Source organism: Ruditapes philippinarum, unplaced genomic scaffold, assembly GCF_026571515.1.
Source record: "Ruditapes philippinarum isolate M1 unplaced genomic scaffold, ASM2657151v2 ctg40_1_1_1_1, whole genome shotgun sequence".
NCBI lineage: Eukaryota > Metazoa > Mollusca > Bivalvia > Venerida > Veneridae > Ruditapes > Ruditapes philippinarum.
Genome location: NW_026863541.1, coordinates 2,793 through 291,150, shown reverse-complemented (window position 1 = coordinate 291,150; position 288,358 = coordinate 2,793). Strand labels below are relative to the sequence as shown.

Below are 288,358 nucleotides of genomic sequence, written 5' to 3'. Positions count from 1 at the left end.
TGGTTTCACACTACATTTTGTTTTTCGTTTGTTTAAATTATATTGTAAATACTGTCGTACTTTTCTCTATACGCTATTTAAAAAAAGTATTTCCATTGAATGATTGAAAGATAACTAGCAAATGCAATGCAATGTTTACCAAATTTGCTACGAAGTATCAAAACCGCTACTTCACGGTATTTTCGCCTGTTCTTCGACCCGTCCTTTAATATTCCATCTTAAAGGTTCATTCTTTTTTATCATAATCAACTAAATATCATTCATTTTCTGTAAGAATTATATGAACTACGTCTTAGTATTCGGTCATTTGCATCTTATAAGATTATTGCGTAGCATATTAAAAGTGAGATGTAGAAATATATATCAAATAATGTAATATTATAAGGGTCATATCTTTTTACATATTCATTTTCCAATCATATCGAATATTGTTGATGTTGCAGCAAATCAAAATGTGTTTCCTTTGAATTCATTTTCAAGTAAAAAGATATTAACAGATTCAGAGATTTTGGCTGTATGGATCGCAAATTAGATACAAATGTACCAATGCTAAATTATTATTTAGATGAATTTTCTAATTTTATTTCATCAGATGATGTATGTAAATATACGTAACAATATGAGGGTAAACGGTAATATGAGTTTGACAGCTGAAATTTGTATACTTAGATGACACTGAAATGAAGAAATAACATTACAAGCTATTTTATTTTAACCAAGGAGTACACGGAGTAACAGTAAGTAAAATATTTTCACCCATTATTTTTCTGCCATTTTTACTTTCCAAAAATGAAAACAAATGTTATATCTTATCTTCAAAGTATCATAGATATTTTTAATATTGCATATATGCTTCTATTTAGAACTTTGATTTTTTATTCGGACAAAATTTGCGGTTTATATCTGTCACAATGGCTAGGAAGGAAGTGTCAATTGGCGTCTTGGATTCATAAGTATAAACAATATACGACAACCTATGCCATGAACCATGTAGTGATAGTTTTCTTCCTGTGAACTTCAATTGAAATTAAAATTATTCTAAAACTCTATTGCAATAAACAGTGACTTTAGTCATCTCCTCAGTTTGAACAGAAACAAATTTGACATTTATTGTTTCTGGTGATAAAAACTACTAGTTTTCATTTCAATATGACTTAATTTATATGTAGCCACTTTGTGAAATTGAAAGATCTAAATTACACCGAAAAACATCTAATGTAAGTGTGATATGAAATGAAAATGAATATTTTCTTTTTATATTATATCATTTTATTTGATATTAAGATGGTTCACAAACTGGAAAAAATACAGGTACCATGGAATATTAATTCATCAAAAAACGAGGTAAGGTGATATTCTTGAAATATACACTTAAAGGAGAACTTAATCTACCTTCACATTGTTTTATTTGTTTTTGTTTTTTGATTTTGTTTTCCCATTGTTATTGATGATGATACAAACGTAATGTGGATAGACACCATTTTCTGGGAAGTATAAGTTTGTATTAGAATAACTGAAATAGTTGTCACGCGAAAATTTAAGGAGAGGAAATTATGGTTGATATAGCTTATATACTGTTTATATACATGCAAATACATAAATATTATTATAAAAGACATTTAGAATAAGCAATAACAACACTTTGATGCACATCTACAAACAATAATCCAAAGCCAAGCTTTATCCTAAAGTCTGTAAGCTTGTAAAAGTAACGTAGATATACTCGTTCGCTATTTTACATCAAGAGACAATTAATTTTCACTTTGGTTACTATTTATTGTTGACTAATTTCAATATAATTTCATATATTTATATACAAAAATGTAACTATAAGCTATTATCCTTAAACATAGCTGGTTGATTTTTATGATATTGATATTATCTTTCTGATAACAAACTTGCGCTTTCTTTTACATTTGCTTTATGTACATGTTACAATATCTCTTTAAAGTGCAATCATTTCTGATAAATGAAACATATATCTAATTTTTCTTTGGGGACGGTTGATCGCTAATGTTGAAAGAACTTGGGCCCAACCCTTTTGTTATTCATTATTTTCAATACCTTTTGTTTTTGTTTAATATAACATGTATAAAAGAGCAATAAAATATGATTAAATTAATAGCTTTGTCAGTTGTGTATTACACATGTACATATTTTTTGAAAAATAAAGCTTCTTCTTCTACTTCTTTTTCTTCTTCTTCTTATTCTTCCTTTTCTTCTAAACTTTACCTACAAAAGTATGTATTTATTAGTGCTTGTTCCATTTTGATTGTGTATAATATACAATATATACGAAATAGAGGAATATATAATTGATAATAAGGGTAATAATCATTTTTGTAACATATCTCAATTATTATCAATAAAAAATACATGCACGATTATGATGTGTATGATCTAAGCACAAGTATTTTCACATCCTTTTTTATAAATCAAATAAAGATAAATGATAAAGTTTTACTGAAACAATTGTATGAATCCCTTATTTATTCATTTAGCGAAATCAAAGGACGCCTTTAAATGAAAACAATGGGCACATTTTCCATAAGTATTTAAAATACTTATAAAAATAATAGAAATGTATCACTTCAGGGTTTCTTATAAAATGCTGATTGAAAAAGATGTTGATACAGTTCTAAATTATTTTAGAATGACCATTTATCTAATGAATCATAATATTTTAATCTAAAAATACTTATTATTATTTGTAATATAAATATATATGTAATATCGGATCATATTTCTCACACTTGCAAGCATCTTCCTCGTGGTTTGTTGTTATGCCTTATACTAAATACTAACACAGACCAATTCACATTAAATTACTATGCAAAGGTAGTGACATAATAATGCGCATATTTACTTATAATCATTTTATATTCGAGTGAATCAGTTGTGAAATTCACAGCAAAGTGGAAATGTGAGTTTGGCTAAAAGTTATTAAAATTTGTTGCTAACAAGTAATGGTTTAAAAATGAAAAAAATAATATCGTGTACCGTCTGTTCTTCATAACAAAAATGTACAACCTTGAATTTATTTGTAATATTAAAAATATATCAAAACTTTACTGGAAAACATATAGATCATTACAATTTTTATTATAATATAAAAAAAAAATGAAATACACAGCTATTTCTATGAAATTCAGTGCTGTTTTTTACATCATTGACAATATAAATTGAGAGGAACGAGAATTTATTTTCATGATTATATAAATAAATAAAAAAAACCAGGATTATTCTCATGACAATATCATTTGAAACATTTGTTTATTTCAATTTAGTTTATCATGATATCATAAATTGAAACGCAAGTTTGTTTTTATTGGCAATATTAAGCGAGGTTCATATTAAAAGCATGTTTATGAAATTTTCATCAATACCAAACATTGAATTTTTTAAAATCTTTTTCTGACATTCAAATATGGCCTTTTTGAAAAAAGTAGGTTGGTATTCAGAATAGTAAAAAAGAAAGCATCCTTTAATAATAAACATGCACAGTGGGACACCGTCTGAACAAACGAGACTATTACACTTAACGGACAAGTAAGCAGTGGGGGCACCGATTAAACTTCATGCAATAAAAAACAATGAATGTGATGAAAATATCGCAAAATGAAATATAACATGTACAGCAAACGTCACCTACCCCTAACCCCAAATAAAAAAAGATGAAAAACAAACCGATGTAACAGGACAAGGAATATGAATATTGTCACTACCTTTTACTTGCACGAAATGAAATAAACTGATACTTTTCATTCACATATATTCACGTGTGTCAAATAGTCATTACTTCTGTATATTTTTTCTATTGCTTCAAATACATGTTAAATTAATATACAAATAATAAGTATGTAAATGTATAGGGCAACACGTCATTCCAACATACCAGAAATGAATTATTATACATGAAAAAATGGATGAAATTTTTATGCATTAAATTGCGAAGTATTCTTTTTATTTTGGTTTATTTGAAACATTTATTAAATGCTTTAATACGTGTATTAAATATAAATATTTAAATAATTTAATTTCATGTTAGAATGACTTTTATTATATCTTAACAATTTCTCCATATTTTACAAATATAACCTAAGATTATAAAACGATACGTATTACCTATTATGTTAGTTTTTGAAATGATTGTTTGTTTAAAGAAATAGTATATTTTAAAGCACCTTTCCAGAAAACAATTTTAATATTTGAAATAAACTACATACTTTAATCAGGATTACAAATGAGTAAAACAAAGGTATTTTATATGTTGTATCTAATACTTTGTGGCAACATTATAACATATTTGTTTCGCGCATACCAATCTAAACACCATGTTTGCAGCTGTAACAAAATTCAAAGTTGTCCTCATTTTTATTTAGATATGAAATAAGGTTAAAATTCTTCTTTATAATATATGTACTTTTCTGAATTTTTTAGAAAAACTTTTCATTATCTTTTTGGTATTAACAAATGTGTTTTTGTTGCCAACGTATGTTATATATGTATATTTCTTATCAATCGCCTGAATAATTAAAAAAAATCTTTATCTAATTTTTGAATTTTGATTCATGTATAAAAACATTTAATTTTACAAATAAAACAAATTGTTTTGATAAATACATCAAAATAAAGATAAAATAAATAACTCAGACATGTTTTATATACGTTTGTTTTTCGCAAATAAAGTTACAAAAATGTTTCGTGGGTTTAGCCGGTGCTAGGGGGCGTGAGGGATGTTGCACTTATTCATTATCCCTTATGTACAGACTCAATCAAACCGAGTCTGCAATTTTCATGTAATTTTGTTGCGATTAATGCTTCCGAGGGATCACTTTGTTTCAAAAATTTTAATTTTAATCCTTCCTTTATAATTTACGACTTTGACAGAGTTCTACCAAAATATGCCAATGTTCTTAAATGTTTTAATTACATAATCTTAAACATGTTAGGTTTAAACAATATTTATTTATTTTGCACATTTATTTACACACTTATATTGTAACCATCATGGTAAGTTGTTATTGAAACACATTTTCAAAAGATGAATTCCCTGATATAAAAGAATAAATACAAATAAATTTACCAATGTATAATTAAAAACAATATCAACAATGTTTTTGTCTTTGTGTGACAATAGTCCCTTTTGTATACAGACAGTTACATAATCTTTAAGACTGAAAGACAAATTCCAATTTCATTTATACGTTAATTAGTTATTTTGAACATATGTCATTTCTAAGAATATATATACATGTTTCACATGTTTCAATTTACAATATGCACTTAAAATTCAATAATATCAAATCCCGATCAAAGTTCCGAAAAAAAGTGTTAAAAAACATACCGGTATATCACTATATTTCCTTTAAATTATTTTCTTTACAATGTCATACTCGCAAATTGACTTTGTCATAGCAGCATTTTGTATATTTTTTTGACACAGTAGCAATATTAAGTAATGAATTTTACGTCTTTAATATTACACAAAAAAACAACAAACATGTACAATATGAATAAAAATATTCTTTTCGTATATAAAAGTATCATATGATTAGAAATATAATTATGTGGCATTTAAATCATGAGTGAATCTTTCATCGTACGACAGATTTATTATGGGTTTCAATAATTTAATTTCAGGTTAGAATAACTTTCATAAAATATTAGCAATTTATTATTCAAATATAACTTTAAATTATAAAACGATGCGTATTATTTAATTTGCTTGTTTGTTAAACGATTGAGTATTTATAGAAATAATACATTTTGAAGCACCATTCCCAAAAACTATTATAGCTGAATTAAAACAAAACAGCTTTTTTGTGAATATAAAATATACAATGTATTTTGTTTTATCTTATTTGTCAGGTTGCATATTCGCCCGTTTCATCATTTTCATCATTTTATTTTAGAAATAATTCAAACAATGTTTGTCTAATGACTATGATTTCGTGAAAATAATACATAAGAGCAATATATTTCGCATATTATTAGTTAACTTACGTCTTTAATGTAATTCACAACCAATAAAATAAACATGACTCAATGTCTTTATTTGCTTTCGAATTGATATATGTATATGCATTTAATCTCATAAACAATTAAATTATGTCTAAAAATAATAGTCAAAACCAAACTGTTGATAATGATATATTTCAATATCAAATTGTTAATATAAAAAAATCATGAAATATATTAAAATCTGGAAAAAGGGAAAAACCATCGAGAGCTTTAAAAACAATAGTAAAATGATGATAATTGCACGCTCGATTTGACTGAGTATGTTCATGAGAGATAATTAAAGGTGTAACATTTATGACGCCCTATAACACCGGCATAAGTGGTATTCAATATACAACACTTAAACCTTTTTAATTCAATGATCCTAAAAACAAAAAGTTAATCAAACATGTAAAAAATTTCAATTTGGATTTCTCTGATCACATAAAGTTAAAATAAATGTCAAAAAGGTTACAAAAAATTGAACAATGTTATGCTGGTTTGTATCATAGATTATTATAAACATAAATTTTATGCACTCAAAAACTGGCACGTTTCCCAGTTAATATTAATTTAGCTGCAAGTTATTCCAGTTAAGTATTTCTAATCATGAACGATATCTTGTGTTGTAGGCAAATCATTCTTAAAAGAACAAAAATAAAACAAGTTTTATGATACAGGTATTTTTTTAAATTTAAATATTGCCTACCAAACCCTGACCCTGCTTAGTCTTAAATAGACTTGTCCAGTATATATTTTTGGAACTATTCAGAATCCATTTTGATGATATCAGTAATCATAATAAAATTACAGGTGAGGAATTATAGATGAGGAAAAATAAATATGTGCAATATCCCTCACGCCCCCTAGCACCGGTGTAAATCAGCCTACAAAAAAGAGCCTGATAAAAAATACACGCAAGCTGACCTGGCTCTGTCCACATGACAAAGACTAAACACTTACAATTCTAACAGGATAATGAAGAAGCATACAAATTAGTTTTGTGGAAGAGTAATTGCTCTTAAAATAACAAACGAAAATATTAGCATTACATCTTCTTCATCATTCATTTTAGCAGAGCATAAAAACCTCAATTGCAAACCATTTATTTCGGTAATAAAGGTTTTCCAACACAAGCAAAAATGAAAATGTTGCTGACTTTATTAAAGTAATCCTCATGGACTAATATGCTTGCTACCGGTCACACACACCAGCACCGGCGTTAGAAAACGTAACATTTGGATCATTTGATATGTTCGCAGATATCTTTATATGTGAAAAGGCATAATAATATTAGTTATATATTTTTTTATATTATATGAATTATAATTTCATGATCTCTATAGATAGAAAACAGAATTTTTTAGAGTTTTAAATATTAAAAGAATGTTATAAAATATCTACCCAAAGGATGAATAAAACAACATAAAATTATATTTAATGGACCAAAGAATAAATAAATGGATAACTGTATGAAACGGTTTGGAAGAAATTGGCTTGAATGGACAATGGATTGGATGGAAATGCCCTCCAAATGTGACTGAAACTAACGAGTTATGATAATTATAAAACTGCTTAAAAAACAAAATATTACTTAGTACAATTTTGTCAAAAAATAAAATACGGTATTTCAAACTTGACAGCACTACGACCGTTAAATGCATTTTAAAACTACAGACATACATTTAATCGTGTAATCTTACAAATTCAAATATGTTTTTGACATTCTTCGTAATATAACTGCATCTTGTGAGTATTTAAATATTTTAACTGTTTTCAAAGATTTACTGATAACTAATATCGTTTAGAGAACTGTGAACGTCACATAAAGTGTCACTTTTTTCAGTTCTTTCTGAAAGCATTTCTTATTTACATACACTTTTAAACAAATATTTTCAATGCGATCATATGCATATTTAATTATTGCAGGTGGCGCTGCTAATATCCTTGTCCTAGAAATCCATGTTGTGGCGTCTTATTTTTCATTTTTTGTTAACCCTTTAAAAAAGCAAAATGTGTTGGAAAAGCAAAGTATCAGAAATTGAAGGGGGTATCTTGTATATGTATTACTTTAATATCGCCTTATCTCCTTAAAACTAAATGCCTCCGGGAGAGTGATCAAATTATCGAAAATCAAAACCAAACTTTAGAACATGATATAAAAAACAAACAGATATATAAATACCCGCATCATAAAGAACACTGCGTGAATTTGTTTGTTTGTTTCATTTTACGCCTTTTCCCAACAGTATTTCAGGCATATAGGCGGGTAGTTTCCTAACCATCGTTCCCGGAGAGTTACACCAGTACTAGACTACCTTCCTCCGTGCTAAACTACCAAAGCATCTCCCGGGGATCGAACCCACGCCAGAGAATTGTGTTTAGTATGAGAGTGGATACTATTTGTTACTATGGATATTGAAAAGTATATTTTTGCACAGTTTGACATGTTATAGGGACATTATATAGTTAGTAAGTGCCCTTTACATTGTTAATAAATAACAAAAGAAAAGTAATTCTAGAATGTTAATAAAAATAGAATGATTTTGGACCATTGGTATTGTCATTCCTTTTCTATTTATTACCTTTTTTTCTTAAATTGATATTTACAACCGTACACATTGTTTCACTTAATCAACATTCGGATTAGAAGCATCATAAAAAGATAAATGAGCATATAGGAATATCTATATCAATACGGACCTTTGTTGTTTTAATAAGTGACAATAATACACAAAAACAGCATTTAGAAGATTTTTCCACATAAGCACGAATATCTAAACGGACCTTTGTTGTTTTAAAAAGTGACAATAATACTTAGAAGTATTTTCCACATAAACACGAATATTTAAACGGGCCTTTGTTGTTTTAATAAGTGACAATAATACACTAAAAGGGCATTCAGAAGTTGTTGTTTTTTATTTCGCAAAACACTTATATGCAAGGAAAAGCCTTCAACGTATGCTACTTAACTTATTCAGAAATCATATTCAAATGTAGTAAGTGCACTGTACATTGTTATTAAATAATATTTCTATTTTACTCAGTAATCATATTTAAATGAAATCATAAGAAGTAGCTTTTCCGCTGAGTCTCCTGTAGTTATGTCTCGCATAGCGTAACATCGCCTTCTTTCATTTTAACAATATGATAAGATGTACATTTAGTTTAGTTGCTTATGTTCATTTGATTGATATTTTATAAATACAATTGATTTACCTGTAACAATGTATTAAAAAATCATTTGACGTTGCATTTTTACGCAAAAAAATGGGTTTGTATAAAATGACACTCTAATTATATGTTTGTAGACTATTTTTTTCTTTTATTTACAATTTTCAAATTGATTTTATACTTGTATACTTTGAAAAATATCTAATCTTTTCAAGATAATAGTATATAAATGACATAATTATGATGTTTGTTTTTATCCGGATTTTCTTAAAGTTTTCTGTACTTTGATAATTAAGAACTGTTTTAACTAAATTTATATTGTTCAATATTGCAGGTTTCATTGATGGCATTTTGGCTGTTATTGCAACCACCTCGATGCTGAGTCTCTCCGAGGCCAAATTTTATCATCATCATCAAACTCATATGGTTCGTTGAACCTATTCAATGATACAAATATACATGTAAACTGATATTCCTTTCATTAGAGATCATCGTTATTGGTTTGTAGTATTTTAGGTCAAGATCATAGGTCTTCTTTACAGTAAAAAGTTATATTGTGCTTGTATTACTTTAGCAATATCCCGGGCTTAGTTGTGGAATAATTAATTAAGAAATGAAAATATAATATAATATTGTTTAGAAGACTAGAACCAAGTAAATCCATATAGATGAAATTGCATGTCTCTTTACCCTAAAGTCAACTGAAACTGGTTTACTTAGGGGGCAATGCCTCACAACTGCTAATACATTATTGAATATTTATAGGTATTTTCATACAAAGATAGCGTTCAATCATCTTTGAAGTTGTACTCCTGATGAGGGTGGTGTTATTAAGAGCTTTTATTAATATGTAAGAAAACGTCTTCGATATTAAGGTTATTACACAGTCTATCATCACATTAAATTACTTTCCTAGGCAGCACATCGTTTTTATCTGTCTTAATTAATTTGAATCACTTGCGTATTCAAATGCGTTTAAACTTGGAGGTCTCTCGTCAGTTTATCCCATTTTGTTTTTCCAGCGTTCCCATAATGACATCCGTAAAGCTTGCCTGTCACCCCCCAACCAAATCTTGGGTTACTTTCTATCCCCGGGGGACACTGGAGATACCTATTAATTAATCCTTTTCAAAAAACATAACCAAAATGAATTTCAACAAGAAACGAGAATAAAAGACGAATAAAATGAGTTTTATAGGAGCATTGTAAAAATGCTACAATACAACACACTGGAGCTCATCTCCTATTTCACTCGCATAAACCACAACAAAACTCGACACTCTCTTTAGCACATGGTGTGTCATCCCTCAAAGAGTGTCAAAAAGAGGCAATTATTTCAAATTGTCAATCCTTTCACATAGTGTATATATTTATTAATTTCTTAAGCTGTATTCTTAAAAGGTATTAAATTGTATTAAATTCCACACATACTTTTAAGAAAGAGCGGCGAAAAAACGAATTGTGCAGTTAATTGTTTGCCTTTGTGCCAAAGACATTGTATGTAAATTGATGCGTACCCGATAGTAAATTGACCCTAGATTATACATTAGTGGCTTTTGTACATACTTAATAGTCATTTTGCTCATTTGGAGGGCGTTAGCCCGATGTTGTTTTTTTTTATAAAATAATAATGAATAGGAGGGATACATTTGAGGTTAAATCATTTTTTATTGTTCAATTAAATTTACGTGTAAATAATGCAAACGTTATTACATACATTTGAATATTTGATTTTGCTTCGTAAGTATTCGCCTGTTATATAGAGGCTATTTGTTTGTTTTGCATGTAAGATTAAAATATAATTTCACTGAGTGAACATCAGATGCAATATTTTCACGAGTGGCGTAGCCACGAGTGAAATTAGAATGGTGTAGAATGGTGTTCACGAACGAAATGTATTTCAATATAATATGTAAAAAAATAAATTTTCTTTTTATTTCATGTTTAATTTAAGTGATTTTAAGTATTGTTTTACTGATTTTACCGCGTAACGTCGCGCATTACCCTCCATGACATCATCTTATCATGATGTCACATCATCAATTTTGAAATATAGTTCTTTTAAATTTCTCAAATTTTATTACATTTCTAACATGATGTACAATGGTATCGACTTTCTTTTCCTAAAAAGCAAAAAAGCAAAATTTACGTATGATGGCATTTATTTCTGCCTGTTATAGACAGGACTGATTTTGAGGATTTGGCTCCCTATAAGATGCTAGAGGCATTTTGTAGTACAAGTGGTATCTTGGTGTATTTTACCTATTTAAGGTATGCTGAATCCGATAAAGGTGGATACCAAATTGAAAAACTTGATCTTGACAATTGAAATGGGCATTTAAAATGACCACTAAAATGGCCGCCAAATTTCTTTATTATAAATGGATGATATATCAAAGAAAGGAAAAGCCTGAAATTTGTCACAAAGCATGTTTAGGTAAAAACAAATTAGACACCAAAGCAGAATTAAAAGCACAAAACAATCCAAAATGGCGGAAAAATCCAAGATGGCAGACATTTTTCTATAGGCTAATATAATAGTAATATAGAAGTCATATTAAAGATAGTACTGAAAATTTTAAGGCATTTAAACATATTTAGGGTTTACGCAGCGAACACTACACTCTTTCCTGCCCTATATGCTAGATTTTATCTGGCACTCTATGCAAGCATATAAAGTGGCTACTCGGATGCTTTCAGCGTTAAGATGTTTGAGGGGGTTAAAACGTGTGCATGAAAAATATACAATAATTAAAGGCATTTTTCTCTGAGTACCCTTGGGTTTTGGTGTTCGTTTTTCTGTTATCGGTCGTCGTTTTCGTTCTTCTGTTATCGGTTGTCGTCGCATTTCTCTTCTGTCAGATATTCTGTTATTGGTTGTGACTTTCGTTCTTCGCATTTCTCTTCTGTCAGATATTCTGTTATTGGTTGTGACTTTCGTTCTTCGCATTTCTCTTCTGTCAGATATTCTGTTATTGGTTGTGACTTTCGTTCTTCGCATTTCTCTTCTGTCAGATATTCTGTTATTGGTTGTGACTTTCGTTCTTCGCATTTCTCTTCTGTCAGATATTCTGTTATTGGTCGTGACTTTCGTTCTTCTGTTATTGGTCCCGGTCGCAGTTCTCTTGTTGTCAGTTCTTCTGTTATTGGTCGTGATCTTCGTTCTTCGGTCCTGGTCTAAGTTTTTTTGTTGTTAGATGATCTGTTATCGGTTCTCGTCTCTGTCTTTCTGCTATTGGGTGCGTTTTCGTTCTTCTGTTTTCAGTTCTCGTCTTCGTTTTTCTTCGTTCTTATGTTATCCGTTCTTGTCTCTATTCTTCTGTAAGAAGTCCTGGTCTCCGTTTTCTTGTTGTCAGTTCTTCAGTCTTCAGTCCTTGTCTATGGTATTCTGTTATCGGTCCTAGTCTCTATTTTTCTGTTATCAATCCTCGTCTCCGTTGTCTCGTTGTCAGTTCTTCTTTTATCGGTCCCTGTCCTGTTCTGTTATCGGTTCTCGTCTTCGTTCTTTTGTCATCGGTTCTTGTCTCTATTCTTCTGTAATCAGTCCGGGTTTCCGTTTTCTTGTTCTCTATTCTTTTGTCATCAGTCCTCGTCTATGTTATTTTGTTATCAGCCCTCGTCTCTGATTGCTTGTTGTCAGTTCTTCTGTTATCGGTGGTCCCCGTCCTGTTCTTCTGTTAGCGGTCCTCGTCGCTATTCGCTTGTTGTCAGTTCTTCTGTTATCGGTCCCTGTTTCTGTTCGCTTGTTGCCAGTTCTTCTGTTATCAGTGGACGTCTATGTTCGCTTGTTGCCAGTTCTTCTGTTATCGGTCCCTGTCTCTGTTCTTATGTTATCGGTCCTCGTCTTTGTTCGCTTGTTGTCAGTTCTTGTCTCCGTTTTTCCTTCTGTTATCGGTCGTCGTCTTCGGTCTTGTACTTTCGGTACTTGTTTCCTGTTCCGTTAAGGTCTTCTCTTGTTTCTATCGTTGCCGTCATTCTGTGTCTATGTCCTGGTTATGTCAATCTCGTAGTCATTTATTCGTTCAGTGGAGTAGCGGGGGATCGAACTCACGACCCCTTGATTTGTAGGCAGACAGTGTTACCACTGCACCATAGCGCCCGCTCTGAATAATAACCATTTTTGAAAATCCTTTATACATTAAATACTATTTCAATGGCTAACAAAGGGTGTATTACAATTATAGTTTAACACCTCTACTATATAGCCTACCCACGTGACTTTTATATGGTCAAAGAAAATATTACTCGATTTACAACAAATAATATTTTTATAGATATCTTTGCTGTTACTTTAAGATATCCTATGCTTTTTTATTATTATTATTTTTTTTTATTTTTTTTTTTTTGGGGGGGGGGGTAGGAGGGGGTGCCGTATATATTTTAAAACACTTTTTGTCTCGGTTTGTGTTGTGTTTATGGCATTGAAATGACATTTTTTGACATTTCAAAATAATTTTTAAATATTCATTTTAAAACATAAATACCACAATAAGTGCAAAATATATGAAAACACAATGAACAACTTAAAAAATATCATAGCTACAAATAATGTTGAAAATTACGGAACACCTGAAGTGATATTTTCCACACTTTCTCCCGGAATTGAATTCGTTTTTACGAGATAATAATTCCCAATTAGAAATATTATTTCGTTTTAACGAAATATAAAATCTTAATTATGAAATATTGATTCGTTATTACGAAATATTATTTCGTAAATTCGAAATATTAATTCGTTATTACGAAATATTATTTCGTAATTATGGAATATTAATTTGTTATTACGAATTATTCATTCTTTGGTAATATTTATAAACTAAGCTTATTGTTAAATATAAGTCAAGTAAAAAAACATAAAAAGTGATTTTTTCAATCTTATTATTAAACCTTAACGCGCTAGTAAAACAGTACTGTATATACTGTTAATTGAGCCATTAGGCTTATAATCGCTATATTTGGTGGCCAATCTCATTAAAATCTGATCATATTAAATAATCATTTGATTTTGACAAGAATAATTAATTGTATCATATTGTATCATTGTTTTAATGACCTATTTTAGTATTTTTAAGCGGCCATTTTGAATTGACCTTTTGAAGGACGAGGTCAATTTTATTTTCTTGGTATCCACCCTCATCGTCTTTAGCATACCCATATTAGGTTAAAACACTCAAGATATAACTTGTACTATAAAATGCCTCTAGCATTCATATTTTCTTAAAATCAGTCCTGTCTATTATTCCATTTAGTTATGATTTTCTTTTCATCCGCATTCAGATATAGTCCGGCTACAGTTAAAAATTATATTTTATAAATTTCACTAGTGGTTTATCAGAATATAATCATCTGATATATTACAATAAAACACTGGAAAGCATGAAATAAATAGAGGCTATTTGTTTGTTTTGCATGTAAGATTGAAATATAATTTCACTGAGTGAACATCAGATGCAATATTTTCACGAGTGGCGTAGCCACGAGTGAAAATATAATAGCTGGTGTTCACGAATGAAATATATTTCAATCTTATATGTAAAACAAATAAATTTTCTTTTTATTTCATGCTTTTTAAGTGATTTTAAGTATTGTTTACTGATTTTGCCGCGTATCGTCGCGCATTCTCCTTTGTGACGTCATCACATCATGACGTCACATCATCAATTTTGAAATATAGTTCTGTTAAATTTCTCTAATTTTGTTACATTTTTAACATGATGTATGGTGACATCGACTTTCTTTTCCTAAAGAAGCAAAATTTACGTATGATGGCATTTATTTCTGCCTGTTATTCCATATAGTTATGATTTTCTTTTCATCCGCATTCAGATATAGTCCGGCTATGTACAGTGAAAATTATATTTTATAAATTTCACTAGTGGTTTATCAGAATATAATCATCTGATATACTACAATAAAACACTGGAAAGCATGAAATAAACACAAATAAATGTAAAATAATATATCACATCTGACCGATCAACTAGCGTAAAGCACAGTGGAATATGGCAGTGGCTTCAGTTATAAGAGGTCGCTGGTTTGAGTTAAAATTGAATTCCAGGTATTTCTTCGTTCTCTCTTATTTAAGTTTAAAGACTTGGGTAACCTCTAAAGCTGGAAAATCCCCATATGTCCTATACTGTGTTGGTGCAACGTAACGCCACCCTCATCCACAACCTTCGAAAAAAATGTCGGCGACTGGTTGATTGTCGGCATGTACCTTAGTCAACATGCACTAAAATTCCATGTATATTTACTTACTGATACCATTATATATAAGCACACTCATTTGATACTTATCCGTACATCTTACAGACATAAAACGAAATCAAGTAAATATTGTGTTGCACTAGTCATAACATTCAGTGAGCGATACAAGAGATCCGCGGAGCCGAGACAATAGACGCCCGACTGATGGCAAATCCTAAAGAAATTATCACAGAAAAATAAATAGCAAATTCATTGTTTTAAATGGCACAAATAATTTTTTGATTTCGTTCAATGTCAAAGGAAAAATATATACATGTTAGCAATACAAGAAAATTGAATTTACTTGATTTCATTTTGACTTTAACTCAAAATTAAAAATAATTGTTAGAAATTATTTCAAAATTACCTTTGAAATTTAGATTTGCCTTATAACAATATAACACAAAGTAAAATTGAAATACTTATAATCGCGTGAACTATACTCATTTTTGTACTAATGTATTATCTTCTAAAGGCACAAACCCAACAATTTTTTCACAGTTCCAAAAGAGAAAAAATAATTTCATTGAAAAATTTGCATATAAATAAGCATAACTCTATCAATAATATATTGAATGATAGCAAAGAAAATCAAACTTGATTTGTGTTTTATTAGACCATATACTTAAACTCAAATTATTAACACAATCATTTTTTCTTTAAAATTGACATAACTTTATCAATATTAAGTTGATTTCGGCGAAAATCGAACATTACCTGTGTTTTGATCCAACATACATGTATGCCAAATATAAATACAATCATTGTTATCATTCAAAAGTTTCCCTGCGGAAACCAATTGTTGACGGACAGACGGACGGACAACTCCATACCTTATTATGTTCCAAAGAACTTTAGGCGTATTAAAATCGGACAATACTCATTAACGATGCCATGAAAAGAGCAATAGATAACTTTCTTGTTACATTGTATCTATGTGACATAAAAAAAGAAACAAAGAAGTTCATTTTAAAACTTTCACCATTCTTGACCTCCAGCTGATCACCGCCCATAAATGGCTCACATACATAACAAAAATAAATCGTTTGACGTTAGTAACAGGTAAATGGCGTCGACTGTAAGCGGATATGTTTTGTTAAGTCTATCAAACCTTCTCTTGCACAAGATGATGTTACAAACAACTGTATCAAATAACCAATTGAATTTCATACGACTTAGTGAGAAGACGTAATGAAAGAATTCGAGACGCTGTCTCCAATTTTAATTAAAGAACGAGGAATTACGTGGAGCAGCGGTCTTTTCCGTGATTTTTTATTAAGCTTATCCGTGTGATCTTAGATCAATAAGGGGGAAAAAAGCATGTCTGAACATTTAGAATTAAGCATTGCTTTTACGCATATTTATAATGACTCGCGATAAGTCTAAACAATTAAAAATATCAAGCAAAAGGCTTTGTAAAAGATCAATTGTTTTAGTTTTTGCCCTGTAATAAGCGCTATATCACGCATATTGTAATGGAAATGGAGCATTTTCAATCAATAAAATTTACAAAGGAAAACGTAAAATTTTAGTTTTTGTAAAATTGACATAACATAGACCTCTCTTAACCAATTGATTATATTTGCAAAACTTCAAACGGAATAAAATTGTAGTACTTTATCTTTCATCTTTATATGACTAGCAATTATTAATTTATTAAATAACAGAGCCGCACGAGTTGTTATAATTATGTACTCAGTATTATTGGAGCAAAACTCGCTGTACCTTTTTGAGGCTTAGTGAAAATGCTTTACTTGTATATAGAACATATTTGATCTGCTACCACAAGCAAAGCTTTAGAAACCGTTGGTACTCTTTTGCTTTCAGTGCAGATGATTTGAAACAACTAATATTGAATTATTTCCATCAAACAAAATAAAAGAACATTGAATTCAGAAAGGAAAACACATTATTTTAAGAAATGTGATAAAAAGCAGACTTCTCTAGTTTGTATTTTAAAAACAAAAAAATATAAAGCTCTAAAATACTAGTATAAGCCAATGCAAGTCAAATAAAAAAAAATCATCCACACGTTATCTTTTTCCTCTTAGATCTAGTGTAAGCATAATAATGTAATGTCTAAGACATCATAATAGAGCCAAAGTTCCACAAAATCCATGTTGTCTGATTGGGTTCTACACTTTTGGTAGTTTAATATCATTGTTTTTTGATATAATGAAATTCATCCAATTCAAGCTTCTTGTTGCTGAGGGGTTGCCTTTAAGGATTGAGTCGTCATAATTGCAGCCACCGTTTATCCCTGCATGATTGTAAGAGGTGACTTAACAGGTTTGAATTACGGGAGTATATGCATCTCGAGCAGGTGAAGTGGTTTTGACCCCTTGTGATGCTTTTAAGTTTAATAGACACGTGGTATGCCAAATCATTTCTCCTGTTTCGGTGTCATTTGAGTTTAACTGTATTGGTGGGTCTAAACCCGTGTTGGTGCGCCGTAAAATCGGACTAACAAACTATCTAATTAAAACCAGATTTTTAAAGCAGGAGAAGCCTATAACAGAAATTCAAGGAGATAAGGGACAACATATAAGAATTAAAGCTACAATGGCCTCAGTTTATGAGGGGATTATGAGGGGATAAGTGCAACATCTCTCACGCCCTCTAGCACCGCCCTAAACAGTATTGAATTTTCAACACAGTATAGTATTGTAATGTTTAAATTTCACCAGTATAAAATAGGATGTACTCAAATTAAACACAAATTAGAGTGGAAGTCAACAATTTACGTGACGGACTAGTGTCTATCGGGTGATGGAAGTATAACGTATTTCACAATCTAAATTCTCAAATTCACAACAATGATGCATGAACCTACAGAATTTAACTTAAAGGCACAGTAAGCCTCAGAAACGAATATTTTTTGGAAAGGGCAAACATGAGTTTCATAACGTTTAAATAATGGTTTCAGAGCATGTTAGATGTTTATCATCGAAAGAAAGAATGGATGAAATGGTTTATCATAAATGTAAAAAAAATGTAAAGAAAGTACATGTAGTATTTTACTTCCATACAAAATACTAAATCACTATAATACTACGAAGTACCAAAAATCAACAGAATAAAATAAAAAAGACGATTATGGTCAATGGTCAATGAGTATATCTTTAAACAGTAAACCAAAAATAAAAAAAGCTTTTTAAGAAATAAAAGTATAGCCATTTCTGGGGGCATGATGGGCATTTAAATTACCGACAATTTAACCTCACCTGTCGAAAAGTCTTCACATTTCATACAAATATGAAATATGGTGTCATCATATAAAATTATGTATCCAAATAATGCAACTCATCCTCTACATAATACATTATATTTATAATTAAGTACATTTAAATAGTTTCAATGGGAGAGAAAGGGCCCTTAAATATGGCAGAATATATTTATATGACATCTCTAATTAATATTCAGAAATAAGACTTTCCTAACAATCGTGCCATCAGAAGTTAACATTTATCAAAATACAGGATTAACAAATGTTAATCTTTATGACGATAATCTGACTAATTTTTCATTTGAAATCTTGATTTATATGATACCTCCGCTGAAAAGAAACCCGATACCTAAATGCCTGCCAATCAGAATTCGGTATTTTATTGCGGCGAGACTCTCTTCGGGACGATAAGAAAGTATATTCACACAAATCTTCAGGTTGATCTGCTTTTTTACCCTGTTGTATGAGCTCTAGTTCGACATTTTATGAATAATGATAATAAAAAAAACAAGTAATCTGCAAAGAAATTATTTAATATTCTGTTTCAAAAATTAACCAATGTAAGAACATGTACGTATTTGAATTCAGTATAAATGCATTGGAAATCACAAGGAGTAAGCAGATTTCCTAAAAGTTTGGATGGAAAATGAGTTGAGAAATGGTTATATTTTTCAGTGATTACTCAAGATCTAAATTGCAAAATCTGAAAAGACAATTGATATACGTCAACGATTAAGTAAACCGTTTCAACGGTTTATTGTCATCTGTTGAAAATTATATGTTTAGATTACTTCACTGAGGTCCAAAAGCCTGAGAAAAAAAATCAAAATATTATTATTTCCTAAATATATTAAATTGGACACTTAAGAAACAAAGATATGAAAAAGATGATTAAGAAATATATTCAATCGTATTTTCGTGTTATTCTTAACCCGATTTGAGTGAAATGCGTTGCAACGCTTATCAATTTTGGTAATTTGTCACAATAAGAAAAATATTCTGGAAAAAGGGAATGAGCGAATTATCTGAAATTTTACATAAAAGTTATTGGTGTGTTGACCTATATCAAATGGAACATTAATCTTAAAAAAATCTTTCATCGTAAATTTTGTAGGAAGCTTAGTGTTGCAACACTGACAAACGGTACAAGCCCTACTGCTGATGGTGATAAACAACTAGACAGAATTGGATGGCTGGCTACGCATCAAGTTGTATTGGTATATTGGATGCATTAAGCAACGCAAATTATTTGTATTATTTAATCAGAATAAATTTATATTTTGTACCAAATTACTACACTGTAATGTCGCGCGAAATCAGATTTTAGTTCTATAACCGATTTCACTGCAACCATGACACGTTTTTATTGTACTTTGTAAATACTAACGTGTAAAATATAGTGAATAAATAAAGTTTAAAGTTACAAAGGAAATAAATGTTTCAATATGATATAATGGATTGTATTATTCAATAAGTGGTATGTTTCTATACCAATGTATTGCTGTATTTAGTGTATTTGGCTCAAAACTATATCAACTGTTTCTTACTTAATTAACGCTAAAACTGATCAATTTGTCTAATAGATTTTCCCAGGTTTGGAACGATCCATTAAAAGTTGAAAGGGTTTATATATCAAAATACCAAAACTTAGCAGCCAACAGTATAGAGCCTGGCTGAAGTGTATTTACATACGCCAGCCTGGTTCTATACTAATCACAACGTACAGCTGTACCAGGAAGTTTTTATGACTTAAAAATAAAAATGTCGCATCTCATCGGATAGCTAGGTTATTTCAGTCAAAATTCACGCGAAGTAAAGCTTGCACAGGGCCAGAAATTTGTTAGTATGCTCCTTTGGATGTTGACATTGATTTACTCGATCACAGTTGGGATATGTTAAAAATAGATGAATACTTACCGTCCGTCAATTGTGTTTCGTGCGCCGACGTGTATATACTGGTACAGCTGTCGACGTTTGAACTGCTGTCTGCCCAATTGATTGTACGGTGTACTAATGGCAAAGGCTAATCAGTTACGCTTCCAGCAGGTTAGACACTAAGATAACAGAGGGATAGGAAGCTCTGGAAATTGACAATTTTCCAGTCAAGACCCACAATTGCGAGAGATTCATTGGCACTTGAAGTTGATCATGATCAACTTCCGCCATTTTGGTTTACGCAACCGAATGCGTTTACATTTTCATCCATTAGCGAGAATAATTTACATCTTCTTCCTCTCTATCTAAATATAGGTCTTTGAAAAAGTTAAGAGTTAAAGTAAACATGGATCCAACAACAAGATTTATACTTCACATTATCGGCATAATGAAGAAACATGGTTATGACTCCAGTAGGGTACATACCTATGACTCCTGGACTTTGAGGAAGATACTTAAATAACTAGGCCACATTTATGATAATTTTTTTTCTTCATTTCATAAAACAAACATGCCCATTTTTGTTTTATAACAATTTACCTGCAAATCTGAACAATATCATTATAAATACAAAATATATTCTGTTAAAGGAACTCCACTGAGATTTGTTGACATGACGGAATGGAAATATTTTTTCCGAGACATGTGTACCATTTCATGTAGGTCAGAACCAATAAGTTGTGATCCTTCTCTTTCCCCATTTTTCAAAAATAATTATCCTAATTATGCAAAATGGCACCTAAATGAAAACCGTTGCAACGTTTTTCGCTCAGATCATGCTTAAATGGCACAAAAAAATCGAATTTCAAATTAATTCTTAATTATTTTTTGCAGAATTTTCCTTTTATGTGCTTCACTCGATTTACGTAAAAAAATTCAATTGTATGCTTTTAAGGCTTTTTTTTTTACCTCAATGGAGCTCCTTTGGCAAAAGTTAGTTAAATGTTCATGCATTATTCATATGTCTTTTAGGGTCACAAATGGAACTTTTATAAGCACAATCGGAACAAAACTTAGAACTTCTTACATTGTAAATCAAATATTGTTAATAACTTGTAATACTTACAAAATGCAAAAGATTATTAATATCAGATAATCACAAATGGACTGAAATGGCTTTTGGTATTAACAACAACAACAACAAAAATTGATGACAATTTTGTATAAATATGCCTTGCAAAATATTTCAAATTACAATTTAAACAGCAGATTCTTGAAAAGAACAGGTACTAATATGGCCAAAACGTGTCCCAATAAAGACACTTTACAGTCTTAAGGAAGAATGAAAACTGTTTACAATGTATTTAAATTTTACATAATTACATTATCATAGAAAATGATATATTGTTGAGTTATCCCCCTTGAATTTGACCTTTTTTCAAGCATATTTTTTTCCTAAACCTATGCCGATTCAATCAATCCTTCTAAGTACTAGCAAAAGTAAGTGTTTTATGGATATACTTGAAATTTTTGTGAACTGACCGAAAATAAACCAAAATTTAAAACAAGATTTTTAAGACTTATGTAGTCTGAAACAGTTACCTTTCCCTAGCAAACGCCCTTAATTTAATTATTTAACTTAATTACCTACTGCGTATTTTTTTCAAAGTAGCTCGATGGAGTGATGAATTTGAAGACACAGATGATGTGGGATCGGTGGCGATCAAGTTTTCAAAGTAAACATAGCGTTATTTACGTTAAAACTATCATGTAGCACGTCTATAATTTCAATGTAAGAGAAAAGTTAAATGAACAAATATGAACATCTGAACATATATAATAATATCTTACTGAATATTATATTTCCTGTAACGTGTATCTTACTTTGACATATAGGTATAAATGAATTATAGTTGCATGTGTTAATTGTATCATAGTTTGGGGACCTTTCTGTTGACAATGTGTCAGAGTTAAATCGTATACATGCATGCACTAAGCGTTAACTGGAGTGCAGGTTTTAGTAACCCGCACTCCAGAGCATGCCCATTGATTGGTTAATTTTTGCTAGGGTTTACTTATTGTGACGGCAGAGAATGGGAAAGCGATAGAAATATCATATACTGATGCTCGTTCATTGGTAACTTTTTCCTGGGGTTTCATATTTTGACAAAAGGGAACGTGTTTTTATGTTTGACTATGATACAATGTTTGACTATGATACAAATAGAAAGAACATCAAAATACTAGGCAGTCTGATTTATACGGGGGGGGGGGGGCTACGCACCCTCCTAGAAATCAGATAGCCTCGTGTTTCGCTGCTCTTTCAATTACATAATATACCTTCTTCACAGAAGTAACACAACTGAACACTTTTGTTTGACAAGAAGTAAGTAAACAAACCTTTGAATGAAAAGTAAATGAGAAGGGACACATGTTCATTAACCTTACAGTGTTGTATTTACAGTTTTGCAAATTTCTAAAATCTTGACTGCTGAGCATTTTTATATTGAAATCCATTATATTTTAATCTTGACATAACTATACATCATTTTTAAGGAAAAAATATTAATATAATTATACTGACTGAATAGTTAACAGTGCAGAACATAATCAGACGACAAGGAAATCAACACTGATTTTTATGGTGGCCGATCTGTGCCAGCCATGGAGAAGACTTCCTTGACGTATTTTCGCTCCCATGGGCGCAAGGTGAAAACGAGGTAATACGACAGTCATCCATTTGTCGGCGGAACATGGCATAAAACGGCCACCATAGATCTTAGTCTGCGCTCTTAATACATGTTGAACCTACTGTCGCTAGTAGACTTGGGTCAAACACCGCAAGAGTCAAAGTACTTTAAGGCAAATTTCTTGAAGGAGACCATCTATTGTATTGTAAATATATCTTTAAAATATGCTGTAAGATTGTTGCTTGCAAAACTATGATACTACAACATAAAAGGAATGTTTTTTTTCTCAAATAAATCTTTATTAAGTTGATAAAAAATAAATTTGTTTTTACAAAACAACTTCAAAAGTTTATTACTTCCCATTATCAAAGTATATCATATGTAAAACATATGAATAATCAATAAATGTATATAATTATGATTGTTATTTATTTACATATTTCGAAAAAAAAAATCTTCAAGAACACATGGCAGAAATATGCAGCGTTCTTAGCTTAGAAGTCAAGGCAGTGTTAACATGGTGTTTATCTGAAACCAACTTAACCTCAAGTCTGGAGAATAAACACACCTGATGTTCGGACAAGACAACATTTGGCCAACCTAAAGACAACATAGTGATTGACAAATGTTGATATTTTAAAGCAGCATGCCTCCAGATTCATGCTAATTTTTATGAAAATTTTGAACATGTATTTAAAAGTAAAATATTGTGAAGTGAACAAAAAGAGTAATTTACACATTGCAAACGGCACTTACAATCCACGTAAATTACCAAACCTATCAAAATATACATAAATACCTCTTACTGCGTTAGTAACACAGTAGAATTATAGTGATTGATGATGCAAAATCAGTCATTAATCGCACATGTAAGCAATTATTAAATATTGAATATTTTTACTTTTCTTAAGATCTTCATAAATTTTTCTACTGATTGAATTTCTTGAAATATTTTGGCTCATCTGGAGGCGTGCAGCTATAATCTTACGACTGAACAAAAACGAATTTATAAGTAGTGCTAAAATAATGTCGTCCGTAGACCTTGTTTTTTATGATGGTTTTACAGCACTAAGATTATGTGAATCTTAAATTGTCAATAAACTCTACAACTGATTCTAAGAGATCTAAAATATTCAGCAACAGGAGTTTTTAAACAAACCTCGATAAATGTTTGCATCTGTGTCCCATGCAAAAAAAGATTTATTCTTTGGTTTCTCCCAGTTCAAAGATGTTTTATAAGTTTGTTTTTATGGCATAAATGTGGTTTTTATAATACGATGACTTTTAGTTTCACAAAATAAGGTTTATGATTTCGAGACATTCAAAATATCATGTAAAAAAATCTTATCAAAAATGTATACGATATAGGAAGAATAGCCATGTTTATAGAAAAGTGAAAAATATAAAATATAAATTTCTTCACATTATTTTGCACTTGCTATCATTAAGAAGAAAGGGAGATAATCATATCAAGTTAAATTGCTATGGCAACGATATACCATTCACAACGCCTATAACTTATTTGACTGATCCTCACATATAAACGATGTTAAATATACTTATATACAATATTGAAATCACATTTGAACTTCTTATTAATAGAACCGATAATTGTCAAATGCTATTGTTTCTTTGATTGTTTATTTTCATAAAACCACATTAATGCAAACATAACTGCCACATGTTTTGTTTTTGACTCGTCCATCATAAAAGTCCTACTTTCTGACAGTGGTATTTCAACTATTTCTATTAGTTCCCCCTCATGTTGGTTACCTCCCCCTGCCGACACTTTCATGTCGTCTGTTACTTCAACATAAAACATGTCTTGATATGCTGCCGATGTTCCAACACCATTCCTTTAAATAAATAAATAAATAAATAAATAAATAAATAAATGATTTGTTATTTCTTTGCCAATGGTTGATATGATATTTCTTTGCCAATGGTTGCCAATGGTTGATATGATATTTCTTTGCCAATGGTTGATATGCAGTAATTTTTTTGTTTTGTGTACGCATATACATGCATACAACAAATGTATTGTAATATTATGTAGTTCTGTCATTCACTAAACTAAATAAATAAGAACATTCATGGAATAATACTAATAAACAAAGGTCAAGGTAGAATATATCAGGTTAAACTGATATTAAACTGATATTAGATCTATTACATATGCCATTTTTGACAGGAATGGTTGATGTGTCATTTCTTCGTTTATTGTTTGGTAAAGGAATGTGACTCTTGTGAAAACATTTCGCGAGTTTCTCATGGTATATAATTTAGAACAGCACAGTGTGCTTTGTCTTCCTTATAACAACTACTACATACTAGACAATCTTGAGCGTAAATGCGTGCCAGACAAACGAGTGGGTGTTACGATAAATGCAGACATAATGATCGTATTCATAATATTTTAGGAAAGAACACAATATTACATTATCTTAAATTTACTTGTCTTTTTTTAGTCAATCTGGACAAATTTATTCATAATTTATACAGAAAATTTTCAAAGTATATATAGACTGAATAGCAAACAGTGCAGACCGTGATCTGTCGGCACGGATGTCCCGGCTGACGTTAATTTTAAATAGTTGCATGGACAGAATCAGTTGGACAGAATCAGTCGCCGCTAACAGACTAACGGTTAATTTGAAAAAAAAAAATTAAGAATAGTTTCTGCTCCAAGTATTATTTTTTTTGTCTTAAATATAAATAATTTATAAAAAACCTTGTGTTCATATAATGACACCAGAAAATAATGACAAAGAATACAAAAGTCAATCAATACAAGACAAGTATAATTATTGTTCAATATTTTTGATAATATTTTTCAGCTTTACTGGTGGAGGAAGGCCTCAGGTGCCCTTCCGTGCATTATTTCATGCACAATAAGGTCTCAACCCGGTACGAATTAGACCCAACCCGTTGTAGTCTAGAAAGTAGTTCTTTAAAATTTTGAAGTGGCCCAATTTAAGTCATCTCTATTTAGACTGGTCATAATTAAAGTGTATTTATTGCATGTGTGTAGTTATTGTATGTTATATGATGACTTTAAAAGTTGTTTTTTGTGTATTCTCCAGGAACTCATTTGTTGGCGGAAGGATTGAAGTTTTTAAAGTGGTGAATGTAAACAGTGTTACAACAGAATGAAGATTTCTGAAAAAAAGTAGATGGCTAACCTATTATATTTCGGGCCTCATTGGACTGAGATAGTGTTAATGTTTAAAGTTGAAGACAGTATATAATACATCAAGAACAGTGGTGGAATCCATAATTAAGCCTCAAATGTGACTTATTTACTATAGAACAACGAATACGAAAATTCACCGGGCCGAGTCCATAGGAGCCTGAGTTGGGAAGTAAAATAGTAAAAAATATAATGATAGGAAGATATGATAGGGAGATATGTTTGTATAAATATCTGCTATCCATCTGGACATACAGGAGGAGTCATCGATCGATAAAACAATATAATTTTCTAGCTAGGTTCTTGTTTAACTAAAGAATAACATATATAACACATATCAACCCATCTTTATTCTGAACACACTATATAAATAAAGCACAGGTTTGTGGAAATCACAAAAATATATTTTAAATAACCCTTAAACCAATTCATAGATATAAATTTCTACAAATAACAAGAGATGAACACAATACAAGTATAGGTCTTACAGTAAAAGTTTATAAATAAAATAACCTGTATCCCGTGATCCTCTGCAGATTTTCTGTTTGTACTTTGTAACCACATTCCTCAAAAACCTCTTCTTGTGCAATCTCGGCCACTGTCTTCTTCTTGTCCACTATACCAGCACATAACTCATACGTTAAGCCCAGTGAGCCTGGATATTTCGTGTGATCTATGGTCAGATTGCCGTCTTCATCCTGTACGGACTGTGCGGCATTTATGTAAACAGCTACAAAAAATTATAAAGTTATATTGTAATTATATGTAAAAGGGTGAGAAAAATGTTCATCAAAACTTGGATTTGAACCTCGGGCCCGTGGCATACCATTTTGCGGCTTTACAGGCTGATCTATCTTAAATAAAATAAAAATGGACAGCTGGACTTTTTTTGGTATCAAATAAATTTTTGTTTGAGAAAAGTGGCTTAAATAGAACAAGTGAATCGATGAAATATTGAATATCGTTTATGATGATTAAACACCCCTTTTAAAATAGTACATGTATTAAATTTTTTTGTGAGGAAAACTTTTATTATAATATCCATGTGTGCAAAATAACTAGAATTATCTTCGTAAATTTTCCTCTAAAAGAAACAAAAATAAGGATATCAAAAGAGAGTGCAGGTTTTGAAACGCCACATATAGACTATTATTAGTATTATTCGCCAGTAATAGCTTTTGGGTTTTAATGCATACATGGCTATATTTGCTGATATCTTAATTCTTCAAAACATTAATTCAAAACAATCACTTAATTAAAACATTCATGTGCGACTTTCAATTTCTTTTTCATAAAAAAGAAGAGCGGGTCAATTTACATATTAATGTATTAAGTGAAGGGAGATAAAACTGTAATACTTGATATATAATTATGATTATAGAGAAGTAAATAAAAAGAAGTGTAATGGTATTTGTATGATACAGAAATATATTTGGATGAATATCTGGTACCCTATGGTGGCTGATTTCTGCCATTTCGTGTCTTCGCCCCTCAAAACACGAAGACACGTTTGTGTCGCCGGGTCTTCGCCCCGGAAGTCGAGCACTGTTTTGTGACGTCAAGAAATTAAAAGACAAATATATTCAATATTTCAAAAATAACACTTACCTGGTCTAAACTGTCTAACCATGACAAACACATTCCTGCTAGAGTTGAAGATCAGTATTGTTACACTGAAGAGAAAGATACAATCAATAAAATGTTAATCAACACTAGTCCATCTTTCAATCTGGACGAGACCATTCATTATTTTTAGGGGAAAATTAAAAATATATATGCACTAAGCAAAAAGCTGGCCATGGTCAGACGACACGGTCGTGCGGCTATTGTTTGTCTGTACTGGTCGCTCGGGACGATTCTTTAGCCGCCAATAGTCTTAGGTTTAAACAACGACATACACAAAATATGTGCTCAAACAATTTCAATCTTCAATGAATCGAGATCTTTACCAAGTACTTGGTATTGTAACTTTGTGGGAAAAAAAGAGAAAACTATATTCCAGAAAAAACTAACAGACAACTATATTCAAACATATGCTATAACCGTAGAAGATCCCATATTTTACGCAATGACTTGGGTTTTATTTGTTTACCATCCATACGCAAATATCAACAATGCAAATAATTTCGCTTGCACAAACATAACTATTTGAGCATCGGCAGTGACATCATATATAAAATTTCTAAGCTAAGGCAAATTCATAGAAGCGTTTTTAATTACATTTTAATGATATCATAAACGAGTATATAGCTCTTGAAAATGATATTTGATATTTGCTCAGTACAGTATAAACAGTTACGTAAACAGTTCTAACGAAATGTACAAATTGTCTAGCAAGATGAAAATATACTGACGCTTACCTATCATGAACTTTCATAGCATCCCACGCCTTCTTCTTTCCATTCTAAAAAGGAAAGAGGGTAGATCTACTTCATGTTTACATGGAAATTAACAAAATCGCTAGTAACTTGTTGAAGTATTCAAATGCTGAAGAACCATACGAAGCAAGAGCAAAAAAAAAATAATGATAAAAATAAAAAAAAAAATGTTTACCAGAATACTCTAAAATTTTTTTAGAAAAAAATGTTTACCAGAATAATCTCATTTTTGTTCCGTTGCAATGCTTTCACTCCAAAAAAATTCAATTTAATTCTGAGTATATTTCTTTATTTTCCCTTGCAGATTATTCCATTAAAGTGCTTCAAGAATTCCAAATTTTATGTTTCTAGGCTTTTGACCTGAACGCTGTAGCTCAGAAAATAAACTTCTATTGTAAAGTTCTAGAAGGAACTGGTCTGTGTAAAGTTTTAGAAGGACAAAAATTAAAAAGTTTATCAAACAATTAATAAATGTAAAACCTTTAAAACGAATATAATTACCTGTGTATATAGCACACGAATTGGTTTAATGTACATAGATTTGTCACAATCAACCAGTTGAACATCTTTTATATCATCCATTCTAGAAATAAAAACATGCATTCCTGCTTTTAGTAAGATTGTCCGTTACAAGATTTTAATCTGAAACTGAGTAAAGTACTTTGGTTGCGCGTATTAATTGAAAATAGTTGTTGTTCTTTCTTCTTTTCTTTTTTTCATTCATGCTAACCAAAATTTCTGGAGTACCTACCCATAGCTCTTTTAGTCGCGTCATATAACTGCAACCAGCATACGGACTATACGCACACGTGTGGATGGTGAAAGCCGGAATCTCAGATATATCAAACATTAAATTTTAATCTTCTTGTTTCGCTTTGGTATGAAAAATATGTAAGTAGTGTTTGTGATTTTAATTATATTGGTTCGGATAAGGACATCTTTTGTACGTAAGTAATTCGTGGAGTAAGTCAAAAAATGAACACATGCGATTTTATAAATTCGAATTTTCACCATTTTTCATGTTTTAATGTTGAATTCTTCTTAAGCCGGCGCAAGGGGGGGGGGGGGGGTTAACAGTTACTTTCACTTTCCAGTAACGTATATAAACTGACTCAACAAACTGGGTATCAAATGGTCAGCACTGATTTGTTAAAACAATCTAAGCAAAGCCAGCCAGTCAAACGAATGAGATGATATTTTGTTTTGATTAAATTACTTAGTTTGTGTGACGAAATGTACAAAAATCAACGAAATGTTACCTTTCAAACAAGCAATTGTATCAAAAAAGGATGGTGACAGTGGCAATCTTAATATTTCAAAAGCTCAAATTTTAGATTTGGTTAAAAGTCACTTAGATAATGATATGAACATAAAAAGGGCGACTGTCCAGCTTTACTGATGGAAGGCTTCCTCACATTTGATATAATTTATATCATATTTATATTATGCTACATGTATGTGAAGATGTACGTTTGTTTGATTGGGTTTTATGTCACACCGACACAGTATAGGTCATACGGCGACGTTCCAGCTTTACTGGTGGAGGAAGACCTCCGGTGCCCTTCCGTGAATTATTCAGGCACGAACGGGTACCTGAGCTGAACCACCGACGTTCCGTAAGCTAGCTGGATAGCTTCCTCACATGAAAGAATCCAAAGTCCCTGTCGGGATTTGAAGATATATGTGTATATATATTGGTTATATGGTGAAGAAAAGTAATCAGTTATTTGATAAGCCAATATTTCATTGTTCACGTGAACAGACACATGGGTATTTTGAAAATTATTGCGCGCATTCAAGTACGGTTTATTCGTGCAACAAGCAATGAAAAGACTTGTTCTGATCTTGGACTCTGTAACACGTTTGATAGTCTGCACAATGGGATTAACTCATAGTGTGATATTTTGAAGAACATTGATTAAATCATCAAATTAACAATATATAAGAATACAATGACTTGGACCGGAAAATCACGACATTTTAAAGCAGCATGCCTCCAGATTCATGCAAATTGTCAAATGTATTTGTAGGAATATATCGTGAAAAGAACAAAGAAAGTACTTAGTATTACTGTCCGCGTAATTTCACCCCCCCCCCCCCCCCCCCAAAAAAAAATCTTTATTTCATTAGTCACTGCATTAGAAATATTGTGATAAAAACTGCAAAGACAATCCTTAATCGAACATGTAAATCATAACTTGAATCATTTTACTTTTCTTAAAACCTAGGTACATTTTTTGCTCAAGTTGGATTTTGGCTCATCCGGAGGCATGCAGCTTTGAAGCTGTTATAAAACCTAAAGTAATTCAAACACTATAAAGGCACTATAAATGTATTTATTATGTCATACAATTAATTCGAAACATAAATGACTTGATAAAAAGTATATTCAAAATGATTTTTAAGTTAACAGTTTTTTTCTAGTTCATGATAGCATAATTGTCACAAGGTGAGAAAAATGTGCAGCCTGAACGGTACTTGAACCTGGGACCCTTAGGATACCGTTCCGCGGCTCTACCGACTTAGCTATTTGGCCGCTTACATACTTTCCCCCTAAATAGTGAACACTTTCAAGTGAATGAAGATAAGCCTTTTTTTCCTCTTATGATACAATAAACTAAGAACATTTTAACGTTACAAATTTATTTCAAGTCAAAAGCTTTGATCATGTTTTTATACTTCATAGCCACAACTAGTCTGTTATTGATCCGGTCAAACACTATCGCCTGTGGATTTCTGATACCATCAGATGGTCCCACAACTTCACCAAGCTTCTGTAAATCATGATTGTATTGTACTATACGATGTGAATCTAACATTGATATCAATATCTGACCATTTGTATCCACTGCTAATGATTTGTTCTGACCCAAATCCTGAATTTGAACCTCTGCACACAGCTGGTAATTTTTGTTCAAAACGCCTAGTTTGTCTTGACCAAATGTGAAAACAATTTTCTCGAAATCATGGGTCAAACAAAAGCTTTGAACAACATCACCTGCAATAAATTCTTGTAAAAGTTCGCCAGATAATGTAAATTTGGAAATTTTGTCACCTGTAGACACATGCACGGCATCTTGTGAGCATGACAGGCCTTGACAATGACCTGAAACAGTAAAGGAATCTCCAAGAGGAAGACTTTCCTTTATTTGTATGAACTGAATCAACGTGTCAACCCCATACTTAGAGGCTACGAGAGCGAAATTTTCATTTACACAAGCGACTGTATCCGGGTCATCAGGTAGGTCACGTGAGTCTACGATCTGGTATAAAACATCTAGCTGCTTCAATCGGCGGTTAGATTTATCCACTGCAAGAATAGTCCCGTCTTTAAGTTGACACATGTCAACAACACAACAAACCTGCTTGTCCCCTTTCACCCGGATATCAAACTGATTATGTTGCTTAATTTCATACAAATGTGGAAAAGACAAAGGCTGTTCAAATGAGAGGTATGTCCTGTCTTTTCCAAACCATGACAAGTTCCTTGCAAAATTCTCTACCTTTGGATCCACGGTAAATTTTACAATTTCTCTGTGTTTGTGATTTTTCATCGAATCAGAAAGATGCAGTGCTTGTTCCATCATTTGTTTACCCTTTTTCATATTTACAAACTGATCAACAGTTGAATGGTCTTTGGTAGACTTATAGTGACGTTTTGTTTTCTCCAAAAATGTCAACATCTCTTCGCATTGTGCTATTTCTTCAGTTATTACTTTGTTTAGCTCCTTGTATCTTTTTTCAATATACTCTTTGCCCTTCCGTTCCATTCTATCTAGAACCCAGTCAATCAACTTCCGAAACTCTTGGACCTCCTTTACAGCAACTTCCGTTTCCTCTTGTAGTTTTTTCTTATCTTCAAGTTTCTTACTCTTCAAGTTGGACAATAACCGTTTCATTTCTGATACATCCTTTCCAAAGTGTTTAAAATCCTTCTTTTTCATACCATTAATCGATTCCTTAGTAAGAGGTTCGAGCCGAACACACGTTCTGCAAAAGAAATAATCGTGTTATAATCAGCAGACTGGTATAAGACTATTTAAATATTAATTGAATATCAAAGTTGATATGCAACACTTTTAAAAAGAGAGCAAAATATAAATCAAGGCAAGAAGTACATTCTTGGAGTTATAGACCAGACCGTCATTGATATAAAGAAATATGGCGACTTCCGGGCTCAATGGTAAGGGAGGGCAACACATGCCCATTCCACACATTACATTGTATTTCATCCGCAAAGAGATACTGGGTAGAATTTACGATCTGTCCGAAACCTATCCGGTTAACTTTCGATTAACATTCTGGTGCCTTTACTTTTTACGGAGCACCAACACAATTTAGGTTTTAAGGCGCCTAAACAGGTAAGATAATTTTGGCTAACGTCGGGTGTTACAAACTTAAAGCAACACCAGGAGTCAAAACCACCTCACCTGATGGAGCTAAGAGATACATAGACTCCAGTAATTCGAACCAATTTCATCACCTCTTACGATCACGCAAGGATAAACGGTGGCCTCAATTCTTATAGGCACCCCATCAGCCACAATGTGGGAAAGTTAAGTAATAACCGGAAGAGATAAACATTAAAGGAATTTATGCATTCATTATAAGTAATACCAGTTCTCTATACGTCAATATTTTTCTTTAAACCTAAAATTAAAATAAACCAGTTTACAATATAGAATCTTTACACGAAAATAGCATTAAATTAGTAGTATATGTAGTACATTCAACATTACTTACATGTGCTTTTCAGAAGCGCAGATTGAACAAATCACAAGGTCATGGTCACGGCATAAAATATCCACAGTCTTCGATGAATGCTTATCACAAAACATATTTAAATCACAAAAGTTACCGTCAAAACTTCCAATTCCTGAAGCCATGTTTTATTCACGAAAGTGTTTAAAATTAAATCTGCTTGAAAGTTTAACTTGCTTTTAAACTAATGTTTGTTATACCGGCTTATTGATCGGTTAAGTATATCTTTCAATATACAGCTATTGTTATTTAGTACTTTATTCAATAATATGTAATTGATTTTTTACATGAATTGCGCGTTCTGTTTAGTGTTTACCATAGCGTCGGGTATCGATCAGGGCTATAAATAGCACTGTAAGCTTATAGCATCATGTATGTTTAATATCTCAACAAGATTAGACAAGACATTGTTTAAATACATAAATTAGTTGTGCTGTTATTTATTATTAAGCTTTATGTGTATTTACATATTGTTTACTCAGATTTATTGTTGCATTAACATTATGCTGTTATGTAAATATTCATATGTGTAAACACATGTGGTGCGAAAGAAATCTGGGTATCTTTTGACGCAAAAATAACCAGCTGATGGTGGTCAGAGAAGCTCATTTTTAAAACACAGGAGTGTCCGTGCATCTTAAAAAAGTGTGTTATATCGTAAGCACGAGGACTGTCCTGAAGTTCGCGAAATTGTGCAAAAGCTATTTTATAAAAAAAATACACAAACAATATTTTAATCATAGAAAAATAGGATAGACCTTTTAACAGCAAAATACGCACGCGCAAATACTACTTCCGTTTCTATGGAAATATCGTAAGTCTAAAGATCTAGAAATGTATAAAGCTATATCAAATGAAATATATAACGGTAAATTTGTGCTGTCTCTATAATCTTGTGGTCGATTCTGGAAAGAGTTGTGACGTAGAATGTCTCTATTATATAACATGCATAAATATTGTAAGTAAACATAACAAAAAAAGGATTTTATGCTGCTATATCAATAGGGTTTTATCTGTTATAATTAAAATGCTTTCGTTCTGCCGAAGGTCCCTCTTAAGGGATTATAAAAACATATACCGTTCATAGGAGTTTTTTTTTTCTAACAGAAATTTCTGAACTAAATGATATATTTAGACTTATACACTTTAATATGTAACTTTAATATGTAGAGATACATGTATGTACAAAGACAATAATTTCACAAACATTATATTCTTTTTATTGCAGATTCAAATCCATAACATGTGCATTCTAAAACCTTTTTTTGCGAGGGTACGTATTTTATTTCAAATTCTGTCATTATTTGAAAAAAAGAGGAAAAAGACTGAATTGCTGCTGCATAATTATATCACCAATCTGGGACAAAAAAAATATATTATAATATCATAGTTATGTATATTTTAGGTCCCAGCACCAATAAAGAGCCACGTACATTTATTTTCATTGCTAAGTCCCTAAAAATGATAAATGGGTTTGTACATATTGAAAGATGGATATCAGGGAAGGGCCCACGATAATGTTGTTAGAACTTTTGGCATAACCCTTTTATATGTACACTTGATCATGTCTATAAAATTACATCAAACGGTACATTTATCTGGAAAAAAATATTTTTAGTCCCCATCATGTCAAAAAACCACAGTGGAGTCCCTTTAAACTTACTGAAAAATAGTGGTCTAGATCCTACATAAAATGTTAAAATCATGTACGTGTCATTCTGACAAATAAACGGTGAAAAAATTGGGTAAGTCTGAAGTAATTTTCAAACAAGTTTAATCAAGTTTGCATGCAAATGTGGAGAAAGATATTGAAGATTCTCTTATAAAATTGAAAAATATATAAAATTTCGTGTAAATTCATTGTAAATATCAAGCTGACAATGATGTTAACTTACTTTTCTTGTCCTTAGTTTCTGTTTACATTTAGACTTAGCATTGTCGTAAGAATAATGAATCATGAAAAATGAAATATGCTGGTATTACGTACCTAAAAGAGACATTGCTTAGTTAAGACGGAAGTTTTTTTTATATGAAAGGTATCACTGGCATAAAGCTTTATTTCCTGGCCAACAAAAGTGTTGAATACAGTAAGATGACCCTTTTACATAACCAAAGCCAAAATTTATATCCAGCATCTGTTTCTACTAAAGAATGTAACTTTGTATTGCTTATACTAGTCCAACTAATTAGACTTGTCAAAGAGACACCGAGGTAATTTTGGACGGCGCTGTCTTTTTCCAAAGCAGTTTGACAGTAAGAAAAAAAAGTCTGTAAAATGGGCTATGCTTATACCAAATATTTTCGATGAATCTGGAGATTTACAGACAGGCTGACTGTCAGACACTGTAAATATCTGGCACTGTCAGCTTTTTTGTTAATGCCTCATAATAGAGGCATGTAGTAGTTGATCTGTCTGTCTTGGTGTCTATATTGCAAGTTGGATTAATCTACATTGTATCTAAAAATACTTCTTTACATTGTAAAGTACAATAATGACTCTACTCAAGTCTGTAACCAGCAAGATCCTTCTACTTGCACCATTAACTTCACACTATAAACACTTTCCAAAATTCTCCATTTTACATTAATAATAAAAATAATGCATTGTGCATTTTGCCCTAGTATTCCTTAAGCAAATAAGTACACTTTAAAATAGGCTATTTTATGATGGCAGACCCAGAGAGTGGTGAGGGTGTGTTGAGTTTCTTTGTCACAGATAAGAAATAGTGGAAAGCATCATACATGTAGGTCCAGTACATAAATAATTGTGTGAAGATTCAGATGTGTGCTTTCAAAAGTAAAGAAATCACAAAACCTTAGTTTTTTTCTCTGTTTTTTTTTGTATGAGAAGGACTGGTGCACTCTTATTAGTGACAATCCGCCCCTAAAAAAAGGAGGTGATATTTATAGGGTTGATTTCATTGGGTTATGAAGTGCAAATCAAGTTGAAAAAAAAATTGTGTGACTCAAAAAATATTTTCAGTTGTCAATTCTATCTTGTGATGCTCAGTGTGATAACTGAGGGTTTGAAAACTCATTTTGCCTCATAATTTATCTTACAGCAAGTTAAGTGCCACCTATGACATGTTATTCATATAAATACATTGTAAATTAATGGAAATGATTAGATACATGTAAATTACTGTGAACATTATCCATGTATTACAGTTCAGATAATGGAGGGTAGAGAAGGTGTTCGAAGGAGGAAGCCGCCTCAAGTAGAAGAAAAAGAAGAGGTGGAAACAAAAAAAGTGCATAGATCTGTAGGGTATGAATATGATGCTATATTTTGACAGCCTTTTTATTTGTTGTAGGAAGTCGAAGGGGCCCTTCCCTTCCGTTTGGGTGTTTGGAAAAAATCACACATTATTTTTGCAAAAGGGGGAGAAAATACTTGATACAAATGAAATTTTAGGGGTAAACTGCAAGATTAAAAAAATATTATGAGGGGAAGACACATGTCATCAGTCCCTTGCTATAGAAGGGGTAAAAGACTGTCCATCACTTGAATTATAAGCATGCCATTTGCAATTTGTAGATAACTGTCTTATTACTGTCTTTGTTCACTTGATAATTTAATACTTTTTTTAAAATTTCATGAAAATTAGCATTTACATGTATATTTAGAGGGATGCAGCTTTAAGCAAACATGAATTTGTAATAAGTAACTTTTTTACCTGAGATTTTGAATTAAGGTGCTAAAATGTTATGAATAAACAGATTCAACATAAATGATTAAAACTATTACAATTTTTTATGAATCTCGGTAAAATTTACCTTCATGCTAAACTAACAGTTTATTTGCTTATGATTTATTTTGTTGCAGATGGTTTAAAGCAGCTATGACCAGTACATTTCTCACATTTTGTGTAATACCACTTCTTTTGATGCTCATTCCTACACCAATCAAGCCAGAATACTACAGGTATGTCGTTAAACTTTCTTTTAGTGACCTTGACCCAATAACCACCCATTGTGTGTTATAGTTAAAGGGACATCAAGTTTTTTAAATTTTAATTTCTGCCACATTCAGTTTTTAATAGTACTTTATGAAATTAGAATTACAAACTATTCTTTTTAAAACTGCCATAGTTGTGTAGTAAACACTGTGGGTCCTCTATATTAGATATATTGTAATTGAATAATTGCCTTTTATATAAAAATGACTTTTTTGTAATAAAAAATATACAAAGGAAATACACATTTTTTGGCCAGATTCTTAACTTAAAATACCTAGTGATTCCTAAGAATTTTCCTAAAGAGAAGCAGATGTAAAACTATTAAACAGACGCATGCTATAAAAGAAAAAATAACACTTGCAATATATTGTTCTAAGCCTTTGAATGCTTGTGGTGATGACGCCTTGTCTTTAAGACCAGTGCATAACTAGGCCATCCTGTACATTTATAATCTGGGCAAACTTGTTGATACTATAAATGAGCTGCGTCACGACAAATACAACATAATGGGTTTGCGACCAGCATGGATCCAGACCAGCCTGCGCATCTGCGCAGTCTGATCAGGATCCATGCTGTTCGCTATCAGTTTCTCTACTTGTTATAGGGTTTGTAAGCGAACAGCATGGATCTTGATCAGACTGCGCGGATGTGCAGGCTGGTCCGGATCCATGCTGGTCGCAAACCCATTATGTAAGTTTTGTCGTGACGCGGCTCAAATTTATTTACAGGTTACCACACAGACCCGACTGGACAGATGCATTGAGACCTAATAAACATTTGCAGAAAGCCAAGAAGTTGTTCAACAATAAGATAAAAGGGCCTGAATCTATAGTTGCAGATGGTGGTAATATATTAATAGTTATTATCCCCCATTGATCAAAAGATTGGAGATGCATATTGTTAATGGGGCATTTGTTTATTTATCTGTTACTCTCAAAACTTTTACCTTGACAGTAATTGACAACAAATCTCTTGAAAACTGTTATACTGTAACTCATTATTATTCGTGGGACACAAATTTTGTTGGTTTTCGTGGGTAGGTCAATCTGCGAATTTAAGATCTAACGAATTTTATCCCAACAAATACTTTTCACCATGTCTCTATGCTATATACATTTTATTACAAACATGTATCGGCGCTTTTCCGCCGATTTTTATGTAATGAATGCCCAGAGGCAAGGATTGAATTTATTGACAAGCGCTGTGTGATACGTAAAGATATGTACATGTGGTAAGTAAAATGCGCGGCGATTAAGTGTAAGATTACTTTGGCGTTTGCTTTAGGTTATTTATTTTATTTTTTTACAAGAAATTGAAAATCCACGAATTTAAGAATCCACGAAAATGCCCGTTTTGATAAAACCACGAATTTCATGCACACGAATATAAGTGAATTCCCAGTATTTCAAATTTCTGAGAATTTTTTCACTATTTACAGAGTATTTATATACTGGGACAGCTGATGGAAAAATTATGGAGATCTATAGAGGTGAATTACGAGTACTAACACAGCTTGGACAAGAACCTTGTGGTAAGTTTGTTAATCTACGCGATTCAGGGTTTTCATTTTTTATCCGAGGCAACAGATGCCCAAAAAGAAACAACCAATTTGGCCAAGGCTCATGGATGATATTTTAATATACAGGCTGAAAATGCAATTGATTTTAACAGCATTTCAACAGGTGACCTGTATTGCCAATCTGTTGAAATGCTGTAAAACCTTGGAGATTATATCATTTTGAACTTATATGGTATTAACGGAATTTACTCATGTTAATATCTGAATGAAATTATTGGAATGAGTTAGATTGTAAACAGTATAACATAGAAGGGGCATCTGTTGCCAAGTGGTTAAAGTGATTATCTTTAAACCACTTGCCCCTTTCCCTGTGGGTTCGAATCCTGACAGGGACTTTGGATTCTTCTTCTGAAGAAGCTATCCAACTAGCTTATGGAACATTGGTAGTTCTACTCAGGTGCATGTTTGTACCTGAAATAATGCAGAAAGGGCACCTGAGGTGTTCCTCTAGTCTAGTTTGAAAGTCACCATATGATCTATATTTTGTTGGTGTGACATAAAACCCAATCAAAAAGAAAGGGAACTACAAACATATATTTAAAACAGACTGTAATAAGTGTTATGATAATTCATTGAATTATGAGTTGTGTTTTATATACTGCATATGTAAGCATTGTCAATGCACTAAAGTAAAAGGAATTAAAAATTCTGTAGAACAAATAAAATTTAATGTAGATGTTGATTTTGTCAGGTAGATTTGAAGATGAACCTACATGTGGACGTCCACTGGGTATGAGGAAAGACAAAGATGGCTATCTTATAGTAGCTGATGCTTATCTTGGACTTTTTAAGGTCAATGTGGCAACAGGTAATCATTTTAAAGCTGCATGCCTCCTGATGAGCCAGAATATTTCAAGAAAATCAAACTTGAGCCTTGATAAAAATGTACTAAGATTTTAAGAAAAGTAAAAAGATTCAAGTAATAATGTACATGTAATGTGCAATTAATGATTGATTTTGCAGTATATATAACTACATTTCTAGAGCGTGACTAAAGCAGTAAGGGCTTTCTTTGCATACTTTGACCTCTTTTTGGTAATTTATAAGTTCTGTTTACAATCTGTAAATTACCTTCTTTGTTCATTTCACAATATTTTACTTTTGAATACATTTTCAAAAACTTCAAGAAAATTACCATGAATCTAGATCTGGAGGCATGCTACTTTAAAGGGGCAACATTCGCTGCCGCGGCAGCGAGTATTTGTGGGTGTGACTAATCAGTGATGTAAAACTGTCTGTTATAAACCCTGAACTATAAATAGCATGCAGTGTTAACCTGCAGAGAGAATGTAAACAAAAACAGCTGATTTTACATAGGAGAGGTTTTATGGGATGTTTTATATAACTCAAGATTAATTAAAGACTTATCAAGTCATCTTGTCCAGATATTATTTTTTGAAGTCAGTTGTTTTTCTTTTTTCACTGGAATGCTGTATGTTTCCTTCATCAAGTCAGACAATTATATCAAAATCCAAAAGATGTGCCTTACATGGGGCATTTTTTTTAGGAACAACCTGCTAAAATGTTCTTGACAGGAATTTAAAATATTTTTTAAAACTGTTTAATGTATACAATTTTTATGCATATCCAACATTTAGTTTGATTAACATTTGTGAAATGTAATGTTTTGACTACAAAATTATAGTGTAAATGAAATATTTTTTTTACTGTTTTCATGAAGTTAAACCATTCAAATACAAGTGAAATAAGTACTTTGAAATTTAAAAAAATCATTAGATTAAAAAGGGATTATTGTAAATTTGTTGGATTTGATAAAGCAAGTCAGTAAAAGTTATGTGGGTTTTATTCAGCATTCCAATGTGTTGTCTGCTGAAAATCACCCTCCCTGAAATATACATCGTCTGTCTGCCACGTGCTTCTGTTTACTACTGAAGGTTCATGACCTGTAATGATCACATGGCTCCTCCCAGGGAAATTCAAATTTCAAATTTGACAGCCAGTATTTTTTTCCAGAAATACACTCAACAAAGTTATATTTTGAATAATTTTGGTCAATCTTTATCAAAAATATCTTTGCCTACAAACATGCCAAGTGTTGTTTTAATGCATTTGGTAATTAATCTTAAATCTTTGAAAAAGGGTCCCTGAAGTTAAGTATGCATAAAATTAATAAGAAACCTGCCCTAGCGCCATCTGCTGGCTTTTATAGTCCAGTTGGGCCTTTAAGTCATAAATTAACTTACATGTTTTTATGGGAGAAAATGAGACTGCAATGTTCATACTAGTCTAAGGATAAGTATCGAAGTTCCAAAATAGAATGTTTAAAAATATTATCCAGAAAAAGAGCTCGCGTACAGTCTTATCACTTGAAATGATTTACTTCAGACAATTGTTTTGAAACATATGCTGTGTCTAATCTAAGAAGTGCAGTGGGGTCCTTCAGTATTTTGGGCTCCAGGACCACCTGAATCAGGACATTTAGATACAAAAAATTTGAAGGAAAAATCATGAGTGGCAAAAAATATTCATTTTTGTGATTGGGAACCGATTTATTTACATTATCTGTCTACAAATTGGGGAAAAAAACCCACATAAGTACTCAAGTATGGCCATTGTTAGAATAGAATTCTGTGTAATCAGAATGACAAAATGATATGAAATATTTTATATGTATAATATTTGTATAATAAAGAACATTGAATTATTTATTTAAACTTTATCAGCTATCCATCTTTTACTGAGGTGATGTGTTTGTCAGACAGGCTGTCTGATTACAGTTACTGCCATCAAATCACAAGCCACTCACTACTGACAGTTCAGGTCCGGCAAGGGATTTTGGATTTTGTCATGTGAGGAAGCTATCCGGTTCTACTCAGATGCTTGTGTGTGCTCGATATGATGAATGGAGAAGCACAAAAGGGCACCTCAAAAAGTTCAGGTTGAAAGTTGTTATATGACCTACTAAAGTATATGACTAAATAAGAACATACATGCCATATACATAACCAGCACACAAAATTCCCCTATTTTCAGCCAAGGGATCGAATTCCACCAATTTTCAAAAAGCCAAAAATTTTAATGGAATACATGTATGAATGTAATCAAAATGTGTTTTACAATGTTTTGTTATAAAATTTTCAGGAGACAAAACGGTGCTATGGCCTTCTTCTGAACCAATCAATGGCAGGCTGCCAAAGTTTATGAATGACCTTGACATTGGTCCAGATGGAACAATTTATGTATCGGATTCTAGTACGATATGGGATCGTAGACACAATAGATATTGTATTTTGGAAGGTGAATCTACAGGAAGGTTCGTTTACTTCTGGGTTATTCATATTTGTATTCATATTAATTAAAGGAGCTCACTGATTATCAAAAATCTAAAAACATAAAATTTGAATTTCGCTCTAGATCGACTGGGGGAACTTAAAACAAAAAGATATGCAAGGCCATCCTTAAAAAATGTTTGTTTGCAGTAACGCGACCGACTCACAAAATTTGCCCCTACTCAAATTTTTTTTTCATGGTTTGGATAAAAAAATTATTTTTTTTTAATCAGAAAATTATGCCTTGTGCTTTGTTTTCGTTCTTTTAAAGGTTAATAGAAGAAATGAAATGTAGTTCTTATTAAATTAGAATCCAGTTATCAATTTATTAATTGTTACCAGGTTATCAAAGCATATTTTGCCCGGCATTTTGAAATTCCATGTTTATTTGAGATTACAGTTCAAAAAAAAAAAAATCGACCTACCTACCCATCTTGAAAATTCTGGGTCTGGTTACTGCAAACATTTTTTTAAGGATGGCCCAAAAGATGATTTAGAAATATACTCAAAAATGCTATTCTTCACTCAGTTAGAGATTTTTTAGGTATGATTTATTTTACATGCTGTTTGTGGCTTCTACATGAATTTTCTGTTGAAAGTTGTTTCCGTATGGAGTTGTATTATTCAATCTTAGAAAACTTCTTACCATATGATGGATTTTAGGTTCTATGAAACCAAAAACCTTGTCATTTGTTCATCAAAATTTGTTACATTAATAGCAAAATCTGTTTCTAAAAATAGAAATATATATTACCTGCATATAGTTTGTAATTTAATCTTTCATATTTGCAGATTGTTTCTCTACAATGCAACTGCCAACACAACAAAGTTTAATGTTTTGATATTTTCAGATTGTTTTCCTATTACCAAACTTACAACACAACAAAGTTTGATCTTATAATATTTGCAGATTGTTTCTCTACAATCCAACTGACAACACAACAAAGTTTGATCTTTTAATATTTGCAGATTGTTTCTCTACAGTCCAACTGACAACACAACAAAGTTTGATATTTTAATATTTGTAGATTGTTTATCTACAATCCAACTGACAACACAATAAAGTTTGATCTTTTAATATTTGCTGATTGTTTCTCTACAGTCCAACTGACAACACCACAAAGTATGATCTTTTGATATTTGCAGATTGTTTCTCTACAATCCAACTGACAACACAACAAAGTTTGATTATTTTAATATTTGTAGATTGTTTATCTACAATCCAAACTGACAAACACAACATAGTTTGATCTTTTAATATTTTGCAGATTGTTTCTCTACAGTCCAACTGACAACACAACAAAGTTTGATATTTTAATATTTGTAGATTGTTTATCTACAATCCAAACTGACAACACAATAAAGTTTGATCTTTTTAATATTTGCAGATTGTTTCTCTACAGTCAACTGACAACACAACAAAGTTTGATATTTTAATATTTGTAGATTGTTTATCTACAATCCAACTGACAACACAATAAAGTTTGATCTTTTAATATTTGCAGATTGTTTCTCTACAGTCCAACTGACAACACAACAAAGTTTGATATTTTAATATTTGTAGATTGTTTATCTACAATCCAACTGACAACACAATAAAGTTTGATCTTTTAATATTTGCAGATTGTTTCTCTACAGTCCAACTGACAACACAACAAAGTTTGATATTTTAATATTTGTAGATTGTTTATCTAAAATCCAACTGACAACACAATAAAGTTTGATCTTTTAATATTTGCAGATTACTTCTCTACAATCCATCTGACAACACAACATAGTTTGATATTTTTAGCTCGACTATTCGATAAGAATAAGTAGAGCTATTGCAGTCACCCGAGCGTCGGCGTCGGCGTCAGCGTAACCACTTATGTTAAAGTTTTTGTAATAGTTCAAATATTTTCAAAGTCCATAGACATATGGCTTTGAAACTTTGCACACTTGTTCACCATCATGACCCCAACCTGTAGACAGGAGGAGGTAACTCTATCAAGCATTTTGACAGAATTATGCCCCTTTTTCGACTTAGAATTTACGTTAAAGTTTTTGTAATAGTTCAATTATTTTCAAAGTCCATTGACATATGGCTTTGAAACTTTGCACACTTGTTCACCATCATGACCCCAACCTGTAGACAAGAGGAGGTAACTCTATCAAGCATTTTGACAGAATTATGCCCCTTTTTCGACTTAGAATTTACGTTAAAGTTTTTGTAATAGTTCAAATATTTTCAAAGTCCATTGACATATGGCTTTGAAACTTTGCACACTTGTTCACCATCATGACCCCAACCTGTAGACAAGAGGAGGTAACTCTATCAAGCATTTTGACAGAATTATGCCCCTTTTCGACTTAGAATTTACGTTAAAGTTTTTGTAATAGTTTAAATATTTTCAAAGTCCAACGACATATGGCTTTGAAACTTTGCACACTTGTTCACCATTATGACCCCAACCTGTAGACAGGAGGAGGTCACTCTATCAAGCATTTTGACAGAATTATGCCCCTTTTTCGACTTAAAATTTACGTTAAAGTTTTTGTAATAGTTCAAATATTTTCAAAGTCCATTGACATATGGCTTTGAAACTTTGCACACTTGTTCAACATCATGACCCCAACCTGTAAACAGGAGGAGGTAACTCTATCAAGCATTTTGACAGAATTATGCCCCTTTTTCGACTTAGAATTTACGTTAAAGTTTTTGTAATAGTCCAAATATTTTCAAAGTCCATTGACATATGGCTTTGAAACTTTGCACACTTGTTCACCATCATGACCCCAACCTGTAAATAGGAGGAGGTAACTGTATCAAGCATTTTTTTTACTATCAAGCACTAAGAATAGTCGAGCGTTGCTGTCCTACCGACAGCTCTTGTTATATTTGTAGACCGTTTTCCTACAAATCAACTGACAAACCAATTGTGTAATATTTTGATATTTTCAGATTATTTTCCTACAACCCAACTACCAACACAACAAAGGAACTAGTGTCTGGTATACCATTTGCTAATGGTGTCACATTAACGAGGGATAAATCTGCTATTCTGCTCGCATCTACAACAAAAGCTGCCATCTACAAGTAAATTCTTTACTTATTTATATTTTCTTGGGTTGAGAAAATTTATTTGAATAATATAGAAAGGTTTATAGAGATGCTTTTGGTTTATAAGTTTATCATTTTCATTTAGCACAGAAATTATGCAAGAAAGATAAAAAACAAAACAAATTCATTGACATTTTTGAATGCTCATTTAGTCAAGGATCTCTATGATTTTTAAAATAGTTTACAAAAGTTTGCAAGAAGTCAGCAGTTGCATTTGTAAGTGATTTTAAACCATTTCCATTTTTTTGTATCATGGTTTGGCAGAAGTAACGAAAGTATAAGTCGGTGATTTTGACAACCATTGTGGCTTAGAGAGAGCATGTATTAAACCTTTGTTATTTTGAGGAAATCTGTTTTAAGATGTAAAATAAAAGTTTGAGATGAGTCAGTATTATTTCAATGCATATTTGAATTTGTTACTCTGATAGATGTTTATGCCTAAGTTTAAATTCTATCAAATGATTTCTTTTTCAAAACAGATTTCGATGTCAATTTGCCTGTTTTAATCATAAAAATGTAGCATTGAATATTATATGTTTGTTTAGGTACTATTTGGAAGGGCCACGGAAAGGGGTATTAGAAGATTTCAACAATAATTTACCTGGCTTACCAGATAACATTCGTAGAAGTGCTACAGGAGGCTACTGGGTGTCGGTCTGGCAAGTGTCCGTAAACCAGGGTTTCTCTTGATAGACATAGGTGCTACTAATCCATGGATAAGAGGATTGATAACAAAGTATTTGATCACATTCTCGTACCACTTTTGTGTCTTTGAAAAGATGGTATTGCACAGCCGTGCATATATTTAACATGACATCATTTATGTTAGTCAAACATACAGCACAGTTAAAGACGCGCTAAATGTGGGCGTTAAACTATAGGCACATCAATGAAAAAGTGGTTCATTTTTACTGTAAACAATTCTTATTTTGTATTATATATTATGATAAATAGAATATTATATTTGTGTACCTCCAGTACTGAATTTTTTTTAACTTTTTGATTAAATAATACATTGCTATGTTGAATTCACCTTTGCTCTTTCTGAAGAAGTCACATTTTATTGGTTTTTGAGGTGTAATGTGCCTTTAAATCAAATTTTGCAACAGTCTCTTATCTGATAAATATAAACACATCTTTCAATCATATGGTGTTGCTGATCAAAATAACAAAAACGACATTTTCACAGTGTTTATCCTCAGCTGAAGTTTTTATTCATATGAGATTTCACATTGTAAACAGGCATGATCAGTACTTATGTTTCACTCATTTCAATTTCACCTTCTACTTTCAGATATTTTCTCAGGAAGTTATTATGAAGATGGTACCCAGTTACGGTCTTGTTGTTGAACTGAATGACCTCGGTCACATAACGCGTTCACTCCACGATTCCACCGGGAAGGTGATACCTGCTGTCAGCGAGATAGAAGATACTGGGACAGTGTTATATCTTGGCTCATACAGTCTCCAATTCCTTAGTAAACTTTATGCCAGTGATATTTTAGATGTTGCATAAGAAAAACACACAACTATGCAATTTTGATGACGACTGGCGGTCAATTCATGTTATTGTAACCGAAAAAAACATTTTCGACCACTTATTTTGATGCATATTCAATACCTATCATTTGAAGATAAATTGTGTAACTATAATATTACTTGATAAACTCTTTTAATTCCCAAATGGCATTTTCTTTCCTGATATCTAGAAAATGCAACAATAAATATGCAAAAGGTAAAAATCTATATTTATGATAATGAATTGGGTTACAGTATTTTAAACCTTTGATTTATTAGAAAGGGAGCTTTTTCAGCATTAGTAGAGTTCTCTTTTATAGACTGGACATTATTTAGCTTACTCCACATAAGAACGGAGAACATTTGTCTATTCTTTCTCTTAAGGGAAAAAAAATAAATCTCAAATGAACAACTAACTTGAACAACATATGTTCGACAGTCATTTCAGTGCGGTGTAGTGCCCAAAGATGAATTTTATTACTTATTTCGTTCTTTTTGTCTTAAATGTTATGTTCAATTATTACTTATAATCTATTGGTGAATATATTTTCAGAGATATAAGTCTTTGATATTTTAACAGTATATTTGTCAACAGTATTTATTTATTTTTTTTTTTGCCAAATTTACCAGTGGTTTCTTATTTGTGTATCTGTACCAATATTTTTAGCTGAAAATGTTTTTGTTACATTGTACATGTATACGATATTGAATTCATTTTTGTATAAAAATGTGTTGTTTTTTTTTTTTCATTTGTACATGACTGTATTCATTTAAGATATATTGATTACATGTAAATTGGGTGAAATAGTTACTATCACAAAATAAATTATTACACAGATACTAATAGACTTTGAAATGATAGTTTTAACGAACTACAAAGGCAAAACAGATGTTAAAATTTTATTTTTTTCAGTAATTTGTTTTGTTTTTGTTTGTTTGTTGTTTTAGTTTTTCCCAGAAAATCCAACATTTTATTGGCGAGGCCATACTATTGTTAAGTTTTTAACTGTGAGGATTTTATGTTCTTTGTTTACAAACAATTTGTGTTCACCATGCTTTGGTGCTTTATTGTTTTGTTTACTGTGAATAACCAAATTTCGTGGACATGAAATTCCGTGGTAATATTACAAAAAACATTTTCATGTGTTCTTAAATTCATGGATTGTCTAATTGTGTACAAGGGTAAACTGCAAATAATGCAATGCAAATGAATCTTATAGGAGACAAAGTTTGTTGGCTCTTAAATTCGTGGATTGACCTGTCAACAAATACCTGAAAATTATAGCCCCACGAAAAATGATGATTTCATAGTTATTTGCATTACATGATAGGCATTATGATTTACGTTACCGTTTTAATAACAAGAAACTATTTTGGTGCCATTAAGTCTGCATTAGCCTTTAGGCCAATTCTGTTGACCAAAACAAAAAGGTTAGATGGGCTGATACATACCACTGTATTGTTTAACATCGGTTTTAACAGAATTTTAACAGAATAAAAAAAAATGATTATCAAATGTCTTAAAGCAATTGTGAACAAACAGAACAATCCAGATTTTTGTATTCTTGATGTCTGGTTTGGAGAAGCAAAAACAATCAGGTCACAGCTTATATTCAATATATAGTAGAGATTGATAATTACAAGCATTTGTCTAAAAATCTAAATAAGTATATTTGTTAAGTCTTGTTGTTTTTATATTTTAAGTTTGTCAATTAAAGATAGCAAGCATTGCTGCTTTCAGTAAATAAAAAAAAGAATTTGAACATCTCCTCCTGCACAGGAAGATTCAAAGTGCTCAGAGGTAAACTTTCCTGATGGCAGTGTGTATGTTATTGGTCGTCTCTTGTTATCCACAATTTATTTATACATCATGCCAAGGGGGACAGAATTGTTTTTTATAGGCTTGTATAGGAAAAAGTCTTTTTTATGCCACCGCAGCATCTGCCGCAGCATCTGCGATGGGGTGGCATAAAGCGATTCACCTGTGTGTGTGTGTGTGTGTGTGTGCGTGTGCGTGTGCGTGTGCGAGTGCGTGTTATATAGTGAAAATATAAAATCTTCTTGTGAAAAACCACTAGTCCAATTTCAACCAAACTTGGCAGGATTGTTCCTTGGGTGAAGGGCTTCCAAAGTTGTTCAAGGAATGTCATTCGATGCAGAAATCTGGTTGCCATATTATAAGAATAAATTTAAAAAATCTTCTTGTAAAGACCCAAAAGGCCTAGAGCTTAGATATTTTGCATAAGGCATTGTCTGGTAGACCTCTAACAAGATTGTTCAAATTATAGCCCTGGGGTCAAAATTGGCCCGGCCCCGGGGATCATTGCTTTTCACTATGTACATATAGTAAAAACTTAAAATACCTTCTTGTAAAAACCCAAAAGGCCTAGAGCTTAGATATTTTGCATAAGGCATCATCTGGTAGACCTTTACCAAGATTGTTCAAATTATAGCCCTTGGGTCAAAATCGGGCCCGCCCCGGAGTCATTGATTTTCGCTATATGTACATATAGTAAAAACTTGAAACACCTTCTTGTAAAGACCCAAAAGGCCTACAGCTTAGATATTTTGCATAAGGCATTGTCTGGTAGACCTCTACCCAGATTGTTCAAATTATAGCCCTGGGGTCAAAATCGGCTTCGCCCCAGGGGTCATATGTATATAGTAAAAACTTAAAAAAAATTCTTCTAGCTATTGACAAATGCTAGAAGTTAGATATTTTGCATGAAACATTGTGTTGTAAACCTCTAGCAAGATTGTTCAAATTATAGCCCTGGGGTCAAAATTGCCCCCACCCTGGGGGTCATTGATTTCAATATATACATATAGTAAAAAATCAAAAAAATCTTATTGTCTGAAGGTACAAGGCTTAGAGCTTTAATATTTGTTAAATAATATCATCTAAAGGTACTCTACCAAAGTTGTTCAAATTTTGCCTCTTGTGTCAAAATTAGCCCCGCCCTTGGGAGCCATAGGTTTATCTTATATGTATATAGTTAAAACTTAAAAAATCATCTTCTCTAAATTTACAAAGGATAGAGTTAAGATATTTTGCATGAAACATTGTGTAGTGAACCTCTAGCAAGATTGTTCAAATTATTGCCCAGGGGTCAAAATTGGTTCCGCCCCGGGGGTCATTGATTTTCATTATGAACATGTAGTGAAAAAAAATATTTTTGTCTGAAGGTTCAAGGCATAGAGCTTTGATTATTGATATATAATATCATCTATAGGTCCTCTACCAAAGTTGTTCAAATGTCAAAAATTGGCCCTGCCCGGGGGCAGTGATTCTCATTATGTACACATAGTAAAAACAGAAAATAAAACAGATGTTTTCTGAATGGGAGAAAGCTATAGCTTAGATATTTGACTTGAAATGTTGTTTGGTGGACCTGTATCAAGATTGTTATTAAACCCTTAGGTCAAAATTATGCCTTGTCCAAGGGGACAGTGACCTACTTTCTTGTCCTTTGATGTACAGCAATGACAGGCATCTACAATTACAATTAATCTTAAAAGTTAGGCAGCTAGCGTAAAAAAGACAAACAAGTAGACAAACCCATTACCGGTACTGGCTTTATTTAACGTTGAAAATTTAAAATTTTGACCTTTTTAGCAATGAATCTCCGGTGAGTGATCCAGAGCGATCATGGCCCTCTTGTTTAAGATTATTTCATATTTTGCCATTTAAAATATTGTGTAAATAAAGATATTATAAATCCGACAGTGAAACATTCTATCACATGTAAATATCTTATTTGATTTATGTTGCCTAGAAAATTACAGTTCTGTTGACTTTTTACCAAGGCATGAATGTGTGTTAATTTTGACCGTTAATGTTGTTTAATATACCAGTTGAAAGATTTTGTTAAATGAAAATGTGTTTATGTCTGAAAATTTCCATTTTAAAATGAAATAGAAGTGAACTTGTTTGTTTTTATATAATACCAAAATTTTTCACAAAAACAATTTCGTCATTACTTAGACGTTTTTTTTCCTATTTCCATCTTTCAAATTTATAATCAATATCAAAATGTATAATATTCTCACCCAAGTTAGCATTATGACTATGTCAGTTGTTTAAACAAGTAAGTTTTTTTTATTTTTTGTGTTTTCCACAATTTTAAGATTATCTATGTCTGAAAAACATTCTTATATACCTTTAAGTTTTCTAATGAAAATATACTAAACTACCCTTGTAACTATATTCAGGGTACCACAAAAATTATATTGTTATATACAAGAGGCAACCAATTTGAAAACATGAATCAGGATTAGGGCAACATCATTTTAAGTGGCATATCCTCTAAGTCTTATTATTATTAGTGATCTCTTTTAAAGAGGAGTTTACTGTACAATTAGGCCTATTTATCTCTGTGAGCATGATAGTCTTTAATAAATTTGTTGACTTAATAATTTCTTTATTGGTTTTTATAAACGTGCAGATATTAACTTAATGATTTCTTTATTGGTAAAATAGATAAAACTAATTTCACGTATTTTTCTTTTAAAAGGGGAAATAATCAAATAAAATTTTACAACAGGAAGAGGAATTGAGTTATTTCCCCTTCATATTTTCATTTCAAAACCAAAAGAGGAAGTAAAAATAGTAAAATTTCCAACTTCTTATCTTGTCAAACTGATATGAATTTCAATACAATTTCTTGATTATTTTCTTTAAATCCAACCTTCAAAGTAAGTTTAAAATTTATATTTAAACACATAATTTCACATTAAAATAAATTATTATATAAAAATATATATCTATTTTCATTTATTTTTCTTTTAAAAGGGGAAATAATCAAATAAAAATTTACAACAGGAAGAGGAAGTGAGTTATTTTCCCTTCATATTTTCATTTTAAAACCAAAAGAGGAAGTAAAAATATTAAAATTTCCAACAGTTTTTACTTATAATCTTGTCAAACAGAAAGTCAATACAATTTCTTGATTATTTTCACTAGAAAGTATCTAACCCAATTTTCAAAGTAAGTTTAAAAATTATATTTAAACATAATTTCATATTAAAATAAATTATTACACATGAATATATATTTATTTATATTAGGCCCCAAGTCTTATAGTTTCATTTATTTTTCTTTTGACGAGAAATAATCAAATTGTTTGTAAAGGTTGGTAGATATAGGAAAATACAAAGATCTAAGTCTTTTTTGTAAAACTAAATGCCAAGAGCTTAGGTATTTGTCATTAAGCAATTGGAAGCAGACGTCCACAAATATCTTATTAAAATTAAGGTGATTCCGCTTTGTCAGCCATGTTTGTTTTCAAAAAGTCTGTCCAAAGTGAAAGTAGGCCAAATTCATATAACAACAAAGCTCACATTGTTATATGATGAGCCATTTGCAAGAACACTTCCAGATCTATATTTTAAAGACTATTTTAAACAAAAATAAAAATGATAAAAATAAGAATATTTACCTTGAATGGGCTAAATTTCTGAAGACCAAAAACATTCTCCTGCAAAATTTTATGCACATTTCATGAATGGCAAAATCCTTTTTAAGGTCTGTTTTAGTGCCTACAAAAGCTATTTTTTGCAGAAAATACACAAAACTTAAAAAAACATAAATCTTAGGAAAGTAGTTTATCTGACCTTGAAAAAACATATGGCCACCATGACATGTGTAATAAAGTAGTATATACTTAACATGAAAAAAAACACCATTTACCTAATTCTTGTGTACATGACAAACAGACACACTTCACTGTTACAAATCAAAAAGGTTATATTTTAAAGTTTGATTGTGTTTTCATTTTAATTGTAATTCATAAGTCTATACTGTAAATGATTATTGTTTCCTTGCACTACTTTTTTTACAAAAAATAATGGAGGCCATGTGCTTAGGACATGAGATACAGATTTATTTGGAGTTAAGTTTTGAAATATTTTTGTATTTGCTGCAAACAATAGCTTTTGTAAGGCACTTAAACAGACTTTAAAAAGGATTTTGCCATTCATGAAATGTGCATAAAACTTTGCAACAAAATGTTTTTGGTCTTAAGAAATGTAGCACATTCAAGGTAAATATTCTTATTGTTATCATTTTTATTTTTAGCTCACCTGTCACAAAGTGACAGGGTGAGCTTTTGTGATCGCTTTTCGTCCGGCGTCCGTCCGTCCGTCCGTCGTCCGTCCGTCGTCCGTCCGTCCGTAAACTTTTGCTTTAAATGACATCTCCTCATAAACCACTGAGCCAATTTCATCCAAACTTCACAGGAATGTTCCTTTGGTGGTCACCTTTAAAAATTGTTCAAAGAATTTAATTCCATGCAGAACTCTGGTTGCCATGGCAAACCAAAGAAAAAAAACTTTAAATATCTTCTTTTAAAAAACCATAAGAGCTAGAGCTTAGATATTTGGCATGAAACATCTTCTAGTGAGTGGTCTACCAAGTTTGTTCAAATAAAAAACCCCTGGGGTCAAAAATTGGCCCGCCCCTGGGGGTCATTGATTTTTTCCCTATATGCATAAAGTAAAAACTTAAAAAAATCTTTCTTTTAAAGAACCAAAGAGCAGAGCTTAGATATTTGGCATGAAACATCTTCTAGTGAATGTCTACCAAGTTTGTTTCAAATAAAAGCCCTGGGGTCAAAATTGGCCCCGACCTAGGGGGTCATTGATTTTCCCTTTATGCTTATAGTAAAAAACTTAAAAAATCTTCTTTTAAAGAACCCAAAGAGCTAGAGCTAAGATATTAAGCATGAAACATCTTTTCTAGTGAGTGTCTACCAAGTTTGTTCAAATTAAAGCCCTGGGGTTCAAAATTGGCCCCGCCCAGGGGTCATTGATTTTCCCTATATGCATATAGTTAAAAACTTTAAAAATCTTCTTTTAAAGAACCATAAGAGCTAGAGCTTAGATATTTGGCATGAAACATCTTTCTAGTGAATGTCTACCAAGTTTTGTTCAAATAAAAGCCCTGGGGTCAAAATTGACCCCGCCCCAGGGGGTCATTAGATTTTCCCTATATGCATATAGTAAAAAACTTAAAAAAAATTCTTTTAAAGAACCCAAAGAGCTAGAGCTGAGATATTAAGCATGAAACATCTTCTAGTGAGTGTCTACCAAGTTTGTTCAAATTAAAGCCCTGGGGTCAAAATTGGCCCCGCCCCGGGGGTCATTGATTTTCCCTATATGCATATGGTAAAAACTTAAAAAATCTTCTTTTAAAGAACCATAAGAGCTAGAGCTTAGATATTTGGCATGAAACATCTTCTAGTGAATGTCTACCAAGTTTGTTCAAATAAAAGCCCTGGGGTCAAAATTGACCCTGCCCCAGGGGGTCATAGATTTTCCCTATATGCATAGAGTAAAAACTTAAAAAATTCTCTTTTAAAGAACTCAAAGAGCTAGAGCTAAGATATTTAGCATGAAACATCTTCTAATGAGTGTCTACCAAGTTTGTTCAAATAAAAGCTCTGGGGTCAAAATTGGCCCGCCCCAGGGGGTCATTGATTTTCCCTATATGCATATAGTAAAAACTTAAAAAATCTTCTTTTAAAGAACTCAAAGAGCTAGAGCTTAGATATTTGGCATGAAACATCTTCTAGTGAATGTCTACCAAGTTTGTTCAAATAAAAGCCCTGGGGTCAAAATTGGCCCCGACCTAGGGGGTCATTGATTTTCCCTTTATGCTTATAGTAAAAACTTAAAAAATCTTCTTTTAAAGAACCCAAAGAGCTAGAGCTAAGATATTAAGCATGAAACATCTTCTAAGTGAGTGTCTACCAAGTTTGTTCAAATTAAAAGCCCTGGGGGTCAAGATTGGCCCCGCCCCAGGGGTCATTGATTTTCCCTATATGCATATAGTAAAAACTTTTAAAAATCTTCTTTTAAAGAACCATAAGAGCTAGAGCTTAGATATTTGGCATGAAACATCTTCTAGTGAATGTCTACCAAGTTTGTTCAAATAAAAGCCCTGGGGTCAAAAAATTGACCCCGCCCCAGGGGGTCATAGATTTTCCCTATATGGCATATAGTAAAAACTTAAAAAAATTTCTTTTAAAGAACCCAAAGAGCTAGAGCTGAGATATTAAGCATGAAACATCTTCTAGTGAGTGTCTACCAAGTTTGTTCAAAATTAAAGCCCTGGGGTCAAAATTGGCCCGCCCCGGGGGTCATTGATTTTCCCTATATGCATATGGTAAAAACTTAAAAAATCTTCTTTTAAAGAACCATAAGAGCTAGAGCTTAGATATTTGGCATGAAACATCTTCTAGTGAATGTCTACCAAGTTTGTTCAAATAAAGCCCTGGGGTCAAAATTGACCCTTGCCCCAGGGGGTCATAGATTTTCCCTATATGCATAGAGTAAAAACTTAAAAAATTCTCTTTTAAAGAACTCAAAGAGCTAGAGCTAAGATATTTAGCATGAAACATCTTCTAATGAGTGTCTTACCAAGTTTGTTCAAATAAAAGCTCTGGGGTCAAAATTGGCCCGCCCCAGGGGGTCATTGATTTTCCCTATATGCATATAGTAAAAACTTAAAAAATCTTCTTTTAAAGAACTCAAAGAGCTAGAGCTAAGATATTTAGCAGGAAACATGTTCTAATGGGTGTCTACCAAGTATGTTCAAATAAAAGCCCTGGGGTCAAAACTGGCCCCGCCCGGGTTGGGGGGGGGGTCATTGATTTTCCTTATATGGACACGGCCTACTGAATTTTCGACCCATATATCCTATAGTAAATCCATCACATTTAAGGCTAAATTCTGGACAAAACAAATCCGGTACCGAAACTTCATGACCATTTCTTTAAACACCAATGCAGTCCAAGTAAATTTAGCACAAAAAAATAATACATTAGCCCTTGGAGTTTTTCTGCAGCTTTTAATTTCTGTAATCACTATAGAATATTCCAAATAGTAACTGGCGTGTGTATTCTTGTGCATTAGTGCCTCATGAAACCTTCCACCCAGAAATGAAATCCTGCAAAAATACATCAAAAACAACCTTTAAAGTACTCAGAAATGAAACTTCATGTACATAATTACTATAGATATACTTAAAATATAACCAGTATCAATTAAGATGATATGAAATAGGCCATTTCAAAATTTAAAAGAACTACTTTCTAGACTACAACGGGCTGGGTCTAATTCCGTACCGGGGTGACACCATATGTGTATAGCAAAAACTTAAAAATCTTCTTTGGAAAAACCCAAATAGCTAGAGTTTAGATATTAAGCATGAAACATCTTTAAGTAAATATCTACAAAGTTTGTTAAAATAAACGCCCGGGGGTCAAAACTGGCCCTGCCCCAGGGGTGACATTGTTTTTAACTATATGTGTATAGTAAAAACTTTAAAAATCTTCTTTTAAAAATGCCAATGAGCTAGAACTTAGATGTTTAGCATGAAACATCTTCTTATGGGTGTCTACCAAGTCTGTTCAAATAAACAAATAAAAGCCCTTGGGTAAAAATTGGCCCGGGGGTGGGGGGCCTATATACAGGTGAGCGACCTCAGGGCCATCATGGCCCTCTTGTTGTTTATTATTGTCCTTAAAATATAAACCTGGAAGTGTACTTTCAAATGGTTCATCATTTTACAATAAGAGCTTTGTTGTTATATTAATTTTGGCCTAACTTTCACTTTAGACAGACTTAAGTGAAAACAAACATGGCTGACAAAGCGGAATCACCTTAAACAACTCAAGTAAAAATGACAAACCAAATGATACCTCATTACTGACTTGAACATGTATACCGACTTTAAGAATATAAATCGTCACCTTTTCTAGCAATTGGTTTAAGATTTTTTATATTTTGCCATTTAAAAAATTGTGTTAATAAAAATATTATAAATCAGTGAAACATTCTATCAGATGTAAATATGTTATTTGATTTATGTTGCCTAGAAAATTACAGTTCTGTTGACTTTTTATCAGGGGATGAATGTGTGTTAATTTTGACAGTTAAATGAGTTAATGTTGTTTAATATACCTGTTGAAAGATCTTGTTAAATGAAAATGTGTTTATGTCTGAAAATTTCCATTTAAAAATGAAATAGAAGTGAACCTGTTTGTTTTTATATTTACAACCATATACAACTACATTTGTATAAATTTTCTCATTAAAATACCAAAATTTTTCACAAAATACTGAGGCGTTTTTTTTTCTAGTTTCCATCTTTCAAATTTATAATCAATATACAATATCTGAAAAACATTTTTATATACCTATAAGTTTGCTAATGAAAATCATACTTAACGCCCCTTGTAACAATATTCAGGGTACCATAGAATTTATATTGTTATATCCAAGAGGCAACCAATTTGAAAACAATAATCAGGATTGGGGCAACATCATTTGATGTGGCACATCCTTTTATTAGTGATCTCTTTTTAAGAGAAGTTTACTATACAGTTATGTATCTCTGTGAGCATGATTATACATACGAAAGACTTTGGTTAATTTAAAATCATATGTTGACTTAATAATTTCTTTATTGGTTAAACAGGTAGAACTTTATATACATGTAGATATTGACTTAAAGATTTCTTTATTTGGTTAAATAGTTAGAACCTTATATTTTTATTTATATATATTGAGTCTTATAATTTCATGTATTATTCTTTTAAAATAGGAAATAATCAAATAAAATTTTACAACAGGAAGAGGAAGTGAGTTATTTCCCCTTCATATTTTTATTTTCAAACCAAAAGAGAAAGTAAAAATATTAAAAATTTCCAACTTATAATCTTGTCAAACAGAAAGTCAATACAATTTCTTGATTATTTTTGCTAAATAGTATCCAATCTAACTTTCAAAGTAAGTTTTAAATTTATGTTTAAACATATACTTTATATTAAAATAAATTATTATATAAGAATATATATCTATTCATATTAAGTCTTATAGTTTCATTTGTTTTTCTTTTAACAGGGTAAATAATAAAAGTGTTTGTGAAGGCTTGTATAGGAAAATACATTTGTCTTTTTTTGAATCTAAAATGACAAGAGCTTAGGTATTTGTCATCAAGCATTTTGTAGTATACATCTTCAAATATCTTTAAAAGTACACAGCTCAAGTAAAAAAAAATGACAAACCATATGATACTTCATTACGGACTTTAACATCAAAAAATAAAAATCGTCACCTTTTCTAGCAATAGATATCAGGTGAGCGATCCAGAGTCATCATGGTCTTCTTGTTTAAGATTCATGTGTAAATAAAGATATTATAAATCCTATGACATGTAAATATCTTATTTGATTCATGTTGCCTAGAACATTAAAGTTCTGTTGATTTTTTACCAGGGGATGAATGTGCGTTAATTTGACAGTTAATGTTGTTTCATATGCCTGTTGAAAGATCTTGTTAAATGAAAATGTGTTTATGTCTGAAAATTTCCATTTAAAAATGAAGTAGAAGCGAACTTGTTTGTTTCTATATTTACAACCATATACAACTCCATTTGTATAAATTTTCTCATTAATATACCAAAATTTTTCACAAAAACAATGCATCATTATACTGAGGCGTTTTTTTCTAGTTTCCATCTTTCAAATTTATAATCAATATTCATATTATGAAAACTATGTCAGTTGTTTAAACAATAATTATTTTTTCTTTGTTTATTGTGTTTTCCACAATTTTAGGATTGTCTTTGTCTGGAAAACATTTTTATATACCTATAAGTTTGCTTATGAAAATATACTTAACTCCCCTTGTAACAATATTCATGGTACCATAGAAGTTATATTGTTATGTCCAAGAGGCAACCAATTTGAAAACAAGAGTCAGGATTGGGGCAACATGATTTTAAGTGGCATATCCTCTTATTAGTGATCTCTTTTTAAAGAGGAATTTACAGTTATTTATCTCTATGAGCATGAGTGTACATGCAATAGTCTTTAATTAATTTCAAATCATATGTTGACTTTATAATTTCTTTATTGGTTAAACAGAATTAACAGATAGAACTTTATATAGACATTGATATTGGCTTAATGATTTCTTTATTGGTTAAATAGATAGAACCTTATATTTTGAGTCCTATAATCTTATGTATTTTTCTTTTAAAAGGGGAAATAATCAAATAAAATTTTACAACAGGAAGGGGAAGTGAGTTATTTCCCCTTCATATTTTCATTTTAAAACCAAATGAGGAAGTAAACATAGTACATTTCCAATTTATAATCTTGTCAAACAGAAAGTCAATACATTTCTTGATTATTTCACTAAAAATAGTATCTGATCCATTATTTCAAAGTAAGTTTAAAATTTCTATTGAAACACATTATTTCACATTATTATATAAAATATATATCTTTTAAGTCTTTATAATTTCATTTATTTTTCTTTAAAAAGGTGTAATAATGAAATAAAATTTTACAACAGAAAGAGGAAGTGAGTTATTTCCCCTTCATATTTTCATTTTAAAACCAAAAGAGGAAGTAAAAGTTTCCAACTTTTTATCTTGTCAAACTTATATTCAATACAATTTCTTGATTATTTTCACTCTAAATGGTATCGAATACGACCTTCAAAGTAAGTTACATAATTTCACATAATAAAATAAATACATTCATATATAAGAAAGTATTGGATTGAATATTATCAGTTTATCTAATTAGTGAGTGTTTAATTGCAGAAGTACCTTCAAAGTAAAGAAAATCCGTCATATTAGATTTTTAGCTCGATTATTCTGCGCGCAGTCACCCATTTGTCGGCGTCCCTGTGGTTAAGTTTGTGCGTGAAAGCTGGTATCTCCATAACTACTGAAGGGAATGGATTGAAACTTCACACACTTGTTCCCTATGATTATCAAACATAATTAGCACACGTCCCATAACTCTGATTGCTTGTTTGCATAATTATGCCCCATATCCGACTTACAAATTCTTGGTTAAGTTTTTGCGTGCAATCTGGTATCTCCTTAACTACTGAAGGGAATGTATTGAAAACTTCACACACTTGTTTTCTGTGATTATTTAACATGATTGACACAAGTCACATTATTCTGATTTTTCTTTTCATAATTATGCACCTTTTTCGGCTTAGAAATTCTTGGTAAAGTTTTTGCTTGTAAGCTGGTATCACCATAACTACTGAAGGGTTTGTGCTTTTTTGGAGCAATTCTATGCATTCATAATAATAAAGCAGTGATTCACTCGATAAACATCTTAATTACAATCCTTAGTACTTTTTGGGACAGTTTTATGCATTCATATAGGTAAGCATTATTTTACTCAATGAAACACAATTGTGACATCTTTTCGAATAGTCGAGCGTAACTGTCCAGTGCGACAGTTCTTGTTTTAGTAACAATTTGTCACAATTAAATTTAAACAATAAATATTGAGTCTAGAAAACAAAATCTGATAACAAAACCTGATTTATTTATACACTTACATCAATATTTTCACATAATAAAATAGGAAAATATCAAAACAAATACACGTAGATAAAAGAAACAAACTGAGAGACAGACATAATTTATCCTTATAATCTATTAATTTATATGTACCTTAAACTTTTATAATATCAAAACTGGCTATTCTGTTCTGTTCTAGGACTTCAAGGAAGAAGAAGTATGTGACAAAATAAACTTTGCTGACTGAAACAAAATTTCCTTAATTTACTTATATATTACAGAATGTTTCAAGAGCCAGACTACAGAGAAAATCTATCATTGATGTTATCAGAAGTTTTACATGACATTGGTGTCAATGAAAGAATGGTGATCAGACGCAGAAGACAAAACATGCTGAGAGAGGCTATAAGTTATATCAAAAACAGGTTAATTGATTACAATGTAACTGAATATTATCTAGGGAGTCAGAGTGAAGGTACAACTACTACAGGACTAAATTCAGACAAGGATATACTAGTATGTGTGTGTGATGTCAATATAATACAAGACTGGTCAGAGTGGGAACATGGCAAGACAAACTACTTCATGATACATGATGAGAACACTACCCCTGGTTATTGTCTCTTACAACTGCTCCGACATGATGAACCTCTTCCTGTCACTTTAATTCCTGATGAACACCATATATCTGATAGAAGTGGAAGAATTTTGTTAAAAAACACAAAATTTAATGGTGTCATTTCGGATGCTGTAGATCATGGTCCATCTAACGCTTTACAAGGACAACCTGGATTATGTGATACAGACTATGTGCCAGCTTTTCATTGTAAATCATGGCCTCAATCAGCATCAGGTTGGTTTGAGAGACAAGGTATTGACAGATGGCCAACACAAGACATGAAAAGATATGCAGCCAGTACTGGATGTTTTGTTGTTCCAACTGGAAGTAAGGTCAGTGAATATCCTGAACTGGAATGGAGAATATCTACATCCCTGGAAGAAAGATGTCTTATGTTCAACCTAAATATAACACAAATAAGGTGCTATGTATTGTTGAAAATGATTCTTAAATACTTCCTAAATCCTCAAGGGGAAATTAATATATCAAGTTTTATGTGTAAAACAGTTCTTCTACATTGTATAGAAAAAACAGAGTCAAGTATATGGAAAGAAAAAAATTTATTTACATGTTTAACATACTGCTTATTAGAATTACACAGCTGTGTACATAATGACAGTTGTTCACATTTCATAATCCAAGAAAACAATTTGATGGCAGGGCAATTTACAGCTGGAAAAAAACATGAACTTTCCAAATATATAACTGAATTTATACAGAATGATGGACATGGGTTACTTAGAATTGATATTGATGATCTAGGTCAAAGACTGCAAGTTAAACTGAACATGGTACCACATGGAGCATACAATTTTCAGTCTTCTCATGAAATATATGAAATGCATTTGGCCTCATTATATGTAAACATTGCAATACAGACAAGTAGATGTAATATGCTTCTTTTACAGAATCAAAACATGAGCACAATGAAGCAAACTGTTTGTAAACTAATGACCTTCAATGATAATAGATTACAACATGTTGCATTCAAGTTTCTAGCACCTTTATTTTTTACCGCATATGGATCTGTCATGACATCATCGAGTATTGGTGAAAAAAATCAAGTGTCACCTGAAGCATTGGTTTGGCTATCAGCTGGTTTAAACTCGGATATCTCATCTAGCAGACTTAAATTGGCTTCAGTCTTCTACAGTACAGGAGATATGGAGAAAGCTGAACTAATTTTGAGGCACACTGAACAACAATATTACTCTTATCCTGTTTTACCTATCTGTTGCAGCTGCTGGAAAAGGCCTCAACCACCAGTAACATCAGAATTCGTGCGGGCATGTTGTGAGCAAAGTGAGGACAGTATCAAACATATTACACCATTTTGTGTCATATTTATACAGGAAGAGATCAACTGTGTCCCTCGTGAACTACAATATGAAATGTTCAGATCTACACAAGATGACATGATACACAGAGATGAAGGTAAAGACTTTTGGATGGACTGGGCTGAAGTTGATTCTCTTCCTTTCCTGTACTTCCTACAATATAAAGTCTATCGCCATCTACAAAAACATCAATACCAACAACAAGCACTTAGTAAACTTATAAGAACCATAGAAACAGATGAAAATCTTGGACATAGAGAAACAGCTTTCAACATTTTAGGGCAATGTATGGAACAAGAAAACAGACCTCAAGAAGCATTAAAATGCTACCTGCTTTCTCTTCAACAAAGGGCAAGAAACAATGTAGCAAACTTCCATATATGTAAGCTCCTTTCTAGGGTATTGACTGGCCGATAAAACATGTGGTCAAAAACAGACAGTATTAAGACTTAATTTCTATTGATCAAAATCATAAATCTTGTGTGTAATAACAAATCTTTTTTTTCTTTTATTATCTTTTATATGTTTGTCAAGTCACACTTGTTGCTTAAATGTTCATTTTCATTAATAAATGACAAAAATAGTAGCAAAGTTCAATCATCTGACCTAGACAGTTGTAGTCATATCTAAATCATTTATCATGTCCGTTGGTTACACATGTCCGTTGATCACAAGTGTTGTTTGTCCACGTACAAATCAAATCCATACATAAAAAATGACAACTGAACCAAATTCAATAGTTTAACCTTCAAGGTCAAACTCATACATGAGGCAATGTCAATTTGAATTTGCTACACCTAAAAGATGCTTTATTTAAATATGTAGATAAATCCATTCATAAATAAAAAAGTATTAGCCAGTAACAGGTAAAACAAGAATGGGTTTGTTCAACAGAAATGCCTCCAACTCAGATTCTTGTCAGAAATAATTTTTCAGTTATCGACAGAACAATTGCTGAAAAACTTTATAACTATACACATATAACTTGACAGAGTCATGATGTTTTGTAATTGTGAAAAATAAAAGTTGGCAAGTCATTGCTTTGACTTGTGATGAAGTTAAAAAATATTCAACTTTATCAAATATGTATAAATGCACTTCACCTTGAACCCAGTGACCCCAAACTCCAACCACCTTAGTAGCACAAATGACACTGACCTTGTGACTCCCAGCACTGGATCATCCAAAGTATGTGCATCTAAATATGAAAAAATCAGTTTTTAAAATAAAGGCTAAAAAAACCAAATTTTCAAAAATCTTTTTTTTGGCACCCGGGCCCCACTGCCCCCTATACCCCCAATCCAAAATGAAAGCCCATGCAAGATATTTTCCTCCCAAATATAAAAAACCCCTTGACCATGCCCAAACTGCCCATAACTAAATCAAAAGGGGGAAAAAATTTAAAACATTTTAATTTTTATTTTCCCTATAAAATAAAAAAAGACATCTCCCCATAAAAAAAAGGGTAATATTTGAAAAGTTTTAAAAAATCTTTTTTAAAAGCCTGGTGCCCTTGACCCCCAAATTTTCCAAACCCAAATTTAAAAAAGGAGGATATTCCTGACTGCTCATTACAACCTGTTCAGTACCTGAATCCTGAGGATAAATTGTATATATAACTATAACATTACTTTATAATTTCTTCACAACTCCCATGATTTACAAATGGCATTTTCACTTCCTGATACATTGGACAGTAAGTATAATGGTCATTTGTCTCTTGCCAATGATTCAGAAATTATGTTGGAATAGTTTTTGTTCCTTTCGGTTGATATTGGTAATAACCGTAAAGTTATCTAGCAAAGCACGTTAAGTGGACCAAACCCCGAAATATGACCAAACATGTGTTAGAAAAAAATTAAATTTGGTGTAAGAACATTTAAGTACCTAGATCTGTTCGTTTAAACATATTTATTTAAGCTTCATTAAGAAACAAGTTCTTGCAACTTATGTTAATCACTTTCAAGTCCGCTTCCTGGAACAAACCAGTCCTGGTGTCATACGAAGAAACATGGTTGAGACCCAATTAGGGGCCAAACCTATGGTCCCTGGGTTGAGAGGCAGACACCTTAACCACTAGGCCAACGCTCCCCCCTGTTGATATCTTAACACTAGCTGTTCCTATGAAGAAACACAAAACGCCATTTTTCTATTTAAAAATTTATTTACATTTTTTGGCGTTTTATGAAAAACCTGGGGCCCTAATTACATACAAACTTTAAACATATTTTTTTTTTTTTTTTTAAAAATTACTAAAATCCACAAAAATTTCTTTAGAAATTTTTTCGAAAAAAAGCAAAAAATCCTGAAAGCCCCGGGAAAATTTAAAAAAATCCATGTATTTTTTTTAAAAGACTTTAACCCTGCTTCGCTAAAGTGTTTTAAACCTTTGCCGCCAGTTCAGACCCAAAGGCCACCCTACATGTCCATGCAGTCTGCCCAGGCTCGGGTTAAGTTGTTAGCTCAGGATTTTATTTGGGTTTATGAAATACCTGAAACTTCAAGGGACTTTTCCCAAGTGCAAAGCGGGAAACAAATCCATTACACAAAACCCGGGCAGGTTAAGAGAAAATTTTTTTTGATTAAAATTTTCACAAATTTTAAAAACCTCCCTTTAAGGGCTATTTTCCCCGGTTTTTTCTGTCACAGCTCGGGGGAAATTCATCTAAATTTTCTTTTTGGGTAACGGATTTTTTATTACTTTTAATTTTTTTTAGGAATTAAAGGGGAAATAAAAAAAACTATTTTTTTGTAAAAAAAATTTTAAATTTTACTGAAATAAATAATTAAATTTACAAAATAAAGAAAATAAAATAATTTTTTTTCTGCAGAAAAAAATTTTCAAAATCTATTAGGGGCCAGTTTGCAACAAGACTTTTTTAAATTTTCCCTATTTTTTCTATAAATAAATTTTTTTGGGGAAAAATTTGGGTGCTAGATAGTACAGGAATATAAAAAAAATTTTTAAAACCCCAAAAAAAACCCTTTCCCCACCAAACGGTAAAATAAATGTTTTAGAAAAAAAGGGAAAATTTTCTCAAAATAATTTTATTTTACTTCTTGGAGCTGATCCTTTACGGGTACTGGAAAAGGGCTTTAAAACCCTAGGTTTTCGAAAAGGTCATATAAGCCCAAATTTTTGATTTAATTTTAATGGGGACGGGTCCAATTTTAAAACCATTATCGGAAAGGGTTTTTGTTACAGGTTTTTTTGCATTAATCCCTTTTTAAAAATGGAGAATTTTTAAATTTAAAATTTTAAAATTTGAATCCGAAAAATTCCATTTTTTCTTTGTAAATAGCAAAAAACCAAATATCTATGCAAACGGTTTTTATAAGGGTTAGTTAAATCTTTCATTTTCCCAAGATGATAAATTTAAATCTTTCAATTTTTTTTGGCTTTTGAAAATCTAGAACATTTTTTTTGACCTAATAGAAAAAAATTGATATAGAATTCTAAAGGGATTAAAACTGAAGACTAGAAAATTAATGTAAGCAAGATATTAGTATGCTTAAATTAAAACAAAGAATTTACAATGGCAAACAAATAAGTTAGTACTAAATCTTTTTTCTTTTTCATGCCATTATCAGAAGTATAAAGTACAAGTCCAGCCGTAACAAAGTCAGTACTATTATATCCATTTTTCTTTCCCTTCCATGTATGGGTCAGGTAAACAAATCTGTAAATTCCTTTTTATTTTTTCTCAGAAAAGGAGTCAAAATAATCACAGCTGTATACAAAACTTTTTTCCCCCCCCCCCCCAAAACTTAATCATTTACTTCTTCCAAAATTTTTCACATCCAAGCTGTTTAGACAATCTGTTCTCAGAAAAATAAGAAAAAACACAAAAAACACCAGTAAAATTATGAAAAAACAAAAAAACAACATTCCTAAAAAAACAAATTAAAAGTTTTTTAAAAAGGTTTCAACCATAAAAAAACCTAACTCATCTTTTATCCCCCAAAAATTTCCCCCTATATTATTTCTATAAAATTAGGGGCATTTGAACTTTTAAACTATTACAACACTACTGCCCGGACGCCCACCCCATTTTTTGGGTCATTTGCACTGATGATTTGATTTACATGTTTTTTTTTTTTTTAAATCTTTTTTAAATGATTATTACAAAAAAATTTTTTTTTTAAATAAAAAGTCCCATTTTACACTTTTTTTGATACTGAATATTAAAAAATGAAAAATTTTTTTGAAAAGTCTTTCCTTTTTTGAAAATTTTGATACTAAGAGAAAAAATTTTTTTGGTTTTTAATTAATAACCATTTTCTATCTTATAATACTGAATATCTAACATAAAGTAAACAAAACACATTACCATTTTCTATATTTTTGATCCTCAATATTTCTATGATCACAATTCTTCCAATTCAAATTAAACCATTAAATCCTAAACTCTCAGCCACATAAAAAAAGCTGCCATTAATTTAAATACAGACACTTAACCCTATGAGTTATAAAAAAATGTGGAGATGGACTTTTTCATAAATAATAATCACAAAAATCAAAACACTAAAATTTAAGTCATTCCAATCAATCCTTCCATCTCTCAAAGTTATCCAGTGGATAATGCTCGGCATAGTTGGTCACATGTTGTTTCATAGCTTTCTGTTGTTTTTCTATATGCCATTCCATGTTCTTATATACGTCTGTGAAAAGTAGCTCAGGGTTTGGCTTCTTCCGTGCTTCTGCTCTCGCAAATGTTTCCATTACCTACAAGATTGATTAAATTAATTGGCTGCTCTCAATTTAAGCAAATTTCCAAATTCATTAACAAAAAAAAACAAATTTTTTTTATTAAAAAAAACGCCACAATCGCCTTTATACCCTTTGAGTAAAAAGGTTAATTTCAAATCTCTTTTGGGGAAAAAAAAACCCCCTTTTTCACTTTTTTAAAAATGACTAATTAAAATGGGACCCAAATCTTTCTTTATGAACAAAGTATTTTTTAAACAATAAAACCCTTTTTTTTAAACCTTTAAAAAAATGACAAAGCCTTGAAACTTCAGATCTGGTTTTTATGTTATGCATTTTGATGTTTTAAATATCCACCCTTTTTCAAAAAAATTTTTGTGATTGCAAAATAACGGGGGTATTTTAAATATATGGGAAATGTTATATTTCACATGCAAAAAATTTAATTTTTAACATGTATTAATAAAAGAAACAAAAATTTTAAAAATTTTTGTTAATTTTTTAAAAAAGCTTAATAATTTCACTGTTTTCCTAATAAATCATAAAAAACCCTTTAAAACTTAGATAAAACTATTTGCTAAAATTACAGTTTAAATACTTCTATATCAATGTAATTATAAACCAAAAAGGTAAATATTTTTTATAAATTATTTGATAATCTTTACCATTTGTTTAGATTCTGTTTTCCATTCCTTTTCTTTGTTATCATCCCACCAGCCTTTACTTATCATAAAGTATCGTAATCTTGCTATGGGCGTGTCCTGTTTGTCCCAGTACGCTGCCTCGTCAACTGACCGATATGCTGAACTGTCGTCTGATGTACTGTGATGACCTAACCTGATACGGATATCAAAATATGCTTTATCATAACAAATATGATTTATTAAGAAAACTTAGTGTAAATATACATCCAAATCTAAGGGACTGGAGGTCCACTAAGACAGGAATATTTCTGCTGCCTAAACAACAAATTTGACTATGGACATATGCTATTGACAAATACAATATTGCTGATGACTTATTCAAATACATAAAAAGAGATGTAATTTCAACTGAACAATCCCCTCTGAAACCCTTGTGTGCTGGTGGCAACTGTTTCTTCCAATGCGACCACTGTAGAACAAGATCAGCATGCACATCCATGCCGTCAGATCATGGTCTGCACTGTTCATTATTCAGTCAATAATTATTTTGAAATTTTCTCTAAAAACAAGAATTGTGTCCAAAGGACACGGATGCCCCCACTGTGCAGATGTGCTCGTAAACAAGAGCATGCATATCTGTATGTAAGATTTTTAGGTGGAACTTTTTATTAAAATCTGCCATCCGGTTTGTGTTCACAAAATTCCTATATGGTATATAGTTAAAAAATCAAAAAAGGGCCATAATTCTGGTAAATTTGGTCGCAGCAAAAATTCCTTCCTTTACTACCATCTACACATTAAGGCTGTTCATCCCTGAAGGTTTAAGCAAAAAATAGACAACCAGTTTAAGAGGAGTTGCGTTCACAAAATTTTTATATGGTATATAGCGAAAAAATTATCAAAGGGCCATAATTTTGTTAAATTTGGTTGCAGCAAAAATTCCATCCTTTACTACATCTACACATTAAGGTTGTTCATCCCTGGAAATTTAAGCAAAATCTGCCATCCGGTTTAAGAGGAGTTGCGTTCACAAAATTTCTACATAGTATATAGTGAAAAAATCAACAAAGGGCCATAATTCCGTTAAATTTAGTCGCAGCAAAAATTCCTTCCTTTACTACCATCTACACATTAAGGCTGTTCATCCCTGAAAGTTTAAGCAAAATCTGCCATCCGGTTTAAGAGGAGGTGCGTTCACAAAATTTCTACATAGTATATATTGAAAAAATCAACAAAGGGCCATAATTCTGTTAAATTTGGTGGCAGCAAAAATTCCTTCCTTTACTACCATCTACACATAAAGGTTGTTCATCCCTGAAAGTTTAAGCAAAATCTGCCATCCAGTTTAAGAGGAGATGCGTTTACAAGATTTCGGGACGGACGGATATTCTTACCAGAGCTACATTATGGGGTTTTCTTTTGTTATTTCTTTTGTTCTTTTTAACCCCACAATGCACAAAATAACCCCACAAGTGAAACGGAATGAATGACATCAAAGACATCTTTTGTTATGAGAACAATAGACCAAACCCCATAATGTAGCTCTGGTTTGTACGGACTGACTGACGGACGGACGGACAAGTGCAACGCTATATGCTCCCACTTTGTGGGGGCATAATGATGAATAGTTTTGTTTGCCTGTGTATGAGAAATTTTTGTAAAGCAAAGTATGCACACATAATTTTGTTGGATATAATTTTTACATTTTCAAAAGAATTTTTAATCCAAATTCCTATGAGAAAACAAATCTTCATCCATGTTCTTAAGATTTCTTCTTTAATGCCATCAGATCAGTTATATTATAAGAAAAAAATGTTTCCACAATTCATCCTTAACCAAGAATGAAGGAAGTATTCAGGAGAAAATTTCTTGTTGTTCTCATACCTGTAGGTCATTGCCTCTATAAGGACTGGCCTGCATTCCTTCACACACATATCTCGTGCAGCCTTTGTAGCGTTATACGTGGCAAACACGTCATTCCCGTCAACTCGTATAGTCGCCATACCATACCCCGCACCACGAGATGCTAAAATATCATAATTTACTTATTAATCTGATAAGGACATTCAGTCATCAAAAACTTAATGAATTAATTCAATACAGTGCAAGTATAATCTTTATTTGCAGCACAGCAGAACCAAATACAATTACAGAATAACTTCTATGTGCCAAACTTTGATAAGTTGATTTTCTCGATGTGTCAAAGTGAAATGAAAGTCCTGTTTATTTCTCCTTTATATTATTTTTCTCAGACCTAAATGTATGTTAATCATGAGTCAAAGTTTTATGTGTCAATATTTTCGAAGTGTCAATGTTTTTATGTGGTCTGAAAAGGATAATTTGAGAATTTTTTTTACTATAAATAAGTCAAATTTTATCGATCAATTTGACGTTATTTTTCACACCTCTTCTAGCCATGATGATGTTATTGAAAGTAGATGAGTGGCTAAAAACATGTTACGAGGGATTTTACTCGTATACATTGTTAAAATGAAAATCTGCGTAACTCACAAACACAGTGGAATGATCACACTTCTCAAACAAAAAAAATATCTTCTTGTTCCGCAATTTGTCTTAGCAGTCAAATGGAAAGCAGCGTAACAGATAACCCAATGTTTAAATATTCATTAACAGCAAATTCTAAATATTCATTAACGGTAAATTCTAAATATTCATTAACGGTAAATTCTAAATATTCATTAACGGTAAATTCTAAATATTCATTAACGGTAAATTCTAACATAATTTGTTTACCTATACCATCTCCTCTATATTGATCCTTCGTTGGTGTTGAAATAGCATAACCATTGTTACGACTGAAAAAAAAATTGAGGTACTTTTATAACTTTTTTATTACCATACCAAAATTGACATTGAAGAAACATGGTTATGACACAAGCAGGGCTCAAACCCATGTCCCCGATGATGCCTCTTCAAGTCAAGAAAATAAATTTTAAAAGTTACAATGCTCTCCAGTTTGTTAATTATCTATAGGATTTTCATTGACAAAAATGTACATGTACTTCATGTACAAAAACATACTTAGTTTTATAAACATTGAAAGATAATGAGTGTTCCTTGCTAAGTTTCTAATATTTTCAGCACAGGTTTTCACGTAAACTGAACAAATGAAATCCACAATTGTAAATATAAAATATGATCATAATACATCTTTCAAACTGTACAAAGTACATGAAGAAAATTGTCCATATTTAATTTTCTCAAATCTATGCAGTCAAGTATGAAATAACTTACCAGAAGAAGATAATGGGACATTCTAATGTAGCAGCAAAGTTGAATGCTGCATGAGCATCACCCTCCGAGGCAGCCCCTTCTCCAAAGTAACATATCACACACAGATCCTTGCCCTTCCTCTTCAATGCATAAGCTGCCCCAGATGCTGGACAATAAGTAAAAAAGATAATAAGTTCAATGTCAGTCAATAACATTAAGATAAAGAGATCTTATCTTCTTCCTGCCATTAAAATTATTATTATGATTGTCACCCTAGTGCAATTACTGGTTAACTCCAATTGCATTTAGAAGATGTTAACCCATCACTGCACAAAGGTGACAATAGTGTTTTTTTTTGGTTGGGTTTTATGTTGCATCAACGCAGTGCAGGTCATATGGCGACTTTCCAGCAATACTGGTGGACAAAGACCTCAGGTGCCCTTCTGTGCATTCTGTGAGTAGAACCACAGACTTCTGTGAGCTAGCTGGATAGCTTCCTTACATTAAAGAATCCAAAGTCCCTGTCAGGATTAGAACCTTTTGCGTTGAGGGGCAAGTAGTTTGAGCAAAAAAATTAAACAAATTATGTGAAACTATAAACAAAATATACTTATGTGGCTTAATGAAGGTAACTAATGTGGGACAACATAATTAAAAGTTTGTTTTTTTCCTTTTTTCATTGCTTAATATTTCTATATCTTATTTTTCAAGCTATTACCTTGAGGCATCTGGGTGGCAAGTGTGGAAGATATGGTAACAAAGTTGAGCTCCTTTGAGCCATAGTGTACGGGCATCTGTTTCCCCTCACCGTGATCGTTACAGTTACCATAACACTGATCCATGAACTGGTCGAGTGTAAATCCTCTCCACATTAATACACCTGTATAAATAACAATACAAACTTGTGATTAGATACATGCAACAAGACCTGTCTACTGAAAGCGCCCTCCCACTTTTTCAGTGCTGGCTTGTTAAATGAAAGCAATGTAGAAAAGTTGGCATAAATTTGCAAAAAAGATTTTTTAAATTATCTGCTTTTCTGAAATAGCATCCTTTTATGACAATAAATATGTATAGAAGTTTGAAGTCAATAGCTTTCAGTGTATCTAAGAATATAGACCTTAACGAAAAAGTAAATGCCAATGCCAATACAAGGGTCATGCCAATAGCTTCCCCCTTACTCTTCGTAAAGTGGAACTCAAAACAGTTCCTCATCCTTGACAATTAAAACTTCCATACATAACTTGTTAGTCTTAACTACTTCAATACAGTTGACAATTTAAAACCTGACATGGTATTTGGATCAGACAATACAGTACAACCTCGACAGAGCATTGCTCTAGAGAAGTTAAATTCATGTTAAATCTCAGTTCAGGAAGAATTGATACTGTTGTTGTACAGAGGAAACTGGTCTACAGAAGGCTACCCTACAGAGGTTACACCGTACAGTGTTTTCTCGCACTGTCTTCCTTTTGACTTTATTGTTAAGATCTCTCACACAGGGTTTAATGGTGGCTCCAATTCTGATGCCTCAGCACGTAAAGACAAACCCTCAGTCACAGGGAAGTCTGACCTGGCTCTATAATTTTAGATGCTCTTTTTTAAACTTATAAGAAAATGCAGATATTGAAATCCCTTTAACTTTAAATGGACTGTTCAAATTTCAAAGTGAGGTAAATCTATTACAAAATTCAGCAGGTTCAAACCTTAACTTAAAAGTCAAAGGGTTACAAACCTGCCTCTCTGTACTGCCCAAACACCATATCTTTAAGACTAAGTGCTGCAGCCGAACCGATGTGGGTACCCTCTTCTCCAAAGTTCGTCATATAGAATGAGATTCTACCTTGTCTCTGAGATTCGTACAAGATTTTATCCATTGTGTTGAGTAACGTCATATCACGGTACATTTTTATCACAGTATCTTTGTCCAGCTGTAAAAACAACGAGTGAGACTTAAAAAAGTGTTGGAGAACCATATTAAATTCCTAATTCCGGTATGTAGCAGACAAAGAGTTTGAATTACTAGATGCTTAACTCTCGCCTTATCATTCCCTGAAATGTATTTTAAGATGTCAAATGAATGTCTTCACACCGATTAATATACGAAAATGAATGAAAAATGTAATAATCAGCCAACAATGCAATATTTTGTACTTTGTGATCATGATTTCTTTAAGTCTAGAGGTACTGCTCCAATACTGTAGTGAGTTCAATCCGAAAGCAAATATAATGGATAAAATTATGTTCAATTATAAATATCAACTTAGTGATTTTCGTTTGATTATGCATTCTTGTAACTATTTTATTATCTCCGTAAAAAATCTTACAGGGTCACTGGTAAAACCATGACTTTCTTGTACTGTGACCTAGACTCGAAACATCTCACTATTAAAGTTTAATGGCACTTGGGTACTAGCTAGAACCAAAAATTCATAATCTAACACGAAAGATTTCTCGCATGTCAAAATTTAACTTTCCTAGCTGATTTTCTACAGAATGATGAAAGAAATCTGTTACCACACATTAGTCACATGTAACTCTGGCCCTAAATCAACTATCAATTTGGGTGACAGCAGGGAAAATGAGGTGAATTTTACACTCTTCAGGTAACAATTAACTGACGCATAAAAAATGGCAATCAAAAGTCTGCATTTTAAAAAATTATGATTAAATCAGTCTTACATGAGGATCTTCACTCTCTTCTATGATTTCACCTTTCCGGTTCATTACCCGGTACACTGGAATCCCTTCAATATCATCCGGTTGAATAAAGCTCAATTTATGGATGAACTTTGACCTGGAACCTGGAAATTCTGGTTTCTCTTCAAATCTACTTGGTGACTGATTTGACCACAAAGCCTGAAATTATTAAATAAAAATAATAAAATAAGTACAATTTTTTAACTTTTTTTAATATGGGTTTTCGTCCCACCAGCACAGTATACAATGTAGGTCATATCTTTTTGATTTATTCAGGGAATATACATATAAACACATACAATATTGTCACAAATATATGGAGACATGCCAGCTTTACTGGTGGAGGAAGACCTCTGGTGCCCTTCTGTACAGTATTTCAGACACAAGCAGGCACCTGAATAGAACCACCAACATTCTTTAGCTATGTGAAGTTTGAAGTAGGTACGGAAATTGAACTTGGAAGAAGAATTTATTACAATTCACATTTTTTTACATCTGTTTTTCAGTCAAAAGCCATGATTGGAAAATTGGTTTTGACAGTTAGCAGACTACAATAATGTTATAATTCCAAAATTAATACACTTATCAAGTTGCAACTTGCAAGTGAATACTGCTGTTGAAGTAGTTTCCGTAAAAAATGAAGTTTAATAATATTTAAAAAATCTCAAATAGGATATTTTTGATTAAAATGAAAATGCATTAAACAAAAATTTGAGGTCAGTCTGTGCTTTTGTTAATAAAAATCAGATCTTAAAGTTGGCATGCATATCAGGAACAAGGCTTCAAAAGGGACTTAAATTTGCAGAAATAAAATCACAAAAAATAGTATTTTTATCACATTTTAATGAGCAGTTAAATATCAAATTAGCAATAAATCAGAGATGATATCTACCCCTACACCTACCTTAATTCTACTCTACCCAATCTGAATGTGTACCTTCAACCTTTAAGTGTGACCTTGACCTTTTAGGTAGGTGGGCCTTAAGACATTTGTGTCAAGTTATTTTGAAATCCTTTAATGCATGACAAAATTACAGTCCAGAGTCACAGAAATGTGTACCTTCAAACTGTTCTTCTGACAAGTAGTACCTTCAAAACTTTAAGTGTGACCTTGACCTTAGAGGTAGGAACATGGATCCTGAATGTGACATGTCGGCTTGATGTTGTAGACATATATGCTAAGTTATTTAAAAATCCTTCCATGGATGACAAAGTTACAGACCGGACACCAATGTGTGTACCTTTAAAATCTAAAAGTGAGAATGTGAACCTTTAAACTGTAACTGTGACTTTTGAGGTAGGAACATGGACCTTAGACCCAACACATCATGATGTGGTAGACATTTTTGACAAGTTATTTTAAAATTCTTCAATGCATAACAGACAATGACATCATGTAAGTTGGGATGCACAGGCGGACGGTGCTATTTTAGTATGACACACTTCGGAGGCATAAAAAAGATACCTTTTGGCTTTGAGATGGAAATAAGCCCCAAAACTGCAAGAGGAAAATCACAGGATCCACGTGGGATTTTTTTTTTTTTTCAAACTGGAAAAAATAGGACATTTTCAATTGGGAATGGGGCCTTATTTTTTTATCCTGGTTATTGGGTGAAAACGCCCTGAATGTCAACATACAATGTAAGCATGAGCACCAATTATGTACATTAAATGTCAATCTAAAGACAAACTTTTTAAGGTAAATGTTTGCAGTTAATCATATTTCTCACACATAATTATAGACTTTTTTTTGTCTGTAGAGTTTATGATATTTATCGTCATATATCCTCAAGGTACTTTAACTTTGTACCGGGAATGTCCAGATATTACAAAAAATACTTACATAAAGAATTTCTTTTGTATGCAATTGTTTTTCACATTAATTTCATACAAACTATAGCATTTTTTGAAGAAAATTCAAAGTTTTAATAACCCTATTCACGTAAATGTGTTTTACGTATAAAAACTAGTAATATTGCTAACGATTTGGACCAAACATGATATTTTGAATGTGTATGCCAATGCTTTACTAATTGTTACCCTTTTACTGTGTGATAACTGATAAATATTGAATAGAACTTTAGTATCATTAACAGTAATGGACCATTTACATATGTTTTTAACTTTTTATTGATTGCTTAAAAGTCATTCCTGGTATTAAGTACTTAAAAACAAAGATGGATACCACTCATATGAGGTTATTAACAGAACTATCTTTTTGATGTATAGTTAAAATTTCTTTTGGATGATTGTTATTTTCACCTCCTATAGAAAATAACTATTGTATCCTAGATTTTTTCAGTATTATATGATGGTGGGCCTAATAAGGCTTACACTCCCGATAGATAGTACAACCAGGATACTAAGGTTTAATATATAAATGTGCATCTTTTTATGACAAATTTTAAATCTTACCGATAACTGAATTATTTTATCAATTGTTTATATGAATATCTGAATCTAAAAATTGACTCAAAAAACCTTATTATGATTCGAATCTTTACATATCCGGATTCTGGATGACATCACTAATAAGTAGACTTGTATACTTTAAGCTAGTTTAGATCTATTTTAATTAGTATGGAACAGAATTAAAGCATTTATTCTATTTTGCTTGATGACATTTGAACTTGCATTATGCTTGATTCCATCTTGCTTTATGATATCTTAACTTTGCATGAAGCTGCATTCTATTTTTCATTATTTCATTCAAACTTCCGTAGTGATTAATTCTATCATTGAGTGATAACTATTAAACTTGCACAAGCCATTCATCGTACTGTTTTGGAATATTAAAATGTTAACGTCATATACCTTTATGTATAAGCTACCTTTCTTCATACTCTTTACAAACTTTATACGGTTTAGTTCTTTTTTGTATTACTTTTATGTAGAAGTGGTTTAAAATCGACCTATTCTTCTTCCCTACTTCCTTTTGTACACCTTAAATTACACGATGGATTTTGTTAAATGATTTTATGATTATGTTATATGATTTATCACTGGCATGGTGTGTTTACTGTTAGCTTTCGCTTATTTCCATTATTCAGTGTTTATGCTAAAATAGTTCGGTGTCTGATGCTTTGTGGATTATGTTTGATCATCTTACAATATATATAAGCAATTTAAACAATGTCTAACGAGTGTGAACTGTTAAAGGGCGAGAACTCTGCTATCGAGATCAACGGAATTTTTCCACATTTCGCCTATCATCGGTATTTTCCCTACACAAACTGCGATGACTATTTTGCGTAAAACTGCGTACCAAGCACTAAATATATAAATTGCCCAGGAAAGAAAATAAATATAATTAGAACAAGAGCCATGTCAACATGGCCATCCCCCGCCGAATGTGTTTGCTCATTGGAATAATGTATATGTAGTAGAGCAGAATAATTCCATTTTAAGAGGTCTTTTGGTAATGAAAACTGATGGCTATAGTGATTAAAGATTTGAAACCTATGTGAATACTGATGGCTGAAAATAACAAAGGGCAATAACTGAAAAATAATGCAGGGTAGGTTATCATTCTTGTGTGCTGCATCCCTCCTCAGTAAAATCTATCCACCTATGAAGTTTCAAGCTGATACCTCAAATACTTTTTGAGAAAAAAATTGAATTAAAAAATTAAGTATGAAAAATAACAAAGGGCAATAACTCAAAAATTATAAAAGGTAGAGTTATCATTCTTGTGCACTGCACACCTCCTGAGTTAGATCTATGCACCTATGAAGTTTCATAATGATATCTCAAAGGCCTTTTGAGTTATGCTCTGGACAAAAATTAATTTTGAAAAATAAAAAAAGGGCAATAACTAAACAATTATGCAGGGTAGAGTTATCGTTCTTGTGCACTGCACTCTTCCTCAATGAGATCCATCCACCTATGAAGTTTCAAGTTGATACCTCAAATACTTTTTGAGATAAGCTCCGGACAAAATAGTATGAAAAAGAACAAAGGGCAATAACTCAAAAATTGTACAGGGAAGAGTTATCATTCTTTTGCACAGCATTCCTCCTCAATAAAATCTATCCACCTATAACATTTCATGATGACATCTCAAACACTTTTGAGTTATGCTCCACTTGGGTGAAAAATTATGTATGAAAAATAACAAAGGGCAATAACTCAAAAAATTATAAAAGGTAGAGTTATCATTCTTGTGCAGTGCACACCTCCTAAGTGAGATCTATGCACCTACATTTGTATGAAGTTTCATTTTGATATCTCAAAGGCTTTTTGAGTTATGCTCTGCCGTCTGGACAAAAATTAATTTTGAAAAATAACTAAGGGCAATAACTCAAAAATAATGCAGGGTAGAGTTATCATTCTTAAGCAATGCTCTCCTCCTCAATGAGATCCATCCACCTTTGAAGTTTCAAGTTGATACCTCAAATACTTTTTGAGATAAGCTCTGGACAAAATAGCATGAAAAAGAACAAAGGGCAATAACTCAAAAATTGTATAGGGAAGAGTTATCATTCTTGTGCACAACATTCCTCCTCAATAAGATCTATCCACCTATGACATTTCATGTTGATATCTCAAACACTTTTTGAGTTATGCTCCACTCAGGTGAAAAATTAAGTATGAAAAATAACAAAGGGCAATAACTCAAAAATTATGAAAGGTAGAGTTATCATTCTAGTGCACTGCACACCTCCTGAGTGAGATCTATACACCTATGAAGTTTCATGTTGATATCTCATAGGCTTTTGGAGTTATGCTCTGGACAAAAATCAATTTTGAAAAATAACAAAGGGCAATAACTCAAAAATCATACAAGGTAGAGTTATCATTCTTGTGCATTGCACTCCTCCTTAATGAGGTCTATCCACCTATGAAGTTTCAAGTTGATAACTCAAATACTTTTAGAGATATGCTCCGGACAAAAATGTCGGACGGAAAGACGGACGGAAGGACGGAAGGTCGGAGACTATTTCTATATCCCCCGCCGCCTTTTCGGCGGGGGATAAAAAGGTTATGCAATATAACTTTATATATGTATGCAGTCTGATAGAAAAATATATTCGTGAACAGTTATTTAATGGGGCAGTTATACAGTGGCTGATTCAGGCCCTGGCTTAAGGGCTGCATCCAGCCCCCAGCTCAGCCAAAAGATACGTTCATGAGCTGGGTTATGGAATATATACGTGTCAGTTTCATGCAAAATTGGTCATAGTGTACTCCCTTATCAAAACATAAAATGCTGTCATCCAGTTATTACGCACCTGCCTAGGTCTTAATCTAATGACTTGAACATTAAAAAGGCAATTTTTATTGGCCTATTAACTTTCCAAATGTCTCAGAGTCACTAATAGTGGCGAATAGGTGTGTTAGGCAGTACAATATTTAATAAGGAAAGAAGGAAGTTGTTAATTGTGGTATGTACATAGCCAATAAAATATTTTTATTAATAATGAGCATATATGTGTATGATTATAGTACACGGCCAAATGGGCCTATAAGTCACCAATTTACTATGTCACAGACACCCCTCACACACCACCACATTCATATCCATTTGTGCTTAAAGATATACTATGCACATCTTTCACTAATATATTTTCATCACAGAAATTTATTGAAATATATAAGATTCTTACTGAGTATGTCTTATTTAAATAAAAACACATACACACAGTGTATGGAAATCTGCATTCCTTATTACGGGTCAAGAAAAGTTGTGCATTTCTTAAAAAAAAACTGTCATATTATTTTAATAACACTATATTCATAGTGCCCAATTATAGTGTATATAGGATTTAAAGCAAAATATTTGTGTGAAGCCAAATAATATTTATTTTATGTTACAAACAGACTGTGAAGCAACAATCAAAAATTTTCAAATATCAACTTTGAAGCAATCTTTAAACTCAATTTCACTATTGTACATACGACCTCGGCACACACTCAAAAAGGTGTATAAACAATGTATAAGAGGTGTTTTGCCACTTGTAGGATGAGTTATAAGAAACATCTACTACATGCTGAATCTTCAAAAACACGCACTTTTCCCCTGTCACATCGTTTTCTATTGTTTTTCTCAAAATCTTCCACTTACATGTCAGCCCCCAACTAACACTGTACGGTATACGCCCCTATATAAGGGGACGTAACTTTGTTTAACTCCACGTGGAAAAAGCGACACCTGCTGTCATAATATGAAAACAAATATTGCAACTCGCATTATGCTTACTGTCAACTGCTTAGTGCGTACTGTAACATGCGACTATAATATCGCTATCGTTGTCATCTTCGTTGTCGATGCGCAGCGTACATGTATTGCATTATATTTGTGATCAGTGAATACATTGAAACATATGAATGCTAAGACACATCGAATTCGAGTATTGATCAAAATCAATTATTAATTGTGAAATAGTGTCGACAATGTAAGTGGCAGATTTATTACAAATTAAAGGTACCGACAGGAACTTGCCATTTTACATCTACTTATATCAAGAACAAGCAAAGAATGTTCTTTTAAGAATTACAGTCAACCCGGCCCCAAGTTAACCCGGCCCCAAGTCAACCCGGCCTCAAAATTGGTCAACCCGGCCCCAAAATTGGTCAATCCGGCCCCACAGTATTTTTATTTGGTCAATGCGGCCCCAAAATTGGTCAATGCGGCCCAAAATCGGTCATTCCGGCCGCCAAAATATATATTTTCAAAGAAAATTATTTAAAGTCATCTTGTTGTATGATGGAATAAAAATGAATTTATTATTAATTGTACCAAATTAACGATTATTTGCATGTTATTTCACTGTAATCCAGACAAAAAACCCCACTTACTTTATAAAATATAAGTCATATAATGATATTTGATATCTTCGTTTCTTCACAGATATGATTTTATATATATATATAAAAAAAAAACAAATATAACTTATAACTTTTTTATTTAAGCCTGATGAAGAGTATTGTATTACTCGAAACTAGTAGCCAATAAAAACTTTTAAAACTTGACCTGGTGTTGTACGTGTGTTTCCTCACCTACATTACTTATTTTTTTATTTATAAACCAAATTTAACGATATATTGCATGTAAAATCATTTTATTATTAATCAAGAAAAGTTAATAAAAAAATAATCAATTTATAAAATATAAGTCATATTCGGTATCTTCTGTTCGCTACGGATATGACTTTTATAGAACGTAATTCGAATATAACTTATAACTTTTTTATTTATGGACAAGTGTTTATATTTTAAAGCAAAATAAATAATAAAAAAATGGGGCCGGGTTGACCAGAAATAACATTGGTTTGGGGCCGGGTTGACCAATTTGGGGACGGGCTGACTTGGGGCCGGGTTGACTTGGGGCCGGGTTGACTTGTACCGTCTTTTAAACAGTGAACACAATACGTTGTCCTTGATCAAAGATGAAAATAAACACATAGCATATTAAAATAAGTGAGTTTGATGGTTCAGAAAGGAACACATGAAGTTGCAACTACAGGATAGAGCATAAAGTAATCATAATGCAAGATTGTATTCAGCAAAACGTAGGTTCCCATTGTCATAAAGTAGTATGGAAGCAAGCATAATGTAAGTCCCAATATCATCAAGCAAGATGGAATAAATGCACTAATTCTGTTCCATAAATTAGTGACCTTCATTCAACAGTCATGTCACATAACATTAGGCCTACTCAAATATAAATTTAAGAGATGTCATCTTAAATTCATACAATATATGTTTTATTTACATAACTCACCGCCGAAATATGCAGCTTTCTGAGTTCACAAGCATTTTTATTACAAGGTTTTCGCAAATATTTGGAAAGTCGGTAAAAGTTTCTTGTAAACATTTCGATTAAATAGGTCTGTTTGATTTTATACGTCCATTCCAAGAATAATGTTCGTAATATTGAACCAGTGAATGAAATAAATCCGTTTATTTTTCTAACCTTTTTTTCCTTTTCTTTTTTTATTGCAAATTGTGTGATCAATGTTACAAACATGAGTATTCGATTTTTGTGGAAATATAACATAATTATGGGGTACGTTACGATACCGAAATCAACTTGATTTCAGTAAAGTTACCGAAATCAACATTTCATTACCGAAATCAACTCGTAAAAACTAGCCTAGTTAAAATATTGCAATAATTTCTTCATTATTTGTTGAAAATTATTAAAATTTTCTTTCAGTTAAAAAATCTAGTGAAAATATTTTATTTTAATGATGTTATTAACAAAAATGTAATAATTGAGTTACTTCCCTTGTTCTATACAGACCATTATGTGTTTAGCATTACCGAAATCAGCTGTGAAGTTTAAATAATGTACATTGTATATAATTAATACATATACAGTGCTTATTTAAGATAATTTATGTTTTCAAAATTAAAGAAAACCCGACATTATTGGATTATAAAAGAACAATGACGCACGTAGAACTGACTTGAATCACGGATTTATATTATTTGTCAAAATGTCTACCAAATCATGATGTGTTACGCCTATTGTCAATTAAAGTCCGTGCTTGAATGAATGAATGAATGAATGAATGAATGAATGAATGAATGAATGAATGAATGAATGAATGAATGAATGAATGAATGAATGAATGAATGAATGAATGAATGAATGAATGAATGAATGCTAAACATACGCTGTCTCTGATGCTTATACACGTGTTAGAATTTCAATGTACGGACAGTTAAAGTTGACATTTGATATGTGTAAGCAGATTTATAGATGTTTTGAATCAGGTTGATCTACATGTATGTTTTCATATTTCATCTTTTTAAATGAGTGTTGATGGTATTGTATTTATATTTACTATCACACTGACTACAGTTTTTGAAATAAAATGTCAATAAATAAAATTTCACCACAGACTCGTGCATTTGTATGATGAAAGTATTTGATAAATTTATCCGAAGAAAAAAAACAAAAGCAAGTGTTCCCAAGTTTATGATTTTGTGGTTTTAAACCACTATAACCTTTTATTTTGTAAAGAATATAATAAATAGAAAAAAACACCCTGCATTTTGTGTAATTACAATATATAGTTTTGCTAAATTACGCTCACTGTATTAGTTTACCAGCACCTGTCGATATCTTATACGGAACAGAACAGAACATATCTTTTATAGACTATGGAACATAAAAAAGATGTATATTCATTTAACAAGGTACAATATTAATGAACAAAGACACCTTAAGAAGTCAGAGATTTTTTTTTCTAACCTATGAAACGAACTACCGAACTGGGGATTATTTACATTAAGTCAATGTTATGCAAAAATATATTGTAGGTTAAGAGATATTTGATACGCAAATTATGTATGTACAGCACGACATTTATTATTATACAATAATTGACTAGTGAGCCATTGAATATGATGTGATATTCTATTAATATGACTGTCTGCCGGTGAATATCACATCATATTCAATGGCTCACTGGTCAATAATTGTTTTATTATATATGAATAGACTAAGATATAAAAAAAAACTCACAAAAAGTACAACCTTTATATACATGTTCAAATTTTGCCTCGTTGAAGCGCGGGAAATAGACGCACGTGTTAGGTGTGCAACCACTACGCGAACACTCGGCATACAAAAATAATTCAAGTTTCAAATTACTCATCATTGCGGTTTGTGGTTCAATTTGAATTATTATGTATTTATTAATTCAAAAAAAATAAATTTAAATGTTTAATTTAACTTTTACAAGCCGATTTCGGTATGGTAACATATATTTAAGTTCGACAAATAAGGGAAGTAATGTTGATATTTAGATATTTGTTTCTAATGTCATAATTACAAATTATTTCGAACTGATTTTTTGCATGAAAGCTGACTTCGGTATCGTTACGTACCGCATAATTATGCGTCTAACATAAATCAAATACATCTATTAGAACACAAAATGAATGACGTCATTCACACTTCCGGTTTGCCAAGCCCTAGAAAAAAATATCAAAACAATATATTAGAACGATTTTCGATCTATTTACGTGAAATATGGATCTCATGATTAACAGGGTAATTGATGTAATAGCTAGTTTTATTATGGAGTCATGTTTGACAATTTTTTTCTTGCTTTTTACTTCAGAAACCGAAATTATTTTTAGAAAATGGGAATTACGAGGATGACTCATGTTGATCTGTTAATTAATAGGTTCTCTTCAAATGAAAAACATTTAATAAAATAACACAAAAATGTGTATAAATATATATTGGACATAGATAAGTGCAGTAGGAGTTAGTAGAATAAAAGTTTCTTTGTTCTAGGGTTGCTTGTCTAATCGTAGCTTAAGGTCTTCAGCGTACCTGTTTATATACTATGACATGAGCGCTGAAGACAGACCTGTAGGGAAAGCCCACCAATTATCATGCCAGGAATCTGACACTCGTATTCATTCATCAAACATGCCATGAAGTAAAGTAAAGCATATCTTTATGTCCTTGATAAAACTATATATAAGCCAATGATTGACATATAAAATTAAAAATCTTATTAGGAACATGAATAACCTAATAGTTTCCAACAGGTAAAAAATTCAGCACTTCAGCCGCCATATTGCCAAAATGTTTGACCACGTGATTACTAGATCTAAATTGGCCTTTACAAACCCATGTGCTTCCAACTTTTTTATAAATTACTTTGTTAAAGATAACGAAAAAAGGTGATTTACTGACTTTGTATTGGCAAAATCATATTTAAGTACTAAAAGATTAAAGAAAATAAATAAAAAAATTATCTTGAAATATAAAAATTGAAATCATGTCAATAAAGATGTTCACAATATAGTAGTTAGTACATGACTCTACTCTAATCGGTTTCTGCGAATGACGTCATACGAGGTCTCACGTAGTTCCTAAATGTCATGGCTGACTGTAGTCTTGGTAATTGATGTTTTACAGTTAAATAAGCACTTTTGATGACAGTATTAATATTTTGGTACTTTAAATGGTATAGAACGATATAAAAATAATTGTTTTATCGCAAAATGCACAACAATTGATTGGGACAAGGGTATTTGCACATGAAAAATAAGGTTAAATCAACTTCTGTTATTCTGGTTAGGTTCCCTAACGGGTCTTATCCAAAACTTTAAAGCCACATCAGATGAAAAACAAAAATATTAAAAAGCGGCTTATAAAGTTTTGGAAGCCAGAACTACACCAGTAACAGAGACTATAATTTCTACTCCTACAATTCATCGTGATTGTATTCGCATTTTCATTTTTTAACAGTTTAACATTTGACGAAATATGGCAGATTTGACCAACGCAAAAATAAGCTTCAAATTCTTATTGGATGGATCTATTATATAATAGCATGTACATACTGTGATTTTTTTCACTGTATTTTACAGCCGAATAAAGGCTGTTTCCCCTAGCCCAAAATAGATATTTTCCCCTAAAAATTCTAATATTTTCCCCTAAAATGCCTCGTGCTTTTACTTACCAGAACCATTACTTAACAGCATCTGACTTATAACAGCTAGAAGACAGAAATATGTCCTTATAGATAGCCTCTGCTATGTACCATGCATGTTAAATTAATTTTTTTCATAAAATATGTGGGTAAATTCCATTTTCAGTTGTTTGAATTTGATTTCAGGTTTACCCCTTTTCTAATTTATCGGTTATCCCAATATATTTTCCCCTTCAGAAAGCCACAGGTTGTTTTGAATATTGGAGAAAAAATCACTGACATAGTTTTAGTTTCATCTAATTATGCTACATGTGTATATGAAGAGTGAGGCGATTACTAAAGATGATGATCATGATGATAAGTCTAAATATTTTGGGCAATTTCCTTGATTAGACCCTTATGTTAGTTTCAATATTTTGACTGCAAGACGGAACGATGTTACAATCTGATATTATATACATGTAGATGTCTTCCTACATGAGTACTAGTTTTCAGGCATTTGCCTGAACTTCAGGTTTTTTCCACTCCTGAAAGCTCTCTTTTCCTATGTAAAAACAATTAAGATTATACTAAATTCAGGGTTTTCAGATATTTTCAACTTGCACCCATGGTCCTAGGGCGATCATTGTCTATATTATAAAAAGCCCTAAAGCGCACATTTTGTTGGGCTACCCCTTATGTATATAATTTACAAGTAAAACATTTATATAAATGTAATAGAATATAGAAAATGGAATGGAACCTTACATGTTCTCCTGCTGTAAACCCTGTGGTGTATTCCAGGATATAGTCATATTTTGGACTTGTGGGATCCAATCAGGTTCTTAAACTTATTGGGCCTTACATCATCTCAGAGACAGAAATGTACAAACTTGAAACAAATTAACTCAGCCCATATTTAAATTACTGTTCAGTGTGCATTGTCTTTCATTGACTAATCATCCGGTTAGCTCATTAGGAAGACCATGGATTGTGAATTGGGTAACCTGGGTTTGATTCCCAGGGGGTACAGGTCATTTTCGCTGTGATTGATCATGAAATCCTTTTTATGGACTTTTGTAGCTCACCTGTCACAAAGTGACAGGGTGAGCTTTTGTGATCACTTTTCGTCCAGCGTCCGTCCGTCCGGCGTCCGTAAACTTTTACTTTAAATGACATCTCCTCATAAACCACTAAGCCAATTTCATCCAAACTTCACAGGAATGTTCCTTTGGTGGTGACCTTTGAAAATTGTTCAAAGAATTTAATTCCATGCAGAACTCTGGTTGCCATGGCAACCAAAAGAAAAAACTTTAAATATCTTCTTCTAAAAAACCCAAAGAGCTAGAGCTTAGATATTTGGCATGAAACATCTTCTAGTGGGTGTCTACCAAGTTTGTCCAAATAAAAGCCCTGGGGTCAAAATTGGCCCCGTCCCAGGGGGTCATTGATTTTCCCTATATGCATATAGTAAAAACTTAAAAAATCTTCTTTTAAAGAACCCAAAGAGCTAGAGCTAAGATATTTAGCATGAAACATGTTCTAATGGATGTCTACCAAGTTTGTTCAAATAAGAGCCCTGGGGTCAAAATTGGCCCTGCCCCAGGGGTCATTGATTTTCCTTATATGTGTATAGCAAAAACTTAAAAAATCTTCTTTGAAAAAAACCAAATAGCTAGAGTTTAGATACTAAGCATGAAACATCTTCTAGTGAGTGTCTACCAAGTTTGTTCAAATAAAAGCCCTGGGGTCAAAATTGGCCCTGCCCCGGGGGTCATTGATTTTCCTTATATGTGTATAGCAAAAACTTAAAAAATCTTCTTTGAAAAAAAACCAAATAGCTAGAGTTTAGATACTAAGCATGAAACATCTTCTAGTGAGTGTCTACCAAGTTTGTTCAAATAAAAGCCCTGGGGTCAAAATTGGCCCCGCCCCGGGGGTCATTCCTTTTCCTTATATGTGTATAACAAAAACTTAAAAAAATCTTCTTTGAAAAAACTCAAATAGCTAGAGTTTAGATATTAAGCACAAAGCATCTTCTAGTGAGTGTCTACAAAGTTTGTTCAAATAAAAGCCCTGGGGTCAAAATTGGCCCCGCCCTGGGGGACATTGATTTTCCTTACATGTATATGTGTATAGCAAAAACTTAAAAATCTTCTTTGAAAAAACCTGAATAGCTAGAGTTTAGATATTAAGCATGAAACATTTTCTAGTAAGTGTCTACAAAGATTGTTCAAATAAAAGCCCTTGGGTCAAAACTGGCCTTGCCCCAGGTGTGTCATTGTTTTTAACTATGTGTAAAGAAAAAAACTTGACCAGCTAGACCTTAGATGTTAAGCATGAAATATCTTCTAATGGGTGTCTACCAAGTTTGTTCAAATAAAAGCCCTGGGGTCAAAATTGGCCCTGGAGTTTAAACTGGCCCCGCTCCGGGGGCCTATATACAGGTGAGCGACCTCAGGGCCATCATGGCCCTCTTGTTTTCTGTACCTCTGCTCTGGCATAGACAGAAGTTATCAGTTCCTTCAGGGCTTGCAAAAGTGAAGGCAACTAGTAATTTATGGTAGAGTGCTTGATGACCTACCAAGGATCATTGCGGTGGCTGTGCTCTGGTAAATTCAGTGTGGCTTACTGCTGTCATCCTGAGGGTAAACTACCAACAACACAACCATATTATACATAGTCATCGAAATAAACACCTAGAATACTGACTAGCATCATGGGCCAATTAGAAGTTATCAATTCCCTGAAAATTAATTTCATCCTGAAAAGAACTTTAAGAATACATCAGTTTATCTCTTTTTTATATGCCCGAAAAAATTTCGGGCATTTTATGTTATACCCCTGGTGTCCGTCCTTCTGTCCGTCCGTTAGCAATTTGGTTTCCGGAGCATAACTTAAGTTCCGTATAGCCCACAATATTCAAACTTCATATGATGATTGTCCATATTGGGTAGAAGACCCCTATTGATTTTGGGGTCACAAGGTCAAAGCACTCAAAGGTCAAGGTCACTATCACCTTAAAACTGAAAACAGTTTCCGGAGTATAACTAAAGTTCCATTTGGCCCACAGTGTTCAAACTTCATAGGATGATTGTCCATATTGGGTAGAAGACCCCCATTGATTTTGGTGTCACAAGGTCAAAGGTCAAGGTCACTATTACCTTAAAACAGTTTCCAAAACAGAACTCAAGGTCCATTTGGCCCACAATATTCAAACTTCATAGGATGATTGACCATATTGGGACATTTATAAGAAATATGTCACAGAATTAACTGCTATATACAGTTACTGTAAACGAAAATCATTGTATTTTGTAATGTTTGTACCTGAAATGCACTAATTAATAATTTTCTCTTTCAGATATGATGAGATTTACTGTAAGCACATAGAATTTTCTCAGACATTGTTAGTGCCTAGGAGTGATAAAAATTCTTGTTTTAGAGATGGCGCGAGAACCAGTGGTTGTCAACATTTATGACATGGTAGGTTCCAAATTTAGATTCATATCTAAGCTGACACTCTTTTCATTTTTTGAATCATTCATGTTATTCTTGAAATACTGATGCAATCTGGACTTAGTGTCTGTCAAGAAATTTAGAATCAAAATTGAATTTGTGTTAATTTGGACTAGTGAATATTACTTATTATCAACCAGGCACTTTTCATGATTCATTGCTATTTAAGCTTGATTGTGAACTTTTAGAACTTAAGTCAAATATAGATAATTGCGCAAGTGATTTTATTAAAATCTTAAAAATGAAATTATTATTTTTTTATTGACATACATGTACGACAATTTGCACAGGATATTCATTTAATTTTGATTTTTAACCAGACATAATTTATGAAAGCAGTGTGAAAGATTAATCTTATATATATATATTTCTTCTTTCACTCCTGTGAAGATATTATGTATGTTAATGCCATATATATATACTTAATATTTTCAGTATTGGATTAATGAATATACCTCACATATTGGAGTTGGTGTTTATCATTCAGGTGTTAGTGTGTATGGTACTGGTAAGTAGACATTTTTATGTGTTTTATTGGGTTTTCCAAAAGGAGAACAAAAAGTAATCAAATTTGATATCTGAGTCTGTAATATACATGTAAGTCTGTGACTATAAGTAACTGAATATGTGATTATAAGTATCCAAATCTATCGTGATGCATATTTAGTATCCAAGTCTGCAAGGATAAGTATCCAAGTCTGTGATGATATGTATCCAAGTCTGTGATGATAAGTATTCAAGTCTATGAAAATAAGTATTTAAATTTGTGATGATAAGTATTTAAGTCTGATGACAGATCTTCAAATCTAGTTTTCAAGTCTGTGATTACAAGGTATCCAAGTCTGTGATGAAAAGCATTCACACTGTGATGGTACATGTAAGTATCCAAGTCTGTGATTATAAAATCCAAGTAAAGCTGTTGATAATAATTATCCTAGTTTGTGATGATAAGTTTCCAAGTCTATGATGATAAATAAAACTTGTGTTTTTTACTACTACAAAGAGTTTTCTATAAATTAAAGCATGTTTTATACACAATATCTCCAATTATTCAGAGTATGCTTATGGCGGGCATCCATTTCCAATGTCTGGTGTGTTTGAGATTATACCAAAAGATGCCGAGGATCTGGGTGAACAGTTCAAGTTTAAGTAAGAAATTTTTTCTTTTAAATCTGTATTGAGCATTAATTTTATGAAAATAAAGAGCCTTGTTTGAGAAGTCAGCTTGATTGAGTCAAAGCAAAAAGCATTGGCTTTAATTAGGTATATAAGAGCAAATTTAATGATGACTTTTGTTTTTCTTTTGTTAGCATTAAATGTGTTGTCCCGATATTTTTTGTACAGCGGTAGAGTTTCAGTTTTCTTTGTCAGGGCCAAATGGAAATCACTTGTTAGAAATGTGTTAATCTGTTGCTGTGACAAAAACAAACAAAAAAACACGTATAAGGAGATTTCATGGGGTACCTAACGTGAAATCATGAATAATAATATTTCCAAGGATTATATAGTGGTTTAAATTCCTGGTAAAAATCATAGCATGGACATAAATTACAATTTTTGCTATTTATAATATCACCGACATAGAATTATAGTCATCTCTTTCTTACTGAAATCACACAATAGTGTGGCAATAATTTAAAGCGGCCTTCAGCTTTTATTTTTTGTCGGAAAAACAATTTTGTGTTGTTTCAAACTAAGTATTTCAGTAATTTTATCTTGGAAAAATGCATCATTTCACTGTTAAGCCTTCTTCAAAACAGCATCCCGAGACCTATTTATATATAGTGCACCAGTGACGTTCATTTCTAAAAATAATTCTGGAAAGGAATCGTCTTCTTTAGTAATGTACATATAGAGAGCAGACAAGTAGATTAGCTGTATCTAGGGGTTTCCTAATTGTTAATGTATTTTATAGACTTTCCACCTGAATTCTTTTGATTTGACAATTATATGAAACGATTGATCCAAAAATAACATTTAACCTTTTGGAAAGCTGATGGCCACTTTAACAATTTCAAATTCCATACTTATATGATTTATACAGAGAGTCTATAGTGCTGGGATCAACAGACTTTACTATGGATGAAGTTACCAAGATTGTTGAAGAGTTGGGAAAACAATTCAAGGGAGATCAGTACCATCTTCTGAACAAAAATTGCAACCATTTTACGGCAGCATTAACCAAGGTTTGTTCTTAAATGTTGAAGTCATAAAAAATTACATGCACATCAATGAAAAAAAAGACTTAGGGACAATTTGTGCTTATTGCTTGTAAAATTACATTGTATTTGTATGGAAGAAATAAAAGCGAGAAAGAAGATTTTAATCATGTATTTGTATGGAAGAAATAAAAGCGAGAAAGAAGATTTTAATCATGTATTTGTATGGAAGAAATAAAAGGGAGAAAGATTTTAATTATGTATTTGTATGGAAGAATAAAAGGGAGAAAGAAGATTTTAATCATGTATTTGTATGGAAGAAATAAAAGGGAGAAAGATTATAACCATGTATTTGTATGGAAGAAATAAAAGGGAGAAAGATTTTAATCATGTATTTGTATGGAAGAAATAAAAGCGAGAAAGAAGATTTTAATCATGTATTTGTATGGAAGAAATAAAAGGGAGAAAGTTTTAATCATGTATTTGTATGGAAGAAATAAAAGGGAGAAAGATAATTTTAATCATGTATTTGTATGGAAGAAATAAAAGGGAGAAAGATTTTAATCATGTATTTGTATGGAAGAAATAATAAAAGGGAAAAAGATTATAATCATGTATTTGTATGGAAGAAATAAAAGCGAGAAAGAAGATTTTAATCATGTATTTGTATGGAAGAAATAAAAGCGAGAAAGATTTTAATCATGTATTTGTATGGAAGAAATAAAAGGGAGAAAGAAGATTTTAATCAGTGACAAGTGACATTTTATACCTGCATGTATTTTTAGTCTATACATGATTAAAGTTGCAGTATTTCGTAAGTAGTATTTCATGTGTTATAAAGTTAAGGGAGGACTCAATGTTCACCTGGTTCTGATTGTTGACATTGAATCACCAAGCTATTTTAAATGTTGGTTTGAATCCCAAAACATGACATTTTGCAGAAATGGGTTCATGTCAGGTATCCTTCTGTGAAATATTTTAGGTACAAGCAGACTCTTTGAGTTAAAAATGCTTGTAGGCCACTGTACACTGTTAATGGTTTTCATTAGGGAAAAAAAAACGCAAGTCAGTTGGTTTCATATAAAAAATATATTGATGTCTGGTTAAAAACTTATATTGACCAAAGTCTTATGTGTGGGTTTTTTAAGTTTAAAATCAAACAAAAAATTGGGGATGGTTTTTACTTACTAAAAAAAAACCCAAACATAGAATGACTCTTATTTTTTTAAAAAAATTTGCAAAAATGTAAGGGTTGCTTTAAAATATAATGATTTTCAATGTAAACATCCTTTAAAAATTTAAAACCTGTTTTTCTTTACGATATTATTTTGGAAAGGGGCCTCCGAGCTATATAAATAGATTTTGGGCCTACTGAGTTCCTGAAATTCCTTTCCCTGGAGCGAGTTTTAACCTAAGGGAAAATGGTTTTACGCCATTTGTTTTTACCAAATGTGATAGACCCCCGCGTGGGAAAACTTTCTAATTTCCCGGAGGGAAGCTATATCCACCTTGTGCCAAACTCTCAGCGGACTAATATGGCACCTACTTACTCACCGCGGCTCTTCCGTGACTCTAGTCCATATAGCCCCACTGAACCAAACTCATACAGCAGGGAACCAAACTGTCCTGACAGAAGACATTGATCTTTATATATACAGATTTTTTTCTAAGATATAAATATTTTTTACTGTTGTGTTTTTTCAAATGATATGAGATTGTGAATCAAATTCCATTATTATGTCTAAAGTTATATTATTAAACAGACATTCATGACTTGTTTTAAGAATGCAGTAATTTCATTGTTCATTTTCAATTTGAAATTGATATAAATCAGTCAGATTTTTTAAAGATTTTTCTACACTGGTTTTTTGGGTTTTTTTTCAATTTGAAATTTAAAATGACATTATGTTCATCCAAGGGTATAAATGAGTGAACAGGTAAAAGTCAAAATAAATTTTTATTTTGCCATAATTCCTTTTAATATAAAAAATTATTTCAAATTAACAATAAAGAACGCATGGATCCAAATGATTTTTCCGTAAATATCCAATTAGAATTTACCTGTAACGTTTAGGTCATAGAGTGGGGCAGTCTTTTTATATTTTAGGCAGATTTAAATTTTATCTTAAACATTTTCCAATATGAAGTGTTGGTCAATTATCATTTTAACAGTCAATATTTTGAAATATATAGTCACTTCAGCTCAACTTGCCTATGAAAATATGAGCATAATGTCACTTTTAGTGAACCAGTCAGATTTTTTTCTTGACTGGTTTTTTTATTTTTCAATTAAATTTGAAATAAACCAGTCAGATTTTTGGAGATTTATATAGACTGGTATACCATTGAGGTTTATAGCTTGTCTTAGAATTCTGGTTGGTTGGTTTTTACTTCATATTACATTGGTTTTTTAGCCAACTTGCCTACCCATTCTGGACAGTAAGTTTTTCTCCAGAATGTTCAAGAAAAAATTTCAATGAAAATATTCTTACATCAAAAGTAATGCTCTGTTTTTTTTTAGAAATTCAACTCATTACATTAGTTGGAAATCGCTGGTGTATTGCTGAGTTTTTTTCAAGCAGGTCATTAAAAATAATTGTGATGTTCCATTTACATGAATAGGGTACCTTTCAAACACTAAGCCAGTACTGCCTTCTTTGTTATGTGTCTGAATAACAAAACATAGCTGTAAAAAAATGATAAGTATCAGCATTGGACAAACCTGCTTTCACAGTGCATCCATATTTTATGTACATGAAATCTGTTACAAAAGCTACATTTTATTTACCATCGTATTTGATATTTATATTTTTAAATTTCATTTTGATTTTAATTTATAACAACATAACTTGTCATTTTCATACAATACAATTTTGAGCAACTTTGAATATATTTTTATGAATTTGGCAAATTTTATTAAGGTTTTTGTTTTTGTTTTCAAGCAAAATAAGATCTGGCACAATAACTGTTTTCATACTAGGAACTTCTATGAGCTATGTTAAAGGAACTCCACTGAGGTCCAAAGGCCTAAATTCATAAAATTTGAAAATCTAAAAAATTTCAAGTGAAGCACTTAAAATTGAAAACTTTGCAAATGATAACAAAGAAATATGCTTAAAATTAAATTGAAAATTATTTTTTTGTGTTATTGGTCCAGACCTGCATTAATTTTTCAAATCTCTGGAAAAATATTGTCAGTCCCGATACATTAAAAAAACCTCAGTGAAGTCCCTTTAACCACAGCTTCCTCATTCAGATCAATGATTTAAGTTTTTGTGCAGCCTAATATCTTTCACTATGTTTTCGTTTTTCTTGATACTGATAAGGCAATACATTACATGAATTACTTCTCTTAGTATCCCCTTTCTTTATTATGAAGAATTACATAAGGGCGTGTATTTTGTCTTATCAGGAAGCTATTGTTTCTTTTATATATCATTAAAATTTAAAAAAATGTTTTAATTTTCATGCTCATAGAAAGTTTTAACTAGGTTTTCAAACGAAATTCTCGATAATAAAATAAACTAGTGAATGGTGACTGAAAGGAAAGTGCCTGGGCCAAAAGAATTCCATCTGAACACAACTCTACCTTCATTTCTCATGTCATTTCAACTAAACATGAATACGATTTAGGTATTTTTGCCAGAATTATGGCCCCTTTTATGTATTTAATATCACTTATGTAATATTAGTGAAAAACCCAGGTTTTGTGACAATTATCTGTTAATTTTGGTCTCCCATTCATACGGCATGTGGTGCTGTTGTTTTGATGTGAGATTTTTTTGATTTTATGTATTTTCTATTACTTTTATTTAATCCTCCACACTTTTGTTTTTAAGACTGGGGTTTCCATTTGTAGCTTTTTAAAACGATACTAACTGTATAATTGAAAATAACTTAGAAACAAAATTGTAACATCTTATTTTTAATCCATCTCTTTTAAATTATAGAAACACATTAATTGTAAATAACAGCACTTAGGAATATATTTTCAATATCTTTTTTTTTCTTTCTTGAATTTAAGTTTTAGTTGTTTGAGGGAGCATTTCATCACTAACCATTACCCTGCTGGAACCAATAGTGACCAGTCTTTACCGTACCTACAGTACAGAGTTAGGCATTTTACCTACAGTACAGAGTTAGGCATTATACCTACAGTACAGAGTTAGGCATTTTACCTACAGTACAGAGTTAGGCATTATACCTACAGTACAGAGTTAGGCATTTTACCTACAGTACAGAGTTAGGCATTATACCTACAGTACAGAGTTAGGTATTTTACCTTCGGTACAGAGTTAGGCATTTTACCTACAGTACAGAGTTAGGCATACCTACTGTCTGGCCATGCTGTGCATTAATAACTGACCAGCTTGAAACTTGATATCCCCATATTTGATAATTGACTGTTCCAAAAATGGAAGTCAGACAAGTCCGTTTTACGAAAAGCCAGCAGGTTCAGGGTTTATTTTGAAATAAAGTTATAGATAAAGAAAATATTTTTACTCTCTGTTTTGAAAAATACTATAAGACTTTAACTCCCCTTGTATTTTGTTGTACGTGCAATAAGAGATCTCTGGTCATTGTTAACTTATTTATCTTTAAAAGGTAAATACGGTATTTCTTATTTATCATAAAAAGTTAAATACGGTATGTTGGTTATCAACGGTTTTTAGAATTGATAATTTTCTTGCTAATAGAGAGAAGACTCTCATGCTTATAGGCTGCTATATTTTGCCCCCCAATGTACTTAAAGTACAACATCTTGACAAACAGACACCCCCCCCCCCCCCTTCAATAAAAAAAATTAAATTAACTTACGTTTTATTCCAAATTTGCCAAAAATGTTTTAACTTATAACTTTTGTTAAATTATAAATCTTTCATGAGCTTGTGTTTGTAGCAAATAATCATGTAGAACTTTTGAAAAATACTAGTACTCAATGCAATTGGTGTTTTTCCTCTTTTATGTTCACATTTTATATAAGAAAAAGTTGCATATTTAAAGAATTGCATATTTATACAGTAAATTAGGGTTCACTGTTGATATACATGTATGGAAAAATATCATAAGAGTGACTTTTGGTGTAATTTTGGCATAAAGGAGTTTTAGCTAAGGGTGAGCTTTTATAATCATTAAATTTCCATTGTCAGTTATCTGTCATCCATCCACATTTATTTCGTTAACACTCTAGTGGTCACCTTTTTGCCTCGTCACCAAACTTGATCAGGATGTTTGTCAGAGTTCGAAAATGTGTCATCTCGGAAGAAAAACTAGGACACGGGAGCCAAACATAGAAAAGATATTATTTTAATATTATGACATTTTATCTGCTTTTCATTCATTGAAAACAATATGAATTATAAGACTAAATAATCAGGTGAGGGATATTTGGCAATTATGGCCCTCTTGATATTGTCTTAAATCTCAGCTGAGGAAATTTTTTTTTTTTGTCAAAGAATTTGTGTATGTGTCCCCTTCAAAAACATTTATTATTACTTGACTATAAGGTTATGTGATAAAGATGAAGCAATATAAAGGGGTGTCTATATTTATATGATTATTAGATTATTTCATATACACATAGATTTTTATTTTTAAAGTGTGTTTGTTTTATGATACTTTTGTGTGATATGTGTGTGCAATTTTAGAACATAGTTTAAGTGACCTAACATTAGTGTGTAAGCATGAAAATTGAAAATATACATGTATATTGAAAAGGGAAAATAGTGTAATGTCATTTAACTTATTCTTTGTTCTTTTTTTCATTTATTTATATATTAATAAATATCTGTGCAATGACTACTTAAAGAAAGTCATCATATAAAAATGACTGTGTTCATACTTTCATTACATCATCGTCTCTTTCTTTTTTTTATGAGATATTTCAGAAAATCCTTGTATCAAACAATAGACAAGTTGACTGATGACATCACAAGCACCTGCTACCAAAATTTAGCAGATTTACTGATCGGCAAAAAGAGCCAATATTTGTATACATTATATAGCAGCAGATTTTTAAAATTCTAATAACTTTTTTTTTTGTTATTTGTGAATTGATTTTTTAGATTCTTATATGATTTGAAAGTTATTCGAATTCATAGTTTTGTAATTATTGATATGAAATTACTATGTTTTGCATTTTATCCGCCACCATATTTTTACCAATCATTTACAAGTTACCTGTATGTCTTATCAACAATTTGTTACTATTAATAGATTTTATTAACAATAACATGCAACTGATGGGAGATACTTCTGATAAAAAATACTGGTTTATTTTCTCCTTTTATTTGATACTTTGAAAATGCTGTAAACGCATAAAAGACCATATTTTTCCATGTTCATTCTTGTAATTGTTGAATATTGTTCCAAGGTGGAAGTTAAATGGTAGTATTTTGACAATCTTTATTTTCAAATGATATTAGATATAAATGTACATTTATATGCATACAGACTTTATCTGAAAATTTATTTTGGAAGTGTTTTTTTAACATTTAACCATTCTATGAAATTGCAAAGCAAGTTGTTTATGAATTAAATATGTGAGTAAAATTGGCAACTTTAATGTCTATACACTCAGTCATCTGTATTTTTAGATGCATTCCATTTATAGTAACCGACATATAAGAGATAAAAATACACGTTATTCCAAAAGTTATGTGAGTTTTAGTGACAAACTTTGAAAGAGGGAAAACTAAATTTTGTTAGCAAATTTTAAATTGTTTAAAATTTTATTGGGGGAAATTAAAAATGGGGTTTTTGGGTTTTAAAAATTTCATAAATTTCCCCAAAAAGGGTTTCGGTAAAATGAAAACATTCTAGGGGTTTTTTGCAAGGTAAAATCAAGAAAATTTACAACATTTACCAAAATATAATTGAGCCGCACCATGACAAAACCAACATAGTGTGTTTGCCACCAGCATGGATCCAGACCAGCCTGCGCATCCGCACAGTCTGATCAGGATCCATGCTGTTCGTTTACCAACCCTACTACAAGTAGAGAAACTAATAGCAAAACAGCATGGATCCTGATCAGACTGCACGGATGCTCAGGCTGGTCTGGATCCATGCTGGTAGCAAACGCACTATGTTGGTTTTGTCATGACGCGGCTCAATTATATTTTTCTCCTGATGTCATTAAACACTGGCTTGATTCATGTATTCCTGTTCATGTTTGTTAAACTCATTAACCAAAGTATTAGAGAGATTATATTTTTGAGGAGTTTTTTTATTGTTAGAACATACTGCTGTTGATATAGCCTAACATTGATACATGTTCTTGATGTCAACATAACCCTTCCTTGCTGTCAACATAACCCCTATTTCCTGTCAACATAGTCCCTATTTCCTGTCTACATGACTCCTACTTGTTGTCAATGTTACTCCCTCCTTGCTGTCAACATTACCTCCTCCTTGCTGTCAACATAATCCCTACTTCCTGTCAACATTACCCCTATTTGTTGTCAACATTACTTGTCCTTGCTGTCAACATTAGCCCTACTTGCTGTCAACATTATCCTTACCTATTGTCAACATTACCCCTCCTTACTGTCAACATTACTTTTTTTCTGTCAGCATTGCCCCTACTTGTTGTCAACATAATCCTTGCCATCAACATAACCCTTACTTGCTGTCAACATAACCCCTACTTGCTGTCAGCATAACTCTTTTTTGCTGTCAACATAGCCTCCTAAGTGGGGTAGCAATCTATAGGCCATGGAAGATACTTTCTGGGGAGGGTTTTATTAAAAAGGGGTTTTTAAATTAAAAATTTTTTGTCTTTCCTTTCAATTCTTTAAATTTTCCTTTTAAAAAACATTTTTTATACTAGGTATACACCAAATTAAAATCTCTTGACAATCCATGGGAAAAAAATTTTTGGGGGGTGCATGCCTTCCCTAAACCAAAAAAAAAAATAAATGAAATCCCTTCCTTTGCTGTCGATATTTCCCCCCCCCCAACTCCTCCTCCCCCAAAATTTCCAAAAATAAATCCCCCAAGCTTTTTCTACTTGACCCCCTTGGGGTTTTAAAAAAATTTCCCCCCCCGTTGGGTTTTGTTTTAGTTTTGGGTCTGTATATGGTTGAAAAAGCTGTAAATAAAACAAAAAATATGCATGCACACTGTTAATTTCCTTTCCCTGCTGTCAATTTTGCTTTCAGTTAGATCTTATATTGTTTAAAAAGCTGTAAATATAACAAAAAATATGCATGCACACTGTCGATTTCCTTTATCTGCTGTCAATTTTGCTTTCAGTTAATTGTTGATGATGGTAGTCAAAACTTGCACACTAGAATGCTGAAAATTGTTCTTGCTGTCGATTCAATTCATTATTTTTCTCTGCAATTGTTAGATATTATTGTAAATGATGTGTAAATATATATATATGTATAATTATGTACATGTAACTGTCAATTTAATAATCTTATTGTCAATTAATAATGCAGGCACTGATTTTGAAAGCAAAAATGCTGTCAAAATTGCTGTTGTTTTTAAAATCTCTTGTTATGAAGATTGTCTTGTTTTTAATAAAAATCTACATTTCTACTTTAAGTCTCATTTTTTTCTTTTCGCTCTTATTGATTTGGCTAAGACTTCTTTATCTGTTGATTAAAGGGACTCCACTGAGGTTTTTTTGACATGGCAGGACTGACAATTTTTCAAAATTAATGTTTCATTTGAAGACCAGTAATATGTGAGCCAAATTTCAGATCATTACCTCGCTCTGTTTTCTTTCAGAATAATAATAATTTTATGAAAAATTACCCAAAATTAAAAAAATGTTATGTTTTTCATTGAATTCATGCTAAAAATAGCATAATCATGATTTTCAATTTATTTCTGAGTACCGGTAGATTTCTTATTTCTATCATGGAAATCTATTTGTTTTAAGTGCTCCAGCTTATCTACGTAAGAAATTCAAATTTATGTTTTTAGGCTTTTGGACCTCAGTGGAGTTCCTTTAATAATTAACCCCTAAATGTTAGTACAGTACAATATCTGTAGAGCAAAACCCTTTGCGACAAATTTTAGTTGCTGCAGAGAGGTGTTGCAGGCTGTCCAGCGTCCCTAAAATTCCTAAAAAATCCTAATTTTTTTTAGTTTGGCTAAAATTCCTAAAAAAATGAAAAATTCAAAGGGAATTCCTAAAAAAGCCCTATTTTTTCACTTAAATTCCTATTTTTTATCTTTTGTGATAAACATATCGCGAAATAACCATGTTTCGATCACAAGTTAAATTTTAAATGGAACAATGAAAATTGTCGAACTTTGACTATATCAAAATAGTCACCTGTTTAAAATTGTAATAAAAAAATTTCCAAGGAAGTTACATTTTTATTGGCTATAGAGTTTTACCATTTACACTGCACCTCAGTCTTAGGTTTATTTAAAGCAACTATTTACATGATGAACCACAAATTTCATCAAACTTTATGTAGGGGTCCTTATTGATAAAGTCTTAATTTGTTATCAAGTTATTTTTCAAGTGATGACTGTAGAACAGATCTTTTGTAAGTGATACCAGCTGCAGATCTAGACAAGTTCCTTTGCTAATTATAAAGTGGGTAACGTAAACTGGCAGTAATTATTGGATGCTTTAACCATTTTGCTACCCAATTAGGGTACTAAGAAGAGACACCTTGGTATACATTAACATGTACTGAACAGGTGTTATAACATATAGTGTAAGTTTTTTTTTTAATATGGAAAAAAACTGTTGAAAATCATTGAAAGAACTGACACTGTTGTGAAATTTCTACAATTTTTAGTAGCCTGATTTATCTTGAACAAATTCTTCATAGGTGTTTACCCTGCTGTTTGAATTTAAGTTTTAATATTCCTGGGAATGATTTGAGTGGGTCATAATGTTTTTATTATTTTTTAAGAAAGATCAAGACTTGTTGAAAATGTACCAACCTTAAAACGATAAATGTTGATAATAAATGCATTAAATTATAGCTAAAATAAATTTAAAGCATAATTTCCCCTTCCATTTATTATTGGCTAATCATAGCTTAACTAATTGAATATTGGTTGTTCAGGGATACTTATAACTTTGAAAATGTTTTCATTCTAGTTATGTTTTAATGTAGTTTTTCAGCTCTTTTTAAAGGCAGTTGACCAGTGAATCCATTTCTTCACTGGTGACTATGGAACACTGGTAACACTTTTGCTATAACCGAACTAGAGCATTATTAGTGAGTTACTTTTGTGTCAAATATGCAAAGTTGAGCCTATATCATGGTCTTTTGAGGTCATAATTTAGTTATAAATTCCAAATTTTAGCCCTAAAATTTCTTTTATTTACCCTAAAATTCCTAATTTTAGCCCTAAATTTTTTTGAAAATTGCCCTAAATTTTGCCCTTAATTTTTGTCAGAAGGTGCTGGACAGCCTGGTGTTGCTAATAAAACTTATGATGAAGTCTTTCTTTTGGTAAAAATAAAACTATTGCTTTAAAGAGATGGTCACTATAAACAGGCTGTTCTTCAAGAGATTGTACTGTATTCTATGTTGTAAAGCTGTGAAACAAATAAGTAAACGGTATCATTACATGATTTTCCATTGGGGGTAAAGGTCCAAGTCCTGTCTCAAAGTCAATTCAGATCTTGAAAAATTTTCCTTGAATTAGTTTACCTGGGGTGCTTTTCACTAACATACTTACGTTATCGTGACTCGAGTTTGCGTAAGCAGAACTTACTTTCACTAAACTTTCTAAGCTACACATTTGCGTAGGTTTAAACGTAAAGTTACGCTCACTTATTGCTGGTGGAAGTTGCACGTCCTTTTATTGAAATGCAACTTACGTAAATTTAGGTTTTGCGTGAGTCTAAATTTACGTAAAAAGATATGCTAAATGTACGGAATATTAGTGAAAAGCTCGCCAGATTTATTAATAATTAGAACTTTTATATATATATTAAAAAAAAAACGAAGAAAATGTTCCAGTTGTAAAAATGTAGAAATGTGTACAAAAAAGTGAATAAACTTTGCCTAAAGCATGCATTAACATTTCTATCCACTGTAAATAGTTAACTAAATACCTGTACCCAGCCTCGGTAACCAAGGTTTATTTACCATATACCAGTATTAAATGTAGTATATACAGAATGTGTAGTTGGTTCCGATGATGGTAATAGGGTACTAGGGTGATATTACATTGGTAATATGGTAGTTATAATTATGTAGATAGAAATAGTAAAGTTATCGTATTTTGAAAACAAACTTAAAGGGACTCCATTGAAGTTTTTTGATATGATGGGACTGAAAATATTTTTCCTGATAAATGTACCATTTGATGTAGGTTTAGACCACTAATCTTTGTACAAAATTTCAGATCATTCGTGACTTCACTTCGTTTTTTCAGAATAATTATTCAAATTGTAAAAAATGACCCAAAATGAAAATCGTATAAACACTTTTCACTCAAATCAGGCTAGGAAAAGCATAAAAATTATGATTTTCAATTCATTTCAAAGTATATTTCTTAAGTTTCTTTGCATACATTTCTATTTAAAGTGCCCCAGCTCATTTATGTAAGAAATTCAAATGTTATATTTTTAGGCTTTTGAACCTCAGTGGAGTCCCTTTAATGCCATTCGTCACATCAATGGTGAATTTGTGTTGATAAAAATGCATGCAAGTTGTTAACTCATCTAAAGGCATGCAGTTTCTAAGAATAGCCAGTTCGAGCATGATGGTTCTTCAGAAATTCAGCAGGTTAAGTTTATATTTGTTGTAATTATAAAATTGTGTATCGAGTATCCAAATAAAGTGAATTGAATTTGAGGCATGTAACTTTCACTTTAGTATCCTTAAAGATGGTTAGGTATTTATTACTTTGCATATTAAGGATGACAATGTTTACAAATCAAAACCTGATAACGCTTTATAAAGGGTCTTCATTTGAAATGATGTAAACATGTTTGTGATGTCACACTTGATGTGGAAAATAAACATTATGAAATAAAACATCATCAATTATTTATAAAATAGTTTTATGTATATAGATTTTATTTAATTTTAATGTACTTTTAATTGAAATTCGAAACTATATCTTAACTTGTATGACTGGGGTAGATGTGGTTCTTAACTTGTCTTTTATAATTTTTATTGTGTTTTGGAAAACAAATCTAATGAAGAATTAAGCATGTTATGTATATATTAAGTTTTGTATAGAGATTTTATTCTGACATTTTGTAATCGTTGTTCAACATTATACCTCATTCCATTAAAATTTTGTAAGCTTACATTCTTATGAGCTCATAGTTGAGCTTTTATGAGGTCATAGGTAAGCTTTCTAGCTATTTCATCATCTTTTTGAGTTTTCAAGCTTTAAATCAAAATGTGTCCATCTTAACATTTAAATGCTTCTGTTAGTATATACATTTTTTAACAATTATTTGCTTGACATTCATTACTATCATATTTTCCCTCTGATGTGTTGATTATTTTCCTCTGATGTGTTTATTACTTAAGAAATAAGAAAAAGTAGAGAGTGGTCCCCTCTAGGCAGTGGCTCTTGTTATATGAAGGGATTTTGATATCAATTTATAACATTTAGAAGACAGCTGTATAGGCAGGAAGGAGTGTAGTGTCTGGTTAAGCTGTTCAGAAGTATATGTTGGCTTGGTTCTATACTGGTGGCATAGACAAGTCATTATCAGTGATAGCTTTTGAATAGCTTTTCCCTGTATAGTCAATTTGATAGGAAAATATTGTTTTATATATCTCGTCATTTGTGTATACAGTTTGGCAGTAATTCGTGAGCCTAATACTTATATATTCATTTTCCTTAGCTCTGCATTATCATTGAAAAAAAAATCATTTCAAAGCATTTTTTATACCTTAATGTGAAATATCTAAAGAAAGATATACATGTACATAATTTGAATGTTTTATCAATGAGATAAACTCTATATAACTCACTGTAAATTATTCATTAAAAAACTGAATAGCTTAAAAAAAATGTATACTAAATTTGGTGAATATGGAACAAGCTTCATTTTAAAGAGAGAAAAAATCAATATTTTCTCTGTTTTGTTTGTATTTAATTTTGTTTATCATTTGATGTGAAATATATTTCATATTTTCAGAAAATGCATCAGTATCCTCTAGAGTTTATATAGCATGCAAGCCTGTTTTGCAAGTTTAAGTTTAGACAATCACATGTATAACTGTGTAACTGAATTATTTAACATGTTGCTTCATTCATTCATTTGCCAAGTTGTTGGATATAGTATAAGCCATTTTGAAAATAAAAGATCTGTCATTATGTTTTGATATTTGTTATATGGTAAAGGTCTTGTTTATTATAGTGTCACCCATACTGAAGGGCCAGCCATTTCTGACTTTTGAGACACTTTTTGCTTGCATACCATGTACCTCCCAACTCCTACCACTATGCCAGGCGCCAGGCGGATAGAAATCGGTAACCATTTATTTTAACTACCTCCTGGCTCACAAAGCCGCCATTTCGGATCAGGTCCCACGAGAAACATTCATCCTTCAATTAACGCTCCCCGTAAGGGCTGGAACCTTCAACCTCCTGAAACCAAGGCGGATGCCTCAACCACTAGGCCAGCAGTATGGGTTCTTTGGCTTTTATAAATTTATTACAAAGAAAATGTGTAATATTTTCACATTATTTTATTCAATCAATTATAACAATCATTAAATAACAATATTGTTTACATATACTGTACAAAAAGTGTATTAGCACATATCCCTTTCAAACAAATGGAAGCAATTGTAACTAAACGTAACTAAACGAACGACATTTGGTTTCCTTCTGCTGATTATTCAATTACACACCTTTCAACATTCAAAACACCTCTCCAATTACCTATAATTGTCATAATCCTTTGTCTAAATATAACCAAAAGAGCTTTAGAAAATGTGACTGATTTTCAATTGTTTAATAAAATGTAACAAAGTATGAAGACTTAAAATCAGTTATAAAAACATAATGGCAATAGTTAGAAGTACAAAAAAAATACAATTCTGTGATATTTAATAAAAATAAATCATTTTTGAGGCAAGACTTGTATTGTTCAATCTACTGATAATGAACTGTTTTAGATTTGCACAACAAAATTATATGTGAATTTTGAAAATGAGGTAAATCACTCAAATTTAGAATACAATGCACATGAGCCAATTACATGATGCAGCTACCATATAGCAGGAGACACAAAAATCACTAACAGGTCAAAATGCTTTTTTTATTTAAGGGCCATAACTCAGAACCAAAACTCATTCAAGCAGAAAACCTGTGTGAAAAGCCAACGAGAGTAGTGATCCCTATAAATTGTTGCTACTGTAGCAGGCGACACAAAAATCTGGAAAAAAGGTTGATCATTATGCCTCGGAAGAATTAATAACAACAAAATTACATGAAAAGTCCAGACTCACTGAGTCTGTACATGAAAGATAATGGAAAAGTGAAACATCTCTCACTCACTCACTTGAGCAGTACTCAATTTTCAACACTTAATGTGCTTAAATCAATGTTCCTTAAGGACCAGAAAAATTAAACAACATTGTAATGGAGTTCAGGGCAACTTTTCACAGCTGCCATATGACACCTGACACATGCTGTTGTGAGGTACAAAAAAAAATTGCTGTTTTAAGTTAAAGATCACAACTGACCTCTTGGCTCTTGTGAAAGTTTATTGCCAGAATGTGTGGGTGCAAGTTCAAAATGTCAGAAAACCTGAAAGCCCTGAACTTAGCAATATTTCAATTTTACGCAGTTTATGTATCGCTGACAAAAAATGTGTATTTCTAACACCATGAAAGGATGTGACTGCTTTAAAACATTAAGGCATGCTGTGAGATACAAATACATTACAAAGATGAAATATTTTTGCAAACTATGAATTGTCAAGCACCAGAAAAAAACATAAGCTGAGTGTTTATCAAAACATATTATTGTAAATTCTTACACGACCTGCATTTTTTCCCTATTGAACTTAAAGGAACCGAAAGAGTGTGTTATTATGCAATAAAATCATTGTTTGAGGTTCTATATTTAGACATGTGACATAATCATAATACATGTGACGTAACCACTAAAAATGTGACGCCCTGAAAATAAGTACGGAAACAAATAAGACGCAATTTAGCTTAATATCAGGTACAGCAGCGTTTTCTTCTTGATTTCGTGTTCGAATTGAAATAATATATCCAAATCAGTGATTTTATCGCTTGACAAAATCACTGTTTGTCATTTGGATGCGCATCATTACATCACTTAGGATACACCCTCGTGATATAATTCCTTGCATCTGAACTCCAAACAGTGATTTTATTGAGCGATAAAATCACTGTTTGGGATATATTATTTCTTAAATATACAATGTATAACAAAGTAATACATGTATTCACGAAGACACATTACCTTTTTCTGTCACATTATATAACAATAATCAACTTTAAAAAGCCACTATCCACATTAAAAATGGCAAGTACAACCTTTTATCTGTCATCACAAATAAAAAAAAAAAAATATATTACATATTATATAACAGAACAGTGGTCCCTTAATAACAGGAGAATGAGCTACAAATTGTGTATCATAAAAACAAGATAAGACTTGTAAATATAGAACTACATGTATATGACTCCTAATAAGCTACCAGAATAAAACATATCTCTCAGTTTTATAATTTTATGAATATATTCCTATTAAGAAATTATCAAAATATGCATAATGTTTGAGTTATCAAATAAATTCACACTGATTTATTTTCATCCAAATGCATCATCCAACCTTTAAATAGCTCATAAAAAATATGATGTTTATCATTTTGATTTGAACATGGAATATATCCCTTTATCTACTCCATAAATATATTTTTTTTTGACAATGATAAGTTCCTTTACAACAATACTTGATTAGATTTAATAACAGAATACATGTACCTGTATGTGTTGTAGACTAAATATCTTTGTAATAACATAAGAGTGAGACTAAAAAAAAGGATTGGAGCACCACACTTAATACCGTATTCCGGTACATACCGGACAAGACTCTTGAATGTTTAATGCTAAAATCACGCCTTTTACCTTACGAAATGAACTTTAAAAGGTCTAATTCATCTTTTTACACTGCTTTATGTATGATAGTGAATGAAAAATGTAATAATCGGCGAAAAAAAAACGATATTTGTCTATTTTGTGATCATGATTTCTGCAAGCATCTAGAGATACTGCTCTAATTCTGTATTGAGTCAAATCCACAACTTAATTGAATGAAAGATAAATAATTATGCTTTGGAGTTACATACAAATCATGTTAAAAATGCTAGGGGAGGGAATGTTACTCCCACTAAGATGTCTTTGTACATCATTTTCGTGATTAAAAAGTCTGGGTTCTAGATATCCAGGGGTTCTAGATATCCAGAAATTCTAAATATTCAGGGATTTAATATATGCAGGAATTCCAGATATCCAGGGGTTCTAGATATCCAGGGATTCTAGATATCTAGCCCTTCTCAGTCAGAAAAGGGCTTAGTTTATTTTTTCTTATCATGCAAGTACTTGTAAGTTCTAGGAGGGTTTCAATAAGCCACAATCAAGTTGACATAAATAATGCTCCCTGATTGACCTTATATTTACATGTAATATACTGATAAAATTCCCTTTCTACCAACCTCATTACTTACTTGTGTAGCATTTACTGCTGCATTTCAATTAACTTTCATCCCCCTTCATTTGTATAATGGACTAGTCCAGTAGTAAATTTGAAGCTGTCTATAGTATGATTAAAGGATTTCAATGTGAACATGCTGATATTCAGCAGGCAAAAGAATACTGCAGTCAGACCTTATTAAATGTTGATGGCACATGTTGTATACTGGTAAAACATGTACGTCATTATCCATGTTGCCATTAACTAAGATATTTCATCATCAAAATCATAGCATCATTGTTACTACTCTAAAATCTACAAAAAGAAATTGGCATTTGAAATTATTTACGTATATCTTATTTAATATTCAACGAAAGATATTAAAAAATATTCGGCTGTTTTCAGAGAATTACATGCAGTATCAAATTCACTACTAATTTAATGCTGTACAAAGCTGTTGTGGTTTTGAACCATTTTCACACACTGTCACAAGGTTTGTGAAGACTAGGTGATACCAGTAATTTACAATTTAACTTCCAAGATATACTTGGACATTATTTAATTACAGTTAAACTTCTAAGACGTTCTCAGAATTAAAGCCATTTTTCATCATCATTTTTTCTTCATTTTTCAACGACGGCTTTTCTGTTCTTGTATGCCAAACAAGCACCTATAAAATAATAACACTTTTAAGATTATCCCAATTCTTTCTTTTAAACAACAAACTAATGTAATACATGAAATATATGTTAATTAATACAATTGTTTTTTTTTCTACAAAATAAAACTTCTTGCAAATGTTTGAACGTAAGCTTTAGGCATGTTTATCATAAATTTTCTAGGACAATAAATAAACTGATGACCAGCAATCGACAAAAAAAAAGGGTGATTACCATTTTCGTACCATTAAAGTGTCAAGTATTACAAACATGACTGTTATCTGAAGCATTTAGGTATACTTTTCCCTATTTATGAACTATATTTACCAAAGGAGTCCCTCTAAGCCTACACAATAAACTGAAATATTTAACCTCTAGATATTCATCACTGTGTGTTCAATTCGATTCTTTCATATGTGGAAGCTATCCAGCTAGCTTACGAAAACGTAAATTATTTTATACTAAGATTTCCCCCTTTAAGCCTGGAATAATTTATGGAAGGGCACCCCGAGACCTTTCTTCGGTACTTATGCAGGAAAGTCATCAAATGACTATTACAGTGTTAGAGTGACATAAAGTCCAACCCTCAAAAAGAAATGGTACTGTGCATTCACATAATTTCATGGGAATGAAATTTCATGGTTTTGTCACAAAATTTTTTTTTTCTTGGGTTCTTGAATTTGTGGACTGTTTATTTTTCCAAAAGGTTAAATGTAAATAATGTGATGCAAAATAACCTTACAGCACACAAAATGAAAATTTGTTGGATCTTCAATTTGTGGTTTTACCTTTCAAGGAAACTACAAAAATTAGTGCCCTACGAATATAATAATTTTGCAGCAATCATCTTTACATTTATACATTTATCCAGGCTTTAGCTTAACAAAACTTTTGCTGTAAGAAAATATCCGATTTTACAATGTCGCTGTATTAAGTAGATTTTCCTAAAGAGCAAAATACTTAAATAAGAACATATTTTAATCATTATCTATCATACCTTAGTACATTTTTCTGCCTTGGGCTCGAGATCTGTCAGCTGGACATTTAACTGTGTGAGTAGGTCCGACTCTAGGTTACCTCTACCAGCACTATCATGGAACTTTGCTGTTGGGTAGTCTTTGAATAATCTCAGGTTAACTGCAAAGCCAGCCATGTCCATAGCAAAATGCCTCTCTGGTTTCCAGAATGTATACCAACCTATAACCTTTATAAACCAGTTTTTTTCTTAATTAAAGAATTATTCTAACATGCTTCACACTATTCCCTTAAGAAACAGATAGGGCAGTCAAGTGCATTATTTACACTTTATAATTATGTACAGCATAAAAAGGAATGCTTACATGTCATATGACATCAGATATGACGTCAATAAAGCAAATGACGACAGAAAAATTACTTCTATGCTCAATATAATTCAACATATTTTTTATCCATTCTCTTTTATATTAGCATGTTAGAATGGAAATGGACATTGATTTTTTGCATTATAGTAAAATAATGCACAGCATTATAGTATACTAATGAACAGCTTATCATTCAAAAGCTTTCAGCCATCGTGATTATATTCCTACGCATCTCAACTCTGACCGTGGACTATTCTAGAACAATGCACTCAAAATTAATATCTATTTCCTAAGAATATCAACCTCTAATCTCCTGAATTTTTTTATAATTGCCCTACTTTCAATTTGGAATAGTCCAATAGAAAGTGAAGGGATTACAATATTGAAAAACAAAAAAAATGAGCTACATTTGTACTAACAGTTTAAAACTTAGTCAGGCTGCACAAATAGCTGTATACTAGTGGCAAGGGCTTATCACTTTCAGTTCCAGCACGTTATAAATAATGAACTATTCAATTTTCTATTTGTTAAAGAAACAATATACTTATCAACAAACCTTTCTTTAAAGAAAAAAAAGAAAAGAAAAACACTTTTAAAATTATTTATAAACTTAAGTTTAACTTACAGCCTATCTTATTCATTTTCTATTCAATTTCTTTGGCTATATGTACGTACATGTAATTATGAAAGTAAAAATTATACAACAAGCGAAATATACAATATTGTATCAAAAGCAGTTTAAAAGCATACCTTTCCCTGTTTAACAACTGGTGATTCATACCACAGGTATCCTACCAGACCCACAGGCCAAACTGAAACCTTTTCTGTGAATCTCATCTACAAATAAAACAAACCATTGAGAAATTTTGCCAGTTAAACTGCTTACAGTCTATGTTAACTGAATAAAATTATGATCATCAAATATTATTGAATTCACAGATTTAAATTGAATGTTAAAAGTATACCATTTTATCAGGAAGTGTTTATTTACACATTTATTAGACAAGAAGTATAGACCAATGAAAATCTATTTATAATCACCTTGAAATTTGATAAATTATATTATAAACTGAAATCAAAATCAAGTACAGTCTAACTTGAGCTAACCAAGTCACTTCCGAGTAGCCTTAACTTGCCATTTGTACTTTATTCAGTTTCTTATAGTTGCCTTATAATGGCAAGCAATTAATTATAAATCAACCATTTCAGATCTGCTACTTTCATATATAACTAATTGAAATATCATATTTGTTGAATATTAGTTAGTCTATCTTGACTGTCAAGAAAGCTTATTCAAACAACTCCAATGCCCGGTTCCTGGATCTAATACTGGAATCTTATGTGAAAACGTGGCACAGTTGGGTTTGAGCATTCAATCCCTCAAATGAGAGGTAGATACAGGGACCATGAGAACACTGCTCACCCAGTTTGATATTTAGGTTAAAGTAAGATAACAGTATTACAAGATCATACATGTGAACTTTAATTCATGATCAAGTGGGAGATTTATCTTCAAAAAGAGGGAGATTTTAGAATTTGCAATAAACAAAGAACGAAGTTCTGACATCAAAAATAGGAAGATTTATTTAATTTGTGAAAAAAAAATCCTAATTTTAAGAAAAATCTTTGCAAATATGGCTGCAGAAAGTGGTAGTCTTCAACTAAAAGTGGGAGAGTTCACAATAGTATGCAAGATTTGTTAATTAACATTGTATGAACTTAAAGGGACTGGACACTGAAGTTTTTAGTCTTGGCAAGACAGGAAATAGTTTCCGAGATTTGTGTACCATTTGATGTAGGTCTGGGCCATTAACCAGTGTGCAAATTTTAAGATCATTCCCTCACCCTGTTTATCCAGAATACTCACTTTTATTGTGCAAAATGACCCAAAAATGGAAAGCGTTGCAAAGCTTTACACTCAAATCAGACTAAAAACATTAAAACAGAATGATATGCGAACCTCTTCAAATAACTGTATATCATAAGTATTATCATCATCAGCAAAGTACACAACACCCGAGGTGAATGGCTGTTTCCTGATCCAGTCCAGCCCTGCATTCCTTTGGTGTACCCCTCGAGGTTTCAACCAGTTTGGATCACTTTCCTAAAACAGTTTCGGAAAGTCATTGAAATGGATGTATAGGTAAAGAAATTAAACTTTCTGATCTTAAAACACATAATGAAGTTAAATGTTATCTGACAAAAAGAAGGAGTTGATTAAGAGAATATTTAAGTCCTCCTTTTCATTCCCCAGAATAATTTACAAAATGAATATTTAAAACATTAATCAGACATGCGTCATTAAATGCATGTTACTTTATAAAGCATACATAGTACATCCAAAAGAAGATACATGGTACATTGTATACTTTCAAATGAAATGTATTAATTTCATCAGTGTACAATCATCTTTTGGGAAAATAACATTTTCAGAGCGCAAATGTATGTCTAAATCCTAAGGCTTCTGAGTCTGGGCTTTGAGTACTCTTATAGTACTAATGTACAGAAGTACTGAATTCTGATACTTTAACAGATGTTAATGCATGGAAAACAAAAGCCTAGTATTATATAAACCACATTAATTTTTATCTCTAAAATGTTTTGGATGTTTTCAATTTCATCTTTGATGACAAATCAGTTTGACAAAATCAGTTTTAGATAAAACTTTAAATTCTTTATCCCTAAAAATCTTACCTTTAATTTTAACTTTCCTGGGGTGGCTATATTCAAATGTGTGTAAGGAACTTTACAATTGGTCAAAAATTTGCTCACAAGTACAGTCTTGGCTGCAGCATCTTCAATAACTATCCAATGCACATTTGGCACAAGTCGCAGAGTGTATGACAGCCTCGTAAGCTCTGCCTTTTGCTGCGGCCGCATATGAGTAGGAGTAATGAGGAAAATTTTTGGAAGACCTGAATTTTCATTTTTTAAATGAGACAGTCTTATCTCAGCTTTCCTGAGTTCTGATTTATATTCATCAACTCGTCGTTTCAGCACTTCAATTTCACTTTTCTGTGATTCATGTTTCTGCTGTAAGATTTGCACCTTCTTTTTTTCCAACTCAAAGTCATCGCCACTTTCTTGACATCCACTACCTGTAGACCAATTAACAAAGAGTCAATACAGAGAATATTCCAATAAAATAATCTACAGATTCTTTTTAATGAACATAATATTATCAAATTATTCAATAAAGTATCATTATCAAAGGGCTGACCTTATTCAGTAAAGTATCATAAATGCAACATTCTTGTGAAAAATACAATATCATATATATGTAATGGTATGCTTACCAAAATTATAATATATCCATCCTATAGCAAACACTACACCAACAAAGTACACATAGATCAGCTTCCTGGGTAGCATCCTTCATTTTTTGCACATAGGGATATCAACTCCTCACTCTGATTTGATGAATTTATGCAGTTTCCATCACTTTAAATAAAATGATTTATATAAAAAAATTGCAAAGCTTTTTATCATTTCAAACAGGGGCAATTTACAGGCATCTTATCCATTAAAGAATGTTTCAAATTATGCATTTTTTTTCCTAAAAAAAATTTGCATCAAGTATGTGTATTCTTCCCATTTTGTAAAATTACAGTGTTATTTCCAAAACATTAAAGAGAAGAGCCCATTCCCTACCTGTGAGAAAGTTGCAACATTATACATGTACATTATAAAGGGAGTCATGGATACAGAAAATATTACATTTATAAATCATTTATTTAGTAGATAAATAGATAATGAATTTTATTATTATGATAATCATATAAACATGAAAAATGGAAAGTACATGTAAGCTACATTATATATTAAGAAAGGACATATTTAAGACCAAATACTGATTTCATGACTAAAGAAACGGAAAAGAGTCAACTCGGCCCTATACCAACTCGGCACGGGTCAACTCGGCACGGGTCAACTCGGCCCACTTTAAAAAAACATATTTAACGTAGTATACTGTGCTCCTCTTAGTTCACGGTACTTAACACTTTAAAACAGTAAAGAACACAAACAATAAATTTACACTACAAAAACTGTCATAAACTGTATCATTTAGTCATTTTTCTGCTATATGGCACAAGGAAACAACAATATATTCAATCAAAATTAGTTTTAATTTGTCAGATGTAAACCGTGTGTCAGCCATTTTGAAAACAGTATGTCATCATTTACCTCACGGTAATGGTGTTTTATTTTAGTTTTTTCATGTTACAGTTAAAATTTCTTTAAGTTATTTTGCATAATTATAAAAATTTAAAGTATTTTTACATTGTAACTCAAAATTTATTTTTTCAACAAACAGGAACATTAAGAAAATGATGATTGTTTCAGACGTATGCACAAATTTAATGGACTTTTGTTGTTTTTTGCAGAAGTTTGTAAAATGTTGTTCAGTTTTATGTAAAAATCTATAGATTTAAATTACTTTGCACAAAAGCTTTGTTGTTAAGTTGTTTGAATAAAATATGTAAATTCTGACCAATTATAACAATGGTCACATGAAAATATGCCATTACCGTGAGATAAATGATGACGCGGAATTACTGATGTTGAGTATAATATTAAAAAAATATGAAACAAAAACATGTTTACTTAATATCATAATTAAGCTTCTAATTAATTGCAGGTGGTCACTAATCAATTTTAAATGAATGCGTCAATCATAATTATCACCTAATTAATCGGTATCCTTACGAACACACTGATTGATAATAATAGCCTGTGACAATAAGAGTCCCTTTAATGTCTTTAACCAATTTCATTTAATTTGTTTGTAATTGTCAAAAGCTGAAAATTAAGTCCGTGTATTATACATAATTACAAATATTACAAAAAATAGTGATTACACAAACCTAAATATAAATAATTGAAAAGTGGGCCGAGTTGACCCGTGCCGAGTTGGTATAGGGCCGACCTGACTCGGGGGCCGAGTACGTTTTAGGGCCGAGCTGACCCGGAATCAAAGAAACTATTGACAGCAGTAAAAAAAAAAATGATTAATATGTGTAATGTCAAGATAAATTTTTTATGTTCCATCCAGAAACTGGTACACTTCAGCAACTCTTCATTTTATGCTACAGAACAGCATTTATTTCACTATTTATTTTCTCAGTTTATATAGACAGAATTTAAATTTAATGAATTGTGTATCAGGAACAAAATAAACCGTTTTTATCTCAATAAATCATTAACAAACCGGTATTTGTTGCAAATCGCAAATTTGTTGTTGTTGTTTTTTAAGCCACATCAGCAGACGCACTATTTCCTGATCCTTGTTATCGGACGCTGCAGTGAGTCATTCATCCACGGTGGTGGATAGTAAAATTTAGTAATGTGTCTGGTTGGCGCCAGGGGGAAATAAGTCTGAACATTTTTAATGTTCGGGATAATCAGGTCTTTCAAACTCGATAGACCCTGGGACAATACACCATAAGTTTTGTTTTACTGAAAAAAAATACAAGTGTTTCTGAGTCTTCTTTAAACACCAAAGATGTCTCTGTAAACACGTTTGTTCCAATGAAACATATGTTTAACTGATATTAAGTGCATCACTTAGAAGTTCCTAATTTTTCTTTAGTTATCACTGTGCTAATGTTTTGTCAGGGTTAACAGTTAGTCGGTTAGTGAACGGATGGTGCACACACAAAAATACTGGTGGATGACATAATTTCTAATTGCAGGGTCTGTGCAGTTCTAAGCAATGTATATTGTTAAATATTATTTCTGATAATTATATACAATGTATTGTGTCATTTTCAATAGGAAGAGTTTTTTTAATGAGGTATTTGGAACCATAAAGTATAATTATAACAATTAACTATAAAAAGCACAAGTCTCAAGTATTCAACTCCTTTCAGCTTTTCATTAATTTTAAGAAATTCTGTCCTATTTATTAATGCATGATCTAGAATAATTTAAAAAAATTAATAAATGACTGTTTCAAACAAGGAAAAACGGACGTCTTAAACTTTACTGAACCTGGGTTTTAAAATATTGTAAGTCCCAGACAAGGACACAGTTTTAGAAAAAAAAATAGTTAACGAAATGTTCTATTTGAAAGAGTCTGAACAAGACAATTCACCACGGGTCACACCACCCCTCAAGACAATCTCAGATGCTGTCATGTGATTTCCCGCATTATGCCGAATCTTGCATGCACATGAACACGTTACACACAGTGAAACCTTTCATAAAGCGGAAGTCGTATAGTACATCCGGGGAACTTCGCGTGAGCATGCCCAAATGAACGCTAAAATATTGACCTTCATTCGCATTTTTCTAGACCTAAAATACACTTATTTACATTAACTAAGGGTTATAAAATGTTCTAAACAATACACATGCCATTGCTGTAATATTGTATTTACAAATATCTCGTGCTATATCATCGCCATGGCCATGTTTTGACGGTAAACACATGGGCCTGACAAGTGGTTGGGAAGGAAAGTAAACAGACTACAGCTATTTTTGATTGAACTGTAATAGAAAGAATAGGATTGGTATGTATGTGTCATCGGATTTTCTTGTCAAAGTCAAAATATTTAAGTAGGGTAGACTTGTTCAATCGGTCCTACTAAACACTGCTAAGGACTGCTAAGGACCGCTAAGGACTGCTAAGGAGCCACAAAGGACTACTAAAGATGCACAAAGGACCTTAAAATACCTCCTAGGCCATTCTTATATTACATGGTATTATTTTTAGTGAAAAAAAAATTATAATTTTAAGAAAAAATATGATTTTGGTGAAAATTTTATGAGTTGTCGGACCGCTAAGGACTGCTCAGATACACAAAAGACTGCTAGGGAGGCACAGAGGACCTTAAAATACCTCCTAGGGCATTCTTATAATACAAGGTAGTATGTTTAGTGACAAAAAATATATTATTTTAAGAAAAAAATATCATTTTAGTGATAAAATTTATGTTTTTGAAGAGTTGTCGGACCGCTAAGGACTGCTCAGGTGCACTAACAACTGCTAGGGAGGCACAAAGGACCTTCAAATCCCTCCTAGAACATTCTTATAATATATGGTAGTAAGTTAATAGACAAAAATGTATTATTGTAAGAAAAAAAATATGATTTTGGTGATAGAATTTATGCTTTCGATGAGTTGCAGGACCGCTAAGGACTGCTCAGGTGCGAAAAGGACTGCTAGGCAGGCATAAAGACCTATAAATATTTCCTAGGGAGGCACAAAGGACCTTAAAATAACTGTTGGGGCATTCTTATAATTCATGGTAGTATGTTTAGTGACAAAAAATGTATAATTTTAAGAAAAAATTTCATTTTAGTGATAAAATTCATGTTTTTGAAGAGTTGTCGGACCGCTAAGGACTGCTCAGGTGCACTCACAACTGCTAGGGAGGCACAAAGGACCTTCAAATCCCTCCTAGAACATTCTTATAATATATGGTAGTAAGTTAATAGACAAAAATGTATTATTGTAAGAAAAAAATATAATTTTGGTGATAGAATTTATGCTTTCGATGAGTTGCTGGACCGCTAAGGACTGCTCAGGTGCGAAAAGGACTGCTAGGGACCTTAAAATATTTCCTAAGGAGGCACAAAGGACCTTAAAATACCTGTAAGGGCATTCTTATAATACATGGTAGTATGTTTAGTGATAAAAAATGTATAATTTTAAGGAAAAATATCATTATAGGGATAAAATTCATGTTTTTGAAGAGTTGTCGGACCGCTAAGGACTGCTCAGGTGCACTAACAACTGCTAGGGAGGCACAAAGGACATTCAAATACCTCCTAGAACATTCTTATAATATATGGTAGTAAGTTAATAGACAAAAATGTATTATTGTAAGAAAAAAATATAATTTTGGTGATAGAATTTATGCTTTCGATGAGTTGCAGGACCGCTAAGGACTGATTAGGTGCGAAAAGGACTGCTAGGCAGGCACAAAGACCTATAAATATTTCCTAGGGAGGCACAAAGGACCTTAAAATAACTGTTGGGGCATTCTTATAATTCATGGTAGTATGTTTAGTGACAAAAAATGTATAATTTTAAGAAAAATATCATTTTAGTGATAAAATTCATGATTTTGAAGAGTTGTCGGACCGCTAAGGACTCAGCTCAGGTGCACTAACAACTGCTAGGGAGGCACAAAGGACCTTCAAATCCCTCCTAGAACATTCTTATAATATATGGTAGTAAGTTAATAGACAAATATGTATTATTGTAAGAAAAAAATATAATTTTGGTGATAGAATTTATGCTTTCGATGAGTTGCCGGACCGCTAAGGACTGCTCAGGTGCGAAAAGGACTGCTAGGGACCTTAAAATATTTTCTAGGGAGGCACAAAGGACCTTAAAATACCTGTAAGGGCATTCTTATAATACATGGTAGTATGTTTAGTGATAAAAAATGTATAATTTTAAGGAAAAATATCATTATAGTGATAAAATTCATGTTTTTGAAGAGTTGTCGGACCGCTAAGGACTGCTCAGGTGCACTAACAACTGCTAGGGAGGCACAAAGGACATTCAAATCCCTCCTAGAACATTCTTATAATATATGGTAGTAAGTTAATAGACAAAAATGTATTATTGTAAGAAAAAAATATAATTTTGGTGATAGAATTTATGCTTTCGATGAGTTGCAGGACCGCTAAGGACTGCTCAGGTGCGAAAAGGACTGCTAGGCAGGCACAAAGACCTATAAATATTTCCTAGGGAGGCACAAAGGACCTTAAAATAACTGTTGGGGCATTCTTATAATTCATGGTAGTATGTTTAGTGACAAAAAATGTATAATTTTAAGAAAAAATATCATTTTAGTGATAAAATTCATGTTTTTGAAGAGTTGTCGGACCGCTAAGGACTGACTGTGCTCAGGTGCACTAACAACTGCTAGGGAGGCACAAAGGACCTTCAAATCCCTCCTAGAACATTCTTATAATATATAGTAGTAAGTTAATAGACAAAAATGTATTATTGTAAGAAAAAAATATAATTTTGGTGATAGAATTTATGCTTTCGATGAGTTGCCGGACCGCTAAGGACTGCTCAGGTGCGAAAAGGACTGCTAGGGACCTTAAAATATTTCCTAAGGAGGCACAAAGGACCTTAAAATACCTGTAAGGGCATTCTTATAATACATCTATATACAAACATATACCATGACAAAATTAATGAAAGCTAATATATTGATGAATACACACAAATCAAATAATATTGCAAGTCTTAAAGACATATCAAAACATCTGTATTGATATACAGACACATATCATGACAGAATAAAAGAAAAAAAGTTTTTATACGAATGTACAAGCACATATCAAATAGTGGATATAAAAAAAATCATATCATGGTGAATCACATACCATCTTTCTTATATGCCTAAATCATTGATCTAGGCTTAGCATGCATATCTGTGCAGTCTGACAGATCAAATCTTTCAAAAGCTACAATTATTCATTGTTATACAAGCACATTTCATTGTATCAAATTTTAAACACATAGCAAAACATCTATATATAAACATATATTATTACAAAATAAATGCAAGTACACATATTTATGTTTAAGCAGTGGTCATATCAATTATGAAGCCGGTCTCTAACACACATCATAACATCTATATACAAAGACATACTCTGACAAAAATGCAAGTACACATTTATGTTAAAGCACATATCAATTATGAAGTCGGTCTTAAACACACATCATAACATCTTTATACAAAACAATTACCCTGACAAAACAAATGCAAGTATATATACTTATGTTTAAGCACATATCAATTATCAAGCTGGTCTTAAACACACATCATAACATCTATATACAAAGACATACCCTGACAAAAATGCAAGTACACATTTATGTTTAAGCACATATCAATTATCAAGCCGGTCTCTAACACACATCATAACATCTATATACAAAGACATACCCTGACAAAAAAGCAAGTACACATATTTATGTTTAAGCATATATCACATATGAAGCCGGTCTTAAACACACATCATAACATCTATATACAAAGACATACCCTGACAAAAAAGCAAGTATACATATTAATGTTTAAGCATATATCACATATGAAGCCGGTCTTAAACACACATCATAACATCTATATACAAAGACATACCCTGACAAAAAAGCAAGTATACATATTAATGTTTAAGCACATATCAATTATCAAGCCGGTCTCTAACACACATCATAACATCTATATACAAAGACATACCCTGACAAAAAAGCAAGTACACATATTTATGTTTAAGCATATATCACATATGAAGCCGGTCTTAAACACACATCATAACATCTATATACAAAGACATACTCTGACAAAAATGCAAGTATACATATTAATGTTTAAGCATATATCACATATGAAGCCGGTCTTAAACACACATCATAACTACTATATACAAAGACATACCCTGACAAAAAAGCAAGTGCACATATTTATGTTTAAGCATATATCAATTATCAAGCCGGTCTCTAACACACATCATAACTACTATATACAAAGACATACCCTGACAAAAAAGCAAGTATACATATTAATGTTTAAGCATATATCACATATGAAGCCGGTCTTAAACACACATCATAACTACTATATACAAAGACATACCCTGACAAAAAAGCAAGTGCACATATTTATGTTTAAGCACATATCAATTATCAAGCCGGTCTCTAACACACATCATAACTACTATATACAAAGACATACCCTGACAAAAAAGCAAGTATACATATTTATGTTTAAGCACATATCAATTATCAAGCCGGTCTTAAACACACATCATAACTACTATATACAAAGACATACCCTGACAAAAATGCAAGTATACATATTTATATACAAGCACATATCAATTATCAAGCCAGTCTTAAACACATATCAAAACATCTACCGGTATATACATGAACACAGATCCTGACTTTACATATAAATGTACAAGCACATATAAGAAGAATATATATACAAACACATATCATTATGAATCGATCGCATTTTTTCATATACATGTATGTTGAAAATGTGTATATTGGCTGAACAAATTGTCCCTTCTGCACAGTAAATGGACTATCTATGTCAAATAATAAAGTTATTAAAATATCACAGAAAGGATAACTATTTGGATGAATATTCTGCAAATTGTCAATCTTAAAACAAGATACAAACACCAAATCATTCTTAAATCAAATATGCAAACACATTTCCTAAATAAAACATCAAAAATTCTATGACTTTCTAATCATTTTTTGTTAGAAAACCCAGAAATTACACGCCGCAGGGAGGCGTTTGTTACATTTTTGGGGGAAATGTTACACTAGATGTTCAAATCTCATATACCGGTAGTCCCTGGGATTTTGGTTTTAATATAATGATAATAGCTTTATTTGCTTTAAATAGTACATAATGTTCAATTAATGTAAACAAATAGAACAAATTTCAGCAAAAATACATAGAATCAAGCTCCTTGATCAAGGAGTTCCTTTCTTTTTGTATTTCAAAATGAAAAGTTGCATAGACATTTGAATGAACTGTTCTGAATTAAATAAGAACATTGATAATGAAAGGATGATTCTTTATTTCCAGCTAATGTATTACCATTGTGTTAAAGAAAATTATCATACAGACAGTAACTTTCTATATATATTTACAAAACAATATATAGTGATATAATCAGATTTATGTTTTTAATAGATATTATACAGGCTGAAGTAAATTATAAGTTGTCATAAGCTTGAATTTCTATTTACTAAAATAGTAAATACCAACAAATAAAAATTTTCATTAAAAAATTTACAGATCTGCTTTTAAATTGTTGTAATTTATTACTACCAATTGATGAAATTTTATTTTTATTTATGTGAAATGTCAGTAACATTATTATATGAAGATGTTATTATGAATTGATTCAGTGTTATAAGTTCATTATTTCCCAGTACTGATAGTTCTCTATGTTAATGTTTCAGTATAAATGGACAGCTGATCATTCATTAAAATTTATAGAGTCAAAATATTTGTTTAGGACTTTGTTTAAATACAAATTTTAATTATTATCACTTTTTCATTACTGGGGTCATAACCATATATTAAAATCCTTTTTCTTATGATCTTCTTCCATTTCTTATAATAATTATATTGGTCAAGTGATATGACAATGTGCTGGAATATGGAGACAAATACTTTATTCAGGGTGGTGAAATATATTTGTTTTTTTGGGTTGTTTTTTTTTTCATGGACTATATATTTGGCCAATAAAAAAAATGATGTTCAATAGATCCTTAGACTTAATTGATCTACAGCCTACTTAATAGGCATTCTCTAACAGAAAGTCCCTCCCACTGTTTTGAAGTATATCACCCTATATTGGCACCCCCACTGGTTTGTAATATATCACACATCCCAATATACAATACACAGCTCCCAATATACAGCTTGTTAACTTCCAATAATGTGCCAGCCCCATCTGTATGTATATAGTTAGGATCCTTATCCCACTGTTTTATGAGGGGCTGGGATAGATGATTTGTTTTTTATTGAAGTAAAAAGAATGATCTTAAAGAATCTATGTTTTAACCATTGATTAATTTTAACCACAATGTCACTTCCCAGTTCAACATTCTATATATCCTACTTTAATAGTTTTCTGTGAATATATAGCCTGATTAGATTATTCTGTAATGATTATTCTATTTAATTTTAGTGTGAAATATTTCTATGTACAGTTGCAAAGCTAACTACTTCCATATCATACAACATAAGAACAAGATAAGTTTAGTGTTATTGTAAAAAGAATCATTTGCTCATTTCTGTTACATCTGTCCACTTCAGTTCCTTAAAAAAAATATTTATATATATATATATTTTTATCACAATTAAACCGCGGCGCAGGAGTGTAATAAAGCCATTTAATAAAAACGATATTACACTAGTGTAATAACACTTTGACATGACGTCATTTGTGCTATATATAAACATAGCGTTACACTATGGCCGCGTCATTGTAGAATTTAACAGTTCACTGTTCTTATTTTGTATATGTGATAAATAACCTGAAAGTGAATCCAACAATAAGATTTAACAATAACCAGCACTATGATCAATTTATAACAATAGAACTAGATTGAATGACTGCATAATTATCTATTTTTTTATTTATAGATTTTGAAAATTAAGTGTTTATTTACAAAAGCAATTAAAATTCACATTAAATTTAGTAATTATTATTGATTGGCCACTTTAAAGGAAATGGGAGTTTATGCAAATAAACAGATTATCACTGATTGGCTGCAGTCTTTATGGGTGTGTATTTTGTAAATTAATTAGAGGACATGACTATCTTGATTGGCTGCTTGTTTAAGTTGTCACAATAATTTATTAATCCACAGTAATTAGTATGCAAATTTTTACTGCCCCACCTTTATGATAGTGGAGCTGTCACCTGTGATGATAGTTTGAAGGTGTTGATATGTAAAAGGTGTTGACAATAAACAACTGATTTCTTTAATTTGGAATTGACCCCTATATACATTACTGATAATCCATTTATTGACAATTCATATGTCACTGTCTTGAAAATGGTAAAATAAATCCAGATTCTTTTAAATTGAAAAAAAAGACTTCAAATCAATCCAAATCAAAGTTTATGAAATTATCACCATAATAAAACAACAAATATAAATCATTGAAGTTTAAATGGGAGACGCTCAAAATCCCCTTGATCATAATCCCCTTGGTTGATAAACGACATAGTGATCGAAATCCCCTCAACAGAAATGACAGGGTTATCATAATCCCCTTGGCAAAAATAAAGGGGTGGTCATAATCCCCTCAGTGGGTAGTCAAAATCCCCTCAAATAATTTCTTTTCTTATTTTTCTTTTTAGTTCAATGAATTTAAGAACCAACTGCTTCAAGAATTGCTGAAAAAAAAGAGAAAAGCATACAAACAATTAAAAGGTGTATGTTTGTCACAGCCAGTTAATAATGACACCCTTTATTGATGTTATTATTGCTGAGAAAATTGTGAAATATTATGTCTGGTTTTATATTTTATATTAACATGAAAATGACAACATTGGAGTATTTAAAAATAACCTGTATTATATTGCTAAAGTATACTCCATACTCTTTCCTCTACTCAATGTAACTGCTGTTTGCAACATTTCTTTATGTAACACAATAGTTTAGCTGGAGTGACAAAAGATCAAAGGAAAAAGAATATTGAGTAAAGGGGGTTGTTTTTCACAAGTTGAGGGGATTTTGACCACCCCATCATTTTTGCCAAGGGGATTTTGACTATCCATCAAGGGGATTATGAACACCCGGTCATTTCTGTTGAGGGGATTTCGATCACTATGTCATTTTTCAACCAAGGGGATTATGATCAAGGGGATTTTGATATACACTCAGTTTAAATACAGAAGTTTACATAGTATTACATAGTTCAAGATTATGCCTTGACATAACATGCAATACAGGTTTATCAAATAATGACAGTGTTTGTTTTCATTGTAATATAATTAGTGCATAGATTCTTTCAATTCAACAAGTGAATATTCTGTTATATGTGAAAACAATTTTCAATGTATGTCTATATCAAGTTTCCCTATCCTTAATATTCAAATGTGAGGAAGAAAGCAAATGAGTTCTGAGTAGACAGAAAATTAATTTTTTTTGTTTATTTGATCATTTATTACATCATTCTGATTTCCTTTGAACTTAAAATTGTTCTTCTTCAATTCTTCATAATATAATTTCGTTCACTACAGTGATTTTCTTTATACATTTGATTACCACTTAACATAAGAGCATTTACTTAAAGACCTAGTCAATTTTCACATCCTATGCAGTCCTGTTACTCATCCAAAACATAATAATCAACACCAAAATACATAAAAATAGAAAGATCACTAAACAAAATTAAATAGAATTACTATACTCTAATAATTATTAATTTAAGGTCTTTTGTGCCTCCCTAGCAGTCCTTTGTGCCCCTTAGCGGTCCTCCAATTCATCGAAAACATAACTTCTATCACCAAAATTATTTTTTTTCTTAAAATATTACATTTTTTATCTATAAACCTACTACAATATATTATAATAATGCCCTAGGAAGTAACTTAAGGTCCTTTGTGCCTCCCTAGCAGTCCTTTTCGCACCTGAGCAGTCCTTAGCGGTCTGGCAACTCATCGAAAACATAAATTCTATCACGAAAATTATATTTTTTCTTAAAATTATACATTTTTTCTCACTAAATATACTACCATATATTATAAGAATGCCCTAGGAAGTAATTTAAGGTCCTTTGTGCCTCCCTAGCAGTTCTTTGCGCACCTGAGCTCTCCTTAGCGGTCCAGCAACTCATCGAAAACATAAATTCTATCACCACAATTATATTTTTTCTTAAAATTATACATTTTTTCTCACTAAATATACTACCATATATTATAAGAATGCCCTAGGAAGTAATTTAAGGTCCTTTGTGCCTCCCTAGCAGTTCTTTGCGCACATGAGCAGTCCTTAGCGGTCTGGCAACTCATCGAAAACATAAAATCTATCACCAAAATTATATTTTTTCTTAAAATTATACATTTTTTCTCACTAAACATACTACCATATATTATAAGAATGCCCTAGGAAGTAATTTAAGGTCCTTTGTGCCTCCCTAGCAGTTCTTTGCGCACATGAGCAGTCCTTAGCGGTCTGGCAACTCATCGAAAACATAAAATCTATCACCAAAATTATATTTTTTCTTAAAATTATACATTTTTTCTCACTAAACATACTACCATATATTATAAGAATGCCCTAGGAAGTAATTTAAGGTCCTTTGTGCCTCCCTAGCAGTTCTTTGCGCACCTGAGCTCTCCTTAGCGGTCCAGCAACTCATCGAAAACATAAATTCTATCACCAAAATTATATTTTTTCTTAAAATAATACATTTTTTATCTATTAACTTACTACAATATAATATAAAAATGCCCTAGGAAGTAATTTAAGGTCCTTTGTGCCTCCCTAGCAGTTGTTAGTGCACCTGAGCAGTCCTTAGCGGTCCGGCAACTCATTGAAAGCATAAATTCTATCACCAAAATTATATTTTTTTCTTACAATAATACATTTTTATCTATTAACTTACTACCATATATTATAAGAATGTTCTAGGAGGGATTTGAAGGTCCTTTGTGCCTCCCTAGCAGTTGTTAGTGCACCTGAGCAGTCCTTAGCGGTCCGACAACTCTTCAAAAACATGAATTTTATCACTATAATGATATTTTTCCTTAAAATTATACAATTTTTATCACTAAACATACTACCATGTATTATAAGAATGCCCTTACAGGTATTTTAAGGTCCTTTGTGCCTCCTTAGGAAATATTTTAAGGTCCCTAGCAGTCCTTTTCGCACCTGAGCAGTCCTTAGCGGTCCGGCAACTCATCGAAAGCATAAATTCTATCACCAAAATTATATTTTTTTCTTACAATAATACATTTTTGTCTATTAACTTACTACTATATATTATAAGAATGTTCTAGGAGGGATTTGAAGGTCCTTTGTGCCTCCCTAGCAGTTGTTAGTGCACCTGAGCAGTCCTTAGCGGTCCGACAACTCTTCAAAAACATGAATTTTATCACTAAAATGATATTTTTTCTTAAAATTATACATTTTTTGTCACTAAACATACTACCATGAATTATAAGAATGCCCTTACAGGTATTTTAAGGTCCTTTGTGCCTCCTTAGGAAATATTTTAAGGTCCCTAGCAGTCCTTTTCGCACCTGAGCAGTCCTTAGCGGTCCGGCAACTCATCGAAAGCATAAATTCTATCACCAAAATTATATTTTTTTCTTACAATAATACATTTTTGTCTATTAACTTACTACTATATATTATAAGAATGTTCTAGGAGGGATTTGAAGGTCCTTTGTGCCTCCCTAGCAGTTGTTAGTGCACCTGAGCAGTCCTTAGCGGTCCGACAACTCTTCAAAAACATGAATTTTATCACTAAAATGATATTTTTTCTTAAAATTATACATTTTTTGTCACTAAACATACTACCATGAATTATAAGAATGCCCTTACAGGTATTTTAAGGTCCTTTGTGCCTCCTTAGGAAATATTTTAAGGTCCCTAGCAGTCCTTTTCGCACCTGAGCAGTCCTTAGCGGTCCTGCAACTCAGCGCAGGTAGGTAATAGAAACTATGTTGTGTTATTGTTTGCATGCGTTTATTTGTACCTACCCCTTTTAAAATTGATATTTTACCCGTGGAATTTTGTGTTGCGACATCTCGTACGACTAAGCAATTTTGTGACAGAAGTGAACGGTTTTGAATAAATTTCTTTAAATTGGCTAAGGGAATCAGAAAAGAGTTAGTGTTTATCAATTGTGGATTATATAAGCTATGCAACGCAGTATAGTTTTTGGATTTTTTTTATTTAATTAGTGGAAAATCTCGCATGAATTTGAGGGTGATCGAAAATTCTCTATTTAGCGAGTAATGCCCCTTGTCTATATTTATATACATATTATAAGGTTATGACTAAAATCTCATTTTAAGGTCACTATCAAGCAGTATATACCATCCAAACACTGTGTGGACCCCCTGTGATATCAGAAATTTCATTTCTTGTTTTTTTTTGTAATGCATTAAAACCACAATTTTAGACCAAAATATATAATTTTGTTTTAACATTTTGCCATGTCATATATGAGTATGAAATTACTAAATTTTATGTCACTTAGCTTCAGAAAATCAATGCCATTGACAAAAAAATAAAAGAGTGCCAAATTTTCCACTTTTGTTTTCAATCCAATAGATTTTGTCTACTTTTTTGTTATTATATACAGTAATTGTATTATCGGCGCAACTCTATAACTGACGTACTCTCAGTATTTGTGTCATGTGCGGTCATATATACGGTGAAGTTAAAAATATTAGACCTCATTCAATGAAACATGTACGATACAGGGGTTTTTTTTGGCCGATTTTATAGCCGTTATTCGGTCATATTCCCAATTGAAAATAGTATGTTTTTTTCCCAATTTTGATACAAAAATTCCCAATCGGAAACTTAAATTTTTTTTTTAAAAATCGATCTTTGGGGAATGTAAAATTGTGCGAATAGCCGGCGTCTAAACAACCCATGTGTTAAGTAGATGCTTGATTTCTCAGTAGATCTATAAGTTTATCGAGAGTCTAACTATATCGACGACCTTCGAAAGTGAAAGTAGATCAAAATGTCTCACATTTCAAAATATTACGTTAAAATTTTTTAAAAAAAGCACTGATAAAGACAGAAAAATTGATTTAATGTTTAAGCAAGCGACTCTCATATGAAAAGAGTTGTAATTCGGAAACGGTAACGGCCAATGAAACTGCAAGTACTAGTGAGAAATTGCCTTCAACGGTGGCAACATTATCATCATTACCACAATGATGTTCCTTCTCGGGGTTTTAAAAGTTCTAGCGACGAGTCTAAGTCAGATACATTTGTCCCTGTCACTGATCAAAGGTTATGTAGTTCCAACAAATATGAGTTGAAGTATGAATTGTTGTATTATAGTGGTGCAAAAGTTGGGTATTGTTGCAAATTGTGCAAGCTTTTTTCAGCTACAGATGAAAACATCTTCATAAATGGTACAGGTGATACAATAACACAGTTTAAAAATAAGAAAACCAGAGACCTAATTTTGTGAAGACAAGGAATATGATATTATTGCCTCAGGAAACTTGAAAATGTTTTTGTTTTTTTTCTCAATTTTGGGCAAAATGCCGCTAAAATTCCCAATCTCAAGGGTATGGGTCATGTTCCCAAAATACTGGAAAAAAAACCTGGATAAATCGATAATGATTAGTTGAATTTTTTCTGCTTTCCACAAAATATTCGTTATTAAAAATAAAAATTCAATTCCGTACAGACATACAGAAAATGTTAAGTACGCCGATAATAGGGAGTCCCATGCTAATATGATCATGACATGAGTAATGTATATCGAAATCACCAATTTCAGCACTTATACTCTAAAAAAGTGAAGTGATATTTTGGAATTGTGATTGATTTTTATACTATTGCAAATTTTAGTGGGAGTTCTGAAGCTATCATGATCTTGATGGATTTCAGGGCAAAATGCTCAAACCTAACTGTTAAATGACAAACCATTCCGGGAAAATTATACGAAAGCAGATTTTCCAAAATTATTATTGATATGTTGTGGACAAAAATGTGGTGATGCATTGGTAAAATCACCCTTTAAACTACAAATCATGATTGTCCTGCTACATGAAAGTTGTAAAATGTTTTTTGTCATTATTTGACTGATTTTAAAGGAATAATTAATATCTTATTCTACTGTAATTTTTTTTTTTTTGTTATCTATTAAAAATTTCTGACTTTAATTTAATGTCAAATTCCTAGAGGGGTCATAGACATGACACTAGCCTTCAGAGACAGCTATGAGATGCAAGGAATCCGGGAACCAGTCCCTAGCTCTTATTCAATAAAAAATTTCCGATCGAGAAATTCATTTTAGTGGTGTTCAACTGCGCACTTTTTGCCACGTCACTACTGATTCTTGGCTTACTTCTGTTAGCTATGTAAAGCGAACCAACTTCGTTTATGTTCCGTTTTCAATTGTCAAGTATCGTATCGTAGTAACCGTGGAAAATGATTTTCATGTACAGCAGGGAAAAACAATAAAATAAATTATGACACAATACTTGTATTGGAAGCATTAAAGATAAGAAAAAAACATCAAAATTTGAAAAATTTATTCGAGCTTATAAAGTTGGTTTTGGGCGAGTAACTTCTCAAATGTAACTGGCCCGAATGGCCAGTAACTTCAAAATGTTAATTTTGAAGACTGTAGGTAGGTTGGCAACACTGAAAGTGTCTCTGAAAATCCCAAGGGTGTTACCCAGGAATGAACCCGGGACTTCAGGAGTGATGGTCAGTGGTCTAACCAACTAAGCTATCGCGCCACTGGAGGTCAATTTTAGGGAGAAGTGACTTCTTTGCAAACCGTAACATGTAACAGTACATGTATGCAATGTTACACAATGCATGTACGATTTTAAAGTTGTCCAACAGAAGTCTACGTGTCAATAAAGCTGATGATCTAAGCAACAAACTGTGGTCTACTCTAGTCAGAAAAAGCCAAATTGGCATTGCTGCAGCAACAAAATGTAACTGAATCATTAGCTCAACAATTGCAGTTTCTTAGTCTGTTTAATATTATTTCAATAGAAATAGATATGTACCAATAAAAGTTTCTTATCAACTGTAGGAAAAATCATCAGTGTTATTAATTGTGTTAACAGAATGTCACTAATATAAAATGGTAAGATGTACAGCCATAGATGTTGGATTCAATGCCCACATAGGGTTGTATATCTTTTCCCTAATATTCACGAAAAAAGTTACTTCTCCCTAAAATTTCCCTCCAAGATGAACCCTGGTGTAAACATTACATAGATGACACCTCACCTGTCACTTTTAATCAGCAAGTTAACAGGGTTGCATCATGCTAACCTTATTTGGCAGTTGCTACGTCACAGTCATGCATATCTGTGTGTATCATGTGTATATTGTTTGTGCATCAATTTGTGCATTAATCTGGCTGTATACTAGACCTGTGGATGTCCCCTAGTAACTCTGATTTGTTGTTGTTTTTTTTATGATTTGAAAATTCCTAGTTAGACAGACATGGGCCTTTTTGTTTATTCTTATATATGGAATTATCTTATTCCCGACATGGTATTGACTTTTTTTTGTAAAAATAAGTAAAAAAGTTATTCAGATTTATGTAAAACGTTGATGCATGATACATTGCAGTGATCCAGAGAAAGCAGAAAGATGGGAGCATTTTTAGACAAGCCAAAGACGGATAAGCATAATGAGGGTGGTGTAGGAAATGGATTGAAATATGGTCTAGCCAGTATGCAAGGCTGGAGAGTTGAGATGGAAGATGCTCATACAGCAGTAATTGGACTACCAAGTCTGAAGGACTGGTCATTTTTTGCCGTCTTTGATGGTCATGCTGGTGCAAAGGCTTCGGCCATGTGCTCCGATCATCTGATGGATCATATCATATCAAATGGTGACTTTCAGAAAATGGATTTAAAATCTGGCACTGAAACGCAGCCCTCGTTAGAGGCTATAAAATCTGGTATTAAAACAGGCTTCCTAAGTATGGACGAGAAGTTAAGAAATACGCCAGAAGTGCTTAGTGGTCAGGATAAGAGTGGTTCTACTGCAGTTGGTGTGATAATTTCTCCTACTCACATTTTCTTTGCTAATTGTGGAGATTCTAGAGCAGTTCTATCAACATCAGGCAAGTGTGCATTTTCTACAACAGATCACAAGCCCATCAACCCAATAGAAAAAGAAAGAATACAAAAAGCCGGTGGCAGCGTGATGATACAGCGAGTTAATGGATCTCTGGCTGTGTCACGAGCCCTAGGGGATTTTGAATACAAAAATGTGGAGGGAATGGGCCCATGTGAGCAGCTAGTTTCACCCGAGCCAGAAATCTTTGTTCAGGAGAGAAACCCAGGTGACGAATTTCTTGTTTTGGCTTGCGATGGCATCTGGGATGTTATGACCAACGAGGAACTTTGTGACTTTGTACGCAATCGACTTCAAATATCAAACAGTATGGAAAATATTTGTAACCAAGTCATAGATACTTGTTTATATAAGGTGAGCTTCATACCTTTATTTCTAGGAAACATGTCCCAAAGAATGCAATTAATTGTTGTTTTTTATGTGGATCTGGAGATCAATATTATGATTAAATTTTCAATAAGTCTGTGTAAGCTTATTTTCATAATAACTTACTGGAAATTCACTGTGGAACTATTAAACATGAAATTTATTTTATAGTGATACAGCAATGATTACATTTCTAAATCATTTGGCGGATGAAAAAGTTCATTTTTTACGTAGCCATTTGAAATAAGGTTAGTATAATTCACAAAAAGCTAAGCATATGGTCAAACTTATTTGAAAATGTTTTCAGGGTAGTAGAGATAACATGAGTATTGTTGTAGTTACTTTCCAAGGAGCTCCGAAAGTTTCAGAAGAAGCCATCAAAAAAGAAGAAGAGTTAGATGCAAAAATTGAAGCTAAAATAAAAGGTAACTTTGAAACAGATTTAAAACAGATATATATGAGTATGTTTCTAGATTATGTACGAATGAGAGCTGAGGGAATGATGCTTATCTTGTACAAAATCTTGCCTTTTACATAGAAACCTTATAAAATCATGCTATATATAAAGTTTATGTAAACATGTATGTTCATTCCTAGTCAAATCTTCAATGAGGACAGCAAACAATAATACTGAAAACTAGTGATACAACTATTTTGAAGACCAGCCTGCTTTACAGTATAAAAATGATCTTTTAAAAAAAAAAGTATTTTAGCTTAACATGCAATGAAAAACGTTTGAAGTGTGTTCAAAAGCTGCTATCAGATAAAAATTGAAATTCTCAAAATTAATTATGATACAGTTTCAATGGGTTATCAAAGATGCAATACTTTAATGGTTACACTTAAGATAATATATATAGGTCATGAATATACATTGTAAATGATATGTATAGTCAGTCTCACAATTTAGACTTGAAAGGTCAGTTTAACTTTGACATTTGATAAGAAAAGAACTATGATCGGTATGATCTCAAATTGCAAAGTAATTGTAACAGCGGAGCAACGTTTCCTTAAATTCCATACTGAAAAATATGATGCTTCTTTTAAATTCCTATAATATAGTTTTTAGCAAATAAAGCTTTGTCCATAGGAAAGCATGGGATTACCATTTGCTAAAAGATTTTATCATTTCCATAAAGCTGTAAAAGTTTATTCACAAGGTCTCCAGTACAAAGTTGAGTCATAGGAAAATGGGCTTGTCAGTGTAACATAACATACATAGAAATAATGAACTGTCAGCATATTAATTCCAGGCAGAATCTGGGGATTCTACAATTGTTTATCATGTCCGTATGATTTTGTAAGAGTTGACAATCACAGTTACTTGAATTCTTGTTGAGAAAATAAGCTCCAGATGATACTTATTTGATGGGAAGATTCTATAAAATGTAGCTTTTTCTGTGAACCAAAATTATATTGCTTTTTATGATTTTGACTTATGATTTGAGATATTGCTTGATTTTCTATAACTGTATAACTGAGCAAACCTTCTGGTTAGCTCAATAGGTAGAGCGTTTGGACTGTGAATCGGTGCAGGTCATTTTCATTGTGATTGATCATGAAATCCTTTCTACAGTCATTCATATTGTAACTCAGGGCCTCTGCTCTGGCATATACAACAGTTAACATGTATTAATCAGAGCAACAGATAAGGTGCGTATTTGCGTATTTACGCAATTAATTTTATAAAATACGCAATTGATTTTTTAAGAATGCGTATCAAAACCCCCCAAAAAAAAAAAAAATACGCAATTGTCTTAAAAACCCGTGCGTATTGTCATTTTCATCACCGCAAAATTAATCTGTCATATGCCAAATTATATCGATATGCATGCTATCCGAATATTCCCGAATTAATGCTAACTAATCAACGGTCTCCGGTCTTCGACGGTCACCGATTAAGCCATATCAATAAAGCATGAGACCGTCGATTTGTCTATTCAGGACGACGGTCTTTACAGACCGGCAGAGACCGTTGATTTTGCGGAGACCGTCAATAAGTAGGTCCCAGCTGTATCAATAGACGCTTTGAAAGCATTATGGCGTCGTACAAAAGGGAAAATGATTTGAAACAAAACAGTGGTAAATAATCAAAAATCAGTCAGAAAACGAACTTGTTAAAAATATTATGAAATATAACATGAGCATTTTATATAAAAAATAAAACAATTGTGAAAAGTTCTAGTAAATTGTTAATCCTATTTTCTTTTTAAAACAGTTTAAATTTTATTGATATTGAAACCATAAAATTCATATCTTCATAATTGAATACCCAATTGATCTTGAAATCATAGGGTATTGAGTTTTAGAATACCCAATTAAATGGAGCCAATACCCAATTCCAAAGGAAATGATGGAATAATACCCAATTCACTTTAAAAGCTTATCTGTTGCTCTGATTAATTATTCTTTATTAACAAACAAGTTTGTCACTTATTTTTCAGAATCATTATCAGCTGAGGGTAATGATGAATCAGGGGAGGCAGATCTTCCCTACATAATGCATGTCCTAGGAGATATAGAAGGTTTACCACCTGGAGGAGGACTCAGTTCAAAGTAAGTGCACTCCCAAATAATGCTTTCTTTTATAAATCCTGAACACTCTTACTTTATATAATGGATTTGACCGACCTCTGAATTTGGAAATGTCCATTTGTTTTTAAGGAAGTTCTATATATACATGGTTTCATGATTAATTATATAGTCTTGAAAGTCAGAAGTGTTCTGGTAGTCAGAGATAATACAGAGACAAAGAATGAAATATTAAGAATAAGATTTTGTTTGCAAGAGTGTAATATCATAAATATGCTATTTGCTAAAACATTTTAACCCTTTCCCCTATAAATCTTAAATGGACTTGTCCATCTTTTCAATCTTGAGAAAACGGATCTTTTTAGGGGAAATTTCAAAATGTGTACTGACTGAAGAGTGAGCTTACTCATAAATATGCAGTCTTGGTCATCAGTACTAGCATGAATATATCATTTGGCACAAGCAAACTTAAGGTTAATGAATATTGTATTTTTGTGTGAATTCTTGCACTTGTATATATTTTCTGTAATTTCAGGCGTGCAACTGTAGAAGCAATTTTGAATAAATTACGACCTCCAAAGTCAGATGCTGCTGTAAGTGTAACTTTTCCCTCTAAACTAGGTGGTTTACCACGATGTTGAGAAATGAACTGTTAGACTCAATTCTTTTTTCATTGGCTTAACAGGCATCTGTCTATCAAGTTTATTGTATTCAATGGTGACTTTTAAGTGAACTCTTAAAAATAAATGTTTACAGATTACTCAACTTGCACAAGTTTCTGAAAGTTATGTATTACGTCATTTTGCAGTGATTTGAAAACATGTGTAAAAGTTTTTTTATAAAAGAGGTGTCCGATGTAATGCTGATATATTGAGCATTGAAAGTTGGATAAGTTGTAACATTATAAATGAGGTACTTTATCCTTGTTTTACTGTTTCTTTAGTAGTGGGGAGCCTACAATGATTGGGCAGTATTTACGCCCTGTTATCCTTGACTGATCTATAGCTTGTAGAGGTATATGAGCCTTGGATTATGTGAGTTGTTGGGGATAATCAATAACTCCAGTTTCCTTAAACAGGGGTTTTATGAAAGTGATCTGTTATACTATTATCATAATTAGCATATAACTTATTAAAGTGACACTATGCCAATTTATACTGTTAAATTAAAAATGACTTTACATTTTGCCATAGATGTTTTTCAATGTTACATTTTGCTTCATAAATTTATGCTAAAAAACGCAATATTATAGTAACATTCAATTTTACAAAAAGATTGGGGCAGTCTTTTTGTATGTAAGGCAGTTTTTCTATTTTATCCATATCATTTTTCTTACCAGATCAGTGGTCAATTACCATTAAAAAGGGCAATCTTTTGAAATATATAGTTACATGTACTTCAGCTCAATTTGACGATGAAAAAATGAGCATAATGTCATTTTAATATAACTTTTTAATCTTTCTAAAATATTAAGTGTGCTATGTAATATGCCACTAAGACAGGCAGATACAGTGGGGTTATTAGTGTTGTATGAACCTATTTATAGTTTCTTAATAATCTAAATGAGACAAGTTAGAAATTGCATTTCATTTTCAGGAAAAGTTGCCCTATAATAGAAGCAAAAGTAGCAAATAACAGTAGGTCATAAGACTAAATCAAAATTGTCACAGTTTCAAGAAGGCCAGAGTTCAAAGTGAATTGATATCATATGTTTTACTTTATAAAAGAATAAATTCTACTGTTAGCCGTATTCCAAACAATTGCGTATATAGTAAATCAAATCGAACTATCTCAAATTTACCAACTTAGAACCTGGCATTTTTGTTGCATGTTTGTGGTTTGAAACAATTTTTTGTGTATATATCACTTTTCTTTGACAAATATATACTGGAAATAACTAAATAGGTTTTAATTTGATTTAAAAAAAAATTGATATTGAATCATATTTGAAATCAATTATTACACGATTATATAGAAATTTTTGTTCTGTTCGAATTTGTGATGTATTTTCTTTTTATTCTTTTTTTAGCAAATTGAGCTCTAGGAGAAAAGTAATAACTGTTAAAATGGAAGTAAACATAATGAACTTTTTTGATAACATTATTACTATAATGTAACCCTTAATTTGCTGAACTAGTATAGTGAATTTGCCTTGCTCTTAATAGGAAACAATCCTTTCAAAGTTTCATGAGATTTCAGGATCAAAATACAGAAATTGAAACTGCCAGCAATTTAGAGCCTGGCAAGAAAGCCCAGATATACAGGCTTTCAGTTGCAGCAAGTTGAGGGTTATTATCCCCCGCCGATGGAATCGGGAGGGGGATATAGTTTTGGCGTTGTCCGTCCGTCCTTCCGTCCTTCCGTCCGTCCGTCCGTCCGTCCGTCCATCCGTCCGTCCGAATTTCGTTTCCGGAGTAGTTCTCTGCAACTAATGGCTGGAATTCAACGAAACTTTATGGGAATGTTGATCAGCATGTGAAGTTGTGCACCTGGGTATTTTCGTCTGGATATTTTTAGTATTTTTAGAGTTATTGCCCTTGACTTAGTAAAACGTCCGAATTTCGTTTCCGGAGTAGTTCTCTGCAACTAATGGCTGGAATTCAACGAAACTTTATGGGAATGTTCATCAGCATGTGAAGTTGTGCACCTGGGTATTTTCTTCTGGATATTTTTAGTATTTTTAGAGTTATTGCCCTTGACTTAGTAAAATTTGTAATTTTCAACTTGTGTCGCATGTAACTCAAAAAGTATTTGACCTAGAGTCATGAAACTTTACAGGAATGTTGATCAGTATGTGTAGTTGTGTACCTGGGTATTTTCATCTGGATATTTTTGACATTTTTAGAGTTATTGCCCTTGACTTAGTAAAATTTTGTAATTTTCAACTTGTGTCGCATGTAACTCAAAAAGTGTTTGACCTAGAGTCATGAAACTTTACAGGAATGTTGATCAGTATGTGTAGTTGTGCACCTGGGTATTTTCGTCCGGATATTTTTACTAGTTTTAGAGTTATTGCCCTTGACTTAGTAAAATTTTGCAATTTTCAACTTGTGTCACATGTAACTCAAAAAGTATTTGACCTAAAGTCATGATACTTTACAGGAATGTTGATCAGCATGTGCAGTTGTGCACCTGGGTATTTTCGTCTGGATTTATTTAGTATTTTTAGAGTTATTGCCCTTGACTTAGACTTAGTTTTGGCGTTGTCCGTCCGTCCTTCCGTCCGTCCGTCCGAATTTCGTTTCCGGAGTAGTTCTCTGCAACTAATGGCTGGAATTCAACGAAACTTTATGGGAATGTTGATCAGCATGTGCAGTTGTGCACCTGGGTATTTTCGTCTGGATTTATTTAGTATTTTTAGAGTTATTGCCCTTGAAACGTCCGAATTTCGTTTCCGGAGTAGTTCTCTGCAACTAATGGCTGGAATTCAACGAAACTTTATGGGAATGTTCATCAGCATGTGAAGTTGTGCACCTGGGTATTTTCTTCTGGATATTTTTAGTATTTTTAGAGTTATTGCCCTTGACTTAGTAAAATTTGTAATTTTCAACTTGTGTCGCATGTAACTCAAAAAGTATTTGACCTAGAGTCATGAAACTTTACAGGAATGTTGATCAGTATGTGTAGTTGTGTACCTGGGTATTTTCATCTGGATATTTTTGACATTTTTAGAGTTATTGCCCTTGACTTAGTAAAATTTTGTAATTTTCAACTTGTGTCGCATGTAACTCAAAAAGTGTTTGACCTAGAGTCATGAAACTTTACAGGAATGTTGATCAGTATGTGTAGTTGTGCACCTGGGTATTTTCGTCCGGATGTTTTTACTATTTTTAGAGTTATTGCCCTTGACTTAGTAAAATTTTGCAATTTTCAACTTGTGTCACATGTAACTCAAAAAGGATTTGACATAGAGTCATTTAACCTTATTGGAAAGTTGCTCAGCATATTTAGTTTGTTCCTGGGGTTTCGCTTGTGGATTTATCCAGTATTTGTAGAGTTATTTCCCTTGACTTAGTAAAAACTGTTTCATTATGTTGTTATTTGATCCTTGAGTGCTTGAGTTAGAATCAACCAACTTTACAGGAATAATGATCAACATCACTAAATTACGAATAATGAAGTCTGGAGATTAAGATGTTTTTACATCTAGGTGAGCTATTGTGATCCCCCACCGTCCGTCGTCATGCGTTGTCAGCAATTTCTTTAAACAACATCTCCTCAGAAACAAATGACTGCACAGCAACCAAACTTTACAGGAATGATCCTAGGGTGGTCCCCTGCCAAAGTTGATCAAATGGTTCTGGTCTGTTGCATAGCCTTATGTCTTCAGTTGTTGTGTTAATAATAACCAGTACTCGGCGGGGGATATAAATTCAACGAATTTGCTTGTTTAGTTTTATAAGTCCCTCTGTCATGTATGATATATTTCCACTAAGGTAGACAACTTAGTAGGAACTATCAAGGACAGAGGTAAGTTAGATATTGTGAGTCACTTCTCTCAACAGATAGAGTTCCCTGAAAGATTTGAGTAAAAAAAATGTTTTGTCGAGTACTGCACATATAGTGAGATAATGGCTTACCTGTACTTAAATAAACTAGTTCTAACCAGTTTGTTTCGATGAATGAGTTTGTGAGGAAGACTACTTAAAATGACAAAAGTTATCTAGTTAAGCTCACAATGTTACATGGCTTAGTTGTTAATTAGTGTTTGTCAACATGGCTAGTTCGTATAATATGGCAATTTCCCTGTGTGGCAGTTACATGTAATTTGAGCACGGTAAAAGTCACAATTTAAAATCTCAAAAATATCAAAACAAAACAAAAAACTAAAAGATGAGTATTATTAGTAACATTATTTGTATACAGGACCCATAGTTATATAAAATTAGCAATTAAAGAAAATTTACTTATAAGGGGAGTGGAAGCCTAGTGTTCAAAGTTTTGGGGATTGATTGTTCATTCTTACTGAAGTCACAGTCATGTTGGATTGTGAAAAAAATAAGGAATCTTTGAAAATTCTGAATCAGTATATATTTATACCCCCAAAAACGAAGTTTGGGGGGGGGTATATAGGAGTCACCCGGTGGTCGGTCGGTCGGTTGGTAAGTCGGTCGGTCCAGACATCCGTTGCATTTTCCTTGTCCGGAGCATAACTTGAAGACTAATGGTTGGAATTCAATATAACTACATACAATGGTCAAGTACATTGAGAGGAAGTGCAGTGCACAAGAACCATAACTTTATCTTGACTAATTACAGAGTTATTGCCCTTTGTTACTTTTCCTTGTCCGGGGCATAACTTGAAAACTGCTGGTTGGAATTCAAAACAACTTCATACAATTTTCAAACACAATAAGGGGAAGTGCAGTGCACAAGAACCATAACTCTATCTAAAGTAATTACAGAGTTATTGCCCTTTGTTGCTTTTCCATTGCTTTTTTTTTGTCCGGACCATAACTTGAAGACTAATAGTTTGAATTCAATATAACTACATACAATGGCCAAGCACATTGAGAGGAAGTGCATTGCACAAGAACCATAACTCTATCTTGACTAATTGCAGAGTTATTGCCCTTTGTTACTTTTCCTTGTCTGGGGCATAACTTGAAAACTACTGGTTGGAATTCAAAACAACTTCATACAATTGTCAAACACAATAAGGGGAAGTGCAGTGCACAAGAACCATAACTCTATCTAAATTAATTACAGAGTTATTGCCCTTTGTTACTTTTCCATTGCTTTTTTTTTTGTCCGGACCATAACTTGAAGACTAATAGTTTGAATTCAATATAACTACATACAATGGTCAAGCACATTGAGAGGAAGTGCAGTGCACAAGAACCATAACTCTATCTTGACTAATTACAGAGTTATTGCCCTTTGTTACTTTTCCTTGTCCGGGGCATAATTTGAAAACAACTGGTTGGAATTCAAAATAACTTCATACAATTGTCAAACACAATAAGGGGAAGTGCAGTGCACAAGAACCATAACTCTATCTAAAGTAATTACAGAGTTATTGCCCTTTGTTACTTTTCCATTGATTTTTTTGTCCTGACCATAACTTGAAGACTAATGGTTGGAATTCAATATAACTACATACAATGGTCAAGCACATTGAGAGGAAGTGCAGTGCATAATAACCATAACTCTATCTTGACTAATTACCGAGTTATTGCCCTTTGTTACTTTTCCTTGTCCCGGACATAACTTGAAAACTACTGGTTGGAATTCAAAACAACTTCATACAATTGTCAAACACAATAAGAGGAAGTGCAGTGCACAAGAACCATAACTCTATCTAAAGTAATTACAGAGTTACTTTTCCATTGCCTGTTTTGTCCGGACCATAACTTGAAGAATAATGGTTTGAATTCAATATAACTTCATACAATGGTCAAGCACATTGAGAGAAAGTGCAGTGCACAAGAACCATAACTCCATCTTGACTAATTACCGAGTTATTGCCCTTTGTTACTTTTCCTTGTCCAGAGCATAACTTGAAAACTACTGTTTGGAATTCAATTCAACTTCATACAGTTGTCAAGAACATTAAAAGGAAGTGCAGTGCACAAGAGCCATAACTCCATTTTGACAAATTACAGAGTTACTGTCCTTTGATACTTTTCATTGTCAGGAGCATAACTTAAAACGTACTGGTTGGAATTCAAAACAACTTCATACAATGGTCAAACCAAATAAGAGGAAGTGCAGTGCACAATAACTATAACTCTATCTTCAGTATTGCCCTTTGTTCCTTTTCTTTGTCTTTCTGGACTTATTACAGAGTAATTCAATTAAACTTCATCAATGGCCAACCACATTGAAAGGAAATGCAACATATAAGAACCACAACTATCTTTAATTGCCCACAACCATAACTCTATATTTCAATTCTTTTACAAGGTATTCTGTTACTAGTAACATCCTTATATTTCAATTCTTTTACAAGGTATTCTGTTACTAGTAACATCCTCATTTCCGAAGCAGTCTTGTGGGGGTATCACATTTAGTGATAGTTCTAGTAATATATGTTGCTCTTTTAGAATTTTTTCTTTGCAAATACAGTGTATGCAAAGATAAGATCACTTAAATTCTGAAAATAAGAAACTATTCTGTATGAAATGAAAATATAATAAACAAAATAATTAGAAAGTAGATTGCCATCTTTGTGACAACAAATTAAATGTCAGTGAGTGTTTGGTACTTATGTTCTGTATAATTAATTTCGGCACTTAAATATTTGTCAGATATGCGTATGTCTTAAAGTGGAGAGTGTTTTATTATGTTGATGGTAGTGCATGCACACATTTTCATTATGTCTTTATAATGTGTACAGGCAATCTTCTATATATAGGTATAGATATGTAAGTTTTTATGCTTATTGTTTTTTTAGCTCACCTTAGCTTGCTCAGGGTGAGCTATAAGGATCGGTGAATGTCCGTCGTACGTCCACAATTGCTTGTGAACACACTAGTGGACACACTTATGACTCAATCATCATCAAACTTTGTCAGGATGCTTGTTTAGTCAAACTCGGATGAGTTCGAAACTGGGTCATTTCGGATGGAAAACTAGGTCAAAGGAGCTAAAAATAGAAAAACCTTGCGAACACTCTAGTGGTCACATTTTTGACCCAATCATCATCAACCTTTGTCAGAATGCTTGTTTAGATTATTGCTTGGATGAGTTCGAACATTGGTCATCTCTGATGAAAATCCAGGTCACAGGAGCTATAAATAGAAAAAACCTTGTGAACACTCTAGTGGTCACATTTTTGAACCAATCATCATCAAACTTGGTCAGAATGCTTGTCTAGTCAATTGCTTGGATGAGTTTGAACATGGGTCATCTCTGATGAAAAACTAGGTCACAGGAGCTAAAAATAGAAAAACCTTGTGAACACTCTAGTGGTCACATTTTTGACCCAATCATCATCAAACTTTGTCAGGATGCTTGTTTAGATAATTGCGCAGATGAGTTCGAATATGGGTCATCTCTGATGAAAAACTAGGCCACAGGAGCTATAAATAGAAAAACCTTGTGAACACTCTAGTGGTCTCATTTTTTACCCAATCATCATCAAACTTAGTGTGGATGCTTGTCTAGTCAATTGCTTAGATGAGTTTGAATATGGGTCATCTCTGATGAAAAACTAGGTCACAGGAGCTAAAAATAGAAAAACCTTTTGAACACTCTAGTGGTCACATTTTTTACCTAATCATGATCAAACTTTGTAAGGATGCTTGTTTAGATAATTGCTTTGATGAGTTTGCACATGGTTTATCTCCGATGAAAAACTAGGTCACAGGAGCTATAAATAGAAAAGCCTTGTGAACACTCTAGTGGTCACATTTTTGACCCAATTATTAAGAAACCTTGTCAGGATGCTTGTTTAGTCAATTGTTTGGATGAGTTCGAACATGGGTCATCTCGGGTGAAAAACTAGGTCACAGGAGCTAAAAATAGAAAAACCTTGCGAACAGTCTAGTGGTCACATTTTTGACCCAATCATCATCAAACTTTGTCAGAATGCTTGGGTAGTCGATGCTTGGATAAGTTTGAACATGATTTATCTCGGATGGAAAACTAGGTCACAGGAGCTAAAAATAGAAAAACCTTGTGAACACTCTAGTGTCACATTTTTGACTCAATTATCATCAAACTTGGTCAGGATGCTTGTCTAGGTAATTGCTCGAATGTCAAGCTCGAATATGGGTCACCTGGGGTCAAAAACTAGGTCACACTGCTCAAATATGGATAATCCTTGTTAACACTAGTGGTCACATTTTTGACACACCTGTCTTGAAACTTGGTCAGAACGCTTGTCTAGGTAATTGTTCGGATGAGTTTGACGGGTCAGGTGAGCGATCTAGGGCCATCTTGGCCCTCTTGTTTACAGTTTTTGTAGCTTTTTGATCAGTTGCTTAAGCCATCATTTTCATTGATATGTTCACTTATTGAAAGAAAACTTTTTCATTTCTCTTTTACAGTTGAAATGTAAGCTTTAATTTCTTAGCTATCTTTGAATAGTTTTTTCATAGTTTTTATTTTAATGTTTTTAAAAAAGCATGTTATTATTTAGACACCCAAGAAGAAAAAAGACATGTGATAATTACTTTGTCACTTAAAGTTTTTATTTCTGGGATGTTTATAAGGATGTTTCAAGGTTTAAACAGATCTGCTGGTAATTAATCAGTATCTGGTATAGAAGCTACATTTCTGGATGGAATGTATCAATTCGGAGACTGACCGTCTTTGAGTAAGTTTTGAATAGAATAATTTAGATCTTATTATACCCCCACCACAAAATGTGGGGGGGGGGGGCTATAATGGATTCGCTTTGTCGCGTCGGTCGGTCGGTCCGTCCGTCCGTCTCCATTTTCGTGTCCGCTCTATAACTCCTATACCACTTGAAGGATTTTCTTCAAACTTGGCTCAAATGTTCACCTCAGCAAGGGGATGTGCAGAACCCATGTTGCCCATGTGTCAGCTCAAGGTCAAGGTCACAATTGAAGGTCAAATATCAAACACAATCATATATTAGACAGTATGTCGTGTCCGCTCTGTAAGTCCTACAATAATTGAAAGATTTTCTTCAAACTTGGTTCAAATGTTCACCTCAACAAGGGGATGTGCAGAACTTATGTTGCCCATGTGTCATCTTAAGGTCAAGGTCACAATTGAAGGTCAAATCAAACCATCAAATATTACACAATATGTCGTGTCCGCTCTGTAAGTCCTACACTTATTGAAAGATTTTCTTCAAACTTGGTTCAAATGTTCACTTCATCAAGGGGATGTGCAGAACCCATGTTGCCCATGTGTCATCTTGAGGTCAAGGTCACAATTGAAGGTCAAATATCAAACAATCAAATATTACGCAGTATGTCGTGTCCGCTCTGTAAGTCCTACACTTATTGAGAGATTTTCTTCAAACTTGGTTCAAATGTTCACCTCAACAAGGGGATGTGCAGAACCCATGTCACCCTTTTGCCGGCTTAAGGTCAAGGTCACAATTGAAGGTCAAATATCAAACAATCAAATATTAGGCAGTATGTCGCGTCCGCTCTGTAAGTCCTACACTAATTGAGAGATTTTCTTCAAACTTGGCTCAAATGTTCACCTCAACAAGGGGATGTGCAGAACCCATGTCACCCTTTTGCTGGCTTAAGGTCAAGGTCACACTTGAAGGTCAAAATTTGACTTAGAAAATGTTCTTAAATTTTAACATATGTGTGAATATTTCTGAATCTAGGAAAGGTATTTGGTTGAAACTTAAAATATATATGAAATGTCACAATTAAGATATGCTGGTCAAGTTTCATAACTCTGTATTGCATTTAAACAAAGTTATGCCCCTTTTTAATCTTCAAATTTACATACAATCACATATTAGACAATATGTCGTGTTCGCTCTATAAATCCTATACTAATGGAAGAATTTTATTCAAACTGTACTCAAATGTTCACCTAAACAAGGTTATGTGCAGAATCCATGTCACCTTTGTGCAGTCTAAAGGTCAAGGTCCAAAATTGACTTAGAAAGTGTTCTTAGATTTTAACATGTTCTTGAATATTTCTGAAACTAGCACAGGTATTTGCTTGAAACTTAAAAGATATATGAGGTGTCACAATTACGATATGCAGGTCAAGTTTCATAACTCAGTATTGCATTTTGACAAAGTTATGCCCCTTTTTAAGTCTTTAAATTTACATACAATCAATACTAGAATATATGTTGTGTCCGCTCTATAAATTCTATACTAATGGAAGGATTTTCTTAAAACTTTACTCAAATGTACACCCCAATTGGGCGATGTGCAGAACCCATCTTACCCTTGTGCCAGCTTAAGGTCAAGGCCACACTTGAAGGTCAAAAATTGACTTACAAAAAGTTTAGTATATTGGGAAAATGAAAGGTTATTTGTAACTGTTTCGAACATGATTTGATAATAGATATTTATACTATTACCTGTACAATAAGTCTTTTTTTCAACAGAGATAATTTCTTTTTATGTATTGTGCGACTTAAGTTATTTCCTTAACCACCTTTCCAAGTCGTCTTCTGTCAAGGACATTGGTGGGGGTATGAATCGCATTCAGCGATAGTTCTAGTTTAATATTGTTTGTATCGTCTAGAGAGCAAGAGTCCCAAGTGTTGATAGGACATATCACAGGGTTGTTTCTCCGTCCGTTCCTGGTAGTTTGTTTGTTGGAAATTTTAGCAGCATTTTGCTAAGAAAATAAAATAGGAATATATTTTAAAAGTGGGGTGGTTGTCTAGTTCATAGTTTCAAGTTTGCCAACACCATACCTGTCAAAATGTTCACAAAACATACTCACCTTTGGCACATTCAAGTTGGATTTGTGTGCAAGAGATGCTGTTTCCATTTTGAAAATATGGTCTAAAAGCCCTATAGACAGTCCATGCAAGTTACAGATCTATGCATTATGTAGATTTAAGATTTTTATTAGTAATTGCAAAAAGTGTTATTTTGAAGTCTATGTGATGATTTATATTGATTATAAATTGTTGACAAAGGAATTATCCTAGATATTTTCCTTGAATCTGAATGTTTTATTTGAATAGTGCATGAAATAAAATAAAATAGATTTTTTCTGTATGTTTCACTTGTTAAAAAAAGGTGTGATATTAAAGGAAGCTATGTATTTTAAGAAAATCAAGAAACCTTTTAAACTTGTGGAAACAGATACAGTAATATATTTTCATGTCTTTAATTTTATGTCATTTTGTTTACTTGCTGAATACAATGTATGTATGAGTAAAACAAAATGTACATTGATTTGTTCTTTGAGAAATGTACAGTGATTTTATCTTTATAATTTGTTGAGAAAGTGTTTGAATATTTTTATCTTCTTGCATGTAGAATGCACAAGTCAATTTTCAGCTTGCATCAAAATACTGACATGATTTTTGCTAACAATTAAAGAATAAGTAAAGTTATAAATAAATATCCATATATTTTATTAGTCTCTTTATAAAAGAAAAAAGTATTTAATTGTGAAGATATACACCTATTTTGAAATACCAGTAATTTTTCTCGAGACTTTAGATAAACAACTTAATGTACACTTACATGCAAAAGAAAGCATGCGGTTAACAAAATTTGTATTTTGTATAAGAATTTCATTGTTTTGATAAAGGTCTTGAATTCCATTATTTACCTTGTCCTTAAAAATTGTTGTCCTTTTTTGATTCATCAAAAAAAAAACCCAACAAATATCCCCATTTCAAAATTCCTGTCTTCTCATAGAACTGACAGTGCTACTTCTTGCTCGTGTCATATTCTGTCACTCTTCATCTAAGGCCACAAGCATGTCCTGCAGGTTTCCTGGCAGTGATACTTGCTTGCAGGCATAATTCATCAGATTGATTTACAAAGTGCATCATTTCTTTTGCTTGTGTAAGTGAACAAATTATAGATTGGATGCAATGCTATCATAAACAAGAATTTCTGAAAATTTCACGAGTGGGAAAGCAGAGCTGCTAGCACCTGGCTACTTTTGGGTTTGAATCTAGCTAGCTTATTGAAGGTTCTACCTATGTGCCAGATCTTGCATAAATGTAGCCATATGAATGCTTTAACAGTTTTGATATGACTTGAAGTTGGACTTGCCCAATAAATACAAGGCAATGTATGAAAGAAATGTGATTCATGGGAAAAACATTGTAGTTATAAACTGGTAAAGCTAGCAACATGATGAGTTACAAGTATAAATGTGATTTGTTGTTGCTTTGTGAAGAAATATCATTCTGTTGTGTATATATATAATTATATTATTGTATATATTTCAGGACGAGAACGATGCCACAGCCATTGATTGATACCCATCTATCATATTATCATTGAGTATATTGTCCAGCGTGTATGTCAGACGAAAGAGAAAAATCACCAGCGAATAACACGTTCCTCAGCTGCACTATAAAATGATTGAATTACGTCACACGTTTCCTTTTTCCTTTCTTTCGAGAAATGACAACAAATAACAAAACACTTGAATCATTTTGTTCATTAATTCAAACCAAACACCACCATGATTTTAAAGTTTTATACGTGCAAGAGAAATGATATATACACCTTTCATTTGATATTTTTTTCCCCCATTGAATAATAGTGAAATCCAGATGACGTGTAAAAGGGAGATGCATGTTTTTTTTTTATATAAGTGTGATAATATATATTTTTAGATATCTACAAGTTAAATTAAAACAGTATAGTACTTAGAGAAAAATGACGGAACAAATGAAAAAATGCATCACTGGCTGGATTAATACCCAATACATTGAGATGTTGTTTAATCGAAAATTTACTTAACCCCTAACCTGCTGACTTTGTGTAATTGATTACGCCAGCTTTGATTTTGGAACAGTCCATTCATATTCTAATGGATCAAAATACAAAACATTGAGCTACCAACAGTATAGGGCCTGGTCAGACTATATGGATGTACAGGCTGACCTGGCTCTATACTTGTTGCCGAGGCTAATCGCTATTGGTTACAGCAGGTTATGGGTTAAAACTTCAATAATTTTTTTTTTGTACTTTATTTAACATTTTATTTGCTGTTGGCTCAAATTGTTGCTATTGATATAGAGTTTTATATCAGTTACAAAAGATGGGTTTTTTAATTATGAGAGAATACTGTCAGTGCATCACATCAGAGGGACTACTTTTTTACCAGGTTGGCCTCAAGACAGATAAAACAGTGCATCATCATGGGGACTACTTTTTTCCCAGTATTGGCTGTACACAAAGTAAATACACACTTAACAGTGCCTTCATGTTTAATTTCTTGAAATATTAACTATTTGAACTTGGAAAGATATATAAAGAGGTCAAATTTAAAAATGTTTTAGTTCAGGAATAGTACCTATTTAGTAATATATTATTTTTTTAACAGACGCCATCTGTGATCAAATATGTTTAACTTGCAAAAATTTACACTTGTTCTGTTATAGTATATTTGAAGATATGGATTTTCCATTCACCAGCCTAGCTGGTGTGCATAATGATAATTAAATGATATGGGTTCTGAAACAATATAAACAGAAAGCTTCTGTTATAGATCTACAAAAAAGTCAGTCATTTTAGATGCTTATTGTGATGTAACACTTGTTCATTTTGAGGAAATTATACATATTAATAAGAACGTATAGATTAAAATGTAGGGGAAGTTAACACTTGATGATCTTTTACTTTTTGGCATTGAAATGAGGACAATTTGTAGAGATTTGAATGAATGGCTGGCTATGTATTAAACCTCTGTTGTGCTGCTCTGAACGTGTGAATCAATCTGTATTAATTAGTTAATTGCTATATGTATACTTGTTTAACTTTTTCTGTAAACTTACTTATTGTTTTAGAGTTTATTAGACTCCAGTTAAATGTATGTAAGTGTCTCACTACATGTATAAATGGCAAATAATAACGGGGACGGACGGGGGAGTGGGCGGGGGGAGAATTAGAGGTGATCAAGTTTTGCAATAGCATTACTCGTCATCTACATATTATACTTAGTTTGTAAATGCCAGCCACTACTAGTAAGGTGCTTCATCTGTGACGAAACAATATATAGATGTACATAAGTTGAAAGCTATTTACTTGATAATAATTGTGATCACTATAAAAGTGTGTCTATGATAAAAGTCTATAGTGGTATGTTTCAAGTAGTATGGATAATTTGGATGGGAGAAAATACAATATATTTCTTTTACTAATAGGCAGTACATACCTTATTAAAACTTTGTAATCTAACTATGTAGTAAAATATAACTAGGTAAAATGTAGATAAATACATTTTCTCCGAAATTAAAGTTCTACTATTTTTACCCACTATTCCATATTTGGGTATGATTTGATAGTGTTATTACAAAAAATATTGTCACATACAGAAGTAAAAACCTTGAAAATAATCTTTAAGACAAAATTTTCCTTATGTTAATTATGGCTCAGTTTAAATTGTGCTAACAATGGTTATGTCGCAACATTGATGAGAGTTTTCAATTTTTGTACTTTGATTATGGGGATTGACTTTATTAGGAAGTAGTGACGATTCCATACAACGTTTGTTTTGAGGCACTGATTTGTTCCTGCTTGTCAACCACAAAGTGGTCATTTCTTTTTCATTCTTTTCACAACATTTCTTATATTTTATGTTGTTTTATGTTTGATTATATATATCATTGGTTGAATATTAAGGCATCTATAGTTTTTTCTGGGGTAACTTTAATATAAGGTTCTTTAGTTGTGTCCTTTACTTTGATTTAGACACGCAACAGTCTGGTTAAAAGAATTGCACTTTAGGCTACTTCTGTAGACGGTACAAAAAGATGGGAAGTAGAACTTTATTAGTTTTGTGTTTTGTTTATATTTCTGATAAGCTTACTGCAACATTGTTAAAACTTGAATAATGGAATGTTCTTGCTTCATTTTCTCAAACTGTCTAATTTTAAGATATTTTTTATTATATCAAAATGCTTTCCTTCAGCAGCTATTAAAGCAGATACTTTTGCTAGGCTAAAATTTGGTGAAATCAACATTGAAGACTAATTAACCAGGTTAGATATTGGTAAATTTCCATTTTCTGTTCTGTTAAATTTTTGTGATACTAAGAACGTTAGTTTTTAGCATTAAAAAAATGAGTGAAATTTAATCCCTTGCAAAAATTTGTGATTTTATGATATTACTTGGTAAAGCTTGTATGGATATATATTGGCAGCATTGGCAGTTTTTTATGGCTTCTATATTGAGGGGCGTCTTTAGCCAAGTGGTTAAAATTGTTGACTTCAAACCACCTGTTGATGTGGATCCCTGCCTTGGTCTTTGGATTTGTTCATTTAAGGACGCAGCTAGTTAGCTTATGAAACATAGGTGGTTCTGCTCAGAAGCCCGTATGTGCCTGAAATAATACACCGGCAGGTTTTTCTTGACTAGATAAGCTGGAAAGTCGCCATATGACCTCTACTGTGTTGGTGCGACATCAAACACAACTAAAAAAATTATTATATCGTATTAATCAGATTTATATTATTTTCCCTCCTCAATTATCGTCCTCTGATGTAATTATTGTTGTATTGATGCTTAGTTACAGATGTAATGTCCATGGAAGTTTTTAATATGTTGACTGGCAATAATTAGATTATCTAAATCAAGAGTGTCCCAGAAATATTAAGAAATAACATAACTATTAGTACAGTAATGTTAATTATTTATTGGGTGTTTATGATGTGTTTCAAGTCATATTTACATTAATAGGAACTTAAATTTAAGTTGTCATCTTGGTGGAAAACTAACAAATATTTTGTAATACATGTTGACATGAACTCACTTGAAGTACTGAACTAGTACATACTTAGGCAAGTAAATATTATATAATTATCATTGTAATTGTAACATTTTCAAATGAAAAAAGAAGAAGGGAATAATATAGTACTACTAATTCAATGATATTTTTAATCTTGTGAAAAGATGATCTATAGAAGTATGTAAAAGTATGTTTATGCCACAAACATGAAACTGTTGTTTTCTACTGTCTGCTTGTGTAAATGTTTGTTTAAAAGCGAGTGCCACAGATATAAGCCTTCTTGTCTTCAGGAAAACAACAATTCTCACTGTGATAGAAAGTTAATATCAATTTTTCATACCCTACCACCTCTGCTTGTTTATCGGATTTGTCCGGCTTTTAAATTTGGAACTTTCCATTTTGAATGTAACAGTAAGGGTTTTGTTGTTTTTTTTAAAAAGGGTAAACTGCTAAGAAAAATAGGCTGCCAGGATTAAAGTGTGCAAATGCACGTGCAAGCTGGCCAGGTTCTCGGATGCATCAGCCAAGTCTTGTAGCAGACAATATGTTTTAACTTTTTTTCTCCTTTGTTAGAGCAAATTTTATGTTTCATGTTAATCCTGCTTTTATTAACTAAGTAAGAAAAGTCGCAAAAGTAATAAATTGTTTTTTTTTCCTCAGCAAGTTATTAGATAAATAAGAGATTTCTTTTCATTTTAGAGGGAAAATGTTAAAAATTGCACAAGAAGAGAGTATGCAATGAAATGTTGATATAGAGTATGTTAAGTTAGTATTACCAAATTACCTTCATTGAAAAGACTACTTTTATGTGAGAAAAGCTTACGGAACATCAATTGTTGCATGTTTGTGCCTGAAATAATGTACAGAGGGGCACCTAAGGTCTTCCTCCACCACTCAAGTTGGAAAGTCGCCACATGACCTATACTGTGTTGGTGCGACATTAAACTTGATTTAAAAAGAAAAGAAAGAAAGACTACTTAAAGTAAGCATTGAAAAGCAGCCCACCTTAACTAACATATACTCCAGACAGTATGTCATCAATTTTTCTCAGCTGTATGAGGAATTGTATAAAAAATTATAGAATTTTATAGGAGACTTTGTACTTGTACTATGAGAACTGACTGTTCTAATTCCATTATAGAAACATAGAAATATATCATTTAATTTATTTTATATAAGTTCCCTAAAGAAAAATAATTCTAAATCATTCGGACAAAATGTCATTCTGTATTTACATATTTGTCTATTTTTTGTTATTTTTTATTATTTGCTATTCTTGATATTTTTTATACTTTGTTAAAGAATTTCCAATGTTTTAGTGCTATAAGAAAACATACAAAACATATATGTGCTTGTGAATACATTTGTAATCAAATTATTTTATTCATGATATTACTAAGATATAATTGTTGTCTTTTTGCAGGATTTCTCGTAATTGACGCAGGTTTTTTAAAATGTCACAGAGCTAAATTACATCATATATATATAAATATAGCTTTCTCTGATATGATTTAAATTATATTTGAATTATTTAAATTGACAATGCAGTTTGTATTATGCATAATTAACTCTTTATTTTTGAAATTGGATATTTTTTTTGTTTTCCATGAATATGTTGGTGCAAAGCTGAGAGAGATGTAAAAGCCATCGGCTTAAAAAATTTCCAGGTTGGTAGACCGACTGTTCAGAATCAGGACGTAATTTCTTTTTCTCATGTTTTAAGTTATCAATTTCAGTATATATTTTTTTATATAAACATTACTCATGCTTTTTTTGTCATTTATTATAACATATTTGAAGGATGAATGTGCAAACCTTGTATCAAAGGGGATAAAAGCTTAGCCAACAGTGAGACTATAATTGAGCCGCGTCACGACAAAACCAACATAATGGGTTTGCGACCAGCATGGATCCAGACCAGTCTGCGCATCCGCGCAGTCTGATCAGGATCCATGCTGTTCGCTATCAGTTTCTCTACTTGTTATAGAATTTGTAAGCGAACAGCATGGATCTTGATCAGACTGCGCGGATGCCCAGGCTGGTCTGGATCCATGCTGGTCGCAAACCCATTATGTTGGTTTTGTCATGACGCTGCTCATATAATAATTGATCATTTTCACAAATTATTTATATGATGTATGATTTTCTTTTTTGCAAGACCTTTCATTTATATATATAATTATCCTGTTTAAAAAGCTTATAAACTGTAGATGTAATTAAGTTCTTGATTTGATAGTATGTACACAGAATGATTGTACTCCCCCCAGAGACGGTGAAGTGCAAGTTATAAAACGTATGAACGAGAGACCTATATGTAAATTCATCACAGGCGTCAACAGTGTACCAGTGTAAGCACAGACAGTTCTATTTCCTGGTTGATTTCAAAAAGTGTATAAAGCTAAATATAACATTCGAGTTTTAAAAAAAAAGGAATATGCTTCTAAAATGCTTGTATGAAATAAATAGGGTAGTAAATTGCCTTAAAAAAGAAACATAGCATGCACAGAATCATTGCTAAATGGATAATACCCTACTTAAAATAGCAGAATGATGTTTTGTTCCGAAACATTTTATTCTGTTTACGTACAATATTCACACAAGTGTTAAATAACAAAGAATTGACCGTAAGATTATGGTTAAAATGAAATGATTAAGATATGATAAATATAAACATAAAGTTTAATATTTTAAGTTACCCTCCACCATAAGTTATACCAGAAGGTTAAGAACGTTAATGCCTTAAATCCTCAGTGAACCGGAATACTCGTTAACCCAGAAAGTCTGGTCCGGACCGTGTCTGATTTAGTGAACTTTTACTGTAATAAAACAGAACTGTTTGTGTAATGCTGGTATATATTTGTTGCCTTGTGTTATTGGAGGATGGACTTACAATTTTCTATGAAATGTGTTCTCACATAGGTTCCTGTTCATGTTTTATTTTGTGTATACCATGTAACATGTTATTATGGACGTTTGTTATTTTGATCAGGTTTCAAGCATTTTTGTACAAATTCATTGTATACCTAATCATTTATGAATTTGTATGTTATAAAATTATTGTGAGAATGTTACACCAGTGTTCTTTGTTTTTTAGCTCACCTAAGTGCAAAGTATTCACGATAGTTGTTTTGCCTTTCGTAGACTTAAAAAAACATGAAAGGTTTGAAATGATTTATTACTAATTCACCGTTACTTCAGTATGCTTGCTGCAAAGCTTCCTCATATCGTATTGATATATTTGCATCATATATGAAATTAGAAGTTTATAACCGGATTGTAATGTTTAATTGTATCTTTATACCCCCATACGAAGTTTGTTGGGTGGTTATATAGGAGTCACTCGGTGGTCGGTCGATCCAACGGTCCGTTGCATTTTCCTTGTCGGGAGCATAACTTGAAGACTAATGGTTGGAATTCAATATAACTTCATACAATGGTCAAGCACATTGAGAAGAAGTGCAGTGCACAAGAACCATAACTATCTTGTCTAATTACAGAGTTATTGCCCTTTGTTATTTTTCCTTGTCTAGAGCATAACTTGAAAACTACTGGTTGGAATTCAAAACAACTTCATACAATTGTCAAGCACAATAAAGGGGAAGTGCAGTGCACAAGAACCATAACTCTATCTAAAGTAATAACAGAGTTATTGCCCTTTGTTACTTTTCCATTGCTTTCTTTTGTCTGGACCATAACTTGAAAACTAATGGTTGGAATTCAATATAACTTCATACAATGGTCAAGCACATTGAGAGGAAGTGCAGTGCACAAGAACCATAACTCAATTTTGACCAATAACAGAGTTACTGCCCTTTGATACTTTTCCTTGTCTGGAGCGTAACTTAAAATGTACTGGTTGGAATTCAAAACAACTTCATACAATGATCAAGCACAATAAGAGGAAGTGCAGTGCACAAGAACTATAACTCTGTCCAGAGTAATTATAGAGTTGTTGCCCTTTGCTACTTTTCCATTCCTTTTTTCTTGTCCAGAGCATAACTTGAAAACTGCTAGTTGGAATTAATACTATTTCATACAATGGTCAAGTATATTGAGAGGAAGTGCAGTGTACAGAAATCATAACTCTTTCTTGGCTCATTTAAAAGTTTTTGCCCTTTGTTACTTTTTATTGTCCAGTGCATAACTTGAAAATTAATGGTTGGAATTTAATGCAAATTTATACAATGGTCAAGGGCAGTGAGATAAAGTGCAGTGCACAAGAACCATAACTCTATTTGGGACTAATTACAGTTATTGCCCTTTGTTACTGTTTTTGTCCTGTGCATAACTTGAAAACTTGTAGTTGGAATTCAATACAACTTCATACAATAGTCAAGTGCAATGAGAGGTAGTGCAGTATACAATAACCATAACTTCATCTTCAGTATTTATAGAGTTATTGCCCTTTGTTCCTTTTCCTTGTCTTTCTGGACCTATTGCAGAGTAATTCAATAAAACTTCATCAATGGCCAACCACATTGAAAGGAAATGCAACATACAAGAACCACAACTACAATGTATCTTTAATTGCCCACAACCATAACTCTATTTCAATTCTTTTGCAAGGTATACTGTTACTAGTAACATCCTCATTTCGAAAGCAGTCTTGCGGGGGTATTAATCACATTAAGTGATAGTTCTGGTTTAATTTGGTTTGTTAAATTACATAATCAGTACACAACTTAAGGCTTAGGGCTTGCCTTTACAGGTTGAGGCATCAGAATTGCAGCCAGCGTTTAACCCGGCGTGATCGTAAGCGGCGCCTAAAATAGGTTCGAAATATTGGAGTCTGTGCATCTCTTAGCTCTGGCAGGTGAAATGGTTTTGACCCTGGTGTTGCTTTTTAAATGATTGTAACACCTAAGGTTAGCCAAAATAATCTTTTCTGTTTTGGCGCCATATGACATAAACTGTGTTGGTGCGCCGTAAAACCAAACAAACATAAATCAGTACTTTTTGTCAACTTGTTGATGTTGTGTTGAGGAATATATCCATGAACATCTAGCGTGATTCTTCTACTTAATTAAAAGTCATATAAATAAGTAAAATACCTATCAGAAATGCCAGCATTTGAATCTGCCCGACGTTTTACGATGCACAATCTATAAAGCTTTTGCTTATTTTCTAACATGAAGTCGTAAACTGCTTAATACGCTTGCGTGAGTCGTATATGGTTTAAATGACACAATCCTATTAAAGCAAGGAACTAAGGATGTAACAGAAGAGAATAACATCTTTACATCACGGAAGACCCTCCACCAACCATCACCAAACTTCACAATATGTATCCACCAAACTTATCTAAATTAGCAAAACGTTAACAGAGATCCTAAATCATTATAACACACAAGTAGCAAAAATAGTTCATATACACGTGTATATAACCAATGAGAACAATTTCGTAAAGTGGGCCCCTGTTATTATGCGATCTGGGTTCACTAAAAATTGCATTAAAAATATAATCATGCATGCATGTATTCTTACATTGCATTCATTAAGTGTGCCAAAAAAGCCAATATACTTGTTTAAGTTTTTAATAATTTGTTTTCTATTTACCAACAAAAACGTGCTGCTTAAAAAGAATAGAGGCGCTTGTGGAAATCCACATGATTTCCAGGGGAAACAATTATTGTTGTATTATTATTTCCCAAAATGGGAGTTACCTCTCTCGACGTTCTAATAAGGTGTACATTGTAATAGCTCGCATAATTACCGCATATTTAAGTTCGAAGAAATAAATGTATTATTCTTTAAAAGGTTTTGCCAATATTGGCTATAGAATTCTTCAGGTATATTGTCGAAGATTACTGTTACAAAATAAGAGAAATATTTTAGTGGCGAGTATAAAATGGCTTTCAGCCAGTGTTTGCCATTACATGCATACGTATTTTTCGTAGCTTACTCTCTAGGTATATTCCACTTTATTTTACGAAAAGGGAAAAAAATCCACTATGATGTTCTCGTGGGACCGATTGTTTTGGTGAATCACTCGCAACTAATTCTATAGCCGGTATATATAGAGGAACCTTTTTAAGACTAATATTTCTGTTAAGATTTCTAGTGATTGCTTTACAAAGACAATCTGTCATTTAATTTAGTAGTTAGTAGGTCATGGTCAGATTTGGAAGAACTAATATTATCCTAGCGTAAAGCTCAGGTTTTAGGCAGTTCGAGTAAAGCCATCCTCAGTGAACTGGTGGGAAACATTTATCGATCCAAAATCCTAAAAATGCTTCAGAGAAAAAATATTTATTAAGCCTTCATGACTACTTACCAGGAAAATGGGCTCATCGAGTAAGTTACTTTCTCACTTCCTATAATGATGATGATGATGATAATGATAATAATAAATCTGTCTGTATTTACTTAAATTATTTGTATAACGTATTGAATCAGCCCCGCTATTTTACCTATGGTAAAACAAATTAACATTATGACAACGAAGTGTGTAAAACAGTATAGGTCTATAGATCGTTCAGTTGAAATATGAAATAATTTAAAACTGGTAACAGAATATGGTCTGACGATTTGCTTGACTGAGTTATATGGTCTGATGTCTATTTATAATTTTCAACAGGTTTTATCTATTACAACAAATACGTTGCAAAATGTTTGATTTGTATAACGCAATAAATGTATGCATATTCTTAAAAACTACGAGTGTGTGGGTTGAGCGGTGATTAAAAATAACAAAAACAATCTTAACTAATGACAGAGTGGTTTAAATGACTAAAAAAATATCCTCAAAGTTATGAAGAGAGGACAAATTTCACTCCATGCTCCACATTCAAAGAAAGTTTTTAAAACCGCTATTACATCGACATAAAATAGACACTATTATGGCATTGTCTACGCTTTTTTGGATGCAAAATAAAGAGAAAGGGCTTTAAAACTTGGCAATAGTTGTGGGTAATTTGATAAATGTATGATACCATACTCGAGGGTTTTACATTTTTTTACCAGAAAATGAATCGATTTGTGTTCTAGTAAACATTGGCATATCAAAATTGCGCAATGCTTTGTACATGACTATTAAACACATATTTGATGTTGGTCACGCCACTTGGAAATATGTTTTAATGTACGATATATATAATGCTCGTGTATACATGTACAAAATTTAATATGTTTGCAAACTTGAAATATATTTGTATAGTCGTAAAAACACGCAACATTTCTTTGCTGTCATCATACTATACCATCTTTTAAGTTAAAGGGTGTTTGTTCAGAAATATAGGCCATAAATCTCAAGGACTATAGGTCAAGCAACAAACAAACACATTTGATAGATCTGTATAATAAAAACACCGCCGTGAAAGAATCGATGAAAGTTAAGATCGGTGTTATTGTCGGCATAAAAAGATAGTAAAAATGTTGTAAAGGTAGAATAATTTGAAACCGGGTATTCTGTTATTTTATGACCATTAAAATGATAATTTGTAATATGTAAAGGTAACAGTTGACTGACACTTTAATAAAACCTTTGCTGTATCAGTGCCATGCATGCTTTTTACGACATTACTTACATCAAAAATAACGGAAGACCCGGCCGTTGCTAATGTTGGGAGAGCTTGTTGGTCAACCCTTTTGCCAAATATGTGTTATACCATTGTATTGTTCCTGTCTTTACATGTATGTATATGTTTCTTTTATTTTTTGGCAATAAAATATGTTAAAATCAAATCCAAAATTATACTCAGAACCCCATAATCCGAGGTTTGACGGAAAGAGCCGAATAGTTGCGATTGCAAAAATAATGATGCCGCTGACATTTCCGAACTTTAGAACTCTACCGTGTTGACATTGATGTTCGTTTAACTTTGAGAATCGTTAAGTTCTAAGTTTTGTGTGTTGGTATATAAGATGGGTTCCGTGAATATCAACTGGATTTATCAGTGTTTTAAGGAAGTTGCCTAGATTTTACGATTCTATAATGTAAAACTTCCGAACATTTATCATGAAAATAATTGAATTATTTTATGTCATACTAAAATTGTCCTCATTTTGTCCTTCATGCTCGAAAGCTTGATTCATTGAAACTCCGACAAAATTTTGCTATTAAAGCTATACTATATTACAAATCTCGGAAAAATAAAATGACATTATGTAAAAACATGTATGTAGATGATGGTTAATGATTAAATATTTAAAAGAATAACAACCATGGATGCATACATTTAAGTATCACAATTCACCACGTTTGGAACGAACTTCACGTTTGAATTATTATTATTAGATTGGGTCCGTAAATTTTGAATACTTGGTGTTTCTTGAGACAATATCATTTTCAAATGCCATGTAAAAAATAGAACCGATAAAACCACTTCGTATTTGTCTCTAAATTTTGTAAAATGCCCATGTCAAGAAGAAGAACAACAACAACATGTTCTTAAAACATTCTCATCTGTGCTGCATTTATGTTTAAATACATAAATGCCAGTACATTATACAAATTAAATGGTGTAGGTGGCGTAACCCCCCTCCCCCTTTTTTTAAATTAATGCTTTGAGCAGACCGCTTTAATAGTATCATTTTTTTAAATCGGTGGTATTTATTTAGCTACCTTTTCAAGGTCACAGCATAACATACCTTGACATAGATTTTCACATACTGTCACAATGATCATAGAGCTTTTATCTTTTAAAGCTACAATCTCATAGATATTGTTGTACAAATCTGGTCAATTTCTGAGAAAGTATCTGTTAACAATACTGTTACCTACAAGATACTGGCACAAGAGAGATGCAAGATTACCGCCCCTTCCTCCCCTACCCACACCCACAATACTTTAACCTGTGTCACGCTTAATATTTTTAAATGACTTGTCCCTGCCTTATTCTAGACAAAACCATTCATCATTTTAGGGACAATTTCAAAATATGTTCTGCCGATAAGCCAACAAAGCAGACCATAGTCGTCTGCTTTGGTCACATGGGTAGAATAGCAGGCTAAATTCGGTAAAAGAAACGTATCGTAATGGTTTATGATTAGAACTCAGCTTTAGTTTATTGTTGATGTGTTTGCGCTTTTTGAAGAAAAAAAATATGTTGAAACTACCAAATTGACGGAAATAACAAATTATCACATATTATCGATCGCTTTAGTTTTGAGACATAATATATATGAATATATGCCTATATAAGGAAGTGATAATTATTGACTGAGTGAAATAACAACATGCAAAAGTCTCGCTTTCCAGTTCAATTTTACAATAATCAATGATTATTTATAAGTTTCCAATGGACTCGCAAGAAAACTATCATTTGTAAAAGATCAATTTCTGAACGTGCAGACTGACTGCTTATTAGTGGATATTGTTGTAAACAGTTTGTGTATATATACCAGGCAGTGAAATACACGAGAAAATATGAGAATAAAGGATCGGCAAGTGAAAATTAATATTTTAAGTTTTAAGGGATGAAAACATATTTAATACACGTAAATGAATACGGCATGGGAAATACGGTCTATTACTTTTATAGTAGGCTAGGGGAAACTAAGGCAAATGACAACATAGTTCGTGCAATCATGGCAATGCCAGTTAATGTTTAATATTATTTCGACCTGTCTTTAGCTACATTCCGCAATATAAGCCAAATATCTGACCTTTAGGTAATATGCCCATTTATGGAGCAATTGAAGGACAGGTCACCCTATTAACACAATACATGTATAGGGAGCGGGCGCGTTACAATTTGGTTAATAACATCCTTTTCTCTCAGAAGGTTCAGGTAAGAAAATATTTTGCATAAAAATTGCAGATTTATATTGGTAACCTTTCGTCCGTATATGACATGTACGTTTTAAATCAGAAGCCGAATAAAAAGTCAACAAACACTTAAAACCACTTTATTTGTTTATAAAAATATGTGCAGAAGATAAAAAATAAACTTAAACGCGAAATTTTTATAACGTGTTTAAGTTATGAAACGGCACCTATTTTGTAACATGTCTTAATTTTATTGTATAACTAATTTGAAGACAATAGTTTAAATAGTTTGGACTTTGAATGGGATATAGTGCACCGGTATCAGATAACCCCCGAAATGTATTAAACTGTTCGTACGACCCAGACCTGGCAGCCGATAACATTAAGTCATGTTTTCAACTCATGGCTACATGTGAAATTGATTATTGCTAAAATAATGCCAAATGGAATATAAGTTACTAACCTATCCAGTACTATTTGTGTAACTGAACGCGTACCGATCTCATTTTGTTGTTTATTGTGTCATTCGGATAAGAGTTAACAGGCTTTTTCCATTGAAGCTGAAAATATAGCTAATGTATTGGAGTAATTAGATAATTAGAAAAATCTGAATAATGAGCAAAAATAACCGACGTTATTTTAATTTTTTGTCGTCTGCTATTTACGTTTGCTCTATTTCCTCTTGATTGGAGCCATTCGCGTATTTGAATACATGGATATAATGGTATTTCTTGGTGTCGTTTGGTTTACTATTTAAACAAATCGGCTTCATTTCAATTTAATCTCTTATGAAATTATTTCAATTTCGATTGTTATTCCCTCTAGAATGTCGATAATTTTTTTTCAAATCTTGAAAAAGTGTACATATAAAGTGTAAATAAATGACAAGTTTAATAGCTAAGCTTAGGAAATATCAGGTGCTTTAACCGTGTGCTGTCAGCACATATCAGGTGATCATTGGGAAAAATACAGGTGTATTTAAAACATATAACAAGACAGAACTTTATTGGTTTTGACCGTCAGTAAAAGATTGACCGGATTTGTATGTACTGAAGCGTTTATGGGCCATCTTAAGTCAACAGTGTCGTGATTGTAAATTAAAATTCAACATAGTATGTCTGCCTTTGAAACTGTCATATCATATATTGAAATCTGAAAATCGAGTGTATATTTCAACGGGTAACTGTGCAGTGTTGTGTGAAAAAGTTATTAGTGGATCTTAAGGAAGGTTAAATAAGGGAAGGTAAAAAAATAGTGTGATGATGCAGGGGCGGTTTCGTTTGAAGTTGAAGAAATTCTTAAATGTTGTGAATTGTTCCACAAAAATATCAGTTGGATATGGCCAGAAACATGTGAGTATTTTGTTTATTTTACAAATGTTATTACAGTAGATGTAAAATGATATTTTTATAAACAGTTTATGTGCAGTTTGAAATGAACAATGCAGATGCTAAATAGGTAATGCGGTACTTTTTTCTTTCTGTCTTTCTTTTAGTTGTGAGCGTTTCGTGTGACTCCCGCAATAAGTGTTGGACATGCACTCGTACAAAATAAATGCTTTCCGAGTGACGCGTGCCTATGCATATCTACAGCTATAACAAAACATGTATAGTATGCTAATAATAATAACTGTTATACATGCATGTAGTAAATATGTATGTATGTTCAATCTATGTTACCATCCCTGTTTATATTATAAATGAAACTCCGGTTCATTTTCTGGCACACGCATTTTAATCTATATAGTCAACGAGACAGCGAGATAATTTTGGACGGGCGATGTCCTTTCCCAGCGGTTTGACAGTAGGGAAAAAACCTGTAAAATAGGTCGAATTAATTTAAGCTATTTACTCTACAGTTAAACCTTGAAACGATAACCTCTTGCGACAAGTACATACATGCATAAACTATTATATGAATTGTTATATCGGTCAATGACTAACTAAAACTGATATAAACCCCTCCAAATAGCAAACGTTAGTATATAATTTATTATAAGTATTGTTTGTACTGCAAGTTTATACACATTGAACATGTATATACATATTATATTGTGAAGTATATTTGTTATTGTTCGTTCTAGTATACGGTTCACATGACAAAAATCTTGGTCATTCAATTGTTACACTTCATCAGTCGGAGAGCACTAAGTTCGGAAAATTTACTTAAGACAATTTGTGTACATACTTTATTTGTTTAAACGTTTTAAGTGCTTGACATTCAATGTATCGTATCAAAACTCGTTAAAATATTTACAACACGCAAGTATATCATGAAGAAGATAAATTTCAAAGTCACCTCAAATTTCAAATATATAATTCATGAACTTTAAAGCCTTCGCATAGCCTTGACGCTGTACTAATATTAATCACTATTAAATATTACAATATAAGTGACTATTTTTATGTTTGAGAAATGAAATATACCCTAGATCTAATTTTCTAATCATTTAAATGTATTTTTTCGTTATTTTGCCAATGATTTTCCGAAAATGAAAGCAAAAAGGTCGAACTACTTAACATGAAGATGCGATCCGTAAAAACGTGGCGTTTGTGCGTTTTAATGTTTGTATTAAGGAAAAAATTATCAGTTGTAGAATATTGCTCGGTTCGAGTTCAAATACGTAGGAGTACACCCACGAAGGCCGTTAGGCCTGAGTGATTAACTACATAGCATTTGAACGATAAACCGTGCATTATTAAACTAAAAAATGCACGAAAAATTAATATCTATTTCCATTCTAACAAGCAGAGACATAGATAACATGTCTCTGTAACAAGCTAGCAAATATAAAAGAGCATTGGTATATACTTAAGTGTGATGCCACAATAACGTTGTGGTTGACGTATCCGCAGCTCCAACCACAGTTCGTGGCGTGGGTTGCAGCCTTGCAAGGGTCACAACCATGGCATTTTCCTCATAAGAAACCACAACGACTACTGGTTTTTAAAAGCGGATTGTAGTCATAATTTAAATTATCCTATCCATCGCAACTCATCGGCCTTTTCCGACAAACTCCGAATAATTGTACATGTATGTCAGAATTATGTAATATCGGCATGGGTGTTCCGAATGTAATGCTGTTAGTTTTATTCATATATGATTTGTATGGTTTTGGAATAAAATGGACGGACATTCGAGTTTCTTTATTAATGGTGTATACTGTTTAGAATGCGTACAGGTCTTGCCAGAACAGTTATCTTGCTATGTTTATATTGGCATTTCTTTCTTAAAATACACCACCTAACACATAACAAATATACGTTTTATGTCATGATTAAGGCAATATCTCCACGAGAAAGCCAAGAATAGTGATAACAAACTGTCATTTCTCGTGCAGTTTCCATTTTCTTTTTCAAGATAAAATAATTAAAGGCCCATTATGCCACAGACATTCTTTTATTTTTATGTCTCAAATTATTTTTTTTTACTTTTAGTGTCCTTTTATAGTTTCCAAAAGTATACCAAATGGACAAAATTTATTCCTGAATCATATTTTCCTTCAGTTACTTTCTTTAAATTACATTTGTAAAGTTAAGTTATAGTGATTCAGTATTTTGTTTGGAAGTCAAACTACTACTTTGTCTACATTTTGCTACTGTTTTGACAAATAATTCTAAGCTCAGCGCATCATTCTTCATGTTTGGATCTAACATGCCGTAAAACCACCTTTAAACATTATGAAACTCATGTTTGCCCTTTCTAAAGAGGTAACAGTTATTCGTTTCTGAGACACATATTGTGCCTTTAATGAAAATATTCAGATGCTGAGAAATGAACCGGAAATATAAATGAGGTACAAGGCGGCTCTTTTACATGTGAACTTCTCTTGCGCAAGGTTGATATTTAATCATTGTGGGAAAGGGGTAAATGATCGATAACTTTGATTAATTTAGTACCTGCACTTTCCTTCTGGGGTCAAAATTATATAAATGTTCTAATTGTTGCTTATGTATTATGCTATAATATCACCTTTAAAGCCGGGCGTCGTGTTGGGACAAGGTGGTAATCCGACATTAACAAGACTTTTGTAGCTTCAGTGAGGTCCGAAAGACTAAGGACATACAATTTGAAATAACCTAAACTTGGGCACGTACAAGTAAAATATGCAAAAGTTGGTAATGAAATATACTTAGAAATAGTTTTTTAGCGATTCTTAGCCCGATTTGAACTAAAATTCCACCTCAAATGTTGCTATCCTACCGGCGAGGTGAGAGTATATGTTAAATTATAATTATATATTATTTAAAGTAAAAACATATGTTGACATAAGTTTCTATTTACTTTAACATACGTAAGCGTCTGTGTTTCGTGTGTCACGGAAGATTGGTTATCTGATATATAACTTGACTATCTAATCTAATCACCACTTTATTGTTCAGTTTCATTAACCTTAACCTCGCCGAATTTTCATAATGGACCTGACGTGTTTTAAACTTGGAAGCGCCCATTAGAAGTTAAAGGGATTTCAGCATATATACAGTATGAGCAAGCAGGCTGACCTAACTTTTAAACTGGTGACCTAAACAAGTCATTTTAATTGTCTGAAACCCTTTAAGCGTTTTAAAACTAGTTCTAAATGACCTAATTATCTACAAATTACTACCTTTGTATAAAGACTTATGTAGATGATACCCCGGGTCATATTTCAGAAGATACAATCTATATTTTGATAGTAAAATTATGTAATTGATCAAATTGATAGCGATTAAATGAATCAAACTTGATACAGAAGGAAGGAAGTTTGACTGAACTGAGCTGTACGTGGAGAATCTAATCCGAGAATAACATTATTTCCACAAGTAATAAAGGATTTATATCCAACATTGTTCATGATGTAGAATATTATTTCCTCAAATAATAGATGTATTATGTTATATCCAACATTGTTCTTGGTGTACCGATGTACCGGTGTCGTTTGAGAAAATATGGTTGAGAAGAGCTCGGAACTATGACCCCTGTGTTAAAAGCAAACGACTTAACCAGCCAAAGGCCACCACTCCTCTGGTTGCATTACTTAATGTTACGATACGTTACATTACGACTCGTGTGCTCTCCGATGATTTAAAACGTAAAAATGTGAAATCAAATTTTACTGTAACAACGTAAATTATAGTATACCTTAAAATGCTTTTAATTAATTTTTGGATGGGTTTGTAATGCGACTTTTCACCTTTATTGGTGGACAGAAGGAAGACCTCTGTGCGTAATTTCAGGCACGAACAGGCACCTGAACAGAACCACCGGCGTTCCGAAAACTTGCTCATAAAAGAATCTAAAGTCCCATGTCAGGATTCGAACCCACAGCGATGAGGGGCAAGTTGTTTGAAATCGACGACCTTAACACTCGATAATGGACGCCCTATAAAACACTTTTAACCAAACAAGGTAAAGTTTCAAAACTCCACAATAAAATAAAAAAAAATACCCTAAAATTGCTTTGAATAGAGATGAATTTCCATCTGATTCGATCATTTGAGGTGAAAGGTTTGCAAATCATAAATACAGGTTACACAGACGTTGAGTTGAGCATGACTTTTATTTCGTGTTTTCTAATGGTAATACTCTATATAGCAGTTCTTTAGTATTACTCATCATGCAACTTATATGCCTTTCAGCACGTTATTTCCATGCGTTATGACTAAGTCCCCGTGCATTTGAAAGAATAATAAAATTCGAATTTTCTTCTTAGAAATAATGGTTTTCAGCAAAATTAATATACATAGTGCAGCATCTAGTTTTTGTTTTGTTTGTTGTTTTTTTTTTAAACTGATAAATAAATTTGTTAACCATTACATATCGTAACCGTATACTTCGGGTTTGCTCGTATGTCATGGGTAACTGAATGTTGTCAAGTTCTCAATATCATTGTTTTTCTTCCCCTGTATAAAAGAAACATATGAGCCGCGTCATGACAAAACCAACATAGTGGGTTTGAGGCCAGCATGGAATCAGACCAGCCTGCGCATCCGCGCAGTCTGATCAGGATCCATGCTGTTCGCTATCAGTTTCTCTACTTGTTAAAGGGTTTGTTAGCGAACAGCATGGATCCTGATCAGACTGCGCGGATGCGCAGGCTGGTCTGGATCCATGCTGGTCGCAAACCCATTATGTTGGTGTTGTCGTAGCCTGGGATTCAGGCGTTGATATTTTTTTTATTTATTCATAACTTACGCGCTATTTCATACTCGATCGTCATAGATAACACAACATCTCTGGTTTTGATAGTATCAACTTGTCGATTTGCCGAACAGAAGCACATAAAAAATCGACAGACTGGAACCCAGGCTAGTGTTGTCGTGACTCGGCTCATATCTCTTTCACTTTTGCTACAAAGATGGCACACAGAGGCCTCCATTTTACCTTGTGACTGACAGTAGTTCCAATACGGTTCCAATATGTCGCCTAATTATAAGAGATCAGATTGAAACTTTGTGTTATCTTATAATGGTAACTTAAGCTTTATATTACCCTAGCATACGCCTTTTGAGTCTCAGACAAAAATGTCTATACAATTTTAAATAAGTGTGTTAAGGGGTCAAGAACGTGTTAAGATTCTTATCACTTGAGGAACGTAGAGCTGAATATGAAATAATTTGCCTTATGGTTCAGAGATATGACTTATGAGTACCATTTTAAAACTGTAATATTGCAATAAAATAAAAAGCTTTCGGGGAATTTTAAAAATAAATTGTATGTGTGGCTTAATGGACCTTTAAAGCTTTCAGGCAGTATTATAGTCATTAGTGCTGTTAAAGATGAGTACCTCTTAGACTGTCTGTTTTATATTCAACACTTACAGATGCCGTGTATTTGAGTAATATAACTAAATTATTTAAAATATTTTGCAGCCGCCGGCGAGTGACTGGAGAAAGACATGGTGGGAATCTTTTGAGGAGACGCCATTGTATGCGGCTATCTGGACGTACCTCGGATATGGGATGCTGGTCATAGTCGGCTACATACGAGACTTTCTCCGGAACGTAGGGATAGAAAAACAAAAGTCATGTACGGAGCCAAGATTACCGGTAAGATTAATGTATAGTTCATGTTAGGTAGTGGAAAATCCAAATTTTCGATTTTTTGTTCTTACAATTCTTCAATCACTTCAAACTGTTTGAAACATGAGTGATGTAATTTTCTCTACTATCATTCAAAGGCGTGCGCATGCATTTAACAAATAAAAAGGGTAATATTTGATATACGAAAGTTAGGAGTCAATCCGACATATATGTGTGTGCTATTTTTCTCTAATCATATTCATATAGAGACATTATCTTACACATTATTTAGTAGCAGCAACAAGTAAGTTTTACATTATGTATAATCTTGAAACTACTGCGATAGTTGATGGTTCGTGCCACATGGCTTTACTATATACATGAAATATTGTTTATCTTTTGTCTTAACTTGATAATAAAACAAGGAAACTATTACTTAATAAGTATTGAAAACATTAGCTAATTTTGTGTGGTTAATATTTTAACTACCTTATTTTCACCATATCTATATGATCGTATCTATATGATTGTTATTGCATGAAAAATACCTTAAATTGGCCCGTGAATTGAAAAGGCATGACAGAGGGTTTAATTTAATGAATGCACATTATACTTGCTTAGCAATCGTAATCACTCTAATAATATTATTATAACATCCATTCACTGAATGACAAAAAATCCATTTCAAGCAGGCCGTCCCTGGAGGTCAAAAAATAAGAACAGTTCCATATAACAACAGTGCAGGTCGCTTAGCAATGCAGCGAAAACAAATCTGAAAACAGATAAATATCAGGATCAAATATGTGGAAATTGTGTACTTAAAAGTTGTGTGATCGATTTAAAGCGAAAATGATTGGAAGTTTACGTAAAGGTGATTTAGAGAAGTAGGTCAATATAAAACAGAACACAATTCTTTCATTTTTCAGTACGAAATATTTTAATCAAATTGAAGAAACTAAGACTTGGTCCGCTTGTGTGTGTGATTTTTTTTTTCTTACTTTGGTTTGTTGTTTTGTGATTTTTCCCCGCAGGAAATATTATATTACATGTACATAAATATTCCGATTCCCAAGTCAACATTTTCTGCACACAATAAAAATTGTTATATGACAGTTTATTAGCAGAAATTGTTGCCGTGATAAGTTAATTAGCAACTATGATTTTGCATATTTGTTGCAAATAGGTATCATATTGTTCTGTAAACAGGATTTGCGCTTGAAGCAAATGACAGGAAATCAAAGCTCATTTACAATAAACATGTCTTATAATTGCGTTATATTGACTTCATATTTGTTAGGCAACTGCATGCGCTATAACTGAAAGGCATATATCGATAAGTAAACAAATGTGTATGTATGTATATAACTATGAAGGGGGTAGGGTAGGGTAGGGTAGGGTAGGGTAGGGTATGTATGTATAATCAGAGATAATATGAAAAGGAAGCAGCCTTGAAAAATATTGTTGGTGCTAAGCAAAGGGTCTGCTTTATAAGCCGTCATTCTCTGTGCTAGGGGCTCTAGCACACTTTCCTGTCCTGTCTACTTTGTAGGGCCACTCCTCTCGGCTTTAGTAAGGACACCGGCAGCTGGTCCACAGATACAAGTTCTGGTCTTTGATGTTTAAGTTCGTCAAGTCTTCTGTCGATACCGATGACTTGTGCATAATACATACGATTACAATATACGTCGAAAATAAACATCCCCGTTGATAAATAAAACAGTAAATTGTTAGGTACGGGTGCTGAAAATGGCAGAAATCAATTCTGATAAGATTTTAATGCAGTAAAAATGTAGACTCTGATTGCCAAGCATATCAGTCAATCAGAATAGCTAATTCGATTAAAGCAGCATAATACCACAACTAAACAATTTATAACAAGAAAGAAATCGATTACATCCTGATTGTTTACAGAAACAATAACCTGATTGATTGAAATATAGTTGCAGACAGGAAGAATATTGTTTAAACACCACGACAGACATTGATCGGTACTCATTGCATACTTTCAGAGAGACTAGTGACCATTATTTCATACCTGGTTTATTTCCAGTGCTGCTATTCAGCTTGTTTGTTTGTTTTCTATTCCTGATTTTACGCCCAATTCAACACACTAAAGGCAATATGCTTCGATTACAAGCTTTCCTGGATAACTAACCAGTACTTACCAATTTTTCCGTAAGTTCACCGACTGCTAATCCCCCATATTTTTTTATTTTAATTGGCGATGAGAAACAAATGAACATTAGAATGTATGTCCCAGGTCAAGTCTTGGTCGAGGATCAAACCAAAGACCCCTGTTCTCCATACTGAGCTAAGCGGGTTTTGTTTATGAATAACAGTGGCTGTTTGCATCCAAGAAACCTGCAAGTATTCAAATGAATATTGCAGCAGTGGGTTTGCCTTACTGAAACATTATCAGTTATCAGGATCACTTGATTAACATATCGATCTTAATTACAATATCGTGTGGAATTATGTTCATGCATTACTTAACTTACATGTCAAGTTTGCTTAGATCTATTATCAATATTTTAAGTATGAACTGTTTTTCCCCTTTTTATCTTTTTTGTTATTTATTTATATTTTTATTATTTTTTTTTTTTTGAACAAAAGTTTTTCAAAATTGTGGACCCTCATTGATCAAATAGACCACATGCGGGAAACTTGAGTATTCCCTTTCAAAGTTAAAATACATTAATTTTGTTAAGTACATTAGTACAAGCCTCCCCCCCACTCCCCCTGTTTTCACTATTTTGACTATTTCTTTAAGGGGGTCCTATTTCGGGTTAAAGGTAAATAATGATGTTAACAATGGCATTGCTTTTGAAAATAGTCCCCGGTGTCGGTGACTAATAATGAACTTTTGACCTTTGGTTGTCAACTTACTGACCACAAAGAAATTTAATGATACTTTTGTAATTAAACTGGAAATTAATTTTAACTTTTGAAATGTTGTCCTTTTTCATCGTATGTATACGTACACAACTATTAACTTTGCAAATTTCTTCACATATTCAATAAGGATTTAGGATTTTGATCGTAAATGAAAGCAAATAAATATAAATATATATAATCTTAATTCAAAACTTTTCTTTTTTCTTTAATACTTTTCATTACCGATCAAAGGGTTTCGGGATGCATTGCCGTGTGAAGTGATATTTGAATTTATGGGGAACAATAATTTTGATTCATAGGTAATACATATTAAAAAAAATAACGCGATTTATTGCACACTTCACATTTAATTTAAATGAATTAAAGAATTCAAGTTTAGGGCTTGTGATCGGCCATGTCCGATAATTTACATGGTCATCACCGCCAGGTATATATCTCGGATGTTAGTAGCCATTAATAAGTACAGTACGGACGTTGAACGATTTTGTTTAGAATACAATTTTTCATGAAATAAAGACTCATGAATATGGTATGCTATTAGTGGAAATGTGTGACGCTTTTCTATTTATCAAGCAGAATGTCACAAAAAGCATTAGTCACGATAAAGGTTAAGGTATAAATAGATTGGATTCTTGTACACACACACATATTGCACTCCACCCAATTACAATACTCATTGTAAAGTGATAAAGTATTTAAAGTTTTGCTCTCATTTAATCTTAACGTGTCACCTTAATAAAAGCCTATTGATATATGTTTTACTTATATCAAACACCATTTTGACCGGGGCAATTAATTCTTATTGAGTCGTTAGAAGCATACCTGTTCTTCTTCAACTATAACTAAGTATGAATGATCGCAAATGGCCGCTATCTGGAGTAAAAGTTATGCATTTAAGAACTGATACCCGCCAGGGCTGGTCATCATCACGTCAAATGTTAATGATGTCAAATTGCCAATGACGTTACTTCGTTGGAATACGGCTTTAATGGTAGTAAAGTTGGTTATATCCATAGATGTTGAGATTTGCAACACCGGTGATTTCAAAATGGACCTGGAGAATTATTTTATTGTATGCCAAGATTACTTTTAAAGCAAAAAAATATGAAACAGTGTTGACATTTTTATTATTTTATTATCACTATTATTACTTTGCTTACAGGGGTTTGTACCTCTTTATCAAAGTTGGGAGAACTTTTACACCCGGAATTTATACCGTCGTGTTCGAGACTGTTGGAACCGTCCGATATGTAGCGTGGCTGGAGAGTACATGGACGTCATGGACCGGACTTCGCCGGATTCAGGATGGAACTTTGAGTGAGTAAATATAACGTCAATTTTGATGGTCCAAATTGACGCCCGATTATTCAACCTTAATGATCATATTGTTTAGCAAACATCGTAAATGTATATAGTAAATGAATAACATGCTGAATGGCATTATCAAATTATATAAAACCGTTAATCGGAATAACTCGGATTTGTTTATAATTGTACATAAATGGGCATTTTTTTTAAATTGATTATGATTGTCAGACATATTTTCAATCATTATTTTATCGAAATTAGATGTCAAATACATACATTCATTATACATTAACAAATATTTCACCCTCTGTTTTGCGTAATCTAAATCACGTGGTAGAACTACTTTAAGTCCGTATTAAAAGTCCGAGGTTATTATGAATAATAGCCGAGGTGTTCCGATTGGAAATTTATGTTTCCTTGAACTTGTTTGTTGAAATAAAAACTATACTTAATTATATTGCTTACATATTCTAACATTGTCAACAAACACATTTATACTTGTATACATGTATCATTTACCGGTCAATTATCACATTCTTTCCATATTCCCGTTGCAATTAATAACCTGTAATCATATCATCATATTTTTTTGCCAGATTATCTGACAAAAAGCACCACGTTATGAACTTTGGGTCGTACAATTACCTTGGGTTCGCCGACAACAAAGGACCATGCAAGGACGCAGCGGAAGAAACCACGCGGAAATATGGGATATCAACGTGCGGCAGCCGACAGGAACTGGGTAAACGGTGATCTTTCTTCAAAGTTTAAAATATATAGTGTGTTCTTTTTACTGACAACCAAAAATAAGGGAAAGAAACAATAAAAGAAAAAAATAGATAATAAACTTAAGTTTTTTTTTTAAAGGCCCATTATGCCTCAGAAATGCTTCCATTTTTTTTTGTGTGTATTTTTATAGTTTCCAAAAAGTTTTTCATTGGCCAGTTACCTGAACCAATTATTCATTCGTTTTTTGGGCAATAAGTACAGTTATAGTGAATTAGTATTTTGTATGGAAGTCAAACTACGACTTTGTTTACATTTTGTTACTTTAATGACAAATAATTTCGCATTTTTGCTACCTTCATCAGATAACAATCATCTAACATACTCAAAAACCGTTTTTAAACATTTCTAAAGAAGTGAAAATTTACTTGTTTCTGAGACATAATATGCCTTTATATTGGCTTTTCCATTGATTTTCGTAAGTATTTTTTATGAAATATTGTGCAAGCACAGTATGTCAACGCAGGAAATATATAAAATATCATTTATGACAGAAAACAAAAGGATAGAAAACATGCGAATGGAAGTAATTGAATACGAAAGCGTGACAATGCAATTTCTTAATAACGATTCTTTCATCCTATCATCAATATTTGTCTTAAGAAATAATAAACATTACAATTGAATGCATTTCTAAAAGTGCATATAGGTCATAAGAATTTTAATGATATGCATGTAACAGGCCCACCGAAATTTACTGAATTTGTGTCGTCTGCAATAAGTTTTATTTTCGTTCAAACTCAAAATTGTTAAAATTTTCAGTTATATACATGTATATATGTTTATATAATTATATATACATATAAAGTCTTGCATCAAGTCATTTGTATGCCTGTCCTTTTTCATTGACTGAGACATCCTGCTATTTTAAGTGAGATTACCATAGGCTTTAATGTTGAATAATGTATTTCACTGCATACTTCTGCGAATAACTATAGTACTATTAAAATCGTTCGATCTTTAAATCATATCTTATAAGTTATAATTGAGCCGTGCCATGACAAAACCAAATTAATGGGTTTGCGACCAGCATGGATCCAGACCAGCCTGCGCATCCGCGCAGTCTGATCAGGATCCATGCTGTTCGCTTACCAACTATATTACAAGTATAGAAACTGATAGCGAACAGCATGGGTCCTACCAGACGGCGCGGATGCGCAGGCTGGTCTGGATTCATGCTGGTCGCAAACGCACTATGTTCGTTTTGTCATGACGCGGCTTAATTATGTATTTGTTTTACAGGGTACCTCGATATACACCGAGAATTGGAGGATCTTATAGCCCAGTTTCTGGGCGTAGAAGCGGCCATGACAGTTCCTATGGGCTTCGCCACAAATTCCATGAATATGCCATGTTTAGTCAGTAAAGTGAGTTTGAAATTATACATAACCTTTTACCTCCTGAATTTATTCAATAGATTTACCCTGCTTTGAATTTGGAACAGTCCATTCTAAATTTAAGAAATTTTCAATGTCGAAATTCAAAAACTTAGCTACCAACAGTGTAGAGCCTAGGCTGACCGGACAAAAGACTGGTCGCAACGGCTACTCACTTTCAATACCAACATGGTATTGGACAAAACGATTTATTCTATGAAACCTGATCTCGAAAAAAAAACAACTTCAATAAAATATGTTTAAGATATCATATCAGTATTAAAAAGAGGCGTTGAAACTTCTAAATGCTATATAAGATAACCATATCACTTTGCTAGTAGCAGAGGAATGCCAAAAATGCCCGCCAAATATCTTCTGTTATCATAGTAAAAGCTTCCGTATAAAATATTGATTAAGTTGTATGTTTATTTTTTCAGGGATGTCTTATTTTAAGTGACGAGTTAAACCACGCATCTTTAGTCTTAGGAAGTCGTTTAACAGGGGCCACGATACGAACATATAAACATAATGGTAATTCACCTTTTGACCTTTTGTATTTGTACATGTATGCATTAATAAATATTGCATTTCCTTTTTTAACTCTTCAAAAAAGTAAGCGGATATCTTAATTGTTTGTGAAGAGATAATTCTAAGTCTGCAAAAATCCACTGGATTGGATTATATACAAATTGAAAGAATGAATGATAAAGGAAAATAGGTCATTATAAAGACAATTTGTATTGGAATAAATTGTATTCTATATCCATGATGAACAGAACAGAACAAAAACAAACAAAAAAGCAAAAAAAAAAAAAAAAAAAAAGCGGTGCCTTGCTAATCCGAACCATACAAAGTGTATAGGGGCTTAGTTTTATTCCTTCTATTTTCAATAGTAAAAACCTTTTCGGATCTCGGATCTGGAACCTGTCTAATCCCAATTCCGGACATTTTTTCAAATTTTGTTTTCTGGATTCGAAGAGAGTGAGCCGATTGTCACACCTACAGCCTGTACTTCCGTCCAAATTTAAAAAAAAACAAAACAAAAAAACACACACCTCGGACTTACCTTTTAAGTCCGAAAAATGCAGAATTTAGGACATTTTAAGGCATTTAGCAAAAGCTTAGCAAATATTAGTAAAAACTACAGACATAATGATTTAAACTTCCATTTGTGACGAGATAATAAATAATTTGTAAACATTTTTGTTTTAAAGATATGGCTGATTTAGAGAAGAAATTGAAAACATTAATCGTTCATGGTCAGCCTAGAAGTCATAGACAGTGGAAGAAAATACTTATAGTTGTAGAAGGCGTTTATAGGTAATTATAACTTCAATTTCATTTCTTATTTTCATTTTTATGCTTTTATGTTTTTAAGTTTTAAAAAGCTGTCCAAATTCAACATGCCAAACAGATTGTGCGACAAGAGTAAGAATTTAGTACTTATTTTAAATGTGTTAAAAGATCAAATGGTCCTTTCTCAACATTGCTTTGGCAGTATGACTACAAGAGCGGTGAGGTGGCCCAGTAGTTAAGGTGCCTTCCACTCAATACAGGGATCTTAGGTCTGAGCCCTTTTTAGGGCCATTGCCATTTTTTCTGAACCAAAATTCAATAAAAATTAGACCCGACAGAGGGGGTGGGGATGGGCTGCAAAACCACAACCGCCCTTTGATTTAATACGTTTCAGTTAAGCCCAGACTCTTGCGTCTTTTGCCCCGGCCTAAAGCAACATCTACATATGAACTTGCATTTAGTTAAATTTTAATTAAATTTACTTTGTCTTTTCAGTATGGAGGGGTCTATAGCTTGTTTACCAGAGATTTTACGATTAAAGAAGAAATATAAGGCTTATGTTTATTTGGATGAAGCTCACAGTATAGGTGCCGTAGGAAATAAGGGGCGTGGTATTGTCGATTATTTTGGACTAGACCCCAAGGATATAGATATTAGAATGGGAACTTTTACAAAAAGTTTTGGCTCAGCCGGCGGATATATAGGTGGATCTAAAGTAAGGAGAATTTCTGTTTACTTTTAAAACCCTGATCACCCTAAATTTATAAAATGGACTTGTCAATCTTTCATTCTAGACGAAACCATTAAGCAATTTTGGAGAAAATTTTTAAAATAAGTACGGACTGCATGAGTAGTGAAATGTGAAGACCGTGACTAGACGGCACGTGCCGGCTGGATTTGGTCTGCACTGGTCGCATGGATAAAATTAATTAGACATAGTTTTATTTCAATCATATAAGGCTTATAAGCCCATTATGACAGGATAATAGCATAATACAAAACTGTGTTGACGAAAGTAGGCTATTTGGTAAAAATAAATAACCACCACAAGTAGTCTGCATCACGTCCAGTCTAGCTACTACTATTTTTTGTCTACTACTATTTTTTGTCTACTACTATTACTTCGTCTGCTATAAAAACGAAACAGACATACAAAAAAAATGTTGAAATGGCAAAATCCCTTTAATGCAGGAACATTAATGCAAAGCTTGCATTTTATAAGTACAAGCGTACTTGTCTAGCTTGCTCTAGTGATGGTTTTTGTAGAGCTAAGGCGTCGTGTATGATGCTACAGCTAAAATACAACGCATTGAATGACCCATTTTTGTGGTTCAGAATGGCAATCGTGGTTTCGTTTAGTGAAACTTATATTTGGCATCTGGTTTATCACGATGAATTCTGTCTCCTTGTATTCTGCATTGTCACCCTGAAGTAAATATCTTGGGTTTTTACTGCTGTAAAATATAAATTAGTTTTGATAAAAAAAATATACTGAAAGGTTTTATGATATCATTTACAACCCCATGCCCATGATATAATAAAAACTACTACAATATGAAACTCCTATATAGTTGACCTCGAGGAATTTGACACTTATGGCTATTTGACACTTATGGCTTACGTATTAATGTGTAACATCTATTTGTTGAAATGAATTTGATATTTGTACGTTAAGTAACGCTATACAATAGAGTTTTATTTGATATTGGTTTACAAAAATAATACAGGATTAACAATGGTTATGAATAAATGATAACATTTGTTATGGGTCGAGTGGTTTACGTGTTGGACTAGTAATCTAATGATTGCTTGCCGCATGGGTTCAAACCACGTCGGGGGAAGTCGTTTTTGTCCATGAGCAAGAAACTTTCGTTACACCCACTGCTCGGTACTGGTTGGATCCAAGAACGGATTTGAAAGTGTCTATGAGCTTGTAGCTTCCTACACAATCGAAATTAACTAAATTCTGTATAAACCATTGTTTATCCTGCTGGAATGGAAAGTGGCCAGCATTGTCCGCCTTGTCCACCATTGTAGGACACGTGTACGCGTAGCCTGGCCTATTCTATACTGCTTATAGGCCATTGTGCATTTTCTTATTTGGATATTTTTTATTTGATATTGAAATCCCTAAAACTTTGAATGGACTGTTCCTTATTAAAAGCCGGGCATATCAATTACACAAATTTAGCAGCTCCGTGTTTGATATTGCGTAGTGAGTGGGCTTATATTAAATGACTTGACCGACGCACTATGCATTCAGAAAAAAATATGGCATGATTTCATGAGTTCATATAATCACCAATGAATGGCGCATGTATTTGTACAGATTTACCGTCTGCTAACTCTGCTGGTACATTGTAATTATTTCAATGTTTACAACATGTAGTTATGGATCAAATCAAATTATTTACTCTGCTTTTATAACCTTTCGTACATACTATTTTCAATTAACAATTGAATGATTGCATTGTGTGGTCAAGGGCCTTGACCTTTACACTAGCCATTAGACAATTCATGTTCATGCTGTTAATCAATATAGTAAACAGGGAGTGTAAATGGAGATTTCATTGTTAATTATTACAATTCATAATGACTATAAAAGTACACGCTTGAAAAATAATAGTTCATGATATTAGCAGTCATTGTCCGCTTAATCACGTGATCTTATCGTTTTAAATAATCGATTTGTGTTAATGAAGGACTCTAGAACTTAATAATGTGCTTAAATAAATATGCTTGAGAGAAAACGTTATTAGTCTATAACAGATCGTATTTTTTTCATTCATTGGTGTTTTTTTTGTCAAATGCAAATTTGAACAACTAGATCGATGTAGATTGTTCTTGCACAAGAAAACGAATGTCCATTGTAATAAGGCCAACTAAAATTTATTTTCCACTCTTACATAAATTATCTAGATAGACTTGCTTGTATACTCGGCGATATATCAAAACTATACTATATATGACCACTGTAGTTTTTTCTCAAAAAATGAATCATTTTGTATTTCAGAAATTGATAAATCACTTACGATGTCACTCACACGCCTCCATATATAGTCCAACAATGCCACCACCGGTTGCTCAACAAGTTATATCATCCATGAGAATTATTATGGGCTTAGATGGAACTAATCAAGGTAAGTCTTATGTTTTCCCAACTCTATGCCGGGAACCATGAAAACTTATAATTCACGAAAGGAATCATTATAAAGATGAGCAATGATACATCACTTCTGGTCCTGGACTAATCAGTACCTGTGTTGAGAAAAAAAACATTATTGTGGATTTTGTATGGCTCGAACCATCAGGTGTTAAGGTTCAGAGGCAGACAACTTTACCATATTGATAGTTCCCCGTGTTTATACAGGGTTGGATATTTAATAAATAGATTTTGTAGTGAATTTTCTGTCTAGAATTCTTTTTTTTCAAGGAACTGCACTTACAAATAGCTAATGTAAAAACGGCATCAAATGTATTTTCTATATTTCATGTTATTTGTTTTCTCAAAGCTGTAGAGTTATTTGTTTAAAAAGTACAAGTTTAATGGCCGAGTAAGTAAAGTCGTCGAGTTCAAATAAACATTTCTTCACGTATGTGGATTTGAATCGATGTGACTTAAAATCAAACGAAACAAACAGTATTTTAGTGCAATATTGTTTATGATGAAATTGTGGAAATTTTATTTTATCTGTTATCAATATGTAAACAAAAAGTTTTTTTGTAAACACGTATGCAAACAAAGGATCTTTTGCTTCCTGTTTGCAATGTTCTAGAAATTCTCGTATCTGGTGGCCTCCCTGAACTTCCGTACTTTTTGAAGGAGATGATTTCTTTAAAGCTCCTTTTTCGTATATGTATCCAAAAATTATATGTAGCATGTTGTCTTTAGATGTGAATATAAACGTTTCAGGGATTTTCTTGGTCGTTCCTATTATCAAATTCAATGAAGTATCTTAAATTACAAGCCTTAAATTACATGTTTTACGCAGAAATACTTGCCATAATGTTGTATAAGAACTATATGGCTATTTTTTGTTTGTTTCCTTTACTTTACTTAGGTATTTCGGAGTGTGGCAAACATTTTTTTTCCTTTTTTCTGTAGTATAATTTATGCTAGCTCGGCAGGAACCGCAGTTTTCAATTTATTGGTTACATGTATGTTCAGATAGGCTGCGTCTTTTTTTTGCCCAAAGAAAAAATCAAACAAGTGACGTACGTATTTTGCTACTTGAAATGATTTACCCATACCATGTACCAGCTTGATTTTCTGTTCATAAATAAAAAATATAGTCTAACTAATAAGAATTAACGTCAAATATATACCCACTATACATGTACAAAAATGAATGAAAATGTCGTCAAACAAAAAAGAATTTACGTCATATTTGCTAGAATACCAAGCCCATGTGCCTGTACCACCAATATAGGGTCAGACTAGACCTCTTGCATCATTTCCATGTTTTCAATCCCTTGCATAACGTAACAAAAATGTTGCAGCTCTGAAAAAGAACAAGTTCAATTTATAGCTATTTAGTAGGTTTTGGATATGTTATACTGTACATGTATATTTTATAATAGGTGTTGGAAGAATACAACAATTGAAGGACAATATACGATATTTTAGACGGAGGCTTCATGAAAAAGGTTTCATAATCTACGGAAATAAAGATTCCCCTGTAGTTCCTATTCTCATCTATTATCCATCAAAAACTGTGTACGTTGATATTTCTTAATTTTTGCGTTTTTTTCGTGATAACAATTTTATCATACGTGATTTTATACTGTAACAGTTATACTCGAGATTGTTTGAATAATATTTATGATTTTATAGGAATTAGGCATTTTAGAATGTTGTTTTATTGTTCTGATATGCAATATTGTAAGGCATAGTTTAACATTCTAAACTTTTTTCTCCTAAACATGTATATACATGCATTTAAACATGTTTGAATACTTATATTACACGAGCTTTAATAATACATTGTATAATATATAGAAGTCGTATTTTTGTGATTGAAAATTAAAATTATTGTTTAAATGTCGTCTGCAGATCAAAAGGTATGCAAATATTTACTATGTGACGTAATTTAATAGATTTTGAGATTTTTTCAAAGGAATAGAAATATTTCATTTCGAGTATTAAACTGTGTATTTGTTTAAGATATCTAAAAATATATATTTTTGAATATTATCAATATTAATTGTCATTAATATCGTAAAATTTTCTTATCCATTTTTTCAAATGTTTACAGAGCTTTTAGTAGAGAATGTTTAAAACGTGGACTAGGAACTGTTGTTGTCGGTTTCCCGGCAACCTCTATCATAGAATCACGTGCCAGAATATGCCTGTCGGCTGCTCACACGCCGGAAATGGTTGACAAGGTAAAATCAATACCCAGCTTTCTTGTTTGACAATGTTTCACAGGTGGAAACACTAATTTTTAAACTGAATTGAAAATATTAAACTTTGAAATGCAACGTGCATTTCATGACTTTGTACATCTTTTCAAACCAGTGTTTTCATTTTAAACCTATGAGTTTTTCTACTTTTTTTTGAAAAAAAAAAATGAATATCGTAAATAAAGATAAATAAACATTTCTTTTTTTTACAATGACTCGGATTATTCTAAATTTATGTAGCTTCGGGTATTTGTCGAATAACAAACTCTTCATATACAAAATGTAAACATGGCGTATACCCCAAGGAGCTTTTTGTTGTATTCCAACGTCATATTGTTTATTTTAATTTTTACCTTTATACCTATCCTCATATATTTACCCACATAATGTAAATATAATAATAAATAATTAAGTCTTTTGTAGAAAACTGAATGTTTTTTTATATCTATTTATAAACCCTCTCAATATAATCGACATTGTTTTGTGACTGTCAATCACAATAAATTTAAGAAACAGCGGCAGATATTTTTATGACTAGATGCAGACGATAATTATATTGTCTTGTAATATGTTATTTCCCAATTTTCCACGAAATAGTACAGTATACATGTATGTTCTTTCTAATATGATACTGTCCACACAATAGTAGTACACTGCTGAAACTTTTTAGTCTTTTTCTTTTGGTTTTATAGCATTGGTCATATAACGACTTTTCATTAAAGACCTCAGCGACACAAACTGGCATATAAGTAAATCCACCGACGTTCTGTTAGCTGGATAGCTTCCTCACACGAAAGAATCCAAAGTCCCTGTCAGGATTTGAACCTACAGGGTGAGGGGCAAGTGGTTTGAGCTAAGTGACCTTTACCACTCGGCCACGGACGCCCTAAGTTGATATTCAAAAATAATATATATGTTTCTGTAGATATTCGTAGGCACCTTGCAGAACAAAGACTACTTATCTTGTACATTAAAATAGTATTCCCCCCTACCATCCATAAAGTAACACAATGTATATGTACGCATTATCTACAACATCTTTCGATGTAATATAATAACATTTGCTGACAAACTGTCTTCTTATATGAAACAAAACACTTGAAACAGTTGAAATATACTATGTGGTATTTATCTTTTCTTTTTCAGGCCTTAGACATTATTGATGAGGTAGGAGATTTATTACGTATCAAATATTCTCATTTGGAGTTACCCCAGTGGTGCGAAGATGACACCAATGCCAACGATCTTATACAGGACTAGGTTTGTAATTATATATATTATGAGCCGCGCATAGACAAAACCAACATAGTGCGTTTGCGACAAGCATGGATCCAGACCAGCCTGCGCATCCGTGCAGTCTGATCAGGATCCATGCTGTTCGCTATCATGTTCTCTACTTGTAATACGGTTTGTGGATCCAGATCAGACTGCGCGGATGCGCAGGCTGGTCTGGATCCATGCTGGTCGCAAACGCACTATGTTGGTTTTGTCATGGCGCGACTCACTTTATTACAAAGTTGTTTTGAACTATTTTAGTTTACCATTGAAAAATTATGTTTTCCACAATTTATAACATCTGAATGCATTGTACATTGTTTTCCCTACTTTATCTTATAACAGAAATTAATATTTTCCATAATTTTCAGTAACTGAATATAATACATTCCATAATTAACAATAATAAGAGAATATTGTTCATGTTTTTGTAATAAAACAATGTAAAAAATAATATTTTTTATGTAATTTAGAATAAAATGTTTTTCCCCATTATTTTATATTTTATTTATTTTATAAATAAATGCATTAAATTCAATAATTTATGATGACAAAAGAATTTTTTTCTTTAAAGAAGCATAAATCTATAAATTAGTAAATATAAGAGTTTTTCTTAAAATCTGTCCAATCACACCACATGGTTTCCTGATGGCTATGAACACTGAATTTATGAACCCCAAACCTCCTAGAACCAATTACTTAACCTTTGCCACCAGTATAGAGCCAGCCCATCCTGCAAGACCATGCAGGCTGACCTGGCTCTTTACTGCCGGCTGCCCATTGAAAACCCTTCAAGGTTAAATATATAGACTGTTCCGAATTCAAATCTGGGACAGACCATTCCACAATTGTCGCAGGTAAAGAGTTAACACATTGTTTTCTTTTTCAGAAGAGATTTTCAACATTCCAAGATCTGACATCCAAAAACAGGGTATCGAGATTTTCCAAAATGACAGAACACACTATGTGAATAGTTCATGTGCTCTTATTGTATAACAATCATGCAGTACTTCCTGTAATGAAGTCTACAATCATAAAACAAATGTTCATCACATGGTTTTAACCACATGATTCAGGTGTGAAATGTCACAAATGTACACATGACTGTATTGGTGTTTTATATAGATAATTGCCTCTAAAAATAGAAACCATTGACAAGAACCGAACACCATAAATTAAATTCTGGATTGCACATTTGATGGAACACTAAAAAATCAAATTCTGACTGAAACATTTGATGGATATATGACAATTACATGTGCCTAGACTTTTTTGCAACAATCTCTTCACTGTTGATGAATATGGTTTTAATCTGTCTTAAAAATGCTTTTTATCTTTCTTGGAGGGAAAATACATGTATATGTTGTCAACTTAGCGCAGTAACAGGTTAACTCTTTATATATTTTATTAGGAGATAGCCCATTACTGCACTAAGGTGATTATGTATTGTACTGGATGCAAAATGCAACAACTACTTAGACCCAAGGAAATACCAATGGAACAATTATTATATAAAATTTTGCTCTTTATAATTGTATGCAAAATATAAGAAAATTTTATGCCAAAAATATCAAGTTTTAAAAGTAATTACTTATTTGCCACTCAAATGTTTACTAATAAATTATGCACAAATAATTTTTCAAGTATATTATACAGTTTAACGAATATGTCCCAACTTACACAAGACACTATACTTTTATATATCAATTTTATTTTTATGCACCTTTACCATGTTTTTAATGGTAAAAATATAGAGAATTCCATTTTATTTTGTAGTTTCTTGAGTACATATTCAAGATAAATAAAAGTTAGTCAGTCTTTATTTCTATGGAATAATGTACTATATTTATTGCTTCAGTTATAGCACAGTACAGACAACACAACTATACAATATCTAAAGATATTGACCTGCACTTTTTTAATGCCTATTTATCATTGGTCATACTGTATATAGTGACCATAAAAATATGAATGAGTGCAATATATAGGATTTTTAAATCTCATCTTATTATGCTCAATCACTGATGCTAAAATTAACACATAACCTGTTGGAACAAAAAGTGATGAGCCTTTGCCACCAGTATAGAGCCAGGCCAGCCTGCACATCCGTGCAGTCTGACCAGGCTCTATACTATTGGCAGCTCAATTTTTATATTCTGATATTGAAATCCCTTAAACTTTGAAATGGTCTGTTCCAAATTCAAAGCTGGACAGATCCATTATAGAAATATAAGGGTTAAGGGTAAAAAGTTCAGTCCAACCATCATTAATATCAGTGGGATTTGATCATTTTGATTCTTTAAATCAAACTTTTGTTGAATTTAACCCTTAACCAACTGAATTTGTGTAATGGACTTGTCCTATTTTGAATTTGGAACAGTCCATTTAAATTTTATGGGATTTTAATAAAAAACATATGAAAAATTTAACTTCCAACTGAATAGAGCCTGATCAGTCTGCATGGATGTGCAGGCTGGCATGACTCTATTCTGGTGGCAAAGGCTTCACTTTCAGGTCCAGCTAGCAGGTTAAGGGTGAAAACAATGATTATTAAATTGAATTTAAACAAAATCAACAATATTATGATTTATGATTAAGATTTTTACCATAGATTCTAAAAGCTAAGTCCATTTTAGCATACATGTATCATATTTTTTTCCTTTTTTTAAAAAATCTCATTCTGTAGTTTATCTATAAATATTTGGAAACAGTAACAAGATATGTAAAAACATAATTTGTTATGAAAAATAAATATTTCTGAGGCTTAATGGGCCTTTAATAAAATTACATTCTTAAAATATGAACTAAATAAATATTAAAAGTGTGTGATTTTGTCATGTACACATGAGCTTCATATTGAACTAACTTATCAGTGTTAAGGGGGCAATGACTGGACTATCAATTGTTCATATTTTTATTTGTTTGCATTCAATCTCTCATTTGTTTGATTAAAGATTTGATAAGATAAAACAATTATAAAGTAAAGCTTACTGCTTTGTACTTTTTAAAGTTTTAAATATTTTTCCCCACTTCTACCTTACAACAGTTAGTTGTGACCCTTGCCCCTTATCTCCAGGTAGTAGAGAAGAATGGGAGGGAATTTAGCCAAGTTTGAATCTGTTGTCTGTCCCCGCACTGCCTGGTCAATGTGGTGGCTTTATTTTGGTGCCAAAAAGGCAATATAGCAGGGAATATCTTTAACTTGCAGGGGTGGCAGTATTCGGTGGGAATGATCCGATAGCCCAACATGGAAGCACCTTGACCGCGTTATTCAATAATCCAAAACTAAAATTGAATTATGGACTGCTTGGTTACTTTGTTAATTTTTATATAATTTTATGAGTTAGTTTGAGAAAATGAAAATTATAAGCAGCCACTAAATAGTAGTGTCTAGTCAGACTGCAAAAAGCAGACTGGTATAAAACTCCATACTGGTGCCCTGGCTCATAATTACTAAGTATTCGTCAAGTTATCATCTCTCCAGAATTATTACAGTATTACATTATGATAATTATTACTTTTGAGCTTTTGATTTATTATACCTGTATCAAAAACTGCCACAGCACATGGTGTCAAAAACAGTGTCATTTTTACCATGATCTGATGATCATCATGATCCATGCGTCAAATGACAAAGATTATAGTCCAGGTCGTTGAAATGCTCATTGCATCATATAATGGATATGTTTAAATGGTACTACTTTTTATCATTTTCAGCCTCAAATGTCAGAAAACAGGATATCATACGGCTCATGAATCACTATATCATATCTCTTAAATCATGTACCATATCTCAATTGTTTTAAAAAGTACATTTTTAGTAACAATGAAGATTTGATGTCAAAGTCTTCAAACATTCAACTTGTGATCCTTGCATTTATTCACACTGTGATAAGATAACACATATCTATTAACCTTTACCCCAACTAATTTTGTATAATGGACTCACCCAGTTTTGAATTTGGACCAGTCCATTTGTAGTTTTAGGAAATACAATGTTTTAATTGTAGTTATATTGTAAAAAGCCTTAAAAATGTTTCAGGTAGAATAATAAATTCTTTAATAATTAATAACGATACAGAGCCCGGTCAAACTGCGCAGACTGAAAGACGAGCAGATTGGCCTGGCTCTATATTAAAAGCAGACGCCTTTATATCGTAAGGCGAATAATTATCATTGTGTAAGATAACATTATCATTTAATCTACGTATCACTTAGGAAGCTTATATAACCGTCACTATCAGGTTGTACGTTGAGCATTGTACAATTACCTACGTCAAGATCAAAATCTGATTCGCTACGGTGATAACATGACATAGTTTATGACTTTAATGTCAAGGTCACCGAACGTCATTTTTTTGACAAAAATAATCCCTTAGAAACCGTCTTACAAAATGAAAGTTATTGAAGCCAAAATTAGTCAACTTACTTTATAGAACAATTCATTCAAAATTCAGTAAACTAATTCAGTTTTTTTTTTATTATAAAATAATCCTTAACTTTTAATTGAAAACATTGAAGCCAAAATTAGTCAACTCATTTTATAGATCAATTCATTCGAAGTTCAAAGGATGGTATTATGTGCGTTTTTTTGTTGTTGTTTTTTTTATCTTCTATTATGTTGTACATTAATGGTGCAAACTTGTAGTCACTGCATAATCATGGTTATTTGATATTTTGATTAACATACATATTATGTAAACTACATTGCCACATCTGTGATGATTTTTTGAAAAAATATAGGTAAATACAATATAGGTAAATACAATATAGGTAAATACATATCAAGTTTTCTTCTACTTTCAGTATTCATTCCAACATTTATCAGGATTCAAAACTGAATATTTCTATGAAATAAAGTTTAAACTGACCAATCAATATAACTTTTGTAAAAACTAGAAGCACCCTCACTGTAAAAAGAGTATAAAACTACATGTATATATTTGACGTCTGTGGATTGTAAAATTATTGTTTAAATTGTGAGTACTTAGTAATGAGTGTAAAATTTGTAACTCAAAGAAACAATGGCTTGCCCCTGATTGGGTTTGAACCTAAGGATCATGGCTAGCGATCCTTTATGTCCAACATGTTAACCACTGGACTGTACAGACACTTCATAATATAATTTATCTCAAAGGCTTGCCCCTGATGGGGTTTGAACCCATGAGGCAAGCTATCCTTAAATTATTAGTCCAACATGTTAACCACTGGACCGCGCAGCTATTTTAATAGAGTAAATCTAATAATTACCATATGAAAATTGAAATTCATTTCTATTACTTTATTACCTACACATTTATATATGCTTGTAAATATTCATTTATTTATTTTAAATGTCATTTATTTTTATTGCCTCTGTTGTGCTTAGTTAGTTTTGTTTTTATCTTAGTTTATATAGAAGTTTCTGTTTTGGTTTTTTTTATGATTTTATTTAATTTTATATTTATTTTACTTAAGAATTGTTTAAACATCCATTTTAAAGCAGCACAACCACAGATTGTTAAAAAAAATTATGCTTTCGATAATTAAACAATTTTCTTTTACACTCAAAATATTTTCAATATTACAATTAAAAGGGATTTAAACAAGAATGGGATATTTACTTACAACACTTACAGACGCAGTTTCGAAATATGCAAAAATGAAATCCTATTCATTTATATAACAGGGTTGAAATTTAATAATAATAACATATTTGTAAGGACCAAGGAGTTAAATATGTGCCAATATTATTTCATTTCTTTCAGGGAGAAAAAAAATAAAATGGTAAAAAAAAGTATGTTTTATCAAATATCTAGACACTGTTTAAACATTTTCTGTGTTTTCATTCATATTAAAAACATGGCTTAATCTGTTAATTTTAACACCACAAAGAACACTACAAAGAAAACATGATATTTATCTTTGAATTCCAAAAACATGAAAAATAACATGTTTTTTTAGCTATTACTAAATTTTATCTCAGGATTTTTAAAACTTCATTTCTTTAATAAAACGTTTTGTCTGTGCGTTTTCATAGCTACAATGTATATGTATATGACAATGCTATTGATAATTGGATAAATGCAACAAGAGTGGAAGTACAATGTACATGTATATAAAAGTTTGTGTACTGCTAAATGTATGTACTATGTAACATCATATCACATAATGTCATATCATATCATGTAATGTCACATATCATATCGTACATTTAGGAACCCAATTATATATGCTTATAATGTTAAATAAATTTAAACAATTCAAATAATAAATCTGAAATTAAGAAAATTGTGTTTGTTGTTGTTTTCTATTTTCATTGACCACCAGTATAAATTATCAAATATTAACCATTTGTTTGAAGTCATAAGTCTATGAAATTTTAACAGAATCAATAAGCGCATGGTGTAAAGCACCATTTCACCTGCCCATAATTTTTAACGTTAAAGCAGCATGCCTCCAGATTCATGCTTATTTTTAATGAACATTATAAAAAATGTATTTAAAAGTAGAATACATATATTGTGAAGTGAACAAAGAAAATACTTTAAACATTGCAAACGAAGCTAAAATTCCACATAAATTACCAACAAGAGCACCGCTAGGCGGAGCATTATATGCCCGAAAGTGTTTTTTTTTTTTTTTTAGTAAAGATGAAGCAATTGTAAGACATGGGACTCAAATAAAGTATTACCTCCTTCAAATAACAATCCTCCTTTGAAGTTTCAATATTGTGGTCCAAATGGAACTTTAAGTTATGCCCCAGAAACTGTTTTCAATTCTAAGGTAAAAGTGACCTTGACCTTTGACCTTGTGACCCCAAAATCATTAGGGGTCTTTTACCCAATATGGACAATCATACTATGAAGTTTAAACACAGTAGGCCAAATGATACTTAAGTTATATTCCGAAAACTGTTTTCAGTTTTAAGGTAATAGTGACCTTGACCTTGTGACCCCAAAATCAATAGGGGTCTTCTACCCAATATGGACAATCATCCTATGAAGTTTGAATATTGTGGGCTAAATGGAACTTAAGTTATGCTCAAGAAACTGTTTTCAATTTCTAAGTAATAGTGACCTTGACCTTTGACCCCAAAATCTATAGGGGTCTTCTACCCAATATGGACAATCATCCTATGAAGTTTGAACACTGTGGGCCAAATGGAACTTAAGTTATGCTCCGGAAACTGTTTTCAGTTCTAAGGTAATAGTGACCTTGACCTTTGACCTTGTGACCCCAAAATCAATAGGGGTCTTCTACCCAATATAGACAACCATCCTATGAAGTTTGAACACTGTGGGCCAAATGGAACTTAAGTTATGCTCCGGAAACTGTTTTCAGTTTTAAGGTCATAGTGACCTTGACCTTTGACCTGTGACCCCAAAATCTATAGGGGTCTTCTACCAAATATGGACAATCATCCTATGAAGTTTGAACACTGTAGGACAAATGGAACTTAAGTTATGCTCCGGAAACTGTTTTCAGTTTTAGGGTCATCGTGACCTTGACCTTTGACCTTGTGACTCCAAAATCGATAGGGGTCTTTTACCCAATATGGACAATCATCCTATGAAGTTCGAATATTGTGGGCCAAATGGAACTTAAGTTATGCTCCGGAAACCAAATTGCTAACGTTTTCAGTTTTAAGGTCATAGTGACCTTGACCTTTGACCCCTAAATCAATAGGGGTCTTCTACCCAATATGGACAATCATCCTATGAAGTTTGAATATTGTGGGCCAAATGGAACTTAAGTTATGCTCTGGAAACCAAATTGCTAACGGACGGACGGACAGACGGACGGACGCCAGGGGGTATAACATAATATGTCCGAAATTCTTTCGGGCATATAAAAAGAGGTCAAAATATGCAAAAATAGCCCTTACTGCTTAAGTCACACAGTAGAAATATGGTGATGAATACTGCAAAGTCAGTCAATAGTGATACATTACATGTTAATTATTACTTGATTCTTAGATCTTTAAATCTTGATCCATTTTTCTCACTTTCGACTTTCTTGAAATAGTTTGCTCATCAGCAGGCAAGCAGCTTTAAAAGGGCTGTTATATTTTCAAGATCAGCAAACAAGATATGAGCCGTGTCACGACAAAACCAACATAATGGGTTTGCGACCAGCATGGATCCAGACCAGCCTGCGTATCCGTGCAATCTGATCAGGATCCATGCTGCTCGTTATCAGTTTCTCTACTTGTTATAGGGTTTGAAAGCGAACAGCATGGATCCTGATCAGACTGCGCGGATGCGCAGGCTGTTCTTGATCCATGCTGGTCGCAAATCCATTATGTTGGTTTTGTCATGACACGGCTCATATGGTTTCAATTATAATAACCTAAGAAGAATAATTAAAACTTGTTAAGTATCATATACCTATTTTATTTCAAATCAGACAAAATACATTCATGGAATAATTTTTATTCACCTTATAATTTGAATGAAACAAAATACTAGTACTTCACTTATTATGTTTAATATTTTGACTGAAATAATACTGCACTCATATTTGTTAAATATTTTGAGTGAATTAATACTTCACTCATATTTGTTAAATATTTTGACAGAAATAATACTTTACTAATGTGTTAAATATCTTGATTGAAATAATACTTCACTCATATTTGTAAAATATTTGAATGAAATAATACTTCTCTCATATTTGTAAAATATTTTGAGTGAAATATTATTTCACTCATATTTGCCAAATATTTTGAGTAAAATAATACATGTATTCAATTCATATTTGCTAAAAATTTTGAGTGAAATAAATCTTCACTTATATTTTGCAAAGTACCGGTACTAAGGACGGTGATAACAATATGTAACACATATTATATTTGTATTTCCAGCATACATTTAGCACAGTTAGTAAATAAATAAGAAAACATCATATGGTGGAGAATCAGTGCCATCTATCGTTTTTCATGTGGCTGGGGGGAAGAAATTGAAAGTATGAATGTTTGGAAGTATGAAAGTACAAAATCTCTACCAAGTCATGTTTGTTGAGTTTTCAACTCTATATCTTTACACCTTGCCACATGAAAATTAGATGGCACAAATATCAAACAGTAGATAATATAATTGTACTAATTTAAATACTAATGAAGCAACAAAGTCACTGTTTATCCTAAATTTTACCTTATTCATAACCAACTTTCTTTAAATTCAAAATTATCACCACTGCATTAAGCTGTCAATAATAATAAAATCTGTCAATTTACATTAATCACAAAAAACCCTATACATGCTAAAATTTAAAGAAAGGACTAGTCCAGTTTTCATTTTTGGATTTGTCCATTTTTAATTTTGGGGATATTAAGATGAAAATGTGAAGTTGATTAGTCAACACAACTGTAAATCACTATACATGTATTTGCGTGATCTTTATTTCATGAAAAATCCATTTCCATATCATTTCGTGGATTCATGAATTTGCGATGGCAAAGAAAAAAAACATACTTGTGGTTTCTTCTATAAATTCTTTTAATACACAAACACCTTTGACAAGTAATTTCGTACCATAGGATTGTCTTGCATTGAATTTAAACTGGTTTATTGTAAATTTCGGGAGTTTTTGGCATGAAATTGTAATTTTGTACAGCGAAGATTCTAGAGTTTTGACAATCAGCATTTTTGAAAGGTATGTAGGTAAACATTAACAGAGAAGAAAACATGCATTAACAGATAAAATTATGCATGCACATTTTTTTCAATAAGCATGAATCGGGACCCCATGTTAAAAATAGCTTACTGCCATGACCACCCTGGTAATTTCATTATCAAAACATAACTGTCAAATCACAAAAGCATGACAACACCTTTTCTTTACTAAACAAATAACGAAATGTTGAATTACCAAACTAGGCCTATATCTTTTATGCAACAATTGTGCTGATGCACCATTTTTCTGCATAAGCATCTGCAAAGTCCCTCAGACTTATCAAAACCACCGTCATATAGGCTTTGGTTTTAAATGCGCCCTTGTGTGTTTGCAGATATCAATACATAGAAAAAGGTGCATTCACCCTCTATAAATGTGTAGGCTGACCTGACTCCAAACTAGTTGCATTGGTATGATGGTTTCAAATTTGTAAATGGAATATAAATATAGCACATGCTCTTGCATAAATATCATAAAAAATATTGTACTGTAAATATAAACATTGATATGCTATTTAAAAACTTAACCCTGAAATAGAGAAATGGGCTTTTACTGTTTTGAATTTGGAACATTCCATTGTGATTTTAAATGATTTCATTATCAAAATAGATTAAATTAAAATATTTCACTATGCAGCAAAGAAAAAACTTGAATTACCAAAGAAAAGACAATCTTATTCTCCACTTGTAGCATTGGTTGATTCACTCGCTCAAGCATGGATTAATATGATGTTACGAAAATAACGCCAAAGCATATTTTTTAAGTAATGACTAGTGTGAAATACCTAAAAATAGATCTGAATGTATATATTTCATCAGTTGATAATATAGGTATTTTTGTTATAAAAGAAATAGAATATAATATTCAAACATCTCAATTACAAAACATTTTCATTGCACAAAATTTTATGTTCATACTTCAAAATATACATACAAAACTGTTTAAAACAAAATATCTCATGTTCTAAATTTTTTTTCTGCATAGTTACTTACAGAATAAGTGTTATTTTGACATAATTTGACAAAATAAGTTATTTTTGTGAATTCCCTGTCCCTAAAACTAGGTTATCACCCATTATTTGTACACTTGACAATGTATTTAAATTTAAGAACAATTTCTGATTTTTCGTGACAGAACAAATTTGGAGGTGTGATGCTTTAAACTGTTAATAAATCTTGCAGCAAAATGCTTTTAACTATTCAAAATATTAATACGGCTGGAAAAAAGCCTTCAAAAAAATACAATGTAGAAAGTCTTAGTGAAATCTTTATAAATAGATTTATTGTTATTTCACAAAAATACAACATATTGTCCGAGCACATTTCATTACATTCTATCAAACATATATATTATCAAAAAAACAAAAAACATCACACTTGATAAAACAAAAAACAACAACAATATATGTTCATTTTGTCATACGTTTCTAAACGACACAAAAACTGTGTATTTCATTAGCACTCCATTACAAAACTTATCCTCGTATAATCTATATAATTCATATAAGTCCCTGCTGTTCAAGGGTTTTAATACATCGCAGAGCTTTCTTCGCTGCAGCACTTTTGGCTATACGATAGTTCCGGCCAACTCCGGTAAACACGCCCTTACCGACGACATTTACCGTCACACGTATCTTACCATCCATTGTTCTCTCTGGTTTCCTGCAAAAAGTAAAAGGTAATGTTAAGTACAGTAAGACCTGTATTAAACCTCCACTTCTGAATAAAGACCACCCTGCAAATAAATGCAATTCTTCAACAACTCAATATTGACAAGAATTTGTAACAGAGTTACCAACGTCCCCCGCCTCGGGGAAGTTTTATATGAAGCATAAAATTGTGCTATTTCAAAAATTGAGGTATGGATGTCAGGACTTTCATTCCAAAATTATGATCAATGCTAGATCTACAAATGCAACAATGAATTTATTTAAAGAAATACTAGTAAAATGAAACACGGAAAGTGTAAAAATTCTATCATGTTAACCTTTGACCTCAAATGGTGACTTTGACCTTGGAGGTAGGGGTGCAGGTGTTGTGCATGACATATCATCTAATTAATATTACTATTTGTGTCAAGTATTTTCAAAAAATCCCTTGAACTATGTAGAAGTTATAGATCGGACACAAAATATACCTATAACAAGACTATGTCAATCTTTGACCTCTAAGTGTGACCTTTGGAGGTAGGGACCCATTTTTGCGCCTGACATATCATCTTATTTATTGGTGATTATTTGTGCCCAAAGTATTTTTAAAAAATTCCAGGTTATGGACTGGACACAAAATATACCCTATTACAGAGTATGTAAATGTTTGACCTCTATGTGTGACCTTGACCTTGGAGGTAGGGACACATGTGTTATGGCATGACATATCATCTTATCATTGTGACTATTTGTGCCAAGTATTTTCAAAATCCCCTTGATCTATGAAGAAGTTATAAGACGGGACACAAAATAAACCATATAACAGACTCTGTTAACCTTTGACCTTTAAGTGTGACCTTGACCTTGGAGGTAGGGGTGCAGGTGTTGTACCTGACATATTGTCTTATTATTGTGACTATTTGTGCCTAGTTATTTCAAAAATCCTGAAGAAGTACAAAAATATACCCTAAAACAGAATACGTTATCTTTTGACCTCTAAGTGTGACCTTGGAACTTGGGAGGTAGGGATGCAGATGTTGCGCATGGACACATTGTCTTATTATAGTGACTATTTGTGGCAAGTATTTACAAAATCCTTTGATCTATAAAAAAAAGTTATGGACTGGACACAAAATATACCCTGTAATAGACTATGTTAATAATCTTTGACCTCCAAGTGTGACCTTCACCTTTGGAGGTAGGTGACCGGTTTGTTGCACATGACACATTGTCTCATTATAGTGAACAATTGTGGCAAGTATTTACAAAATCCCTTCAAGGATAAGAAAGTTATGGACCAGACACAACGTATACCCATCAAATAATCAATGTTGACCTTGAATGCGCAAGTGCCGTACCTTGACCCTGAGGTAGGGGTCTGGTTGTTGGGCATGACACATCGACTAAATTATAACAAACATTTGTGCCAAGTTATTTCAGAATTCCTTTGATAAAATGAAAAAGTTTATGGACCGGACACAAAATATACCCTGTAATAGACTATGTTAATCTTTGACCCTCCAAGTGTGACCTTGACCTTGGAGGTAGGTGACCGGTTGTTTGCGCATGACACATCGTCTCATTATTGTGAACAATTGTGGCAAGTATTTACAAAAAATCCCTTCAAAGATAAGAAAGTTATGGACCGGACAAAATAGACAATGTTGACCTTGAATGAGCAAGTGTGACCTTGACCTTGAGATAGGGGTCTGGTTTTTGCACATGACACATCGTCTTATTATAACAAACATTTGTGTGCCAAGTTTTTTCAGATTCCTTCAATAAATGACAAAGTTATGGACCGGACACAAAAGTGTGACGGACGGACGGACGGACAGACGGACGGAGCCTATTACTATATCCCCCTTTTTTCTTCGAAAAGGCGGGGGACAATTAAAAAGAACAGAGTTACCTCAAAATAAAGAGCACTTGTTTATAGAATAATGTTCAGTCTCTACTTTGGATGGCCTTTGTCAACAGGTTTCACTGCACACAATTTGTAGTTGGAAATGGATCACATAAGATTTAGGATGTTATGACCTAATTGTGACAAACTTTTTCTATGACAGCAACGACTAAACGTACATTCAAAAGCTCAATATGACTGTCTTAAACATAAATCAGAAATTAAGGGAAAGGGAGGAGGAAGGAAACTTACTGACTGACCCATCGGAAAAACTGTCATACACAGTTGACAAAGGTGTCACATACCTATTGGCTCATAAGTTTGCTTCTCAACAAAGAGATCATAATTCCAGCCCTCCATGTTTCCTCATATGATACCAGTATAGGTTAGTATAGGCAGAATGAATAAATAATATCAGTTGAAATGACTTCCTTTAGAATCCACTCTGTACAATATGTGTATACTAATACAAATGACAATTTTAATCATTTTGATTTAAAGCTCAATAAAGAATATACAAAAACAAGATATGTTTGTAAAACATGTATGCCCCCTATCAGCAGCCAATTAGTCATGTGATAAGGTTATTATGCATGACTTCTGACCCAGTGATCAAACAATTAATAAGGGTTATAAAGTATCTACTGGTCATGACCTTGACCTTTGACCTCTTGACCCAAAACTCAATAGGGGTCATCTGCTGGTCACGACCAATCATCATACAAAGTTTGAAGTTCCTAGGCCTAGGCGTTTTTAGTAAATTGATCAGAAACCGTTTTTACCTACAAGGTCAATGTGACCTTGACCTTTGACCCCTTGACCCCAAAATCAATAGGGGTCATCTGCTGGTCATGACCAATCACCATGCCTAGGTTGAAGTTCCTAGGCCTAAGGGTTCTCTTATTATTGATCGGAAACCGTTTTAACATACAAGGTCAATGTGACCTTGACCTTTGACCCCAAAATCAATAGGGGTCATCTGCTGGTCATGACCAATCACCATGCCAAGTTTGAAGTTCCTAGGCCGAAGCGTTCTTTAGTTATTGATCAGAAACCGTTTTTACTTACAAGGTCATTGTGACCTTGACCTTTGACCCCTTGATCCCAAAATCAATAGGAGTAATCTGCTGGTCATGACCAATCATCACACAAAGTTTGAAGTTCCTAGGCCTAAGCGTTTTTAGTTAATTGATCGGAAACCGTTTTTACCTACAAGGTCAATGTGACCTTGACCTTTGACCCCTTGACCCCAAAATCAATAGGTCATCTGCTGGTCATGACCAATCACCATACCAAGTTTGAAGTTCCTAGGCATAAGGGTTCTTAAGTTATTGATCGGAAAGCATTTTTACCTACAAGGTCAATGTGACCTTGCCCTTTAACCCCTTAACCCCAAAATCAAATAGGGGTCATCTGCTGGTCATGACAATCACCATACCAAGTTTGAAGTTCCTAGGCCCTAAGGGTTCTTTAGTTATTGATCGGAAACCGTTTTTACCTAAGAGGTCAAATGTGACCTTGACCTTTGACCCCTTGACCCCAAAATCAATAGGGGTCATCTACTGATCATGACCAATCACCATCTCAAGTTTTGAAGTCCCTAGGCCTAAGGGTTCTTTCATTATTGATCGGAAACCGTTTTTACCTACAAGGTCAATGTGACCTTGACCTTTGACCCCAAAATCAATAGGGTCATCTGATTGGTCATAACCAATCACCATACCAAGTTTGAAGTTCCTAGGCCTTAAGGTTCTTTAGTTATTGATTGGAAACCGTTTTTACCTACAAGGTCAATGTGACCTTGACCTTTGACCCCTTGACCCCAAAATCAATAGGGGTCATCTGATTGGTCATAACCAATCACCATACCAAAGTTTGAAGTTCCTAGGCCTTAAGGTTCTTTAGTTATTGATCGGAAAACCGTTTTTGCTTTCAAGGTCAATGTGACCTTTGACCTTTGACCCCTTGACCCCAAAATCAATAGGGGTCATCTACTGGTCATGACCAATCACCATACCAAGTTTTGAAGTTCCTAGGCCTTAAGGTTCTTTAGTTATTGATCGGAAACCGTTTTTGCTTTCAAGGTCAATGTGACCTTGACCTTTGACCCCTTGACCCCCAAAATCAATAGGGGTCATCTACTGGTCATGACCAATCACCATACCAAGTTTGAAGTTCCTAGGCCTAAGGGTTCTTTAGTTATCACTCGGAAACCATTTGGTCTACGGACCGACAGACCGACGGACCGACAAGTGCAAAGCAATATACCCCCTTTTCTTCGAAATGGGGGCATAAATATTCAAAATATTAACAAATATATAAATATTACTTACTCAAACTTGGCTGTCTCAGGCTCTTGTTCTAACAGTTCCCTCACTGGAGACTTCGGTATATTCTTCAAATACTTATCTGTAGAAAAATAAAAATATATGAGCCACGTCACGACAAAACCAACATAATGCGTTTGCGACCAGCATGGATCCAGACCAGCCTGCCCATCCGCGCAGTCTGATCAGGATCCATGCTATTCGCTTACAAACCCTATTACAAGTAGAGAAACTGATAGCGAACAGCATGGATCTTGATCAGACTGCGCGGATGCGCAGGCTGGTCTGGATCCATGCTGGTCGCAAACCCAATATGTTGGTTTTGTCATGACACGGCTCATATTCATTTCCATTCCAGAATCATTTTATTTTCTAATATTTGTCCACTGCGGTCATTTATACATTATAACATCTTTACAAAGAATGGCAATACTTAACTAGGAAATAAAGTTAATGAATTTCACATAAAAGCATTTCGTTTTTTTAAAGGTTATTATTTTAGTTTATTTTACTATTATTTTAGGTTATGTATGAAATTCTGTTATAGACTCTATAATTATTTGTTCTATGACAAAATATATGCGCAAATTTCATCAACTGCAGGAATGATGTTTGTAAAAACACAGCACCTACACAGAATAAATGCATATCTTTGCAATAAAACAATATACAAGGAATGTTACATTAACAACCATGTGTGATTTATACTCGACACTTTTTTATCCACTATTTTGAAAAAAAGAACAACAGGAAATGAAAACAAAATTACAGTGACTTTTTAAATTTATATACATGTAGTGTATTCCTTCACTTTCAGCTTTATACTTTTTAGAAAGCATAACCTAAAAATTTATCAAAAATAAAAACATTATAAAGGTAGTATTGTTTATCAAAGAAATTTGATGTTCAAAGCATCTTTTCCTCATATTTAAATAAAAAAAAGTCGCTTTGTATACATCAATTTTTTTTTATGATGTCAGAGCTAAATTTGTCCTGGGTATGAGTTTATAAAGAAGTTCTTTGAGCTCAAACTCAAATCTCAGGTATTTGGTTGGTCATTAACTGCCACACAATGTACACTGACCAATTAAAATCCTGACATATGAGACAGAACACAGAAAAAAAGTTTTATAACCTTTAGGCCAGTACTCACCAATCTGTGGTTTCATGATTCTGTAAAACACCCTCCATACCGTGTCCAGTGACATTTTACTGTCTAGATATATAGCTCCAGCGACTGACTCAAATATATCACCGAGAGCTTTAGGTACCTCTAACTCTACATGTTCCTTCTCATGGTCCTCATCTGTCTGTAAATATATATTATACAATGGTTTTATGACAATTTAAACATATTTTTGGTTATCTCGGTACTCAGTCCACAAAACTGACTTCACTGGATAACAAACAGGTAATTACCAAATTTCTCTGCAAGTGACCAACTACTAGTTTCACAAGATTTTTAGATCAGCAGTGAGAGACAAATTTTCAAAATAAGTACAACTGAATAGCAAAAGGTGCAGATCATAATCAGACAGCACTACTAAAGTGCCAGCTGCTCTTGCAGACAGATTCAGTCGCCATCACCAAACTTAGGGTTAACAAACTAACGCGTCAGACAAGTAATCTTATGATCGCTTGCCCCATAGGTTCAAACCCTGTCAGGGGCAAGTCGTTGTTTCCTTGAGCAAGAAACTTTACACTCATTGCTCAGTACTAGCTGGTTCCAGGAACGGATTTGAAGGTGTAATGGAAGTTTGGGAGTCATTTACTCCTTGATTTTGGCTTTTGACTTCCAAAATCTTTTACTTTTTCTTCTTTACCTATACTGTGACTCCCAAAATAAGAAATTTTGAAACTTAATGGAAGCCCTGAGTGTCTATAAGCTAATAGCTTCCTACACAATTGAACTAAAATAAATTCTGTAAAGACCAAACTTAAACAAATCTAATCCCCTGTGTTATAACTGATACAAATATTTCATTATTTCAGATAATACATACCTCGTCATTTTCATCATCAATCTCATCCTCTTTTTCTTTCTGTCTTGACACAAACTTCTCTATAACATGAAACAATGATGGCGAGATAGCCTTGAAATACTTGTGAAAGTCCCACTTGACAGCTAGAGCGGCGAAAATGTTGTTGTTGACAAGGGCCGACCTCAAGTCGGTCAGTACACCAGGACTGTACTTGTCGGAGTCCTCGTACAAATGACGTGTTATCACATAGTCCAGAACTGCATCCCCGAGAAATTCTAATCTGTAAAAGATATAAATCACTATTTAAATACTTAAGATAAAAACAAAAGTAGCATACATGTAAATAAAACATATCAAAATTAAAATGATATTGGTTATAACAACTCAACTTATTATGATAAAATGCTTACAAAGATGTTGTTGCTGCAGTTACAACTCTTATTTTCAAATTGGTTGCCTCTCGGATAAAATGATAAACATTAGGTGGTTCCTTGAATATCATTTTAAGTGGAGTTCAGATAGAAAAAAGAAATCAATTTTGAGTGCACTGTTGTAGAATAATCTACGGTTGGAGTTCAAATGTGCAGGAATATGATCACAAAGGCCGATAAGCCCGAGTGAATAATTACAAAGCATTTGAACGACAAATCATGCATTATTATACTATAATGCATGAAAAAATAATATTTATTTCCATTCTAATATGCTAATAAACAAGAGGGCCATGATGGCCCTAGATCGCTCACCTGACTTATCAAACTCATCCAAACAATTACCTAGACAAGCAGTCTGACCAAGTCTCATGACAGGTGAGTCAAAAATGTGACCACTACAGTGTTAACAAGGATGATCCATATTTGAGCAGTGCGACCTAGTTTTTGACCCAGGTGACACAATCATCAAAACAAACTTTCAGACCAATTTCCAGGATACTTGGATCAAAACAGTAGCAACTAGAGTGTTAACAAGATTTTTCTATTTTTAGCTCCGGTGACCTAGTTTCACATGCGATTTCGAACTCATCCAAGCAATTACCTAGACAAGCATCCTGACCAAGTTTGATGATAATTGAGCCGAAAATGTGACCACTAGAATGTAAACAAGGTTTTTCCATATTTGGGCGGTGTGACCCTAGTTTTTCATCCAAGATGACCCATGTTCGATCTTGACTTAGAAATCATCAAAACAAACTTTCAGCCCAATTAACAGAATATTTGGATCACAACAGTAGCCCTAGAGTGTTAACAAAGATTTTTTTCTATTTTTTAGCTCAAAGTGACCTAGTTTTTCATCCGAGATGTCCCATGTTCGATTTATTTTCCCAGCAATGACCTAGACAAGTTTCCCTGACCAAGTTTGATGACAATTGAGTCAAAATTGTGACCACTAGAGTGTTAAAAGGTTGTTCTATTTTTTAGCTCCGAATGACCTTACTTTCTACCGAAGATGACCCCATGTCGAACTCATCCGAGCTATCACCTAGAGAAGCATCTTGATCAAATTTGATGATGATTGATTGCAAAAATGTGACCGCTAGAGTGTTAACAAGGTTTTTCTATTTTTAGCTCCGGTGACCTACTTTTTCATCCGAGATGACCCATGTTCGAACTCATCGAGCTTAATCACCTAGACAAAACATCTTGACAAAGGTTTGATGATGACTGATGCAAAAATGTGACCGCTAGAGTGTTAACAAGGTTTTTTTATTTTTAGCTCCGGTGACCTACTTTTTCATCCGAGATGACCCATGTTCGAACTCATCCGAGCTATCATCTAGACAAGCATCTTGATCAAGTTTGATGATGATTGATGCAAAAATGTGACCGCAACAGTGTTAACAAGGTTTTTCTATTTTTAGCTCCGGTGACCTACTTTTTCATCCGAGATGACCCATGTTCGAACTCATCCAAGCTATCAACTAGATAAGCATCCTGACCAAGTTTGATGATGATTGATGCAAAAATGTGACCGCTAGAGTGTTAACAAAGTTTTCTATTTATAGCTCCGGTGACCTAGTTTTTTTCATCCGAGATGACCCATATTCGAACCCATCAGAGCTATTACCTAAACAAGCATCCTGACAAAGTTTGATGATGATTGGGTCAAAAATGTGACCACTAGAGTGTTCACAAGTTTTTCTATTTTTTAGCTCGTGTGACCTAGTTTTTCATCAGAGATGACCCATGTTCGAACTCATCCAAGCAATTGACTAGACAAGCATTCTGACAAAGTTTGATGATGATTGGTTCAAAAATGTGACCACTAGAGTGTTCACAAGGTTTTTCTATTTATAGCTCCTGTGACCTACTTTTTCATCCGAGATGAGCCATGTTCAAACTCATCCGAGCTTTCAACTAGATAAGCATCCTCACCAAGTTTGATGATGATTGAGGCAAAAATGCGACCACTAGAGTGTTCACAAGCAATTGTGGACGTACGACGGATGACGGACGACAGACATTCACCGATCCTATAAGCTCACCCTGAGCAAGCTCAGGTGAGCTAAAAAGAAAATTGATAAAAAAAGGCATTGAACTACATTAAGTGCAGAAGTAATTTTCCTGACATCGTTTGGTTTATTGAAATCATGTATGACGTCATATGCATTTGTTTTTTTATGCTGTGCACATATCGTGTAATAATGCACTTGATTGCCCTATCTGTTATTACAAGCATAGTGTGAAGTGTGTTAGAATGTATAATTGAGCCAGATAAGAAGTGACCTACCTTTGATAACAGTCTGTGACTGTGTTAAAGTGATATGAAGCGTGTGTAAAGGCCTGCAGTAGGTAAGATCTATCACAGAATGTGTACCCAATCTTCTTCTCGAACCCCTTGTATCCATCGAGCAAGTCATGTAAGATGTTGTCAGCATCAGGAGATGTTCTCAGAAATGGTGACAACGGACAAGACAGGCTATCAAACTCTACATCATTCAGCTATATAATTCATAAAACAAAATATTGTCATATTAAAACCACAATCATTTTGTAATTTTTTTTTGTTATTGTAACGACATAGTCCTGTGATTTATACCAGTTTCACATATTATCTTATCGTGCAATACTTAAAACGGATGGAAACAATGCTCATGACTTCCTTCCATGTTTGAAAAGTTGTGTACTTGGCAGAGCTTTCTCACCTCCGGCAAATAATCTATATCAAACTACATGTTTAGGTTTATCTTTATAATGACAATATACAAGTAACCATGTCTGACAAGAGTTCTTTAATTTTTTTTTTCAATTTACTTATTCATTCATTTTTTCAACTGCAGTGCTTTCTTTTTTGGTCAAAATATTTGTATAGGGTACACGGCATGTTCTTCAGCCTAGAATATATATTTTTCACCTAAATCTTTTATTTTTGCCTTCCATAATTTTTCAGGAATAATAAATTTTTGATTACAGACATATGATATTCTATCTATCAAAGTGAAAAAAACTTGTTGGGTTTACAGTCACACTCACACTGGTCACTTAGGGATTTTCAAGTAGCTGTGGCAGACAGCCTCATCTTCTCCTCTGTGTTTAACTTCCAACATAATGAAGTATATTTTGTTTGTTTACACAACATAAAATTAAGCTCTTTTTATTTTATGATTGTCAAAACTATACAGGTATATTTAGTATGTCAGATATACTCTTATAGGAAATGAAATTAAACACTAGACTCTCTAAAAATAAGTATCATGGTCGACCATGATGTTGCTTATATTACTGTACAACCCTGCCCCCCCCCCCCATAAAAATAATAAGGTACATCAAATTTGCACATAATTATATCATTTTCAAAACCTTACCTCAACATTTTCTCCTTCAATTCGTTTCTTCTTGGGTAGAACTTTCAGACCCATCCATGACATCAGACGCAAGGCGGCCATTTTGTCACATGATGTCAGGTAACAACCAATCAGAGCCTCCATACAGTCAGCAATACTTTTATCAGGTAGACAGTGATGTAACTGTAAGCTGTAGGGAATAAAACTCAGCTGAACTTCACTTTTATCACCTTTCAGAAACTCCTCATCTTTCGCCTTTGAGATCTGATCTGCTTCATCCAGCTCTGTGAGAAATTTCTTCAGCTCCAGGTCTACTTCAGAATTTTTCCTTTTCAAATCATCACTGATACCATTTTGAGTGTCAAATAACTTCTGACTTGAGAAAACAGTGGAAGCAGTCTTATGAATTGATAAAGGAGCGACATAAACTTTAGGTACCGGCCCTTTCCTTTTATCGTCATTGATAACATACCCTGGAGGGAGCCAGTTCTCGTAGGGTTCAAACTTGGTTGAGATCATACATTCAGCAAGACCTTTTCTCTTTCCTAACCGATAAAGGTTATAATTACTAACTTGCTTACTTCTAAGGTAACTCAGCTTGCCTTCATGGATTCCTGGATATGAGCAATACAGGTACACAGTTATTGCATATTTGAGAAAAGAATCGCCAATGGTTTCCAGTCTTTCCAGACTGAAGAAGTCATTGGCATTTGACATAGTTAATGCTTGAAGTATCTCGCACGGACTTGGTCCAATGAACGTTGAGAGATCCATATCTTCATCTAGAGATATCAACGGCTCTGGACAAGTTTCCTCTTCAGCGTCAGTCTCTTTCTTTTCTATTACAAACTTCTCTATATTAGCAAATACATCAACTTCTTCAGCGATTTCAAAATTAACGGGATACATGTATCTTAGCTGATTGGGGAACTCAAGACCAAGAGAAAGATAATAGAGGATAGAAGTGTCCAGGGCTGTGCCATAAGCAGATGTATGGAGGACAGGAATATGAAGGGGGAAGTATAGAGCATATCTCTCTAGTTGTTCCTACAGGTTTTGTTTATTCATCTTTGACTATTTGAGTTTTTACTGTGTCACAAGAGATTTCAGTAGTTCTGCATTCTGTTTCAATTGCACCATTTTCTATTTTTGGTTTGGCTGAATCAATTAAACCATTTAACCCATTTAACCTGTTCTTACAAAGCTTTTCATTCATCTCATTACCCAAACATTTATCATTTTCTCTCAAAGTTTGATCACTGACTCTTGTTTTCCCATCATTGACAAGTCCATTTAACATAGATTGCTTTTCATGGCATTCATCTTCAATTTTCGATTCAGGATCAAGACTCTCTGATATGTTATCTTTTCTAATCTCCTCACCTGCAGCAGTTTTACAATCAGCTTTAAAAACAGAGTCTTCTTTAACAGTTTGGAATGTGTCTAATTTATTAGCTGTTTCACACACACTATCACAGTCTGCTTCAGTAATGTCTATGGCACTTTTTGAACATTTATTGCACCTTGTAATTTCATCATGAGATCTAGTGAGGCCTTGGTCCTTATCAGAACTATCTTCTAGATTCTTTAAATTGCACTTTTCTCCTATATCTACAGTTAATGTGTCTATAGATTTATCATCAGTGTCAGTCTTAGCACTGATATTATTTACACCCAACCCACATATACATGTTTCTGATTTGCTGTCTATCCCTTCAGCTGTTTCAGTTACTTGATTGTCATTTTTCTCCTTTTCTTTTGAACCATTCAAATTTATAACATCATCTTTATTATCATTTTGCGCCAGATCTCTGGCATTCCATTCCTCCTCATTTTCAGATTCCTTTGCTTCATCATCAACTGTTTTGAAATTTGTGTCTGTATTGTCAGTTAATGGTTTAAGATGCTCTGGACTAGTGTCAATTCCAAAATCTAACTTCGGAAACCTGTAATCCACTGGCAATTCTGAGATTCCAATTTTCGTTTCTGTGGCGATATGCTTCCTTATCTCTTCACCAAGCAGAAGGTAATTGACACGATACAAGATCGCCGGCAAGCAGACAGCTTTCCTCCAAAGTGAGGCTAGAAATACATGAATATCACACAGTTCTGGCACCAAAATCTGTTTCTGTTGCAGATTTTCGCGCCTCGCCTTTTTCGTCTCGGCACTGCTGGTAGGAAGAGGTACTCCTTTCTGGTTCATGTACCTGGGAATGAGTAGATTTAATCTGGCAGACGTGTGATCTACATCTAACAAAGGCTGCTCGGTGTTTGTAATTTTTAGCCCATACTTGGCGGAGTAGTAATCTTTGAATGTTTTATAAAGTTCAGGTGATGGGAATGGCGATACAGGGTTTAAATCAGATCTGATTTCTGCCACATAGAAATACTGGGGTTGATCAATGTTTCTATAGGACGGCATAACAACGGCATCCTCGAAATCCTCTGCATGAAACACAAATTCTTCTTCTGGTTGACGTTTTAATGGATTATTACTGGCCTCTACAACTTTCTCCGTGAATTGCCAGTCTACGTGTATTGCATCAACACCATCTGTAATTGTAAAAAGACATATATTTCAGCATGATTGTTAGAGAATATGATTTCCTTATTTTGAATCAAATTTGTGTTTCACTGGACAAAATACTTTACAAGAGTAAAATCACTGACCAAAGCAAATATAACTAAATGACAATATATTTTATATAGTCTTAAATTGAGTCTTGAAAAGTGTGATAAAGTTATCCTGTGGCAAGTTCCATAATATTTCTGTGATGCAGGTCTATGAATAACAATGAATTTAAGATATCCTTAATAAAATTGAAACAACATATCATTTACAATTGCTTTTCTTATTGTCTAATATTGCAATACTACTTTATTCACTAAGCAATAAAACGCACAGACATTCCTAAGGCTTGGATTTTTTCAACTTATACAATAACTCCAATAATCTTTTTCTATATATAGTGTGAAAATGAACTAAAACTTAAAATGCCAAAATTAATAAAATACTGTTGAAATACTTCCATTACCTTCTTTGTTCAATGGAACAACAAGAAAACCCATGGTACTACAGTCTGGGAAGAAATCCATCGGATCTTTCTCCAGTCTCAAAACATTAGAGAACAGAAACATGTGGAATATCTTCAGTTTATCCAGTTCTTCTTTCTTCAGAGCTACTTCCCTTGACAGAATGTTTATAGATACAGTGACCTCCCCTGATCTTGTAAACACTGGGAACATAGGCACCTGGAAATTAATAATTAATAAATTAATAAATTAATCAATATAAAGACTACTTAATTCATTAATTAATTAATTAATCAATATAAAGACAAAAGAAAATTCATTCTCAAAACTTCAAGCACCAATTATGCCAACAGGGACGGTAAAATTAATTGTCCGTATTGCTCAGGTCGTTCCACAGCCTGTATGGACAAGTGGAAATTTTCAGTAATTTACTTTTAAAATATCATACGGACAAGTTAAGAACTGATTAAGATAAAAAAACAACAAGTAAGTCAAAATCGGATTTTGCTGGCCCTGTTCCAAGGAAACTCGTATTTAATTTAGAAATATGAATGTCAATGTCTTTAAAGTTACGTGTCTATATTTACCAATGGTATAGTTTTAGTTGTCAATATTCCAAAGCATCTAGGAGTATCTTCAGGAGCATTTAGTTTTCTGCCCCGGGTATTTTGATCCTCAGTGATGGGCCCTGTCAGTACCATGTCTATAATATACAAGTAACATGCCGTATCCTCTACTGGCACCGTCTGCTGTAATGCTGTAGCTACCTGTAAATATAAGAACAATCAGTGATCACATGTTTTGCTCATGATAGCCATACCTCGGCAAAAAATCATTCAACGTAAAAATCTGTGTAATATGCTCAAGAATTTGAGCTATCGATCAATCCTGTAAAGTTGAATTAAAATTGCATTAGTGATATAACAGGAGTAGTCCTGATAAAATCATGAAAGGGCCAAAACTCTGACAAAAAATCAATGAACCAAAAAAGTTGAAGAGATGCACAACTAGATGACGGAAAAGTGATCCCTATATGTTGCCACTTCTCTGTAGAGGCGACAAAAATATGAAAACTTAAAGCAGCTCACATGTAAATTCATATAAAATTTCATGAATAAAGTGTATTATAAAAATTGTATAAATACAGTGTATTAAAAAAGTGTTCATTATACCAAAACTAATGTCTGGTGAACAAACAGATGTGATAATTTTTGAGATAGTATGTGTTCTGTGGACAGCGGACTCCACTTTTCTCAGTGCTATATGCCCAATATTCTATCTTGCTTTTATTTAACCATCCAGGTTAAATAAAAGCAAGATAGAATATTGGGCATGATTTGGCAAAAATAGTTCTAGCATGGTGTCCTTTTATCACAATAAACATATACACCAAGTATGAAGTGAAAAGCTTTCATAATTTCCGAGAAAATAAATTTTGAATAAAAAAGGTTAACCAAGCCAATGCCAACATGAGGGTCATTACAATAGTTTAAATTTTTATCTTCAAAAGTAGAGTTAAAAACACTAATCTTATATTATTTACTGGTTGTCATCAACACTCACCTTTTTACAATAATACTGTTTACGTTTGGTGGTTCCCGGCCTAGCCTCACCAAGCTGGTCCTCCTCCTCATCCCAGATATCATCATCTTCATCTCTCTCGAACATTTCCTTACCTACTGGCATCAAATTGTCATCTAACTCTCCTGTATAGCAAATGAAAGATTAAAACATTGAATAACTTCATATATAGCTAGTTATTGGTGAAACAGAAAAATTATTTCACTGGGATTTAGAGTCATTGTCAAGCCCAAACAGGGCTTCCTTCCATTAGTGGAAGTTTGGGAGTCATTTACTCCATAATTTTGGGTGATGACTTCCAAAATGTAATGCTTTTCCTTATTTACCTATATTTTATAATGTGACTTCCAATGTGACTGTCAGACATTTTGCAGTCTGACTTAAGTTTTGGAACTTAATGGAAGTCCCACTTAATGTGCCACTTGTAAGCATAAGCAGACCCTTGGTAGAATACAGTATTTAAACTCCAGTAAGCAAAGTACACAATTCTTCCTATAAAAATTCAGTGAGGAAGGAATTGCTGTTTTTGTTGTTGTTTTTGTTGTGTTCAGCTTGATAATCAATCCTTTGTTATTTTTATGATTATTTTGTGTGTATGTAAATCTTTTATAAACTGCATCAATTAAATGTCTCATATTGGTGCAGGACTTGGGGCTAAAGTACTTAAAAAAATCAAAAATCAAAATGATAGAGTAATACCTTGTTTATGAAGAATCTTACACATCTTTAATGCCACAGCTTGTTTTGCTTTCAGTTTTGTTCCCATTGGAACTCCCTGCAAATATAGTGCAGTTCAAAATTTAGGTTGATCAATCATTTTGTAACATTATTCCCAGACATTATCCACAAAACTAATCTAAATTTAGTCTCTAATACATTTTAATAGAAAATGTAAAAGGTCAACACACTTTTCTACATGAAATAAAGAACTTCAAATTATATTAATCATTTCAGTCAGTGAGGAAGAACCGATGGCATTGGACATATTGTCTTTAACAATATCTACAGGCAGATTTTAAGTTCTAAGACCTATCTCTCCATATATTAATATTATATCAATTACTCTAGCCTGAGAAGTAGTCCAACACAGTATACATCATATGGCAATTTTCCAGCTTTACTGCTGGAGGAAGACCTCAGGTGCCCCTCTGTTCATTATTTCAGACACAAACAGGTACCAAAGTAAAACCACCAATGTTCCTTAAGGCAACTGGATAGCTTTCTCACAAGTAATATCCAAACTGACCATGCCTTGTGTGACTCAAACCTTCAGCAGTGAGAGGCAAGTGGTTTGAAAGCAATGACTAAAAGCAAAAGATTGTTTGGGTAATTAGCCAGTAAGTGACTTTTTGGTGACTGTAACAAGGCGTCAAAATATAAAACTTATTGAGAAATTAGAAAAAAAGCATTTCCGGGGCATAATGGACCTTTAAGCTCTATGACTTTTTGTGTTTTCCTCAATTTTAAAAAATAATTATTTAAAATGACTCCTTAACTGAAGACTTTATATGAAGTCCGAGTGAAGATAACCTTTACAATCTCCTTTACTGAAGAGTTAATATAAAGTGAGAGTAAATATCTCCTTGACTTAAGAGTTAATATAAAGTCAGAGAGAAGATTACTATCTCCATTTAGTTTAGTGGAGAGTTGACTGGTTAGGGTGAGTTAAACTTTTACCTGAACTATCTCCTTCACTGGAGAGTTTATGGGAAGTCTGAGGGAAGCTATGAACATTTTCTTTCCATCTTGTTCGGTCTCTGTGACTGTACAAGCTGGTGTTAGATGAGTAAAGGCATCACTGGGAAGCTTTGCACAGTACCTGTAATATATATCATTTTCATCAGACTATTTTGGGTTAATAACTCCACGTCAATTGAAGCAGCATCAGGGTTATCATTTTTATCCAAGGCAACAGATGTGCCAATGAAAACAACCGATCTGGCAGAGGAACAAGGGAGATATTTTAATCTACAGGCTGAAAATACAACTGATTTTAACAGCATTTCAACCAAAGATAGATGATATAAATTGCTAATCTGTTAATAATGAAAACACTATGCATGCCTCCAAATTTATGCTAACTTTCATGAAAATCATTAAATGTATCAAAATATAAAATATTGTCAAGTGAACAAAGAAAGAGATTTACAATTGCAAATGGCACTTCGAATATGCAAACGTAGCTGTAACTGAAGGTTAAGTCCTTCTAAATTTTAATCTGAGTTAACTAGTTATTGCACTAAGGTGAAAATTAGTGTTTTTACTATTAACATCCTTAATATAGATATTTAGATTTACCTATTTACTAGCATAATGGAAGAGTCAAGTGTCACCTTGACATCACTCCAGCCTCCTGCCGGTATAAATGGCTCCACTAGTGTGTCACTTTCACACCCAGAGTCCTGGCTGGCCTCTTTTTCTGGTATTCTCCCACTTCTTCTAATCAATACCTTGAAAATTAGAATTGAGCCTTAAAAAACACCTTTTTTAAGATAAACCCCTTTTTGTCAGGTTTTACATTGCACCAATACAGTACAGGTCATAAGGTGACTTTCAAGGTTAATTGGTGGAAGATGACCTCAGGTGCCCTTACACATGCATTATATTAGGCCCAAAAAGTGCCTGAGTAGAACCACTTACATTCTGTAAGCTAGCTAAAGTTTTCTCACATGAACAAAATCCAAAGTCCTTGGTGGGATTGGAACCCACAGCAGTGAGGGCCAAATGGTTTGAAGTCAACAATCTTAACCACTCAGCCACAGACGCTCCTAAACCAATTTAAAGGTATATAATCTAAAATGAAAGAAGATTAACTTAATTCAGATGCTTAGCAATGTAACCATGAATGGAGATAATTTTGATTCAGTCACAATATTGTTATATACAAACAGATCATTTGATACAACATAAAACATAAGTCTTAGAACTGCCTTTTTTCAAGTTAAAAACAGTCTAAACAGTTAGCATATGTATCTTTATTATAATATGCTGCTACACTACTCTTGCTCTTATATATAGAAATGCATTCATAGTTTTCTTTTAATCTTATGTTTCATTTCACATATGTGTAAAATTTAATGTACAGTACCTAACATGCTTAATGCTGCAAAGTGACTGATGTCTTTACTATATATTATTATTATATAACAAATTGATAAATAGAGGCAGCAGGAACAATATAGTCATAAAAAGACTTTTATTCAGCTAAAGAAATAAAACTAAAGAAATTAATATATTTTTAACCTTTTCTATTTGATGATAGGTTTTAAGCTCTGACATAAACTGATCATAATGTTCTCCTTCTATCAGTATAATATATTCTGCATCCCTCGATCTAGCACGCCCCTGTTAAATTATAAACAAAATATATTTTAAAAGCCATATGTATATTATACATATACATAATTTTTTTTAAGGAAAATTATAATACTTTCACACAGGCTTCCTTTTTTATCTGTAGCAACAGATGCACCAAGGAAACAATGGATTTTGTCAAAGGTCAAGGGTAATATTTTAATATACAGTCTGAAAATACCAGCATTTTAACCGATGCTATGGATCACCATTCTGTTAATAATGAAAACCCTGTAACATAAAAACCATTTGTGTACCGGATTTGAGTTTTGTAACTGAAGACTGAGGCATAAAACATTCTGATGTATATCGATAAGATTTTACTGACTTCTGTTTCTCAACACTTCTAGTATGTTTTGGCTTTATAGTTTATGTTAGTAAACTGTTCATATAATGGTGAAATATCTCTATCGTCATTCATAAAATTCTTAAGGGAAAAATTCCAAGGTTTTTCATTATCTAAATTAAATTTACCTTTGAATGACTGTATGATTTGTATGTCTTCGGTACGTCAAATCTCACTACAAAGTTACACTTTGGAACGTCAACACCTTCCTCCAGAACATTTGTTGACACCAGCAGATTCAGTTCCTGCATTCGAAACTTTCTCAAAGTATCTTCCTGTTTCTTGTACAACTTTTCTTTCTTTGTGGATTTATTTCCCGTCAAATGACTGCTTTTCACAAAACAAAGTCCTTCGTCCCAGGCACACGCCTCTTCGATGAATTTATTCAGTGCGTAAGCCTCGTGTTGGTGATTAACAAACACTATACCACACAAGTTCCTCTCCTCTTCCAGCGAAAACGGATCAGATTTGTTTTCATCTTCAGGACTCACTTTTTTTATTGCGACATGTATTTGTTTTGAGCTTGGTGACCTATTTCCCCCATCATCTTCTTCATCATTCTCTGAGAAATCAGAATCATCGGACATGTCAGTATCACTACCAAGGTTTACTTCACCGTCACTATCCAAATCTTCACTAATGATAACAAAATCAGTCTGTGGCTTGTACTTTCGAAGTGAATCCATCAGCTCCGCTACTTTCGGAGTGGTGTATGTTAATAGATCGTCCAAGGAATATTCACACTGTTTAAAATGCTCTTCAAACACTTTTGACACCATGCGTAAATTTGTAGCACCGATTTTCAGAAACTTTTTATGCATTGGCACAAACTCTTTCTGTTTTTCAATCTTTTCAATTTGTGTGACAAGCAGATCCGCAAGACATGCTGCACACCAGGGACCGAGCTGTGACAAAATATTATGGCATTCAATCAAAGCAGCTTTTGCGATCAAGCACGGGTCTCGATTATCCAGATCCTCATTTATCACAATATTGCATTCTTCAAGAAATTCTATTGCATTTTCAAGTATATTGTACAATTCTACATTCAAACCAGTAGTGTCTTCATAGTCATTACATTCAATTATCCTTTCTGTCGGCTTAATTCCATATCGCTCTGGTATAACCAATGAAGAGGTTTCAGCCACAGACAGCAGGGACTTTTCCAAGGAGTCAATGAGATTGCTAAGAAGTTCAGGATTCTGAAACTTTCCGTCCAGTATATTGGAGGTCAGACCAAGAATACGAGGCCTATGACTTTCATTTGCGGACTTGTATATTTCCATTATATCTATGTAGGGGTGGGGTTTTAATACTAAATGACAGTTATCGAGAACGAGAAGATTTATTATTTCCATAGTAACTATGCCTTCTTTAAGTAAGCGAAGAAATTCTGTTCCAGTTAGTATGAATGCCTCTGACCTGAAAATATCATAAAACTAATGTCCAACAGGCTTTAAAGACATATTTCATACTTTATAAAGGATTAAAGTGTAATTAAATTGAAAAAAATCTTGCTTGACACCTGGTCAGAATAGAAAGTTTTTCAGTCATATCCTGGAAGGATATCACAACTAATACTTGATTCTGTACTAAATTTATCATCTCTAAATACCTGTCACCACAAGAAAAGACTTAATTCCGCATATATCTCAATTTAAAAGCAAAGTGTCAAAGTGCCTTCAAGTATATGTTGTTATACACAACATTATGCTTATGCAATCTCAATTGAGCTAAGGAGATAAAATCAATAAAGCTTAAACGTACTAGGATGTACTTTAATAATACTTAAAGTATTTCACCGACCATCTATCTGTGTATGAGTTAACATTTTTTTCTATACAATGAATAGTTTTCATTTGCAATGATTTTATTTTGCATCGTATTATGTTGCACCAACACATTAAAGGTTATATAGCGACTTTCAAACTTTATTGGTGGAGGAAGACCTCAGGTGCCCCTCTGTAAATTATTTCAGCGGGCCCCCCGAGTAGAACCACCGACTTTCTATAAGCTAGCAGGATTGAGACATTGTGTGCACTCACCTTGTGATTTCTGACCGCCATGTTTCATTTGACCATTCCGAGATACCATCTTCTTCAGTGTAGGCCTTAACCGTAAAATTGACCTGATGCTGTACCGCCACATTCCTATATCTTACATTGTCATCTACAGGAAAAAAATACAAAATTGTTTCCATTTAAATCTTTACCTAGCTGATATTCTGTAAAAAACTTGTCTTGGTTGGATAGTACATGTTCAATCTTAATACGAGCGATTTTGAAACACTAAAATTAGCAGACAACTTAAACGAAATTGGTCAGACGCCACAGATTGGAGGATGTCTAATCATTCTTTATTCACATACACAATTCATAAACCTTACTAGCACACAAAGGCTTTAAAATGTTTTCAATGAAAAGAACATAGAAATAGATCAATTAAAGCAGTAATTTACTTTTAAGTATAGTACTGGAAAACTTCTGTTTACTCAGTTATAATATAGTCATAGGTTGTTGCAATATAGTCTATGGTCATTAAAATAGAATAAAATGCATCTTAATGTGTTTCCATTGTATCTTGAAAATTGGTTTCCATAAGTCATATCATGATGTAAGATAAGCCTTTGACAAATTTTATCATTATTACTCTATCAAATTACTAGTATGTAAATTTCCTGTAACCTTCCCATTATTTCAAAACAAAATATGTAAATAGTTTAGACCAAAAGCTGTCATATCGCACAAGCTATTGTACCTGTATCTACAATGAAGAAAGTCCTTTTGCCATCTTCTGTCAGAGGCTTACGTATATCTTCAGCCATCTCTTTCATCAGCATGACAGCTATAAACATACGGCCAGTGGATGACCCCATACATACCACAGTGTTTCTTTCCAAGGCCGAGTCCAGTAACTCCACCTGAAATACAAAAAGTGTATATAAACATCAGTTTTTAAGGTTTTCCACATTGCAATGCTAGAAGATGTATTTAAAATTTTATACATTCACTGTAAGGAAAACTTAAGATGGTATCATGCCTCATCTTATCACATTATGTGAATAAATCTTTGAACTACCTTTTTAAAGTTTTTGCGTCAAAGTTTACTTGTACCCCTTTTTTAACAATAACTGTTGAATGGACAGCGTGCTGGACTATTCTCAGTGCTATACTGGGATCCTACATATTACTGGACAAAATATGAAGTTTTTTATCTGTAACTTTTATTTAAGATAATAAAAAAGAATGGAATTTAAACCAAATAACAGTGTCTATTCTAGGATTTGAAAAACAGGGGGGATTTTTTTCGAAAAGTCAAGACTTTATTACATTTGTTGATTTTTCCCTTCTTTCTCTATGTAAAATTTTCCCCCTGCCTCTGGAAAAATAGGGGGGGGGAATTCTCAAAAATAGGGGTGAATCCCCCATCCCCCCTCCAAGAATAGACACTGAAATAACTTTGGGTTCTAAATGCACATAAACATTCCTTTATCAAACATGAAATTAAACATTTGGCCGTAGAAATGTGATTTTAAAGTAGGGCATTATTAGAGAAAAAAAAATAGTGTAGACAACTCAATTCACCGGACATTGTTTTAAAAGTCATAAATTGAAATTAATCTTAAACTAATCAGCAAGGAAACTACAACTATTGAATGGCAAGGTTAAGATATTTGAAAAACCCAGTATGTCACTAGAAATAGACACGGCAGCCATGCCTATTATGAAGAGGCCAATATATAGGGTGTAATTGAAATTAACACTATTAACTCAATTAACGTTTTGATACTTCATGATCTTTAAACGTATGAAACATTTTGACATTCAAATGGAATTCTGTTCTTTGGCATACAGTTTCCTTTTGGTCATCATGATCATGTAGCATGTTACAAAAGTTTCCTCCCATGGGCGTAACCCGTTTCCTTATATGTCTTTTAATTTGCACTTCTTTGTTAAAGACAACAACGAGATACTGTTTGGACTAAATTTAAAATTACTTTTCATCATTAAAATATGTTACGATTGTCTCTTGAGGTAATGTTGAGAAGAATTAAAAGTAAAACCTATCTAAAATAACCCATTAAGGGTCTCCATATTCGGGCATGCACAGAACAGAATATTCTCCCCGATGACCAGGTCATGAAATAACTAGTAAACAAAAGGGCATATTAGTAGATAAAGAACTGAATCAACAAAATTTACCTGAGAGTGGTTTTGTTGTTATTTACTTTGAAATAGAAAGCGTGTGTACGATTCAGACTGTATGATTTTTTAATCGAAGCAAAAAGTAAAGCACTCTTGGGTAGTAATAGCTTTTGTCCGGTTAACTGATTGTCCGGTAAATATGTAGGATCCCAGTATAGAAAAATAAGAGCCTGGATAAATGAGATTTTCTAAGTGAGATGCTGATGCCTGTCGAGTTAAAAAACACCTATGCCAAAACAACCCTGTTGCAGTTCAAGTCTGTAACTTTTAGTATGTTCTACATTAAAATATAAAAGATTAAAATCATGTTCTTGTCCAATCCATGCAGGAGTTGATAATACATCTATAATTTAGCATATCAAAAGTTTTAACATACACTTTCCAGCTGTTAACTAGGTTGGTGCTTGACTATCAATCAATACTTCCATCATTTATATATAATATATATTATATGAAGATAAAGAATTCTTAAAGAAAGGTAAATGTGTAACATTTTATACTTTATAACCAAAGATTATACCTGGTATGTCCTAGGTGTGAATGTATCACGAGGTATGTCCTCATTTCTAAGATGTCTAGGCAGCCTTTTAGAAGTACTCCTACTACCCATCTGGAAAAAAGACATACATTAAGTGTTATATTACATGGCAGGTTTTTTCCTTGACCATTTTGATGACCAATATTGGATCATGATACCAATATCAAAATTTTTTTTCCCCTAATTTCAATGAGTAAATAAATAAATTAAGTAAAAGTATTGTCTTTTTGTATATCAATTTTGGGGGTTGGGTCATGTTCCTTAGTGTGAAGAAAAAACCCGCACAGGGCTGTATAGATTACTCCGATATAAGCATTTCAGACATTGACATTTACATGTATATCATTCGGGTATTCATTAGTTCCAAGATTGATATCACATGCATTTACTCTGATCTAAATAATTTGTTAAATTTGCATAGTGATAAATACCACTGTTTGGATCTTAAATAAATATCTATCAAATTTATTTTAAGACAAATATGGTTGAATAAAAGTTCATCAAGGGCCATAATTCAGTAAAAATTGATGTCAGTTACGAGACTAGGGTAGTGACCTTCCATTCTGATCCAGTAGACATTTGTTAAGTTTCACTTCATCAGAGTCCAGACATTGGTGAATACAAACTTTAACCACTTCCACTCTTCCAGGAAAGTTCACAAAAGACCATAATTCTGTCAAAATCCGTGTTAAGGGTTAGACCTCTAATAATGTCCTCCTATTATGATTCCAAATAAGAGTAGGAAGTAACAAGCAAATCTATATCTTTTATAGTGGTTGATGTGATGTACATGATGTTGCTTGTAAAAATTGAACCAAAGGGTTAGTAGGATAGCCCAACTATTCTTTGAATAGTCAAGTTCAAAACTTTCAAAAGACTCAACCTTTTTGCTTTGGCCTCTATGACTATAATGTAACCTTGACCTTTTTGCTATCAAACTGGATCTTGTTTTTCATTCTGGTGAACATGTATGCCAAGAATTTTCACAATCTTTCAATGATATGATAAAGTCCTGGTTCTATAAATTATGGACTCAGCACAAAATAATATAGTCACCATATTTATTTTATGCAAATTTATTTTAGTTTGACTGTGTTGAAAGCTATAACCTTATTGAAACACTCTAAAATTTGTTCCTAGAACAAACCAGTGCAAAGTAATAAGTGTATAAAGTTTCTTGCTCACAGAAACAATGGTTGCCCCTGACAGGGTTTGAACCCACATGGTCAGCAATCCTTCGATTACTAGTCCAATGCATGAACTATTCGGCCACGCCACCACTCTCAGTCTCTTCCATATTTAGCCTCTGTGACTTTGAATTTGAGATAATGTATAACCCTGGGAGAGCAATATCATAGATTTCATAGACTTGTTATTCTTTGAATTGTAGTCCATGTTTCAAGTTGCCGCAAGTGGTACATGTAATTTCACTATTGTTATTTCAAAGGATAATGTGCATATTTTATAAAGCCACAATAAATATTTTACAAAATTTGAGGAAAAACATAAAACTGAAATTCAAAACTAGAACTCCGCGAGTCGAATGTGTAGCTTTGTGAACAATATAGTTTAGGAGAAATGGCCAGGACAAAAATGAAATATGAAAAATAACAAATGGCAACAAGAATTTGTAACAGAGTTACCAACGTCCCCGCCTCGGGGAAGTTTTATAGGAAGCATAAAATTGTGCTATTTTAAAAGATTGAGGTATGGATCAAAGGACTTTCAGTCCAAAATTATGATCAATGCTAGATCTGCAAATGCAACAATAAATTTATTAAAGAAATAAAATGAATGTTAAGCTTTGACCTCTTAGTGTGACCTTGACCTTGGAGGTAGGGGTCCAGGTGTTGTGCATGACATATCGTCTTATTATTGTAACTATTTGTACCAAGTATTTTCAAAATCCCTTGAACTATGAAGAAGTTATAGATGGGACACAAAATATACCCTCTAACAGACTATGTTAATCTTTGACCTCTACATGTGACCTTGACCTTGGAGGTAGGGACACTGGTGTTACACATGACATATCATCTTATCATTGTGACTATTTGTGCCAAGTATTTTCAAAATCCCTTGATCTATGAAGAAGTTATGGACAGGACACAAAATATACCATATAACAGACTCTGTTAACTTTTGACCTCTAAGTTTGACCTTGACCTTGGAGGTAGGGGTGCAGGTGTTGTACTTGACATATCGTCTTATTATTGTGACTATTTGTGCCAAGTTATTTCAAAATCCCTTGAATTATGAAGAAGTTCTAGATCAGACACAATATATACCCTTTAACAGACTATGTTAATTTTTGACCTCAAAATGTGACCTTGACCTTGGAGGTAGGGATGCAGGTGTTGAGCATGACACATCGTCTTAGTATAGTGACTATTTGTGCCAAGTATTTTCAAAATCCTTTGATATATGAAAAAGTTATGGACCAGACACAAAATATACCCTATAACAGACTACGTTAATCTTTGACCTCCAAGTGTGACCTTGACCTTGGAGATAGGTGACAGATGGTTGCGCATGACACATCATCTCATTATTGTGAATAATTGTGGCAAGTATTTACAAAATCCCGTCAAAGATAAGAAAGTTATAGACCAGACACGACATATACCCTCAAATAGACAATGTTGACCTTGAATGAGCAAGTGCGACCTTGACCCTGGAGGTAGGGGTCTGGTTGTTGCGCATGACACATCGTCTTATTATAACAAACATTTGTGCCAAGTTATTTCAAATTCCTTTGATAAATGACAATTATGGCCCGACACAAAATAAACCCTGTAACAGACTATGTTAATCTTTGACCTCCAAGTGTGACCTTGACCTTGGAGGTAGGTGACCGGTTGTTGCACATGACACATCTACTCATTATGGCAAGTGGCAAGTATTTACAAAATCCCTTCAAAGATAAAAAGGTTTTGGACCGGACACCACATATACCTTCAAATAGACAATGTTGACCTTGAATGAGCAAGTGCGACCTTGACCCTGGAGGTAGGGGTCCGGTTGTTGCGCATGACACATCGTCTTATTATAACAAACATTTGTGCCAAGTTATTTCAGATTCCTTTGATAAATAACAAAGTTATGGACCGGACACGAAAGTGTGACGGACGGACAGAGGGACGGAGCCTTTTTCGATATCCCCCTTTTTTCTTCGAAAAGGCGGAGGACAATTAACTATATGAATCGGTAGGATAATTAACTTATCAGCTTATTTTTCTTTTCAAAACTGACCAAATATCATGTTTGAGATTTTGAATTTGTCGTTTTATGATTAAAGTTAAATATCACTAGAAAAGAAATAATTAGAAACAAACCCTTCTCGTATACGCCATATGTTATGTTATATGTGATCTAAAATTGAAATAAAAATCATTTTCTTTATTTCAGTGCAGCTATCCATTTACAGGTGAAAGTTACCTGCGCACCGTCAACATGCATTCACAATAAAAACCAAAGGATTCCAAATATAACCGGAAGTGGAATTACTGAATTTTGAGACTTTATTTTTATGATATTATACAGCCTTTCCATCAAAATAGAGTATCAAATTGATGTTAAACAATGGAAACATTAATTGATGATGCCCTTGTTTCAAAGGTAACAAATGACGACGCAAATTTGCATGTATACTTGTTAAATAAAATATTTGTACGGTGCACGTATACTTTCTTTTCGACAATTATATCCCAAGAATAAAGCAAGAAGGGCAGGTTGGCCGTTATTGCTTACCTGAGTAAACTAAAAGTTATGCATTTGCTTGAAATAAACCCATATGTGTATATGTTATACTAAATTATATTTGTATATGATAGAGCTATATTAGCAGCTAGAATTTCAACTTCTACTCAACTTTACTAATAATTGTTATTCCGCATCATCACTTATTTCACGGTAATGGCATATTTTTATGTGTCCAGTGTTAAAATTGGTCAGAATTGACAAAATTTAATCAAACACCTAAACAACAAAGTTTTTGTGCAAAATATTTTTAATCTATAGATTTTTACGTAAAACAGAACAACATTTTACAAATTTCTGCAAAAAGCAACAATAGTCTGTTAAATTTTTACATACATCTGAAACAATCATCATTTTCAAAATGTTCTTGTTTGTTGAAAAAATAAATTTTGAGTTACAATGTAAAGATACTTTTAATATTTAAAATTATGCAAAATAACATGTAGAAATTTTAACTGAAATATGAAAAAACTGAAATAAAACACCATTACCGCGATTTAAATGAGGCCATCCTTAAAAAAATGTTTGTTTGCAGTAACGGGACTGACTCACAAACTTTGCCCCTACTCAAAATTTTTTTTCATGGTCTGGATAAAAATTTTATTTTTTTTGAATCAGAAAATTATGCCTTGTGCTTTGTTTTCGTTCTTTTAAAGGTTAATAGAAGAAATAAAATGTAGGTCTTATTAAATTAGAATTCAGTTATCAATTTAATATTGTTACCAGATTATCAAAGCATATTTGTCCAGCATTTTGAAATTCCATGTTTATTTTCAATAAAAAAAAAAATCGACCTACCTACCCACCTTGAAAATTCTGGGTCGGGTTACTGCAAACAAACATTTTTTTAAGGATGGCCTGACATACTGTTTTCAAAATGGCCGACTTATGATCTACGTTTTGATCATTAAATTTGATTTTGATTAAATATGTTATTGTTCACTTGTGTCATACAGCAGAAAATAACTACATGTTACAGCTCATGACAATTTTTATGCCCCCACATTAGTGGCGGGCATTTAGATTTACCCTTGTCCGTCCTTCCGTCCGTCCATTCTCTTTTGTGTCGCATGTAACTCAAAAAGTATTTGACCTAGAGTCATGATACTTTACAGGAATGTTGATCAGCATGTGAAGTTGTGCACCTGGGTATTTTCGTCTGAATATTTTTAGTATTTTTAGAGTTATTGCCCTTGACTTAGTAAAATTTTGTAATTTTCAACTTGTGTCGCATGTAACTCAAAAAGTATTTGACCTAGAGTTATGAAACTTTACAGAAATGTTGATCAGTATGTGTAGTTGTGCACCTGGGTATTTTCGTCTGGATATTTTTAGTATTTTTAGAGTTATTGCCCTTGACTTAGTAAAATTTTGCAATTTTCAACTTGTGTCGCATGTAACTCAAAAAGTATTTGACCTAGAGTCATGATACTTTACAGGAATGTTGATCAGCATGTGTAGTTGTGCACCTGGGTATTTTCGTCTGGATATTTTTAGTATTTTTAGAGTTATTGCCCTTGACTTAGTAAAATTTTGTAATTTTCAACTTGTGTCGCATGTAACTAAAAAAGTATTTGACCTAGAGTCATGAAACTTACAGGAATGTTGATCAGCATGTGTTGTTGTGCACCTGGGTATTTTCGTCTGGATTTATTTAGTATTTTTAGAGTTATTGCCCTTGACTTAGAAAGTGTTTGCAATTTTCAACTTGTGTCGCATGTAACTCAAAAAGGATTTGACATAGAGTCATTTAACCTTATGGGAAAGTTGCTCAGCATATTTAGTTTGTTCCTGGGGTTTCGCTTGTGGATTTATCCAGTATTTGTAGAGTTATTTCCCTTGACTTAGTAAAAACTGTTTCATTATGTTGTTATTTGTTCCTTGAGTGCTTGAGTTAGAATCGACCAACTTTACAGGAATAATGATCAACATCACTAAATTACAGGAATAATGATTCACATCACTGTGAAGCTATGAACCTGCATATGGATTTTTTTTCAATTTTGTTAGAGTTATTGTCCTTGACTTACAGTAGTATAAATTTGCAATTTTCAACTGCAATTTATTCAGTATTTGTAAAGTTCTTGCCCTTTACTTAGTAAAAAGATTTTTAGTTTTCAAAAAATATTTGACCTAGAGTCATAAGATTGACAGAACAGTGGTGCGGTGGGGGCACCCGTGTCCTATGGACACATTTCTAGTTGTACCATAAGTTTTATATGTTGTTTTCTTTCTTGCTTCAAAGTGTAAGTACCGTGAACTAAGAGGAGCACAGTATTATGCTTGACCTGTTGATGCCCAGGTTTTTTTCCAAGATTTTGGGAACATGACCCATACCCATGGAATTGGGAAATTCAGCGACGTTTTGTTAAAAATTGGGAAAAATGCATTACTTAAATTTTGCAGTGATGAAATGAATGCAAAGGATCACTGTCTTAGGATGGCGTCTTCAAACATTTCTAAAAGCACCATAACAGTGAAGAAGCCCTTATTTTCAAAGTTTTTAGAATTTGTATTCATTTTGAATTTTTCATTTGGGATTTTTTTCCGATGGATTGGAAAAAATAATTACTATTTTCAATTGGGATTGTGACTGAATATTGGCTATAAAATAAGGCAAAAAAAATCCCTGAGCTATATCAAAAGGCTAGATATCCTAAAATCATGTTTTAAAAGTCATGACTTATTTTTGACTTGAATTATTTCGCCTTGGTTAACATTTAATAAAGAACATATCTTTTAAAAATATATCAAAGGTATTTACTTTAATTTGGAATAATTGTTCACTACCAAAATTAGAAAGTATTTCAGAATGACAAGCAATTTTGTTATTCATTTTTGCTCAGTTATGAGCCTTTTTTAGCAAGTTTAAGATCACCTTTTACAGGAGATATATGTCCTTCAAATATAAGACTAAGTGTATATGGTTATAATTGATTAGTACATGTACACATAAGTAACATGACATCCTTACAAAAGTACCTTGAGATGAAAAGTAAATAGTCATGTCACAAGGTCTAGCTACTATGTAAGGAATTAGACTATTGTTTTATTTCAAATGTATTACAAATGCATGTCATATATTACATGTAACATCAATATAATGTACAATTCAGGCAAAAGGAGTTATTGCAGTACAATGAAAAGAAACAATTAGACTAGACTATTTCAGTGTATTTCAATACTTTCATTTAATGTGCATGCAACAATGTTTAGAATTATATAAATTTCTTTAAAGATATATTGATAATTAAGTTTACAGTTTTGGCCGGGTTGCACTGGTGCAAACCTGGGTTATAGTATGGTGAATGTTGGGTGGCGGTTGGGCGGCGTAACAGTTTTCTCAGCAACTACTTATCACAGCCTTTTGATATTTGGTATACACCATCAACACATGGTCCCATACTGTGGGATTCGATTTCAGGTCTGTCGCTCATCTACTTCCTGTTTGCTGACCTAGTTAAATTTTCAACATTAATGGTCAATAGCAGGAAATTTTCGTAACAGTTTTCTCAGCAACTACTTATCACAGCCTTTTGATATTTGGTATACAGCATCAACACATGGTCCCATACTGTGGGATTCGATTTCAGGTCTGTCGCTCATCTACTTCCTGTTTGCTGACCTAGTTAAATTTTCTACATTTATGGTCAATGGTAGGAAATTTTCGTAACAGTTTTCTTGGCAACTACTTATCACAGCCTCTTGATATTTGGTGTACAGCATTATCACATGGTCCCATACTGTGGGATTCGATTTCAGGTCTGTTGCTCATCCACTTCCTGTTTGCCGACTTAGTTAAATTTTGACATAATTAATGATCAATAGATAGTAGGAAATTTTGGTAACAGTTTTCTCAGCAACTACTTACCACAGCTTCTTGATATGTGGTTCACAGCATTGACATGTGGTCCCATAATGTGGGATTCCATTTCAGGTCTGATGCTCATTACCAACTAAGTTAAATTTTCAACATCAATGGTCAAGACAGTGGTAGAAAATTTAAGTAACATCACAGCCTCATGATATTTTGTATACATATGCAACCCGGCCTTTTCTGTCTTTGACCCATTTTTATAATTATTTCTTTCTTATTACTTAAACTTTTTTATCTTTCAAATAAAAAGAATAACAATTCTGTATTATTTTATGTGCAGGCACCACCATCATGTATTTTGGTAATTTGGTTTATATTTTTATTTTTATTTCTTTCTATATACATGTATTGTTACTTAAACTTTATTATCTTAAAAAAACAATAACAACAACAACAACATTTGCAGGCACCACCATCACTGTACTATATCCCAGAATTTATAAGCAAAGAAGAAGAAGCCTACCTGCTCAAACAAGTATATGATGCTCCTAAACCAAAGTGGACACAGTTGTCAAACAGACGGCTGCAAAATTGGGGTATTAAATTCAAATAATTTACTCGATTTTAATAGAAATAGTCAAATAACCCAACATGTGTTTTTATCATTTATATATTACAGTATAAATTTACAGGATTAGATGCCTGTAAACGTCTGGCATAGTTGTTTAGATTACACTCTAGTATCATTATCATCCTTGAAGTTGTTGCACAAATAATGTTTCCTAGCTCTAGGCTTTGTTTAGAGTTGAAGTTGTTCCTTTATCAAGAAAACTGACCTATTTTCAAGGGACCTGTGTTCAGAGGTGAATTACTTCAGTGATTATATTTTTTCATATATGAAGTTAATACAAGTTTTATCATTAATGTAATCACAATTTTAGATACTGTATGTACTTGAAAACATGCATCATGCATCTATCACCCAAATAACATGTTGAACTTTACCCCCAAGTCAAATTATCTGGTATTTTGTTTATAAAGCAAATTTTAAATCTTTTGAACTTTTTCCAACTGACTTTCTTTAAGTCAAGAATGGGTTATATCTGAATCATAAGCTGTTAGTGTTATTGATCATACAAGTTCTTGCTTAATTTTTTACATGCAAGATTGTTTACTGTACAACTTTATGAGGGATTCAGTTAAAACACATGCAACATCTTCAGGATCATAAAAAAAAAGATGGTCAATATCTGAAATCTTTAGTTCTCTTTTATTCTTTAAGAATACTTAGTTCATTTCCAAAGAGCAGCTGTGAACAATGACTGAGTACATGTATTAGTAAACCAGTGTTAGGGATCTGGTTTGTCAGAAGAACAATAATTATGTGTACTACATAACTTTAATTGTTAAGTTTGTTTTACAGGTGGTTTACCACACCCGAAAGGAATGATACCAGAAGATCTTCCACAGGTATTACAACTTTATGGTATTTTTCATTATCTGTTTTCTCTTCATCATTATCATGATATATTTATATATGAGTCGTGCCATGACAAAACCAACATAGTGCGTTTGCAACCAGCATGGATCCAGATCAGCATGTGCATCCGCGCAGTCTGATCAGGATCCATGCTGTTCGCTGTCAGTTTCTCTACTTGTAATAGGGTTTGAAAGCAAACAGCATGGATTCTGATCAGACTGCGTGGATGTGCAGGCTGGATGGATCCATGCTGGTCGCAAACGCACTATGTTGGTTTTGTCATGGCGCGGTTCACGTATTTATATAAGTGTATTTTTGTGTTAAAGTTAATTGTTATTTTTTGCTGCAAGGTCTTCTAGATAATTATCATTTACCTTGTTAAATAATTTGAAAGATTTTACAGACTCAACCTTAATTCTACCAGCAATGAGTTTGCAGGCTAATGCTAAATTTGCAGACTATTTAATGTTAACATTCAGGACATTTATATGCCATGTTTAACTAATGCAAATGATGTTGTGTCAAAATATTTGTACAATCATGCAATACAGATTTTGCGAAATCACAAAAGATGCACAATTATCTGACAAATTTCATGAGGACATGTCTATTAAATGTGTTATTTCTCTTTATTTTGGTGTATTATTTCAGTGGTTAAAAGTTTATGCTGAAAAGATTGCAGGTCTTGGTTTGTTTGAGGATAAAGTACCAAACCACGTTCTAGTAAATGAGTACTTGCCAGGACAAGGTATCATGGTAAATATTTATCTTCAACTTAATTTACAGTGTATCAGGGTCTTTGTGGCTAAGTGGTTATGGTTGCTGACTTTGAACCACTTGCTCCTCACTGCTGAGGTCTGAATATATCCATTGTTGCATGTGAATAAGCTGTCTAGCTACCTAAAAGAATTTGATGGTCCTACTCAAGTTACTGCTTATTTACATAATGCACAAATGGGGCATGTAGTCTGTCACAGAGTGAGAAAAATGTGCAGCCTGACCAGGACTCGAACCCGGGACCCTCCGAATACCGTACCGTGGCTCTACCGACTGAGCTATCTGGCGGCTTACACACTTTCTCCCCTAAATAGTGAACAGTTCTGAACTGTGACATACTCCCCCGCTATATTGAAATTCGTCCTCGTATTTCCAATGTGTACAGAGAACAATGTGAAATTGGACTGGGAGCTTATACCATCACGGTCCCCCTTTGGGCGCCAAATGTCACAGGGTGAGAAAAATGTGCAGCCTGACTGGGACTCAAACCTGGGACCCTAGGAATACTGTACCGAGGCTCCACTGGCTGAGCTATCTGGCCGCTTACACACTTTCTCCCCTAAATAGTGAACAGTTCTGAACAGTGACATAGTCTTCTTTCAACAGGAAAGCAGTAAAGATCTTAAAATTGTGCCAATGTTACTTACTGGTAATTGCCCCTTAAAAGATCAGTATTTTATTATAACATTTTTTTTGGTGCTAGTTGATTTGTTAAAACTACTGACTTCAAACTACCTAAATTCGCTCTGTTGTTAGTTTGATTATCACAACCTATTTGTTGAATTCTTACATTTAAGGATGATGTTATTCTTATGATGTGTCAAGTGCAACACCAAATGCCTGACTTTCAAGGTAAAGGTCACACTTTGAGATCAGAGATGAACATTGTCTGTTGGTGAGGGGGGAGGACGTAAATTTTATGTCCGGCCTATAACTTTTTCATCCTTCAATGGATTTTGAAATAACCTGGCACGAATGTTTACTATGATAAGATGATGTACCATGTCCACCACTGTCCACACAAACTCCAAGTCTTACTCTGATTTGAAACCTTAACATTTTCCGTCTGGGGTCTGTTTTGTGTCTTGTCCACAACTTTACAATCTAGCAATTTGCACAAATAAATTATTATATACCATATTAAGACAAAATGTCATGTGCAACACCAAGTCTACACTACTTCAAAGGTCAAGTTCACACTTACAGGTCAAACGTTAACATTATCATATTTGTATTTCAGCCTCATGAAGATGGGCCTCTATATTATCCAACAGTATCAACAATAAGCCTAGGATCACACACACTGCTGGATTTCTACCGTCCTATCACAGATACACAGTCAGATGATAATACAAACATAGATTTAGAGGTACTGGTATTCTTTGGCTAATTTTCTATTCATTTTATTTTTGTGGGGAAACAAATTGCTATAGGCATATTTAGTAATACATTTGTTCATACTTATGTCTTACTGGTTCTTCTTTTTTCAAAATTCAGATACTTACAAGTATCTATTTTCAAATTGAACGAATTTAGAGGTATTAAATTTGATCAGTTAATTAAGTCGACAGTATTTGTTTGAGTTATTTAGGTTGATTAATTTAAACCCTTACTGATTTAAATTAAATGCCTGAAAATAGAAACTCAAGGAAGTTTTTGATTCTACAAATTTGACCACTTGCATCTTCAACAATGCATAAGGATATCTTTACCCTTTGGAAAAGTTTTGCTAATCTACTAATACCATGCCAATTTAGTGAAAAATTTACCCACAACTTCCAATAATTTAAAATTCCAAGATTTTGAAATTTTCATTTAAACATTTACTACGATTTTGAATTTTTCAGGTGTCCAAGACATCTTTCGAAGACCGTTTTTTGTGTTCAATGTTATTAGAACGAAGAAGTTTAATCTTGGTCAGGGATGATATGTATAAGGTCAATCTTCATGGTATAGCTGAAAGGAAGGAGGATATTATATCAGACAATGTTGTGAATGTGTATAAATGTGACGGTGTTCAAACAGGTGATAAACTTGAACGGACAACTCGTGTATCGTTAACTATAAGATACGTTCCTAAAATACTTAAAGCAAAGTTGTTTTTAGGAAAGAAAAGGTGACAGTGTCACTGTGTAAGGATTTATCATATCCTTTTAACAATTAATAAATAATTATCTATTCCACGAGATTTATCAACCTCTTATGTGGTTAAACATCTCTTTATCAAGGAGTTTGCTGTTTATTTTATAAATCACATATTTTACCTCTTTTTAAATGGTGTAAGAAAAAAAAAAGGGATTAATATGCGATTTAAAACACTTTGTGGAATAGATAGTAATTAACAAAAGTATAACTTGGGTTACTGATAAATATCAGTCATGTATAACCTTTTCAGGAGCAAAATAACTCCTTCCTTCCGCATTGTTCAGTTTTTCTTACAGATTTTACAAAAGGTTTATAAGAAAATACCAGATTGTAATATTATGCAGGCTTGTGGGGAAACAATTTTACACAATGTATTCAAATTATACAACCCATCAGAATAGAACACTCGTGCAATCTCCTTATGTGATTAATAACTGTTCAAGATCATGGATCTAAGTATATTTATTTTTCTTTATTTTTCTGTTTTATTTTAAGAAAAATAAAGATAAAAATGAAAGAAAGTCAAATTTTATTTTTGAAAATGATGCTTGTGTGTGTTATGTACAATACATGTATTTGTATTCATATATGATTATTATTATATATGACTATTATAAGATGATGACTATGTTCACATAGTTTTTTTTTACCCACAATCATATTCTATTATACATTTATTAACGTTCCTTCGGAAACATTCTAACACGGTCCGAAATATTTCTCATCTCATGTAAACCAAGTAATTATACTTATTTGTAGCTGAGGGATTGCCTTTTATGGTTGAGACATAAGAATTGTAGCCACCATTTTTCCCTGTGTGATTGTAAGAGATTACTGAGTGGGTTCTAAACTGGAGTCTATGCATCTCTTAGCTTCAGCAGCTGAGGTGGTTTTGACCCTTGTTGTTGCTTTGAAGTTTGTAACACTCCAGGTTAGCAAAAGTCATCTTTCCTGTTTCGGCGCCTATACTGGGTTGGTGCGCCATAAAACCAAACAAACAGAACCAAGTTATTATCACTGCTATCACTCTAACCCTTGACTGTTGAATGTCTGTTATCAAAATGCCCTGCTTTAGATTGGGAAGAGATCATTTGAGGTCTAAGCGATTTCATTATCAAAATACATGTACAAATCAAAATTTGAGCTACCAATAGCATAAAGCCTGGCAGATTACATGGATGTGCAGATGTGCAGGCAGACCTGGCTCTATACTGTTGACAAAGGCTTCTAGTAATCACTTTTTATTCCAGCAAATCAATGGTTATCACAGCCTCACATGGGAAATTGTAAAAGCCTATTATAATTTTATGATTTATATTTGATTACTTTCAGTGAATATGGAATATTTCTCTCTAAGATGTGCGATATTTCAAATAGTTTTTCGTTCATACCAATAAAAATGTATGATGTATTGAATATAATGAAAAATGAAATGAAAATTCTACAAAAACCAAATAATACTGGACGATTTATGAAATTCGAGTATAATGAATAAGATATATTGACATAACTAAATTGTATATCAATAAAATATTGGGGCTAAACTTGTCAGTTCACCAACAAGATAAATCTTCATCTTGTGTTTGTCATTCAGGCATAAAACACACATCTTTGGCAAACAATATCGAAATTAATAAGATTTCTTTCTTTCATGATTCAACTTTTGTTTCATTAAACATGTTTTCTGATATTTTTGGGGCATTTCCATCTTTGGCTTCATCAAACTCCAAAATCATCATGTTTTCTTTTTTTCTGATGTCTATTTATAGGGTTTGTTCTGAACTTCCATTTCATTAAAACTTGAACATATTTATAATTTTTTCAAGCTTTACTTCAACTTTGGTTTCATTTTACCTTAATCATTATGTTCCTTCGTTATTAGACTTAGTTTACACTTTTATATCACTAAACCTAACAAAAACTTGTTTTTGATGCATTTAGGTTAATTTCTACCCTTTGGTTCCATTGAACCTTCAATGATATTAAAATGTTTTCTGATCATTTTATGCTCAGTTCTTTGCAGAAGCAGGTCTGAGTTTCATTTCCACTTTCTTTAATGAATAGTTTGGGCCTGTCCAGGGTTTCCATGTAACCCCATCAAATCGCTTCTCTGGGATTTTTCCACCTTTATAAAATTTTCCATTCAAGTTTGAAGCATAGCATTTATAATACCATCCAGCACCGGTGAACCGTTTAGCACAACTCCCACCAAACTCCTTCACAACTTTATCATTGTCAACATCCTTTGTAGAGAATTTACTTCCATCATGTTTAGTCAATCCATCCCCTGCATCACCATTGTAGCCATCGATGTGAAGTTTGTAGCCCTCATCTTCACTATCAACAAGAAAATAATCAAATTCAGCAAATTTCTTTGTCTTTTCCCAGTCCATCATGTCTACCCGCAGTTTGTAGAAGTCCTGATTTGTAAGGTAGTGTATGTTGTCATTTCCAAGCCAGTGCTCACCATAAAGACCTGTGAAATAATGTATTCATTTTATTGAGTACACGTTTTCCCAACAATGTCCCAGTTGTGGTGACTTGAGCATTTCAACAGTATTATGCTAGGCACAAATTGATTTTTCAAGATTTTCAGCTTGACTATTTTTACAAATTTAATAGAAATATAAGAGACTCAATGGCTGAGTGGTTAAGGTTGCTGAGTCAAAGACCACTGATGGTTCAAATCCAATGATGGAATTCATTTGATTCTTTCATATGAGAGAACTAGAGATGACCAGGGTCTCAGTTCATTAAGAAATTTTCTCAGCTGTAACTCAGATTTCAGGTTGATCTGAAAATTGACAGTAAATTTACACTAACCAATTACTGACAAACCTAAGATCAGGAAAAAAAAGTTTTATACCCTTGAGGTCAGATGAATATGAAAACTGTGTGCTAACAAACAGATTATTTAAAACTTTATAACATATTTAGCCAGTCGTAGCATTTACACATTTGAATACTTGCTTTAGATAGCAGGACACTTACTACAAAAAGGAAATGGTTATGAGAACATATCCAAGAGTAGTTTGGCATACTCAAAATTCATTTTGCCACAAACCACTGATAAAATATAGAATGTAGGGTTTGAAATGATTGTTTAAAAATTTACCCCCAAATCCTTTCTTATAGTCATCCCACTCCTGAAAGAAATTAGTAGTGCCATCTTGACGCCTCTGTATAACTGTCCATCCACCTTTTCTCATGTCACAGAAAACTTGTATCTGTGTGTCTGAACCAAGTGGCTTCACTTTATATAAGCCATCTCTTTTCTCTCCTTTTAAGTAAATGTCATAGCAGTCTGAAAAGTTGTACATGAAAATATTATTTATATACTAGTACATGTATATGTTAATTAAGGAACAATTTGTAAAATATATGACTTTTTTGTAAATAAACGCAGTGTCTAACTGCTGTTTTACTGAGCAGTTTACAGAGTAAAAAAGTAGATAGTTTCAATACTGACAAAAACTACAAATCACTTATTGAATAGGACTATGATCCTGTTTGGAATTTGTGTCTTTGGATGGTTCCTGTACCATACTCAAAGGTTTGAAAACATTAACTTATTTTTTGGATGTTTTCATTTATTTATCACATTTAAGTGTAAGTTATAGACAGGTGATGTAAGTCGTAACTTTTAAACATAAGATATACTTTACCTTTAGGTTCACTTTGTTTAGGCTTTTCAATATTTATTGGAATTTTTCTTTCTCTTGGTTTGCTTATGCTTTGTTTGATCATTTGCTGATCATTTTCTTTCTGTTTTATTTGAACAACTTTGTCACCTGTAGAAGCTTGTTTTTCTTCATGTGTCTTAATAGGTTCTTTGTCATTGCCCACATCATCTTTGTTTTCTTTTAAAGCTATTTTCACTTTTTTATTTTCTGCTTTTGGTACATTATCTTTACTTTCCAGATTGCTTTCTCTGTTAGAAGTACTTTCTTTTTCAGATTCATTATCTTCTCCTAGTTTTGGGACTTTAGAATCACTTGTTGGACTGTTTGATTTAGAAACATCATTAGCTTTGCCAGCATTATCATTTGTTTGAAGTTTGCCAATATCTTTGCCCTGTTGATTGTCAGTGTCTTTTGCTATATCTTTAATTTCTTTAAATTCAATATCTTCTTGTTCAGATTTAGTTTTGTCTTTTTCATTTTTGTTGCTGTCAGTTTTGAGATCATAATCTTCACCAGTTTTCAGTTCATTTTTAATTTCATCTTTATTTATTGTTAACCGTTCACTGGTCTGAATCCCATTTTTCGATGTTTCAATTCTCGTTTTAGTATCAGTGGGCAGAGATTCAGTTATTGCTTCTTTGTCTTTTGGGTTTTCTCGAATTATAAAAACAGGTTTACCATTTCTATCATAACCAACAAGCGTATATTTGCTTAAGTCGTTATCTTCTGCAGCTTCCTTTTCTTTATTTAAGTTTTCCTTAATTGTATCCATTGCATCTTTAAATTTCTCTTGTTGGCCTATGTTTTGTACAAAAATATCTTCATTCTTTATATTATTCTCTTCATTCTGATCAGAATTATCTTCATTTTTGTTTTGAATATTGTTTAAATTTGTTTCATTTTTTTCTTCAATTTCATTTGGCTTTGATTGATATTCCTTTTTGCGTGCTTTTGGTAAAACAGCAACAACCTTTCTATCGGAGTCCGGGTTTTCTGTATCATCAATGACATCAGGTACAGTAGGATAATCACCTATAGTATTTTGTACATTTGATTTCTTTTTCCACAGTTCTGACCAAAGTACATTTTGATACGGAAAACAGTTTAAATGAACATATGGACTATAGTGGCAAGAAGGACACGCCCTGTCGTCTCGTGGACACCAGTTTGTGACCATAGATTTTTCTGAGTTTTTGTCATTTCTACTTTGCAACTGCAATCTTTCATTAGTTTCTTCACTAACTTTACTTTTTGAATCTACTTTATCCTTTGTTATTGAACCGCTTTTCTCTAGCAAATTATTAAATAATAAAGTGTCTAGCTCATCTATTACACCTTGATTGTCATTAGTTTTTACATTGACCTTCATATCATTAGCGTTAGTAACACTTTGCGCTACTTTTAATCTTAGAGCAGTTATTTCATTTTTATTTTTGATGTTTTGCTCCGAAAGATCTTGTACAGTTTTAACTATTGAATTCATGAAAATTGTTTGATTCATGACCATTTCATGAAGCAATTTATTTTGCTCCTCTAGGTGGTCGTGTTTTACTTTCAATTGCATGATTATGCTCGACTGGTTTCTAAGAACGTCAGCTAGTTCATTTATCTTAGCTTGATGTTGCGTTATAATCTCATATTTGTCATTGCTTTTGTCTGGTAGTTTTGGATATTCCTTCCTCGTTTGTTTAAAAGCTAATTCTAGATATTTATGTTGTCGTTTACTTGTGTTTTCTGTCTCTTCCCGGAGGTATTGATAGTTTTTATTCATTCGTAAAAGTTCATTTTCAAATTTAAGAATTTGATTTTCTAGCTTTGAAATGGTGGAGGAATGATTTTGTTTGTTTAGAGCTGCCAATAAAAGCTGGTTTTCAAGCTTCATTATCATCATCTCCAGATGCTGTATCTTTGAATAGTACTTCCTAGTTTTTTGTTCAACAATTTGCTCAAAGTCTGCCAGCGAAAGTTTATTAAGAAATTTTTCTTCAGTGGAAAAACTTTTGTCAGCAGGGTTTATATCCTGATCCTCTAATACACTTTTATGTATTTTCATAGTATCAGCATTATCATTAATTTCCGAATTTATATCGACCATACTTCCATGTTGTGAGATTGTTTCTAGATATTCCTTTATATCTTGAGTATTGTCTTTATTATCCTTGGTCAGGTCAACAGGCTCTTCCGAGGAAATAAAACTTTTCATGCAAAACGATTTTGATAACAAAAACTTATAAAAACATTGAAGAGTACAAAAGGATCCAAATGGACACTTAAGTTTAAATTTACGTTTTACTATTGACATGTTACTATTGTCGGATCCAGTTTTTATTTTTACTTCGTCATCATTTATATCATTTATTTTACTTAAGTCGCCACTACTGTAAACATCGAATATATCTGACATTAAACAGCCAAATGAGTAACAAACTCCGAAAGGTATCGATTTTGTTACTTGGACATCTACCTTGTTTATAGGTTTTTCGGTGTCGGATTCGGTATCAGTTGGTGTAGCATGGCGATTGTTTTGATTTGCTTGCACACTTTCTTCTGATTCTTCATCTAATGATGACAGATCAGGATCCGTATCCTCCAAATATTCCGTTTCATCTATATGTACTGCTTCATTTGATAATTGATCAGTTTCGTCGGTTAGAATATCTTTATCCTCACCGACAGTAGTTGCTCTTTCATCAATATCTGCCTGACTGTCTAGAATGTCATCTCTGGTTTTATCGATGTCTACATTTCCTTCGATTTTATCAATCTGTGTTTCTAATCCATCGATTTCAGAATTCACTTCAATACCGTCCTCATTTTCGCTCTCTCGCGATTCTTCTTTGTTATTATTCGTCTGCTTGTTTATGTCATCTGACGAAGAGGCTGTGTCTTTTACATCAGTCTCTTCACTTTCGACTTCCTTTAATTCCATCCCAGAACCAGAAGGTGTGTAATCAAACAGATCTTTAAGCATGTCATTATACAAGTACAACGTGGAGCATTCCAGCATGCGAGTTTCTCGGCTCTCGGACGCTCTCATTACTAATGATTCTATGACGATCTTGAGATTATGTTGTTGGTCTGTCAGGTCGACATCGAACACGTCATCATTGATCATATTAAGGTACCATACCCGCACATCGCATAGTTTCTTTGCCCTGAAATATATTTACTCATGGTAGTAATCGAACTTGTTCAATGAAATTATTATATAAGAAGACATGTTTATTGTGCATGCTGTCATTTTTTACCCCCCACCCCCCGAAGGTAGGCACAATATAACACACCGTCTGTTTGTCCGTCCGTTCATCTTTGCGTCCCCACTTCATTCGTGTCCGGGCTGTAACTTTGTCATACATTGAGGGATTTTAAAATAACTTGGCACAAATGTCTACCACATCAAGACGATGTGTCGCGTCCAAGAACCACGTCCCTACCTCAAAGGTCAAGGTCACACTATCATTTTGAAGTTTCACATTATCGCAATTAGAGTAAATAGGTACACACATTCGTGTCCGGACTGTAACTTTGTCATGCATCGAATGATTTTAAAATAACTAGGCATAAATGTCTACCACATCAAGACGATGTGTCGCGTCCAAGAATTACATCTCTACCTCAAAGGTCAAGGTCACACTAACATTTTGAAGTTTCACATTTTGAATCAATATGTACACAAATCGTGTCCGGGCTGTAACTTTGTCATGCATGTAAGGATTTTAAAATAACTTAGCATAAATGTCTACAACGTCAAGACGATGTGTCGCGTCAAAAAATCACGTCCCTACCTCAAAGGTCAAGGTCTCGCTACCATTTTGAAGTTCACTTTATCACAATTAGAGTTTATAGGTACACACATTCGTGTCCGGGCTGTAACTTTGTCATGCACCGAAGGATTTTAAAATAACTAGGCATAAATGTCTACCACATCAAGACGACATGTCGCGACAAAGACCCATGTCCCTACCTTCAAGGTCACACTTACAGTTTTAAGGTACTCATTCTCTCGAGAAGAGTTTGAAGATACACATTCATGTCCGGACCGTAACTGTCATGCATGTAAGGATTTTAAAATAACTTGGCACAAACGTTTACCACATCAAGACAATGTTTCGCGGCTAAGGCTCATACAACAATCATGTCCAGACTGTAACTTTGTCATGCATTGAGGGATTTGAAATAATTTGGCACAAATGTCTATCTCATAACAACATTTTGTCGCGTCCAGGAACCAAAGGTCAAGGTCACTTTTATATTTTGAAGGTTCATGCTAGTTAAAGGTACAACAATACAAAGAACATTATTCAGCAATTAGTTACTTTCATTCTCTTTTCTTTTCATAATACGAGCTGCATGCTTAAGAAACCTTTTCGGGGGCATTCCAGCTCTTATTATTATAAATTTATGTATGCAATATTGAGAAATATTGATAAAATGAAATATGTAGATTAATTTTCCGCATTTTCACCGTAAAACATATTTTCACTGCAGTTAAACATATTTTCTGTATTTTCACTTGTGTCTTGTCGGACTTCTTCAAAATTCAGTCAGTACATAACATTTAAGTGAAAGTTATTCAAATTGTAATGTAAAAAAAGAGAAAAATATATGCAATAAGCATAAAATTCAAGTTTTTCTATAAATACAGGGTTTTTTTCATGTGGTATGAAAATTATCTTGCTTCACTCCTAGCTACCGCCAATCATGAAATATTTATTTTCATACCACTCGATAAAAATAAATCCTGTATTTTATAGATTAAACTTGAATATCCTCTATATAATTTTGTGTGATGTTTTGTTATTGACATGAATATAAAATGAAACAACATCGTTTTATTTTAAATCATTTACTATAGATTAAGTATTGTTGAATTCAAAATATTAGCTCTGCAGAGATTGTTGAAAATTCCTAAATATTACAACCATAATTAACATAGGAAAATACGGAATGAAATTTTGCAGACGTCATACAAAATCCATTAATTGTTGTTGTGGAAACCAATTAATGTTTTTAAATCTTTCACACAACAAGTTTCAAAATAAGTTTAAATCAAACAATGTCAAAATATGCATGGTTATTTATTTATCTTCGCGTATCCTCAATAATTCTGATATTGATTTTAAACGAATACCTTTTATTTGAAAATTTAAGGACGGTCACAGCAACGGCGTTATGTTAAGAATGTTCTTAAGTTTTGTGTCATCTTATTAAATCGAATCCCTATCGTTTTACGAAATAACGGTAATGCACTCACCTTGTTAAACAAACGATGGAGACTAAAGAAATAAACTGTAGAAGTAGTCCCCGAAAATGCATTTTTGTTCTGGCTCTTTGAACTTAATTCTATTTTGAAATAAATTCTATCCAATTCCTGTTATTAAATAATAGAAGAATTTTATCTGAAAATAAATATGCGTCATTTCTTCTAAAAGATACACGTCACTTTTGTGAACACAGTTATTGAAATAATTTTGGATTTATTGAAACGTGTGTCAACGTGGCGATGTTTCACCTACTGTTTGTGTATATTTATTAAGCAATTTCGTTTATGCATCTACGATGCGACATCTGTTGGTTCAAAGCCGAACATCCGAATTGATTTTCGGGGTTTACACTCTATTCATCTCATAATCTCCCAGATAATATTCGATAAAAGAGGGACGTATCTCTAATTATTGTAATTGAATACACTGCGGCAACAAACATTTACGATAATAGATTTTGACTAAACATGATTTTAACTTGTAGACATAGCGACAAAATTTCTGTCGAGGAATATAACTTCTGAGTTACTTTTTGGTCAAATATTTAAACATGTATTTTTTTGTTAAATACCTTTTTACTTAATATACGGAACTTCTGTCATACGGGAGAGGAGCACCGACGTGTACATGTGTAATATCTATTCTGACAAGTCTATGGAATTAAAATGGTGCTCTCTTCTAATTATAGATTCTACTTAATAGCGACTCATATTTTGGAAAACAAAATACTGTTGGAAGTCACTGTAAATACATACATGTATAGATATACTGAAAATGACCCTATATATTTCTCGAGAATCTGATTATTTTAAAAGAGAATTGAACACAAAAAAAAACAAACAAAAAAAAACAAAAAAAAAACGTTCAACTGGATTTTCCCGTGTATGCACTAATTACAAATATAGTATGAATTGTGTTTCAGTCTGATTTTATAGACTGTTTGTCCATAAGACAATGATGTTTAAAAAACAGAGTTAATTTTAGGCACATTATGCCTCAGAAATCTATATTTTCTATATTCTTTAAGAATGTCTATAATGTGTTTAATAATGGTTATTAACGGATTTAGAGAATGTTAGATGCTTAACAACTGAAGAAAATAGCGCTGAATATGCATTATTGTGTTGCAAAGGTAGCAAAATGTAAACAAAGTAGTATTTTGACTTCCATAATTATTATGTAATACCAATTCAATATAATTATGCCAATATCAGAGCAAAGGAAATAAAAATATAGTTAAAATATAGTTAATATATTTGGCAATTGTGTGGGGATTTTTTTTGTTTGTTTTAAAAGTGTTACAAGATGTTTTTGAGAAATAAAAATGATAGAATTTCCGAGGCATAATCGGGCCTCATTCTTTTTGATATTTCTAGAATTCCACAAAATCTACGAGAACGTGTCATGCGAAAGTTTAATGCGGGTATATGGCGACGAATGAGGATGCTAGGGTTGTGTGTGATTTTGGTATACGATCCCTGCCACACATTTAATTAACCATTTTATCAGTTTAATAAAACTGAACATACAATTTCATATTGAATGGAATACAAGTAAAAATAGCCAAACGATTCTTTCTATATTTTACGTAAATAGTTTTGTTGTTTTTTTTTCCTTCTTCAGTGTATAAATTTATACGGCTAAATATTTTGACTACTAATAACAAGTACCCGGGGAAGACAATTTCCTATGTAGCAGAGCATGCTTGCTGTCTGCACCGAGACACATTTGTAGATAATCACGGTGCATGTCCACATCCGTACCCTCTTTGCGAAATCTACCAAAACCGTACCCTCTTTGCACAAGCACAGGTCACTCTCATCTGAACGGACACCAATTAATCCTGTGAATGTTCATCTATTGATAAAAGGAAAGCAAGTATACCACGGCACACTAGAATGTTAAACTATGTCTTTCTTAGGAATGTGTCTTAGATGTCATATACAAGTACTTAGTGCGTAAACTTGCATTTTCTACCGCATACTGAATTCTTTTTTCCCTTTAGTTTCAACAACGCAAAACACCATTAAAAAGGTTTTAAAAAGATAATACTGATTACTCAATACAGTGCTAAGAGGGTACCTGTGATAGCAAAGAGGTCTGTAACACGTGCCACCGGTATTATGTGCGTTGATTGGTCACTACCCCCACCTCACTTTTACCCACTCTACAACCCTGCTACCTCTCCAAAACAAGGTTAACTGCAGTATTTTTCATTTGGAATATGTTTTAATGTTTGGTTTATGATTTTTAATCAAGTTTTTTTCATTCCCGCAAAAAATAAGAAATTTACATAAGTATGTAAATACAATGTAGTTTTACATATGTATCATTTCGTATATGTATCATTTTTTGCGGGGAATGAAGGAAATTGAATTATAATCATATATACTGCAGTTTGAGAGAAATGGGTAAAAGGCGGGGTGGGGGAGGGTAGTGACCAATCAACGCGGCGAACACCTGTTACTCGTGCCGCGAGAAATCGAAAGTACGGTGTTTTTATGAATTTAAAATGTAGTACATTTGTTTGAAGATGATACAATAATCCTATGTAATAGATTTTGAAAAGATATGGTACCGATATGGATATGCACTGTGATAAATGTTCCTAGCTTAATTTTAGAAATCTAGGAAAGTTAATTTGGGGTGGAATTTATATAGTTGGCACATGGCCAAAAGATTTAAGGCGAGCGGGTTATTTTTAACAAGCTTCAGTACACTTTTAATTGGACATGTTATGGACTTCCCCAAGGCGCATGCGCAGTTGTTGTTTACTTGCAAACGGGGATTCCGCAGAAATAGGCGCATACTTCGTGGACTGCACAAATTTCGCTAGATCTACAAGCTTCTCAAGATTAAAGTGTCTAATTCTGTTACAGATTAAGGTAAAGTACAATGCCAACTATAGAAAACGAGAATCCGGAGACAGAGGAAGAAGAAATGGACCAGGATTCGCCAGAGATGAACAGCTCGGATGACGAGTCGGATGGTGACGGTTCGGCGGCTGAAAGCAGCGATATTGGTATGACTTGCTCGTGTTAACTTAAAATTATGTCTCAATAGTATCGTATACTGTCGATGTCTATTAGAATTTTTGTTATTGTTTCTGAATGCTATTCTTTTAATCATATGTGTATGTTATTTCGGATAGATACTTTTTCGGATAACGTACGACTTTTTCGGATATCGTATGCATTGGTTCACCGCCGCATTCACATTTGGGCTGAACTGTACAGTACTGTAGGTTACTAGAATTAAAGACTTTAAGTGTTATCGACAAGCTACCGGTTTGGCAAATTTAATTAATGATTAATGTGAAAACTGGTTTCGTGGATGTTATATTGTACATGTAATTAAACATAACATATTATAATATTTAGCTCATTGATTATAACAATAAATATTGTGAGACATTGCTTTTTTAATATATTGACTATCTCCATTCACTGGGAAGACAGGCGTCTATGTTAATTGTAATATCAGTCCTCACTTTCCATTGGAGCGCTTGTCGCTGAGAAGGCTGAGGACCAGCTGCCAATGAGTGTAGGACAAAAGCCCTCCCGGACAAAAGCCCTCCTGTAAAAAAGTGACAAGGCGGACTGGACAAAAGCCCTCCCGTGAAAATGACAAGGTGGACAAAAGCCCTCCCGTAAATGTGACTTGGCGGACAAAAGCCCTCCCGTGAAAATAACAGGGCGGACAAAAGCCCTCCCATACATAAATGTACGTTGAATAGTTTATATTTTCTTTTCAATGCACTCAACATATTAAAATTGTAATCATGAATATATTTTTGTTTTCCATTGGCATAAGCGTGTTTGTATGAGCTTGAGCACATTCCTGAGAGGCATCTGAATAAGAAGTGCTAAATTTATAAGTGCATATTTATTCACATAGATATGAAGGATTACTCCTATGTGAAGTTAAGATTAATAGAGTAATAAATGATGAAAAGAAGTTAAAATTATCTAACTTAAAAGTTAAAGACATTTATAATGTGCCTTGTAATGAGTCAATTACTTTTAAAAGTGACTTTGTTTTTAACGACATTCGTGTAAAAAGTTACCTCGTTAAACATTTCAGGAAGGTATATTCAGAATAAAAGGTGGTTCTAGCTCATACACATACTTAGGCCAATTGAAAACAACAAGAAATATATGTAACAATTTTAATATGTTGAGTGCATTGAAAAAAACACAGGTATTCAACATACATATTTATTTTTGTTACGGGAGGGCTTTTGTCCGCCTTGTTAATTTCACGGGAGGGCTTTTGTCCGCCCAGTCATTTTCATGGGAGGGCTTTTGTCTGCCTTGTCATTTAGGTTCTCATTGACTGCCATACAGTGACCTACTTTTGGCCCAAAATTAATATCTTTGGCTAATACTGCATGGAAATTGCATGGAGGTAAATTTTCATTACTTTGTGCTTACATATAAACTCTTACAGGACATGACTGGTGACATGTTCGCGGTCTGTACTTAACAGCGAAAGCTGCATTTTGTGTCCTTGTGGGCAGACGGACCCTCATTAAATATAGACTACACACACATAAAATCAGTAATGTTTTGATGTTGGAATATTAAACTATTCATTGTTAAAAAGGTGCTTTTTAACCATGGGCACTTGGTTTCACAAGCAAAGAAATTATTCGATTAATTACTTTGTATACATGCATAAAAAACAGCCATGTTTGAAAGCAACAGAAGCTGGTTTACTGGTTTACATCTGACTGTAGTTATATTTTAACCTACATCTGTAACTTTATTTCTTTCTTTTTTTTCATCTCCAAACTAACATTTTACTTGATTATCAAATTTAAATGATTAAGTGTCATATTTTATATATAATTTTTCAGCCATATTTTAACTGAAAACTAGGAAGAGAATGGATGTTTGTAATTTCTTAATAAAAGCCTAATTTTGTGTGTTAAACATTTAACAATTTATTATTTCATAACAATCTCATTAAAAATAATTAGGGCCAAAAAGTGACTATTCCAAATTTGAAAATCTGGAAAATGATTTTGTAAATAGTATCAGGGTGACTCTTGAAATGACTCTTTTACCCTTCAAAGTTCCAAAAGGCCTGATTTGACCCTCAGGATTTTAACTGGAGGGTCAAATTTTGTTAAAATCATGGGGATTTGGCCTTGTAGTCGGTTAAACTTAGTCAAATGACCCTCAGGATTTCATGGCTAGTGAACACCCTGATAATACTAGATCTATTAGGTATCATTTGTGTTTTACATGCTTCTCTTTAAAATGATGTTTTAACAATATCATAAGGAAGTTTCACTTTGACTTATTTTCTCAATTTCAGAGTTAGTTGATGAGGAGGAATGCTCACGTAGACGAAATGAATGTTTAGATGATATGGTGGAACTAGAACGACAATTTTCAGATATCCGAGAACAGTTAGTATTGAGATAGTAGATATCTTTATATACTTGGTGTTAAATTAATTTGCATATATTTACCCTGTCCTAAGCAAGATATATCATTACAGATGATTACAGAAGAATGGACATTTATAATCATTTTAATATTATATAAAGTTTACCTTACATTTTAAACAGTCATGGTAAACATTTTAAATTACAGTTGAGTAGGTCTATCAACTTTCAGAGCACTTTGTCATAAAGATATATACATAGTTACCAATGTGTTTCAATGATTTTGAGTCAAATTGTTTCTTAGTAGACTCTTCCTCATTCATTTTATCATTATACCCCCAAAAACAAAGTTTGGGGGGGGTATATAGGAGTCACCCGGTGGTTGGTTGGTCGGTCGGTCCAGACGTCTGTTGCATTTTCCTTGTCCGGAGCATAAATTGAAGACTACTGGTTGGAATTAAAAACAACTTCATACAATTGTCAAACACAATAAGGGGAAGTGCAGTGCACAAGAACAATAACTCTTTCTAAAGTAATTACAGAGTTATTGCCCTTTGTTACTTTTCCATTGCTTTCTTTTGTCCGGACCATAACTTGAAGACTAATGGTTGGAATTCATTATAACTTCATACAATGGTCAAGCACATTGAGAGGAAGTGCAGTGCACAAGAACCATAACTCCATCTTGACTAATTACAGAGTTATTGCCCTTTGTTACTTTTCCTTGTCCAGAGCATAACTTAAAAGGTACTGGTTGGAATTCAAAACAACTTCATACAATGGTCAAGCACAATAAGAGGAAGTGCAGTGCACAAGAACCATAACTCCATCTTCAGTATTTATAGAGTCATTGCCCTTTGTTCCTTTTCCTTGTCTTTCTGGACTTATTACAGAGTTTTTTTCATAATTCAATAAAACTTCATCAATAGCAAACATAGAAAGGAAATGCAACATACAAGAACCACAACTGTCTTTAATTGCCCACAACCATAACTCTATATTTCAATTCTTTTACAAGGTATTCTGTTACTAGTAACAACCTCATTTCCGAAGCAGTCTTGTGGGGGTTTTAATCACATTTAGTGATAGTTCTAGTTTTAATTAGTATAATATTTGATACATTTGGAATACAAAATACATATTGTCAGACAATATTTCTTGTTTCTGGATGATTATTCTGTTCAAGTAATTAATATAGTTATGTTTGTGAAATGTTTGTAAATTTATTTTTCATTTACATAGGCAGTATAAAATCTAGAAAAAAATGTCAATATGTGTAACGTTTACATTTGTAATCATCAGATTATACAAGGAAAGATTAAACCAGATTGAAGCGAAGCTAGAAGAATTGCGTGCTGGGAAAGCTGTAGAATATCTAGAGCCACTTGGACAACTGCAGGAACAAATGCATGTTCGTACACAAGTAGCAGGTAAATATACATGTATAGATCATAAATATAATTACAATTTCAGTTTTAGTCATTCTCCATTTCAAGGCTGCATTGAACAAAGTTTCAAAAAGTAAAAATTAAGAAAATTTTATTAAGAGTTTGAGATACGGTATGTGTGTAAATATTTACAAAAATTCTCAGTCAACATTATTAAAAATCTGTGAAAAGTTTATCCCTTTGGAAGCATTAAAAAACAAAAAAATTATATGAAAATTACAGGCTCTGTTTGATTGAGTCTGTACATAAGGGATAATGAAAAAGTGTAACATTCCTCAAGGCTCATGCCCCCTAGCATTGGCTGGAGTGGTACTCAATTTTCAATGTTAATGTACTGAAGTCAAAGATTTGACATCTAAATCCTAAAGATGAGAATTCATTTAAAAAGGGAAATGAGAACAGTTAATTGTATATAATAAGTATTGAAATTATTTGCTCATCAGTATCGAAGGTTTTGGGTGAGCTATTAGTATCAAAGGGGGATGCTCCGTCGTCATGCGTGAACAATCGTCTTCATCGCTGAAACTCTGGGCAGATTTACTTCAAATTTGGTCTGTAGAATCCTTGTGACAGTCACACTTAAATTTGCTCATATCATATCAATTGGCCCCTTTTAGGGGTCAACAGAGCTAAAAATAGAAAAACCTTTTAACAACTTCTTCTACAGAACTAATGGATGGATGATCACCAAACTTTGTCTGTAGCATTTTTTGTTAGTCTTTTATCAAGTTTGCTCATATTAATTTGATTGGCCCCTTTTAGGGACCCCGCTAAAGCTAAAAATAGAAATACCTTTAAACGTCTGTTTCTACAGAACTTATTGATAGATGATCACCAAACTTTGTCTGTAGCATTCTTAGGTAGTCTTTTATCAAGTGTGCTCATATTAATTTGATTGGCCCCTTTTAAGGGCTGCTAAAGCTAAAAATAGAAATACATTTAAACATCTCCTTTTACAGAACTAATTGATGGATGATCACCAAATTTTGTCTGTAGCATTCTTGGGTTGTCTTTTATCAAGTTTGCTCATATTAATTTGTTTGGCACCTTTTAGGGGCCGCTAAAGCTAAAAATAGAAATACATTTAAATGTCTCCTTCTACAGATCTAATGGATGAATGATCACAAAACTTTGTCTGTAGCATTCTTAGGTAGTCTTTTATCAAGTTTGCTCATATTAATTTGATTGGCCCCTTTTAGGGGCCACTAACGCTAAAAATAGAGAAACCTTTGAACATCATCTCCTACTGAAATAATTGATGGATCACCAAACTTTGTCTGTAGCATTCTTATTAATCATAGGAGTCTTTTATCAAGTTTGCTCATATTAATTTGATTGGCCCCATTTAAGCTAAAGCTTAAATGCCCCAGGTCATGGCATTTCTTCAAATTATTGTTTAAAGATATTCTATGCTCAAATTTACTATTAGAAAATATTGACAATGGATAATTTTCAACACTGAAAAGCAGTTGTTTCTGATGAGCGTCTCAAGGCCATCATGGCCGCCTTATTATATTTTTTTAACTAGATATATCCAAATATTTTCAGGTATTTTGAAAGAGTTACGGATAAAGGCATGTATGACAAAACATGAAAGTGAAGAATTGGCAGCAAATCAGCACATGAGGGTACAAATGTTTAAATATCTTATTATTAATTGATAAATTGTGAATTGAAAAAAAAAGTTAATGGCTAGCAATATATGCATAAAAGTGTCAGAAATTTACCAAAACTTACCATTAAATGTTTTTAAAGAGAACTAGTATCTTATCTAGTTTGAGCTAGTAGAAGTAGTTCAACTTGAGATAATATAGAACAGACTTGGCTGACAAATACAGATACACAGCAGCCAGGGTTGTCAGTAAAAGAAATTTGGGTGGACAGTCAACCGTGTGTTTGAGGTAGTCGCGTTTGTTTTTGAATTTATCACATGCAACAAAAATTATTTTATAAGTTTTAAGGCAACCCCAAAATGAATTTGAAACAAATATTTTAGCCTACAGAAAACTGTCCCATCTGTGAAATGATGCCAGATTATAATGTTTATGAATAATAGAGCTGAGTTTGTGCTGTTATATTTAGTATTACCTTATGTATCAATAAAAATGTAATTACACATGATGTTTTTTTTCTCAGAGTGACAAGATGTTACTGTTTGACTCGATCAAGTCTGATTTGGAAGAGAAAATAAGAAGATTAGAAGAAGACAGACATAATATAGATATTTCATCAGGTATGTTATGATCATTACGATTATTTAGCATTAAACACAGCATGTCATTATGCAATAACAAAAGAATATAGAAATAATAGATTTATGAAACAAAAATAGGTCTACAGTCAATGTTATTAACTAGGTTTTCAACGAAAACTGGGTTATTGTAATGTCGAAGTTGGCAGACGGGCGTCAACTTTGGTTTCCGCTCAATAACTTGAGTTTGCTTTGGCCCCTATTGACACCAAACTTGGTGTCGGTAGTTTTAATCAAGAGGCAGCTTGCGGTTGCTATACAGCAAGGTCATGGTCACTGTTGCTAAAAATAGAAATTCAGTTTCTGCTCAATAACTTGTTTGCTTAGACCTATTGACACCAAACTTGGTGTATGGGTAGCTTATATCAAGAGGCAGCTTGCGGTTGCTACCCAGGTGTCTGTGATTATGGTCAAGGTCATGGCTGCTAAAAATAGAATTTCATTTTCCGCTCAGTAACTACAGTTTGCTCTGGCCTACTGACGCCAAAGTTTGTATCTGGGTAGCTTATATCAAGAGGCAGTTTGGGATTGCTACCAAGATGTGTTTGATCAAGATCAAGGTCACTGTTTCTAAAATTATAAATTAAACTTCCGCTCAATAACTTTAGTTTGCTTAGACCTATTGACACAAAACTTAGTACATGTATGTGAATACTTATATCAAAACACTAGTTGGACGGGCGGGTGTCAACTGTTGCTTAAAATAGAAATTAGGTCTCCGCATAATAACTCGAGAATGCTTAGACTTATTGGCACCAAATTAAGTATGTGGGTAGCTTATATCAAGAGGCAACTTGGGATTATATTTCATTCCAAATTCCTGTCACATCAATACCTGGTGGTTGAAAACCTGGTTTTCGTCGCATTGCGGCACTTCTTGTATGTACTTTCGTTTTCTGTGTTAAAAACTAGAATTACTGTTTATAAATGATCTGATAAAAAAAATCACAAACAATTGAACACAGTTTGTCAAAACATGTTTTTATAAGCTTCAGCTGTGATAAATAACAAAAGAAATGATGTAAACCAACACATGTTTATCGTATAAATGTGATTAAAATAATATTTTTTCGAAATTCTAAACATTCACATAAATAACTGTTATTTTCACACTTAGGCTTGCTTATAAATGACTTAGTTATAAAGATACAAGAATCATGTATTTTGTTAAGCAATTTATCTTGTGTGTTTAGAGTCAGAATAAACAGTACTACTACTGCAATGTTGAGAAATATGGTTATAAGTGCTTTTAACCTTGTTGGGTTAAAAGGCAGACAACTTTGCAACTAGGCCACCTCTCTTTTATACTATGAAATATTCAAATTTGGAGTTTTTTCTCCCTTTTTCTTTGTTCTAATTTTTAAAAAATTTTGGTCCATTCATCCAAGAATTTCTTTATGCACTATTGTTATTAGCTACAAAAACTAAAGAATTTTATCTCTGGGGTGTCAGATATATACAATGTACATTTTTTTTATCTGGGCTTGGATAATTTTAAAACTGATAAGAGCTTAAGAAATCTCTGTACAATTTGCAATAGATAACACCACACTGTCAGTTAAAACACTTTAATAGTACAAATTTTGTTATTTTCAGATTTATGGAACGAAAGTCAGTCACAAAAGAAAAATAAAAGGAAATCCGATCCTTTCAACCCTGATCGTAGACGTAAACCGGTCACTGTGACCGGACCTTACCTTGTATATATGTTAAAAGATGTTGATATTATAGATGATTGGACTGCTATCAAAAAGGTTTGTATTTAGTTATTCAATTGATTATAGTACACCGTTATGAGCCGTGTCACGACAAAACCAACATAATGGGTTTGTGACCAGCATGGATCCAGACCAGCCTGCGCATCCGCGCAATCTGGTCAGGATCCATGCTGTTCACTTACAAACCCTATAACAAGTAGAGAAACTGATGGCGAACAGCATGGATCCTGATCAGACTGCGCGAATGCGCAGGCTGGTCTGGATCCATGCTGGTCGCAAACCCATTATGTTGCTTTTGTCATGACGCGGCTCTTAAAGATAATGAGTGATTAGCCAATTGACACCTTGCCTTGAGGTTATAAAACTGTATTCTTTTTCAAATCTCAGGAATTTCATTGGTCATTTTACATTCTGAGCCGGTTTCTGACCAATCAAATATCTGAGATATGAGATTCAGCTAAAGAATAGAGCCAGGTAGGCACATTACACTAGAATGCATCTGTCTGATCAGGCTCTACACTGTTGGATGAAAAATTATTATCTTTATAAATTTGCATGCTTGTAACATCACGTTTCAATGGATAATCATAATGCTTACATAGTTGCTGTCAATATATGAATAAATGATTTTTATGCCCCTGCCATGTAATGGCCGGGGCATATAGTGTTACCCTGTTCCGTCCTTCCGTCATTCCGTCCTTCCGTCATTCCGTCCTTCCGTCATTCTGTCATTCCGTCATCATCAGTTTCCGTTCATTATCTTAGTAACGGTTGCATATATTCAACTCAAATTTGACATATGGATATGTCATGAGAAAATACAGGTCAAGTTCGAATTTGGTCATGGTTCGATGATTTTTGGCAGAGTTATGCCCCTTTTACTTTGAAAATAATATGAAATTTTCAGTTTCCGTTCATTATCTCCCCAACGGTACAACACATTCAAATCAAATTTGACATATGGATATGTCATGAGAAAATACAGGTCAAGCTCGAATTTGGTCATGGTTCGATGATTTTTGGCAGAGTTATGCCCCTTTTACTTTGAAAATAATATGAAATTTTCAGTTTCCATTCATTATCTCCCCAACGGTACAACACATTCAAATCAAATTTGACATATGGATATGTCATGAGAAAATACAGGTCAAGTTCGAATTTGGTCATGGTTCGATGATGTTTGGCAGAGTTATGCCCCTTTTACTTTGAAAATAATATGAAATTTTCAGTTTCCGTTCATTATCTCCCCAACGTTACAACACATTCAAATCAAATTTGACATATGGATATGTCATGAGAAAATACAGGTCAAGTTTGAATTTGGTCATGGTTCGATGATTTTTGGCAGAGTTATGCCCCTTTTACTTTGAAAATAATATGAAATTTTCAGTTTCCGTTCATTATCTCCCCAACGGTACAACACATTCAAATCAAATTTGACATATGGATATGTCATGAGAAAATACAGGTCAAGTTCGAATTTGGTCATGGTTCGATGATTTTTGGCAGAGTTATGCCCCTTTTACTTTGAAAATAATATGAAATTTTCAGTTTCCGTTCATTATCTCCCCAACGGTACAACACATTCAAATCAAATTTGACATATGGATATGTCATGAGAAAATACAGGTCAAGTTCGAATTTGGTCATGGTTCGATGATTTTTGGCAGAGTTATGCCCCTTTTACTTTGAAAATAATATGAAATTTTCAGTTTCCGTTCATTATCTCCCCAACGGTACAACACATTCAACTCAAATTTGACATATGGATATGTCATGAGAAAATACAGGTCAAGTTTGAATTTGGTCATGGTTCGATGATTTTTGGCAGAGTTATGCTCCTTTTACTTTGAAAATAATATGAAATTTTCAGTTTCCGTTCATTATCTCCCCAACGGTACAACACATTCAACTCAAATTTGACATATGGATATGTCATGAGAAAATACAGGTCAAGTTTGAATTTGGTCATGGTTCGATGATTTTTGGCAGAGTTATGCTCCTTTTACTTTGAAAATAATATGAAATTTTCAGTTTCTGTTTATTATCTCCCCAACAGTACAACACATTCAACTCAAATTTCACATATGGATATGTTTTTGGAATGCCCAGGTCAAGTTTGAATTTGGTCATGGTTCAATGATTTTTGGCAGAGTAATGCCCCTTTCACTTTGAAAATAATATGAAATTTACAGTTTCTGTTCATTATCTACCCAACAGTGTTACATATTCAACTCAAATTTGATAAATGGATATGTCATAGGAATGGGCAGGTCAAGTTGAAATTTGGTCATGGTTCAATGATTTTTTGGCAGAGTTATGTCCCTTTCACTTTGAAAATAATATAGATACATCTTAGGAATAAGCAGTTTAAGTTTGAATTTGGTCGTGGTTCAATGATTTTGGACAAACTTATCTTTCTTGAATATTGGAAAAATTTTGAACCCTCAGTTTCAGCACTCATACTTTTGTGGAAATGTATGTAGCCATTATTTTGGCTACAAATATGAAATATGCTATTTTCAAAAGGTTAAGACTGAATAATTTCAGTGCCTTGAACATTGTATGAAAATGGTTTGTGTAAACGTTGAAAAGTTTTAAGGGCTTTGAACTTAAAATGAAAACAATAATTTGTGCAAACAAATTTGGAACTAAATATTATAACATCTGAAATTTTGGCTGCATGCGGGGGCATCCGTGGCATGATGACACATTTCTAGTTTTTTATCTAAAAAAGGAGTTTGCTGTAACAGTATTATAAGTTCGTTATAATGATTCCTGACAGGTTATATGGCCATCAATAGAATTCTCACCTAGTGGCTTGGGTTATATGTAATAGTTATAGTATATGAAACAAGTTAGTTACAAGGATAAAACACTGGCTGGGGCAACATGAGGGATGTTTCTGCTTAAAAATTGTAGAGACGACTTTTTTTTGCAGAAATATCCCAACACATGCCTAGTATATACATGTAATGACATGTTTGAATTTGCTAGTAAAGTGCAATATTATGTAACTGTAAATATTTTGTCTTAATCAACGACAGTAGGCAAAGAAAATTTAGTAAAAATATGTACATGATTACACTGGAATCAGGAAGACATTTATTCCTAAGTTTAAGCGGAGTGTTTACCTTGCTCTACTGCTTTTAAACAGAACCATTTAAAAGAATGCAATTGGAAGGAAATATCTTTGGCTACAATATTAAGTATTTTGCATAAATGTACATACATGTAACTTTTAAGTAAAACATTCACCCATTTTAAGTCTAACATTTTCACTATTTTGTTTCCAGGCTTTAAAACAACAGCAACAACAGCAACAATTACATAAAAGAAGACCAGAATGTAAGTTTGAAACATGATTGTTATTTGAAACTTCTGTTACAGTTTTTAAAAGTAATTTTGAATTGTTAATATATGGCAATATCTTATTCATAATGGTGTGAACTTTAAATTTTCATGTTTATAAAAAGATGAAATTTTCTTTCACAAATTTCAATCATTCTTACATCAAAAATTTAATGTCATTTTTTTGTTGTTGATAAATACGTTGTTTGATGTCAGGCAACTTGTGTTGCCAAAATGCTTCCCAGGCATTGTGTCATCATCTGTTATTATTGGTTAATAAAGTCATGTGCACTACATAATGCACTTTGCCAGGTGTAAAAGAAGCACAATATGCTGATAATATAGAGTACTTGCTGCAAAATCATTATTATTCATGGGAGACTAATTTTGGTTTTCCTGCAAAATCATACATGGGAGACTAATTTTAGTGGTTTTCCTGCATAGGTCAGTCAACGAATTTAAGATCCAAAATTTTATTTTGTTTGCTGTGCAATTTATTTATGTTACATATTTTTCTTTATACTTTTTTCTGTGAAACAAAGAACCCACAAATTAAAGATCTCACAAAAGTGTCCATTTTGACGTAATTTTGTGCCCGCAAAATAATATGAATTCACTGTACACTGTATATAAATTAGTAAGTAATGTTTGTCTATTTTCAGATAAACAAACAATACAAGTGAGATGAGAGGAAGCTTAAGGTACATTGTCTCATATCTGCTGTTTACAGCATCTGTAAAATTAATGTTTCTTTGGTTGGGGTGTCACAGTTAGCAAAAAATGTAAACAGTTTAAAGTGCAACCGAATAACCGTGTTAAATGTTTAACCATCCATACTAAAACAACTCTTATATTTTCAACATAAACTTTTGTTGCTTAATGACAAGATATGACATTTAGTTTGTATATTGTTGTACTCAACAAGATTAAAAAAAGTATCAAGGTAAAGAGTAACTATTTTCAATATGGGCCATATTGTACAAAATGAGATAGCTTGCAATTTGAAAAAAAAAAAACAGGTCTGTACAACTATGGTAAATTTAAAAAAATGTATCTTGTCTAAGGAAACACAGGTAATATTTAAAATCATTCTGTATTTGGCTATTGGTGGTATACTTACCTAGGTCATCTGTTACTGAATTTTCCTCTGGGGAGGCGGGAGGGCTAAAAACTGACAGAACCCGTTTAGGAGGATAAATGTAAATTCCATACACTTTGGCCATTGGCTGATAAAAATAACAAACCTTTGCCACTAATTCAGAGCAAAGTTATACTGCGCGTCAATGCAGTCTCACAAGGCTGTATACTGTCCACTTCTCAGTTCTAATGTTCATATATCGAAATCTCTTAAAATACTTCTGGACTTTACTAAATTTAAAGCTGGCCAGTTAATTTTTTTTCTTTAAGTTCATTGTAGTCTGAACAGGTTGTGCATTGTAATTGCCTCAATTTTAGTTTAGTGTTGCAATCCTACAACCCCTAAAAACCCTCGATGAAATGTTCCAAAATAGAAACAAGCCAAGTCCACTATAAGAATTCATAAGGGTAGTGTTTATATATGTTTTCTTTATATTATTGCAGGTGCTACTGATGACAGTGTGTTCTTTATGAGTGCTGAATGACCATCTTTATGACCAATGACCTTTAGAGAGTGAAGGAATATAAAACATGCACAGACAGTGACCAGTATGTGTTACTGTATCATTGAAAAAAATTAGAAAATTTATGACATTCTTCGAGCTTTAATGGCATGGACAAATGAAGAAATATAAGGATTTTGAAACTCTTAACAATAAAAAAACAGAGCTAATCCAGTATGATAAAAAATACCACATTGGTAAAATTTGGAATTAAAACCTGTAGTTAAGTGAAGAAACAACAGTTTAAAACTCGGGTCAAAGCAAAACGCATTTCCATTTGAATTACATGAAGAAACTTTACAGTACAATACAATTTACTGGTGCATGTTCTTTGCGCATGTCTGAAATTAAATTAATAGGGCCAATTTCGCTAGAATCAAGTGGGGGTACTTGAAGAAAAAGTGAAGGCCCAGGGGCAGCAGCCTGACCCTCCACCTTTGAACATCAGAATAAAAGAAAGGCCTACTAAATTTTGCTGTTGCTGGCATCTGCGTTTTAAACAGGAATTTCCTGTTTGGTTAAGACTTTGTTGTATTATTATTTATATTCATCCGTACTTTGTGTATTGAATTTGAGGTAAAAGATGTATTGTGATTAAAATATTTTTAAAACTTGATACTGTTAAATGAAATTTTACTGAAGTATGAAATACACAATGTTATATTATGTGGCATATGACTCAAAATAACTCAAAAGTTAAGGAAATATATGGATTGTAATAGAAGTGAGGTACTTGTTAATATGTATTAAAATCTAGACACTTGGAATGAGAAGCCCACCCTCCTCTGAAAATAATAATGAAAGCACTATTTAGTAATAATATGCCATGGTATACACTTGATTAAAATTTAACAGAATTCATTTTTATCTGACACTTAGTTTCCAATCAAATAATATTATCAAGAGTTTCAACAGTTATCAAAATAGAACAGAACAAGTTAAATGTTCCAATACATTTTCAACAGATCCTATTAAATGCAAACACATTTTGTTTTTGAGGTACCTTTTGGTAAACAGGTGCAGATAAGAAAAGAGCGAGGCACTTAAAGGAACCATCTACCAAGTGTTTATGTAAATGTATAGAAAAAAATAAACAAAATTTTTTTTTGCAACCCCTCTTTATTAAACTTTAATATTTCAGAGTATCTTTACAAAGAGCCAGTGCATGATTTAGGCCTTCAGGTTTTCAAAATTGGGTAATTCTAGCTTTAAGGAAAGTATTACAGTCAAACCTATGTTAAAGAACTCCTGAATAAAGGTAGCCACCCAAATAACGTCCACTTTTGAGAATCCTTCAATGATAAAATATAATAAAGTAACCTCCAAGTAAAGACCACTTAACTATAATTAATGACAAAGATTTATCTCTCCTTGGGTGCCCCTTGTTCACAGGTTTCACTGTACATGTTGATGTTTTTGGAGAAGCTAGGAATGTAATAAAAACAGACTGATTTTTGCTATATAATTTTATTTATGCAACAAATGAAATGTTCAAAAGGCTTAGTTATAATTTATAAATTGTGACAAAATACATGTATTTGTTTATGTTTTACATTATGTACATATATTGTAAATAATAGAGTACTGAAAACAATTCTTCCGTTGTTGTCTTTTATAAACACTTCATATTTTCACATTATGTATGAATAAACAATTTCCATATTTAACCGATATCCCAAAGAAGATACCTCTTCTTTAAAGTGTCTTTCAAGTAATGAAAGTTGTAACAACGTAAACAGGATTTGTGTCTGTTTAAAACACAAATGTGTTAATATTATCCAAAATTGACATGTAACTGTCACAGATATCACATTTAAGAAAATTTTATACGTAAAACATAATCACTATCATATAACAATTTCGCCATTTGCAGAGTTTGTACAACTGAACTAAGTTCATATTTTTGTATTCATAAACAAGATGAGGTTGGTTTTTTTTTTTTTTAATGACATATTCATATTGTGTAAAAAAATTAACAAAGGATGAACAGACATCATAATTTTTTCGTTGCCGTTTGTCTTTTTTTTATTTCTTCCAATAATAGTTTATCTCTAGTTTTTTCGAAATGTTTCAGCTGAAAATAGAAAAAAAAAATAATTGAGCATCAACATTTTTCAATGGTTAATGATTCGATATTCATATACACTAGAATGGCATACATGTATTTAGGTTAAAAAGGTTATTAATTCAGAACAACAGGTCATAGTAATTGCATGTATCAATATATCGTGGTTGAGAACTGTTCACTATTTAGGGGAGAAAATGTGAAAGAGGTTGGATAGCTCATTTGGTACACCCGCAAAATGGTATCTTGAGGTTCCAGGCCCGATCTGGCTGCACATTTTTCTCACCTTGTTAGCTGTCATCAATTGAAATGATATCAATGTGTCATAGATATTTTTTGTTGATAAATTATTGATACAAATTTGAAAAAGAAAAAGTGTTTTGACTTATTAAAGACATGTCTAGAAATAATAAATAAACGCCCAAAACATTTACAGGAGCAGAAATCCTGAATAATTTCCAAATACTGTAATACAAAACAGCCTCTGCTGACAAACATCCTTTGGAAAACAAAGATTTTGGTTGTTGCTGAAATGTTGTGCTCTAGAGAGAATTTGAGCCGCGTCGCGACAAAACCAACATAATGGGTTTGCGATCAGCATGGATCCAGACCAGCCTGCACATCTGCGCAGTCTGATCAGGATCCATGCTGTTCGCTTACCAACCCTATTACAAGTAGAGAAACTGATAGCAAACAGCATGGATTCTGATCAGACTGCGCGGATGCGCAGGCTGGTCTGGATCAATGCTGGTCGCAAACACACTATGTTGGTTTTGTCGTGATGCGGCTCTATTATACTTAAAACTTTCCTTTGGGATAATTAACTGATATTGTTGTTCTACAGAGGCTTTTGTTTTAGAGAGGTTGCACTGTAAATGAAGGAATAAAAGAGCCTTATCTATAATGCTACAAAACCTAACTCACCCAAATTTTAGGGCAATCTGCTTCATATTTTTCTAATGTTGCTTTACATTTATATAAATCTTGATCATTATCGTCAAGGCATTTGAAGTGTGCATCTCTTGCTGTGTAACATTTTTCTCGTTGTTTCTTTAAGGGTGGATCAGACATTGTAAATGACCTGAAACATTGTATGAAAGTTTTATTTATTTACGATTGTAGACATGTAGACATTTATTAGTTATAAATTTACAATGTCTTACCATGAAACCATCATTCTGGCTGTATACTTGTGATCTGGGGATTGGGAAACCCAGGTTTTTTTTCCAGGATTTTGGGAACATGACCCATACCCATGGAACTGGGAATTTCAGCAATGTTCTGTTAAAATTTGGGAAAAAATTCATGACTTAAATTTGGCAGTGATTAAATATATGCAAAGAATCACTGTCTAGGATGGCATCTTCATACATTTAAACACCATAACAGTGAAGAAGCCCTTATTTTCAAATATTTTAGAATTTGTTATTCAATATTCTTATTTTGTAACTTGCAATTGGGAATATTTTCCTGTGAATTGGGAAAAATAATATACTTTTTTTCAATTGGGAATATGACCGAATATCGGCTATAAAATAAACAAACAAAAATCCCTGGACCCAAATTGTGACATACATTAAAATTTTTACATTTTGTTGGAACCATTCTAAAATGATGATATATACATGCCATTGCAGCTTCTTTATTATGTTAACATAAAAATTCTTTTTTTTACTCAAAAATTTGATGTTATATAGTAAAATGTTAATTTTGTGATTGATAACAAAAGTGTTAAGATGATGACTTGTGTCACTGTGTGTCAAGTTGCCAGGTTGGACGCTTGCTCTTAATGCCAACAAGAGCCAACACCAAGTGAAGGCCTCACTCAACTTTATTTTAATTCCAAAGGCAAGCATTTCATAAGAAAAAATTGTATTGAATGGTTTAAATTAGTTTAATACAGATCAAGCAAGATTAAAAAAATTTGACCTTGATGGTCAAGGTCATATTTCAGTTGAGATAAAGATGTTGTTTTGTCACGGTATCAGGTCATATTACAATTTTGAATTATATTCAGCATGTCTGTTTAGTCAAGAGTTTTTTGTCCAAGTCTGAATGAAATCCCATAAACAAAATGACAAAAAGTTATAACTTATAGCCAGTTCCCAGCAAAAATTCAATAATTTTACCTTTGAATGTCAAGGTTCATATTAAAGGTCAACTTTTCATCCAAAACCATCATGAAGGGGTCAATTGTGTTGGGTGTCGTTCCCGAGTATGACAAACAATCCGTTCAATGGCATTGATGATTCTTCAATTAAAAAGTTATAGCCAATAAGGCAAAAAGGCTCTGAATTCATAAAACCTTAACCTTCAAAGTCAAGGTCAATTTTGAACAACGGTCAAGTTCAGTTTAATCTTCTGTACACCTTGTTGTAAACTTTAAACGGTAAAGGCTCTTGTGTCCAAGTTGAAGTATGAAGACAATTGATTAATTTATAAAATAATAGCCAGTTACCGCAAAAATTAAGCAAACTTCAATTATTTGATCTTCATGGTTAAGTCAAGGTCATTTATAAGTCAAGGTCAAGTTTAGTTTGATTTTCTTGAAGGTCTGGGCTTAACATTGTTGTCTACATGCATGAAGACAATGATCCTTCATAGATTAAAAAGTGATTGCCTGTTTAAAAATTGACTTGAGGGTCAAGGTCATTTGTTTGTAAGACCAAGTTCAGCTTGGTCTCCTTGAAGCCCTTGTCCAAAGTGTAAGGCAATCTATCCAGAACAAACAAAAGTATGTGTATGACCAAAGTTTAAGAATGGCAATGGCATCAGCAACGTCAACATAAACAATTTTCTCTGGAAAAGTTATGGTAAAATAAAAAAAAAATGATAAAGAAGTGAAAAGCAAGTAAATAAAGTTAAGTTCAGCTAGTGAGATGGATCATAGGCATTTGGCTCATTTATCTTGTCAAGAATGATTCAGAAATAACTAATAATAATTTTACCTTAATACAGTGAATTGCAAAATTATTGCCATCAAATATGTAAAATACTGTTCTACTGAAAATAAATTTTGTCAGTTTGATTGCTTATTGGAGATTTTTTACCACTGGTTAGCTCAATAGTTAGAGCATTGGACAATGAAGTGGCCGGGAGACCCGGGTTCGATTCCCGCACTGTGCACTGTCTTTTTCATTGCGATAGATCATGAAATTCTTTCTACAGTCAATCGCACTGTACTTCTGCTCTGGCTTGCACAGAAGTCATCAGTTCCTTGTGAAACTAAAGGTAACACCACCATAAATAACCATGCCCATGGAAAATCTTATGCAACAAAAGTCAATAATCATTTTTAAAATATTTTTTATTCAATAAATTGAAGAGATAAAACAATGTTGTTTTCAGGTTGATATTTCTTATGCTAAAATGATTCTTTATTTGTAATTTACATAACTTCTTAGGGTAAATTATAAAACTTGGTCTTATTTACCTTTGACATTCAGTCACTAACACACATGTAAACTGAAACAGGAAGTGCCTACCAACACAGATTCCACTCAAAAAATAGTGCAAATTACGATGAATGCAAATACCCAAAACAACAATAAAAATATATTTATCCGCAGCTGTTTTGAAAAATCTTTAATTATATAAACAAATAATAGGAATATAAAAGGAAAACAATTGTTGCTTAAATCAAAATTACTGCGCTTACTCACTAAACGGAAGTAATATGGCCGACACCAACAACATGTCGAAAATTGTCGGAAAAAAATGCTTCAAAATCGTTTTTATAAAGTCATAGCGGGGATTTGATTTGATTAAAGCAATGTTTAATTGGAAAACGATATATTAAACAAAATGACTGATTGTGAAGTACCGGATCAAAGTCTGAACATTTCAGATTCAGAAAAAATAAGTAAAATATCCTACCCCACCCACTCAATTCAGCACGAAGATGACGCAAATACAATCAGTGGCAAGTCGCTTCCTCTGGATAAGCATCCTCCAAATGGTATAACTCATGTTTCACCAGATGCTAATGGTCTCTTAAACCAGAAGAAAGATCCATTGCCATCTTTTCAAATATTTTCTCAGAAGGCCCCCTGTTGTGCTGCAGAAACCTGCACTGAAGAGAATGACAGGTGTAAATCTATGGACAAAGATGAAGGTCCTGTGTGTGATTGTGATAAATCCAATATGAATGATGTCTGTCAATTATCATCTAATTTGAATAGTGTTACATTTGATGAAAATGAATCGGAAGAAAGAGACATATTTAATGGAATTGAATATGTTGTCTACAAATCAGAAGTGCAAATGCCTGATATCATGAGACTCATCACCAAAGACTTGTCAGAACCATATTCCATTTATACTTACAGATATTTTATCCATAATTGGCCAAAACTTTGCTTTTTAGTAAGTGTACTTAGTCTAGGTAAATAGTAAAATGGATTAGTAGTAATCAGTTGCATTACAAGGACGAGATTTAAGCTCACAGTGAAAACAAGGGCTATACAATCATTGCTGAGATTTTAGCTTTCTCTATTTTTTGGAAGAAAAGAAAAACCTCAAGTTAATCAGACAGACCTTGACCTTCACGAAAAATGACCTTGACATTGAAGGTGAAGTTATTGAAACTAACTTTCATTGCTATAAAAGGCTATTACTTTGTTAGTAATAAAAAGATTGAGTTCATATTAAGACACAACATTCTTTGCAATAACACCTTCGTGCAAATCAAACTAAAAATGACCATGACTCATGAATGACCTTGAACGTCAAATTATTTGATTGTCACTGTCAGATATTGCTATAATTGTCTGTAACTTGGTAACTAATCTATCTTATATTCTATGAATTATCTTCATACTTCAACAAAACAACCTTTTTTGACAAGACCTTTTAAAAAGTTGAACTGACCCTGACCTTTAAAATTACATTGACTTTCAAAATTTAAATGTAAAATTGCTAAAAATATTGGATTTTTGTTAAGTTATCATAATTTTATAATTTATGAACAGATTTAATTCAAGTGTGGAAAAACAACACTTGTGACCAAAATGTTGAATAATTTAGTTATGACCTTGACCTTTATATGACCTTGACTTTCAATGTCAGATGATTGAATTTTGCTTATATTTTATGAACTTTGTCATTTATTTATTGTTTGGTGAAACCCTTTGGTGAAACATAGTTCAGAACGTTTATAAATGACATATTTATATAAAAAGCAGGCATGTGAACTTTGTGTACGTGTCACATTTGTAAGTTTCTTGTCCATGGAGAAGTTAAAATTTTTGAGTTTTTGCCTGCTCTGTAGAAATTCTACAGAACTCTGCAAATGTGGGTTTTTCCATCTATTAATCGATGGGTACAAACAAACTTTTAAAGTAACTTTTCCATCTAATCCCATTGTAGTAACATTTACTGTACTTAACAACTTGGTAAATATATTGATAATAATATGAAATTAGGCAAAGCCTATGAACGGGGAAGTCGTTAAGAAATTCCTTTTATTCTTTCCGTTTTAAAGGTGTCATTCGGTATTACATGCACCGCTTCCGTTTTCACTCAGAACACTCAACGTTTATTATTTATCCGAAAAGTTGAGATTTGTTCCGTTATCGGAATACCCCGCCTATTATCATTGAGTTACATTGTAAATGGCGGCGCCCGACTAGAACTGACACTGAAAATTTCATTGATAGGTATAGAATTCTATATATTTTTAATTGTTTTTTTATTTGATTTTCTTTTAAAAGACCGGGCGCGGTCTTTGACTTCCCCGTATAAGTGCATGTCATGTTGATTGTGAATGATACTGCTATGTGAAGTTAAAATGGTAAATGTTTATTTGTACCATTGGATCAGATTGGGGGAAAAACCCACATACGCCTAGGTTCAGATATAATTTATTTGCATATATATATAGTTAAAGATGGCTTAAAATTGTAATAAGTCTTGCCGCAAATGTGGTGATTTCAGATTTTTATTTTTACCTTTGATAAAAATCTCTTCAGTCATCTGATCTGCGTGACGATCCATATGTTAAACCTGTAGAAGTGTTTTTCTTTAGAGAAATTTAATTTATAGTCAGTGTTAGTTATAAGAAGCATTATTAGTATGAGAAAAAAGTTGACAAGTCAAGGAATAAAATTAATTCAGCAATTATGTAAGTTAATCTTGTATTTTTTAGGCAATGGATGAAGAGAAATGTGTTGGGGCTATTGTCTGCAAGTTAGACTTGCATAAGAAAATGGTTCGCAGAGGGTATATTGCCATGTTAGCTGTCGATTCTGAATACAGACGGAAAAAAATAGGTATGATTGTGTCAGACATATAGCTTTGAAGAAAAATAAAAATATTAAGTGAATGTATTTATGTATTCTAGGCTTAATGAGGGTCCACCCGCCCTTTCAGGCACTGGGAGTACGGATCCCGGACATGTCACCATTCATGTCCCTAATGTTAAGTGAAATTTATGAAAAATACTAATAATATTAAATAGAATGATTTGAGTTTAATCATGGTTTTGTTGTTCATTTTGTTTATGCTTCACTTATTTATAACTTGAATTGAATTTAAATTATATTAAATATGTTTGGACTAAGTCTGGAGTTTCTATATTTGTAATTAGGATCAATGTTTGTGGTCAGAGATATGACAGAATCAGTGTTAATCCAAAAGGTAGTAAATGGTGCACAAATGTTTCACAAATAGTTGTTTTTAAAATTATAAAGAAAAGAGTCTTGCACTGACAAAATGAGACATTGTATCAGTTAATGTTATTTTGTTTTGCTTTGATTCAAACTTTAAAGACATTTTTGGAGGACGGCAAATTTTACATAGGCTTAGAAGGAAAAGAAAAAAGAAAACTCACTTTCCAGGGTAGATAACTCAAAAAGTACTTGTGCAAAGTTTAAGAAAATGTTCTGCACTGGTTCAAGTTTTTCCTTTTGTCATGTGTATGTTTTGTAACTGTGTATAAAAAGTAAAAGAAATGTACTGTTCTGTTCTGTAAAAAGTTCCAATATTTCTTGCTTCTTTTATATATTTTTTCTATATATCGGGTATTTAATTTTATAATAAGTTGTGTATGATTTTGTTTTAGGTTCACATCTTGTTCTGAAAGCCATTAAAGCTATGATTTCTGATGACTGTGATGAGGTAATGTTTTCAAGTTTTACACTTACAGATTTATGTTAAGGTAGTCTTACTGCAATGCTTTCCTGCCAAACATTTCTAACTTCGGCCAATATCATAATAAATTGATCATTACCTGAACGTTACTTTTTACAATCACCGATATTCAATAAATTTTTTACCATTTATAACCGGAATTTAGTACATAACGATACAGGATGAAAGATTAGAATAAATCTAATGCCAAAGATTTTGGGAAAAAAAAGTTCCGGAAATAAAATTAATGATATGCTACGATATTGGCCGATGTTATAATTTTTTGGCGGGAAAGCATTGCAATAAGACTATTTTAACACTAAAACTGCTGAATTTGGGCAGTAAATTTGCCCTATTTGTAATTTTTGACAGTCTATTTGAAAATTAGGGGTGTCTGTGCTCGAGTGGTTAAGACCGTTTACTTCAAACCTCTTGCCCCTCACCGCTGTGGGTTTGAATCCCAACTGGGACTTTGGATTCTTTCATGTTAGGAAGCTATCCAGCTAGCTTACGGAACATCAGTGGTTTTACTCAGGTGCCCAACCGTGCCTGAAATAATGCAGGGAAGGGCACCTGAGGTCTTCCTCCACCAATAAAGCTGGAACGTCGCCATATGACCTATAATGTGTCAGTGTGACGTAAAACCCAATTAAAGAAACAAATTTGAAAATTATCTGTAAGGGATTTCAATATCAACCTACACAAATTTAGCTACCTTGGTTGGCCTGGCAGTGTACTGGTGGCAAAGGCTTATCATTTGGATGTCCATTAAGTTTAGAGTTTATTTTTATGAAAATTTATTAAGTGTTGAAAAATAAGAAAACAACAAAACCAAACATTGTTGTCACCCTTAAAACTGACAAAAAAACAAAGCAATACCATGTACTGGTGGCACTTGGACCTTGCATGTTTTTAGCTCACCTGTCACAAAGTGACAGGGTGAGCTTTTGTGATCGCTTTTCGTCCGGCGTCCATCCGCCGTCCGTCCGTCGTCCGTCCGTAAACTTTAACTTTAAATGACATCTCCTCATAAACCACTAAGCCAGTTTCATCCAAACTTCACAGGAATGTTCCTTTGGTGGTCACCTTCAAAAATTGTTCAAAGAATTTAATTCCATGCAGAACTCTGGTTGCCATAGCAACCGAAAGAAAAAACTTTAAATATCTTCTTTTAAAAAACCATAAGAGCTAGAGCTTAGATATTTGGCATGAAATATCTTCTAGTGAGTGTCTACCAAGTTTGTTCAAATAAAAGCCCTGGGGTCAAAATTGGCCCCGCCCCGGGGGTCATTGATTTTCCCTATATGCATATAGTAAAAACTTTAAAAATCTTCTTTTAAAGAACCCAAAGAGCTAGAGCTAAGATATTTAGCATGAAACATGTTCTAATGGGTGTCTACCAAGTTTGTTCAAATAAAAGCCCTGGGTTTAAAATTGGCCCCGCCCCGGGGGGTCATTGATTTTCCCTATATGCATATAGTAAAAAGTTAAAAAATCTTCTTTTAAAGAACTCAAAGAGCTATGGCTAAGATATTTAGCATGAAACATGTTCTAATAAGTGTCTACCAAGTTTGTTCAAATAAAAGCCCTGGGGTCAAAATTGGCCCCGCCCCGGGGGTTCATTGATTTTCCTTATATGTGTATAGCAAAAACTTAAAAAATCTTCTTTGAAAAAACCCAAATAGCTAGAGTTAAGATATTAAGCATGAAACATCTTTTAGTGAGTGTCTACAAAGTATGTTCAAATAAAAGACCTGGGGTCAAAATTGGCCCCGCCCCGGGGGTCATTGATTTTCTTTATATGTGTATAGCAAAAACTTAAAATCTTCTTTGAAAAAACCCAAATAGCTAGAGTTTAGATATTAAGCATGAAACATCTTCTAGTAAGTGTCTACAAAGTTTGTTCAAATAAAAGCCCTGGGGTCAAAACTGGCCCGGCCCCAGGGGTGTCATTGTTTTTAACTATATGTGTATAGTAAAAACTTAAGTTGGGGGTTGGAGGGGCCTATATACAGGTGAGCGACCTCAGGGCCATCATGGCCCTCTTGTTTATCAAAATTTATTGTTATGAATACTTGCATCATAGTCAACTTTGCAAGGCATTTGAAAGTAAATAAAAGTTTAAAAACATTCAAACTATTTAATATAAAAAACAAAAAGTTTTGAAAACATTCAAACTATTTAATATAAAATCATGTATTATGTACTCTTTACATGTGTTTGTAATGAGAAGAATGTTCAATAAAAAATAGGAGAAATTTCCATACAAAAAATCAGTCATATTTTGCATAAAACTGAAACCTTGGACATAATACATGTATGCCTGGACATGAAACTGGGGATAAGTACAGCATTATCTTTTTATCCAATGAGATCTGTATCTAAAATTTCTTTAGACAATCATGAACCCACAAGAGTTTGGTGGTTTTGTATCAGTTTGTATATAAAATATTCATGAAGACGTGTTATAATTTAATTTCAGGTTGTACTGGAGACCGAGATCACGAATCAAGCAGCGCTAAGGTTATATGAAAACCTGGGTTTTGTTCGTGATAAAAGACTATTCCGTTACTATTTAAATGGTGTAGACGCATTAAGACTGAAACTGTGGTTACGATAACAAAACTGTGTTCTAGCAATTAAATAAACTGTTATATATACGAGCCGCGCCATGACAAAACCAACATAATGTGTTTGCGATCAGCATGGATCTAGACCAGCCTGTGCAGTTTGATCAGGATCCATGCTGTTCGCTTACAAACCCTATAACAAGTAGAGAAACTGATAGTGAACAGCATGGATCCTGATCAGACTGCGCAGTCTGGTCTGGATCCATGCTGGGTGCGAACACATTACGTTTGTTTTGTCATGGTGTGGCTCACATATAAATAAAAATCTGTTGTACAAAACCTTGAACTGGTATATATGATAGTGTGTCTGGAGTGAAAAGCAGGGCATAATGATTGTTTCGGATGGTTTTAAATAATTACTAATATCATTTCCGTCAAACTGTAGGATAGCCGTAGAAAACAAAGTTGTGAGTGTCTCAGTGATGAGCAATAGTTCAACTGTTGAATGTGATGATAAGAAATTTTAAAATTCCTTTTGCTCTTTATTTGTTTGTAAGTTTAGGTTTGAATTTACTTGATTATGATGCCTGAATAGTATAGGATATGATTCTGTTATAGAACGCACATGAACTGATTAAAAGGTTATGAAAAAGTTGTGCTTTATTTATTGCAATGTATATATTTATTCTCCAACCAGATTTATGATGACTTACTCTTACCAAGTTAAAAGTGAACTGTACTAAGATGTTAATTTAAGAAATCATGTATCAGAATATTGAGACGGTCCTGTTTTGTCTATAGAAAAGGAATATTCTTGCACATTGACATTCGCACAGTCTGTCAAGATTTTAGTCTGTAAGCTGTAGTACATGTATGATCAGAAGCATTTTGATAATTTATTTGTTGAATAATAAACATTTGACAGTTCAAGCATAGTAAACCCTTTAACCAAATTAAAAATGTTGGATAATAGTTTATATTGTGATTTTTTGAGGTTTAATATGATTGTTATTCTTGAAGAATAGTGATGTTTGAGGTTATATTAGTGATTTTTGAGGTTAAACTTTAAATTAGTCATTTTTGAGGTTATAATATAGAGATTTTTTGTTTTTAGTTTAAAATAGTGATTTTTGAGATGTATGATTGTTGAATTTTGCATGGTTCGTCTGAATGTTTTTACTTGTTTGTTATTATGTAAACTCTACAGGAAACCTATACATACTGAAACTATTTAGTCTCTAATTTATTTCATTATTTTCCTTTTAGAATTGGCAAGAATAATGAATTTTTGTAATCGGATTTACTATTAAAATTTATTTTCTAATTTATTGTATGACAGCCTATTTGGGTTGTATGTGTGTCAAAATTGGTTATAAGAAATTAAAAGATATTATTTTTGCATTTGGTAAACTAACTAAATATATACAGCCTCATTTTTGTTTAGCTCGTAAAAAATTGAATGTCTCAGAGATAGTGTTGATTCATTGTACTTGTTGTTTTAACTACATAATAAACAATTTATTTAATTTTATTCTTATTTGTTTGATTTGCATGATTCAGCAAAAATCACATTATGATAAATGCTTTATTTTCTCTGAAAGAGTGGTGGATGTTGATACAAATTACTCTTTTAATGTGTTTGTGTTTCCTTTTAAAAATGGGTCAGCATCTACCATTGTTTCAAAACCTTGGTTTATTTTCTCTAATGATTCCCAGTCATGTTTATCCTTGAAATACAAAAATGTATATTATATAAGTATAAATTAAACTGCCCAGTTTCTGACCTCAGATGTACATGTATGACGAGTTAGACTGCGATTTTTGACATGCCCCCCCAATTTCTTTGTGTTGCATAATTATTATTTTAAGTTTGTCATTTCCTTCTAGCCTTTTTCACACTTATTCCCTTGGTGTTACTATAAGATTGTAACATCCGAGATTAGCCAAAATCATCTTTTCTGTTTTGTTACCATATCATCCAAATTTTGTTGGTGCACCATAAAACCAAACAAAACAAAACCACATTCACACTTATTTATAATTTTTATAGCACCTTCATGTAATGGCTGATATTCTAAATCTTTCATTGACCTTTAACCCATAGTTGGGTATGGTTGATTGAGCCATTGTAACTCGGGCTAAAAATAGAAGCTCCTACTGTTGATTATAAGGCCATATATTACGTTATAATTTTGTTTAAGCTAGGGAGCGTCCATTGATATAATCAATATTCTTCTTTTTTTCCTAATCGTCTTGACATTTATCTTGAAATTTTGGGATTGATCACAATCTAAAAAACTGAAGTATATACAGAAGGTCTTAATGCCGGTGTAATTGCTCTTCTCAACGATACATAGAGGAAATACTGCCAGTCATAAAATATTTATTTTGATATCACTCGATGAAAAAAGATCGTGTATTTATAGAAAAAACTTGAATTTTCTGTATATTTATATACATTTTCTCTTTTTTTGACATTACAATTTTGGAAGACTTTCCCTTAAATTTTGTGTACTGGCTGACTTTAGAAGAAAGTAGTCCAGCAAGACACCAGTGAAAATCATGAAAATATGTTTCACTGCAGTGGAAAATAAATTATGGTGACCATGAAAATACGGTAAATGAAAATACGCATTTTATTTCATTAATATTTCATTAATAATATGTAATAAAATATCAGTTCTTGATTATGTTAAGAAGGAATGATTAAATAGCATGACGACAATGACGACAATTAAATTTAACACCCTTTCAACTTTTAATAGAAGAGTTAATATGCATGCCATGCTCTTGTATGTACATTACAATTGACAATTTCAAAAATTGATTATGAGGCAAGTTCATTGCTCAAATTCAGCAATAATACTTTATGCATGTAGTTATTTAAAACAAATAATGCTGCTGCATTTCATGTTAATTCTATATAAAGATTACTACCTGCACAGCTCCAGAAGAGCCAAAATATTACTAGAAAATTAACTTGAACAAAGACTTTAGGAAAAGTAAAAATATTCCTCTCCAAGTAATAATTTACATATTAATTTACATTAATAATTGATTTATCACCATATTTATATCGCTTGACCAGCACAGTTTGGTTGCTCTTGCATATTTTGGCCATTCAAGTATAATTCAGGTGCTAAGTGAGAGCGGTTTGCTATGTGTAAATTACTCTCTTTTTTTTGTTCACTTTACAATTTGCTCTTACTTTTTTTTCACATTTTACAAATTTTCATGAAAGTTAGATAAAATGTGGAATCATGCTGCTGTAATGCAATGAAAATGTACAAATATGATGCTTTTATTCATATATTATTCAGCTAATTTTTATGCTCTCAGAAGGGTGGGCATATAGTCGCCGCTTTGTCCATCCCTCCATCAGTAATTCTTGTCCGGGACATAACTTTGAAGCAACAAGAGGTATCAACATGATACTACTAGATATATCTTATTGAGTTAAAGTGCAGTGCAAAAGAATCATAACTCTGTCTTGCCTAATTTTGGAGTTATTCCCCTTCGTTCATTTTTACACTTGACATAACTCTGACACTAAAAAAATATTCATTCCTGTGTCCAAAACCTATTCGGAGAGCATCACCTGGTTCAACCGGCTCTTGTTTGTATTTATTACCAGAAAAAAAATTAAAAACTGTTTATATTAGAAATAGAATGATATTTTTATCCTCATTTAAAATTTAATTTAGTTTGTTTAGTAAGCTACCTCTCAGTTTTGAGGCATATAAAGAAGAAATGCACCCCATTTCTCAGTCTGTGAAATTTTTGTGAGTTTTCATATAGACATATAGGCAAAATTAAAACTGTTCAATAGCATTTCTTAATTCTTGCATTTATCCTGGATTTTGTTTTACTGGTACTTAACCAAGCTGAAAATTGTTAAAGACACTGCCCCACTGATAGTCTTTGTTACATTTGTTTGATACATGTACCAAGTCAAAAAGTCTCATTTTTGTATGAGTGTATAAATGTAGAATGAAATATGTAAAGCTGCCTGTAAATAAATGTGCCTGAAAAATGCTTGTGAACAATAAAAGTCAAGTAATATGGCTCCTTAGTCAAAACTGATCTTGTTCTCCATAGAAACTCTCTAGTTTTCCAAAGGGAAATCTAAAAAACAAAGTAACTGTTTGGTACAATAATAATTTGATAGATATTTTACTGTGATTTTGTCAAATTATTTTGATATGTCCAGGAAAAATTCTAATAGTCAATAAAAGTACAGTTTGTATATGTTTATTCTCTTGTTTGTTGATTTACTTTACAAAAATATATTCATGAAGTACTTTTATCCTTGTTATACCCCTGCACAACAAAGTTGTAAGGGGGGTATACTGGAATCAGCTTGTCCGTCTGGCTGTCCGGCCGTCTGTCGTTTTTTTCTTGTCCGCCCAATAACTTAAGATTCCTTTGACCCTTAGTCTTCATATTTGGCATGGAGGTTAGTCATGATTAGTAGATGACCCCTATTGATTTTGAGGTCACTATGTCAAAGGTCAAGGTCACAGGGGCCTTGACTTCAAAAAGCTTGTCCGCCCAATAACTTAAGATTCCTTTGACCCACAGTCTTCATATTTGGCATTGAGGTTAGTCATGATTAGTAGATGACCCCTATTGATTTTGAGGTCACCAGGTCAAAGGTCAAGGTCACAGGGGCCTTGACTTCCAAAAGCTTGTCCGCCCAATAACTTAAGATTCCTTTTACCCACAGTCTTCATATTTGGCATGGAGGTTAGTCATGATTAGTAGATGACCCCTATTGGTTTTGTGGTCACCAGGTCAAAGGTCAAGGTCACAGGGGCCTTGACTTCAAAAAGCTTGTCCGCCCAATAACTTAAGATTCCTTTGACCCACAGTCTTCAAATTTGGCATGGAGGTTAGTCATGATTAGTAGATGACCACTATTGATTTTGTGGTCACCAGGTCAAAGGTCAAGGTCACAGGGGCCTTGACTTCAAAAAGCTTGTCCGCCCAATAACTTAAGATTCCTTTGACCCACAGTCTTCATATTTGGAATGGAGGTTAGTCATGATTAGTAGATGACCCCTATTGATTTTGAGGTCACCAGGTCAAAGGTCAAGGTCACAGGGACTTGACTTCAAAAGTTTGTCTGCCCAATAACTTTAGATTCCTTTGACCCACAGTCTTCATATTTGGCATGGATGTTGATCATGATTAGTAGATGACCCCTTTTGATTTTGAGGTCACTGGATCAAAGGTCAAGGTCACAGGGACTTTGACTTAAAAAGTTTGTCCACCCATTAACTTACGATTCCTTTGACCCACAGTCTTCATATTTGACATGGATGTTGATCATGACTATAAGGTGACCCCTATTTATTTTGAGGTCACTGGGTCAAAGGTCAAGGTCACAGGGACCTTGACAAAAAAAAAGCTTTTCTTCTCAATTGTTAAAGAATGTCCTGTCCGCAATGTATTGATTTTGACATTTTCACATTTGAAGCATGTAGAATACATAACTTAGCAATGCACTGGCTTAGTAACCTCAGATTTGGCAGGGAGGTTGTTCTTGAGCTCTAAATGGCCACTGTTGATTCTGACAAAGTGGTATGCGGGGGTATTCACGCCATGATAGTGGCAGTTCTAGTTGAATTTAGTATTGCCTTTGTCAACTTTGGTATTGGCATATCAAATGTAGTATTGCCTTTGTCAAAGGTGGTATTACCTTTGTTAATTGTTGTTTCATCTTAACAACATGTGGTAGTGGCTATGGTGATTGAGATATGGCCATTGTCAGAACTTAATGTGGTATTGACTTTGTCAAATGTTCTATGACTTTTGTCAAATGTGGTGTTACCTTTCAGGAATGTGGTATTGCCTTTGTCAAATGTGGTATCACCTTTATTGATTTTGGTATGGCATTTGTCAAATGTGGTATCATCTTTGTTAAATGTGGTACTGCTTTTATTAAATTTACTATCACCTCTGTCATATGTGGTATCATTCTTCTTGAATATGATATTGTTTTTGTCAAATGTGGTATTACCTCTATTGAATGTGGTGTTTATCAAATGTAGCATGGTCTCTCTTGATTCTATTATTGCCTTTGACAAATTAGGTTTCTTCTTTGTCAAATGTGGTTGCATTGCCTTTGTCAGGTTTGATGTGGATCATGTCAAATATCATCATTGTCAAATGTGGAATGCATGTAGGAATGTCTGCCATGTATTCCTGAAAATTGTTTGAGAATTTACCTAGTTGTTTTTTTATCATAGGTTTATTGTTAAAACATTTATTCCTTTGAACATTACTGTCAGTTACTATTTGAAGTGTAACATATTCAATTATTCATGAGTATTAAAATTATGGAACATGTGTTGGTTCTTTTTGACTTTTGGTACTGTGTTGAAATTTTTAAAAAAGACATTTAAAAATATTATTTACTTATTGACATCATCAAATTAGTGAAATAATTGGGAATACCTGTATAAGACAAAACGTTTCATCAGAATCACTTACGTTGCCAGTACAACGTGACTTTCTGATTATCATGGGGCAGAAAACCAATACAAAAGACAGTTGATTTTTTTTCGTTGTTTTTCTTTCTGAAGGTGAAACTGCCTGAATATCTGATTGTTCAAACTCGCATTTTCGTCTCCTTTTCAATTATTTTCTGTAAAAATACTGATTTTCCCCTTAAACATTCTATGTATGTGTAAAGTGTTTTAAACAGATTCTGAATTTGAAAGACCGTAGTATGTGTTACTCATTATGCCCCTGAAACAAAGTTTTAGGAGGGGGGGCAGGGGGTTTATAGGAGTCACCTGGTGGTCTGTCGGTCCAGCGGTCTGTTGCTTTATCCTTGTCCGAAGCATAACTTGAAGACTTATGGTTGGAATTCAAAACAACTTCATACTATGGTCAATCACATTAAGAGGAAGTGCAGTGCACAAGAACCATAACTTTGTCTTGACTAATTACAGAGTTATTGCCTTTTGTTACTTTTCCTTGTCCGGAGCATAACTTGAAAACTACAAGATGGAATTCAAAACAACTTCATACAATGGTCAAGCACAATAAGATGAAGTGCATTGCTTAAGAACCTTAACTCTATCTTAAGTAATTGCAGAGTTATTGCACTTTGTTACTTTTCCATTTCTTTTTCCTTGTAGAGAGCATAACTTGAAAACCACTAGTTGGAATTCAATACAACTTATTACAATGGTCAATAACATTGAGCGAAAGTGCAGTGCACAAGAACCATTACTCCATTTTGACTAATTACAGAGTAATTGCCCTTTGTTACTTTTCCCTGTCCGGAGCATAAATTGAAAAGAACTGGTTCGTATTCCAAACAACTTCATACAATGATCAAGCACAATAACAGGATGTGCAGTGCACAAGAACCATAATTCTATCCAGAGTAATTATAGACTTATTGCCCCTTGTTACTTTTCCATTGCTTTTTTCTTGTCCGGAGCATAACTTGAAAACCACTAGTTGGAATTCAGTACAACTTCATAATTCCTTGTCTGGTGCATAACTTAAAGGTAATGTTCAATGCAACTTCATACAATAGTCCAGCTATGAGAGGAAGTGCAGTGCTTAAGAACGGTAACTCTTTCTGGACTTATTACAGAGTAATTCAATAAAACTTCATCAACGGTCATCCACAGTGAAAGTCAATGCAACTTGCAAGAAGCACAACTATCTTTAATTGCCCACAACCATAACTCTATTTTAAATAACTTCCTTATTTCCGAAGCAGTCTTGCGGAGGTATTAATTCCAGATATAATTAGACGGTTCTACGTGATTAAAAATAATAAAATTTGTCAAAAGTTATAGGCAAAAAAATGTACCGTGTATGCCTTACGCTGATTATAAAACGTGACATGGTATAGACGCTGTGTCCTTGAACAGACACGTTTTCACAAGTTTACATGAATATAATATTACATGCTCATGTTTGTTATTTTTAATCAGTTACGAAGCTGTTACACACATTTGTCAACTTGCTGTATTGTACAGTTGAAGATTGCTTTCATGTGGACAATGAGATTTCCGACAAAATGAAATCAGATTGAAAAGTGAATAGAATGATTGCATGATATGAATATGTTTTCCATAATAGGTTAATAAAGACAGAACAATGTGAATTTGTACCATTGCACACTCGGTAGCTGGAAACATAAGTATTTTGGATATCGTAGTAGCTAAAACTTGGATATGAATAGAACTGATCACGTACTTTATTTGGAATGACACATAACAAATTACAAGTAAAATATAATAACATCTGAACAGTCAGTATAGTGGCTTGGCTATTTCGTATACCACAGTATCATTGGCACGTGCCTCGTTACGAATAAAATAGCGATTAAAATTTCTTTTAATGTTTATTATTCAACTGGAAATGAATAAACGTATCTATATGCGCATGCGTCAGTTCTTTATAAATTTGATTATGTAATCAATCGGCATTCTGGTTGGACAATGGAAACAAGAGGCGGGTGACTGAAGCAAGCATTAACAATTCTGATGGGCTCTGCATTCTGGTTGGACAATCGAAAAGCGAGGTTGGTGCCTGTAGCAAGCATTAATAATTCTGATTGGCTCTGCGATTGATTAATCATCGAGGAAAGAAATGGACAGAAATATATAATAAAATTCATTCAAGCAGCATAACGCATTGAACGTTAGGACATATCGCTATCAAAATTTTAACCTATATTGGAAATTATGTATTACAAAATATCGCTGTTTTTGATCGTGTTGTTTGGACGTGTTTGCTCACAGGTCAGAATTATAGATCATTTCATATCAAACAATACTTTAAATAACAGTAATTAACAATGCCATTCAATTCAAATCTTTCTATGGCATTTTCGGCCTTTTATTTCTTTGATTTCTACAAAGTACATCATCATAAAAATAAAATATGGTAAAATATGGTATACAATACGCTGTGAGGTTGCCAGTAGAATTTCTATTACTGCTATGATTGAGAAAAAATTTACTTATTACTCATAACATTATTTTTGTAAACAATGTACATTCTATTGTATATTCTAAGTATTATATTGTACTTTGTGTTACCATGATCACGTGACGAGATAATTGTTTTATTTATCTATTTGCATGACGATGTACCATGTACAAGTCTAAATAAAACGTATGTTCTGTTCTGTTATTTTCATATACGTCATATAATTTCAGAGTAACAAATACATTGCAATAATATAAAAGACAAAAATAATGCTTATATTCAAACATTATATGTTGTTAAGCCTCAGTTAAACGAGGATAAACATATCAACAAATATTTTGTATTATCATGAACATAATTTATTATTGAATTTCTAATAGTCATAACTTTTTATAATAAACTGCTAATTTGCATAGCTCATTCCTATTTTTACTTTGTAACAGCGCTATAAATTTAAACAAACTTGGATTTACAAAATTGTATCTTTTGATATAAATGCTACGAATACTTGAATAACATTGACATATGAGAATAAAATGAATTTCATCTTCCAGGTCTCTTACAGAACAACATTGACAATAACGTTCATGTCTTTGCATTCTATTTCTAGCATATCTTCCAGTTTGTATTCTTAGGCTATGTATCTAGTAATAAATCGTCTCAAGTGAGTAGGCATCAAATCAAAATATTCTGCGTCATAAAAGTTTAGCTTACACACATTATATAAATCTAGTACAGAACTTGATTCTTTCGATACATGCCATCCTTGTATAAAACAATCAATAATTCGTTGTCTAAATTTTAAAATCAATAATATATGGGTTATTCCAGACATCTTTAAAACCATAGTCACACAAAAGCTTTTTAACATATGTTACCCAGTTACATAACTCTTATTACATTATCATTTAATGCTAACTGGTAAACTGAGCGTAAAATAATATTTTCTGTATATAGCAACGTAAACCAATATTTAATAATGCGTATATAACGGGATATGAACAAAGGATACCTTCCTAACTCTCCATATACACAAACCGTACAGGTAGTATTTTTTACTTACAAAATCATTTTACAAAATTTCAAATGTATTCTTTCAATCTGTTTTGATTTTGTGAAGCCCCATATTTCTGAAGAATAATTCAAAATCGAGCCAACAAAAGAATCAAATAACTGACATAATAACCTGGGTTTAAAATCCTACTTTTTACAATTTAAAAGCATAACATTCAACGCCTTTAACGCTTTACCTGTAACGTATTCCTGATTTAGTGAAAAATTACCAGTATAATTAAAAACTGTTCCAAGATAATTAAAATCATTCACTACTTCAATATTATTACCATTATATGACCAAAACTCGTTTTCTAATAAACGCCCTCTTTTTCTAAATACAACAATTTTAGTTTTCTCTGTATTTACTTCTAATCCCCAATTTTGACAATATTCATATAATTTATCTAAATGCATTTGCAATTCCTGAGGGGTTTTACCTAATATCACCATATCATCAGCAAAGAAAAGTGAAAGTAAAACAATTTGTTCTATATCAAGTACGGAGCTGATATTTTCCTGTAAAAACAATTCTAGATCTTCTAAAGTACTCAAAATACTCGTTACATGACCTAACACAAGATTTAACTTTAGTATACATGTCCCTTATAATTCTTAATAATTTACCTTGTACTCCTAAGTTATAAAATTTCATCCACAATGCATTTCTATATATAGTATCAAAACATTTTTAAAACAACAAATACACAGTATAATCTTTTATTTTCATTTAGATAATATTGCACTATATTTAACAGTATAAATAAAACATCTATAGTTGATTTACCCTTTCAAAATCCAAACTGTGGATCAGATATAACATTATTATTTTCACAAAAGGACGTGATACGTTTATTTAAGATTATAGTGAATACCTTAGAAAAGCAACTAGTTTAACTAGTGTAATACCCCTATAATTGTTAACATCATTCTTATCACCTTACTTATGTACTGGTACAATAACACCTTCCATCCATTTATTCGGAAAATATCCAGAATCTAAAATTGCATTAAAATCATTAGATCTACAAATATGCAACCCTAAAATATCAACACTTTCAATCAAATAGTCATTCAAAATAAAATCACTACCAAACGCTTCTCCCCTTTTACATACAACACATATTCATATAAATCACTTGAAATATGACATGCATATATAAAACACATACTATGTAAAATCTACATATAAAATATATATTCTTTTTTAAAGTTGTTTCTAATGCACTAGATTTTAATGCAAATTCTTTATCTAGGAATTAATATAATGGTAATATTTAACTACTATTGCCTGTTGAGATAATGTTACATTTGACTATTCAATGACCTTTGTCAGAAAGTATTTCCGAAAACCATACGGATTTTAATTAAGAAATAATATATCCCAAACTCTGATTTTATTGCTCAATAACATCACTGTTTGGAGTTCGGATGCGAGGAATTATATCACGAGGGCGTAGCCCGAGTGATATAATGATGCGCATCCGAACGACAAACAGTGATGTTATCAAGCAATAAAATCACCGATTTGGATATATTATTTCGATTCTAACACGACATCAACAAATAAATGCTGCCGTACCTGATATTTAGCTAAATTGCGCCTGATTTGTTTCCGTACTTATTGTCAGCGCGTCACATTTTTAGTGGTTACGTCACGTGTATAATGATTACGTCACATGTCTAAATATAGAACGTCAAACAGTGATTTTATAGCATATTCTAACACGACCCGCATTTTTCCCTATTGAACATAGAAGAACAGAAAGTGTGTGTTATTATGCAACAGATGCACAGTTTGACGTTCTATATTTAGACATGTGACGTAGTCATTATACACGTGACGTAACCACTAAAAATCCGACGCGCTGAAAATAAGTACGGAAACAAACCAGGCGCAATTTTGCTTAAGTTATAACTATCAAGTACGGCAACATTTATTTGTTGATGTCGTGTTAGAATCGGAATAATATATCCAAATCTGTGATTTTATCGCTTGATAACATCACTGTTTGTCGTTCGGATGCGCATCATTATATCACTCGGGCTACGCCCTCGTGATATAATTCCTCGCATCCGAACTCCAAACAGTGATGTTATTGAGCGATAATATCACTGTTTGGGATATATTATTTCTTAAATAACACACACTTTCGGTTCTTCTATGATCAATAGGGAAAAATGCGAGTCGTGTTACAATTTTTGGTAACAACCTAGAACTACCAGCAAAACACTTTATTGCCTTACTAGCCTCTGTTATGTAAAAGGTGTTAGACTTTTGTATATATATAGTTTCAAATTGAAGATTGTAGGTTCGAATTAAATATCCTATATGTTGTAATTTAGGATGTTACATACAGTAAAGTTGAAATTTTATATATGTATATAATTATTCTTTTAAAACAATACCCAAACATTAAAGAATGTGTTAAATATGTACTGCAAATGTGTATACGCATTATAGATAATCATTAAAATATATGCGTTCATTTCATATTGAAAAATTTGGCTTAAATAAATTTCTATATTACCTCCCTTTATTTACATGAAATGTAAATTCGGTTATATATTTATAAATAATGCTTTTTGAACTTACAATATTGATAAATCTTCATTTGAGCATCATATTTATGATATAAAACCATAAAAAATTGAGTTACAAGATCTTTTAATTAACTAGTTTGTTTGTTTGTTTTTTTGTATGAATTCAATTATATTTGCATAACTTGACCAGACCATAATGTGTTATGCTTGCGAATCACTTTTGACTTTTTGATACTTTTGTGTGCCTTCTTGTTTTTCTCATCTTTGTTTTATATTATCATTGAACAAAGCCATAGTGTCTTATCACCCCCCCCCCTCTTATCACCCCCTCTTATCACCCCCCCCCCCTTCTTGCATAAAATTATCAGGGCTTGCCGAGAACAGCAATTTGCTTTTGCATGTGCACCAGATATTTAACTTTGCTGTAAATAATGAATTAGAAAGTAAAACTTTATTTTTCAATTTTTTTAGAGCTGGGATGATTACCTTGACAATTTGATTGAACAGTCTAAAGACGGAGCGGGACAAGCCCAGTGTGACAAAGCTGCCATCTTTAGTTTGGATGGAGGCGCCCCCTGGACATCAACAGATTATCCAAATGCACTTAATCTGTCACAAGATGAAAGATCAGATATATCAAAAGGTTTCAATTCATTGTCATTGGACGGCATCTTTTTATTGACGAAAATAACTGTCGAGGGAATAAATTATGACTTTTTAATTGAATATGACAATAATCTTGTATTATACAAAAACAAGGGCCACGGTTCGATAATTATTCAACGTTCTGTCACAGCATTAGTTGCTTGTCATGTCGTTGAAGGGGGTCACGTGGAATATGCTGTTAAAGCTGTGATCACCGTGGCAGATCATTTCGAGGCTTCTGGGTTTTAAAGGGTAAATTATACACAAAGGCAACAATAATACATTTTTAAAAGTGTTTCGAGAATATAATTTATGAATTGTACAATATGTAAGCTTAATGCAAAAGTTCTTAATTTATCCGAAGAGTTTCCAGGTTCTGTTAAACTGGTCGACAGATCACAAAATGAGTAAACCAATGCGTTTTTACTCGGCACCAGTGGATCATTTTCAAAAAAGTGAACTTTCTCTAAATATTCTTGAACATTATTTAAAGTAATGTTTCGTTACACATTTATGTAGAGTACGTTTGCATTAAATTGAAAATTATTACAATTTATAAAAAAAGAATGGTCTTGCATTTTTAATATTATTAGTTAGATCTAATGAAAAAATAGCTCTTAGATATATTTAACTGTTACTTTTTTGTGATATCAAGACATGTTAGTATGATTACATACAACATTCGGGAATCGAGCATATTTAATTATGCAATCTATTCAATAGATTTTTATTTTTTTATTTTCTTTATTTGCATGTACGGTAACGATAAAAAAGTGTAACAACAATGCCAGGAGGTCATATTGTATTAAACAATGTTTAAATGGCTCATCAATTTTTAGCATTTTGTCAGAATTGTGTTACTTCAAATACCAAATACGATTTAATACTTGGAAATGTAAATATGCTAGACGGAGTACAACCAGGATGCAATATGGATATATTTCGGACTCGGGGGGGGGGGGGGGGGGAATGAAAAGGATTTTGCAAAAGAGAAAAATGGACATAAACTAAACTATGGAACAGAATTAATGCATTTATACTATTTTGCTTGATGACATTGGAACTTGCATTATGCTTGATTCCATCTTGCTTCATGACATTGGAACTTGCATTTTGCTTGATTCCATCTTGTTTGATGAAATTGGAACTTGCAATATGCTTGATTCAATCTTGCTTTATGATATTTAAAATTTGCATTAAGCTGCAGTCCATTTTTCATTATTTCATTCAAACTTTCGTAGTGACTAATTCTTACATTGGGTGATAACTATTAAACTTGCACAAGCCATTTATCGTACTGTTTTGGAAGATTAAAATGTTAACGTCATATACCTTTATGTATAAGCTACCTTTCATCATGCTCTATACAAGCTATATATACGGTTTAGTTCTTTTTTGTATTACTTTTATGTAGAAGTCATTAAAATAGAATGTAGAAGTCATTAAAATCGACTATTTTTATGCTATTTTTACTATTTTCAAATTCGATTTTGTACAACTAGAGACGGTCTTCTTTGCACATGAAAAAGCCTAAAGCGCTAACTCAAGTAATATGTCCAGGAGATTTCCGCATGGCTTGGTCATTTTTTGCACCGGCGATTTGTTCTTTCTCTATGTAAATTTCGGGAAGAAACATCATATTCACGAGCCTACCATTCAAAAACCATTTGATCAATTCCGTTGCAAATTTGATTTTGTACAACTTGAGGGGGTCTTCTTTGCACATGATAAGGCTTAAAGCCCTAACCCAAGGAACACGTCCATGAGATCTCCGCATGGCTAGGTCACTTGCCAGCGATTTGCTTTTTCTGTATATAAATTTCGGAAACAAACATCAATTTTACGAGCTTACCGTTCAAAAGCCATTTGACCAATTCCAATGCAAATTCGATTTTGTACAACTAGAGAGGGTCTTCTTTGCACATGAAAAGGCCTTAAGCCCTAACCCAAGTAATATGTCCAGGAGATTTCCGCATGGCTTGGTCATTTTTTGCACCGGCGATTTGTTCTTTCTCTATGTAAATTTCGGGAAGAAACATCATATTCACGAGCCTACCATTCAAAAACCATTTGATCAATTCCGTTGCAAATTTGATTTTGTACAACTTGAGGGGGTCTTATTTGCACATGATAAGGCTTAAAGCCCTAACCCAAGGAACACGTCCATGAGATCTCCGCATGGCTAGGTCACTTGCCAGCGATTTGCTTTTTCTGTATATAAATTTCGGAAAAAAACATCAATTTTACGAGCTTACCGTTCAAAAGCCATTTGACCAATTCCAATGCAAATTCGATTTTGTACAACTAGAGAGGGTCTTCTTTGCACATGAAAAGGCCTAAAGCCCTAACCCAAGTAATAAGTCCAGGAGATTTCCGCATGGCTTGGTCATTTTTTGCACCGGCGATTTGTTCTTTCTCTATGTAAATTTCGGGAAGAAACATCACATTCACGAGTCTACCATTCAAAAACCATTTGATCAATTCCGTTGCAAATTTGATTTTGTACAACTTGAGGGGGTCTTATTTGCACATGATAAGGCTTAAAGCCCTAACCCAAGGAACACGTCCATGAGATCTCCGCATGGCTAGGTCACTTGCCAGCGATTTGCTTTTTCTGTATATAAATTTCGGAAAAGAACATCAATTTTACGAGCTTACCGTTCAAAAGCCATTTGACCAATTCCAATGCAAATTCGATTTTGTACAACTAGAGAGGGTCTTCTTTGCACATGAAAAGGCCTAAAGCCCTAACCCAAGTAATAAGTCCAGGAGATTTCCGCATGGCTTGGTCATTTTTTGCACCGGCGATTTGTTCTTTCTCTATGTAAATTTCGGGAAGAAACATCACATTCACGAGTCTACCATTCAAAAACCATTTGATCAATTCCGTTGCAAATTTGATTTTGTACAACTTGAGGGGGTCTTCTTTGCACATGATAAGGCTTAAAGCCCTAACCCAAGGAACACGTCCATGAGATCTCCGCATGGCTAGGTCACTTGCCAGCGATTTGCTTTTTCTGTATATAAATTTCGGAAACAAACATCAATTTTACGAGCTTGCCATTCAAAAGCCATTTGACCAATTCCAATGCAAATTCGATTTTGTACAACTAGAGAGGGTCTTCTTTGCACATGAAAAGGCCTAAAGCCCTAACCCAAGTAATATGTCCAGGAGATTTCCGCATGGCTTGGTCATTTTTTGCACCGGCGATTTGTTCTTTCTCTATGTAAATTTCGGGAAGGAACATCATATTCACGAGCCTACCATTCAAAAACCATTTGATCAATTCCGTTGCAAATTTGATTTTGTACAACTTGAGGGGGTCTTCTTTGCACATGATAAGGCTTAAAGCCCTAACCCAAGGAACACGTCCATGAGATCTCCGCATGGCTAGGTCACTTACCAGCGATTTGCTTTTTCTGTATATAAATTTCGGAAACAAACATCAATTTTACGAGCTTGCCATTCAAAAGCCATTTGATCAATTCCAATGCAAATTCGATTTTGTACAACTAGAGAGGGTCTTCTTTGCACATGAAAAGGCCTAAAGCCCTAACCCAAGTAATATGTCCAGGAGATTTCCGCAGGGCTTGGTCATTTTTTGCACCGGCGATTTGTTCTTTCTCTATGTAAATTTCGGGAAGGAACATCATATTCACGAGCCTACCATTCAAAAACCATTTGATCAATTCCGTTGCAAATTTGATTTTGTACAACTTGAGGGGGTCTTCTTTGCACATGATAAGGCTTAAAGCCCTAACCCAAGGAACACGTCCATGAGATCTCCGCATGGCTAGGTCACTTACCAGCGATTTGCTTTTTCTGTATATAAATTTCGGAAACAAACATCAATTTTACGAGCTTGCCATTCAAAAGCCATTTGATCAATTCCAATGCAAATTCGATTTTGTACAACTAGAGAGGGTCTTCTTTGCACATGAAAAGGCCTAAAGCCCTAACCCAAGTAATATGTCCAGGAGATTTCCGCATGGCTTGGTCATTTTTTGCACCGGCGATTTGTTCTTTCTCTATGTAAATTTCGGGAAGGAACATCATATTCACGAGCCTACCATTCAAAAACCATTTGATCAATTCCGTTGCAAATTTGATTTTGTACAACTTGAGGGGGTCTTCTTTGCACATGATAAGGCTTAAAGCCCTAACCCAAGGAACACGTCCATGAGATCTCCGCATGGCTAGGTCACTTACCAGCGATTTGCTTTTTCTGTATATAAATTTCGGAAACAAACATCAATTTTACGAGCTTGCCATTCAAAAGCCATTTGACCAATTCCAATGCAAATTCGATTTTGTACAACTAGAGAGGGTCTTCTTTGCACATGAAAGGGCCTAAAGCCCTAACCCAAGTAATATGTCCAGGAGATTTCCGCATGGCTTGGTCATTTTTTGCACCGGCGATTTGTTCTTTCTCTATGTAAATTTCGGGAAGGAACATCATATTCACGAGCCTACCATTCAAAAACCATTTGATCAATTCCGTTGCAAATTTGATTTTGTACAACTTGAGGGGGTCTTCTTTGCACATGATAAGGCTTAAAGCCCTAACCCAAGGAACACGTCCATGAGATCTCCGCATGGCTAGGTCACTTACCAGCGATTTGCTTTTTCTGTATATAAATTTCGGAAACAAACATCAATTTTACGAGCTTGCCATTCAAAAGCCATTTGATCAATTCCAATGCAAATTCGATTTTGTACAACTAGAGAGGGTCTTCTTTGCACATGAAAAGGCCTTAAGCCCTAACCCAAGTAATATGTCCAGGAAATTTCCGCATGGCTTGGTCATTTTTTGCACCGGCGATTCGTTCTTTCTCTATGTAAATTTCGGGAAGAAACATCATATTCACGAGCCTACCATTCAAAAACCATTTGATCAATTCCGTTGCAAATTTGATTTTGTACATTTTGAGGGGGTCTTCTTTGCACATGATAAGGCTTAAAGCCCTAACCCAAGGAACACGTCCGTGAGATCTCCGCATGGCTAGGTCACTTGCCAGCGATTTGCTTTTTCTGCATATAAATTTCGGAAACAAACATCAATTTTACGAGCTTACCGTTCAAAAGCCATTTGACCAATTCCAATGCAAATTCGATTTTGTACAACTAGAGAGGGTCTTCTTTGCACATGAAAAGGCCTTAAGCCCTAACCCAAGTAATATGTCCAGGAAATTTCCGCATGGCTTGGTCATTTTTTGCACCGGCGATTCGTTCTTTCTCTATGTAAATTTCGGGAAGAAACATCATATTCACGAGCCTACCATTCAAAAACCATTTGATCAATTCCGTTGCAAATTTGATTTTGTACATTTTGAGGGGGTCTTCTTTGCACATGATAAGGCTTAAAGCCCTAACCCAAGGAACACGTCCGTGAGATCTCCGCATGGCTAGGTCACTTGCCAGCGATTTGCTTTTTCTGCATATAAATTTCGGAAACAAACATCAACTTTACGAGCTTACCGTTCAAAAGCCATTTGACCAATTCCAATGCAAATTCGATTTTGTACAACTAGAGAGGGTCTTCTTTGCACATGAAAAGGCCTTAAGCCCTAACCCAAGTAATATGTCCAGGAAATTTCCGCATGGCTTGGTCATTTTTTGCACCGGCGATTTGTTCTTTCTCTATGTAATTTTCGGGAAGGAACATCATATTCACGAGCCTACCATTCAAAAACCATTTGATCAATTCCGTTGCAAATTTGATTTTGTACATTTTGAGGGGGTCTTCTTTGCACATGATAAGGCTTAAAGCCCTAACCCAAGGAACACGTCCATGAGATCTCCGCATGGCTAGGTCACTTGCCAGCGATTTGCTTTTTCTGCATATAAATTTCGGAAAAAAACATCAATTTTACGAGCTTACCGTTCAAAAGCCATTTGACCAATTCCAATGCAAATTCGATTTTGTACAACTAGAGAGGGTCTTCTTTGCACATGAAAAGGCCTAAAGCCCTAACCCAAGTAATATGTCCAGGAGATTTCCGCATGGCTTGGTCATTTTTTGCACCGGCGATTTGTTCTTTCTCTATGTAAATTTCGGGAAGGAACATCATATTCACGAGCCTACCATTCAAAAACCATTTGATCAATTCCGTTGCAAATTTGATTTTGTACAACTTGAGGGGGTCTTCTTTGCACATGATAAGGCTTAAAGCCCTAACCCAAGGAACACGTCCAGAGATCTCCGCATGGCTAGGTCACTTGCCAGCGATTTGCTTTTTCTGTATATAAATTTCGGAAAAAAACATCAATTTTACGAGCTTACCGTTCAAAAGCCATTTGACCAATTCCAATGCAAATTCGATTTTGTACAACTAGAGAGGGTCTTCTTTGCACATGAAAAGGCCTAAAGCCCTAACCCAAGTAATATGTCCAGGAGATTTCCGCATGGCTTGGTCATTTTTTGCACCGGCGATTTGTTCTTTCTCTATGTAAATTTCGGGAAGGAACATCATATTCACGAGCCTACCATTCAAAAACCATTTGATCAATTCCGTTGCAAATTTGATTTTGTACAACTTGAGGGGGTCTTCTTTGCACATGATAAGGCTTAAAGCCCTAACCCAAGGAACACGTCCATGAGATCTCCGCATGGCTAGGTCACTTGCCAGCATTTGCTTTTTCTGTATATAAATTTCGGAAACAAACATCAATTTTACGAGCTTGCCATTCAAAAGCCATTTGACCAATTCCAATGAATTCGATTTCGATTTTGTACAACTAGAGAGGGTCTTCTTTTGCACATGAAAAGGCCTAAAGCCCTAACCCAAGTAATATGTCCAGGAATTTCCGCATGGCTTGGTCATTTTTTGCACCGGCGATTTGTTCTTTCTCTATGTAAATTTCGGGAAGGAACATCATATTCACGAGCCTACCATTCAAAAACCATATGATCAATTCCGTTGCAAATTTGATTTTGTACAACTTGAGGGGGTCTTCTTTGCACATGATAAGGCTTAAAGCCCTAACCCAAGGAACACGTCCATGAGATCTCCGCATGGCTAGGTCACTTGCCAGCGATTTGCTTTTTCTGTATATAAATTTCGGAAAAAAACATCAATTTTACGAGCTTACCGTTCAAAAGCCATTTGACCAATTCCAATGCAAATTCGATTTTGTACAACTAGAGAGGGTCTTTTTGCACATGAAAAGGCCTAAAGCCCTAACCCAAGTAATATGTCCAGGAGATTTCCGCATGGCTTGGTCATTTTTTGGCGATTTTTTTCTTTCTCTATGTAAATTTCGGGAAGAAACATCATATTCACGAGCCTACCATTCAAAAACCATTTGATCAATTCCGTTGCAAATTTGATTTTGTACAACTTGAGGGGGTCTTCTTTGCACATGATAAGGCTTAAAGCCCTAACCCAAGGAACACGTCCGGAGATTTCCGCACGGCTAGGTCATTATCCAGCGATTTGCTTTTTTCTGTATATAAATTTCGGAAACAAACATCAATTTTACGAGCTTACCGTTCAAAAGCCATTTGACCAATTCCAATGCAAATTCGATTTTGTACAACTAGAGAGGGTCTTATTTGCACATGAAAAGGCCTAAAGCCCTAACCCAAGTAATATGTCCAGGAGATTTCCGCATGGCTTGGTCATTTTTTGCACCGGCGATTTGTTCTTTCTCTATGTAAATTTCGGGAAGAAACATCATATTCACGAGCCTACCATTCAAAAACCATTTGATCAATTCCGTTGCAAATTTGATTTTGTACAACTTGAGGGGGTCTTCTTTGCACATGATAAGGCTTAAAGCCCTAACCCAAGGAACACGTCCATGAGATCTCCGCATGGCTAGGTCACTTGCCAGCGATTTGCTTTTTCTGTATATAAATTTCGGAAAAAAACATCAATTTTACGAGCTTACCGTTCAAAAGCCATTTGACCAATTCCAATGCAAATTCGATTTTGTACAACTAGAGAGGGTCTTCTTTGCACATGAAAAGGCCTAAAGCCCTAACCCAAGTAATATGTCCAGGAGATTTCCGCATGGCTTGGTCATTTTTTGCACCGGCGATTTGTTCTTTCTCTATGTAAATTTCGGGAAGGAACATCATATTCACGAGTCTACCATTCAAAAACCATTTGATCAATTCCGTTGCAAATTTGATTTTGTACAACTTGAGGGGGTCCTCTTTGCACATGAAAGGCTTAAAGCCCTAACCCAAGGAACACGTCCATGAGATCTCCGCATGGCTAGGTCACTTGCCAGCGATTTGCTTTTTCTGTATATAAATTTCGGAAAAAAACATCAATTTTACGAGCTTACCGTTCAAAAGCCATTTGACCAATTCCAATGCAAATTCGATTTTGTACAACTAGAGAGGGTCTTCTTTGCACATGAAAAGGCCTAAAGCCCTAACCCAAGTAATATGTCCAGGAGATTTCCGCATGGCTTGGTCATTTTTTGCACCGGCGATTTGTTCTTTCTCTATGTAAATTTCGGGAAGGAACATCATATTCACGAGCCTACCATTCAAAAACCATTTGATCAATTCCGTTGCAAATTTGATTTTGTACAACTTGAGGGGGTCTTCTTTGCACATGATAAGGCTTAAAGCCCTAACCCAAGGAACACGTCCATGAGATCTCCGCATGGCTAGGTCACTTGCCAGCGATTTGCTTTTTCTGTATATAAATTTCGGAAAAAAACATCAATTTTACGAGCTTACCGTTCAAAAGCCATTTGACCAATTCCAATGCAAATTCGATTTTGTACAACTAGAGAGGGTCTTCTTTGCACATGAAAAGGCCTAAAGCCCTAACCCAAGTAATATGTCCAGGAGATTTCCGCATGGCTTGGTCATTTTTTGCACCGGCGATTTGTTCTTTCTCTATGTAAATTTCGGGAAGAAACATCATATTCACGAGCCTACCATTCAAAAACCATTTGATCAATTCCGTTGCAAATTTGATTTTGTACAACTTGAGGGGGCTTCTTTGCACATGATAAGGCTTAAAGCCCTAACCCAAGGAACACGTCCATGAGATCTCCGCATGGCTAGGTCACTTACCAGCGATTTGCTTTTTCTGTATATAAATTTCGGAAACAAACATCAATTTTACGAGCTTGCCATTCAAAAGCCATTTGACCAATTCCAATGCAAATTCGATTTTGTACAACTAGAGAGGGTCTTCTTTGCACATGAAAAGGCCTAAAGCCCTAACCCAAGTAATATGTCCAGGAGATTTCCGCATGGCTTGGTCATTTTTTGCACCGGCGATTCGTTCTTTCTCTATGTAAATTTCGGGAAGAAACATCATATTCACGAGCCTACCATTCAAAAACCATTTGATCAATTCCGTTGCAAATTTGATTTTGTACATTTTGAGGGGGTCTTCTTTGCACATGATAAGGCTTAAAGCCCTAACCCAAGGAACACGTCCATGAGATCTCCGCATGGCTAGGTCACTTGCCAGCGATTTGCTTTTTCTGTATATAAATTTCGGAAACAAACATCAATTTTACGAGCTTACCGTTCAAAAGCCGTTTGACCAATTCCAATGCAAATTCGATTTTGTACAACTAGAGAGGGTCTTCTTTGCACATGAAAAGGCCTGAAGCCCTAACCCAAGTAATATGTCTAGGAGATTTCCGCATGGCTTGGTCATTTTTTGCACCGGCGATTTGTTCTTTCTCTATGTAAATTTCGGGAAGAAACATCATATTCACGAGCCTACCATTCAAAAACCATTTGATCAATTCCGTTGCAAATTTGATTTTGTACAACTTGAGGGGGTCTTCTTTGCACATGATAAGGCTTAAAGCCCTAACCCAAGGAACACGTCCATGAGATCTCCGCATGGCTAGGTCACTTGCCAGCGATTTGCTTTTTCTGTATATAAATTTCGGAAACAAACATCAATTTTACGAGCTTGCCATTCAAAAGCCATTTGACCAATTCCAATGCAAATTCGATTTTGTACAACTAGAGAGGGTCTTCTTTGCACATGAAAAGGCCTAAAGCCCTAACCCAAGTAATAAGTCCAGGAGATTTCCGCATGGCTTGGTCATTTTTTGCACCGGCGATTTGTTCTTTCTCTATGTAAATTTCGGGAAGAAACATCATATTCACGAGTCTACCATTCAAAAACCATTTGATCAATTCCGTTGCAAATTTGATTTTGTACAACTTGAGGGGGTCTTCTTTGCACATGATAAGGCTTAAAGCCCTAACCCAAGGAACACGTCCATGAGATCTCCGCATGGCTAGGTCACTTGCCAGCGATTTGCTTTTTCTGCATATAAATTTCGGAAACAAACATCAATTTTACGAGCTTACCGTTCAAAAGCCATTTGACCAATTCCAATGCAAATTCGATTTTGTACAACTAGAGAGGGTCTTCTTTGCACATGAAAAGGCCTAAAGCCCTAACCCAAGTAATATGTCCAGGAGATTTCCGCATGGCTTGGTCATTTTTTGCACCGGCGATTTGTTCTTTCTCTATGTAAATTTCGGGAAGGAACATCATATTCACGAGCCTACCATTCAAAAACCATTTGATCAATTCCGTTGCAAATTTGATTTTGTACAACTTGAGGGGGTCTTCTTTGCACATGAAGGCTTAAAGCCCTAACCCAAGGAACACGTCCATGAGATCTCCGCATGGCTAGGTCACTTGCCAGCGATTTGCTTTTTCTGTATATAAATTTCGGAAAAAAACATCAATTTTACGAGCTTACCGTTCAAAAGCCATTTGACCAATTCCAATGCAAATTCGATTTTGTACAACTAGAGAGGGTCTTCTTTGCACATGAAAAGGCCTAAAGCCCTAACCCAAGTAATATGTCCAGGAGATTTCCGCATGGCTTGGTCATTTTTTGCACCGGCGATTTGTTCTTTCTCTATGTAAATTTCGGGAAGAAACATCATATTCACGAGCCTACCATTCAAAAACCATTTGATCAATTCCGTTGCAAATTTGATTTTGTACAACTTGAGGGGGTCTTCTTTGCACATGATAAGGCTTAAAGCCCTAACCCAAGGAACACGTCCATGAGATCTCCGCATGGCTAGGTCACTTGCCAGCGATTTGCTTTTTCTGTATATAAATTTCGGAAAAAAACATCAATTTTACGAGCTTACCGTTCAAAAGCCATTTGACCAATTCCAATGCAAATTCGATTTTGTACAACTAGAGAGGGTCTTCTTTGCACATGAAAAGGCCTAAAGCCCTAACCCAAGTAATATGTCCAGGAGATTTCCGCATGGCTTGGTCATTTTTTGCACCGGCGATTTGTTCTTTCTCTATGTAAATTTCGGGAAGGAACATCATATTCACGAGCCTACCATTCAAAAACCATTTGATCAATTCCGTTGCAAATTTGATTTTGTACAACTTGAGGGGGTCTTCTTTGCACATGATAAGGCTTAAAGCCCTAACCCA

At 32.9% G+C, this 288,358-nt stretch overlaps 15 protein-coding genes across 21 annotated transcripts; 9 read left to right on the top strand and 6 right to left on the bottom strand.

Annotated features, from left to right (window-relative positions):
• Nucleotides 1-23,889: 23,889 nt before the first annotated feature.
• Nucleotides 23,890-35,493, bottom strand: LOC132722425 (uridine diphosphate glucose pyrophosphatase NUDT14-like). Its single transcript, XM_060706933.1, has 6 exons — nt 35,439-35,493; nt 29,284-29,365; nt 28,765-28,808; nt 28,013-28,077; nt 26,918-27,134; nt 23,890-25,070 (listed from the first exon to the last, which is right to left on the bottom strand). The coding sequence occupies exons 2-6, from the start codon at nt 29,362-29,364 to the stop codon at nt 24,836-24,838; spliced, it is 642 nt and encodes a 213-aa protein (XP_060562916.1). The 5' UTR covers nt 29,365; nt 35,439-35,493; the 3' UTR covers nt 23,890-24,835.
• LOC132722409 (uncharacterized) lies at nt 31,053-34,307 on the bottom strand. The gene is made up of 2 exons (XM_060706910.1): nt 33,526-34,307; nt 31,053-32,772 (listed from the first exon to the last, which is right to left on the bottom strand). Exons 1-2 carry the CDS (start codon nt 33,666-33,668, stop codon nt 31,425-31,427), a joined length of 1,491 nt encoding a protein of 496 aa, XP_060562893.1. The 5' UTR covers nt 33,669-34,307; the 3' UTR covers nt 31,053-31,424.
• A 64-nt stretch (nt 35,494-35,557) lies between the features above and the next one.
• LOC132722424 (adipocyte plasma membrane-associated protein-like) lies at nt 35,558-47,526 on the top strand. Its single transcript, XM_060706932.1, has 10 exons — nt 35,558-35,630; nt 36,712-36,811; nt 37,370-37,468; nt 38,231-38,346; nt 38,941-39,033; nt 39,773-39,889; nt 42,184-42,355; nt 45,313-45,447; nt 46,017-46,208; nt 46,766-47,526. The coding sequence occupies exons 1-9, from the start codon at nt 35,573-35,575 to the stop codon at nt 46,159-46,161; spliced, it is 1,035 nt and encodes a 344-aa protein (XP_060562915.1). The 5' UTR covers nt 35,558-35,572; the 3' UTR covers nt 46,162-46,208; nt 46,766-47,526.
• Nucleotides 47,527-59,393: 11,867 nt separating this feature from the next.
• Nucleotides 59,394-62,867, top strand: LOC132722423 (uncharacterized). Its single transcript, XM_060706931.1, has 2 exons — nt 59,394-59,502; nt 60,610-62,867. Exon 2 carries the CDS (start codon nt 60,611-60,613, stop codon nt 62,699-62,701), a length of 2,091 nt encoding a protein of 696 aa, XP_060562914.1. The 5' UTR covers nt 59,394-59,502; nt 60,610; the 3' UTR covers nt 62,702-62,867.
• A 3,908-nt stretch (nt 62,868-66,775) lies between these two features.
• Nucleotides 66,776-81,452, bottom strand: LOC132722422 (2-oxoisovalerate dehydrogenase subunit alpha, mitochondrial-like). Its single transcript, XM_060706929.1, has 9 exons — nt 81,294-81,452; nt 73,553-73,729; nt 72,606-72,801; nt 71,589-71,750; nt 70,892-71,036; nt 70,391-70,452; nt 69,521-69,662; nt 67,658-67,829; nt 66,776-67,010 (listed from the first exon to the last, which is right to left on the bottom strand). Exons 1-9 carry the CDS (start codon nt 81,384-81,386, stop codon nt 66,831-66,833), a joined length of 1,329 nt encoding a protein of 442 aa, XP_060562912.1. The 5' UTR covers nt 81,387-81,452; the 3' UTR covers nt 66,776-66,830.
• Nucleotides 81,453-83,454: 2,002 nt separating this feature from the next.
• LOC132722408 (deubiquitinase DESI2-like) lies at nt 83,455-90,685 on the top strand. Of its 2 annotated transcripts, none has more exons than XM_060706909.1 (5): nt 83,455-83,576; nt 88,319-88,440; nt 88,909-88,981; nt 89,529-89,622; nt 90,518-90,685. In XM_060706909.1, exons 2-5 carry the CDS (start codon nt 88,402-88,404, stop codon nt 90,669-90,671), a joined length of 360 nt encoding a protein of 119 aa, XP_060562892.1. In that variant the 5' UTR covers nt 83,455-83,576; nt 88,319-88,401; the 3' UTR covers nt 90,672-90,685. The 2 variants fall into 2 exon arrangements, with proteins under 2 accessions (XP_060562892.1, XP_060562891.1); XM_060706908.1 differs by having other exon boundaries at nt 83,461-83,585.
• A 13,578-nt stretch (nt 90,686-104,263) lies between these two features.
• On the bottom strand, nt 104,264-114,574 carry LOC132722416 (galactosylgalactosylxylosylprotein 3-beta-glucuronosyltransferase 3-like). Of its 2 annotated transcripts, none has more exons than XM_060706921.1 (7): nt 114,479-114,574; nt 112,566-112,710; nt 111,964-112,367; nt 111,230-111,373; nt 110,020-110,106; nt 108,924-109,130; nt 104,264-107,937 (listed from the first exon to the last, which is right to left on the bottom strand). In XM_060706921.1, exons 2-7 carry the CDS (start codon nt 112,639-112,641, stop codon nt 107,836-107,838), a joined length of 1,020 nt encoding a protein of 339 aa, XP_060562904.1. In that variant the 5' UTR covers nt 112,642-112,710; nt 114,479-114,574; the 3' UTR covers nt 104,264-107,835. The 2 variants fall into 2 exon arrangements, with proteins under 2 accessions (XP_060562904.1, XP_060562903.1); XM_060706920.1 differs by having other exon boundaries at nt 112,566-112,712; nt 114,460-114,565.
• Nucleotides 114,575-115,482: 908 nt separating this feature from the next.
• Nucleotides 115,483-152,910, top strand: LOC132722415 (protein phosphatase 1B-like). 4 transcript variants are annotated; one of them, XM_060706917.1, is made up of 8 exons: nt 115,483-115,781; nt 130,100-130,966; nt 131,286-131,403; nt 133,423-133,534; nt 134,046-134,103; nt 135,107-135,151; nt 137,951-137,980; nt 146,331-152,910. In XM_060706917.1, exons 2-6 carry the CDS (start codon nt 130,121-130,123, stop codon nt 135,143-135,145), a joined length of 1,173 nt encoding a protein of 390 aa, XP_060562900.1. In that variant the 5' UTR covers nt 115,483-115,781; nt 130,100-130,120; the 3' UTR covers nt 135,146-135,151; nt 137,951-137,980; nt 146,331-152,910. The 4 variants fall into 4 exon arrangements, with proteins under 4 accessions (XP_060562900.1, XP_060562899.1, XP_060562901.1 ...); XM_060706916.1 differs by lacking the exon at nt 137,951-137,980 and having other exon boundaries at nt 135,107-135,147; XM_060706918.1 differs by lacking the exon at nt 137,951-137,980 and having other exon boundaries at nt 115,483-115,785; nt 135,107-135,147.
• Nucleotides 152,911-159,751: 6,841 nt separating this feature from the next.
• On the top strand, nt 159,752-185,370 carry LOC132722418 (serine palmitoyltransferase 2-like). Of its 2 annotated transcripts, none has more exons than XM_060706924.1 (13): nt 159,752-160,900; nt 166,400-166,576; nt 170,607-170,761; nt 171,349-171,494; nt 172,781-172,905; nt 173,352-173,445; nt 174,129-174,234; nt 174,706-174,925; nt 177,224-177,350; nt 178,792-178,927; nt 179,466-179,595; nt 180,760-180,873; nt 181,778-185,370. In XM_060706924.1, exons 1-12 carry the CDS (start codon nt 160,808-160,810, stop codon nt 180,871-180,873), a joined length of 1,623 nt encoding a protein of 540 aa, XP_060562907.1. In that variant the 5' UTR covers nt 159,752-160,807; the 3' UTR covers nt 181,778-185,370. The 2 variants fall into 2 exon arrangements, with proteins under 2 accessions (XP_060562907.1, XP_060562908.1); XM_060706925.1 differs by lacking the exon at nt 159,752-160,900 and adding an exon at nt 161,130-161,154.
• Nucleotides 185,371-189,239: 3,869 nt separating this feature from the next.
• On the bottom strand, nt 189,240-218,727 carry LOC132722406 (endoribonuclease Dicer-like). The gene is made up of 19 exons (XM_060706906.1): nt 218,582-218,727; nt 215,229-215,318; nt 213,261-213,423; nt 212,549-212,672; nt 210,632-211,925; nt 210,047-210,148; nt 209,102-209,253; nt 208,481-208,622; nt 207,503-207,578; nt 206,786-206,928; nt 205,810-205,989; nt 205,225-205,441; nt 203,252-204,742; nt 202,211-203,163; nt 201,136-201,347; nt 198,430-198,688; nt 197,580-197,736; nt 196,433-196,508; nt 189,240-192,206 (listed from the first exon to the last, which is right to left on the bottom strand). Exons 1-19 carry the CDS (start codon nt 218,597-218,599, stop codon nt 192,044-192,046), a joined length of 6,012 nt encoding a protein of 2,003 aa, XP_060562889.1. The 5' UTR covers nt 218,600-218,727; the 3' UTR covers nt 189,240-192,043.
• LOC132722421 (alpha-ketoglutarate-dependent dioxygenase alkB homolog 6-like) lies at nt 218,692-228,547 on the top strand. Its single transcript, XM_060706928.1, has 6 exons — nt 218,692-218,864; nt 223,289-223,418; nt 224,246-224,292; nt 224,954-225,058; nt 226,320-226,448; nt 226,927-228,547. Exons 1-6 carry the CDS (start codon nt 218,829-218,831, stop codon nt 227,197-227,199), a joined length of 720 nt encoding a protein of 239 aa, XP_060562911.1. The 5' UTR covers nt 218,692-218,828; the 3' UTR covers nt 227,200-228,547.
• A 132-nt stretch (nt 228,548-228,679) lies between these two features.
• Nucleotides 228,680-236,950, bottom strand: LOC132722417 (uncharacterized). The gene is made up of 4 exons (XM_060706923.1): nt 236,162-236,950; nt 230,890-234,062; nt 230,340-230,528; nt 228,680-229,700 (listed from the first exon to the last, which is right to left on the bottom strand). Exons 1-4 carry the CDS (start codon nt 236,221-236,223, stop codon nt 229,234-229,236), a joined length of 3,891 nt encoding a protein of 1,296 aa, XP_060562906.1. The 5' UTR covers nt 236,224-236,950; the 3' UTR covers nt 228,680-229,233.
• Nucleotides 236,951-238,932: 1,982 nt separating this feature from the next.
• LOC132722420 (breast cancer metastasis-suppressor 1-like protein-A) lies at nt 238,933-253,570 on the top strand. Its single transcript, XM_060706927.1, has 9 exons — nt 238,933-239,193; nt 241,494-241,587; nt 242,869-242,996; nt 244,563-244,642; nt 245,151-245,247; nt 246,862-247,019; nt 250,280-250,331; nt 250,997-251,035; nt 251,916-253,570. Exons 1-8 carry the CDS (start codon nt 239,067-239,069, stop codon nt 251,020-251,022), a joined length of 762 nt encoding a protein of 253 aa, XP_060562910.1. The 5' UTR covers nt 238,933-239,066; the 3' UTR covers nt 251,023-251,035; nt 251,916-253,570.
• A 4,117-nt stretch (nt 253,571-257,687) lies between these two features.
• LOC132722419 (N-alpha-acetyltransferase 30-like) lies at nt 257,688-267,991 on the top strand. The gene is made up of 4 exons (XM_060706926.1): nt 257,688-258,404; nt 260,185-260,308; nt 261,100-261,155; nt 263,650-267,991. The coding sequence occupies exons 1-4, from the start codon at nt 257,844-257,846 to the stop codon at nt 263,785-263,787; spliced, it is 879 nt and encodes a 292-aa protein (XP_060562909.1). The 5' UTR covers nt 257,688-257,843; the 3' UTR covers nt 263,788-267,991.
• Nucleotides 267,992-272,145: 4,154 nt separating this feature from the next.
• On the top strand, nt 272,146-277,889 carry LOC132722407 (profilin-like). The gene is made up of 2 exons (XM_060706907.1): nt 272,146-272,511; nt 276,770-277,889. The coding sequence occupies exons 1-2, from the start codon at nt 272,455-272,457 to the stop codon at nt 277,190-277,192; spliced, it is 480 nt and encodes a 159-aa protein (XP_060562890.1). The 5' UTR covers nt 272,146-272,454; the 3' UTR covers nt 277,193-277,889.
• The last annotated feature ends 10,469 nt before the right edge of the window (nt 277,890-288,358 follow it).

Coding starts and splice junctions, on each gene's coding strand:
- LOC132722408 (XM_060706909.1), top strand. CDS start 88,402: ATGGCGCGAGAACCAGTGGTTGTCAACATTTATGACATG. Junction 88,441..88,908: donor TTGTCAACATTTATGACATG/GTAGGTTCCAAA, acceptor TAATATTTTCAG/TATTGGATTAATGAATATAC. Junction 88,982..89,528: donor TGTTAGTGTGTATGGTACTG/GTAAGTAGACAT, acceptor CCAATTATTCAG/AGTATGCTTATGGCGGGCAT.
- LOC132722425 (XM_060706933.1), bottom strand. CDS start 29,364: ATGGATGATATAAAAGATGTTCAACTGGTTGATTGTGACAAATCTATG. Junction 28,078..28,764: donor GCTATGAAAGTTCATGATAG/GTAAGCGTCAGT, acceptor CTTTCTCTTCAG/TGTAACAATACTGATCTTCA. Junction 27,135..28,012: donor GGTTAGACAGTTTAGACCAG/GTAAGTGTTATT, acceptor AATTTTTTGTAG/CTGTTTACATAAATGCCGCA.
- LOC132722423 (XM_060706931.1), top strand. CDS start 60,611: ATGTTTCAAGAGCCAGACTACAGAGAAAATCTATCATTGATGTTATCA.
- LOC132722421 (XM_060706928.1), top strand. CDS start 218,829: ATGGAAACATTAATTGATGATGCCCTTGTTTCAAAG. Junction 223,419..224,245: donor CAGACGGCTGCAAAATTGGG/GTATTAAATTCA, acceptor TTTGTTTTACAG/GTGGTTTACCACACCCGAAA. Junction 224,293..224,953: donor TACCAGAAGATCTTCCACAG/GTATTACAACTT, acceptor GTATTATTTCAG/TGGTTAAAAGTTTATGCTGA.
- LOC132722417 (XM_060706923.1), bottom strand. CDS start 236,223: ATGCATTTTCGGGGACTACTTCTACAGTTTATTTCTTTAGTCTCCATC. Junction 230,529..230,889: donor TAAACAAAGTGAACCTAAAG/GTAAAGTATATC, acceptor ACAACTTTTCAG/ACTGCTATGACATTTACTTA. Junction 229,701..230,339: donor CTATAAGAAAGGATTTGGGG/GTAAATTTTTAA, acceptor ATTATTTCACAG/GTCTTTATGGTGAGCACTGG.
- LOC132722415 (XM_060706916.1), top strand. CDS start 130,121: ATGGGAGCATTTTTAGACAAGCCAAAGACGGATAAGCATAATGAGGGT. Junction 131,404..133,422: donor AATTGAAGCTAAAATAAAAG/GTAACTTTGAAA, acceptor CTTATTTTTCAG/AATCATTATCAGCTGAGGGT. Junction 134,104..135,106: donor CTCCAAAGTCAGATGCTGCT/GTAAGTGTAACT, acceptor TTTCATTTTCAG/GAAAAGTTGCCCTATAATAG.
- LOC132722424 (XM_060706932.1), top strand. CDS start 35,573: ATGAAAGGTATCACTGGCATAAAGCTTTATTTCCTGGCCAACAAAAGT. Junction 37,469..38,230: donor ATCAAGCCAGAATACTACAG/GTATGTCGTTAA, acceptor ATTTATTTACAG/GTTACCACACAGACCCGACT. Junction 38,347..38,940: donor ATCTATAGTTGCAGATGGTG/GTAATATATTAA, acceptor CACTATTTACAG/AGTATTTATATACTGGGACA.
- LOC132722409 (XM_060706910.1), bottom strand. CDS start 33,668: ATGGCTTCAGGAATTGGAAGTTTTGACGGTAACTTTTGTGATTTAAAT. Junction 32,773..33,525: donor TGCGCTTCTGAAAAGCACAT/GTAAGTAATGTT, acceptor TTTCTTTTGCAG/AACGTGTGTTCGGCTCGAAC.
- LOC132722419 (XM_060706926.1), top strand. CDS start 257,844: ATGACTGATTGTGAAGTACCGGATCAAAGTCTGAACATTTCAGATTCA. Junction 258,405..260,184: donor GGCCAAAACTTTGCTTTTTA/GTAAGTGTACTT, acceptor TGTATTTTTTAG/GCAATGGATGAAGAGAAATG. Junction 261,156..263,649: donor TTTCTGATGACTGTGATGAG/GTAATGTTTTCA, acceptor ATTTAATTTCAG/GTTGTACTGGAGACCGAGAT.
- LOC132722407 (XM_060706907.1), top strand. CDS start 272,455: ATGTATTACAAAATATCGCTGTTTTTGATCGTGTTGTTTGGACGTGTT. Junction 272,512..276,769: donor TTGGACGTGTTTGCTCACAG/GTCAGAATTATA, acceptor CAATTTTTTTAG/AGCTGGGATGATTACCTTGA.
- LOC132722420 (XM_060706927.1), top strand. CDS start 239,067: ATGCCAACTATAGAAAACGAGAATCCGGAGACAGAGGAAGAAGAAATG. Junction 241,588..242,868: donor TTTTCAGATATCCGAGAACA/GTTAGTATTGAG, acceptor TGTAATCATCAG/ATTATACAAGGAAAGATTAA. Junction 245,248..246,861: donor TAATATAGATATTTCATCAG/GTATGTTATGAT, acceptor TGTTATTTTCAG/ATTTATGGAACGAAAGTCAG.
- LOC132722416 (XM_060706921.1), bottom strand. CDS start 112,641: ATGCTACCCAGGAAGCTGATCTATGTGTACTTTGTTGGTGTAGTGTTT. Junction 111,374..111,963: donor CAGGAAAGTTAAAATTAAAG/GTAAGATTTTTA, acceptor AAACTGTTTTAG/GAAAGTGATCCAAACTGGTT. Junction 109,131..110,019: donor CAGTTGTTAAACAGGGAAAG/GTATGCTTTTAA, acceptor TGGTTTATAAAG/GTTATAGGTTGGTATACATT.
- LOC132722406 (XM_060706906.1), bottom strand. Junction 201,348..202,210: donor TTGAAGGAGAAAATGTTGAG/GTAAGGTTTTGA, acceptor TGAATTATATAG/CTGAATGATGTAGAGTTTGA. Junction 196,509..197,579: donor AATCATGAAACCACAGATTG/GTGAGTACTGGC, acceptor ATTTTTCTACAG/ATAAGTATTTGAAGAATATA.
- LOC132722422 (XM_060706929.1), bottom strand. CDS start 81,386: ATGTTTACAAGAAACTTTTACCGACTTTCCAAATATTTGCGAAAACCT. Junction 71,037..71,588: donor TGCCACCCAGATGCCTCAAG/GTAATAGCTTGA, acceptor CTTATTGTCCAG/CATCTGGGGCAGCTTATGCA. Junction 67,830..69,520: donor ATAGAGGCAATGACCTACAG/GTATGAGAACAA, acceptor TATCCGTATCAG/GTTAGGTCATCACAGTACAT.
- LOC132722418 (XM_060706924.1), top strand. CDS start 160,808: ATGATGCAGGGGCGGTTTCGTTTGAAGTTGAAGAAATTCTTAAATGTT. Junction 177,351..178,791: donor CTTAGATGGAACTAATCAAG/GTAAGTCTTATG, acceptor ATTTTATAATAG/GTGTTGGAAGAATACAACAA. Junction 179,596..180,759: donor CGCCGGAAATGGTTGACAAG/GTAAAATCAATA, acceptor TTTCTTTTTCAG/GCCTTAGACATTATTGATGA.